This window comes from Myotis nattereri (genome assembly GCF_964212035.1).
Source record: "Myotis nattereri genome assembly, chromosome: Y".
NCBI classification, from domain to species: domain Eukaryota; kingdom Metazoa; phylum Chordata; class Mammalia; order Chiroptera; family Vespertilionidae; genus Myotis; species Myotis nattereri.
Window position 1 is genome coordinate 23,047,458 of NC_138094.1, and position 288,358 is coordinate 23,335,815.

At 43.6% G+C, this 288,358-nt stretch overlaps 1 protein-coding gene and 1 pseudogene across 2 annotated transcripts; one reads left to right on the plus strand and one right to left on the minus strand.

Annotated features, from left to right (window-relative positions):
• Positions 1-58,201: 58,201 nt before the first annotated feature.
• LOC308512381 (melanoma antigen preferentially expressed in tumors-like) lies at positions 58,202-61,168 on the minus strand (the record flags this gene model as incomplete). The annotated part of the gene is made up of 4 exons (XM_081082149.1): positions 58,202-58,757; positions 59,394-59,401; positions 59,931-60,489; positions 60,876-61,168. 4 exons carry the CDS (start codon positions 61,166-61,168, stop codon positions 58,202-58,204), a joined length of 1,416 nt encoding a protein of 471 aa, XP_080938275.1.
• Positions 61,169-61,651: 483 nt separating this feature from the next.
• On the plus strand, positions 61,652-205,215 carry LOC308512382 (centriole and centriolar satellite protein OFD1-like; annotated as a pseudogene). Its single transcript has 17 exons — positions 61,652-61,655; positions 151,661-151,768; positions 153,008-153,144; positions 153,770-153,932; positions 169,096-169,194; positions 172,695-172,790; positions 174,795-174,868; positions 176,691-176,785; positions 177,688-177,881; positions 179,309-179,433; positions 179,961-180,056; positions 184,981-185,096; positions 186,560-186,672; positions 187,669-187,782; positions 195,320-195,471; positions 196,127-196,279; positions 205,150-205,215. The product of its transcript is annotated as a centriole and centriolar satellite protein OFD1-like (transcript).
• The last annotated feature ends 83,143 nt before the right edge of the window (positions 205,216-288,358 follow it).

Sequence of the window (288,358 nt, forward strand, 5' to 3'; positions counted from 1 at the left end):
TGGGGTGGGGACTCAGGAAACCACTAAGGTGGAGGAAAAAGTGTGGGCCATATATATTGATTATTAAAAGTTATGCAAATGCCCCCTAGAAATAAGCAAAGTTTTACCTGTCTCCCATATGATGAGAGATTACATGCATTGCCCTCTCTTCATTTTTGCATTGTCAGCTTTTATTCATTTTAAAGTGTGCCCAGGTGGTCAACAAGTGTGTACTAGCTTGGAAATAAAGTATTGAATCATTCGTTCAGAGTGATTTGTTTATTTTACTTATAGTCTGTATTATTTTTATTACTTCTCCGGTTAAAATGCCAGAAGTAAAAATTCTCCATTTGAATTGCATTCTTTGCTTACAGTTTAAAATGATTTCATCTCTTCTATTGTGAAATAGAATCATTACATAATCTATCGTATGTTTACATCACTCAGCTATTTTTACTTAAATGGGTCTATGAATATAACATTTTAAAATGTAGCATTTTCATTTTCATAAATGCTTAAATTCGCTGATGTCCCAAAGTCAAATTGGCTGTGTAAACATAACTGATGGGATAGTAACTGATGCACATAAACAACTTCAGAAGGAAAATTTGGTATTACTTTTGTAAACAAATCCCAATAAAATTTCACACAGGGGCCCTGATACAGAGTGATAGCCAGAAGAGCCATTCACATATTCTGGGTCTAAAATATTCCCTCGAGATCTACGCACCTCTGCCACATCCCCAACATTCAAGATTTAGCTAATACCCTTGGTTCCCTTGATTTTTTATGAATAAAAGCGTTTTCAAGTGCCCCCACTGATTCCGCCTAAATTACCACCCTTATTTTCCTTCTCAACATTCTTGTGCATAATAGTACTTACTTTCTTTTCCTTGAATATCTGTTGTCTTTACCACAAAACTCATTGCTGAATAAAATATGGTGTTTCTCGTACTTAGCACTCAGAAGGCACACGTGTAAATATCTGTTGAAAGAAGAAATTGAGGAATAACGTCTACACAAACTACATTTTGTTGTGCTTAGAAAGTAGCAAAAAGGGAATGACCATCAATTATTCTTCATAAGTCAAATAAATGGATCTTTGAACTCAACAAAAATTATGAGGCAAATCTAATTATTAGCTACTACAAAACCCTAAATATGAACGTAGAGTATAAAGGTCAATATGTAAAGAGCACCTTCAACATACCAGAAACCTAAAGGACATTGAGAAAATTAAAAGGACAATGAGGAATCACCTCACTCCTGTCAGAATGGGTACAATCGACAAATGACAAGTGCTGGCAAGGTTGTGGAGGAAAGGGAACCCTAGCACACTGATGATGGGAAAGCAGACTTGTGCAGCCATAATGACAAACAAAATGGCATGTCCATAAAAAAATTGAAAACGGAACTCCCATATGACCCTGCCATCTCACTTCTAGGAATATATTTTAGGAAACCCAAAACACACATCATTAAGGATACATGTTCCCCTATATTCATAGCAGCACAATTTACAATTGCTAAGATTTGGAAAGCACCTAAGTGCCTATCAACAGGTGAGTGGATAAGACAAACAAACTGCTGTACATTGACACAATGGAATACTACTCAGCAGAAAAAAAGGAAGAACTCTTTCATTTGCTAAGCATGGGTGGACCTATAGAGCATTATGCTCAGGGAATAAGCAAGCCAGAACTACACAAGTATCGTGTGATCTCACTCTTATTTGGAATCTCATGAACAAAATACATTGATTTAAAAATCATGGAGGCGGAGACATGGAAGCATGGACAGGCTGTGGAAACTCACAGGGAAGGCAGGGGAGGGTGAGTGGGTGATGGCTGAGACATAACCAACCAAGGACCTTGTGTGAATGTATGCACAACCCACAGAAGCAGGCAATGGGGGTGGTCAGGGCCTGGGGAAGGGAGCTGGAGTGGCCTGGAAGGGTCGCTGGGGGGAAGGAAACAGACATATGTAATACTTTCAACAATAAAGATTTTTAAAAAATAACTGCCATGAAAAAAAAAATGGAAAGAAAAAGGACATGTTATACGTTTTCAGGGGACAGGGGCTGTGTACACTTCAGGAGGACAGCGGCCTGATGTTAGCTCCCGGTCCATAGCTTCTCAATACCTTTGACTTGGGTAGTCACTGAAATTGCAATTTTCTCAGACACCTACCCTTGTCAGCACAGAAGACAGGTGACTTTTTCAATTTGCCTTGACTGCTAAACCAGAAGCCGTGGAACTAGACCCAGAAGGTAGCAACCCTGATCGTCATGGTTCACTGGTTTGTGGATAGCTGACATGAGCTAACCTCTAGGCCAAGCTCCATGGGATTCTCATTACCCAGAGACCTGTGGGGAGTCGATAGTTCCATGCTCTGTCAGAGGTCTTCTCTGGGCATCAGAGGTGGCTTCCATCCCCTCTAAGTTCCAAGGTGTTCCTACCAAGGTGGGGAAACCATTAAGGAGAGGGTGCTGTTGACACATCTCAAAATGGACTGGGGTCTGTGCGAAGGTATATCCTTGCTTTCAAAGAAGAAAGGCTTTACCATGGGCGACACATCTTTGCCCAACATAAGCCTTTCTGGCGGACTTTAAAGGATCATGAATTGGATCAGAGGGGCCCGGGCCCTGGTCATGAGCTGGGGAGGGAGGACAGGAGTAGGAGCAGAGCATGGTACTCGGTATTCACTATCTAAGGCCGCAAGGGGTCAGCAAGGGCCTGTAGTTGGGAAAGGTACTTTCGTTGTTATCCTTTGCTGTGTAGAGTCTCATTAGCTGCATGCTGAGCCATTCCTAAGTGGGACACAAAGAATGTTTACTGTTTATATCAATGTTGATTGTGTCAGGATAATTCCTTTTCTGGAAGTGCCAGTAAGCATCTCCCAACAGAGCGGGATCAAGAAGGGGTTGAGGGAGAATTTCCAATCTCCAGCTCTGCCCGTGGTCCCCGAGAAGGGCAGGATTTGGATCGCCCTAACCCCAGCCATCCTGTGATGTTCTTGTTACCTTTGTCCCACACAGCAATGGGGGATGTCCTAGGATTCCTCTGCCTTCAGCACTGTAACTCCTGCAGTAGGAAAGTAAGGACACCCTAAGGCGGGCTTGATTCCCTCGGCTCTGTCATTGGGCTCCGTCTGTCCTGACTCAGAAACACACGGATGGGGCACAGGCAGGTTTACAGCTGTGAGTATGGGAAACACAGAGTTTATGCCTGTATTATTATTTATTAATCATGGTATTCTTTTCCACATGAACAACTGTTAAGCTACTTTTGCTCTACCCTGGATATATAAAATAGGCTCTCACATGGTTATTGATTACTGAGGCAGGAAAGTCCCAGGAGCTGCCCACTAAGCTACAGAGACAGGAAAGCTGGTGTTGCCACTCAATTTCACTACAAAGGCCTGAGAACCAGGGAAGAAGATTATGTAAATTTCAGACTGAGGGCAGGAGAAGGTGAGATGAGATGTCCCCATTCAATCCATGAGACACAGGGGGGCTCAGATCCTTCTTACCTGGCCTTTTGTTCTTCTCAGATCCTCAGCGGGTTGTTTGAGCTCAATCTCACAGGAGGGCAATGTGTCTGCTAAACTGAGTCAGCCAGTGACATGTCGGTCACAGCCAGGAACACCCTCACAGATACACCCAGAAATAATGTGTAATCCCAGAACCCCGTAGCCCACTCAAGATCACCATTAAATTAATCTTCACCATGAACACCTATCCTAATTGCCCTGAGAATGAGGACCTTGCTAAGATATACGCTTTCAGTGCTAAAACCGGGGAAATCCTGGAAAAATGGCAAGAATCAGTCACAGTGCAGTTTTTCCAGTGCTTCTGCCAGGCTGATTGAGACATCCAAACAGTTCTTGGCATTGTATATACACAGCAGAAATACATATGTGCCAGGTAGAAACTCATCGACGTATCGCAGACCCCTTGAGGGTCCTTGCAAAGAGGGCACACACACACCCTGTATCTCTTCCCTTGTGGGGAAAAGGGAGCCATTTTGGAAAGAGGCCAGGTGATAGGGAGACAGGCATTGTGAGAACCGCCTCCAGATTAGAAGTCCATTGCTCTAAGGGAGAGGACATTCTCCGTAAAACAGAGTTGCATCTCCAGACCTTTACTGCTCAGCCTCCTTGGATATGGTGTCACAATGAGATATCCCAAAAGACTGAGAGCACCTGACTCTCCTCAGTCCCTCAGCAACACAGTCCCCTTTTCTCAGTTGCTCTTCTTTCAGCAACGGGCCCAGAGAGGGACCACCCACTGAGGAGGGCCATCCTGCCAAGAGAGCCTGGGCACTCAGAATTGAAGTGGGCAACAGTAGAAGAATATCCATCTCAGGCGCTCTGCTCTGCGGTAGAGATGAAAGCTCTTAAAGTGGAGATTCTCCTGAGAGCGGTAAAATGGCCCCATGCATGCTCGCCCTCTTCTCCCCATGAGTGCAGTTGAAGAGGTGGAAAGAGTTGCATGTTCTGGGACTCTGAAACACAGGTAAAGAGGAAACCGTCACTGTCCCAAAAGAATAAGCTAGAGAGAAGGTTTGCATGCCATGGTGAGAGAGGCTCCTGCAATGTTTCTCCAGCCCATTGTGAATGAAGGCTGTGGAAGCATCTTCAGGGCATGAAGGGAGCCTGTGAGCACAGGGCCAGTTGAGTTCCCACTGTCCCATGAGCTGGCTCCACTGTGTAAAGATTGTCACTCCTTGTGTGTGAGCAACAGTAATGATCAGCCTTGTCCTCCAACTGAAGCCCAGGCATGGTCAGCATGGCTGTGTTGCCAGACTTGGGGCCAGAGAAGTGCTCAGGGATTCCTGAGGGCCAGTGTGACCCCATAAATCAGGAGGTTAGGGGCCATGTCAGAGACATAAACGGTACCAGGTCACATAACCCAGTGCCATCACTTCTTCCAGCAAGCAGATGGTGACCTACTTTCCAGGTGTGCCGGACAAGGCACAAGACCCTGAGGGCAGACAAGGACACAGGACCCTGAAAAGACCACGAACACAATCTGGCGAGCCAGCCTGAGAGAATGGGAATAGTTTGAGTGTTTCTTCTTACTCAGGACACACTGAGACCTGGTGACTGGATCCAACCTCAGATGCCCTTGTCTTTCCTCCTGTGGGCATCAACATGGTACTTGACTGAGGAATTGAGGACTTCCCTCATGTGACATTGGGAGGAAAGTGCGGACAGTGACTGAGGTTGTCTGGGAAAACATCCAATCGCTTGGTTACTCCAGAACCATGGACAAATCTGGACTCTTTTATTCTTTCTCAGCCATTTCCTTGACACTCTCAGTTGCAATGAGTCCTCATGCCCCCCTTGTCCCAATCTGCATAGTGTCTGATGCTCGGGGCCCGTTATTGCCACTTCCAGAAGTAGAAATATTGGGAAGTTGAAATGTTGGGACACAGCAGACACAGGGCATACACCTCTGTGGCAGACACAGACTCAAGAGAATCTCCTGTTAAACACCAGTGAGGACTTCATACAGGTCAGGGGTAAACCACAGCAAACTTCCTCCCCATATGAGGACAGCGGTGCCCCCTGACGGCCTAAGATGATTCAACCTGAGAGTCAGAGAAGGCAGCTGAGAGGGAGGTGGCAGACTCTGCTCTGTCTGCTTCTCTTACTCTTTCAAGTCCAATCCAGCTCAGTACCTGGCCCCTCGATAACTCCTACATGCATCTGAGCCCAGTTACCTTTGTATCCCACTTCCTTTTGCATGGGCTGTCACCGGCCACAGGAGGTGGACCAGACCCTCCCCTTAGGACCATTTTGCTTGTTTCTAAGTAGTTTTGGCAGAGGGTTAGTGCTCCTGAGGTAGCTCTTTGCCTTGCCTGAGGAGACATTAGACGTTGAGTAAAATCAATTGCAGGAGGGCAAGTGGGTGAAAAGAAAATGGGATCAAGGGAAGACAGAATGACTTCCCACAACGTTGAAGGTCACAATACCCATGATGGAGAGAGCTCAGTAGGACTGATTGCACTGAGAGGAAAACACGAAGTGGGATCCTGAGTTTGAGATTCAGGGAGGTGACTTGGCAAGAAACCTAACCCAGGTCTTCTCCCAAGAGTGTGGCAGGATCTCAAATGGGGCACACCATGTTCTTCACTGTACCCCCTACATGATCCACTGGGAATCCTCACCTCTGAGCCATGTGACTTCTGGTGGCAAAATCTGCCTCATGCACAGAGAGATGGTTGGCGGGGTGTATTCTTCTGGAAAGAGTTGGATTTGGAGAACAGACAAGTCAGAACCGAGTGGTCCTTGCCAGATTGACATGGCACTGTACTCAGGTAATGACTGGAAGTCCTATGGATCAAGATGCTCCCACAAAGCTAGGGCACAAAGTTTGTATTATTGTTCATACCACAGCACAGACATTCTGAAGAGCAAAGGGTGGTGACACCTTGGCTAAGGGAGGTCAGACATCTGTGATGGAGCAGAGCCGTGTAAATTGGATATGTTAGGCGGTGACAATATTCTATGTGATACCATGGCTTCAGTGTCAGTGCCTAAACCTGTATGTGCTCCATTAAGTCAGTTTCCACAGTAATGTCTTTGGTGTGAGATAACAGTGAAATGGTACTAATCCCTGACCTGTTCTTAAATCCATCAGCTGGACCTGTGGACCAAGTAGACTGAATCCTCATCTCCTGGGAAAAGTGTGGGAAGCCCTAGGCACATTCCAGTTATCCTCATCCTTCCTGCAGGAAGCAGACCTCTGACCTTCATGGAGTTGCACCTTGTCCTCGTTCATTGCGCCTTGTTCTGTCAGGACCACAGGGACCCAGGGCCAGTGCTTCAGGAGTAACCACTCTCATTTAACACCATCCTCTACCTGTGTGCTCACATGATAACACGTGACGTAGACATGCTAAGCATGATGGCTGCCAGAGCAGGCAAAAGGACCACTTGCAAAAATAGTTAATAACCAATAGAGCTAAACAAATACATTTAAACACACTAATATTTATTCCCAAACCCATACTTTCAGGTCAAAGAAATATAATAATTTCCTTTCAGAATGCCAACTAGGGAGAAAGATGAAACATCCGGAAATAGTACATGATAAAGAGAGAGGCACCTGACACGGAGGTTCTGTGACACATGAAAGGTCATGCTCTGTGGTGCTGAGTCTCTGACTGAATCTTATGGGAGAAGAGTGATGGGTACATTGGCCATAGTGACACCTAAAGCACTTCTAATCCCTTCCATCAAAAATGACCCTTCTTCCACATCCAATAAAAATTAAACAGGTGTCCAATGGTGTTACTTGAGAAATGCAGGGACCATGTCTCCCATCTGAGACCCCAAATACCCAGGGAACAGTGTGCTTCTTATTCCAGCAAGGTCTCATCAGAGAGACCCTGAGCACCCAACAGCTTGTCCTGGTTCTCCTGGTAATAGTCCCTCTTATGAAATAGTGACTACCTTCTTAAAAGGAAATGGTGGTCCACCTTTGAGGAGAAACACTAGAAGGGCCAGTGGGGGCTCCCACAGTCCTATGAACATCGAAATAACATGCAACCTATGGGCCCTGCTGTTACAGTCAGGAGCCACAACCAATCTCAGATGCCACAGTGGAGGGTCAGCAGAGCCATTACTCTCTGGTTCGTACTGGTGTCCAGCATAGCGACATTGCTCGCCCCCCGCCCCCTCACACACACACACACACACACACACACACACACACACACACACAAACACACACACCCTACAGGCAGGCTCACCCCTCTGACCAGCTTTACACAGATGTGGGGCTGGGACTCAGGATCTTCTCCGCGTCTTCATTAACAGGGACTCTTTCCCACTGCGCTGTGACACAACTGGAGAGGGTTTACATGGGTCACTGTTGCAGCTTGGACGATTAAAGCATGATGGTAAACAAAGCAGTACTTGGGAAAATGTCACCAAGTGACTTAAATGGAGAAAATTATAGCAAAGACTTAACTTCCAGGTAGGGTGATCATCCATGTCATTTCTAAGAGCTGACATCTGCAGGGCTGGTAGTCAGAGATGGCTTACAGCCTTTGGATCATGAGGTCACACACCAGGGCTTGTGGCACCTTGGCCCAGCTTCCTTCAACAGTCCTGAACTTCTTGGCCTGATAGTTATGTGTACTTGTACTGTTTGATGCACTTTAACTGGGATTATCACTGGAAATGTGTTGCAGCATCACGGAAATCTTTGGGGACCCCTGAGGAATGGGGCCACCTCCCACAGATTCTGCAAGATCCAAGCAGCCATGGGCTGCTTTTAGAAGCATCCTTTAGATACCTGAGTGCAGAGGTGATTCTGAGAGGACACAGAACCTTTCACTCAAAACCCAGCCTCAAACCTTCCTAGGTTCTGGGAAGTATTGGGAGCATAAAAAGACAGAAAATCAAATTGGAAGGAGGGGAGAAAGGAAGAGAAGGAAATAATTTTTTTTCCTTTATTCTCATTCCCACTTCATTTGTGGAGAACTGAATCCAGGTGGTCTGCACAGGTATGAGAGTGTTATGCCCAGAGCTCGGGGTCCCCAATAATCCACCACCAGGAAGCCTCCTCCGATGCAAAAGCAACGAGTCTTTATTGATCAATTCTAGAATTGGCTCCCAGCCTCTATCCGGCACAGCGGTGAGGCGAGAGAGAGTGTCCCAGGAGAACAAAGGTTATATAGGGCTAGCTATTTGGGGTGGGCTTTAGGGGTGGCGTGAGTTACAGAGATTGGTCAGGGTTTTACAGCATAAGGGTCAGGAAGTGACCATCATATTCTGAAGGTTGGAGCCGTCCTCCACTGTAGCCTTATTAGGACCGTAGCTACATTTCTGGAGCTTCATTGGTCCACTCAGGTGGGTGGTTGGGAGAGTTAGGACAATACCAGCATTCTTTTGGTCACTCTCTGGGGGGTGGGGGGGGGTGGAGCGGCTTGGGCTGAGGGCCCAGCCTTGCAAGACAAGATAGAGGAGAGGGAGAAGAGTATGTCCCTGCTTCGTCCTTGAAGAGGGAGGAGGGTGCATTTCTGCTTAGTTCTGCTTAGTTCTTTCAAGTTCCGTTTTGTCCCTTCAAGAGGCTAAGGGATTTAAAGTGGGGATTTCCCAGAGGATTGTGGGAAACCTACCCAATAAGCACACGAGGGGCCTCCTTGTGGCTGTTACAATGAAAGGTTGAATGAGTGGTCATCTGGATGCACAAAACACAAGTAAAGACAACCAGCCAGTAACGGAGAGTTTGCTTTGGGATTGTGTGTGAGAGAGGACACTATCTGAAGAAAACAACTGTGCTCTCAATGCTTTGTGAGAGGAGGAAGGACAGAGAGAGGATGAATTTTCCTCAGAGCCATGTTGCATGAGCACCTGCTCGGGGTGGTGAAGCATCTTCAGAGCAAGGAGGGAGCCTGTGAGCCCAGGGCAGGTGTTGGTCTCACGTTCCCACAAACAAGCACCACTGTGGATTGTCGAGTGAGACTCCCTCCACGTTCTGCGTGGAGTAGGGTTCGGTATCTGAAAGAGGAGCCGCACAGCAAATGAGAGAAAAAGATGCGAGATAATTTTGCAATATTGGGGGACCAGGCGGCAAGTCCCGAAGGACTTCCTCCTTGGTCAGGCCGCTCCAATCTTTTATTGATCTGGAGTAGCCCTTAGGGTAAGGAGGTTTCAATGAAACACAGATCAGCAGAAAATTTCCAGGAATAGACAAAGTATCTGATTAGCCCATCAATAGATTTCTGGGAGTATCTGATTAACAATAATCAAGAAGGATCTACATAAGTATCTAAGGAATTAAGGGAACTAAGGTGGGGATGCTTCAACTATTATTACCTAAATTAACTGAGTGGTTCCTAGATAAACTGGGTGGTGCACAGCCCTGACCTTTGCTAGGACTTTCAAGCCCTGACCTTTACTAGGACTTTCAAGGGCTACTAGCTTTTGGGGGGTCTCTGTCTAAACTCAGCTAGTGAAGACAATGAATGGACTCCGGCAGTGGGTAGTGCCATGGCTCATGTGAAGAACAACAGTACTAATCAGCCCCATCCTGTAATGGCAGCCCAGGCCTGGGCAGTGTAGCTCTATTTCCACATTTTTATCAAGAGAATAAATAAGGGATCACTGATGGCCATTTTTGGATTTTATAAACCAGCAGTTTAGGGCCATGCCTGGTCATTCTTTTTACTAGGAGACATGATCATAACAACTAAAATCATCGCTGTGTCTGGCACAGGTGGAGGAGACTGCCTGTCCCAGAGCCCTGGACACTGAGTGAGGCTGAGTCAGGGCAGACTGGGCCAAGGGCCCTGAAAACAGCAAAAGCACTCACTGGTGGGTGCAGTGCTGGGGACCTGGTGAGCCTGAAGAGGAGGCAAAGAATCAGGCCAAGGTGAACCCACGGTCCCTTCCACAGAGGCCTCACCTGGGCCCTGAGTGAGGCCGGTGAGCAGGAGCAGAGGCCAGGTCATGGTGGAGCTACACCAACAATGCTGCCTTCTGACACCCCAAGCCTGAGCCTGGCTCCACACACTTCTCTTATCCACTCCCCTGCCTCAGAGGAGGGAGGGGCCTCCATGCAAATCTGCTTCCTTCTCCTGCCTCAACACATTCCACTCCATACTGACCTGGAGTCTACATACACCTGCAACCCTGGAAAGAAGAGCTTTCCCAAGAATGAAGCTCTTGCCCTGGCTGGGTGCCTTAGTGGGTCACAGCATCATCCTGGTATGGCAAGGTTGGGTGTTTGATGCCTGGGCAGTGCACATACAGGAATTCATAATGAGTGCTTAGGAAATCAGAACAAAACCTCCACGTCGTTCTCTCTCCTCCCCTCTCTCCCTAAATTCAATCAGTAAATGCTTTCAAAACAGTCAAACTCTTTCATATACTCTAAGTAAGGTCAGACAGAGCCCAGGACAGCATGCAGTAATGGAGCCAGTCAAGGGATACCTACCTTTTCTCTTCGGGGAGTCCTGGTGTCTCCTGGATGAGCTATCCCAGGACTTCCCTTTGTGTGGTGTGGGCAAAGGTAAAGACAGCTTGACTGAGGCAGGTTCGGGCACTCCATTTCCTGGGTGTCAATGGCAGAGCTGGGGTCTCCATATTGCCCTCCACTCCTTCTTATTCCCCTTAGTGAGGATGGCTCCTCTGCATGGCTCCATCCTCTGTCTTTGCAGTGGTTTTATTCTGAAGCAGAGCCCTTGAATGTATTAGCTCTTTTAAGAGATGATGTATCGGGCACAACAGTTTGGGGACCTCATGGGCTTGCAGGGAAGCAGCACTTCAAACTTCATCCCAGGACAGCATAAAGCCCAGCAAGTACCTTCCCCACATCCAGGCTCTTGTGCCTCTAGGGTCCTAAGACTATACATCCTCCTGGGGTCCCAAGACTGCATTCCTCAGGGAAGGCAGCTGAGTGGGAAGGGCAATTCCCAGATTACTTCCTTCCCATCTTCTGTCCCTTCCAGCTCAGTACCAGGTTCCTTGACCCCTTCTATTTCCCGGTGAGCCCATTGCCCATTGTCCATCAACTTCTTCTAGACTGGAAGGTGTTGCCTGCCACACCAGATGCTATTATCAGGGCTTATTAGTATGCCCCACCATAGACTAGGCACCATGGTGCTGCTTGTGAGGCAGCTCTTGGCTCACGGCTGAGGACACATTACCTAAAAACACCGAATAGCAAGGTTGGATGAGAAACATGGTGCCAGGTTAAGACACACTGACTTCTCAAATTGTGAGGAGAAAAATATTGTACAAAGAAGCAAAGGCTCTGTGAGATTGAGAAGACCCAGAGGCTTAGAATAGCAGAAGTCAAGGTGAGAGATGCGCTCAAAGAAGCAAAGGCTCTGTGAGATTGAGAAGACCCAGGGGCTTAGAATAGCAGAAGTCAAGGTGAGAGATGCGCTGGTTCCTTGTGGAGATTCCAGGGAGAGTCTGTTTCCTGGCTCCTCCAGTTGCTAGGTCGCCAGCATTCCATGGCTGTAGCAACATGACTCCAATCTCTGCTCTGTGGTCCCATCTCCTGCTCATCTTCTGTCCCCAACTCTGCTTGCACACATTGGTAATCCACTGTATTAGTCAGGGTTCTTCAGAGCAGCAGGAGGATATGAGGACTTGGCTGGTGTGATTACAAAGACTGAGAAACCCCAAGATCTGCAAGCTGGGGGGCCCAGGAAAACTGTTGGTCTTATTTGGCCTGAGACTAAGGACCTGAGAACCGGAGGAGCTGATGGTTTAAGATCCAGTGTGAGGACAGAGGCCTGTGAGATGGGATGTGATGTCCCAACCCTACAGTGATTCATGAATATAGGGGTGAGTTCCTCCTTATGTTCTAGTCAGGTTCTCAGTGCATTGATGCTGTGCACATAGGGAGGGTGATATCCTTTTAGGGTCCACCACTTCAAATGCTAAACTTCTCTTGAAACTAGCTCAGAGACACACCCAGAAATCATGTTTAGGTTGGGCTGCTGTCCTGTCCTGTGGGCTGTGAAACCAAGGCATACAATTAACAATCCCAGTCCCCATCTCAAAGCCTTCATCCCATCTGCAAACTCCCTTTGGCCTTATTAGGTAACATTCCCAGATCCCAGGGATTAACACCAGGATATCTTTGTGGCCTCATTACCTAGGCTCTGGAACCAGCCTTCCAGTCCTGCACAGTGACACACACACACACACACACACACACACACACACACACACACACACGGCTCTGAGAGGCTGTTCTCAGGATGTTTTGCACAGTAGCACATGGAGGTGTTCCAGACACAGGAGCTACCCCAAACCAACTTTTAAACAGCGTTTAAATTGACCTGGCTGTCCTTTTCTTGAAATACTTTTAATATTAATGGAAACCTGAGAGTCTGTTCCCACTGCTTAGGACTGCACACAAAGTAAGGGAAGGACCTAGAAATATCCATCAGTATAACCTTGCTCACAGTCTAGCTTCTGTAGCCTTCACTAGTGCTTCCCATTGAATTATGCCTTACCATAAACCAAAGAGGACATTTTCCTCCTACAATCAAAGACATTTTAGGATGTCGCTTATGAATTCCCACACCGGTTCCCATGTGGTTCTTTGTTTAAGGAATTCCTTCCCTCCCATCACGGGCAGGAAGATGCTTTCCGTGTGGAGCCTGGGTGACATCCATTGGCACCTCTCAACTTTCTGCCCTTTCCTTCCTTGATGTCTAAGGAGGCACTGGGCCCAGCACCTACCTGGCATTACAGAATTGAAGGACAGGTGATCAGGGTGTGACTCCACCTGAGAGAGGAGAGGCTCCCCCTGGTCCCTGTGAGGCTCTGTTCCAGGAGGGGCAAGGAGATTCCTCAAGCTGGGACTGATGGCTATACTCTGAGTTTGGGAAAATATGGAAGAGAGAAGAACCGGGTACACAAGGCTCCAGAAGCACAAGCCCAAGTTTGTTCAGAAGTTCTTCATAGACTCCACATTCATGACACCTGTGGGTGGATGAATTTCTTCATGCTTTCATCTAGGCAAATTAGGTGAATGCAGTTAGGAGGAAGTTGCTCAACAGACAAAGCCCCATGCTATCTTTTGATAGATGGGGCAAAGGAGCCAATTGGGAAATATTTCATCAAGATGGAAAGGACACTGTGTCAAGCTTGGTATGAGGGCAGCGGGTAGGGCCTTGGGGGGGTCAGTTCTGTACAGTGCACAGGATTTGTCCCTCCAACTCTCCCCCAGCTCAGTCCTCATGAAATATTGACTGATTGTTTTGTCAAAGGAGACAGAGAGCCTAAAGGAAGTTCTCATCTGTGGTGTCTCTTGTGGTACGCTTCTTTTTCAAGGGGCCACCAAACTGGAGTAGGTTCCTCGTGTCCATGAGGAGAGGTGAGAGGACTTCAGAGAGAACTCCAGCCATGGAGACATAAATGTCCCTGGACACAGGGAAACAGGAATTCAGTGAGCAGGGATCCTGGGAGCTCAGGCAGGTTTGCTCTCATTTCCCCCAGTTGCTTGAGGCATTGTGGTAAGTGCCACAGATGGGATATGAAACAATGACATCAGCCCCCTTCGACGCTGGTGCCTAGAGATGATCACAGAGGCTGGAGTGCCCAACCGGTAGCCAGAGGAATGGTCTGAGATCCCTGAAGGCTACAAACTGACAGGATCCATCAGAAGTTGAGAGGCAGTGGCCCTGCCTTATTGGGGCTAGGCCACCTCATTATAACCCGCACTCCTCCCCACCCAGTGTCACTGGCTCTTCTGGAGCTTCTGCTTCAGAGACCTGAATGCTGAGGGAGGTTGAGTCATGAAGAGAGAGTTCATGAACTTGAAAATGAAGACAAAGGCACAGGCAGATTGCAAGTCCAGGACCATGGCTCCAGTTGAGCCTCAATGAAACAACTGGTCACCCAAGAAACAAACTATGCCTGTGCAGTGATCAAGGGTGGTGAGGAGCACAGGAACCCAGACATGCTAGAGGCTCTCAGAGTGCCTCCTGAGCCCAGAGCTGGACAGGGCAGCCTACCCCTGGGGTTATTGGTCTCAGCAGGCTGTCCTGTGTTGGCGGTGGAGGTGGGAAGGTGTTCATGCCTATTCATTCAGAGGCCTTCTCTGAGCCTGGACTGTCTTCACTGTCCCCCCTCACTTCAGACCCCTAAAGGTGGGACCTCAAAGAGTGTCCTGCCTCCTTGGGACCTGGCCAAGAGGGTGTGTCTGGTATATATGTTTAAAAATAAATCTGGGAGGGGCTCCCCATGGAGACAAGGCCCCTGAGTAGAGTTATTCCGGGCGAAGAGCTGAGAACACAGGACCCAATAAGTGTGAGCCAAGGTTTGTTCCAAAGTTCCACAACTGTCTAAACCAGTGTTCTCAACATTCCTAATGCTGCGACACTTTAATAAATTTCCTCATGTTGTGGTGACCCCCCACCATAAGATTATTTTCGTTGCTACTTCATAACTGTAAGTTTGCTACTGTTATGAATAGTAATGTACATATCTGATATGCAGGATGTAGTTCCATTGTTCCTGACCCAGAGGTTGACAACAGCTGGTAAACAAACATTCATGATACCTGCGCATGATTCACTTTCTCATCTATGGGTGCAAATCAAATATAAGGAGCAGTTTAGGGAGCCCGGAGCCTCACCCCACACCCCCCACACACACCCCACTTGGAGGTTTGCAGAGCCCAGAGACCTCTGCTCAGCACAAAACTTAGTGAGCCCTGGACTGAGGTTGGGGACACTGGGGCCCAAACAAAGGTTCCCTGCTGTGTCCCTAATTGTGGCTGCAGCTGCCACACAGCCAAACAGAGCTGCAGCATCTACCCTTGCAGTGTCTCCCCTTGACCAGTGCTTGCAACATCTCCCCTGGGACCAGTTTCACCAACAGAAGTCCCTCCCCACCCCTGGAAACAAGGTACTCAGCCTTGTAGTACCTGCTGTGCTGCACATAGCAGATGGTCAGGGCCTCCCTGTCCAGTACGGTAGCCACCAACCCCATGTGATGATTAAGCCCTTGAAATATATGCAGTGCACTTGAGGAGCTGAGTTTTTATTTTAATCTATCAAGGTAACATATACTTTGGTTATTGTTTAGAACACCTTGAGTTTGTCAATGAATCTATTTTATCAAATGCTAGGGAATGCAAATACAGACTCAGCATTCCTGATTTAAAAAGATACAATTTAGCACTCAATCCTTAGTGAGATGGCCTGTGAGAGACATCAAACTAAGAAGACTTTGTGCAAAACTTGAAGGTAAAATACCTCATTAACATTTTTTTTTCCTTTTTTTTTGTTGCTTAAAGTATTACAAAGAGTATTACATATGTCTAATTTTTTCCCCCCACCCTTGACAATTCCCTGGCCTCCCCTACCCCCCAGTATCTTATTTCCATTTCTTTTGCTTATATGCAGGCATACAAGTCCTTTATTTGTGGCTGCTTGTTTCTTCTAGGCCAGGCGAATAGACAAATTAACACACAGAGATTAACAGGAAAACATCAGGGGTTAGTGCATGTGCAAGTAGGTTTCACATAGAATTGACGTAGCCATAAAATTACAAACACATTGAAGCAACATTGGGTATATGACATTTTTAAAGTTTTTAAAGCAAGTTTTTTATTGATATCAGAGAGTAAGGAGTGGGAAAGAGAGGTAGGAACATTAACGATGAGAGAGAATCATTGATCCTCAGCCTTCCGTGGGCACCACCCTGGGGATCCAGCCTGAAAACTGTCATGTGCCCTGATAGGAAAATGAATGCTGATGCCTGGCTCATAGGTCCATGCTCAACTACTGAGCCAGGCCGATTGGACTATGTAGTATATATTTTGAACAAAGGAGAAAGGGGGGACGTTATTTTTCAGAAGTGAGAATGGGCAATTTGCAGGTAGTTGAGGAAGAACAGAACACACGTGTCAGGAAAATTAAGAAACCATGAGACACGGGTTAACTAGCCAACTGACACCAGTCTGAACCCTCTTAGCCAACGGTTAAGAAATAAAGGAAACCAAGTTTCTGCCACCCTGAAGCTTCTTTTGGGGATATTGATTTTCAGCTGTTTATTAAGTAGCCAAAGTGTCAGAGAGCACCTTTGGGCACCCCAGCACCCTCCTGGCCAAAAGAGAGAGAGGGAGAGACCTTCTTCAGAAGATTGTTGCCTTTGCCTGATTGGAGTGAAACATGGTAAACAACAGGGCTTCAGCAGATGTCTATTAGCTAGATACCCCTCCTCCCCTGTCACCATCAATCAGGAGTGTGGGAGCGGTTCCCAGACATTGTTCGTCCCAGGAGGCAGGGTTATAAATTCCCGTGGCTGCTGTGTCCAGTACTGGAATTGGTGGCAGTTCAGCTCACCCAGCACACCTCGTAGGCCCACAGCTGGACAGGGCAGAGGCTGGGTCCAGGATGGCTGGGCCCAGGGCCTGGAGAAAAGGGGGAAATGCAGAGGAGAAGAGGGGGATGACTCAGGTGAACCTGGAGGGGAGGGAGAGGCGTCAGTGCAGGCACCCACATGAACTTGCCTTGGGAACGGTCACGTGTGTCCTGGGGAGAAAGAAGGGAGTAGAGCCCAGGCCATGGGGGAGACCCCGCCAGGACAAATAATTGCCAAATGCATCTAGGAAAGAGGTGGGAGAGCTAGGCTGAATATCTAGTTCCAATCTACACTAATAAAAGAGAAACATGGTAATTGGCTTACTACCGCTACCCTTCCCATTTGCTAATCAGCGAGATATGCAAATTAACTGGCAGCCAACATGGCCGCCGGCAGCCAGGCAGTTGATGGGAACAGGGAGGCTTGCTTGCCCCAGCATGAGGATGCGAAGGTTCCCCATCTGCAGCTGGGGGGCTCTGAGCTCCTGAAGCAACAACTCCAAAAGATACAATGTTTTAATTATAGAGGCTAAAGGATGGCGGTTAATTTGCATACTCAGGCTGCAAGCTGAGCGAAGCCATACAGCCCTGAAGCAGCAGGGCAGAGAGGCCACAGGGCCCTGGGAACAGTGGAGCAGACAGGCCTCCTGGCCGGGGATAAGTGGAGCCAAGAGGCGTCAGGACCCCGGGATCAGCGGAGCCGAGAGGCCTCAGGACCCGGGGATCAGCGGAGCCGAGGGCCTCAGGACCCGGGGATCAGCGGAGCCGAGAGGCCTCCCAGCACCAGGATCAGCGGAGCCGAGAGGCCTCCCGGCCCAGGGATCAGCGGAGCCGAGACGTCTCAGGACCCCGGGATCAGCAGTGTAAGAGGCTTCAGGACCCGGGGATCAGTGGAGCCGAGAGGCCTTCCTGTATAGGTTATCAGTGGAGGTGAGAGGCCTCCCTGCCCCTGGGATTAGCAGAGCCAATAGACCTCCCTGTCCAGGTTATCAGCTGAGCTGATAGACCTACCGGCCACTGGGATTAGCTGAGCTGAGAGGCCTCCCTGTCCAGGTTATCAGCGGAGCCAAGAGGCCTCCCTGTCCAGGTTGTCAGCAGAGCTGAGAGGCCTCCCAGCCCCTGGGATCAGCGGAGCCGCGAGGCCTCAGGACCCCGGGATCAGCGGAGCGAGAGGGGTCCTGGCCCCGGGGTCAGCGGAGCAAGGAGACCTCCCGGCACCAGGATCAGCGTGACAGGGGGAGCGACCAAACCCCTGATCACCCTGCAGCTCTGTGCATGACAGGGGGCGGCACCCCAACTCCCCAATAGGCCCTGCTCTGTGCATGACAGGAGGCGGCACCCCAACTCCCCAGTCGGCCCTGCTCTGAGCCTGACCAGGGGCTGCACCTAGGGATTGGGCCTGCCCTCTGCCACCCAGGAGCAGGCCTAGCCAGCAGGTCATTATCTCCCAAGGGGTCCCAGACTGCAAGAGGGCACAGGCCGGACTGAGGGATCCCCCTCACCCCTAAGTGCACAAATTTTTGTGCACCGGGCCTCTAGTATAAAATAATAGAGTTGGTTCTGTTTGTTTGTTTGTTTGTTTGTTTCTGCTTTTTATCGGTTCTGCTCTAGATGACAATCCCAGATCCACTGGGGCTGAGAGCAGTCGCCTCATTTGTCCACATTCCTCCATCTATGTAGCTGGAAACCTTAAACTCTGCTAGTTCATAGGCATGGGGAACGTCTGGAGGAATGGAAGGGTAGGGACACACAAGAAGCCAGCCTCACCACCCTGCTGTTACGCTCTGCCCCCACGACCTCCCCACAGCCTATGGTGAAGAGATGCAGGCTCACCTGCATGACAGGGACACAGTGTCCTCTGCCCACTCTCCCTCTCAGATAAGGTCTCACAGTTTGCAGAGTCTGAATATTCCCCAAGTCTGAGTGAGGAAGAGAAAGGCAGCACAATGGGTCTGAGGCTGCCTGTCACTCCTTGAGCCAAGTTAAGCAGAGAGAGGTTTGAACCACACAATGAGCGTTTATCCAAGGATGCGGTCAGTATGGGGAGAGCAGTCGCTCACCCTGGAAATTCGGCTCTCAGCCTCTTGGGGAGAAGATAGCTACCTGTAGCTGCCAGCTGCAAGTGTCACATGCAAAGGGGAGGGGAGGGCCTACTATCTGCCCTTCAGGAGCTCAAAGGCTGACCACAAGGTGGCTAATCTCTCAAGACTTTAGGAACAGCTCAGCCCTTTCCTGGGATGAGATTGGAATGGTCAGCCTTCCTGAGGAAGACCCCAGGAGGGGGACAGGGTGCAGGCACAGCTGCCAAATCAAAGCCTGTCCTGTGCCTGGTCTCTTCGCAAAATGCAGTTCATTTCTGAGTATTGGGCCATGGAGGCAGCCTGTTTTCAGTAGAGCCTGTTTCATCCTCCAGTGTCCCAGGGCCTCATATTTATAGTTTGTAAGTAATGATTAAACAACTGCGGCTCTATTCTTATTACAAGCCCTTCCTCACTAAGAGAAGCTGATTTCCAAGGACACCCAGGAGATGCCTCAGGCCAGCTTGGATGACAGGGCTGGGCCTCAGCTTTGCTCGTCCCCTCTCCCTCTCTCCTCACAAGCCTGACTTTTGTCTCCTAAAGAGACTATGGAAAAGCAGGCAGCAAACCCTGTCAGAATGAGCATGCCAGACCCCCTGTGCGCCCTGGAGGCGCCACCTGAGAGGAGAACCCTGGGTTAAGGTTCATCTAAGGGGCAGCTCTGCCAGAGCCTGAGCACCAGGCTGTGGCTGGTGCCTCCCCACCTCTCCTCAGCTTTGTTGGCCTGCTCCTCCTCAGGAGCCCCCTGCCCACTCGTTCTGCTTTCAGGCCCAGGTGTGACTTTGCCAAAGGGATTTGTTGGTGAGAGGAGAACCCCTTCCTGAGGGGGCAGGAAGGCAGGGAGCCTGCCATCACCTGAAGGCTTAGGGGAGGTGAGCAGAGCAAAGGCTGGATTCCAGGCTTGTCAAAGAGCTCTGGTGACCCATACCCCAGGGGTAGACTGAGGAGGGCACCTGTGGAGAGAGACAATGTAATTGCATCTGGCCAGCTCTCCTCTGCCCCGGGGGTTACTAAAATGTCCCCATCCAGACAGTAGGGACAGTGGGCTAGCCCAGGGCAGGGCGCTCTTTTCTAGACAGAGGGCTGCGGTGGGGTGGGAGTGGGGCGCCAAGCCTGGCCCAGGGAACAAGGTAGGTAAGTGGCAGCCACAACCACAGTGGGAAAGGGGTCCCCAGAAACACAGACCAGGGGTGGCGAGTGGGAGGTAAGCTGGGGGTCGCGGCCACCTGTTTCTCCCTCCACTTCCGCGACCGCCCCCACCCTCATGCCTGGAAGCACAAGGTCCCCCTGACAGTCCCAAACCCTCTGCCACCCCTTGCAGCCTGGTGGGTGTGGCACAGGCGCCCCTGTCCCCACCTTCTCTGGGCCTGTTCAAACACGCCACCCCTCCTGCCCCCTGATCTTGGTTTGTTCCTGATCTCGTGATCCCGTGAGATTTCGCCCTGGCAGGAACCAGGGCGCAGTCCCAGGAAGCTTGCCAGGCGCAGCCCCCCACCTCTTCCTTCCCGCCAGCCTCCCTGCTGTACAGGAGTCCATGTGGTGAGGAGCACGGCCTGTGGAAAAGGTAAGCGCACACTCTGGGTTCTTGCTGTCTCCAGGGATGAACATGCTGTCTCCAGGGGTGAACTTGCTCTAGTCACTGGCAACCCGCAGCCCCTCCCCAGTCGGCTTTTTCCATCTGGAAATGAGTTCCCACCTGGTTGGAGTGAATGCCTGAGGTCCAAACCTGGCTCGCTGGCGTGAGGCCTTCCGCTTGCTGCGCCAGAGTGGGAGCTCGCTGAGGGGACTTACACGCAACAATTCATGGAACTCTGGCGTCGGCCTTTATTGTGTGACCTCAGCTGGCCGAGTTTGCAGTTGACCAAGGGGGCCCCCACAGGCCCCGGCGCCAACACTCCCGGGATCTGGGTCCTCAAGTCTGTGGGCTCTCAGGCCAGCCCAGCCCTGCTCAGGGCGTGGGGGATAGAGAGGGGGCCGAAAAGAGGCTGCTGGACGGTGGGAAGTGTCCGGGAGGGAGAGGTCGCTTTCCGCAGAGCACCAGGAACGTCACTCATCATTGTCCTCTGGTTCAGCTGGTGAGAAAGCGGTGGTCAGGCTGGGAGATAAGAGGTGACTTCCACTGAGAGCGGCAGAGCCCTCTCCTGGTGTGAGTGTGCGGGTGCCTGAGTGTGCGTGAGTGTGAGTGTGTGAATTCTCACCTGATGATATGTTCCTGGGTTCCTTTTCATTCCTATTACTGATTAAGGTATTACATATGTGTTCTTATCCCCCACTACCCCCACACCCCCACCCCCACCCCGCAAGCATGCCCTCACGCTCACCCCCTGGTGTCTGCGTCCATTGGCTAGGCTTATAGGCATGCATACAAGTCCTTTGGTTGATCTCTCCCCCTTAGCCCCACCCTCCCCTACCTTCCCTCTGAGGGTGATGGTCTGATCCATGCTTCTCTGTCTCTGGATCTGTTTTTGTTCATTGGTTATGTTGTTCATTATAATCCACAGATGAGTGAGGTCATGTGATATTTCTCTTTCTCGGACTCACTGACTGACTAGCTTTGCTTAGCATAATGCTGTCCAGCTCCATCCATGCTGTTGCAAATGGTCAGTGCCCCTTCCTTTTTTGTGGCAGCATACTATGCCAGTGTGTAGATGTACCACGGCTTTTTAACCCACTCATCTGCTGACCAGCACTTAGGCTGTTTCCAAATCTTAGCTATTGTAAATTGTACTGCAGTGAACATAGAGGTGCATGCATCCTTTCAGATTGGTAATTCTAGGTTCCTGGGATATATTCCTAGAAGTGGGATCAGTGCGTCAAATGGGAGTTCCGTTTTTAGTTTTTTGAGGAAACTCCATACTCTTCTCCATAGTGGCTGCACCAGTCTGCATTCACACCAGCAGTGAAGGAGGGTTCCTTTTTCTCCCCATCCTCACCAGCACTCGCCCTTTGTTGATTTGTTGGTGATAGCCATTCTGACAGCTGTGAGGTAGTACCTCCTTGTCCTTTTGATTTGCATCTCTTGGGTGATCAGTGACGCTGAGCATGTTTTAATGTGTCTCTTGGCCTTCCTTTTGTCCTCTCTGGAAAAGTATCTATTTAGGTCCGTTGCCCATTTTTGTGATTGGGTTGTTTATCTTCCTTTTGTTAAGTTGTATGAGTTCCCTGTAAATGTTGGAGATGAAACCCTTATCAGAGAGAACATTGGCAAATATGTTCTCCCATGCAGTGGGCTTTGTTGTTGTCTTGTTGATGGTTTCTTTTGCTATGAAGAAGCCTTTTATTTTGATGTCGTCCCATTTGTTTGCTTTAACTTTATTTTCCATTGCCCCAGGAGCTGCGTTGGTGAAGAGATTGCTTCAGCATATATCTGAGACTCTGCTGCCTATGGATTCCTCTATATATTTTTCTGGTTTCCAGCTTTCTGTTTAAGTCATTATCCATTTTGACCTTATTATTGTGCATGGTGTAAGTTGGTGGCCTAGTTTCATTTTCTGCATGTGTCTGACCAAATTTCCCAGCACCATTTATTGAAGAGACTGTCTTAACTCCATTGTATGTTTTGGCCTCCTTTGTCAAATATTAATTCAGCTTATTGGTTTGGATTGGTTTCTGGGTTCTCTGTTCTATTGCATTGGCCTATATGTCTATTCTTGTGCCAGTGTCAGGCAGTTTTGAGAACAGTGGCTTTGTAAAACAGCTTGATATCTGGTACTGAGATACCTCCTGCTTTGTTCTTTCTCAGGATCGCTGTAGCTCTTTGGGGTTTGTTTGTTTTTTAAATATATTTTATTGATTTTTTACAGAGAGTAATGGAGAGGGATAGAGAGTTAGAAACATCAATGAGAGAGAAACATAGATCAGCCTCCTCCTGCACACCCCCTACTTGATATGTGCCCCCAACCAAGGTACATGCCCTTGATCGGAATCGAACCAGGCACCTTTCAGTCCGGAGGCCGACGCTCTATCCACTGAGCCAAACCTGTTTGGGCTCAGAGTCTTTTTTTTCATTACAGATGGATTTTTGGAGAGTTCATTCTAGGTCTGTGAAATATGCTGTTGGTGTTTTAATGCGGAGTGCATTGAACGTATAGATTGCTTTGGGTAGTATAGCCATTTTAATGAGGTAGTTTCTACCAATCCATGAACAAGGTATGTCCTTCCATCTGTTTATGTCTTCCTCTGTCTCTTTTTTCAACATCTTCTAGTTTTCTGAGTGTAGGTCTTTTACCTCCTTAGCTAAATTTATTCCTAGGTGTCTTAATTTTTTTGGTGGGATGATACTTAGGATTCTTTTTTCAATCTCCTTTTCTGTAAGTTCACTATTGGTGTGTAAAAATGCCATATATTTCTTGGCGTTAATTTTGTAGTCTGCTACATTGCCAAATTCATTTACTAAGTTTATTAAATTTTTGAAGGAGTGTTTGTGGTTTTCTATGTACAGTATCATGTCATCTGCAAATAATGACAATTTACTTCTTCTTTTCCAATTTGGGAACCATTTATTTCTTTTTCTTGTGTGATCGCACTGACTAGGACTTCCAGTACTGTGTTGAACAGGCATGATGAAAGTGGGCGTCCCTGTCTTGTTCCTGTCCTAGAGGGAAATGGTTTTTGTTTTGCACTTTGAGTATGTTGTTGGCTGTGTGTTTGTCATATAAGGCTTTTATTATGTGGAAGGATGATTCTGCTATTCCTACTTCGCTGAGTGTTTTTATCAGAAAAGGCTGTTGCACTTGGTCACATGCCTTTTCTGCACCAATTGATATGATTGTGTGGTTTTTCTCCCTCAAATAGTTTATGTGATGTTTCACGTTCATTGATTTGCTGATTTTGTACCATCCTTGCATCCCTGGAATAAATCCCACTTGGTCATGGTGTATGATCTTTCTAATGCAATGCTGAATCCAGTTTGCTGAATTTAGTTGAGGATTGCAGCATTAATGTTCATCTGGAATATTGGCCTGTAAGTCACTTTCTTTGTAGTGTCTTTTTCTGGCTTTGCGATTATGGTAATGCTGGCTTCTTAAAAAGACCTTGGAAGTATGCCATCCTCTTGAAATATTTGAAATAGTGTGAGAAAGTTTGGTTTTCCTTCTTCTTTGAATGTTTGGTAAAACTCCCCTGTGAAGCCATCTGGTCCAGAGCTTTTGTTTTTTGGAAGCTTTTTGATTACTGTGTCAATTTTATCAGTATTTATCGGTCTATTCAGGATTTTTGCTTCTTCCTGATTGAGTTTTGAAAGCTTGTCTTTTTGTAGGAATGTGTCCATTTTATTGAGCTTGTCCAGTTTGTTGTAGTAGAGTTGTTCATTGTAATTTTTTACAATCCTTTGTATATCTGTGGGGTCGTTTGTTACTTCACCTCTCTCATTTCTGTTTTTGTTTATTTGGGTGCTCTCTCTTCGTTTCTTGCTGAGCATGACTAGAGGTTCATCAATGTTGTTTATTCTTTCCAAGAACCAGCTCTTGGTTTCATTGATCTTTTGTATTATTTTTTTTTTCATCCCTACGTCATTTATTTCTCTTCTGACCTTACCTTTATTATCTCTTTCTTTTTGTGTACTGTGGGCTTTTTTCTCTAATGGAGAGGCACTCTGAAGCCCAGGACAAAACAGCTTTTACTTACTTGAATACACATTTGTCCTTTAGCAAATCAAACAGGCATATCAATGGTAAAGTTTGGTAAACAATAGAAGAATTTTCATGTTAGGAGGTTGCCTTCAGCCATTTTTCCCACAACAGGATAACAAAATGCTGATTTTCTGCCTTGCTGAACATCAAAGTCCATTCGCCTTCTGTGGGACTTCTCGCATTGATATGTTAACTACTTTTGGTCTTTGCCCCGTCATTTCCCCCTTTTTGTTTTCTTAAGTAATTTAGAAAGGTGAATGCCATCTTCTGGGCTCAGATTCTTTTAAGACTTGTGATTCTTCTTCAGACTGGAAGAAAACATAGAAGAACAAGAAAGAGAGACAATATTGGTTATTCTAAAAAGCAAATGTAAGGAGATTCAATGAAAAGGATTGAGTTCTTTCATGTCCTTTTAAATATCGTTTTCAGGTATTTAAGGAATTTGTCCATAGTAGGCTTCTTTTTGGGCTATCAGTTCTTTATGGGTCCCTTTCCAGTCACTGTTCCCTTGTGACATGACAGCAATGATGTTCGAGTTCTGGATGGTGGGCAAACGGTGAGAAATGACAATGCAGGTCTGACCTCTTTTGGTTTGTCAAGAGCCACCGGCACATAGGCACAGCTGATGACTGCTAGCGTGGCAAGGCGTGGTCACCATCCCCCATCTCTAGATGTTTCTCCTCTGTCTCCTCAGCATGTTGCTTGGGGCACTGCTATCTGTGGTTGGAGTAGTCTGGTCAGTTCCTCTGTCAGATTCCTGTTGCAGGAATCCACAAAGGCTTGGAGGAGTTTTCTGCAAATACACAAGCATATCCTTGACCAAAGATTAATAAAGGGACCCTTCCTTAAACCAGACTCGGTACCTTTCCATTTAACCAGACCATTTTGCTTTGGCTTATTCTGACACCAGTGTAATTCTGTGGGTGTCTTGCCATCAGCATTACAAGGGTAAAATTTAAAGTAATTAAGGCTTGGTGTGGTCTACTTACAAGAGATGTCTTCACTATTCCCCCACTTTTGTTTTCCAAGTTGGGATTTTAGAGCCCTTGTAGTAGATGTAACATGCAAGGAGGGCATTTCTTCATAATCTGTTTTGCCGGCTGTACAATATTTTGGCAGGCTGATGTAAAAGCTTGTGAAATTCTGTGACTTGTTTAATAAAATAACTAACTGACAGGCATATTCATTTCCTTTTGTTAAAGGACCAGGACTTGTTCAAATAGTATAGAAAGGCTTCGGTCACTGAGCCATTGAAATTGAGTAGTTGCAGTTCTGTTTACCAAGCCAGCAGCATAAGCAGATAAAGAGAGAATATCAAGAGGCTTTTGGAAATCCTGCAAGTCAGCCTTAGTCGTTTCTAATTCGATTCTTTGCACAGAAGTATGACTGGTCTGCATGACTTGGTCTGAATTCATTGCAGTATAAGCAGCTTTACCATGAGATGAACTATCAGTAAAAACAGTGACTTCTCCAGGAATAGGTTTCTGCCTATTCCAACTATGTTCCCCTGAATATTCTTTTATTTCCATTTGCTAATTTAAATCAGTCTAAAACAAGGCTTATTTCCTATCTTCCTTTCTCATTGGGTGGGGACAGTGAATGACACTAATTGGATTTCTGCTATCAGTCTTTGAGTATATTGACATATTTTTTTTTTTTTTAGGAAAGCATAATGCAAGTTGTTTTCTTTTTGAGGCCTGATACATTTATTTTTATATGCAGTTTTCTAGATATTTGAAGGGAATCTCCTTCCGTTTCTTCTTCCAGAGAAATTTCTAGGCCACAGTTATGGAGTTTCTTTTAAAAGCCTTTTTCTTTCTTTTAAATAGTGCTACAAACTTGGTTTCTTTTTGGAAATACCAATTGGAGAGAGATATGCTGGCCAATGCTGTAATGCATACAGATTAAGTAAAACTATCTTTTTACTTATCGTGTTTTATTAATGGTGAGATTTAATGCTTGAATGAGTTTTTTTGTTTTGTTTTTTTTAAGATATTTTTATTGATTTTTAACAGAGAGGAAGGGAGAGGGATAGAGAGTTAGAAACATCAATGACAGAGAAACATCAATCAGCTGCCTCCTGCACAGTCCCCACTGGGTATATCTCCGCAACCAAGGTACATGCCCTTGACAGTCTTCTTTTTTTGCTCTGGTGAGACTTCTTCTCCAGATGTCCCACATTGGGCGCCAGAATGTTGCAACCTTTTGCTGCAATGATTCAGGATCTGGGAAAGGAGCTGAACACAAATGAATACACTAGACAACAAATATAAATTTAGAAGGCATTGGGGAGCCAGGCGGAGACCTTTTTCTATAGCTGAGAGGCTCTCTGAAACCCAGCACCCATCAGCTTTCATTTCCTTGGCTGTAGGTTTCTCATATATGCCCTTTATCAAAGCAAACAGGCATATCAGTAGTAAAGTTTAATTATCAGGTTAGCAAGATTGCCTTCAGCCATTTTGCCAACAGCCGTGTAATATAATGCTGATTTTCAGCCCTGCTGAATATCAAAGTTCATATCAAAGTTCATTAGCCCTCTATACACACACACACACACACACACACACACACACACACACACACATACACACACACACACATAGTACTGTTGGTCTTTGCCTCCAGCACTTTACTCTGAGGTTTAACAGTGTGATCAATGCTTCTTTGTGTCTGGATGTCTTGTTGTTCATCAGTTAATGTTGTTCATTAATTTCCACAAATGAGTTAGATAATGTGATATTTATTGTTCTCTGACTGGCTTAATTTGCTTAGTGTAATGCTCTCCAAGTCCATCCATGCTGTTTCAAATTATAAGAGTTCATTCTTTGTTACAGCAGTAGAGTATTCCATTTTGTAGATGTTCCACAGTTTATTAATCTGTGCATCTGCTAATGGGCATTTAGACAGTTTCCAAATCTTAGCTATTGTAAATTGGGCTGGTATGAACATACAGTTGCGTATATCTTTTCTGATTGGCCTTTCTCATTTCTTGGGATATATACCTAGAAGAGAGAACACTGGGTCAAAGGGGAGCTCCATTTTTAATTTTTTAAGAAAACTCTATATGGTTTTCCACAGTGGTTGCAGCAGTCTGCATTCCCACCAGCAGTGCACAAGGGTTGCTTTTTCTCTGCATCCTCACCAGCACTTGTTGTTTGTTGATTTTTTTCTGACAGCTATTCTGACAGGTGTGGATTGGAACCTCATTGTCGTTTTGATTTGCATCTCTTGGACTGTTCGTGCCTTTGAGCATTTTTCGTATGTCTCTTTGCGTTTTATAGGTCTCCTTTTAAAAAGTGTTAATTTAGGTCCTTTGCCCATTTTTGTGATTGGATTGTTTATCTTCCTATTGTTAATTTGTGTGAGTTCCCTGAAAACTTTGGAGATTCAACACTTATCTGAGATACCATTGGCAAATATGTTCTCCCTATGCATTGGGCTTTCTGGTTGTTTTCTTCAGGATTTTGTTTGCTGTGCAGAAGATTTTTATTTTGATGTAGTCCATTTGTTTATTTTCTCCGCTGTGTGCACTGCCTTTGGAGCTGTATCAATAAAGATACTGCGAAGACCTATCTGATATATTGCTACATAGGCATTCTTATAAGTTTTTTTTTATAGGTTCTCATCTGATGTTTAAGTCCTTCATCCATTTTGAGTTTATTTTTGTGAATGGTGTAAGTTGGTGGTCTAGTTTCATTATTTTGCATGTATCTTTCTAATTTTCCTAACATTTATTGAAGAGACTGTCTTGATTCCATTGTATGCTCTTGCCTCCTTTGTAAATTAATAATAGAGCATAATGACTTGGGTCCTCTTCTGGGTTCTCTGTTCTGTTTCAGTGGAGTATATTCTTTTCTAATGCCAGTAGCAGGCAGTTTTGAGAATGGTGGCTTTATAATATAGCTTAATATCCGGTATTGTGAGCCCACCAACTTTTTTCTTCTTGCTCAGGATTGCTCAGGCTATTTTTAATCTATTTGAATTTTTTCGAGGATTTTTTTCTGTGTCTGTGAAATATTCTGTTGGTATATTAATGGAGCTTACAATGAATCTATAGATTGCTTTTGGTAGTATGGACATATTAATGATGTTAAGTCTACCAACCCATCAACATGGTATATTAATCCATTGGTTGATATCTTTATCTCTTTTTCAATGGTCTATAGTTTTCCAAGTGCAGTTCTTTTACTTTCTTTATGAATCAATAAAAATTTACAATTTTTAATTATAAACCTGTGCTTTCTATCAAAATTACTTCTTGTGTGAATTTTGGGACACCCTTTACTTAGGCGACTCCTGTGAAAGGGCCATTTGACCCACAAAGTGGTCACAACCCACAGGTTGAGAACCGCTATTCTAAAATGTCAATTAAATCAAATGGATTCAGTGTGTCCTTTAGAGGCTCTGCATCCTTGTTATTTTTTCATATGGAAGATCTATCTAGTGAAGTCAGAGGTGCTCCTATGTTGGCTGAATATATGTTTACTAGGGTTATATCGTCTTGTTGGTTGGTCCCTTTAGTATCATGCAGTGACCTTTATGTCTCTTGTGATGGCCTTTATTTTAAAGTCTATTTTGTCTGATGTGTGTATTGTTACTTTGGCCTTTTTTTCATTTCCATTTGCATGGAAATTTTTCCCATTCCTTCACTCTCATCCTGTGTGTGTCTTTTGTTTTGAGGTGGTGTTCCTGTAGAAAGCATATACTTGCATCATGTTTTTGTATCCATTTTGCTCCACTACACCTTTAGATTGGAGCATTGACCCATTTACATTTAGGGTTATTATTGATAGATATTTATTTCTTTCCATTTCATTTCTGTGTGGCTAACTTTCTGTCTCTGTTTCTCCTTCTCATTACAGCAATCTCTGTAGCATTTCTTGTAAAGCTGACTTGGAGATGATGTACCCCTTCAGCCTTTTTCTGTCTAGGAAGCTCTGTATTTGACCGTCTATTTTGAATGAAAGAATTGCCAGATATAGTAATCTTGGTCTCAGATCCTTGCTTTCCATTAACTTGAGTACTTCATGCCATCTTCTTCTGGCCTGTAGAGTTTCTGATGAGAGATCAGGAGTCAGCCTTATGGGAACTCCTTCGTAGCTAACAGTTTTCTTTTGTTTTGCTGCCTTGAAGATTCTCTCTTTGTCTTTAATTTTTGGCATTTTAATTATGATGTGTCTGATCACGGGTTTGTTTGGGTACTTCTTCTTTGGGGTTCTCTTTGGCTCTTGATCTTGTGTGGGATTTTTCCTTTACCAGGTTAGGTAAGTGTTCTGCCATTATTTCTTCAAAGACCTTCTCTATGCCTTTCTCCCCTCCTGCCTCTGTGGCACACTCGCTATTCTAATACTGTGATGTAAGTGGTCCTCCTGTTTGTTTGTTTGTTTGTTAAATCTTAATTTTTCTGTCTTTTTTTTTTATTGGGTGATATTTTTAACTCTGTTCTAATTCAGTGACTCAATTCTCAGCTTTCCCTAGTATCTGCCTATTCCGTCTAATGTGTTCTTTATTTGTATTATGTCATTTTATATCTAGGACTGTTCTTCTTTTCCTAGTCTCTATATCTTTTTTCATGCTGTTGAGCTCTTTTACCTTCATAACTCTGAAGTCAGATTCAGATAAATGTCTTCTCTGTGCTTCATCTCTCTCAATATCTGGAGAATTCTCTAGTTCTCTCATTTGGGGGTTGTTTCTTTATTTCCTCTTTCTGGCTTTCTGTGTGGGTTTGTGGTGATGAGTTAGGTAGATCCTCTGTACCTCTCAGTCTCTAGTGCAGAATATTGTTTAAGGATGTTTCTGACTAAGTAGGTCAGGCAAAGAATCAAAGCCTCTAGAGACCTCCTCTGTCTATAGACTGATAGGATTCCAACTTAACTTGCCTCCAAGGCAATGGTCCTCAGGTTATAGCAAGAGTTTGTTCCAACAGGGTGGGGCAGTTGCCTCTGCCTGGAGGTTAATTGTTATTTATAATCTCTTAAGTGTCCTCAGGGCAAGGTGTTTCCCAGTAGTGTGTGTTAATTGTGTCCCCTGCAGGAAAGGCAAATGTCTGAGTGGGAAAGATTTTCTCTCTGCTGCATGAGGAAATGACTCCTCCCAGGAAACCTGAAGTGTCTGTCTTCATTGCTGGAACCCTTGACTCCCCAGTTCTGGCTTTTTCCCTCACAGCTCCAGTCCACTTCACCCTCCCTTTGCCAGGGCACAAGGTGTGTGGCTCCACAGGGAAATTTGTGCGCTGGCCCTTTAAGAGGATACCTGAATTTCTAGCTGTCTCTCCCTGACAGACAGTGTCCTGCTGCTATTCACATCCACAGGTTATATGGGTACCCTCCTCAGTTCTGGTGCTCTCTGCCAGGCGGCCCAGCTTGGGGATTAGACCCAGAGTTCTCAGTGGCAGTCCTCCACAGCTGAGATATCTCTCCGAGACTTCAGTTGCTGTCTGTGGGTACCAGGCCTTCAAGCCTCCTCTCCTCCTACCAGTGTCTAAGTGGTCTCCAGGTTTGGTCCTTGGGTGTCAGGGTTCTCTCCTGTGAGTTTCCCATTGATTATTCTGGACGTTTTTGTGTATTTTAGTTGGAATATCAGTTTGTTCCTGGGAGCATGTCCCTGCAGCATCCACTTATTCTGCCACCATTCTTTTAAATATATTTTTATTTATCTCAGAGAGGAAAGGAGAGCTAGTGAGAGTTAGAAACATCAGTGATGAGAGCGATTCATTGAGCAGCTCCCTCCTGTATGCCCCAACTGGAGATTGAGCCCACACCCAGGCAAGTGCCCTTGACCTGAATCAAATCTGGGCCCTTCATTCTTAAGGCCAGTGATCTGTCCACTGTTCCAAACTGGCTAGGGTTCTGCCACCTTTTTCAATCTTCTTCAGAATCCCTCTGCATTGTAAAGTCCCTGCTAACATTCTTGTCCAATAGGCTTCTCTTTCATGTGGTTTCAGGATGGAGTTGTGCATGAAGGCCCTAATGTCCTGTGAGTGCACATTCTGATCAACAGCACCATCAGGAAATGTGCATTGAGGCATGCTCAGTAGGCATATAGTAACAGAAACCTGCCATGTCTCTTACTGTTTGTGTTTCTGTTTGGATCATGATGGAGCCCAACTAAGGCTCTTGTTTCCAATAGAGTGTTAAAGGATACCCCCTGGATTTCAAGCCATGTTCTTCTGAGAATACTTTGGAAATGGTGCCCTACTCTAAAATGTATTAGGCCATTCAATTATAAGGCCAGATCTTTTTATAAGGACGAGGCATTTATTTTTATTGAATGAAAATTCTAAGAAACACATAAATATATAAAGATATAATTTGTACTTCCAACAATCATATATGTATTGAAGAAATATGGAGACTAAATAACTACATCTTAATCAATAGGATAGAAGTACAGTAGTTCCTCGCGTTACATTGTTGACACGTTCCTGCAGTGGGATGTAATGCAATATTCCCGTAAGTCAGAACCCACCTACATAAGCACGTATGTCATTCACATGGAGCACACATACACAGCAGTAATGGCGTGAAACAGTAAAAAAAAAAAAGGAAAATTAAAAGTAAGATAACAATTCCTGACCTTTACTTGTGGTAAATGAATAATAAGAAAACATAAAGCACATATGTACATACGTAGAAATGATCAAATTTGTTTTTAATAAATAAATGGGGAATGGCTATGTAACCACAAAACTTATGTACTTCGAGTCCAACGTAACCCAAGGAATGTCTACATTATCACAACAGGCAGAAAAGTGATCAGTGTGGATTCAGATGGTCTGTTTTTAATGAAAAGAAGGGTGGAAAGGTACACTTGAAAGAGTCAGTTATTGAAAGTTGCTAAATCAGACTGTGCACATAGTTGTGAAGAAATAAGGTAAAAGTGACTTATTCATATTAGTAAAGAGATGTTTTCAAGTCTAACATAGAGACCCTCACTATAAATTATGTTGGAAAATTGAAAGTATTGATAGCATCAGTGTAGTTAAGAAGAATATGCCTCTGCACTTGAATATAGACAAGCAGCCTGCCCATTTCAATTTTGGATGAGCTAGTGAGCAAAGAAAATTAGTGAAAGGCTCATTTAGGAGCATTAGTGGAAAGAATTAGCACTGAAACATAGTACTTTTTGTGGGAGATGTAATAGTTCTTATATTTTGAATGAGATTAGTGCCCTTCCTATAAGCCATTAAATAATACCGCTAAAGAGCAGTAAAATCTCAATGGCCATTATTACCAAAATTCAGGTTATACCTTTAAATTATTCAGCATTAGAAGAGAACCATGCTAAATCGGTGATAAATAATAAAATGACTAGAGGCCCAGTGAATGAAATTTAAGCACTGGTGGTGTCCCACAGCCTGGCCTGCGCCCTTGCGCAATCTGGGACACCTTGGGAGATGTGGGACTGCCAGTTTAGGTCTGACACCTCCTGAGGGATGTAGCAGTGCACGAAACGGCAGGCAGGTGGGCAGGAGCCCAAGCTGGAGCCAGGTGCTCTGTTCCCGCTCATCCAAGCCCCACTCCACCTGCCACCACTGCTTCGTAGCCTTGTCACATAGGCAGCAGAGGCTCTTGCTGTCACAGCTGCACTTTCCAGCCATTAGCCCGCCTTCTGGCTGAGTGATGCTCTCGCTGTGGGAGAGCCTTGACCACCTGGGGGAAGCTCCTGTGTTGAGCGTCTGTGTCCTGGTGGTCGGTGTGCATTGTACCAACCACTCATAATGTCGCTTACGCGTTTATATATATAGATATGTGTGACCAATTTGGCATGTCCTGGCCCAATAGTATATTAGTATTCACGGATGATATCTTGCCACTATTAGAATACCAGTGGCCAAGTGCGTGGATTTGTGCACATTGAAAGGAAATTAATTAGAAGAAATATTTTAATACTGCTATTTTCCCTTTCTCTATAATAGCATTGTCAACCAAATTCAGATTGACAATGACAGTTTGAAACACATGCATGCAATTGGTGCCAGCAAGAGCTTCATATGTATGGCACATGCACGAGTCACCTTAGCCATATAAATATATGTGTGTGTGTGTGCATGTGTGTGTGTGTGTGTGTGTGTATTTAGATAGATAGATAGAGAATAAACTTGCTTAACTAGACCTGCTTTCTGATTTAGCTCAACTTTTTCCAACCCATTGAATCACCTTAACTTCTCTTCCAGGTAATTGTCAGCAACACAGCAGTAAATATCAACAGAAAGCACATTATTATTGTAGTTCATGTGGGGAGAACAACAGGTAAAATATTTAACTGCAGCAGTGTTTGACTTTATTCTGCACAGTGAGATAACCTGAAGTCATTTTCAACTTCCACCATTTCTTCCTTCTTTTCAGTCAGGTCAAGATTCTAAGCTTTCAAAATCTCCGTTTTCTGGCTAATGAAGAGAAAATAGGATACCTCCGAGTCTACCATCTAAGTACACCAGAGCTTTGAGTGAGGGACGGGGCTGTGCAGGGTGACACCCACAGCCCTGTCCGTGATTGGAGAAGGCTTTTGAGGAGCCCACCCAGAAACAGCAGGCTGGGCCTGGCCAGGTGCCTTCTGTACCACATGCTCACATGGCCAGCGCCTGTGCATGAGCCCAGGGTGCACCTTCTAAGCACACCAGGGCCTGGTTGAATGCACCAGTGAGCAAGCACCTTGCCTGGACTCAGCAGGCTCTAAACCACCTGCTCCTTCACAGCACCAGTCTCAGAGCCAGGGGGCATCCAGAGTCAGGCTGTGTTGGGAGACTGAGGGGCTCCTGGGGGCAGCGCACTTCCCCTCAGTTCCACTAGGGGGCCTTCAGCTGCAGGGCGCCTGAGGACTCACAGTGCACCCCAGGGCCTTTGCACCAGGAAGGACAGGGCAAGCAGGATGGCCCAGAAGGCTTTTAGCTTCACCTCAGTGCAGGAAATTGTTGATACCCAGGACACAAGGGCACAGGAGGTTCAGAGGGCAGCTTTGGGGCTGGAGTGGGAGAACTTCATGCAAGTCGGGGAGGCTGAGACCCTGGAGCTGAGTTTGGACACAGGCCAGGATATTGGGCTTGATCTTGAGTGCGGGAGAGGGGAGGACTGGGTGGCTGCAGAGCAGTGTGTGCAGGGAGAGGAGAGTGAGGTGCAGCAGGGAACCCAGAGTGAGGAGCAAGGGGAAGACAAGGAGGGCCTGTAGGAGGAGTTGCAGGCACAGGCTCAGTTTATCCTGTGGACAGAGGGCCTTCTGCAGGTGGTGCCATGGCAGGCCAAGTGGGCAGGTGAGGAGGTTTTCCCAGATCTGCAGGTGGGGAGGCAGGAGGAGGTGGTGAGTGAAGAGCTGAGGCTGGAGGCACAGGATCAAGGTGACCCACAAGGGAGTGACCACCAGGAGGAGGGGTGGATGGAGGAGCAATTAATTGCAGGGGAGCAGTTTGTCCTGCAGGGGGAGGGGAAGTGCACCATGGAGGCAGTGGAACAGGTGGGAGAGGTGGAGCCTCAGTCCAAGGCCAAAGCAAAGCCAGAAGAAGAGCAGCCAGTGCAGCAGGAGCAGTCCCAGTCAGGGCCCGGGGCCAAGTCACCTGGTCCCCTCTGGAGGTGCTCCTGGCCGTCCAATTGGAGATGGAGCCCATGAATGAGCAAGCCAGCAGGGCCTTCTCTCGGCTCAGGTGCAGGACTCGGCAGAGGCTCAAGCCCTATTTCAAACGGAGAAGCCTCAATATCAGGCGCATCCCTGGGTTCTGGCTCACAGCTGTATCCTTGAGGGTAGAGGAGCAGGATCACAAGGAGCATGGGACAGTGCAGGAGAACGGTGTAAGCGGGGATGGTTCCCATAGAAAAGAACATTGAGGACAAGCTAGGGGCAGTGCATCCCGGTCTGGCCCAGGATCCTGGAGACACCCTCTGTCTTGTACAGGAACCATAGAAGCATTACCAGGGGGTCCAGGGGCAGAGCTCCAAGGCAGAGGCACGCATACACCAGGGGCTGATGCCCACAGACAGGGCTGTGTTGCACGGGCTCTTCTGGGACTAACTAATGCTGCCTTACAGGCCATCTCTATGTCCAGTTCCTCAGTCAGAAGCAGGAATGTGTGATGTGTAACCTGTCAAGCCCCCAGCACAAAGCAGTCCGGTGGGCATCAGGGTCTGTCAGGAAACAGAGTGGTGCTGTGCCCCTTTCTGCCATTTATGTGGAAGGAGTGGCCTTAAGGGAAGGAGAGGCCAGGCCAGGCTGCTCTTTCTAGCTGGTCCATGCCCAGCTACCAGTGTGCAGGCTCCTTGACCCAAAGCAGTTTGTCAACCACCCAGAGTTGTTGGCCATGATCAGCGTCCAAGATGAAAATATGCTCGGCCATATGATCGATTTGAAGGTAAGTACACCGGCTCCACGGAATGGTGGAGAGCAGGTGGGGAAATAGCCTGTCCCTGAAAACAGCTACATGCGGGAGCACAGGGCTGCGATTTCACTCCCTGGATCCACTTTCCTTCTGCAGGTGAGGGAAGTCAGGCATCCCTGGGGTTGCTGCACCATTAGCCTGTACTTCCGCAGCAACCCCTACTTCTGCAACCATGTGATTGTGAAGGAGTATCTCATCACCCTCACAGGTAAGAGGAGGCTTCCTGCATGGGCTGCAGCTGGTGGTGGGCAGGGATGGAAGGCGATGTGCCCAGCTTCACATACCCATCTCCTGCAGGATACAGGTTGTCCCGTGCCACTCCCATTCAGTGGTACCAGCATTGTGAATGAGAAGTCTACAGCCACAGGCTCCAGGACAGCAGTGCCAGCTTCTTCCACTGGTTCTCTGACCACAGTGTAGCAGCGTCTGGCAGGATTGCTGAGGTGGGATGTCACTGGCCGTGCCAGCATACAGCTTCCTGTGTCTGCCTGCTGCTTGCGTTTCTGTTTGGGTCCCTGTGCTCTCCTGACGAAGCTCTGTTTGCTCTACCAGATCATCAGCAAGGACCTGTGGCTCAATCCCCTGAAGTATTATGAGAGGACGATGGCCCCCAGTGAACGGACAGGACGGGTGAGGAGGGGCTGCCTGGGCTCTCCCCTGGTGTGCTGCCAGGTTCCTGGGCCATTACTTCTCGCTCACGGGGACACCTGAATGCTGGGAGGGAAACAGCCTGTAACACCAGGCCCCTAGGGTATGTGCCTGAGACAGGAACTACCAGTACAACAAGGCCAGTGCAATTCCAGCTCAGGCAGGGGGGCTTAGGCAGGAGGAGGGAGTGTGCATGTCAACTGTAACTCAGAGTCAAAGCAGATTCCTTGAGCCACTCCTCTGAACTCTCCCTCTAGGCTGCTCACAGCACCTTCAGGCCTTGCCACCTACCTCTCAACAGGGGCTGGCATGACATGTTCTTCCTATACTCCTTTCCACAGGTGTCTGTGAATCTTCCTCATGCTGAGGCCTAGGCTGCTGTGCTGCCACGCCACATTGCCCTGTTGCTGCTCACCACCATCTCCTATTTCCCAAGGTCTCCTCTTCCTCCTGGGGCCAGTGGGATCGGCCTGCTCCTTATCAGTATCTTAGGGGGCAAAGTGTGGGCCACAGAGCTGGAGGAATCCTTGTTTTGCAGCCTTGTCAGAGGTTCTTCAATCCGTTTATCCATTTAGGTTTTCCAAGGAGAATACCTCATTTGTTTACCCTCCCTAACTGGAAAACAGGGCAGCATGCCATGACGAAATAACACACTGCTTCATTTTGTATGCAGTTCACTTCAAAGACTTCATGCACATATGGTCATAGACACCCTGGGAAATTTAGGGCCATGAATATAACTCACCATCCAAACAGACTGCTTTTATGTGTTTGTAGTAAAATCAGACAAGAAGTCCCATGTTGTAGAACACTTTCTTCTGAAAATTTTTGGTAATGTTAGTGTTTAAGGTTTTACAAAGGTAATATATGTGTCTCTTTCTTTTTTTCTACTGACCTCCCCCGGGCTTCCTCTATCCCTAGTCTCTTGTTCTTGTCGCCCACTCCCAGTGTCTTCCCTCTGTTGGTCTTTTGCTTGTGCTTATATTCTGAATATTTTAACAATACAATATGTAAAAGTTAAATATTTAAGTATATTGTAATTTAAATCAGCACTTATGAAACAACCTTGAATAATTCAAACCTTGCCTCTAATCCTGAAATTTCATAAGGGTACCTACAATTCTTGATGCCTCCCTCAAACCTACCATTTGCTTTTTGTCATCCTTAAATAACAGAAGCCAAATTCTTTACAATAAAATGTTGTCTGTACCTGATCATTTTTAATTTCAGTGTCTAATTCTTCTGTCACAGGGGCTTCCCCTCTGACTCCCTGAGTGCCCAATCAGGTGAGCTACTATACTGCATGATTCACTCTCTGTTGCGTACATGGTGTATCCTGTGATCACCGCCAGCACCACACTCAGGACCTCTCACAGGGGTGTCCCATCGGCTGTTGCAGTAATTGCCGTGCCCCCATCATACCCATCTCCTGTGTGGCTGTAATAATCATCAAAGGGACTGGACCACCATAAGTCAGAGGGGGCCCTCGTGCTGGTGGTGCTCCAACTGAGCCTTCTGTAAAGTCAGGGACCAAATAACAATACTTGAACCTCTTTATGTATAATTTTATGTCAGTATGACATGACACTAGTAAAGTCTTAACTATTTTGAACACCTATGCTTTTATCTGCCTGAGCTAAAAAGGTATCAATGAGGCTGAGGTAGACAAGGGAGCTTACATTTATTTAAAATACAGCTGAAGAATAATGTTTTAACTTAAATAATAGATTATGAATGAATATGAAGGCACATTCTCTGGAAATGGGCTGAAATTCTGACCTTCATATTATTTCTATGGTTCACGCTGTCCAATGCTCCTTCTGATTAAAAGTGTTAAATTATCTCTTGGCTGCTGTGCCTAAGTCTGTTGAGCACCAGCCTTGGCACTGCGGGATCCCAGATTTCATTCCAGGTCAAGGGAATGTTCCTGGCTTGTAGTTAACCAATGGATGGTTCCTTCCCTCTCCCTCTCATTTCCTCCCCCCTTCCTCTCCCTCTCCTTCTCCCTTGCCCTCTCCCTCTCCCTTGCCCTCTCCCTCTCCCCCTCCTCCCTCCTCCTCCCATTTTCCCTCTCCCTCTCCCCCTCCCCTTCCCCTTCCACTGCCCCTCCCCTTCCCCCCTCATGTTGAAATAGGTCAACAGTGGAAAAGTTCCTGTAATGTGGATTAGCAAAAACAAAACACACAGATACATCATGCTGCTTAAATATAATAAAACCACCATTGAAAAATTCTCCAGGCACCTAAAAGTGACAGAAAATCCCAATGCACCAATGTCTCAGGGGAAAAGAGATTGAGAGGCTGCAGGGCCACAACACAGGTGTAGAGCTGAGAAGTGGCTTGAAAGGGGCTGGAGACCCAGCTTCCTGCCTGAGGAGGTCCTTATGGTACAGAGCCCCAGTTTTAGTTTTCAGAGTGGTGGTGTTGACTTTAATAAAGGGAGATCTGCTCACTGCTTCTGCAATAACAAGGAGGCCCCCAGCTTTCTACTGTTCCTCTGCTCCTTGCTCATCCCTCCCGCAGGCATGATGGTCATCTTTCATATTCACCATGCCAGGCCCTTCCCTGCCCCAGACTGAGGGTCAAAGTATGTAGCAACAGGAACTGACATTGCAGCACCACCCTGCCAGGAGCTTCAGAGCAACAGCCCCCCTGAGACTGGGAAAACACCATGCCCTGGGATGTCTTGGAGGCTTGGGCCCAGTGGCCTCCTCTCACCACCACATGCAGGTGGCTGTGATATTCCTCCTGTGGGCCCTCTGCTTGTGCTTAAGCTCCGAAGGTACTGGGAAGCGGATGTCCTCTGTTCCAGACAGGGATTCTGCCAGGACATGGCTGTTGGTAGGGGATCCTCTGCTGAAAGGCACACCCTCATCTTGTCCATGAGTGCTGTTCCTGTGTGAGGTAGAACGTCTGGGGGTACAAGATGTATCAAAAGAGATTTTATTCTGGACACCTGGGTGCTGGTGGGTTGAGACAGAGAAAGTCATCAGTCATGAGAGCAGAGAGAGAGAGTTTTTATTTATTTTGCTGGCTGCAAGCCGCTCTGCTGACATGAGGGTCTGGTCTGTCCTTGGGTCCTCCCATGCCAGGTGTCTTCTGGTTATCTGGGCTATGCTGTGCTCAAGGCTGCAAGCTTCTGCAAGATATCTGCTAAGCAAAATAAGGTTTTCTCTCCCCTGTTTTATTCTCTTTAACCCTTTCTACAGCCCCTGGGAGGGGAAAAGTAGACGGTCTAAAATGGAGGACTGTGATGCCCGGGTGAAAAGGGAAACTCACAGCACCCACAAAGTGGCTCAGGATTACTAATCTTAACAACTGACGAGGGAGAGGTAGACGAGGCATGATAGAGGATGGCAGGTGGGTGATGCATGGTGGTTGGCACCCAGGACAGATAATGGGTGAAGAGATGATGTATGCAAGACAGTGAATGGATGGGTGCTAAGAGATGATATACACACAGACATATGTTTAGTCTTTTAATAAAATTCTAGCACTGTGGTTCAAGTAATAGTATTTCCAGGTTTCCATCTTCTTGTTTTTAAAGTTTGATAATGCCATATGAGCCATGATTATTTAGCCATCACTATCCTTTTCTTTTCTTTTTTTTTTCACAAAAGTGCTGGACTGTGGGGTTGGAAGGATGTTGAAATGTCCGTTTTGTGTAGCAAAATAGTACATTAAGCTTTGTTACTTAGGATATGCATACAAATGGAATCGGGCTTTAAGCCTTCAAAGCACTTTGTAATTTAGAACAGCCTGTGCACCCCAGACATATAATATCAGCAGAAATCAGGTCACTGTTGGTAAGAAGCTATTACAATTGATGCTAACATTTCCATAGCATTAAAAAGGGTCTTGAAAATATGGTATGTGTAGTCCCTTTACCCTCAAGTTGGTATACCTTTTTAAAAAAGTATTTGTATTGATTTCATAGAGCAAGGGAGAGGGAGAGAGAAAAAAAAACATGAATGATGAGAGAGAATCACTGAACGGCTGCCATCTCCTTGTCCCCCACTGGGGATTGAGCAAGGGGCTTGGGCTTGTTCTTTGACCAGGAATAGGACAGTGACCTCCAGGCTCACAATTGGATGGTCAACCATCACAGAGTCACAGCAGGCGGGCTAGGTATTTAGTTCTTCAAGACAGGAACTGATGTGAGTTAGGACATTGGGTGTGCCATAACTAATTGACCTTCCCGCCCCTAACTAACTTTTCTCTGGTTAATTATTTTTGAATCATGCAACAAGACTGATTTTTGTAAAATATATATATCCTGATTTATTTTAAAGTAGTGGATAAGAGTTCCTTTCAATGAGTCTTTAATGTACTAGTGAGGGAAATAGTCTTATTTCTTTTTAATCTTAAAGTCTAGCCAATGTAAGTGTGTCCCATATCCTTCAAAGTTGTCGGTGCTCGTTGCACAAGTATTCCTTAATATTACCCTGAAAGTCACACCATTTGGGCATCGTTTGGTGTGGGAAACTGATATAGGGTTAAGCCTTGGACTGACCTGCTGGAAAAGTCACAAGCAAGTCCTAGCTTAGAGGGCACAGTCCTCTTAGCATAATTAGGCTTGACCTTATAACACTCCCTAGATCTTATCTGGGAATCTAATGGGCTGAGGAAGTGAAAGAAGTATAACCACGGTGTGAACAAGTGAAACTCACATGAAAAGTGTAATTTTGGTAACCACTACCTTGTTTACCTCTCACTATAAAAAGTTTGGTGAGGCCTGAGCACAGTGGAAGTCCTTCCTCTTGAGTTGGACTCGCTCGCCTGGTCCCCCAATATTCCCAAATTATCTCGTGTCTTTTCTTTTTCATTTGTTGTGTGGCTCCTCTTCCAGACCCGAACCCTGAACCATGCAGGACGTGGAGGGTAACACTTACGATAGTTTGGGGTACATATTTTCTTTGGTTCTGTTATATTTTGAGATATTTCCAACATATTATACCATTACTTTAAGCTACGTTCTTTTGGATTTATTAAGAATCACTTTTCCCTGGGACAAGGTAACATATGCAGATTTCTATGTCAATAATCAAGTTTGTGCTTTGGCTACACTTTTGATCTTTATTTTTAAGTTAATTTGTGTGTATACTCGTTATACCATATATTAAGTTGTTGATCTTCAATGACTTTTAGTACATAACTCAGTTATGTCCCTGTCCTTTATTTGGAGAGCCTGTTTTATGATACATTGAAGGGGGTCGGTACATATTGACCCTTTTACTTTACCTTTATCTTTTAGGGTTTGTCAACAGCCAAGAGTGGGATTTGCCTCATGATTTGTCTTGAGTTCAGAAGTCCATTTATTTGATTTATGAACAATGGTTGATGTTGTTTCCCTAGTTTCTAAGCAGAAGAAATGTAGTTTGTGTAGATATTATTTCTAAGTGTCTTCTTTCAAGTGATGTTTTGTAGCCTACACAATGATTCTGAATAAGACAAAATCCCTACTTATTGGACACTCATTTTCTATGGTAAAAATAACAAACATGCAAGGAAATGTAAATAAGTACAATCATGCACAAAAAAGATAAGAGGAAAAATATAGGGGGTAATTATTTTTAGAAGTGGTATTGGTAGGAGATAGTGTTTCTATTCATAAAATTAAGGGGATCAAGGGATGTTTGTTGAATCTCAAATGTCAGGAAGTAGGCCATGGTGTATAAATATGTGGAAAACTTTTTGGAACCAGAAAACTCAAGTGATTCCTTAAGGTGGGAACTGTGTCCAGTGGCTGTTTAGTTTGTGTCGCTGCCCATCAGTGCCAGGCATCTTGGTGGAATATGTGACTTCAGATTTGTTTCCAAAAAATAGGTCCAGACATCCAAACAGTTTATGTGGAGCAATTACAATGACCTGAGCTATGTTTACTCAAGTTACATTGATTTGGCTAAAAGATCAACCATCATGAAGTTATTGGGAGATTGAGGAATTTTAGTATGTTAGCCAAGTACTATAGTTAAAGGTATATTTCTAGGAACTCATCTTTTTATATTCTTTATTGTTTCAAGTATTACATATAGCATTATATATGTCTCCTTCTCCCCACATTGTGCTCTCCCTGGCCACTCCCACCCTCATCACATGCCCTCGCCTCCCTAGTGTCTGTGTCCCTTGGTTATGGTTATTTGCCTGCATACAAGTCCTTTGGTTGATTTCTTACCTCCCCTAGCCTCCTGCCTTCCCTCTGAATTTTGACAGTCAGTCCCATACTTCTGTGTCTCTGGATCTATTTCTGTTGATCAGTTTCTGTTGTTCATTATATTCCACAAATGAGTGAGGTAATGCAATATTTTTTCTTTCTCTGCCTAGATTATTCCACTTACCATAATGCTGTCCATGTCCTTCCATGCTTTTTGGAAAGGGAAGAGTTCTTTCCTTTTTACAGCAGTGTAGTATTCTGTTGTGTAGATGTATCCCACCATTTTTAATCCATTTATCAGCTGATGGGCACATAGTCTGTTTCCGAATCTTAGCTATTCTAAATTGTGCTGCTATGAACATATGGGTGCATATATGCTTTGATTGGTGTTTCTAATTTCTTGGGAAAGACTCCTAGTAGTGGGAGTACTGGATCAAATGGCAGTCGCTTTTTAATTTTTTGAGGAAACTCCGTACTGTTCTCCACAGTGGCTTTGCCAGACTGCATTCCCACGAGCAGTGCACATGGGTTCCTTTTACTCCACATCTTCCTCAGCCCTTGTCGTTTGTTGATTTGTTGATGATAGCCATTCTTACCAGTGTGAGATGGTATCTCATTGTTATTTTGATTTGCATCTCTAGGAAGAATAAGGATTTTTAGCATGTTTTCTTATGTCTCTTGGCCTTCTGTATGTGCACTTTTCAAAAGTATCTATTTAAGTCCATTTTTTGATTGCATTGTTTATCTTGCTTTTTTTTTTAGATGGCTGAGTTCCCTATAAATTTTGGAGATTAGGCCCTTATTGGATATAACATAGGAAAATATGTTCTCCCAAGCCATGGGCTTTCTTGTTTTGGTTTGTTTGGGTTTTTTATTTTTGGTTTTTGTGTGTGTGTGTGTTTTGTATTTGTGTGTTGCTGATGGTTTCTTTTTCTCTGCAGAAGATTTTTATTTTGATGTCGTCCCATTTGTTTCTTTTCTCCATATTTTCTATTACCCTAGGAGTTATATTGGTAAAGAGCTTCTTGAAATATGTCTCATATTTTTCTGCCTATGGATTCTTCCAAGATTTTTATGTTTTCCCTCTTACAATTAAGTCCTTTGTCCATTTTGTGTTTATTTTCCTCTATGGTGTGAGGCGGTGGTCTCGTTTCATTATTTTGCATGTATCTATCCAATTTCTCCAACCTCCTGTATTGAAAAGACAGTCTTGACTCCATTGTATGCTCTTGCCTCCTTTGTCAAATATTAATTGGGCATAAAGGCTCAGGTCTATTTCTATGATCTCAGGTGTGTTCCATTGGTCTACTAGTGCACGTCTATTCTTGTGCCAGTTCCAGCGAGCTTGAGAACAGTGGCTTTGAAATATAACTTGACATCGCAATTGTGAACGGCCAACATTGTTCTTCTTTCTTAAGATTACTGGGACTATTGCGGGTCTTTTTATTTTTTATTGAATACGAATTTCTGGAGACTTTCTTCTAGGTCTGAGAAATATGTCATTGGTATTTTAATTGGGATTACAGTAAATCTGTAGAATGCTTTGGGTAGCGTGGCCATTTTAATGAGATTTAATCTACTATTACATGAACTTGGTATATTCTTCATTTGTTTATGTCTTCCTCTACCTCTTTTTTCAATGTCCTATAGTTTTCAGTGTACAGATCTTTTACTTATTTAGTTAAGTTTATTCCTAGGTATCTTCATTTTTTTGTTGCAATTGTAAATGGGATTGTTGTTTTTGTTTGTTTGTTTCTTTTTCTGTGAATTCTTTATTGGTGTATCAAAAAGCCATAGATTTCTGGGTGTTAATTTTGTATTCTGCTACATTACCTAATTCATTTATTAAATGAAGAACTTGTTTTATGGAACACTGAAGGAGTTCAATACATATTGATCCTTTTACTTTGCATTTATCTTTTAGGATTTGTCGACAGCCAAGATTTGGATTTGTATCATGATTTTTCTGTCTTTTTTTTTGATAGAGCAAATTACTTGATCTTTCTTTCTTTTCCCAATGATTCTTTTTTTAATTTTTTTATTGCTTAAAGTATTACAAAGAGTATTACATATGTGTCCTTCCCCCCCGCACCGACCTGCCTTTGACAATCCCCTGACCTCCCCTAATCTCCAGTGTCTTATGTCTATTCGTTATGCTTATATGCATGCATACAAGTCCTTCGGTTGATCTCTTACCTCCCTCCCTCCTGCCCCCAACCCTCCCCAGCTTTCAAGCTGCAGTTTGACAATCTGTTTGAGGCAGCTCTGCCTCTGTCTCTATTATTGTTCAAAAGTTTATAATGGTCTCTATTATCCATGAATGAGTGAGATCATGTGGTATTTTTCCTTCATTGATGGGCTTATTTCACTTAGCATAATGCTCTCCAGTTCCATCTCATGATTTTTCTTGAGTTCAGAAGTCCATTTATTTGATTTATGAAGAATGGTTGATGTTGTTTCTCAAGTGCTAAGCAGTAGAAATTGTAGTTTGTGTACACAATATTCCTAAGTGTCTTCTTTCAAGTGATATTTAGTAGCCTACACACTATGCTGCATAATGACTATGAATAAGACAAAATCCCCATTTATTGGGCAGTTATCTTCTACCAGAGGCCTAGTGCTCAAATTTGTGCATGGGTGCAGTCTGGCCGGCCCGTCCCCGAACCTGTCCTTTGGTCATCCCTCAATTTGGTCATGCCACAAGCAGCCTGATTGATATGGTAGCACTTCCAGTACTCACTCAAACAGGAGTGGTGACAGTGGGCATCCCTGTCTTGTTCCTGTTCTTGGGTGACTTGGTTTTTTTTTGGCCTGTTGAGTATGGTGTTGGCTGTATGTTTGTCATATAAGGCTTGTATTATGTTGAGATATGATCCCTCCAGTCCCAGTTTGCTGAGAGTTTTTACCAAAAAGTGTGTTGGGTTTTGTCAAATTCTTTTTCTTCATCAATTTATATGATTATCTTATTTTTATCTCTCGATTTTTTTTTATTTTTCTCTCTCAATTTGATGTATAATGTGTATTGATTTGAGGATGTTGCACCATCATTTCATGCCCAGAATAAATCCATGTGCTCATGGTGTATGATCTTTCTGATGTAATGCTGGTTCTGATTTGCTAGGATTTTGTTGAGGATTTTAGAATCTATGTTCATCAGAGATACATTGGCTTGTAATTCTCTTTCTTTGCAGTATCTACATGTGCTTTGGGATTAGGGTAATGCTGGCTTCTAGAAATTGCTTGGAATTGTTCCTTCCTCTTGAAGTTTTTTGAAAAGTGTGAGGAGGATATGTTTTAGTTTGAATGCTTTGTAAAACCTCCTGTGAAGCTGTCTGGCCCAAGGCTTTGGTTGCTGGAAGTTTTTCAATGACTGCTTCAATTACCTTCTGTTTATCCATCTATTCAGACTTTTTTATTCTTCTTGATTGAGTTTCAGAAGGTTGTACTTTTCTAGGAATACATCCACTTGTTCTAGGTGACCAGTTTGTTGGAATAGTATTTTTACAACCCTTTTTATTTCTTTGGGGTCAGTTGTTATTTTGCCTCTTTCATTTCTGATTGTTGATTTGGGTCCTCTGTGCTTCCTGGTAAGCCTGGAAGAAGTTCATCAATCTTATTTATCCTTTCAAAGAACCAGCTGTTGATTTTATTGATATTTTGTAGTGATTTTTTTGTTTGTTTGTTTTTTTTGTTTTTGGTTTCTATGTTATTTAATTCTGCTGTGATTTTTACCATTTCCTTCCTTCTGCTCAGTCTGGGCTTTTCTTGTTGCTCTCTTTCTAATTCTTTAAGTTGTAGAGTTAGATAATTTATTACCAGTTATTTTTTGTATTTGTTTTTTTGTGTCTGTAATGCTATGAACTTCTCTCTCAGAACTGCTTTCAGTATATACCATTGAATTTGAATTGTGTTTTCATTGTCATTTCTTTCCAGGATGTTTTTCATTTCTTTTTTGATGTTTTTGATAACACAAACATTGTTTAATAACGTATTATTTAGCCTGCAAGTATTTGAATTTTTGTTAATTTTTATTGTAGGTTATATCTAATATTAGAATCCCGGTGCACAAAATTCTTCCATGAGGGGTGGTGGTGTTCCTTCAGACCAGCTTATACCCTCTACAATCCAGGACTGCTGGCTCCTAACTGCTGAAGTGCCTGTCTGCCTGCCTGGTCACCTCTAACTGCCCCCCCACCCCCGCCCCTACAGCCTGATTGACCCTCACTGCCTCTACTTGCTATTCTAATCACCCCTAACTGCCCTACCAGCTGGCCTGGTCTCCCCTAACTGCCCTGTGGTCGACCAGGTCACCTCCAACTGCCCCCTACCTACTAGCCTGGTCGCTGACAACTGTCCCTTAACCAGCCTAGTCACCTTTCACTGCCCCCCCCCCCCCACACACACACTACTGGCATAATCGCCCCCAACTAAGTGCCTGCCAGACTGGACACCCCTAACTAAGCCCCTGCCAGTATGGTCAACCCTAACTCTCTCCCTGCCAGTTTGGTCACCTTTTACTGCCCCATCACCCGCTGGCCTTGGCACATTCAACTGCTCCCCTACTGGGCTGGTTTCATTCTACCGTCCCACTTGTCTGCCTGGTTGCCCCTCATATACCCGCAGGCCTGGTTGCCCGACACAACTTGCTGTTCAGTTGTTTGGTTTTCCCTCACCAAGACGCAACTGGCCTGGTCGCCCCATGTAGCCTGCTGTCCAGTCGTTTGGTAATGGCTCATTAACCCCCCCACCAGTCTGGTCTCCCCATGTAGCCTGCTTGTTCAGTCATTTGGTTGTCCCTCACTAAACCCCTTGACAGCCAGGTCATAGGCAGCCATCTTGTTAGGGCGTGAGGAATAATTTGCATATTACCTCTTTATTATATAGTAGTATGCCTTTGTAATCAGAGAAGATGCTTGATATGACTTCCATCTTGTTTAATTTGAAGAGACTTTGCTTGTGTCTCAAGTGGTCTATCTTTGAAAATCTCCCATGAACACTTAAGTAGAATGTATATTCTGTATCTTTGGGGTGAACTGTTCTGAAGATGTCGATTAAGTCTGTCTGATCTAGTGAGTTGTTTAGGATTGTTGTCCCCTGTGATGGCCTTCATGTTAAAGTCTGTTTTGTCAATATGTTTATTTCTAGTCTATCTTTTCTTTTCTTTTCCATTTGCATGCAAAATTCACTCTCATTCTGTGTGAGTCTTTTGTTTTGAGGTGGGTCTCTTGATGACAACATATCGTTCAGTCATATTTTTGAATCCATTCTGTAACCCAACGCCTTTTGTTTGGAGCATTTAGTCCATTTACTTTAAGGGTTATTATTGATAGATACTGATTTATTGCCATTTTAATTCTGTATGCCTAGGTTTCCCTCTCATTTCTTCTTCTCATTACAGCAGTCCCTTTAGGATTTCTTGTAATTCTGGCTTTGTGGTGTTGTATTCTTGAGCCATTCTTTGTCTGGGAAGCTCTTTATTGAAACATCTATTTTGAATGACGGCCTTATTGGATATAGTAATCTTGGTCTCAGATCCTTGATTCCATTACCTTAAGTACTTCATGTCATTCCCTTCTGGCCTGTAGAGTTTCTGATGAGAAACCAGGTGTCAGCCCTCATTGGAACTTTATTGTAGGAAACACATTTCTTTTCTCTTGCTGCCTTGACAATTATCTCTTTTTCTTTAATTTTTGGCACTTTAATTATTATGCATCTGGAATGGGCCTGTTTGAGTTCTTCTTGTTTGTGGTTCTCTGTGGTTCCTGCACTTGTGTGACATTTTCCTTTAAGAAGTTAGGGAAGTGTTCTGCCATTGTTTCTTCAAACACCTTCTCTATGCCTTTCTCCCTTTCTGCCTCTTTGGACACACCCACTACTCTAATATTGTTACATTTCCGGTAGTCTCACGGTTCCTTTAACCTGTCCTCTTGTTTATTAATTGTTTTTTTTTTCTGGTTTTCCTAATTGAGTGATATTTTCTCTCTGACTAACAATTCACTGATTTGATCCTCAGCTTCCCAAATATGATGTGTATTTCTTCCAGTGTGTTCTTTACTAGTGTTATGTCATATTTTTTATCTAGAACTTTTCTTTTTTCATAGCTACTATATTTTTTTTCATGCTATTGAGCATTTTTACCATGATTGCTCTGAACTCTGATTCAGATAAATTTCTTATCTCTACTTCATTTTTCTCTTCTGAGAATTCTCTAGTTCTTTCATTTTGGTGTTTTTTGTTTGTTTGCTACTTTTGGCTTTCTGTTTGAGTTTGTGATGATGAGTTATGTAGATCCTCTATCAGTGGTTCTTAATCTTCTGGCCCTTTAAATACCCTTCCTCATGTTGTGACCCAATCATTAAATTATTTTCGTTGCTACTTCATAACTGTAATGTTGCTACTGGTATGAATCGTAATGTAAATATCTGATATGCAGATTGGTCTTAGGCAACCCCTGTGAAAGTGTCGTCCGACCGCCAAAGGGGTCTCGACCCACAGGTTGAGAACCGCTGCTCTACACCTCTCAGCCTGTCATGCAGGACAGTGTTACAGGCTGTTTCTGACTAATTAGGTCAGGCAAAGACTCAAAGCCTCAGGAGACCACCTCTGGCTACACACTTATAGGCTTCTGACTTGAATTGCCCCTGTAGGCAGTCATCCTCAGGCACCAGATTTTTTTCAACATGGTGGGGCAGTGGCTTCTACTGGAGACCAATTGTCATTCTTAATCTCTTAAGTTGCCTCAGAGCAAAGTTTTTTACAATCGGGTGTGTCAACTGTCCTATTCCGAGACAGGCAAATGTCTGTGTGGGAAAGATGTCCTCCTCTGCATGAGGGAATGACTCCTCCCAGGAGTCATGGGTGTCTATCTTCTGAGCTGTATCCGCTGAGTCCCTAGTCCTGGCTTCTTCCCTCACAGCTCCAGTGCACTTCAACCTCCCTTTGCCAGAGCACAGGGAAATTTGTGTGTTGGCCCTTTAGGAGGATGCCTTGGTATCCATCAGTCTCTCTATGTTTGATAGCTGGGGGCAAGAAGGGCAGCGTGGTTGGGAGGTGGGAGGACAGTTGAGGGTGAGCAGGCCAGTATGCAGAGTGGTTAGTGGAGATCAGGCAGGCAGGCAGGCAGGCAGGCAGGCGAGCTGTTAGGAGGCAGTGGTGCTGGATTTCAAGAGGGATATGTGACTTCTGGATTGGCTCAATTCATAAACTGGCAGTCAGACATCCCCCAAGGGGTCCCAGATTAGAGACAGTGCAGGCCAGGTTGAGGGACACACCCTCCTGTGAACGAATTTCATGCACCGGGCCACTGGTATATCCATAAAGATATATTTTGTGATTCCAAGAATCATCTGCTTGTTGAGGAAATATGACAACCAAATTAACGCATCTTAATAAATACAATATAAGTATTTTGTCAACAGGCTGAAAAGTGATATGTGTGGGTTCATAAGGTCTGTTTTTAATAAAAAATGAGGGTGGAAAGGCACACTTGAAAGAGTCAGGCATTGCCAGTTGCTAAATCACAGAGTGCACATAGTTGTGAAAAAATAAGGCAAACGTGACTCATTCATATCAGTACAAAGATGTCTTAAAGTGTAACATAGAGTCTCTCACTATTAATTATGTTGGAAAGTTGAAACCATTGAGGGAATCAGTGTAGTTAAGAACAATATGCCTCTGCAGTTGAATATACACAAACAGCCTATCCATTTAAATTGTGGATGTGCTAGTGAGCGCATAAATTAAAGGGTCATTTGTGGACATTTTGGATAAGAATTAGTACTGAAACATGGTAATATTTATGGGAAATGTAATATTTCTCATATTTTGAAGGAGATCTGGGGCTCTTCACATGAGCTGTTAAATGCTCGTAGTACAGCTAAAGGCAGTAAAATTTATATTGCCATCATTACCAAAACTAAGTTTATACATTTAAAGTAGTCAGCAGTAGGAGAGAGCCATGCTAAATTGGTGATAAATTAGAAAATTGTATGTGTAATGAATTTGGCATGTACTGGCCCAATAAAATATTACTATGCACAGGTGATATCTTGCCAGTATTAGAATAGATGCAAGTGCACAACTAGCACATGTGGCTTTTCCTGAGTCCAAAATGTAGTTGAAAGCGTAGCATAAAAGTTCTAAGGTAAGTGAGACAGTCAATTTTGAAAGTAAATGGACATAACTTGCCTCTATATTGTGGGCATCCAGGAGCAATGAAAGTGTTTTAACCTAAATGCTAATAATTCAATACTTGCATACCGAAATAACTATTAGTTCTTAGGGGAACGTGCATGAAGAAGTGAGTGTAACGGGAAAATTAGGAAGTTTTTAGTAATGTCGAAAAGAGATTGTGAGCAACAGAGCAAAGTAGAGAAGGAGAAAAATCGATAGAGGCTTGTCAAGCTATAGGTAGGCACTGATAAATATGTATGTGGACATCATGGAATTCCTTGCACTTTGTTCAGAATTGGAAAGGTTTTTCCCACCAATGGTCATTTAAGAAATTAAGGAAGATGTACAGGGAGGACAAGATGTCAGAAGATAATACATTCCAGAGTAACATATCACAGCACATACAAGCATGAGCCTAAATAGAGTCTAAGAGTAAATTTAAACATTGTTGTGGAAAGAGGAAATAAAGTGTTGTTTTGAATTATTGTTTTCCCATAAAACATTGCTCTCCAATGTGATATCCTCACATAAATATTTGTCATTTACAGGAACGCTGTCACGTGGGAGAGGAAGTTATGCAGGCGTTCCTTGCAAAGAGACAATCCCTTCCAGGAGAAATTACCATATATCTCCAAGAGATGATGATTGCACTACTAGTTATAGGTAATGGGCAATAAAGCGTAAGACACCTAAACTATACTATACACTGTTTGTTGTTGAGGTGAATTTCATCTATCATAACACTAAATATTTACCATTGACCAACTAAGTAGCATGTAGTATATTCAGAGTCTTATGTCACAACTGTATCTGAGTATGTCCAAAACATCTTTATCACTCATACATAAAAGCTCTCCAGGTAAAGCAGTCGCTACCATTCTCTTCCTCAGTCCAGCTTCTATGAAAAACCAACCAGGGTTCTGTCTGTATTGATTCACCTGTTTTCCACAGATCATAGTATCAGAATGATACAGGATAGGACATTTTGTGCCTGGCTTGTGTCCATTACCATAAATGTGTCCAAGGGTCATCCATATGGCAGTAATCAGTTCACCGCCACTTTTATGGCTGGTTAAATATTCCCTTGCAGCTCTAGTGAGTGGACACAGCTCGTTTACCACTTCAACCGTTGGGGTCCTTTCCACCAGAGGACTGATGTGAGCATTTTGGACTAGTATTTCATAGAAGTCTCCAGTTATTGTGGGTGCAAAATTTAGAGTGGAATTTCGGAGTCATATTGCAATTCAGTGTTAAATGTTTGTTGTAGGAGTTTCCATTATTTTCCACAGCAGCCACGCCTTGTCCCCTTTCTGTTCCTTGTGTACAGGATTCCAGTGGCTCTAAATTCCCAACAAGCCCTGGTATTTTCCTCTTCAAACATTGGGACCTACTTAGGAATAAAGTGGTATCTCACGTAGGTTTTGGTTGGCATTTCCCTAACTATCCATTATTTTGATGCTCTTTCCATGAGCTTGTTAGCTGTTTGTGTATCGTGTTTGGAGAAATGACTCTTGAAGCCTTCTGTCCATTTGCCTTTTCCTATTTTTACAGAGGTTCATATGACAGCTGTGGTATGTGTCCAGATATACTGCGTGTAAGTGACAGGATTGGAATTAACAGGCCATCTTGTGTTTAACTGGAATTTTACTTTTATTTGCCCCAGGGAGTACTATATGCAGTATGTGTTTTGTATTATCTTGGAAGTCTTGTATTCTTTTCTTAGTAGCTCATTTGGAACAGTCCAAATCTTTCAGGAGTGAAGGATCATACTCATTTATTTTCCTTATTAAAGAAATGAAGTGCAACATTTTCTTTTTTGTTGTTTCTCACCTGAGGATATATCTCTGCTGATCTTGGGAGAGTGGACGGAGGGAGTGGGGCTGAGAGAGAGCTACATCAATGTGAGAGAGATACTTTGATTGGTTTCCCCATGCATAATCCCCAACCAGGGCCAGGGATGGACCCTGCAAACCAGGCTCATGCCCTTAACCTGGAATCAAACCAGGGATCCTGCAATGCCAAGACCGGTGCGCGACCCACTTAGGCACACCAGCCAGGGGTGTATTGTATAATTTTTTAATCAGAAAGAGCTTTTGACAGCATGAAGCATAATAGGAAGGTCAGAATTCCAGCCCGTTTTCAGAAAATGTGCCTTCATATATATTCATAGTCAATTATTTCAGTCAAAACATTATTCTTCAGCTGTATTTTAAATAATTGTAAGCTCCCTTGTCTACCTCAGCTTTACTGACATATTTTTAGCGCAGATGTATAAAAGCATAGGTTTGCCAACTATTTAAGACTTTACTAGGTTCATGTCATACTGACATAAAATTATTCGTTAAGATGTTTAAGTATTGTTATTTGGTCACTGACATTACAGGATGCACAGGTGGTGCACCACCAACCCAAGGGCCTCCTCTGACTTATGGTGGAAGGAGTCACTGGGATGATTATTACAGCCTCACAGGAGATGGGTATGATGGGGGGGGGGTGTGCATAACAATTACTGCAACAGCCGATGGGACACCTCTTTAAGAGGCCGTGAGTGTGATGCTGGTGGGGATCATAGGATTCACCATCTATGCAAGAGAGTGTGAATCATGCAGTGCAGTAGCTCAGCTTATTGAGATTCTCAAGGGCTGCCAAGAGGGAAGTCCCTGTGACAGATGAAATAGAAATTGAACTTAAAAATAATGCTATGTTATGGAAGGCATTTATTTGAAAAGAAATTGCCTTCTGTTATTTAAGAATGAATAGAAGCAAATGGTGGGTTTGGGGAAGAAACAAGAATTTTAGATCCCTTTGTGAAACTTCTGCATAGAATGCAAAGTTTGAATTCTTCAAGGTTGTTTTATAAGTGTTGATTTTAATAACTATATACTTTAATGTTTAAATTGAATATCTGTATTGTTAAAATATTCAGAATAAAGTTTTCCACTAAATGGGATTTCTTGTCTCATTTTACTACAAACACATAAAAGCAATGTGTTTGGATGGTGAGGTGAATTCTAGGCCCTAAATTTCCCAAGGTGTCTTTGGCCACAAGTGCATGAAGTCTTTGAAGTGAACTGCATACAAAATGAAGCGTTGTGTTACTTCTTCATGGCATGCTGCCCTGTTTCCAGTTGTCCGGGGGAGGTAATCAAATGACGTATTCTTGGAAAACCTAACTGGAAAAAAGAATTGAGGCACCTCCAACAAGGCTGTAAAGCAATTGTTCACCTCCTTCCTGTGGCATTTTGTATGTCCTCAATCTTTAAAGGAATAGTATATGTAGGAAGAAAAATTACATATGGAATAATATAAATGTTTGAACAAATCTAAATGTAAGCATCCTTTGGCTTATTGAAATGCCATCAGCACCTTTCTGAAGTGGGAATAACAAGACTGAAACAGAATTTGCCACTTAACAAGCTTTCCTGAATATACCTCTGAATTAAATAAACAAAAGTGCCCGTCGATTGAGATATGTATTTTTCTATAGAACTGCTCATGCACTTCCTCTTCAACTTTTTGACATTTAATATATGCTCTCCACACATCGAGTTATCTTGAAGCCTCAGTATTTTTATGAGTGAATGTCAACAAATGTCCCAACTGGGAAAATTTTTAAAAACTCACCTGTTGGACTGTTGAGTGTATAGTTATCAACAAGCTTTCCAACTTCAATTTTAAAAATCTCCCCCAAAATGTTTTGTTTCTTAGTTATTTTTACTGGAATACTGAATGGGAAATTAATTTTGGAAGCTGGAACCTCAACTGTTGAAGGACTTTAATGTCTATCCTGTTAGACTTGGGGATGGTAGTGGGACAAACCCTGGTCGGTATGGCTCAGTGAGCCCCTTTTTCATTGCCAGCTGGAATGCTGCTGGATTGGTGAAATACCTAATAAAGCCATTTGGATGCCAAATTTACTCAGCTTAATTTTACCACTGTAGGTTTGTACTGATAACGTACTATGGTGCAGAGAAATACTAGACAAACAATACAAAACTTCACATCATGAAATAGATCACTTTATATACAATACCATGGGGAAGTGGACTAGAAAGGAAGATTAAAGGGGAAGAAGGAACAGCATAAAAATCCTGACCATGACAAAAGGCTACGTCTTGTATTTCTAAACAGATATTCTGGGTATCAAAACCTTAAGCTATGTACATACTTTTAGACATATTTATTGTCATTGATTTCACAGAGGAAGGGAAAGGGAGAAAGAGTTAGAACCATCAATGGTGAGAGAGAATCCTTGATTGGCTGCTTCCTATAAGACACCTACTGGGCTAAGAGCCCAAAACGGGGACATGTCCCAGTCTGGGAATTGAATACTGACCTCCTGGTTCACGTGTCAAAACTCATCCACTGAGCCAAGCAGGCCAGGTTTTGGCTCTTCTTTATTCAGAGTCTTCCCTTTGACATTCGTGTGCTCCAGCTGCCCTGTATCCAGCCTACCTGACTGCTGTGCAGATTGGTGGACTCTGGGGTACATTCTAGTAGTAAGGAACCTACTATGTGTGCCTTACTCTCCGTGCTTGTTTTCTAATGCCCTAGAGACTCTGCCCATAGGGCCTTCATGTACATGATCTCTGTGCACCAGCAGTCACCTCCTATCCAGGTCTCTTCTCTGCCCATCTTCATAGATGCAGTCTTTATCTAAGGTTTCTAAGCATCATTGCGTTGATACTATGCTTTTCTGAATATTTTGATGGAAAAGTCCAGATTCCAATATAGAATTTTTCTGGATTTCTCAGTTGTGGTCTCGAGAACAAATAAAGCGTCAAGTGCAGGACACTTGGTTTTAGAGGCAACATGCAGCAATGAGTTTTCTTTTGTTGTGTCTTAATATGGTGGGTTTTTAAAATTGATTCTTTAGAGAGAGGTGAAGGAAGAGAGACAGGCACAGAAGCATGCATTCATGTGAGAGGGAAACAATGTTGGATGCCTGGGGACTTAACCTGCAACCTGGACATGTGCCCTGGCCAGAAATCAAATCGGTGAACTTTCTGGTGCACAGGACAATGCCCAGACACACTGGCCAGGGTGCACTGACTTTTATTTTCTTCCTTATCTTGCATCTGGTGGTTAATAAATACCATCAATGCTAATAACAGTGGGCAATTCCAGAGGAGGACATGCTGACAAGAGCTTTACATAAGTTGGCCCCACAGGTGAATCTCCCCACAAGGCAATGGGCATGATCTGTATGTGTGGAGGAATTAACACCCTGACCACAGGATGTTTTGCCTTTGCCCTTCCTCCCTCAGAACCTGCCAATTTTTATGATTTTTCTCAAATGCCAGAGGTTCTGATTCCCATCATGGACACTACTCCCTGTCAAGGTGGGGATGGGAAGAAAAGATGCATGTCAGACAGAGGGACAGGGAGAGGGAGAGGGAGAGAGAATAATAGAGAGGAAGAGAAAGAGAGCGTTTGCTGTAAGAGATATACATTTTCTGACCCATGTTCTCTTATCCCCTTTTATGGGGGGTGGGGAGCTCACCGAAGGTTACAGAGACTTTGGCATTTTCTCTTCCTACTAAAAGAAGCAGATTGTGCCTGGCCAGTGTGGCTCAGTAGGCCTATGAACCAAGAGGACTTAGTTCAATTATCAGTTGGAGCAGGGGCTGGAGTTTACGCCTGGATCTCCAGGTGGATGTGCAGGAGAAAGCCAACCAATGATTTTGTCTCATTATTGATGTTTTATCCATCTCTCCCTCTCCCTTCCTCTCTGAAAACAATAAGAATTGTACTAACAAACAGAAAAATGTGCTTATATGCTGATGGGCCCAAGCTAGAAGAGTGGAAGGTAGAAGAAAAAGAAAGGAATGGCAATAAAAAGAGAACGAAGGGCCAGGTGCTGTATGTGACAAGCTAGGAAGCTGCTGACACCCAGCAGAGAGCAGCAAGCACATGAGTGGCTGGCACTGAATGAGAGGCAGTAGAAGGAGAAAAACCAGGACTGACTTCCTCACATTTAGGGAGACATACAGGCAAATGGAGCCCTGCCCCTGGGCCTGGATGTGTGGCCTTCTCCCTAGGTGGTCCTCTGGCAGGCGACTCAGTGAGCAAACTGAGACAGCCTAGGGCCAGAATGAGGTGGCAGGTGGGCAGGGAGCCTGTTCCATGCTGAGCAGCTAACTGTCCATTGACTGTGGGATCCAACAGCACACTAGGACATCTCCCTTTCACTTGGTTGTATTGCCCCTCAGGGTGGCCCTCCATACCCCCATCTCCCCGGTGTGACCTTCACCTGTGTCCACTTAAGTGCTCTCCGGGAACTGGCTTGAGGTTGTCCACTCTTTAGAACCGGAGTCTGTCACTGGCTCAGAGATGCTTTACCACCTCCTTGATTGATGGGAAGGAGGATCATGAGGGGAAAGTCTTCGAACATTAGACCATCCTCTACAAAAGGATGTCGTATTCTTAGGACAGGACACAGAACAAAGCAGGGGTTTATGCCAGCTTAGTATTTTGCTGAAAAGAATGTAAATGTGTTTACAGGCCACAGGAACTTGAATTCAAGAAGGGGATGTATCCAGGGGAATGACAGGCCTGGACTTGTGAGGCCAGTAGTCTGGGTCCCTGGCAGGCTGATATCCCTTTCAGTACTAGGGGCCTGACTGGTGCACAGGGAAGCCCTACCATGGAGCGGCCACAGGCCAGCGATGGAGGCTCCCAGTAGGGAGGAGTTTTAGTCCAGGGACTGGACTAGTTACCTGTGATGGCCCCAGAGTAGTTGTACCACAGTGGTGCTCACTGGAAGCCACTTTTTCCAATCCCTGTGGACGCACCTTGTGTGCGCTGACCCACTGAACAGTCACAGAGGTGAGTGAGTAGGTACCGGTGCACCAGAAAGAACCACCAAACCAGAAAGTATAAATGGTGATGTGATCTCCTGGGACCAACCTCAACCAGCCTAGTGTCTGCGCATCACGATGCTCATGCCTTCTTACTTGGCCAGTAACTGCAGGTGGGAGAGTTGGGTTAACATGTCATGGAGGACACCAGATGGTTAACATCCAGTTCTCTTTATTACTGACATTTATTCACAACCATTCAAGCAAAGGTAATCCCCGCATCTACCACCCAAACCTCAGTCTCTCCCCCTGAGAGATTCAGGTGGATATTTCTAACTCCTTAGGACAAATCTCCCCAAAGAAACCATTGAGTCCCCTGTCAGCATTTCCCCCCACCCTGAGTATTTGTCTGAAACTGGCTGCTGTGTTCCTGTACGGTATACTTATGTCCGGGTTTCAGTGCCCAAGGGCCCAGAGTAAAGCCTATGAGATGTACACCCAGCTGGACACTCAAGCAACAGGATCACAGAATGGGAGTTGGGTCAAGGAAAGTACTACAGCCACAGTGAGGACAGGGGTAAGCGCAGAGCCAGACCATGCTGGGCCGCCCCAACTCCTGCAGCATATGCTTCAGCACGGCATGCATCTGGGCAAGTCGGCCCAGGTTGATGGTGCCGCTCCTTTCCTCGTAACTCTCCAGGGGGGCCGCATAAATCACGCAATTCAGCTTGCTCAGCCCAACAATGTGGCGAAGCAGGTCCTCCAGGACGATCATGGAGATGGGGTTTTCACAGAAACTTAGGGTTGTGAGCTGGGAGCAGTGGCTCAGGGCTGGCAGGATGTCCAGGAACTGGGCATCCATGATCCCACACTTATCCAAGTCCAGGTCCTGGAGAGTGGGGGAGGCTCTCTCTAAAAGAAATCGGAGTGACCCAGAACTGATATTGGTCAGGTTGAGCCCACTGAAACTCAGGCCTTTCAGCTGGCTGACGTTCAGTTGCTGGGATAGATGTCTCAAGTCTCTTTCGAAAAGCAGGCAGTTAGTGATGGACAGGGTCGCCAAGGGGGTCCTCAGGCACCTGGGGAGACATAGAACAGTTACATGTGGGGGATGGACCTGGTGGGCAGAGGCAGGTGAGGATGATGCAGGCCTTCAGGGTAAAGAGGCCCATGTCACCAAAGCCTAGAGTGTTCCGGATGATGATCAAACCCAGGATGTTGCACAGTGAAAAGTGACATTCAAGTCAGAGCAAATTTGAGTGGAATCTTTCCCCATCTGTTATCTGCTCCGTGATGGATTCAACTGGATGAAACCTCACACACTCCATTTACTCATCCGTCAAGTGGAGCACATCATACAGCCCAGCCCAAACACACAGGTGTTCTGAACATAAAGGTGGGAGGTAAAGATGGGAGGAGCTCAGAAAGGAGCCTGACCCAGGGTCTGAAGCAGGAGGCAACCAGTGCATTTTAGTATTGGAGACATGTCCTGAAATGCCTGCAACTCGGGCTTCCTTCCAGCCACAGCCTAGACCCCTGTCACCATCATCTCTTAGCCCAATGAGGCCTCTGGCAGTTGTGCAGAAAGGGCTAACCTGGGCACAGTCAGGCAACATCAAATGAGAGCTGACACCCTCCAGGAACTTAGATCACTGCACTGTTTACAAACCACCTATCCAATTTCGTAATGACTCCCTCAGGAACCCTGCATTTACCACGCATTCTGTTTGCAAGAGCCTATGGCAACCCTTGGCAGACAGGTGAATGAGGCAGCTTTGGAGTGAAAGGCTGCCATGGCCAAATCTCTAAGTGCGGAACTTAACCCCTGAAACCTCACCTCTGATTGGCTTTCCCCTTGTCATTGCAATCCTCACTTGGTTCTATTGCATCATCTTCCCTTCCACACCACTTACAAGGATGCCCAAAGCTACCATCCCCTGGCCTGAAGCCTCCATTACGCCAATTCCTAGCAAGGAGTCCCTTTAGTAGCCTCTGTCCTAGTGCATATGTCCTACCTTTGTCTGGGGGGTTATGTGACAACATGCAAGGTGACAGAGCGGTGAACAAGACACTGACTGTGTGGACCGTCTAGTGGCTCAGGCACTCTAGCACTGCTGAGGGACTGCACACAGGAGAGCCCATCACTGTGCACTGAAATGGAAAGGGACTCGATCTGGTCGTCAGGGAAAGCTCGCCACCCCTCACCTGAGGATCTCGTCCAGGCGGCCTCTGAGGATGGAGACATCATCCAAATTGAGCTCCTGGAGGTGGGGCAGGCTGAGGAACTGAGAGGTGACCAGGCTAACACACTGCTCCTCCTCCTCCAAGGTGGTGTGAGAAGACGTGAAGACATGGGAGAGACGGAACCGGCGCAGATTGCCCATCTGGCCCAGGTAAGGAGCGAACTTCCTCAGGGTGGACAGCTTCCAGGTACAGTTTACCTCCAAATCCTGGACAGAGTCCAGCTGCACCATATCCAGGATGTTAGTGTTTTGCTTCGACATCGCAAAAACCTTCAGCTTCTTACAGCAAAGGTGCAGCAAACCTCTCCTCTCGCTGATTTTCTTAATCAGGTAGCTGAGGGACTCATCAAGGACACCTTTCTTGAGGCAAAGGTCTACTAACAGCTCCACGGGGGCCAAGGGTGGACTTGGCCTGGCCGTTAAGCTGCGCACTTTCCCCCTCTTCCTCATGGGCTGCGGGGCCTCAGGCTCCAGCAGTGAGCACAGATGGGCTCTGGTTCCGGCCCACACAATCCAGAACTCCTGATGAACTCTCTTCTGTAAATTAAGCACCTGCAGTTTCCATCTCCTGTGGAGAAAATAGGAGTTATGCTGGGGTGCATTATGATAACAAGGAATAAGACCATGAGTCTAGGAATCTGGGCAGCTGGGCCAGACACCTGACTGGACTTTTGACTCAATGTCCCAGAATCACCTGCTCCTGGTGCTACTGGGATCCTTCATGGTCCCCATTCCTGGTACATTTAGGTGCCACCAGGAAGGAGTGGGCTCGTGTCCCTTCGGTCACCCTCGGCATTTTTACCAGCCGTATATATCCGAAGCCTGTTCCCACAATGACCCCAGCAGTGGCTCCAAGGCCTGCCTCAGTTCTCCCTTTGGCCCTGCACACTCCCGGATCCCAGCTGTAACTGCTCAGATCCCCAGGGTGCTACCAGGCAACTGAATCCCCCATACCTGTGTCGAGTGTCCTGGGCAAGCAGGACATCGAGTCCCTCGAGCACAGCCTGCAAGATATCCTGGTAAGGCTGCCGATGGTTCATCAGGGCCCCCAGAGGGAGGCAGGGGAAGGGCCAAGCCTGCACCATGGCCTTCAGGACTCTGCTGTGCTTCCCAGCGAAGGCTGCCATGAACAGAGGTGGGAAGAGCTCCATAGGAAGCCACTCCAGAGCAGCGATGGCTGAGGCTTCATCCCGCAGCAGGCTCTGACATGCCAGTTCCAGGAGTCTGCGTGGAGCTGGGAGGCTCATCCCCATGAAGCTGCTATGAAAGAGATCATGGGAGACAGTCAGGAGCAAGGCATCTTGTCAGGCTGAGCATGAGCAAACCCGGCCCTTCTCCCTTCAGAGGGACCAGCTGAGGGCCAAAGGCACTCCTCCAGCAACAACTGGAGCGCCCCCCAAATTACCCCAACCCCGTTTTCTGCTTAGAATCTCAAAGCCACTCAGCCCTGCCTCTCCTCTGCCACTGGCAGGACAAGAACCAGGCACCAAGGAGGGGTGAGATGACAACTGGACACCTCCCGCATCTACCCACTGGCTAGCTGGAATTCTGCTGTGCAGTGAGTACTGGGACACCATAGAGAGGATTCCACCCTTTCCAGAAAAAAAGTTTCTGAGGATCACTGAAGGACTGAAAACGCCTGGAGTAGGGAGCAGCCCGTGGCCCAGGACTGCCTCTTGCTAATTTCCAGGAAATAAAATAGATGTGGAAGATTAAGGAACACCCACACAATGGGTACCATTGAGGCTTTTGACGCATTTTAAATGAGGAATATAAAAGCAGCACAAACGTTTCCTGAAGCAAGGGGGAGCTGGAGGTGAGAAAAATAACGATTAATTCCAACATGTACATTTTACTGTGTGTCCCTTCTCTGAATATTAGAATGACCACTTTATCCATGACAACAGATGGCTCACATGTCACCACTAAGGCTCCTCTCAATGAGAGGCTGCAAGCCCTGGTCAGTGTTGCTCAGTGCCTTGAGCCTCCTCCCGTGCCCGCCAAAGGTCTCTTGAGGGCTCCATTCCTAACCCCCGTAGGGGGTGGGCAGGAGCCAGCTGATGGATGTTTCTCACATCAATGTTTCTCTCTCTCTCTCCGCCCACTCCCTTCCTCTCTTTCTAAACATCAATTGGCTGTTATGAAAGACTTTCATTAAGACCTGTTTTCACACAGACAGCCCAGCCGCTAAAAACTACAAAAAGGATTTTGCCACTTTGGCCTACAATAGGTTCCTTAGCAATACTTGACTTTCAGACACAGCAAAAACTTACCCTTTGAACCTCTATGAATGGCAAATGCCAAAACAGAAATCAAAACATTTTAGAATAAGGCAAACCTGCATCCAGAGGCAAAGGCAAAGTCTGCTCATTTGTATGGAAGAAAGGACAAATCTCTGGGTTCTTGGCCTACAGGTCGTTGGGGACCGCCTTAGGCTCCTGACTCACCAGAGCAGCATGGTGCAGGGAGCCCTGTGCTCAGAGCTGGACATTGACTCTCACGCTCTAGATTCTGTTTCCTCCTCTGCCTCCTCAGAAGCCATTATGCCCCGTCTGACCACACCTTCCTTCTGAGGTCCTAGCTGAAATGGCTACTTCCACCTGAGAGCAAAACCTTAGCCCTGGATCTCCAGGCATTTAATCCTGATGGGGTTTTGCACTCTCCACACCTCCAACTGAACCCTAGGTCCATTCATGAAAGGAAAAGAAAAGGAAACCAGCCTGGAAGTAGACTTGATGTGGGTGTTGGTGCCACATCAAAATTCCCTAATGTTCCTGTTAACACACCTTTAGGGAGACAGTGTATCATCTGAAGAGCGAAAGGATTTCAATGCAACTGTATTGAGTACCAAACAGCCCCTGAGACTTGATGTTACCTACAATTGCAAATCCCGTACCCATTCAAAGGGGAACAGAGGGACAGCTGGTCTTCCAGATTTTGAGGAGCAAGCCTTCCCGAGAGGAGGTCAGGCCAAAATCACATCTAGGGATTGATCAGGAGAAGGGAGGGGCTGCACGTTTGGAATGAGACAAAGGGAATTACCCAGGACAAGGTGAACATTGGGGAAACTCAAAGACACTGACTGCATCAACTTGAGAACTTAAAAGGCTAGTGGTGAAGTAGGAAACTGGGTGGATCCCTTAAACCCAAGCTGACGGGGCGTATAGGCAGGAGATTCTGTCACCCTTCCTCTGTGGAGGTAAAGGGCATTTCCTCTCAGAAGAACCAGATCAGCTCAGCAACCTGGCTTGAGAAAATTAAATGTGAAAATGTGGGTTGTGGTGAGGCCAGAGGAGGGGTGTGGCAGCTGAACCTGGGATGTGACTTATACAATCCTGAAAGCCACTGAGGGCTGAGAGTCGTGGGCTCTTTGGAATCTTGGAGGCACAGTAAAAAATAAATGTGGGCCAAAATACCTGTGTATCCTTACCAAGGAGCTACTACAAAGGGCATTCATTTTAGCTCAGGAATCCTATTCTACATCCCAACCTTTCACAGGCAACAGGTTATTCCCAGCCAAGTTCCAGGGGCCGGGGCCCTAAACATGACTGCCAAAGTCTGTATAAATAACTAATGTTTTCTCAACCCCAGGGAACAATCCATGCAAATTTGGCTTCAGAAAGTTCCTTCTGGGCCCAGGCCTACAACTCTCACTCAGATTGTGAGGGAAAATGTCCTCTCTCAGGATTAAGCACAGTGCACTGATACACCTTCCCCTTCAGAAGATTTGAAGCTGTACTTGGCATGTAAGGATCTGCCATAGTTTGGGATATCCCCATGCTGTACTGAGTCACACATTGGATCTTTTGAAATCCAGGGAGACACAGACAGAGAGAGAGCCAGAGGGCGGGGGGGGGGGGGCAGGGGGGAGGCAAGAGAGAGAGAGACAGAGGCAGGGAGGAGCAACTTTTCTGTAGGCTCTTCTGTACCCCCTGCATTGTGATGCCCAAACAACTTTCATATTCCAGGCAGAGGGACCACGTGACAGATTACCACAGTGGTGTTGACCTGAAAATTCCAGACTGGCTGATGAGGTTTCTGGAAGTGGTTCAAACTGTAATGAGGTCAGCAGTTGAGTCTAGACTTGGTATCATGGGCTTAAAGCCGGAGTGGTGCCACCTGGGGTGAGATTTTCTCTTTAACACAAACATTACATGCACCAGGCAGAAACTGGAAAATTGGAGGAGCCCAAGCTCAGGCAGCTTCTATGAGATTCCAGTGTCCAGGAGATACAAGGAGGCAGGAGGGACCACTTAGAATGACCTAGAAACAAAGTGTGAGCGAACATGCCTTCTTCATGAGCAAGAAATACTCCTCTATCCACCACCCCCCCCATACGGAGCCTGCTTTCCCAGGGCATGTGCTGTGGCACTGGGGGCAGGAGAACTTCATGCCCAGTATTGGACAGGCTCCGCTGACTCCCAGCACCCACACATGAATTTGGGGGATGTTTTCACCACATCCTGGTCACCTGCCACCTGCTCTCATCATGGCACTCACTTATGTACAGGACACAGTAGCCTCTGAGCCCATGAGAAGGGCCATCCTGTGCAACCGCCTTCTCCAGTCAAAAAATTGCTACTGTGATCCCAGGTCATCTGCCCTTGTGACCTCTTTTTAAGAAAGGGGGTCCTTAGAATGTGCTCCAAGTCTGGGACCCTCTTTATGCATCCCTGGAATGTCAGTCAGCCCATCAGGAACCTGATGCTGGGGACACCCACTGACAACAGAAATCAGGAGTTCTCCCCAATTCTTCGGAGCTGTTTTGGAGAACGTGACAAGCTACAGTGTACAGAAGGAAAATCAACATCCCAGCTGCCTTTCTGGATCCAAAGAGGCACCAAAGAGGCAGGACGATGCCCTTCCTGGGTTCCACAGCAAGCCCTGCCTCTGTGGGCCTTCAGAGGCCCTGGGGACCAGTCCTCATGCATGGGCCTTCCCATCGTCCAATCTCTTCACCCAGCCTTTGAGCAGATACCCTTCCAGCTGGCTTCTTTCCCTCTGCAGTCAGACCTCTTCCTACACTGACCTATTTTGTCCTCTGTGCCTTTTTCAAACTCACAAGTCTCTGCTGGCACTACCTGACCTGCCTGTGCCCAACAATACCTGGTTTCACTTCAGACCCAATGACATCTAGATCTAAACAAAGGATTGCCTCTCTTTCTTGCTCCCCAAGGAGAGCATGCCTCACATCCAGGACATGCCTGGGTCTAGCCATTGAATGCCAAGGACGCTGTAGGAGGGCTGGCAGGAGGCACTGGCACAGAGTGGACATGTTCTCAGGGATGTCCACGGGTCGACCGATCCTCGCCCACCAAAGACAGACTCCTCTCCTCTCTCTCTTCAATACATGATTTACTCAAGAACAGTCACTGAGTGCCTAAGGTGCATTCACTGCTATTCCGGGTGACCTGCAGGGACACTTCATGAGAATGTCACGGTCTTCCTCAGAGTATCTCTGAGGCACGAACCCTCACTTGTCTGAGTAGAGAAATGAAAAAACAAAACAACTGGGCGGGAAAATGTGTAAATCACAGGCTGGTCTTGCTTTGCCCTGTAGAGCATGCCTCACAGAATGGTACCTCCAGGTATAACCTGCCCAGCAATCCTAATAACCATAGGAAAAGTTGTCATTTTTCAATGGCCATTACAAATTTTTATCACAACATTAAAAACTCTGTTAGAAACATACCATACATGCAAATAAATAAAGTTTTAAAATCACTACTTAGCACCCTGTGATTTTAAATATTTGAGAATTAAAAACTGACATGCGCTTTGCAAACTATTTCCTGAGTAGTTTAAACATGGCTTGCGGGTCTTCTGCTCATACAACTTTCCACACAGAGTGAGAGTCTTTTCCATGCCCTGGTCAACTGTCACATTCTTTCTAGGTTTGGATAAGCTTCCAAGGTCCCATTCCTTCCTGCTGCCTACGTGGGCACATGTCTCTGGGAGAGTTCCTTTAGTGTGAAGCTCTTTGGCCTCATGGCTTACCCTGGGACCTCTCCATCCTTTTTTTTGGTCACAACCATGTCGCTCATTTACACTTCTCTGGGAGCTGGCCGTTGTGAACCAGAAGCTGGGTTCTGAGTCACGATGATGAGTAAAAGTAATTCCTCATGTTTGGCAGAATTTAAGAAATTATGGAAGCATTTCACTTTCCAAGTCTCATTACTTCTCTCTCCAGACAAGGGACCTTGGCCGGGGCCATCAACTGACTACCTTCTCCATGTGCAGTAACTGAGGCCTGAATCAGTCGCCTGCACTCGTATCTCTGAGTGAGTCATGGGACGGTGACAAAAGAACAAGGCCCTGGTTCCTGATGTACGGCTCCCATGGCCATCACCTGGGCCAGCCCGATGGGAGTATGCCTAGAGAAGTCACCAGTGAATGGGAACATGCCACTCTCTGTGTGGCAGCCGTGGACACAATCAGGGTCATGGGCAGAGAGCAGGAGTACCCATTTAGGTGACAATCACTTGCCACAATCCAGGTGCTCAGCAGGTCTGTGCTCAGCCATGGTGTAGGGACCCAGTCAGGTCTTCAGGAGGATAGGGTAGGTGATGGTTTGATATTCTCAGGGAGAACTAGGAATGACCTGAGAGTATGTAAATTTACTGATGAGGTGCCACCCACAAGATCTGGGTAGCAGTTGTGCATGGAGGCCCCTCCAACAGCTGAGGTAGAGGGAAAGAAAGGGGTGGGGGACCCAGCTCAGCGCTGGGGCCACAGGAGGCATAGCTCCAGGGTGTCTCCCTCTTGGCCTGAGCTCCGCTAGGCCCCGCCGCCTCATCCTCTGCACAGGTGGATCATACTAAGGAGGGCACCTTCCGGCAGCCCAGGGCTGACAATTCTCCGAGCCCAAACTACTCTGGAGTCATGGCCTTGATCTCTCCTCTCAGGGTCCTGCGACCAGTATGTCCTTAAATAGCCACTCTCAATGTGGCTGAGACACTAGTAACACGAGGGGTTACCACCAGGTGACCTTAGTACCAGCAGCATCTGTGTGAGGCCTGATACTCCCAATGCATGAGGGCGAGGTCTCTCCATCCCCATTCTGTAGCTCCCAGGCCTCCCTGACCTCCTTGGGCTGTAGCCAGGGGACAGGTGGTGCACTACTGTTACTTTGTTTCAAGAACCATCCCTTACCCTCAGTGGTGCAAGCTCAGGGGAAGAGACCAAAACTTACCTGTCACCAAACACCAGTTAAGTCAGTCTGTGGGCTCTCATGCCAGCCCTGCTCCGAGCAGAGTTGCTGAACAAGGGGTCCCTAACACACTACAGCTTCTTGTCTCACGCTCGCTCTCTTTTACCCCATGAAAACACAGGAGAACAAATGAGTTTTGGGGGACATGACCTGATAATACAACGGCTGCTCCTGTTTCTGCTCCCCCAGGAGGAGCCTGAGGATGCAGATCCCACCTCTTTCCCTAATGATGAGAATGGAAGAGGTGCAGGGCTTCTCTAGACACTCAAGGAGGCTCCCGTAACCAGCACACCTGAAGATGTCTTCCTTCCATGCTGGCTCAGCTCAGAATGGCCTCACGCCCGCCAGTACTTGGTTGCCCTGGTGGCCCATGGTCTCAGTCACCTGTGTCAACCCAGGTCAGAGTAAGAACCAAATGGTCCCCAAATAAGGAAACACCATGTTAACGCATGTACGTAGGAAGCCATGGGCTCCTGGGAAAATCTTCTAGAACACCGTGGAGGAATCTGAAAACTGGAGATGTGCCCTGGCTGGTTGGGCATCGTCCTACTAGTGGAAGGGCACAGGGTCGGGGCACGTACAGGAGTCAACAGTATTTCTCTCCTGTCTCTCCCCCACTCCTCTCTCTCTGTCAAATGGATGAAAAGAAAAGAAACCCAGATTACTTGAGAAGGTGGCGGCTGGCAGGACAGAGGGGAAAAGGTGATGTGAGTGAAAGGGGAAAGGAGAGTGTGTGGATGTGTGTGTGTGTGTGTGTGTGTGTGTGCGTGTGTGTGTTTGTGTGTCTGTGTGTGAGTCAGGGACAGTTAAATATGGCAGGAGTATCAGAGCCTGGCAGAACCAGTTCTCTTGGACAGGGAGCACCTACCACCTCCGTGGACATTCCACACCATCTGGAAGTGAGGAGCAGCCTCTTGTAGGAACTCATAAACACCACTGCCAACACAGGCCTTAAACACTGCCCGCAACCCGGCAGCCATGCCAGCCCAAATCCTGCTGCCCCACCCAAAGACCAGTAGACCCTAGGACCTCCACCTCCAAAGGTACTGGCCTCCCAGAACAGTATGTGAGACATCGCCCCACCCCAGCAGCAGATATCTGGACACCACAGTTGCGCTTTGCCTGAGCGCAGGCCTTCTGAGCCCACCCTCCACAGGCCTCTTCTGGGTGCTGCTGAGAGCACCTGCTGGGCACACTCTTAGCCAAACAAGGGCGCACTGCTCCAGCAGTAGAAATTCTAAATTCCCTCTCCCTGGATACCTGCCCACAGACACCTCAGTCGTGCGGCTTCAGAGCCAGGGCCTTTCAGTTTGCGTCAGTGCGCCGCACTGACAAATGTACCTCAGTTGCCCCTGTTAGCCGCCACTGGACGTGCATATCCAACCACGGACACCGCAGCAAAAACTGAGTCTTCCCACCCAACAGCTGCAGAACTCTGGACACCACAGTTGCACCTTTCCAGTGTCCAGGCCTCCTGAGCCCAACCACCCCAACAGACATTTCCTGGGTGACTCTGTGAGTACCTTTTACTGTCAAAAAAATTCAAAAATTGTTTCGAATATGTGATAACTAGCAAACTGCTTGTGCTCATTTTTTAGAGAAAATACATAAACATTATCCTACAAATAAAAGGTGACAATTTCTTAAGAAAACTGAATGAATATGGCCTCATCATATTATAGCTTATGAACCAATTCAAGGCCCCACTGTTTATACCAATGCAAACAAGCTAGGAATAGCTGGTTTTCATTTTCAACAGCTAACAAAGGTAATTCAGTCTCCATACACTTCAGTACAATGCGCAGAACTATTTGCCATTGTTTTATTACTACAACATTTTCCTCAAGCTGTAAATATTGTCACTGATTCTCAATATGCAGTAATTACTCACTTACTAAAAGCTTTTGCAGTAATGGAAATACTTCAAAATATTAACACTGATAATGGTTCTGCATATCTATCTACAAAATGTCAAACATTTTTTTTCAATTTCATCATATCACTCACATCACTGGCATCCCTTGTAACAATACAGGACCAGCTATTATTGAAAGACAAAATCACACCTTAAAGGAAATGATCAAAAAACAAAAACAGGGAGAATCCCCTACATGAAGACTATTAACAGCTCTATTTACTTTAATTTTTTTAAATCAAGATGAGACTGACAGTACTGCTGCTCAGCGACACTGGGTAAAGGATATTTCACAAGAATTCAATCAACCTGTGTTTTATCATAATGAGTCCTCTCAGTCATGGGATCCTGCATGGGTCCTACGATGGGGGCAAGGATATGCTTATATTTACAGGTAAAGAAAAGTTCTGGGTTCCTGAGAGGCGTCTTCAGCGGAGACATGGGAACCAAAAGGAAGTTCTACTTAAGTGCCCTGACTAAGGATTTCTCAGAGATGACCTTGATGGGGTCTCCTACCCGCAAAGCTCTATGTTCAACGCAACATTCATCTGTACCAACCTGGGGTCAGGTGAAGAATCTTACGAAAGAGGGAGAACAACTGGTTTGGCATCATGGTAAAGAAGTGACGCCATCGACTTTGTTCCTTGCTATACTTGCACTAATAACCACTCAGGTAAATGCTAAGAATCATATATACTGGGCTTACAGTCCTAATCCCCCACCGAATAGAGGTGTTTCTTGGTTGGATTCAAAGGTTCGAATTTATGTTAATGACTCAAATTGGTTACCCGGACCTTATGATGATCGAGGTCCATTAAAACCAGAAGAGGAAGGTAGAGTCATAGAAAATCATACCACTGGAACTCAGCGAGTGCCAATATGCTTAGGTCAAGGAGACCATTGTTCAACAATACAGGCACAAGCCCTGCTGAACATTTTGAAAACACTATTACCGCAACAAAAAACAGGCATTTGATTCTTCTGAGTGCCCATGGGTTTAAAAATGTTAGTTGGGATAACAACAGTACACCTCCATTACTTCCACCATGTCATGTTCCTATGTTTACACACTTGTCTGATTGAGTCCATTGGGAATCCTGTAGAGGAGAGACAGTTTGGGTTTTATCTAATACTTCCTATGGAAGCATCACTGATTGGAGCCCTTCAGGTTCTGCCCCTTCCAAAGCCAATGGAGCTGATCTACGATGGCATAGAGGAGAGAACAAGTCCATATCCACGCAAGCGAATGTAAGCATCGTATGGCATGATGGACGATTTGCTCCCCCAACACCTCATCAAGAAGGACATCCTGCTGAATCTGACTTATGGAAACTGGGGTCTGCCTTACACTCTTTGAAAGCATATATTTGCATAAAATAAGCAAATCTATAAAAATAACTCTGGGATATACACCTTACAATTTTATGCTAACAAAACTGCCTTTGCACAAGCCTGTGTTCGATTAACATTTTTATTAATGATAGATGATCAAATTGTAAGTCTGCAGAGACAAATGCATATGAAATATAACTAGAATTATTCATCAATTTGCATTACTCCTGTACCTTAGAATGAAAGTCTGTTTCCATGGGAAAAGGTTAAAAAACATATGTTCAATCATAAAAATCTAACAAAAGAAATTCTAAATTTACAATCTCATATACAAAAAATATTTCAAAAGAAATTGCATAAATTAACTGGGAAAAAAGTGTTAAAAATATGGTTAAGGAATTGCAACAATTAAATCCTATACCCCATTTACAAGCTACTTTAGGAGCTCCTGCTGGAATACTATTATTAATACTCTATCTCTGTATCATTTTATATTTAGTCTTCCAAGGACTCGGGAAAACCAAGCAACTAATTAGGAGAAAAACAGCTGTGTTTTCACTGATGCTCCATCAAATGAAGCAAGAAAAAAAAGGGGGGGTTTGTAGCAGGACATTTGTAAACAAGGATCTGAAGTCCTGCCAAGAAGAAGTGAATGTTCTATCAGGAGCACAGCGTGACTTTCAAGCGAGTCACGCTGGGTCAACACTGCACACAATCTTGAGTTCCAGGAACATTTTCCTCCATGAGAAAGGCTAGGATTAAATAGTCATGGGTGTAGAACAGAAAGGGAGGGCACAGCTGCAAGTTGTCCTCAATAAGCTATTGTAATAATATAGAACAAAACAAGATTTAATTGATTAACTGCTGATTCACTAACCTTGTACCAAACCTCAATAAAAGCAATGGTGAGAGTGCAAAGTTTGCTACATGCCTAAGAGAGCTGTAGCCCTCTGTCTGGCATCAATCATCCTCTATGGCCGTCTTACCTCTGAGTCTTTGGTTCATTAAACATCCCTCATCAATCTGGACAAAATAGACATATTCCTAGAAAAATACAAGTTTCCAATACAAAATCAGGAAAAAGCAAACAACGTGAACAAGCCGAAAACTAGTGAGAAAACTGAAACAGTAATCAAAAAGCTTTCAGAAAACAAAAGCCCTGGACCAGATGGCTTCACAGGGGAGTTTTACCAAACATTCAAAGAAGAAATAAAACCAATTCTTCTCACACTCTTTCGAAAAATTCAGGAGGAAGGCACGCTTCCAAGCTCTTTTTATGAAGCCAACATTACCCTAATTCGAAAACCAGAAAAAGACAACACAAAGAAAGAGACTTACAAGCCAATATTCCAGTTGAACAGTGATGATGCAATCCTCAACTAAATTCTAGCAAACTGGATCCAGCATTACATTAGAAAGATCATACACCAAGAACAAGTGGGATTTATCCCAGGGATGCAAGGCTGGTACAATATCCTCAAATCAATAAGCATGATACATCACATAAAAAAAAATGAGAGACAAAAAAAAAACACAATCATATCATTTGGTGCAGAAAAGGCATTTGACCAAGTGCAACAGCCTTTTCTGATAAAAACATTCAGCAAAGTGGGAATAGAAGAATCATCCCTCCCCATATAAAAGCCTTATATTAAAAGCCTACAGCCAACATCATACTCAATGGGCAAAAACTAAATCCATTTCCCTCAAGAACAGGAACAAGACAGGGATGCTCACTTACACCACTTCTCTACAAAATGGTACTGGAAATGCTAGCCACAGTGATCACACAAGAAAAGGAAATAAATGGCTCCCAAATTGGAAAATAACAAATAAATTGTCATGATTTGCAGATGACATGATACTGCACATAGAAAACCCCAAAAACTCCTTCAAAAATTAGTAAACTTAATAAATGAATTCGGCAACGTAACAGAGTAAAAAGTTAACACCAAGAAATGTATGGTATTTTATACACCAATAGTGAACTTACACAAAGAGAGTTTGAAAAACAATCCCATTTATCATCCCACCAAAATAATTAAGATACCTATGAATAAACTTCTTTACAAAGGTAAAAGACCTCTACTCAGAAACTGCAAGACGTTGAAAAAGAGATAGAGGAAGACAGAACTGATTAAAGAACATGCCATGTTAATGCTTGGTAGAATCAACATCATGAAAATTGCTGTACTACCCAAAACGAACTATCGATTCAATACACTCCACGTAAAAATACCAACAGCATATTTCACAGACCTAGAATGAACTCTCCAAAAATCCATCTGTAATAAAAATAAAATGACCCTGAACCCGAACAGGTTTAGCTCAGTGGATAGAGCGTCGGCCTCCAGACTGAAAGGTGCCAGGTTCAATTCTGATCAAGGGCATATACCTTGGTTGGGGGAACATCCCCAGTAGAGGGTGTGCAGGAGGCAGCTGATCCATGTTTCTGTCTCATCAATGTTACTAACTCTCTATCCCTCTCCTTTACTCTCTATTAAAAACCAATAAAATATATTTAAGAAACAAACAAACCTCAAATAGCTGCAGCGATCCTGAGAAAGAAGAACAAAGTAGGAGGGATCTCAGAACCAGATATCAAGCTGTTTTACAAAGCCACTGTTCTCAAAACTGCCTGACACTGGCACAAGAATAGACGTATAGACCAATGGAATAGAATAGAGAACAAAGAAATCAATCGAAACCACTAGCTCAATTAATATTGATAAAGAAGCAAAAACATACAATGGAGACAAAACAGTCTCTTCAATAAATGGTGCTGGGAAATTTGGTCAGATACGTGCAGAAAATGAAACTAGGCCACCAACTGGCACCATACACAAAAAACAAACTCAAAATGGATAAAGGACTTAAAGATAAGACAGGAAACTAAAAATATTAGAAGAAACCACAGGCAGCAGAGTCTCAGACATATGCTGAAGCAATATCTTCACCGAACCAGCTCCTGGGACAATGGAAAATAAAGTTAAAATAAACAAATGGGATGGCATCAAAATAAAAAGCATCTTCATAGCAAAATAAACCATCAACAAGACAACAAAGCCCACTGCATGGGAGAACATATTTGCCAATGTTCTCTCTGATAAGGGTTTCATCTCCAACATTTACAGGGAACGCATACAATTTAACAAAAGGAAGATAAACAACGCAATCACAGAAATGGGCAATGGAACTAAAAAGATACTTTTCCAGAGAGGACTAAAGGAAGGCCAAGAGACACATGCTCAGAGTCACTAATCATCTGAGAGATGCAAATGAAAAGGACAATGAGATACCACCCCACAGCTGTCAGAATGGCTATCATCAACAAATCAACAAAGGGCTAGTGCTGGTGAGGATGGGGAGAAAAAGGAACCCTCCTTCACTGCTGGTGGTAATGCAGACTGGTGCAGCCACTATGGAAAACAGTATGGAGTTTCCTCAAAAAACTAAAAACGGACTCCCATTTGACCCAGTGATCCCACTTCTAGGAATATATCCCAGGAACCTAGAATTACCAATCAGAAAGGATACATGCACCTCTATTTCACTGCAGCACAATTTACAATAGCTAAGATTTGGAAACAGCCTAAGTGCTGGTCAGCAGATGAGTGGGTTAAAAAGCCGTGGTACATCTACACACTGGCATAGTATGCTGCCGCAAAAAGGAAGAAACACTGACAATGTGCAACAGCATAGATGGAGCTGGAGAGCATTATGCTAAGCAAAGCCAGTCAGTCAGTCTGAGAAAGATAAATATCACATGACCTCACTCATCTGTGAATTATAATGAACAACATAAACTGATGAACAAAAACAGATCCAGGATTCTGAAGATGGCGGCGATATAGGCAGACGCGTCCCAGGTCGTGTCCCGGAGCAAATGGAGTGAGCAGCTGAAACTAATAACACCCACCCTAATTGGCGAAATTGCTCAGCTGGTGAGACCGTTTGCAGCTGGGAAGGGCAGAACTCCCCTGGAAAGGTAAAAAAAACCAGGGATTTGGGCAGGAAAGTTTGCCAGACCTCTGAGCCCAGAGGGTCGGATCGAGACTGCGTGGCAGACAGCCGTGTCCCTTGGGACAGGCATAGCCCCTGACTGGGGAAAGGAGATCCGCGGGATTCCTGGTGCCATCGGGGGATTTGAGAGCTGGGTTCTGTGATCACAGAGGACTGAGCCTAAAGGGGGCAGCCTGAAGAGCTGACCAGACCATGCAGTGCCGGTAAGAGAAGAGCTTACAGAAACCAAGCATTTCCCGTTTCCGTGGCCGGCGTTTGTTTGTTTTCACTGAATCCTGTTCATAAGATATTTTGGATACAGACACACACCGGTGCTGAAGAGAGGGAGAGGGTGCGGAGGAGTGGAATCTGCGGAGAGACGGAGGAGAGAAGGGGGGCCGGGAGAGGTGGCAGTGAGTTGAGCGCTGAGACACCCCTGAGCACAGGACTGGGGCATCCATACGAATAACAGGGGTGCCAGAACAACAGGAAGAAGAACAAGGATCAGAAAACCTATTTGAAGAAATAATATCAGAAAACTTCCCTGAGGTGGGGAAGAAAAAAGTCACACAAGCCCAGAGAGTCCCAAACAAGGTGAACCCGAAAAGACCCACACCAAGACACATCATAATTACCATGGCAAATGTTCAGGACAAAGAGAGAATCTTACAGACTGCAAGAGAGAGACGGAAAGTTACATACAAGGGATCTCCCATTAGATTATCAAATGATTTCTCAACAGAAACACATCAGGCCAGAAAAGAATGGACGGAAATTTACAAAGTGATGCAAAGCAAAGGTCTGAACCCAAGAATACTCTATCCAGCAAGGCTATCATTCAAACTTGAAGGGGAAATAAGAAGCTTCACAGACAAATAAAGGCTAAGGGAGTTTATCACCACCAAGCCAGCATTGCAAGGAATGCTAAAGGGACTGATATAAAAAGAAGAAATAAAAAGCTCAGAAAGAAAACAGCCACACAAAAAAAGGAATGGCTACAAACAAGTACCTTTTAATAATAACTTTAAACGTAAACGGACTAAATGCTCCAACCAAAAGACATCAAGTGGCTGAATGGGTAAAAAAAACATGACCCATACATCTGCTGTCTACAAGAAACCCACCTCATTAGAAGGGACTCACACAGACTGAAAGTGAAAGGATGGAAAAATATCTTTCAGGCAAATGCAAAGGAAAAGAAAGCTGGGGTACCAATACTTATATTGGACAAAATAGACCTCAAACTGAAGGCCATAACGAGATAAGGAAGGCCACTTCATAATACTAAAGGGATCAATACAACAAGAGGATATTACCCTGGTAAACATATATGCACCCAATGCAGGAACACAGAATTCATAAAAAAACTCCTGGACGATATCAAAGGAGAGATCACAAACAATACAATCATAGTAGGGGACTTTAATACACCACTGACAGCACTGGATAAGTCCTCTAGACAAACAATCAGCAAAGATACAGCAATCCTAAATGACTTACTATATCAGATGGACTTAATTGACATCTTCAGAACACTTCACCCCAAGGCCAGGGAATATACATTCTACTCATGTGCTCATAAGTCATATTCAAAAATAGACCATATATTGGGTCACAAGCAAATATCCCCAAATTCAAGATGACTGAAATCATAAAAAAGCATCTTCGCAGACCACGATGGCATAATATTAGAAATAAACTACTATAAAAACAACCCAAAATACTCAAACACCTGGAAGCTGAATAGCATGCTAATTAATATTGATTGGGTTACCAATGATATCAAAGAAGAAATTAAAAACATCCTGGAAACTAATGACAATGAAAACACAACAATGCAAAACCTATGGGACACAATGAAAGCAGTCCTGAGAGGGAAGTCTATAGCTCTACAGGCCTATCTCAAAACACAAGAAAAAATGGTAGTAAATCATCTAACTCTACAACTCAAAGAATTAGAAAGAGAGCAACAAGAAAAGCCCAGAGTGAGCAAAAGGAAGGAGATAATAAAGATTAGAGCAGAAATAAATGACATAGAGACCAAAAAAAAAATACAGAAAATCAATGAAACCAAGAACTGGTTCTTTGAAAGGGTGAACAAGATTGACAAACCTCTAGTCACACTCACCAAGAAGCAAAGGGAGAGTACCCAAATAAACAAAATCAGAAACGATAGAGGCGAAAAAACAACAGACCCCACAGATATACAAATGATTGTTAAAAAATACTAAGGACAGCTCTACTCCAACAAACTAGACTACCTGGAGGAAATGGACAAATTCCTAGAAAAATACAACATTCCAAAACTCAATCAGGAAGAATCTAAAAATCTCAACAGGCCAATAACTATGGAAGAAATTGAAGCAGTCATCAAAAAGCTTCCATCAAACAAAAGCCCAGGACCAGAAGGCTTCACAGGGGAGTTTTACCAAACATTCAAGGAAGAACTAAAACCTATCCTTCTCAGACTACTACAAAAAATTCAAGAGGAAGGAACACTTCCAAGCTCATTCTATGAAGCCAGCATAACCCTAATACCAAAACCAGGTAAAGACAACACAATGAAAGAGAATTACAAGCCAATATCCCTCATGAACATAGATGCTAAAATCCTCAACAAAATCTTAGCAAATCAGATCCAGCAGTACATCAGAAAGATCATACACCATGACCAAGTAGGATTTATCCCAGGGATGCAAGGATGGTACAATATCCACAAATCAATAAACGTGATACATCACATAAACAAATTGAAGAAAAAAACCACATGGTCATATCAAGTGATGCAGAAAAAGCATTTGACAAAATTCAACACACATTTTTGATAAAAACTCTCAGTAAGGCGGAGTAGAAGGATCATACCTCAACCTAATAAAAGCCATTTATGAAAAACCCACAGCCAACATCATACGCAATGGATAAAAACTAACACCATTGCCCACTCTCACCACTGCTGTTCAACATAGTACTGGAATTGTTAGCCATTGCAATTAGGCAAGAAGAAGAAATAAAAGGCATCCAAATTGGAAAAGAGGAAGTAAAACTCTCCTTATTTGCAGACGACATGATATTATACATACAAAACCCTAGAGACTCCATCAAAAAACTGCTAGACTTAATACATGAATTTGGCAATGTAGCAGGATACAAAATTAACCCCAAGAAATCTAACGCATTTCTATACACCAATAGTGAACTTTCAGAAAGAGAGATAAAAAAAATTAAGCTACCTAGGAATAAACTTAACTAAAGAGGTAAAAGACCTCTTCTCAGAAAACTACAGGACGTTGAAAAAAGATATAGAGGAAGACATAAACAGATGGAAGAACCTACCGTGTTCATGGATTGGTAGAATTAACATCATTAAAATGTCCATACTACCCTAAGCAATCTATAAATTCAACGCACTTCCCATTAAAATACCAACGGCATACTTCACAGATCTAGAACGAACTCTCCAAAAATTCACCTGGAATAAAAAAAGGACCCCAAATAGCTACAGCAATCCTGAAAAAGAACAAAGTAGGTGGAATCTCAATACCAGATATCGAGATGTATTACAAAGCCACTGTTCCCAAAACTGCCTGGTACTGGCACAAGAACAGGCATATAGATCAATGGAATAGAACAGAGAGCCCAGAAATCGGCCTGAACCAATATGCTCAATTAATATTTGACAAAGGAGGCAAGAACATACAATGGAGCCAAGATAGTCTCTTCAATAAATGGTGTTGGGAAAATTGGACAGATATATACAAGAAAATGAAACTAGACCACCAACTTACACCATACCAAAAATAAACTCAAAATGGATAAAGGACTTAAATGTACGACAGGAAACCATAAAAATTCTAGAGGAATCCAAAGGCAACAAAATCTCAGACATATGTCGAAGCAATTTCTTCACTGATACAGCTCCTAGGGCACTTGAAACTAAAGAGAAAATGAACAAATGGGACTAGATCAAAATAAAAAGCTTCTGCACAGCAAAAGAGACCATCAACAAAACAACAAGAAAGCACACTGCATGGAAAAACATATTTACCAACATCATATCTGATAAGGGACTAATCTCAAAAATTTATAGGGAACTCATACAACTTAACAAAAGGAAGATAAACAACCCAATCAAAAAATGGGCAAAGGATCTAAATAGACACCTTTCACAAGAGGATATTCAGAAAGCCAAGAGACATATGAAAACATGCTCAAAGTCACTAATCATCTGAGATGGAAATCAAAATAACAATGAGGTACCATCTCACACCTGTCAGACTGGCTGTCATCAACAAATCAACAAACAACAGGTGCTGGAGAGGATGTGGAGAGAAAGGAACACTTGTGCACTGCTGGTGGGAATGCAGACTGGTGCAGCCACTATGGAAGACAGTATGGAGTTTCCTCAAAAATCTGAAAATGGAACTCCCATTTGACCCTGTGATCCCTCTTTTAGCAATATATCCCAAGAAACCAGAAACACCAATCAGAAAGGATATATGCACCACTATGTTCATAGCAGCACAATTCACCATAGCTAAGATCTGGAAACAGCCTAGGTGCCCATCAGCAGATGAATGGATTAGAAAACTGTGGTACATCTACACGATGGAAAACTATGCTGCTCTAAAAAGGAAGGAACTCCTACCATTTGCAAAGGCATGGATGGAACTGGAGAGCATTATGCTAAGTGAAATAAGCCAGTCAATGAAGGAAAAATACCACATGATCTCACTCATTCATGGATAATAGAGACCATTATAAACTTTTGAACAATAATGGATACAGAGGCAGTGCTGCCTCAGACAGATTGTCAAACTGCAGCGGGAAGGCCGGGGAGGGGTGGGGGACAGGAGGTAGGGGGGTGAGAGGTCAACCAAAGGACTTGTATGCATGCGTATAAGCATAACCAATGGACAGAAGACACTGGGGGATAGGGGAGGCTAGGGGACTGTCTAGGGCGGGGCGGGGAAAAATGGACACATATGTAATAACTTATGTATTACTTTAAGCAATAAAAAAAAGAAATATAGCTAACAAAACAATTTAAAAAGCCTCAGCCCTCAATTTAGATATTCTAATAAAAATTTAATTAAAAAAAAAACACAGATCCAGAGAGAGAGAAGCATAGATCAGACCAACACCCTCAGAGGGAAGGTAGGGGAGGGTGGGCTTAAGGGGGAGAGATCAACCAAAGGACTTGTATGCATGCCTATAAGCCTAGCCAATGGACGCAGACACCAGGGGGTGAGCGTGAGGGCATGCTTCCGGGGTGGGGGTTGGGGTGTGGGGGCAGTGGGGGATAAGAACACATATGTAATACCTTAGTCAGTAATATGAAAGAAAGAAAAGGAACCCAGGAACATAGAATCAGGTGAGAATTCACACACTCACACTCACGCACACTCAGGCACACGCACACTCACACCAGGAGAGGGCTCTGCTGCTCTCAGTGGGAATCACCTCTTATCTCCCAGCCTGACCACTGCTTTCTCACCAGCTGAACCAGAGGACAATGACGAGTGACAGGCCTGGTGCTCTGTGGAAAGCAACCTTTCCCTCCTGGACACTGCCCACTGTCCAGCAGCCACTTTTCTGCCCCCTCTCTGTCCCCCACGCCCTGAGCAGGGCTGGGCTGGCCTGAGAGCCCACAGACTTGAGGAGCCAGATCCCGGGGGAGTTGGCGCCGAGGGCTGTGGGGACGCCCTTGGTCAACTGCAAACTCGGCCAGCTGAGGTCACACAATAAAGGCCGACGCCAGAGTTCCATGAATTGTTGCGTGTAAGTCCCCTCAGCGAGCTCCCACTCTGGCGCAGCGGGCGGGGTTTGGACCTCAGGCCTTCACTCCAACCAGGTGGGAACTCATTTTCAGATAGAAAGAGCCTGCGGGGGAGGGGTTGCGGGTTGCCAGTGACTAGAGCAAGTTCACCCCAAGAGACAGCAAGTTCACCCCCGCAGACAGCAAGAACCCAGAGTGTGCTCTTACCTTTACCACAGGCCAAGCTCCTCACTACATGGACTCCTGCTCAGCAGGGAGGCTGGCGGGAAGGAAGAGGTGGGGGCCAGCACCTGGCTAGCTTCCTGGGGCTGCGCCCTGTTTCCATTGGGGACGAATCTCGCGAGATCATGAGATCCAGAGCGAACCAAGATCTGGAGCAGGAGGCGGGGGGGCGTGTTTTAACAGGCCCGGAGAAGGTGGGGACAGGGGCGCCTGTGCCACTCCCACCAGGCTGCAAGGGGTGGCAGAGGGTGGGGGACTGTCAGGGGGAACCCTGTGCTTCCAGGCATGATGGTGGGGGCGGCTGTGGATGTGGAGGGAGAAACAGGAGGCCGCGACCCCCAGCTTACCTCCCACTCGCCACCCCTGGTCTATGTTTCTGGGGACCCCTTTCCCTCTGTGGTTGTGGCTGCCACTTACCTACCTCTTTCCCTGGGCCAGGCTTGGCGCCCCACTCCCACCCCACCGCAGCCCTCTGTCTAGAAAAGAGCGCCCTGCCCTGGGCTAGCCCACTGTCCCTACTGTCTGGATGGGGACATTTTAGTAACCCCCGGGGCAGAGGAGAGCTGGCCAGATGCAATTACATTGTCTCTCTCCACAGGTGCCCTCCTCAGTCTACCCCTGGGGTATGGGTCACCAGAGCTCTTTGACAAGCCTGGAATCCAGCCTTTGCTCTGCTCACCTCCCCTAAGCCTTCAGGTGATGGCAGCCTCCCTGCCTTCCTGCCCCCTCAGGAAAGGGTTCTCCTCTCACCAACAAATCCCTTTGGCAAAGTCACACCTGGGCCTGAAAGCAGAAGAGTGGGCACGAGGCTCCTGAGGAGGAGCAGGCCAACAAAGCTGAGGGGAGGTGGGGAGGCACCAGCCACAGCCTGGTGCTCAGGCTCTGGCAGAGCTGCCCCTTAGCTGAACCTTAACCCAGGGCTCTCCTCTCAGGTGGCGCCTCCAGGGCACACAGGGGGCCTGGCATGCTCAGTCTGACAGGGTTTGCTGCCTGCTTTTCCATAGTCTCTTTAGGAGACAAAAGTCAGGCTTGTGAGGAGAGAGGGAGAGGGGACGAGCAAAGCTGAGGCCCAGCCCTGTCATCCAAGCTGGCCTGAGGCATCTCCTGGGTGTCCTTGGAAATCAGCTTTTCTTAGTGAGGAAGGGCTTGTAATAAGAATAGAGCCGCAGTTGTTTAATCATTACTTACAAACTATAAATACGAGGCCCTGGGACACTGGAGGATGAAACAGGCTCTACTGAAAACATAGGCTGCCTCCATGGCCCATTACTCAGAAAAGAACTGCATTTTGCGAAGAGACCAGGCACAGGACAGGCTTTGATTTGGCAGCTGTGCCCACATCCTGAACCCCCCCTGGGGTCTTTCTCAGGAAGGCTAACCATTCCAATCTCATCCCAGGAAGGGGCTGAGCTGTTCCTAAAGTCCTAGAAGATTAGCCATCTTGTGGTCAGCGTTTGAGCTCCTGAAGGGCAGACAGCAGGCCCTCCCCTCCCCTTTGCATGTGACACTTGCAGCTGGCAGCTACAGGTAGCTATCTTCTCTACCAAGAGGCTGAGAGCTGAATTTCCAGGGTGAGCAACTGCTCTCCCCATACTGACCGCATCCTTGGATAAACACTCCGTGTATGGTTCAACCCTGTCTCTGCTTAACTTGGCTCTAGTAGTGACAGGCAGTTTCAGACACTTTGTGCTGCCTTGCTTTTCCTCACTCAGACTTGGGGAATATTCAGACTCTGCAAACTCTGAGACCTTTTCTGAGAGAGAGCATGGGCAGAGGACACTGTGTCCCTGTCATGCAGGTGACCCTGCATCTCTTCACCATAGGCTGTGGGGAGGTTGTGGGGGCGGAGCGTAACAGCAGGGTCTTGAGGCTTGCTTCTTGTGTATCCCTACCCTGCCATTCCTCCAGACATTCCCCATGCCTATGAACTAGCAGAGGTTAAGGTTTCCAGCTACATAGATGGAGGAATGAGGACAAATGAGGCGACTGCTCGCAGCCCCAGTGGATCTGGGATTGTCACCTAGAGCAGAGCAGATAAAAAACAGAAACAGAAACAACTCCACTATTTCACCTGGGAACTAGAGATTCAGCCTAGCACTCGCACCTCTCTCCTAGATGCATTTGGCAACTATTAGTCCTGGGGTGGCTGCTAATATCATGCTCTGAGCTACACACAGTCTCTCCTCACAGAGTTTAGGATGAAAATAAAACACACACACACACACACACACACACACACACACACACACACAGCTAAACCCAACAAGACCATTGTCTACAAATGGCTCTTTGTAACTAATTCTGCCATGAAAACGAAGGTGCTGGTATGGAAAGTTACAGAGGCAGGAGACTCCTGCCTGAGGGTTGTACAAGGAGGGGCCATCAGGGGCTTGGAAGGATCCTGTTCAGGGCTTGAGGACAGACTGCACAATTTCTGAGAGAGTAAAGTGCTTGGCCAATTTGAGAATGCAAGAGACACTGGGGCACAGGGGAGGTTGATAGAGTGACACAGAGGGCAATGGATGCATCGTGGAAGGCGAAATTCAAAGGGAATCTATTTGAAGTTTGTCCACCCTTATGTTCATGATGATCCGGTTGCTTGTCAGCATTGCAGAGCTTGATGCACTAAAAAGAAGAGGTCTGTTATATGAAAAGCAAAATGCAGGCCACCTGACTGATTACATAATGCAACCCTATTCTTGTAAAATTAAATGTGAATGTAACATTCATTTATTTCATTGCCTCACCCATTGCCTCACAATGTTCACCATGTTCCTAGGTGACAGTAAGCCTGCATAAGGAAGAGAGACTGAAAGTTCCCGGGCCCCACTCTCCTGGGAAATCAGCAATTCCTATTTATGAACCTCGTAAAGCAGTCCACATGGCCACTAAAAGTGATAATGCTAGTTATCGTAAAATACCTTCCTGTAGTTTTTACAAGTTTCTCTATCACAATTGCCTCTCCTGGACTAGTGGTGAAGAGCTATTTTCATTTTAGAAAGATTAAAAGTGTCAGTCAACCAGCACTGCATTATAATGATCACCATTGTGACTTAAAAACCCTTCAGTGATGGAAGAGAGGGAAGCCGGATGCTTTTGAAGGAGCTGCTGTCTGTGTGTGTGTGTGTGTGTGTGTGTGTGTGTGTGCGCACACACACTCCTGCACAGCTGAGAAAGGCTGAGTCTAGCCTGTCCTGTGAGGGGATGAAATAGAGATGAGGTGAAAGGGGTACATACTTTTGTCTACAATCACCTACAGTAAGCCTAAGGGGGAAAGAAGCTGCATTCTCAAACTAAGCATGCTTGATGTGGATGTGGATAAAACATACAGCCCTTTTTGACTAAGGAATATTTAGCCTTTTGATTTTGTAGCCAGACTCCTGCCAGGACATTTTGAACTTTAATGCTGTCAGTTGTTTTCAGGTGAAGATACTAAGATGAGGAAGATTAAACATGGGTCCAAAGCAGGGAGGGAAAATCAAGAAGGAATTTGTGGCTGATTTGTGCTTCCATGACACCCACTGTACAACAGGCTCCTGATGTCCTTAGAGGCACCTGCAATGGCCTCTGGACGTCCAGTTCTCTGCAGGAATAGATGTTGTGAAAGTTCTTGGAGAGAATTCAGGGTGACCAGAGTGCATTCGCCACAGTGTGTGGCCCGATTTGTGTGAACCACACCTTTTGAAAAATCTTTTGGCGTAGCTCTCGAGGAGCCCAGTGGGAAAGGTAGGAACCTTCATCCCTGGGCGGCATCCCTTCTCCCAGATTCGGGCCTCCCAGAGACTGGACTTGAAGAGGATAGAACCCTTCCCATGTGAGTAACTGTTGGGGGAGAGGTTGGGTGTGTGGAGAGGAACACTCAGCTGAAGGCCAGCTGCTCACTGAGATACAGGGCTCTCATAGCTCCAGGGCCTTGGCCCAGCCTCAAAGCAACTTCTTGGGATGGCGATGTAGGCTGCCCTACCGGTCCTGGTCCAATCCTACTTGTACAGGTTGTCCACTGTTTGCTCCCCTGGTTGCTAAACCTCAAGCTTGGAACAAAATACTTAGAATCCTCAGACTGCAGGAACAATTTGCATGGATATCCCTCCTCACCTGCGAACCTGGTTGGGGAGGGGATGAAAGAGTCAGTGGTCAGTGTCCTTTCAAGTGTCAGAGTGTCAGAGGGCAGAGGCCTGAGGGGCTTCCCCATGGCTGGGCTCTACTCCCCTCTCTCTACTCAGGACACACGTGAACTTTCCCAAGGACAGTTCTTGGGTACCAGCACTGACGCCTCTCCCTCCCCTCCAGGTTCACCTGAATCATCCCTCTCTGCATTTCCCCCTCTTCTCCAGGCCCTGGGCCCAGCCAGGCTGGACCCAGCCTCTGCCCTGTCCAGCTGTGGGCTCATGAGGTGTGCTGTGCAAGCTGAACTGCCACCAATTCCAGCACTGGACACAGCAGCCACTGGAATTTATAACCCTGCCTCCTGGGACCAACAATGTCTGTGAACCGCTCCCACACTCCTGATTGATGGTATCACAGGGGAGGAGGGGTACCTTGCTAATAGACATCTGCTGAAGCCCTCTTGTTTACCATGTTTCACTCCAATCAGGCAAAGGCAACAACCTTCTGAAGAGGGTCTCTCTCTCTGAATCTTTTGGGCAGGAGCAGGTAGGGGTTGCCCAAAGGTTCTCTCTGATTCTTGGCTTCTAAATAAACAGCTGAAAATCAATATCCCAAAAGGCAGCTTAGGGTGGAAGAATCTTGGTTGCCTTTATTTCTTAACTATTGGCTAAGAGGGTTCAGACTGGTGTCAGTCAGGTATATATATATATATATATATATATATATATATATACACACAATCAAATGAGCAAACAAAAAATAAACAATAAAACTTCTAGAGATCTTTTATGGAGAGCCTGAAAACAGGACAGTCATAGTAGTAGACTTTTATCACTCCTCTGACTTCACTGGAGAGGTCTTCCATGTGACAAAATAATGATACAGAGACTCTAAAGAACACACTGCATCGGATGGATTTAATAGACATTTTGGAACGTTTCACCCCAACAGAGCAGAATATACATTCTTCTCAAGTGCACATGGATAATTCCCAAAGATAGACCTCATGATAGGACACATAACAAGTCCCTACACGTTCAAGGAGATTTAAATCCTATCAAGCATCTTCTTGGATCACAGTGGAATGAAATGAGAAATCAACTAGAGTAAAAACACCCAAAAACATTAAAGCACTTAGAGGCTAAATAGCATGTTATTAAACAATGAATTTGTTACAATGAGATCAAGAAAATATCAAAGACTTTTTGGAAAAAAAGGAAAATGAACAAATAACAACACAGAATCTCTGGGAAATAGCAAAAGCAGTCCTGAGAGGGAAGTTCATAGCACTATAGACATATCTCAGAAAATAACAAAAATCAGCAATAAACTATTTATCCCTATAACTTAAGAATTAGAAAGAGACCAACAACCAGAGCCCAGAGTAAGTAGAAGGATGGAAAAAATAAAGATTACAGCAGAAAAAATAACATAGACAAAAAATTCAATGAAACCAAAAGCTCGTTCCATGAACGGATAAACAAAATTGATAAACCATTTGCCAGACTCATTAAGAAACAAACAGACATGATTCCAATAAGTAAAATCAGAAACCATAGTGGAGGAGTAAGCACTGGCACCACAGAAATTCAAAGGATTGTAAGAAAATACTATAAACAGCTACTTGCCAAAATGCTGGACAATGTGGATGAAATAGATGAAGTCAGTAAAAAATGACATCTACCAAAAGTGATTCAGAAAGAATTAAGAAACCTGAATAGGCTCATAACAACTGCTGAAATAGAAGCAGTAATCAAAGAACTTCCAATCAACAAAAGCTCAGGTCCAGACAGCTTCACAGGGGAGTTCTACCAACCATTCAGAAAACTACAATCTATACTCCTAAAATTATTTCAGAAAATCAAAGAGGAAAGAATACTTCCAAATTCTTTATATGAGGGCAGCATTATTCTAATTCCAAAACAAGGTAAAGACACTACAAAGAAAGAGAATTACATGCCGATATAGCTGATGATGACAGATACTAAAATCCTCAACCAAGTATTAGCAAATCGCATCCAGAATTATATTAAAAGGACCAAATGCCATGATCAAGTGGGATATATTCCAGGGATGCAAGGCTGGTATGATATTCGCAAATCAATAAACATGATACAACTCATAAACAAACTGAGAGATAAAGATCACATGATCATATCGATAGACGCAGAAAAAGAATTGGAAAAAACCCAACACCCAATTGTGATAAAAACTCTCAGCAACGTGGTAATAGAGGTAGCATACCTCAACATGATAAAGGCCACATATGAGAAACCCACAGCCATCATCATACTGAATGGGCAAAAACTAAAACCATTTCCTGTAAAAGAACAGGAACAAGACAGTGATGCCAATTTTGACCATTCCTGTTTGACATAGGACAGGAAGTGCTACCATAGTGTTCATGAAGAAATAAAAATCATCCCAACCGGAAAAGCACAGGATAAATGAATTTGGTCATGTATCAGGATACAAAATTAACACCCAAAAATATATGTCTTTTTATACACCAAGAATGAACTCACAAAAAGGGAAACTAAGAAAAGAATCCCACTTACCATTGCAGTAAAAGAATTAAGGAAAAATCTCAATGAAGGAAGTAAAAGAACAGCACTTGGAAAACAAAGGAACATTGAAAAGGAGATAAAGATATCAACCAATGGACTAATAAACTGTGTTGATCCGTTGGGAGAACTAACATCATTAACATGTCCATACTACCCAAAGCTATTTAGAGATTCAATGTAATCTCCATTAATATACCAACAGAATAATTCACAAAGAACAAACTCTCCAAGAATTCCTATGGAGTATAAATAGCCTCAGCAATCCAGGGAACAAAAAAAAATATGGAAGGCTCACAATACCAGATATTAAGCTACATTATAAAGCCACCATTCTCAAAACTGCCTGCTACACGCACTAGTAAAGACATATACACCACTGAAACAGAACAGAGAACCAAGAAGTGGACCGAAGTCATTATGCTCTATTATTAATTTACAAAGGAGGCGAGAGCATACAATGGATTCAAGACAGAGTCTTCAATAAATGATGAAAATCAGACAGAAACATGCAAGAAAATGAAACTAGACCACCAACTTACACCATACACAAAAATAAACTCAAAGTGGATAAAGGACTTGAACGTTAGTTGGGAATCAATAAAAAAAAAAAAAAAACTTAGCAGACTGCATAGGCAGCAAAATATCAGACATATGTCTTAGCATATCTTTACTGACACAGTTCCGATGGCAATGCACACAAAGGGGAAAATAATCAAATGGACTACATCAAAATAAAAATCTTCTGCACAGCAATCTAAATCCTGAACAAAACAACAAGAAAGCCCACTGCATAGGAGAACATATTTGCCAATGGTACCTCAGATAAGTGTGGAATTTCAAAGTTTACAGGGAACTCACACAAATTAACAATAGGAAGATAAACAATCCAATGAAAACATGGGCAAAGGACTTAAATGGACACTTTTTGAAAGGGGACCTACATAAGGCCAAGAGACATAGGAAAAAATGCTCAAAGGCACTAACAGTCCAAGAGATGCAAATCAAAACGAGAGAAGTACCAATCTACACCTGTCAGAATAGCTGTCAGAAAAAAATAAAAAATAAAAAACTACAAGTGCTGAAGAGGATGCAGAGAAAAAGCAAACTTTGTGCACTGCTGGTGGGAATGCCGACTGCTGCAACCATTGTGGAAAACAGTATAGATTTTTCTCAAAAAATTGAAAATGGAGCTCCCATTTGATTAAGTACCCTCTCTTCTAGGTATATATATATCCCAAGAAATGAGTAACATTAATCAGGACAGATATATGCAACTGTATGTTCATACCAGCCCAATTTACAATAGCTAAGATTTGGAAACAGCCTCAGTGCCCATTAGCAGATGAACGGATTAAAAAACTGTGGAACACCTATGCAATGGAAAACTCTACTGCTGTAACAAAGATTGTACTCTTATAATTTGCAACAGCACAGATGGCCTTGGAGAACATTATGCTAAGCAAAATAAGCCAGTCACAGAAAGATAAATATCACATTTTCTCACTCACTTGTGGAATATAATGAACATTAACTGATGAGCAACAAGACATCCAGACACAAAGAATCATCGATCAGACTGTCAAACCTCAGAGTAAGGCAAAGACCAACAGTAGTTAATATATATATATATATATATATATATATATATATATATATATATCCTTTCCAATAACAGACAAACATGGTAATTAACGGTACCTCTGGCATGCTTCCCATTGGCTCATCAGGGCAATATTCAAATTAACTGTCAACCAAGATGGTGGCCGGTAGCCAGGCAGCTGAAGGGAACAGGAGGCTAGCTTGCTCCAGTGAAGGAAGAAGCCAAGTTTCCCCACCTGTCACTGCTGGGCTGTGAGCTTGCACTCTAAGCAGCTATGTTGCAATTATAGACACTAAACAAACCCCATGCTTTCAGCCAGCCGGCAGAGCTGGAGTTGCAACAGAGTTTCTATAATAGAACCCAAACAAATCCAGATACCTGCTTTCAGCAGCCGAGGCCTCAGCGCTGTAGCCAAGCCTCAGAACTGAAGTTGGCTCTCAGTTCCAGTGACAGCCATAGAAGGTAAACAAATCCCAAAATAAAAAAAGAAAAAAAGGAGAGGTTGGGAGCTTCAGTCTCCCGCCAGCCTGAAACGGCCCTCAGCCCCTCACCCAGACTGGGCAGGAACCCCAGTGGGGAACCTGACCCTGAAGGGGGTGTGACCAGCTGCAAACAGCTATCATCCCCTCATCCAGGCCCGCCAGGCACCCAAGCGGGAACCCCACCCTGATCCAGGACACCATTCAGGGCAATCCAGCCGGCCCCCACCTGTGCCCCAGGCCTCTATCCTGCATAGTAAGAGGGTAATATGCCTCCCAACACCGGGAAGAGCAGAGCCGTGGGGCCTCCTGAAGCCGGGATCAGTGGAGCCTGCCAGCACCGGGATCAGTGGAGCAGTGAGGCCTAACTGCCCCTTGTCAAGGGGAGCCGTGAGGCCTCCCAGCAATGGGATCAGAGGAGCAGCGAGGTCTCACTGCTCCTGTGTCAAGCGGAGCTGCGACGCCTCCCAGCACTCTGATCAGCGGAGCCGCGAGGCCTCCTGGCCCCTGGAGCAGCATGACAGGGGGCAGTGCCCAAACCCCCTGATCACCCTGTGGCTCTGTGTGTGACAGGGTGAGGCACCCCAACCCCGCCATGGGCCCTGCTCTGTGTGTGACAGGGTGGAGCCACAACCACCTCCTCGGCCCTGCCCTAAGTGTGACAGGGGTAGGCACCCCAACCCCCTGATCTGCCCTGCTCTGTGTGTGACAGGGGGCAGTGCCCCAACTCCTCTATAGGCCCTACTCTGTGCGTGACAGGGGGGAGCTCCCAAACACCCTGATTGGCCCTGCTCTGTGTGTGACAGGGTACAGAACCCCAACCCCCTTGATGGGCCCTGCCCTGTTCATGACAGCAGGTGGTGCTGCAACCTCCCCATCGTCCCTGCCTTGAGTGTAACAGGGGGTGGCACCCCAACCCCCCAATCGGCCTTACCCTGAGCATGACTGGGGGTGGCATCGCAACCTCCTGATCCGCCCTGCTCTGTGCATGACAGTGGGCGGAGCCCCAACTCCCAATCGGCCCTGCTCTAAGCCCCACCAGGGGTTGCACCTAGAGATTGGGCCTGCCCTCTGCCACACCGGAGCAGGCCTAAGCCAGAAGGTCATTATCTCCCGAGGGGTCCCAGATTGTGAGAGGGCACAAGTGGGGCTGAGGGACATCCCCCCACCAGTGAACAAATTTTTGTGCACTGAGCCTCTAGTATATATATATATATATATATATATATATATATATATACACACATATACCTACATACATATATCTCTGTGTATATACATATGCATATGCATACGTATACGTATACGTATACGTATATGTATATATATCTCCCATAGAGGGCTAATGAACTTTGATATTCAGCAGGGCTGAACATCAGCATTATATTACCCTGCTGTTGGCAAAATGGCTGAAGGTAATCTCCTAACCTGATAACCCTTTTAATGTTTAGCAAACTTGACTGCTGATATGCCTGTTTGCTTTGCTTAAGGGCATATATGAGAAACCTAAAGCCAAGTCAATAAAAGCTGATGGGTGCTGGGTTTCAGAGAGCTTCTCCACTAGAAAGAAAGGTTTCTGCCTGGCTCCCCCATTTCTTCTAAATTTATATTTGTTGTATAGTGTATTCATTTGTGTGCAGCTCCTTTACCTGATCCTGAATCCTTGCTGCAAAAGGTTACAACATTCTGGCACCCAATGTGGGGCATCTGGAGAAGAAATTGCACCAGAGTGAAAAATAAAGACATTTCACCAGAAAGCTGGGAAGTGCACTGAAAAGGTGGGGAAAATTCTCTGTGCACAAAGCCCATGCCAGCTTTGGAAATTGTGACATAAAGTGGGTGGAAAATCTTTCATTTCTGCCAGGCTACAATGAGGAAAGTTTGAGTATATGGCAAAAAAAAAAAAATTGTAAACATATAGCTTGTACGCTCAAGGTTAAGGAAATTAAAATATCAAAAGGTACTCTCTTAAATCAGGCTCAAGGAAAAAAAAGTAACATTGTCATCTTGAACTATGTGGGCTCTTGTCTGCACTGCATTATGCCTAATTCGTATTGGGGATCAAAAGTCTGTAATACCTAAGCCCTGGGTCCTCCACCTCTAGTGTGGAAAGGCTCAGCAGCTAGAGAAAACGGGGCTAACAGTCATTTTACAAAAGGACCCTTTAATGCTTTGTCTGATAATTACCATATGACACCTTGGGACAGGCAGATTTTAGCTAAAATAACTTTAGAGGACAGCCAGTGCCATGAAGAGCAGAATAGGATAAGATTTATGAAAACTACTCTGATTTATTAAGCCTTGTCTCTATGTTACGGGCACTTGTCTGTTGATTATTATCAATCTGTCTTGGTTGTTTATTGTTAGTCTATTAAGCATGCCTTCAATATAATTTAATAATAAAAGAAAGAGTAGATGGACAGGCCATTATTAATATCTAAAACACCTCCCAACCCATTAATTACTAGTCTTTTGGTGATCCTGTAAAATGTATGCCCACTCTCGAGAGTGTTATTAAAAGTCTCATTTTATTTCCCAGATCGTTATTTGAAATTTGGATAGATGAGACATTCCTCACAATTTAAGGGATATCTCTAGGATTTCTGTACCAGTGAAGAGAAAAACGCTAGCTTAAGAGAAGTCGCACCCCACCCGATTTTGTGTGGCCTCTTGGACTGACCCCCATCTCTTCACAGATGCTATAGTACAAACCCAAGACTGTTTTTCTTATTAAGATGGTGAAATGACACAAGGAAAATAGACAGGCTGCTTTTAGGCAATAAGATTAGTGTTTCCATAATAAGGGGCAGTTCTGAAATAATAATGGACCATATTCCAAGGTTAACATTAAAGCCAATGAAAGCCAGTAAGTTTTCTCTGCTGCAAAATTTGCCCAAGTAAAGCACCTTAGATGGTGATGACTGGCTTTGGAATCTCAAAATTGTTAAAAGTTAAATAGATAGATATACCTAAAATGAAGGCTTTGTGGCAAAGCTTTTCAGTAATAATTATAAATAAATATATTGATGGTGACGGTGCAGTCACTGAGGAGAGGCTGACTGCACTCTCTGTTGGAGGAAAGGGCCAGTGGATATTCCCCCTGTAAAAGCAGAGAACCTGGCAGAGCAACCTTATATCTTATCTCTGAAGGAAAAATGTGGTGGTTTTAAAATTCAAATGCCTACAGGCCTTCTTCCCTTCTCCCCCTACTTCTTTAGCAACCTCATATGTCTAAACATACATTTGTAAAGTTTTGGTAACTTAAAAATCTGTGTTATTTACATTAAGGAATAAAACTTATTAAATCTCTGTTTTGAAAGAACAAAATACTGAAATATTAATTTGAGTTTGACTCGAATGAAAAAATAAAGGACAGATTTGAATCTATTAATTAAATAAGTCTTTGTTAATTTTATTGGAAACATATCCTTAAAAATGTGAAGGTATTACTAATCTAAGAAATGCTAAGTATTTAACTTACCACCTAAAATTTAAGGCTTCCAAGAGATAAAAGTTCAAATTAAATTGGGAGAAATTAAATGCTTATAATGATACAATGCATAAAGTTTAGAAATTCATTATCAAGAAAAATAATTCTTGTGATTTATCTGGAAAAATTTAGTAGCACAACATATATTGTAGTAATTATGTGTACTATGTGTGGTAAAATTTCATCCTAGGGTATAAAATGTAATTGGATTGATTAAAAAAGAGGAATAATTCTCTGGTCTGAACCAAATTTTTAATATAAAAACGAGTTTAAATTTAATTCATCTATTTTAGAATAATTACAACAAATGTATAATGTAATATTTGGGTTACACATATTTGTGATAGTCTTTCCATGTTAAATTTCAAGACTTTAACCAAGAGATAGCTTTGAAACTTTTCAAGTGCCCTGGAATAATTCAAGGGTTTACTCTTCTTAAAAGAAATATTTTAGGAAAAGAAATATTTTCAAACCAAATTATGCCGATCTAATATACTTGAAATCACTTGAAGCTTCATCAAATAAAAATTAATAATTGTGTTCTCTTAAAATACACGTATTTTAAATGTTATAAAAGTGTCACCCTCTAAGGGAGGGCAGGACAAAGTTGCTGAATACTTCTTTAGCAACATCGGATTATTCAGCAGCAGAATTTTAAGATGGGTGCCCTGACAGCCTGATCTTTAGATAGGCCAGTGGGTAGTGCAACATCTGGACTTCATAGGTCAAATGTATAAGTTTACTTACTTTGCTTCCTCAATAAAGATGCATGCTTTAGTCACTTAATAAATTAGCTTTTTACAATATAATCAAGGTCTTATATAAACTCAGTTATATGAGAAGCAGATATTTTATTAGCAATTGGTTCTAACACAGTCCAGAGTAAAATTTCTGTACCTATGCAAATGAGCAATAGCCAAAAGAATGCTGTTCAAAAGTAAATTTTAAGCTTAATAAAAAGGAGAAATTTAAAAATCTCTTCTGCGACTATTTACAAGGGAAACCAAAAGTTAGTATTCAAACATTAAATCGCACCATTAATAAGAAAACATAAAAAAAGAGTTACTTTTACTTAGTCTGTATGCATTGCGCTATTGGCCAGCATACCTCTCTCTGATAGGTATTTCTGAAAAGGAACCAAGTTTGTAGCTCTATTTAACAGAAAGAAAAAAAGCTTTTAAAAGAAACTCCCTAATTGTGGCCTAGAAATTACTCTGGAAGAAAAAACAGAAGGAGATTCCCTTCAAATATCTAGAAAACTGTAATTAAAAATAAATGTATTAGGCCTCAAAAAGAAAAGTAAACAATTTGCATTTTGCCTCCTTAAAGAAAGCTTATTTCAATATACTCAAAGACTGCTAGCAGAAACCCTATTAGTGTCATTTACTGTCCCCACCCAATGACACAGGAAGTTAGGAAATAAGCCTTATTTTAGACTGATTTAAATTAGCAAATGAAAATAAAAGAATATTCAGGGGAACTTAGTTGTAATAGGCCAAAATATATTCCTGGAGCAGTCACTGTTTTTACTGATAGTCCATCTCATGGTAAAGCTGCTTATAATGCAGTGAATCAGACCAAGTCATTCAGACCAGTCATACTTCTGTGCAAAGAATCAAATTAGAAACGATCAAGGCTGACTTGCAGGATTTCCAAAAGCCTCTTCATATTATCTCTGATCTGCCTATGCTGCCAGCCTGGTAAACAGAACTGCAACTACTCAATTTAAATGGCTGTGACCGACGCCTATCTATACTATTTGAACAAGTCCTGGTCCTTTAACAAAAGGAAATGAATACGCATATCAATTAGTTATTTTAAGGAAACAGGTCAGGGGAATCTCATCAACTTTTACATTAGTCTGCCAAAATATTGTGCAGCAGACAAAACAGATTATCAAGAAATGTCCCCCTTGCATGCTATATCTGCTACAAGGGCCTCTAAATCCCAACTTGAAAAACGAAATTGGGGGAATAGTGAAATCTCCTATAAGTAGACTACACAAAGCCTTAATTACTTTAAATTTTTCCCTTGTAATGCTGATGGCAAGACATCCATGGAAAGACACTAGTGAAAGAGTAAGCTAAAGGAAAATGTTCTGCTTAAATGGAAAGATACCGAGTCTGGTTTATAGAAGGGTCCCTTTATTAACCTTTGGTTGAGGATATACTTGAGTATTTCCAGAAAAATCCTCCAATTCCTGCAACATGAATCTGAGAGAGGAACTGACCAGACTACTGCAACCACAGATAGCAGTCGCCCCAAGCAAAATGCTGAGGAGTCAGAGGAGAAACATCCAGAGATGGGGGATGGTGAAGACGGCTTGCCATGCTAGCACTCATCAGCTGTGCATTGGTACAGGTTGCCCATGACAAAGCCAAGAAAGGTCAGACCTGCATTGTCATTTCTCACCATTTGTCCACCATCCAGAACTCGAACATCATTGCTGTCATGTCACAAGCTAACTGTGACTGGGAAAGGGATCCATAAAAATCTAATGGCCCCAAACGAAACCTACTATGAACGAATCCTTAAATACCTGACAATAATATTTAGAAGGACATGAAAGAACTCAATCCTTGTCGTCGAACCTCCCTATATTTCCTTTTTAGAATAACCACTAGTGTTTTTCTTTCTTGTTCTTCTATGTTTGCTTCCAGTATGAAGATGCAGAATGAAGTCCTAAAAGATCTGAGCCCAGCTAATGGCATACACCTTTCTAAATTAATTAAGAAAGCAAAAAAGGGGGAAATGTTGGAGCAAAGACCAACAGTAGTGAACATATCAATGCGAGAAGTCCCACAGAAGGAGAATGGACTTTGATATTCAGCATGGCTGAAAATCAGCATTTTGTTACCCTGCTGTTCGCAGAATGGCTGAAAGCAACCTCCTACCATGATAATACTTTTATTGTTTACCAAACTTTACCATCGATATGCCTGTGTGTTTTGCTAAAGGGCAAATGTGTATTCAAGTAAATAAAAGCTGATGGGTCCTGGGTTTCAGAGTGCCTCTTTACTAGAGAGAAATATCTTCACCTGGCTCCCCATGCCTTCTAAATTTGTAATTGTTGTCTAGTGTATTCATTTGAGTTCATCCACTTTTCCTGATTCTGAATCTTTTCTGCAAAAGGTTGCTGCAGGGAAGATAGGGGAAGATGGGGTTAGGGGGAGAGATCAACCAAAGGACTTATAGGCATGCATATAAGCCTAATGGACACAGACACCAGTGGGGGTGATGAGATGAGTAGGAGGTAGGGGGGACAAATGGGGGATAATGACACATATGTAATACCTTAATCAATAAAGAAAAAAATAGCCCTAGCTGGTTAGGCACTGTGGATAGATTATTGGTCTCCAGACTGAAGGGTCCCAAGTTTGATTCCGGCCAAAGACACATGCCTGGGTTGTGGGCTTGGTCCCCAGTGTGAGGCTTGCAGATGGCAGAGGATCAATGGTTCTCACTCATCATTGATGTTGCTATCTCTCTCTCCCTCTCCCTTTCTCACTGAAATCAATAACAAATATTTCAAAAAATAAAAAAAGGAACAGATGAATGAAATAGAGACAGAGTAAAAAAAAAAAATACGTTTTAGAATACCATAGAAGGAATCCTATTATTTTCAGATATTTAATAATTCCTACAACTTTTGTGATAAAATAGGTTTGCACTGTTTTGGTAATATAATATGTAAATTATTTTTCTTAACATATTAATTTTATTGCATGTAACACTGTATTATAAAAGGCTAATATACAAATTGTCCCTTTAAACAGGAGTTTGACCAGGAGATCAACCATGGGGTGGGACTGTGTAGCTGTTGTCCCCAGCTGCACCCTCCAACCAGCCCCACACTGTTCTGTCTGCCCCCCCCACCCCCTGCAATGATCGAGGACCCACCAGCTAGTAAGCTTCCCACAGCCCTTTCCACTTGCCTTCATCTTCCCCCATCTGATCCCGCACTCAATTGGGGTGGGGCCAGCCAGCCAAACACTTGCATCCCCGCCCCCTGACCAACCCGGCAATTGGGGTGTGCAGGCCAGACACCACGCATGCACGAATTTGTACACTGGGTCTCCAGTATTATTATATTTAAAATAGTTTTTCTTGGGATATTAATGCTTATTGCATGTAAAATTATTACATTTGAAATAGTTTTTCTGGAAATATTAACATTTATTGAATGTAACATGACACTAAAACCATTTGTCTTAAAATATTAAAAAAGTAAATATAAAAAAGAGGGACACTGTATCAACATGGATTAAAAGGAATGCATTCCTCACTCTGGTGTTATCTACTTCTTACCTCACTAATCAGAAGATGAAGAATTATTTCCTAACAATGAAACAATAAGATAGTGTTCAGTACAGATGCCCATCCACTACTCACTTTCCACATGGCTTCCTGAAATTAAAGTACAGCATTCCTTTTAAAACAGCTCATTACTCTAATCCATGAAAGGCTGTACCATTTACCTTGACTTCCCATCCCAGTAGTGCTTTGCTTTGGAACAGAATGGGCAGGTCTTGTAGGTGGAGGATCCCAACTTCTTGAAGATGGAGTTCTTTGCAGTGGAAGGGAATCCACGCCGGAGCCACTGCTGTGAAGATTAATTGTATGTCTGCCATCCTCTGTGTTATAAATAACATCATTCTACTTGAGTAGGGTCAACATTTGTTAAATGGTCAAGTCTGGTTATTGTGTATAAATCTTTACTAAACAGGATGATGGTCATAAGCATGCTGGTTAGCCCAAAATGATAAAATTCTATCTTTACATGTCTTCAGCACAGTGCTCAGAGTTATTGAAAATCAGTTTGGATAACTGAGAAAGAACTGAAGCAGCATTATATATATGTGCCAATAAAAGAAAACAAAACACACATACACACACACACCGGAATTTGAATGCAGAGAATCCAGATACACTAAGTGAAAGAAGTTATTTAAAAGATACAAGAAAACAGTCTCAACTAGTCTTCAAATTAATTTCATCTCAATAAAAGCTTTTAAAACGTGTAACGTCATAGTTAAAAATTAAAATATAAAAAGTCAAAACATGATGCATTACAAAAAAGTGTTATTTAACGAATGTTATCATATAATTCCTACAGTTCATTTATAAAATAATTCTTTGATCAGAATACTACACTCTATTTTAATAGTATTTAAAGAAAACATGTTGAATAATACATAATTAACAATCACTATTTTCATTTTCAAATTGAAAAGAAGCTTATCTTCCAATTCTGTAATTTGTCATGGGAAAGAAGAACTATGAGCATCCTCATATGTGGCCAAATATGAACTGGCAAACTCTTCTCACCCACATGGGAAAAATGGGAACATTCACCTTCATCTTGCACAAACTCTGCAATAACACTTTAGAAAATTTCCCGTGAAATGTCACACACCTAATTATCACAAATGGACACTAAGTCTTTGAAATTGGGAAAACTGGTTAATATGAAACCAACTTTTCCTGCTACAGATATATTGAAATGAATATATTTTCCTTTCATAGTCAGTCAAATAAGTAAATAGTTAAATTAAAAGACAACTCCCTGAAAATAGCTCATCAACATTTTTATTCATGTTTCACATACCTCATATAAAAGAAAGAAAGAAAGAAACACCAATAAACTTGCTGAATCATTGGTTTGTAGCCTTTTTCTGGGTCAGAGACCCCTTGGTGAATCTATTTAATACCATAGACATTTCTCTTATGTAGTTTCCAAATGGAAATTTTTCTACATCAAACGTAGGTACAAGATCGTCTTATCAAATTAATAATAGAGATTATTATTTTACACAGTACAGGGTTGCACATTCCTATACTCAAAACTAGTATTTCAAATCCAATTCTAAATAATGAAGTGTGTGTCCTTGAAGTTTATGTAGTTAGACTAACTTTTATTTCAGTGGGAATTTTCCAAGGTGAACTGATGTCCTTTATTCAGACGAAAGAAGGGTACTTTCAGAACAAATTCTTAGTAGTTCAATAAGTATGAATCTTCACTTAAAACCTACATGCTTCCTGTTCCCAAAGTGTAACATTCTAACATGAGATCAATAGAACTGAGTTCTTCAGAGAACAGTTGAAGTGACTAGAGGCAAACAGTAATGCTAAAATAGACTGAATTTAGCTTGAGGTTTAAATCCTATCCGTGTAAGGTCATTAGGAGTGTTTCACACATTATATATTGCATTCATTATTATAAGTGCTATACCTCTTTAGCAATTACAAATCATATTGATCATCAGTATACATTCTCAATCTAATGAATGGTAAAATTTCTTTTGCTTTGAATGATATGAATGAAATTGAGGTGTATCTCTTCATTCAATGTTACTGTTTTCACATAAATAATGGTTTCATGCTCATACCTATTTTTAATTTTTTAAAAACATTTGAGTTAACGACAGTTTATGCACTCTTTATTGAATTTATAGGAGCTAATATATCACATAGGCTTCAGGTACACAAGTCTATGATACCTCATTTGCATATTGCATTATGTTTTTACCTAAGTCAGATCTCCTACCATCCCTAGATTTTGAAACATTACCTGTTTTCCACCTGAGGGTCCTTTTGCTTCTCTTACTTCCTCCTCTTCCACTTCCAGACTTCTCACATCACCTCTATTTCTTGATGGAACTGGTGCCCTCTGCCCACCCCCACTTTGAAAAGATCGTTTCTTGGTGTAGTCTACTTTAATTGTTTTTCCACCCACAGAATAAAATGAGTACACATAATATCAACACTACATAACATTTAACCTGAACAAATGAGCAACTGTTTGAAACTAATTATTATTGCAACCAAAATCAAGACCTACCTCAAATTCTTCTCCCAGACCAAGAATTTCTTTCAAAAATGATAGAGTCTTTCTCATGGTAAGTTTATGAAACACTTCATTATTAACAATATTCCATTGTAGTATTCAACACAGAACCATATATGTTGGTTATTAAAAGTCCTCCAAAGACCTCTAGTAATAAGAACTAAAATGTCTCACATTCCAGGGGAAAACACATACATTTTATTCTTGTTTTTTAATAGGCTTATTCTTGGTTATCTGGAGAGAGGGATAGAGAGATGGAAACATAGATGAAAGAGAAATATTTTGATCAGCGGCTTCCTTAAATGTCTCATACTGGCAAAACAGCCTGCAACCTGGGCATGGGTCCTGACCATGTATAGATGATGAGACATGTTGGTTCACGATTCTATCCTCTACCATTGAGTAATACTGACTGTGCACTGTGGATTACTTTTTAGGATGTATCTGTTACTTCATTTATGTTTTGACACATCTATTTCATTTTTTCCAGTGCACCCGGCTTAAATAACCTATATTTTAAAACAAACAATCATTCATTAAAAATGATTAGGTACTTTATTGCTCCTCTACCACTTCTCAGATTTCTTACTTTTACTATTTCTTCAGTTAAAATGACAGAAAACAATGTCGAGTATGAATGCAACTCTGTATACATAGTTCTGATTTGTTTCTCCATTCTATTTTTAATCGGCTCCTTGCACAATCTTTAGTATTTTTTGGTTAGTACACTGTTTGATGTTAAATATGGTCCTAAGAAAACAAGCCATCTTGAAGGGGAGAGTTGCTATGACTAGGAACTCAGCCTCACCTCCACCCAGATGGGCCTCACATATTACCTGAGAGCCACACTGGCCAAAGACCTTTTTAAGGCAGCAGCAGATCCACGGGCACCGGGACTCCAACCCCCCACCACTGCCACTGCCTCCTGTGAGTCTTAGAGTGTACAATTGAATTGCCGATGCACTCTGTGGCCATTGGCCCATCGCACTCAAGCACCTGGACTCTGCAATGATAGCTAAAATGGGGAGACAAACAAACAACCCCCAAAGGACAGAAAAGGAGGAATTGCCAGAAGAGGAACTCAATTAAATGGAGACATACAATATGTTCGAAAAGGAATTCAGAATAAGGGTCATAAAGTTCATACACCAGATGCATGGGAAATCCACAACTTACATAAGAATCAAGGAAAAATGAAAAACATTGATAATAGCTGCAATAAAAAAATATGATGGAAGGTTTCAATAGTAGACTAGAAGTAGCAAAGGATTGAACCAGTGATTTAGGAGACACGGCAGAGTAACACACCTGGAACAACACAATCTGAACAGCAATTGGAGAGAAAAAATAGAAAGCAGGTGGATATCCTAACGGAGATTGGGGACAACATGAAACAAAGTAACATGTGTATAATAAGGGTGTCAGAAGGACAAGATGAGGAACAAGGATTAGGGAACCTATTAGAAGAAATAATCACAAAAACTTTCTGATCTTGGGAAGAAAAAGTCACACAAGCACAGACAGTCCCAAACAAGATGAACCCAATAAGACCTATACCAAGACACATTGTAATTATAATGGCAAACAGTAACAACACAAACAGAATCTTAAAGGCTGTAAGAGAGAGACAGAGAGTCACCTACAAAGGCTCTCCTGTTAGGTTATCAAATGATTTTTAACAGAAACACATCAGACCAGAGGGAATGAAAGGAAATACACAAAGTGATGCAAAACAAGGGACCAAATCCAAGAATACTTATCCAGCAAGGCAATCATTCAAAACTATAGGGGAATTCAGTGTCCTCAAAGAAAAAAAAAAAATCTAAGGGAGTGTTTCACTACTAAACCATCAATGCAAGAAATGCTAAAGGGACTGTTGTAAAAAGAAGGAATAGAAGAGACAGAAGAAACACAGGCATAAAGAAAAAAGTTGCAAAATATCAGTACCTATCAAAATAACCTTAAACCTAAACAGACTAAACACTCCATTCAAAAGATATATAATGGCCAAAATTATAATAAAAAAAGACCCATATGTATGCTGTCTATGAGAGACCCACCTCAGAATAAGGGCCTCACATGGACTGAAAGTGGAAGGAGAGAAAATACTTTTCAGGCAAGGAGGGGAAATATCTAGGGGAGCCATAATTATATTTGAAAAAATAAATCTCAAGAAGCCAAGATGGCGATGGAATAGGCAGACGCGTCCCAGGGCTTGTCCGGGAGCAATTGGAGTGAGCAGCTGAAACTAATAACACCCACCCGGAAGTGGCAATGTACACTCAGGTGGTCAGACAGTTTGCAGCCAGGAAGGGCAGAGTTCCTCTGGTAAGGTAAAAACCATGGATCGGTGCAGGAAACTTTGCCACACCTCTGAGCCCAGAAAGGATATAAGCACCCCTATGTTCATAGCATCACAATTCACCATAGCTAAGATCTGGAAACAGCCTAAGTGCCCATCAGCAGATGAATGGATTAGAAAACGGTGGTACATCTACACGATGGAATGCTATGCTGTTGTAAAAAAGATGGAATTCTTGCCATTTGCAGCAGCATGGATGGAACTGGAGGGCATTATGCTAAGTGAAATAAGCCAGTCAATGAAGGAAAAATATCACATGGTCTCACTCATTTATGGATAATAAAGACCATTATAAACTTATGAATAAAAATAGATAGAGGCATAGCAGCTTTGAACAGACTGTCAAACTACAGCAGGAAGGCCGGGGAGGGTTTGGGGGCAGTCGGGGAGGGTAAGAGATCACCCGAAAGACTTGTATGCATGCATATAAGCATAACCAATTGACATAAGACACTGGGGGGTAGGGGAGGCCAGGGGATTGTCAGGGCGGGGAAGAAAAAGGAGACATATGTAATACCCTTTGTAATACTTTAAGGAATAAAGCAATTTAGAAAAGAAAGAAAAAAGAAATCTCAAAGTAAAGGTCATAAAAAAGAGATAAGACCAATTGCTATGATGTGCTCTGACAACCAGGGGGTAAACTCTCAATGCAAGAGCTGCCCTTGATGGTCAGTGAACTCCCACAAGGGCAGCACCACTCAGCTGGATCCTCTGCTGACAACTGGCAAGTGGAGCAGCAGTGGCAGGAATCTTTCCCACCTCCACAGAGGTGCTAAGAATGTTTGGCAACTGGGATTAAGCCTAAGCCATCATTCTGACATCCCCTGAGGTCTCCCAGACTTCCAGAGGGTGAGGGACTCTGCCAAGTGTACAAAGTTCGTTCACTGGGCCTCTAATATTACTAATAAGCTACAATAAGATATAACAGAATTCAAATACTTGGAGGCTAAATAGTCTTTTATTAAATAAATGGAGGCCCAGGATATGAATTCCTGCAAGGAAGCAGTCTGGTCGGCATCCCGAGATGGGGGCACATGGGGCCAGGCCTGCAGCGGTTAGTGGCCATTGGTGGTTAACCAGAAGGCCATGCCTCCAATCTGGGCGTAGGCGCATATAGGGGGTGTGGCTGACCAGGGGAAAGGCTGTGAGTGGTTTGCTTATCAGTCATGCCCTGAATGGGTCATTGGGGGCAGATGGGAGGCAAGGCTGGTCAGGGATATGGCCGATTAGGGCCCAGATAAGGTTGGTTGGCTGCTGCAATGCAAGTCTTAGCCACCTCCCATTCTGGTCATTCTGCCATTCCGGTCACTGGGCTTTTATGTACAAAGATAGATTATTGGACTACCGAAGAGATTAAAGAAGAAATTAAAATCATCCTGGAAATAAATGACAATTAAAAATAAAAATCCAAAACCTATTGGACACACTGAAAATAGTCCTTAGAGGGAACTTCATAGCATTACAGGCCTAACTCAAAGAACAAGAAAAACAGTTAACAAATTATCTAACCCGCACAACTTAAAAAGTTAGAGAGAGCAACAAGCAAAGCCCAAACTGAGCAGCAGGAAGGAAATAATGAAGATAACAGCAGAAATAAATGGCATAGAGTCCAAAAACCGCACAAAAGATTAATAAAGACATGAGCTATTTCTTTGAAAGAATAAGCCACATTGATTAACCTCTAGCTAGGCTCACCAACAGGACCCCAGTAAACAAAATAATACATTCTGAATATTTTAACAATACAATATGTAAAAGTTAAACATTTAAGTATATTGTAATTTAAATCAGCACTTATGAAACAACTTTGAATCATTCAAACCTTGCCTCCAATCCTGAAACTTCATAATGGTACCTACAATTCTTGATGCTTCCCCCAAACCTACCATTTGCTTTTAGTCATTCTTAAATAACAGAAGCCAAATCCTTTACAATAAAATGTTGTCTGTACCTTATCATTTTTAATTTCAGTGTCTAATTCTTCTGTCATAGGGGCTTCCTCCCTGATCATTGCCAATAAGTCTGGGTGGTGGACAAACAGCTTTGGGTCAAGCAACCTGCACCCTGGGAGCTGGGCATGGACCAGATAGAAAGAGCAGCCTGGCCTGGCCTCTCCTTCCCTTAAGGCCACTCCTTCCACTTTAATGGCAGAAAGGGGCACAGCACCACTCTGTTTCCTGACAGACCCTGATGCCCACCAGACTGTGTTGTGCTGAGGGCTTGACAGTCTACACATCACACATTCCTGCTTCTGACTGAGGAACTGGACATAGAGATGGCCTGTAAGGCAGTATTAGTTAGTCCCAGAACAGCCCGTGCAACATAGCCCTGTTTGTGGGCATCAGCCCCTGGTGTATGCGTGCCTCTGCCTTGGAGCTCTGCCCCTGGACACCCTGGTAATGCTTCTATGGTTCCTGTACAAGACAGAGGGTGTCTCCAGGATCCTGGGCCAGACCGGGGCGCACTGCCCCTAGCTTGTCCTCAATGTTCTTTTCTAGGGGAACCATCCCCGCTTACACGGTTCTCCTGCACTGTCCCATGCTCCTTGTGATCCTGCTCCTCTACCCTGGCTGTGAGCCAGAACCCAGGGATGCGCCGGATATTGAGGCTTCTCTGTTTGAAATAGGGCTTGAGCCTCTGCCGAGTCCTGCACCTGAGCCAAGAGAAGGCCCTTCTGGCTTGCTCATTCACGGGCTCCATCTCCAATTGGACGGCCAGGAGCACCTCCAGAGGGGACCAGGTGACTTGGCCCCGGGCCCTGACTGGGCCTGCTCCTGATGCACTGGCTCCTCTTCTTCTGGCTTTGCTTTGGCCTTGGACTGAGGCTCCACCTCTCCCACCTGTTCCACTGCCTTCATGGTGCACTTCCCCTCCCACTGCAGGACAAACTGCTGCCCTGCAATAAATTGCTCCTCCATCCGCCCCTCCTCCTGGTGGTTACTCCCTTGCAGGTCACCTGGAACCTGTGCCTCCAGCCTCAGCTCTTTACTCACCACCTCCTCCTGCCTCCCCACCTGCAGATGTGGGAAAACCTCCTCCCCTGCCCACATTGCCTGCCATGGCACCACCTGCAGAAGGCCCTCTGACCACGGGACAAACTGAGCCTGTGCCTGCAACTCCTTCCCCAGGCCCTTCTTGTCTTCCCTTTGCTCCTCACTCTGGGTTCCCTGCTTCACCTCACTCTCCTCTCTCTGCACACAGTGCTCTGCAGCCACCCAGTCCTCCCCTGCCCCCCACTCAAGATCTAGCCAAACTTCTTGCCTGCATCCAACCTCAGCTCCAGGATCACAGCCTCCCTCACCTGCATGAAATCCTCCCTCTCCAGCCCTATAGCTTTCCTCCAAACCTCCTGTGTCCTTGTGTCCTGGGTATCACCACTTTCCTGCACCGAGGTGAAGCTAAAAGCCTTCTGGGCCATCCTGCTTGCCCTGTCCTTCCTGGTGCAAAGGCCCTGGGGTGCACTGTGAGTCCTCAGGCGCCCTGCAGCTGTAGGCCCCCAAGTGGAACTGAGAGGAAGCGCGCTGCCCCCAGGAGCCCCTCAGTCTCCCAACACAGCCTGACTCTGGATGCCCCCTGGCTCTGAGACTGGTGCTATGAAGGAGCAGGTGGTGCAGAGCCTGCTGATTCCAGGTAAAGCGCTCGCTCACTGGTGCATGCATCCAGGCCCTGGTGTGCTGAGTGGGTGCACACTGGGCCCATGCACAGGCGCTGGTAATGTGAGCATGTGGTACAGAAGGCACCTGGCCAGGCCCAGCCTGCAGTCTCCTGATGGGCTCCTGAAAAGTCCCCTCCAATCAAGGGCAGGGCAGTGGGCATCACCCTGCGCAACTCCACCCCCCAGTCTCAGCACTGGTGTATGAACCTGGCCCCTGCAGCCCAAGGTTCCTGAGGAAGCCCACCCACTTTCACACATGAAAATCCTCCCCCAAAAAAGCTGAGTGTGAAAGCTGGAATGGAGAAAGGCATGCCAGTCCCCCACTTTAACAAAAGGCAAGTTTTGTTCATGTGATTGCCTCCTTTGGGAATGGGTTTCCCGTTTCATTCTTGCTTGACAGGAAAATAAACTTTGTTGTGTTGAGGTTCCCCCCTCTAGAATGTTCTGATTGGCTTATGCGGTTGTCTGTGTACAAGGAAGGCTTTGGTCTACTGGCAGAGTTTTGACCTTTTCCCTTTCCCAAGTGCAACCCATGCAGGGTGCTGCAGTGCACACCTGCCTCCATACACCCCAGGCCTTAGCACCCTCCCTGGCGTGTAACTCCTCTCCTCTGCCCCACACCCCTGCTCACTTCATTGCAATCCTGCCCCACACAGGGAGGGTGGCTCTACCTGTAAACTTTCACGTTCACAGGACAGGCCAATGGCTTCTGTTGAGCAGTGCCTCCATCTTGAAAAGGCCAGCTGTCTTCTGTCTGACCATGGCATGTCTATGTGAGTGACCACCCAAGCCAAGGGAGTTGAGAACCTAAGGGTCAGGATCTAAAGTCTGCCCCCTGCACTCCTGTAGTGTACAAGGTCCCTGTCCCCTGGCCAAATTATAATACTTGTCATCAGAAGTCAGCCATTCTTCCTTCCTCCTCCCAGACAACACCCTGAAAGAAGAGGCCGGCTGTCTCCTCTTCTGTAGCCCTGCCTCTTTCCAGGCAGGCTGAAATGCTGGAGATGCTGCTCCCACAGCCCCTTGTGAGGTCTTTGCCCAATACTTTTACATTTCCCTGCTACCAACAACGCAGAGTCAGCAACACCTTGCAAGCTTCTTTATGGTTCTTTCAGTGACACTCATGTTAGGTGGCATATGCTCTCTGACTCTTCCGCAGGCGATCCTTTTCTCCTCTTTTCCTCCTGTGTAAAGGGAATGGACAGAATCCCTCAGCCAACCTTGGTGTGTGCCCACACACTGCATCGTTTCTGTCCTTCGGGGCCATATTTGATGTTCTGCTCCCTCTCCTCTGAATCTGGAGTGTCCCCTTCTAAACACACAACCCACACTCACAGACACTGGCATGCGCCTGAAGGTGTGTGGGGCCCCTCTGAAGCACATGTCCACAGTCAGTACACCGTGCCTTTTCCGGGCCTGTTTAACTTTCCTACCCCAGGACTTCAAAAGTCTCGTCCAGATCCTCCTGCCATTGCCAACATTGTGGGCTCAGCTCAGCGGAACTGAGCGGTGGGTATAAAAACTGAAAGAAATGTGAATTAGAGGCACTGAAAACGGGTAAGGCATGGGAGGGTAGGACTCCGCTGGAGTGGCAAGAGGCCTAAGTGAGTGACGAAAGCACCGACAACAGGATTGCAGAAACATGATGAAGAACCATGTTTGTTGCCCAGGGCCCTAGACCAGTCATCCTGAAAGCCATGGTGCTTACAGCACCCCCATCTGCTTACATTCTGTGGGCACCAGGACTCCCAGTTTCCCTTTGCTGCTCTCACACACATTCCTGGCGCACTAGGGTACTTCCAATTTACCCAGGCCTGGTTTTCCATATTCACTTTTCTAAGGAGATTCACAGGGGCAACTACTCACCTTTTAATGCCCAGCAGGAGGGCTCCTCCTCTCCAACAGGTCCCCTCGGCAGCTCCCTCCTCTGGGTCCTGCGTCTGCGGGGTAGTACTGCAGAGGATTGGGCCAGAGGTCCTCGCTGATGATCTGGGAAGGAACACAGGGCAGAGGGGGACCAGACCAGTCTGCTAGTCTGCTTTTCATGCACGTGGGGCTTCCACCATCACATTTTCTGACAGTGGCCAGAGCAGTATCAATCACCTCAGCAATCTTGCCTGACCCGGGCAGGGTATGTTCAGACAACCAGTTGAAGAAGCTGACGCTCCTTGTATCTTGCCAGCGGCTGGGGGCTCCACGTTCATAATCCCAGAACCAGAGGATTGGAGTGGAACTAGAGGCCCTGTACCCTGCCAGAAGGCTGGATTCCCATCGGTCCAATGTCCACACCCACCCACCATTTTCCTGCTCTTCCAAAGGCCCATCCTGGGAACTGTCACTCACCTGCAAGGCTGACATCATATTGCTTAATGATCAGGTCATTCAGGAAGTAGGGGTTGCTCCAGAAGAAAAACATCAACCTGCAGCGGTATTTGGGAAGGCTCACTTCCTTCACCTGCCAAGAGATGCAAATAGTAAAGTGTCTTGTCTGCCAGCTTCTGGAGTGAGCCTGCCTGCAGGAATCACCCACCTCCCCTCCCTTTCTTTCTGCTCCGACACGTCCCACTGGGTGCCAAAGCCCTCATCCCAGGCTCCACTCTGCCTCCCAGTCTGACCTCCACATTGATCAAGTAGTTCAGCAGGTCTTCATCTTCCTCAGTGATGATGGCTGATATCTGCGGGTGGTTCCTGATCTGCTTTTGGTCAAGGAGCTCTCAGAGGCTGTGAAACGAAATGGGCAGCTAAAAGCCACGGAGCCATCCTGGGGGCATACGAGAGTTGGCCGTGGATGGCAGACATTGCCCCTGTTCCAACCTCCTCACCGCCTACCTTTCTTCACACATGCTCACAACAATGGTACCTGTGGGTTCATGTTCACCTGAGCATGAACCTGCCCTAACAATCGAAGGGTTCATTTCCAGACATGTTCTGAGACCTCCCTGTCCTCTGTGTGCCTGTGCAGATGACGCAGTGTTTAGGGCAGCGGTTCTCAACCTGTGGGTCGCGAACAATGAAAATACATCCTGTCTATCAGATATTTACATTATGATTCATAACAGTAGCAACATTACAGTGATGAAGTAGCAACGAAAATAAATTTATGGTTGGGGGTCACCACAACATGAGGAACTGCATTAAAGGGTCGTGGCATTAGGAAGGTTGAGAACCACTGGCTTAGGGTGTCTGCATGGACTCTGGCCTTGTCCCTTGGGATCGCCTACACGAAATGTATGGTCTCCAGAAACAGTGGCAGCACACAACTTCTAGAGGTCCATGTGGGTCACAAAGGCTTCATTCCGGGTTGGAAATAAGCCTTTTATTGCACACGAGTTGCAATAAACGGGTGTGTGTGTTTGTGTGTGTGTATACCTCTGGTCCTTTGTGTATACCTGTGTGTGTGTCTGTGGAAGAGGGAGGAAGCCTGCCTGGAATTCCTATGGGCATCTGATGTGTTGAGAGTGGACACTGGAAGCATTCGCCTTAAACCTGGCTAAAACGAGCTGAGTGTTTACACTGAGCTTTTTGGTCAAAAAGGAAGAAACACAAAACACTACCTCCAAAGATCTTTCCACTGCCCAGAAAAGGTGCCCTTCCACTATCTGATTGTGGTGTGGTACGTTGTGCCCATACTTCCTGACCTGACACCTAGAAGCCGGCCATCGCTTTGCCCAGTGCTGTGCCACTGGGGAGGGGAGGCCCTTTCCTCTGTCCTCCTCCCTTTCACCTTCTCCTGGCTCCTCCTCCACTTACTTCCTGTGGTCTTTGTCAGCAGTGAAGCTGGAAGGGCTCAGGCAAGGATACAGCTTGGGCCCAGAAGTTGGGGATGCACTGGATGATGGCCCTTCTGCACTCAAGAATGGGCTTTCTACGCCAAGAGGTCTTGCGCTTCACCTGAACGTAGGCCCTGCTGGCTCGGGCGCTCTCAGTGCTCAGCTGGACCTGAAGGGCCGCCAGCACCTCCAGTGTGGGCCAGGTGCTTGTCCCACTGGGCCCTGGCTCTGCTCACTGCTCCTCAGGCTTCGCCTCTGCTTCTACCTGGGACACCGCCTCCTCTGCTGCACTCATTTTGTCCCCAGCCTCAGCTTCCACCACCTGGGAGAGAAGGTCCACGTCCAGTAGCTGCCCCGCCCCAGCAGCACCTGGGCCCTCGCCTCCTAGGGCCTTGGTTTCTGCACAGCCTCACGCTTAACATGGAGGTTACCTCGCCACCCATCCTGCCCTGGCCTGCGTGGTCCCTCCCACGCCCCACCCTGCACCTGTACACACAAGCTCCTGTGTTCACCCGAAGGGCCCTTGCGGGTACACTTCTGACACAAAGTGCTGGCGAGATCTGCAGTGTACTGACCCAGCAGGACCCGCCCCCCTCCCCCGAACCCCCCACCTCCAGATGGCACTGGTCCTGAACTGTGCAGCTGCCAACAAGCAGGTGGCAGTGTTTGGAGCTCACTGCATGTGCCCAGGTCCCTTATCTGGATCCTTCAGGCATAGTCTTGGTTTCACAGGGTAATTCTCCTACCGAGGGGGTTTGGGGCCATCTCATGGAAAGAAGGATGCACTAGCTATGCTGGGTGCGCTGGCCATGCACAAGATGCTCTTTGCACATGAACTTCAATCAGTGAGGGAGACTGCACTTGACCCCATTCTGCTCCGCCCCTCCCTTCTCCAGCACCACTGCTGGCCACCAATCTCCATGCAAACTCCTCCTTGCCCCCCCTTCTGAAGTATATATAATCCTCTGGCCTTTTCCTGGCTGTCACCACCTGCTTTTCGCATTGATGCAAGCGCCAGAGTTTGCACATGGAGAATTTGCTTTCTGTGTCACTTACAGACTGGTACACATTTGCCCCTGGTAGAATGGACAGTCACAGTCCTGGCTGGTGTCTCCATGAGCTGGAGCCTGATCCCAAACACCAGAGGTTGCTAGTCTGGCAGGTAAGGGAATTCACCTCGGTTTTGTGTTGGATTCCTGGTCAGGGTGATTAAGGGAAGAAAGGGATCTCTTCTCTTCTTCTTCTTCTTCTTCTTCTTCTTCTTCTTCTTCTTCTTCTTCTTCTTCTTCTTCTTTCTTTCTTTCTTTCTTTCTCCCTCCCTCTCTCTCTCTCTCTCTCTCTCTCTCTCTCTCTCTCTCTCTCTCTCTCTCTCTCTCTCAGCAGTAAACATATCCTGGGGTGAGAAATAAAAATGTAATAATAAACAGGTTCATAGGACCTGGGCAAGAGAGTGTGGGAAACTGTTTATTGCCTTCACTATCTGATAAGCATAGACAGAGAACTCCCGGAAACCCCCGAAGGCTGGGTGCCTTTGAAGCCCTCCCAAAGGTGGGAGCTAGGCGCCACCTCTGTTTGTCCAGACAGTGGTAGCTGAAACTACTCCCCCATTTATTATTATGTAAATCCTTGCTGATGGGCTAGTCTGCCTGTTACTAGGGGGTCACCTGCCTAAGGGCTATGCTATGGGTGCATCCCAGATCAATAAAAGCTTGGTGAGGCCTGAGCAAAGAAGAAGTCCTTTGGGACTTGCCGCCTGGTCCCCCAATTTTGCAAAATTATCTCGTGTCTTTTTCTCTCATTTGCGGTGCGGCTCCTCTTTCAGATACCGAACCCTACTCCACGCAGGGCGTGGAAGGAAACACTCAACAAGAGAGGGCACCCCAACCTGGAAGGTCTCTGAGGTCCAAGCTGGAGCCAAGGGCAAGGCCTATGGCTATAGGGGACTGTAGCCTCTATTCTTGCAGATCCAAGGCTTAGGAGAACAAAGCCAAGAAAAGGGCTCATTCTCTGGGCCTGCAGGTGATTGCTTTGCTATCTGCATCTCATTTCTTTCATTCTCACTGTCTTTTCTTCTGAATATGTGGGTGCATATGCCCTTTCTGAGTGGTATTTGTCATTTCTTGAGATATGTTCCTAGTAGTGGGATTCCTGATCAAATGGGAGCTCCGTTTTTTCAATTTTTTGAGGAAACTCCATAGTATTCTGCATAGTTGCTACACCAGTCTGCATTCCCACCAGTAATGCAAGAGGATTCCTTTTACACCCCATCCTCGCCAGCACTTGTTGTTTGTTGAATTGTTGATGATAGCCATTCTAAACAGTGTGAGATGGTATCTCATTGTCCTTTTGATTTGCATCTCTTGAATGATTAGTGATTTGGAGCATGTTTTCATATGTCTCTTGGCTTTCTGTATGTCCACTTTCGAAAAGTGTCTAAGTCCTATGCCCATTTTTTGATTGGAATATTAATCTTCCCTTTTGTTTAAATGAATGAGTTCAGTATGAATTTTGGAGAATAGGTCCTTATCGGATATAACATTGGCAAATATCTTCTCCCAGGCAGTGGACTTCCTTGTTTTGTTGTTGTTGTTGTTGTTGTTGTATTTTTTGACTGCTTCTTCTCTGCAGAAGCATTTTAATTTAACGTCGTCCCATTTATTTCTTTGCTCCTCAGTTTCCATTGCCCTAGGAGCTGTATCAGTAAAGATATTGCTGAGACAGATGCCTGCTATTTTGCTGCCTATGGATTCTTCTAAGATTTTCATGATTACCCACTTACCTTTAAGTCCTTTATCCACTTTCAGTTTATTTTTGTGTATGGTGTAAGTTGGTGGTCTAGATTCATTTTTTGTTTGCATGTATCTATGCTATTTGTCCAACATTAATTACTGAAGAGACAGTATGACTCCATTGTATGATTTTGCCTCCTTTGTCAAATATTAATTGAGCATAACTGCTTGGATTGAGTTCTGGGTTCTCTGTTCTGTTCCATTGGTCTATATGTCTGTTTTAGTGCCAGTAACAGGCAGTTTTCAGAATGGTGGCTTTGTAATATAGCTTGATATCTGGTATTGTGATCCATCCAACTTTGTTCTTCTTTGTCAAGATTGCTGTGACTATTTGGGGTCATTTTTAATTTCATAGGAATTTTTGGAGACTGTGTTCTAGGTCTGTGAGATATGCCATTGGTATTTTAATGGGGAATACATTAAAACTATAGATTGCTCTGGGTAGTATGAACGTTTAATGATGTTGATTCTACCAATCCATGAATGTGGTGTGTTCTTCTATATGCTTTTGTCTTCATCTATCTCTTTTAAATTTCCTGTAGTTTTCTAAGAACAGGTCTTTTACCTCCTTAGTTAAGTTTATTCCTAGGTATGTTAACTTTTTGTTGCAAATGCAAATGGGATTTTTTGTTGTTGTTGTTGTTGTTGTTTTAGTTTTTCTTTCTGTAAGTTCATTATTGGTATATCAAAAAGCCATAGAATTCTGGGTGCTAATTTTGTATCCTGCTGCATTGCCAAATTCATTTATTAAATCTCCTAATTTTTTGATGGATCCTTTAGGTATTTCTATGGACAGTACCATGCCATCTGTGAATAATGACAGTTTTACTTCTTCTTTTCCAGTGGGCATGCCTTGTTTGACTTCTTCTTGTCTGATTGCATTGGCTAGCACTACTAGTATTCTGTCAAACAGAAATGGTGAGAGTGGGCATCCCCGTCTTGTTCCTCTTCTTAATATTTTTTGCCCATTGAGTATGATGTTTTCTGTAGGTTTGTCATATAGTGGGTATGATCCCTCTATTCCCACTTTGCTGAGAGTTTTTATCAAAAGTACAGTCCCAGTGTAGAAAAATTTGTGCACTCGGTGGGGCGGGGGGGGGGGGGTAGTCACTCAGCCTGGCCTGTGCCTTCTTGCAGTCTGGTACCCTTGGACGATGTCCACCTGCTGGCTTAGGCCTAATGCCTGAGGGATCAGGCCTAAGCTGGCAGTCAGATCTCCCTCTGGCAGCCCGGGAGCCCTTGGGGATATCCACGTGCCAGAGGGTGCAGGCAAAAGCTACAGTGGGATATCCTTAGCGGTGCTGAGGAGGCGGGAGAGGCTCCCACCACCACTGCTGTGCTGGCAGTCATCAGCCTGGCTTGTGGCTGAGCAGAGCTCCACCTGTGGGAGGGTACTGACCACCAGGGGGCAGCTCCTGCATTAAGTTTCTATCCACTGGTGGTTAGTGTGCGTCATATTGACCAGAAATTCCCAGTCGTTTTGCTGTTAGGGTCAATTTTCATATTACCCTTTTATTATATAGGAGGACAGAGGCCTGGTGCACGGGTGGGGGCCGGTCGTTTTGCCCTGAAGTGTGTCCGGATCAGGGTGGGGGTCCCGCTGGGGTGCCTGGCAAGCCTGGGTAAGGGGCTGATGGCATTTTGCAGTCTGTCGAAGCCCTCCAGTGGGGATCCTCAACCCGTGGGGGTGCCTGGCACACCTGGGTGAGGGGCTGAGGGCTTTTTTCATGCTGGCCACATCCTCTTCAGGGTTGGGGGGGTCCCTACTGAGGTGCCTGGCCACCATGGGTGAGGTGCTGATGGCTATTTGCAGGCTGACCAAGCCCCGCAGTAGGGACCCTCACCACATGGTTGTGTGGCCAGCCTGGGTGAGGGGCTCAGGGCCGTTTTCAGGCTGCTCACAGCCCCTTCAGGGTGGGAGAGTCCCGCTGGGGTGCCTGGCCAGCCTGGGTGAGGGGCTGATGGCCATTTTCAGGCCTGCCAGGTCCCTGGGCAACCTACGCTCCCAGCCTTTCTCTTTTCGCTTTTTCTGTTTTTCTGGCATTTATTTATCTTCTATAATTAAAACTTTGTAGCCTTGAGCACAGCCCAGGTCTGGCTGGAAACCTGCGTTGCCTCTGGCAACCCAGGCTCCCAGCCCTGCCTTGAGCAGAGGCTGGCTGGAAGCAGGTATCAGAATTTATTTATCTTCTATAATTGAAACTTTCTAGTCTTGAGTGGAGCCAAGCGCTTGCCAGAGCAGGCGGGAAGCTTGGCTTCCTCCATTGCTGGGAGCAACCCAAGCCTCCTGCTTACTCTAGCTCCGTGGCCACCATCATCTTAGTTGGGTTAATTTGTAAACTCACTCCTGATTGGCTTGTGGGCGTGGCGTGTAGGTGTGGCTTGAGCATAGCAGAAGGATGGTTAATTTGCATGTTTCTGTCTTATTATATAGGATTGGGTGTTGAATTCTATCAAATGCTTTTTCTGCATCAATTCCTATGAATATTTCTCAATTTATTTATGTGATACATCATGTTTATTGATTTCTGGATGTTGTATCATCCCTACTTCCCCAGAATATATCCACTTTGTCATGGTGTATGCTCATTCTGAAGTAATGTTGTATCCAATTTGCTAGAGTTTTGTTGAGAATTTTAACACCTATGTTCATCAGAGATATATTGGCCTGCATTTTTCTTTCTTTGTATTGTCTTTATCTGGTTTTGAGAATTAGAGTAATGCTGGCTTCATAGAAAGTATTTGGAAATGCTCATTCCTTTGAATTTTATAGAATAGTCTGAGGAAGAAGGTCTTAGTTTTATTTTATTGTTGAAACACTTGGTAAAAATCCCCTGTGAAGCCATCTGGCCCAGGCTTCTGTCTGCTGCAAGGTTGTTATTGGTTTTGTTGTTGTTGTTGTTTTTTGACTACTTCAATATCCTTAGTAGTTATTGGCATAGTCAGATGTTTTATTCTTCCTGATTGAGTTTAGGAAAGTTGTATTTTTCTAGAAATATGTATACTTTTTCAAGGTTGATCAGTTTATTGGAGTAGAATTGTTCATAGTATTTATTTACAATCCTTTTTATATCTGTGGGGTCTTTTTCTATTTTTCCTCTTTCATTTCTGATTTTTTAAATTTCGGTCCTCTCTCTTTGCTTCTTGGTGCACCGACCTAGAGGTACATCAATCTGGTTTATCCTTTCAAAGAACCAGTTCATGGTCTTATTGATCTTTTGTAGCTTTTTTGGTCTCTATGACACTTATTTCTGCTATGATCTTCATTTTCTTTCCTGCTGCTCACTTTGGGATTTTCTTGTTGCTCTCTCCTCCAACTCTTTAAGTTGTAGAGTTAGATAATTTATTAACTGTTTTTCTTGTTCTTTGAGTTAGGCCTGTAATGCTATGAAGTTCCCTCTAAGTCTGTTTTCAGTATGTCCCATACATTTTGGATTTTTATGTTTTCATTGTCATTTGTTTCCAGGATGATTTTGATTTCTTCTTTGATCTCTTTGGTAACCCAGTCATCTATCTTTATACACAAAATCCCTGTGACTGGAGTGGAAGAATGACCAGAATGAACAGTGGCTAAGACTTGCATTGCAGCAGCCAACCAGGCTTATCTAGGCCCTGATTGGCCATAGCCTTGGCCAGCCTGACCTCCCATCTGTCCCCAATAACCATTTCAGGGCGGGACTGAAAAGAAAACCACCCATGGCTCCTCCACCTGGTTAACACCACCCCTATATTCCCCTAACACACAGATTGGAGGCATGGCCTTCTGGCTAAATGCCAGTGGCCACTAATCCCTGCCAGCCTGGCCCTGATGGGCCCCCATCTGGGGAGGCCGACCGGACTGCTTCCATGCAGCAATTCATACACTGGGCCTCTAGTTATTTAATAACAGACTATTTAGCCTCCAAGTATTTGATGTTGTTACATTTTATTGTAGTTTATTTCTAATACTAGAGGCCAAGTGCATGAACTTTGTACACTAGGAGTCCCTCACCCAGTCCTGTACCCTCTTGCAGTCCAGGAGCCTTCAGGGGATGTCCGACTGACGGCTTCGGCCTAATCCTGCTTGCCAAACATTACTAGCACTGCGGCGGAGGTGGGAGTGATTCCTGCCACTGCTGCTCCACTTCCCAATACCTGCCGAGCTTAAGCACAAGCAGAGGGCCCAGAGAACAAACATCACAGCCACTTGCCTGTGGTGGTGAGAGAAGACCACTGGGCCCAAGCCTCCAAGACATCCCAGGGCATGGTGTTTTCTCAGTCCCAGTGGGGCTGTAGCTCTGAAGCTCTCGGCAGGGTGTGCTTCTAGTTGGTCAATGTCAGTTCCTGTTGCTACATACTTTGACCCTCAGTCTGGGGCAGGGAAGGGCCTGGCACAGTGAATATGAAAGATGACCATCATGCCTGCGGGAGGGATGAGCAAGGAGCATAGGAACAGGAGAAGAGTAGGGGAAGCTGGGGGCCTCCATGTTATTGCAGAAGCAGATCTCCCTTTTATAAGAGAAACAACACCACTCTGAAAACTAAAACTGGGGCTTGGTACCATAAGGACCCACTCAGGCTAGAAGCTGGGTAAGCAGCCTCTTTCAAGCCTTCTACCATCTCTAAACCTGTGCTATGGCCCTGAAGCCTCTCAATCCCTTTTTCCCTTAGACATTGGTGCACTGGGATTTTCAGTCACTTTTAGGTGGATGGAGAATTTTTTCAATGTGGGGTTTTATTATATGTAGGCAGCATAATGTATCTGTGTGTTTTGTTGTTGCTAATCCAAGTAGAGGACCTTTTTCTAGTGTTGTCCTTTTTCAACAGAAAGCATGGAAGGGGAGGTGGGAGTGAGAAAGATGAGAGAGAGAGAGAGAGAGAGAGAGAGAGAGAGAGAGAGAGAGAGAGAGAACATCATGGTTAACTAGAACCCAGGGACATGTCCTTGACCTGGAATCAAATCCGGGATCCTGCCATGCCAAGCCAGATTCTCAACCCACTTAGACACAGCAGCCAGGGGGCATATTTTAACATTTTTTCATCAGAAGGAGCATCTGACAGCGAGAAGCATAGAAATAATACGAAGGTCTGAATTTCAGCCCATTTCCAGAGAATGTGCCTTCATATTCATTCATAATTAATTATTTAAGTTAAAACATTATTCTTCAGCTGTATTTTAAATAAATAAATATCTCAGCATCACTGACACCTTTTCAGCACAGGCAGATAAAGGATAGCTTTTCTAAATATTTAAGACTTTACTAGGGTCATGTCATACTGACATAAAATTATTCATAAAGAGGCTCAAGTATCATTGTTTGGTCACTGACTTTTTAGGAGGCTCATGTGGAGCACCACCAACACAAATGCCCCCTCTGACTTACAGTGAACCAGTTGCTGTGATGATTATTATAGCCGCACACTAGGTGGTTATGATGAGGGGCAAGGCAATTATTACAACAGCAGATGGGACACCTCTGTAAGAGGTCCCGAGCATACTGTTGTCAGAGATAACAGAATTCGTGAATTATTCAGTACAATTTCTCAACTTATTGGGCTCTTTCTGGGGGAGTCAGGGGGAAAGACAGTTAAATTAAAAATAATGCTAAGGTACGGGTGATATTTAATTTTTAAAAAATAGGTCTTCTGTTAGTTAAGAATGGGTAAAAGCAAATGGTGGGTTTGGGGAAGAAGCAAGAATAGTAGGTCCCTTTATGAAATTTGTGGATAGGATGCAAAGTTTGAATTACTCAAGGTTGTTTCATAAGTGCTGATTTAAATTACAGTATACTTAAATGTTTAAACTGAACATATTGTATTGTTAAAATTTTCAGAATATAAGCACAACCAACAGAGGCAATACACTAGGGCGAGGGTTGGGGAGACCTAGGGGAGGTCATTGGGGACAAAGAATAAAAAGAGTGACATATGTACTACTATCTGTAATACCTTAAACAATAAAATTAAAAAACAACAACTTCAGAATAAAGTTTTCCACAAAAAGGGAATCCTTGTCTTATTTTACTACAAACACATAAAACCAATGTATTTGGATTGTGAGTTGAAGTCTTGCCCCTAAATTTCCCAATGTGCCTTTGACCATAAGTGCATAATTCTTTGAAGTGAACTGCATACAAAATGAAGCAGTGTGGGATTAAAAGTAACAATTCGAAGAAGTAGCAGCTGCTTGTGTAGCCCGCCCCCATCCAAGGAACAGCAGCAATCCTGATCTCCACACCCTCTGTCTGAGGAACAGCAGCTGTGTGTGAAGTCTCCCCGAACAAGCCCAGAGGAGCCAGCGCAACTGTGAACAGCACCCACCAGAGGAGCTGCTACCAACTGAGGAGCAACTGCTACCACAACTGCCCAAGGAGCAACCGCAGCCCAAGGAGCCACTGCCACCCAAGGAGCAGCCACTGAAAGACTCAACATCTAGATATGGTGGTATGATAAACATTGGTAGACAAAGAAAACCCCAAAGAAAAGAAAAGGAGGACTCACCAGAAAAGCAGCTAAGTGATACAAAGGCATGAAACATGACAGAAAAAGAAGTCAGAATAATTGTCCTAGAGTGCATAAATCAGATGGAGGAAAAAATCAACAACTTATGCAAGAAGCAAGAAGAAACAGATGACAAAAATCAGTAAATTATGTAATAAACATGAAGAAATGAAGAGTGATATAGCTGCAAGAGAAAACAGCATTGAAAGTTTCAACAGTAGACTAGGAGAAGTGGAGGACCGAATTAGCAAATTAGAAGACAGGGAAACAAAACACACCCAAACTGAACAGCAATTGGAGAAAAAAATAAAAGAGAGGAGGAGAGCCTAAGGGAACTATTGGACAACATGAAATGAAAGAACATATGAATAATAGGGGTGCCAGAACTACAGCAGAGGAACAAGGGTTAGGAAACCTATTGAAAGAAATAATATCAGAAAACTTCCGAGAGGTGGGGAAGAAAAAAATCACTCAAACACAGAGTGTCCCAAACAAGGTGAACCCAAAAAGAACCACATCAAGACAAATCATAATTACCATGGCAAATGTTCAGGACAAAGAGAAAATCTTAAAGGCTGCAAGAGAGAGAGACGGAAAGTTACATTCAAGGGATCTCCCATTAGATCATCAAATGATTTCTCAAGAGAAACACATCAGGCAAGAAAAGAATGGACAGATATTTGCAAGGTCATGCAAAGTAAAGGACTGAATCCAAGAATACTCTATCCAGCAAGGCTATCATTCAAATTTAAGGGGAAATAAGAAGCTTCACAGACAAAAAAAAATGCTAAGGGAGTTTATCACCACCAAGCCAGCAATGCAAGAAATGCTAAAGGAACTGGTGTAAAAAGAAGAAATAAAAAGCTCAGAAAGAAAATAGCCACACACAAAAAAGAAATGGCTACAACAAGTATCTTTCAATAATAACTTTAAACGTAAATGGACTAAATTCTCCAACCAAAAGACATCGAGTGGCTGAATGGATAAACAAAACATGACACATACATTTGCTGTCTACAAGAGACCCACCTCAGAAGAAGGGACTCACAGTCTGAAAGTGAAGGGATGAAAATATATCTTTAAGGCAAATGGAAATGAAAAAAAAAGCTGAGGTAGCAATACTTATATCAGACAAAATAGACCTCAAACTGAGGCCATAACAAGAGATAAGGAAGGCCACTTCATAATACTAAAGGGATCAATACAACAAAAATATATAACCCTGATAAACATATATGTACCCAATGCAGGAGCACACAAATACATAAAAAAAAAATCCTGGAAGATATCAAAGGAGAGATCGACAACAATACAATCATAGTAGGGGACTTTAATACACCACTGGCATCACTGGATAAATTCTCTATACAAACAATCAGCAAAGACACAGCAATATTACATGACTCACTGAACCCGATGGACTGAATTGACATCTTCAGAACACTTCACCACAAAGCCAAGGAAAATATATTCATCTCAAGGGCTCATGGGACATATTCAAAAATAGACCACATATCGGGTCACAAACAAAGTCTCCCCAAATTTGAAAAGATTGAGATCATACCAAGCATCTTCTCAGATCACGATGGCATAATATTAGAAATAAACTACAATAAAAACAACCCAAAATACTCAAACACTTGTAAGCTGAATAGCATGCTATTAAATATTGATTGGTTTACCAATGAGATCAAAGAAGAAATGAAAATCATCCTGGAAACTAATGACAATGAAAACACAACAGTCCAAAACCTATGGGACACAATGAAAGCAATCTTGAGAGGGAAGTTTATAGCTCTACAGGCCTATGTCAAGAAACAAGAAAAAATGGTAGTAAACCATCTAACCCTACAACTCAAAGAACTAGAAAGACAGCACAAGAAAAGCCCAGAACGAGCAGAAGGAAGGAGATAATAAAGATTAGAGCAGAAATTAATGATATAGAGATCAAAAAACAATATATAAAATCAATGAAACCAAGAGCTGGTTTTTTGAAAGGATAAACAAGATTGATGAACCTCTAGCCAGGCTCACCAAGAAGCAAAGACAGAGGACCCAAATAAACAAAATCAGAAATGATAGAGGCAAAATAACAACACTCCCCACAGAAATATAAATGATTGTTAAAAAATACTATGGACAGCTCTACTCCAACAAACTAGACAACCCGGATGAAATGGACATATTCCTAGAAAAATACAACATTCCAAAACTCAATCAGGAGGAATCAAAACATCTCAAGAGGCCAATAACTATGGAAGAAATTGAAGCAGTCATCAAAAAGCTTCCAGCAAACAAAAGCCCAGGACCAGACGGCTTCACAGGGGAGTTTTACCAAACATTCAAGGAAGACCTAAAAGCTATCCTGCTCAGACTACTACAAAAAATCCAAGAGGAAGGAACACTTACAAGATCATTCTATGAAGCCAGCATCACCCTAATACCAAAACCAGGTAAAGACAACACAATGAAAGAGAATTTCAGGCCAATATTCCTCATGAACATAGATGCCAAAATCCTCAACAAAATCTTAGCAAACCAGATCCAGCAGTATATGAGAAAGATCATACACCATGACCAAGTTGGATTATTCCCAGGGATGCAAGGATGGTACAATATCTGAAAATTAGTAAATGTGATATATCATATAAACAAATTGAAAGAAAAAAACCACATAGTCTTATCAATTGATGCAGAAAAAAAACATTAGACATAATCCAATACCCATTTTTGATAAAAACTCTCAGCGAGGTGGATTAGAAGGATCATACCTTAACATAATAAAAGCCATATATGAAAAACCCACAGCCAGCATCATACTCAATGGAGAAAAACTAACACCATTCGCCCTAAGAACACGAACAAGACAGGGATGCCCACTCTCACCACTTCTGTTTGATATAGTACTGGAAGTATTAACCATTGAAATTAGACAAGAACAAGAAATATAAGGCACCCAAATTGGAAAAGAAGAAGTAAAATTCTCCTTATTTGCAGATGACATGGTATTAGACATACAAAACCCTAAAGACTCCATCAAAAAACTATTAGACTTAATAAATGAATTCGGCAATGTAGCAGGATACAAAATTAACATCAAGAAATCAATGGGATTTCTATACACCAATAGTGAACTTACAGAAAGAGAGACTAAAAAAACACTCCCATTTACCATCACACCAAAAAAATTAAGCTACCTTGGAATAAACTTAACTAAGGATGTAAAAGATGTCTACTCAGGAAACTACAGGACGTTGAAAAAAGAGATAGAGGAAGCCATAAACAGATGGAAGAACATACCATGTTCTTGGATTGATAGAATCAAGATCATTAAAATGTCCATACTACCCAAAGCAATCTATAAATTCAATGCACTTCCCATTCAAATACCAACGGCATATTTCACAGACCTCTCCAAAAATTCATCTTGAATAAAAAAGGACCCTGAATAGCTGTAGCGACCCTGAGAAAGAACAAAGTAGGTGGAATCTCAATACCAGATATCAAGATGTATTACAAAGCCACTGTTCTCAAACCTGCCTGGTATTCCCACAAGAACAGACATATAGATCAATGGAATGGAATAGAGAGCCGAGAAATTGGCCCAAACCAATATGCTCAATTAATATTTGACAAAGGAGGCAAGAACATACAATGGAGTCAAGATAAATGGTTTTTGGAAAATTGGACAGATACATGCAAGAAAATTAAACTAGACCACCAATTTACACCATACACAAAAATAAACTCAAAATGGATAAAGGACTTAAATGTAAGACAGGAAACCCTAAAAATACTAGAAAAATCCAAAGGCAACAAAATCTCAGACATATGCGGAAGCAATTTCTTCACTGATACAGCTCCTAGGGCATTGGAAACTAAAGGGAAAATAAACAATTGGGACTAGATCAAAATAAAAAGCTTCTGCACAGCAAAAGAAACCATCAACAAAACAACAAGAAAGCACACTGCATGGGAAAACATATTTGCCAATGTTATATCTGACAAGGGACTAATCTCCAAAATTTATAGAGAACTCATACAACTTAACAAAAGGAAGATAAACGATCCGATCAAAAAATGGGCCAAGGGCCTACACACCTTTCAAAAGAGGACATTCAGAAAACCAAGAGACATATGAAAACATGCTCAAAGTCACTAATCATCCAAGAGATGCAAATCAAAACAACAATGAGGTACCATCTCACACCTGTCAAAATGGCTATCATGAACAAATCCACAAACGACAAGTGCTGGAGAGGAGGTGGAGAAAAAGGAACACTCATGCACTGCTGGTGGGAATGCAGACTGGTGCAGCCACTATGGAAGACAGTATGGAGCTTCCTCAAAAAATTAAAAATGGAACTCCCATTTGACGCTATGGTCTCACTCTAGGAATATATCCCAAGAAACCAGAAACACCAATCAGAAAGGATATATGCACCCATATGTTCATAGCAGCACAATTCACCATAGCTAAGATCTGGATACAGCCTAGGTGTCCATCACTAGATGAATGGATTAGAGAACTGTGGTACATCTCCATGATGGAATACTATGCTGCTGTAAAAAAGAAGGAACTCTTACCATTTTCAGTGGCATGGATGGAACTGGAGAGCACTATGCTAAGTGAAATAAGCCAGTCAATGAAGGAAAAATACCACATGATCTCACTCACTCATGGATAATAAAGACTATTATAAACTTAAAAAAAAAAAAGAAGAAGAAGACTATAGGATTATGAAAGAGTGCATTCATTCATTCTTTTAAATACATACTGAGATCTTACTGTTTCCAAATAATACATATAGTTACCAAAAAAGAAAGAGAACTGTGCTTGCTTCGGCAGCACATGTACTAAAACTGGAATGATACTGAGCAGATTAGCCTGGCCCCGCGCAAGGATGACATGCAAATTCATGAAGCGTTACATATTTTTTATATGAAATGCTGAAAGGTATTCTTTAAGAAGGGGAAGAAGGAAAGGTAAAGATAAAAATTATGAACAACAAATACATATCTATCAACAAGTGAATCTAAAAATCAAGTGAGTAAAAAATCTGATCAGAGTAAACTGGTGAATATAATAGAATTGGGCATAGAGAGGGGGTGGACTGACAATTCTTGAGGGGGAAAGGGATGTGGGGGGTGTGGGGAGTGTGGGAGGAGACTGGACAAAAATCGTACACCTATGGATGAGGACAGTGTGGGGGTAAGGGCAGAAGGTGAGGTGGGAACTGGGTGGAAGGGAGCTATGTGGGAAAAAGAGGAACTGTAATAATCTGAAAAATAATGATAAAAAAAATAAATGAAGCAGTGTGTTACTTCTTCATGGCATGCTGCCCTGTTTCCAGTTAGGGAGGGTAAACAATTTGCATATTCTCCTTGGAAAACCTAAATGGAAAAAAGGATTGGGGAACTCCACCAAGGCTGCAAAACAATTCTTGACCTCCTTCCTGTGACATTTTGTATGTCCTCAACCTTGAAAGGAATAATATAAATAGGGAAAAATTGCATACGGAATGATATAAAAGTTTGATGAAGTCTAAATGTAGGCATCCTTTTGCTTACTTAAATGACATCAGCACTTTCTGAAGTGGTTATACTAAGATTGAAACAGAGATTACCACTTAAACGGAACCAGTTAGCTTTCCTGACTATACTTCTAAACGGAGTGAACAAAAGTGCCCCTAGATTGTGATATGTATTTTATTGGAGAACTATTAATGCACTTTCTCTGCAACTATTTGATATTTAATGTACCACAAAGGGTATGATCAGTCAAACTATGAGTTATCTCGAATCCTCAGTATTTTTATTAGTGAATATAAACAAACATCATGAATGGGAAAGGTTTTTAGAAACTCACCTCTTGGACTGTTGAGTGTATAGTTATCAACAAGCCTTCCAACTTCAATTTTAAAAATTACCCCAATAATGTGTGGTTTTTAACATTCTTTTTATTAAAATAGTGTATGTGAAATTAATTGAAAATTTAGGAAGCTGGGACCTCAACTTTTTAAGGATTTTAAAATCTAGCCTGTCAGATTGCGCGTTGTGGGGTGGCACAAACCATGGATGGTATGGCTCAGTGAGCCCATTTTCCAATGCCAGCTGGTATGCTCCTGGATTGGTGAAATACTTAATAAAGCCATTTGGATGCCAAATTTACTCAGCCTAATTTTTCCAATGTAGGTTTGTACTGATAACGTATTATGGTACAGAGAAATACAACAAGACAAACAATACAAAATGTCCCAGCATGAAATAGATCACTTTATATACAATCCCATGGGGAAGTGGAATACAAAGGAAGATTAAAGGGGAAGAAGGAACAGCATAAAAATCCTGACCATGACAAAGATTCCTTCTTGTATTTCTAAATGGATATTCAGGGTATCAAAACCCTAAGCTATGTACATACTTTTAGATATATATTTTTATTGATTTCACAGGGGAAGGGAGAGGGAGAAAGAGTTAGAACCATCAATGGTGAGAGAGAATCATTGATTGCCTGCCTTCTACAAGACATCTACTGGGCTAAGAGCCCACAACATGGGCATGTCCCGGCCTGGGAATTGAACCCTGACCTCCTGGTTCACAGGTCGAAACTCATCCACTGAGACAAGCAGGCCAGGCTTTGGCTCTTCTTTATTCAGAATCTTCCTTTTGACATTCGTGTGCTCCAGCTGCCCTGTATCCAGCCTGCCTGACAGCTGTGCAGATTGGTGGACTCTAGGGTACATTCTAGTAGTAAGGAACCTACTATGTGTGCCTTACTCTCCCCGCTTGCTTTCTGATGGCCTAGAGACCCTGCCCATAGTGCCTTCATGTACAAGATGCCTGTGCACCAGCAGTCACCTCCTATCCAGGCCCCTTCTGTGCACATCTTCACAGATGTGGTCTCTATCTAAGCTTTCTAAGCCTCATTGCCTTAATATTATGCTTTTATGAATATTTTGATGGAAAAATCCAGATTCCAATAAAGAATTTTTCTAGATTTATCATTGTGGTCTCCAGAACAAATAAAGCGTCAAGTGCAGGACACTTGGTTTTAGAGGCAACATGCAGCAATGAGTTTTCTTTTGTTGTGTCTTAATATGGTGGGTTTTTAAAATTAATTCTTTAGAGAGAGGTGAATGGAGAGAGACAGACACAGAAGCATGCATTCATGTTAGAGAGAAACAATGTTGGATGCCTGGGGACTGAACCTGCAATCTGGACATGTGCCCTGGCCAGAAATCAAATCGGTGAACTTTCTGGTGCACAGGACAATGCCCAGACACACTGGCCAGGGTGCACTGACTTTTATTTTCTTCCTTATCTTGCATCTGGTGGTTAATAAATACCATCAATGCTAATAACAGTGGGCAATTCCAGAGGAGGACATGATGACAAGAGCTTTACATAAGTTGGCCCCACAGGTGAATCTCCCCACAAGGTAATGGGCACGATCTCTATGTGTGGAGGAATTAACACCCAGACCATGGGATGTTTTGCCTATGCCCTTCCTCCCTCAGAACCTGCCCATTTGTGTACTTTCCTCAAATTCCAGAGGTTCTGATTCCCATTATGGACACTATTTCCTGTGAAGGTGGGGATGGCAAGACAAGGTGCATGTCAGAGGGACAGGGAGCGGGAGACAGAATAGGAGAGAGAGAGGAAGAGAAAGAGAGTGTTTGCTGTAAGAGATACACATTTTCTGACCAATGTTCTCTAATCCTCTTTTTGGGGGGAGTGGGGAGCTCACCGACTGTTACAGAGACTTCAGCATTTTCTCTTCCCACTAGAAGAAGCAGAGTGTGATGGCCAGTGTGGCTCAGTAGGCCTATGAACCAAGAGGACATAGTTCAATTCTCAGTTGGCGCAGGGGCCAGAGTTTACATCTGGATCCCCAGGTGGATGTTCAGGAGAAAGCCAACCAATGATTTTGTCTCATTATTGATGTTTTATCCATCTCTCCCTCTCCCTTCCTCTCTGAAATCAATAAGAAATGTACTTAAGAAATGGGAAAATGAGCTCCTACACTGATGGGCCCAAGGTAAAAGAGTGGAAGGTAGAAGAAAAAGAAAGGAACAGCAATAAAAAGAGAACCAAGGGCCAGGTGCTGTATGTGACAAGCTAGGAAGCTGCTGACACCCAGCAGAGAGCAGCAAGCACATGAGTGGCTGGCACTGAATGAGAGGCAGTAGAAGGAGAAAAACCAGGACTGACTTCCTCACATTTAGGGAGACATACAGGCAAATGGAGCCCTGCCCCTGGGCCTGGATGTGTGGCCTTCTCCCTAGGTGGTCCTCTGGCAGGCGACTCAGTGAGCAAACTGAGACAGCCTAGGGCCAGAATGAGGTGGCAGGTGGGCAGGGAGCCTGTTCCATGCTGAGCAGCTAACTGTCCATTGACTGTGGGATCCAACAGCACACTAGGACATCTCCCTTTCACTTGGTTGTATTGCCCCTCAGGGTGGCCCTCCATACCCCCATCTCCCCGGTGTGACCTTCACCTGTGTCCACTTAAATGCTCTCTGGGAGCTGGCTTGGGGTTGTCCACTCTTCAGACCAGGGGCCTGTCACTGGCTGAGAGTTGCTTTACCACCTCCTTGATTGATGGGAAGGAGGATCATGAGGGGAAAGTCTTCGAACATTAGACCATCCTCCACAAAAGGATGTTCTATTCTTAGGACGGGACACAGAACAAAGCAGAGGTTTATGCCAGCTTAGTATTTTGCTGAAAAGAATGTAAATGTGTTTATAGGCCACAGGAACTTGAATTCGAGAAGGGGCTTGATCCAGTGGAATGACAGGCATAGACTTGTGAGGCCAGGGCTCTGGCTCCCTGGCAGGCTGATGTCCCTTTGAATACTGGGGGCCTGACTTGTGCACAGGGAAGCCCTACCATGGAGCGGCCACAGGCCAGTGGGGAGGAGTGTTTGAGTCCAGGGCCTGGACTATTTACCCGTGACGGCCCCAGACAAGTTGTACCTCCGTGGTGCTCACTGGAAACCACTTGTTCCAGTCCCTGCGGATGCACCTTGTGTGCGTTGACCCACTAACAGAGAGACAGAGAGGCACAGCATTTCTGTAGGCCCTTCTGTCCCCCCTGCACTGTGATGCCCAAACAACTCTCATATTCCAGGCAGAGGGTCCACGTGACAGACTACAACAGTGGTGTTGACCAGAAAATTCCAGACTGGCTGATGAGGTTTGTGGAAGAGGTTCAAACTGTAATGAGGTCAGCAGTTGAGTCTAGACTTGGTATCATGGGCTGAAAGCCTGAGTGGTGCCACCTGGGGGCTGAGATTTTCTCTTTAACACAAACATTACACGCACCAGGCAGAAATTGGAAAATTGTAGGAGCCCAAACTCAGGCAGCCACTATGAGATCCCAGTGTCCAGGAGATACAAGGAGGCAGGAGGGACCACTTAGAATGACCTAGAAACGAAGCCTGAGCGAACATGCCTTCTTCATGAGCAACAAACACTCCTCTATCCACCCCCCAAATGCAGATCCTGCATTCCCTGGACATGTGCTGTGGCACTGGGGGCAGGAGAACTTCATGCCCAGTATTGGACTGGCCCCGCCGACTCCCAGCACCCACACATGAATTTGGGGGATGTTTTCACCACATCCTGGTCACCTGCCACCTGCTCTCATCATGGCCCTCACTTATGTACAGGACACAGTAGCCTCTCAGCCCATGAGTAGGGCCGTCCTGTGCAACCTCCTTCTCCAGTCACAAAATTCCTAGTGCGATCCCAGGTCATCTGCCCTTGTGACCTTTTTTTTGAAGGAAGGGAGTCCTTAGAATGTGCTCCAAGTCTGGGACCCTCTTTATGCATCCCTGGAATGTCAGTCAGCCAATCAGGAACCTGATTCTGGGGACACCTACTGACAACAGAAATCAGGAGTTCTCCCCAATTCTTCTGAGCTGTTTTGGAGAACATGACAAGCTACAGTGTACAGAAGGAAAATCAACATCCCAGCTGCCTTTCTGGATCCAAAGAGGCACCAGAGAGGAAGGCGGATGCCCTTCCTGGGTTCCACAGCAAGCCCTGCCTCTGTGGGCCTTCAGAGGCCCTGGGGACCATTCCCCATGCATGGGCTTTCCCATCGTCCGCTCTCTTAACCCAGCCTTCGAGCAGACAGCCTTCCACCTGGCTTCTTTCCCTCTGCAGTCAGACGTCTTCCTACCCTCACGTATTTTGTCCTCTGTGCCTTTTTCAAACCCACAAGTCTCTGCTGGCACTACCTGCCCTGCCTGTGCCCAACAAGACCTGGTTTCACTTCAGAGCCAATGACATCTACACCTAAACAAGGGATTGCCCCTCTTTCTTGCTCCCCAAGGAGAACATGCCTCACGTCCAAGACATGCCTGGGTCTAGCTGTTTAATGCCAACAGCAGCGCTTCTAGAGGCACAGGGGAGGTGCATGACGAAGAGCACTCACTCTGGGCTAGAGCGACAGGGCAGAAAATGGCCCAGAGAATCCCATGAGGAACCCAGAATGGGGGACAAAAGGGAAATGGCAGCAGAGCATTGGCCAGTCTTGCTGAATCTGAGATCTGCATCCATTAAATATCAGAGACATAATCTACCAGATTATGCAGACCGCGGTGGTGGCGGGAGGGGTTGGGGTGCAGGGGTGGCCTGGTGTAGATGAGGTGCCAGTGACATTCCCAGATCCCAACCCCAAAGGCACTGGGTCATTCCAATAGAGAGTGCATGGCAAGGTGGGGAGAATGGCACACACCGATCCTGGACACAAAGAAGAGGAGAGGGCTAGAGGGAAAGGGAGGGCCCAACCATGGCATTCAGGCCTGCAGAGGGATGCTTCTGGTGAAGATTGCACTTCTGCCTCATCAGATGGTAAGAATTATGCTTCTGACCAGAGAAGGAGAGAATGGTTCCTGCTACTGCATCCCTGTCATCCACTGACCCTAAATCTCCAACTCGAAGCCAGAGGAAGACTATTGTGGCTGAGAGGAAAACCAGATGCTATAGGCTGTACAGCCCGTTCCACTGCTGATTGTTCCCCTGGGGACGGTTCCATAAGCCTCAGGGTCACAGAAGGTCTGTCTCCATACTTGACAGAAAATCCCTCTATGCCCTATGTGAAGGCTGGCAGGACACACTGGCACAGAGTGGACATCTTCTCAGGGATGTCCATCGGTCAGCTGATCCTCATCTGCCAAAGCCAGACACCTCTCCTCACTCTTCAATCCTTGATTTACTCCAAAAAATTTACTGAGTCCCTAAGGGTACATCCACTACTATTCTGGGTGATCAGCTGGGACACCTCATGAGAATTTCATGGTCTTCCTCGGAGTATCTCTGAGGCATGAAACCTCACTCGATTGAGGAGACAAACAAACAAAACAACTGAACTGGAAAATGAGTAAATCACAGACTAGTCTTGCTTTGCACTGTAGAGCAACCCACACAGAATGGTACCTCCAGCTAATACCCTGCCCAGCAATCCTAATAACCATAGGAAAAGTTGTTATTTTTCAATGGCTATTACAGAGTTATGTCACAACATTAAAAAAACTCTGTTATAAACATAACATACATGTAAATAAATAAAGTAGTAAAATCACTACTTAGCACCCTGTGATTTTAACTGTTTGAGAATTAAAAACTGACATGCGCCTTTGCAAACTATTTCCTGAGTAGTTTAAACATGGCTTGCGGGTCTTCTGCTCATACAACTTTCCACACAGAGTGAGAGTCTTTTCCATGCCCTGGCCAACTGTCACATTGCTTTATACATTTGGATAAGCTTCCAAGGTCCCATCCTTCCTGCTGCCTACGTGGGCACATGTCTCTGGGAGAGTTCCTTTAGTGTGAAGCTCTTTGGCCTCATGGCTTGCCCTGGGACCTCTCCATCCTTTTTTGGTCACAACCATGTTGCTCATTTACACTTCTCTGGGAGCTGGCCATTGAACCTGAAGCTGGGTTCTGAGTCATGATGATGAGTAAAAGTAATTCCTCATGTTCGGTAGAATTTAGGAAATTACAGAAGCATTCCACTTTCCAAGTCTCATTACTTCTCTCTCCAGGCAAGAGACCTTGGCAGGGGCCACCAATTGACTTCCTTCTCCATGTTCAGTATCTGAGGCCTGAATCAGTCGCCTGCACTCGTATCTCTGAGTGGGTCATGGGACGGTGACACAAGAACAAGGCCCTGGTTCCTGGTGTAAGGCTCCCATGTCCATCACCTGGGCCAGCCTGATGGGAGTGTGCCTAGAGAAGTCACCGGAGAATGGGAACATGCCACTCTATGTGTGGCAGCGGTGGACACGATCAGGGTCATGGGCAGACAGCGGGAGTGTCCATTTAGGTGACAATCACTAACCGCAATCCAAGTTCTCAGCAGGTCTGTGCTCAGTCTTGGTCTATAGACCAAGCCAGTTCTTCCAGTCAGATGGGGGAGGGGAAAACATGTTGGAAGAAATAACGACAGAAAACTTCCCTTTTACAGGCCAGAAAATAACTATGCAAGTTCAAGAACCACACAGAGTCACAAATAAGATGAACCCAAAAAGACCAACACCAAGCCACATCATAATTAAACATCAATGCAAAAGTAAGAATCATTAAGGTTGACAGACAGAGACAGAAAGTTACCTACAAGGCATCTCCCATTAGAATATCAACAGATTTCTCAACAGAAACACACCAGGCCTGAAGGGAATGGAATGAAATATACAAAGTGATGTAAAACAAGGGGCTGAATCCACACCCAGCAAGGCTATAATTCAAAATTGAAGAACTAATAAGGAAATTTACAGACAAAAAAGGGCTATGAGTGTTTATTACCACCAAGTCAGCAATGCAAGAAATGCTAGAGGGATGGAAGTAAAAAGAAGAAACAGAAAGGCAAGAAGAAGCACACACATTAAGAATAAATATGACAAACAAGTACTTACAATAATAACATTAAAGGTAAATGGATTCAGTGCTCCAATCAAGACATAAGGCAGCTGAATGGATAAGGAAACAAAACCCATATTTTGCAGTCTGCAAGAGACTCACCTCTGAGCAAAGGATTCACACAGATAGTGAAAGAGGGAAAAATAAATTTTCAACAAATGGAAATGAGAAAAAAGCTGGGGTGGCAATGCTTATATCGGAACAAAATAGAACTCTAATGAAGGTCATAGCAAGGGATAAGGAAGGCCACTACACAATACTAAAAGGAGCAAATCAACAAGAGGATATAACTCTGGTAAACATATATGCACCCAGTACAGGAGTGCCCAAATACAAAAAACAACTTCTGGAAGGTATCAAGGGATAGATAGATAGCAATAGTATCAAAGTAGGGTACTTCAATACCTCACTGACACCACTGGACAAATCCTCTACACAAAAAACCTCCAAACAAACAGCAATCCTAAATGACTCTCCAGTTCAGATGGACTTGACATCTCCAGAACATTTCATCCCAAAGCTACCAAATATACATTCTTCTCCAGTGCACACGGGACATTTTCAAAGATAGGCCACATATTAGGACACAGGTAAAGTCTCTTCAAATTCAGGAGGATAGAAAACGTAATAAGCATCTTCTCAGGTCACAATGGCATAAAACTAGAAATCAAGTGCAATAAAAACAATGAAAAAAATCAAACACTTGGAGGCTAAATAGCATGCTATTAAACTATGGTTGGGTTACCAAAGAGATCAAAGAAGAAATGAAAAGCATCCTGGAAACAAACGACAATGAAAACACACAATCCTAAAATCTATGGGACACAATGAAAGCAGTCCTGCGAGGGAAGGTCACAACTCTACAGGCCTAGCTTAGAAAACAGGAAAAAAAATGGTAATAAATTAAGTAATCTTCAACTTAAATAATTAGAAAGAGTGCAACAATAAAAGCCCATATTACCAAAAAAGAAAGAGATAATAAAGATCAGAGCAGAAATAAAAGCCATAGAGACCAAAAAAATAATACAAAAGATCATGAAAGCAAGAGCTGGTTCTTTGAAAAAAAGAAAAAAAAATTGATGAACCTCTAGGGAGGCTCACCAAGAAACTAAGAAAGGGGACCCAAATAAACAAAATCAGAAATGGAAGAGTTGAAGTAACAAATAACCCGGCAGATATACAAAGGATTGTAAAAACTATAAGAACTCTACTCCAACAATGGGAAAACCTGGACAAAATGGACACATTTCTAGACAAATACAAGCTTCCAATACTCAATCAGAAAGAAGCAAAAAAACTGAACAGGCCGATAACTACTGATAAAATTGAAACAGTAATCAAAAAGCTTCCAAAAAACAAAATCCCTGGACCAGATGGCTTCACAAGGGAGTTTTTCCAAACATTCAAAGAAGAACTAAAACCAATCTTTCTCACACTATTTCAAATAATTCAAGAGGACGGCATACTTCCAAGCTCTTTTCATGAAGCCAGCATTACCATAATCCCCAAACCAGAAAAAGACACCACAAAGAAAGGGACTTACAGGCCAATATTCCAGATGAACATTGATGCTGCAATCCTCAACTAAATTCTACAAACCGGATACAACATTACATTAGAAAGATCATACACCATGACCAAGTGGATTTATTCCAGGGATTCAAGGATGGTACAATATCCACAAATCAATGCACATGAAACATCACATAAACAAATTGAGAGAGAAAAACCACACAATCATATCATCCGGTGCAGAAAAAGCATTTGACCAAGTGCAACAGCCTTTTCTGATAAAAACACTCAGCAAAGTAGGAATAGAAGAATCATCCACATAATAAAAGCCTTATATGACAAACCTACAGCCAACATCATACTCAATGGGCAAAAACTAAAACCATTTCCCTCTAGAACAGGAACAAGAGAGGGAAACCCACTTTCACCACTCCTGTTCAACACAGTACTGGAAGTCCTGGTCACAGTGATCACACAAGAAAAGGAAAGAAATGGTTCCCAAATTGGAAAAGAAGAAGTAAATTGTCATTATTTGAAGATGACATGATACTGTACATAGAAAACCACAAACACTCCTTCAAAAACTTAGTAAACTTAATAAATGAATTCGGCAATGTAGCAGACTACAAAATTAACGCCAAGAAATATATGGCATTTTTATACACCAATAATGAACTTACAGAAAAGGAGATTAAAAAAAGAATCCCATTCATCATCCCACCAAAAAAATTAAGATAACTGGGAATAAACTTACCTAAGGAGGTAAAAGACCTCCACTGAGAAAACTAGAAGATGTTGAAAAAAAGAGATAGAGGAAGACATAAACAGATGGAAGAACATACCTTGTTCATGGATTGGTAGAAACAACATCATTAAAATGGCTATACTACCCAAAGCAATCTATACATTCAATGCACTCCGCATTAAAATACCAACAGCATATTTCACAGACCTAGAATGAACTCTCCAAAAATCCATCTGGAATAACAAAAAAGATCACGAATAGTGGCAGCAATCTTGAGTAAGAAGAACAAAGTAGGAGGGATCTCAATACCAGATATCAAGCTGTATTACAAAGCTACTGTGTTCAAAACTGCCTGACACTGGCACAAGAATAGACATATAGGCCAATGGAATTGAATAGAGAACCCAGAAACCAATTCAAACAACCAAGCTCAATTAATATTTGACAAAGGAAGCAAAAACATACAATGGGGATAAGACAGTCTCTTCAATAAATGGTGCCGGGAAATTTGGTCAGACAAATGCAAAAATTAAACTAGGCCACCAACTGACACCATGCATAAAAATAAGCTCAAAATGGATAAATAACTTGAACATAGAGCTGGAAACCATAAAAATAGTAGAGGAATCCATAGGCAGCAGAGTCTCAGATACGTGCGGAAGCAATATCTTCACAGACACAGCTCCTGGGGCAATGGAAAATAAAGTTAAAATGAACAAATGGGAAGACATCAAAATAAAAAGCTTCTTCATAGCAAAAGAAACCATCAACAAGGCAACAACAAAGCCCACTGCATGGGAGAACATATTTGCCAATGTTCTCTCTGATAAGGGTTTCATCTACAACATTTATAGGGAACACATACTACTTAACAAAAGGAAGATAAACAACCCAATCACAAAAATGGGCAACGGACCTAAATAGATACTTTTCCAGAGAGGACAAAAGGAAGGCCAAGGGACACATGAAAACATGCTCAGAGTCACTAATCATCTGACAGATACAAATCAAAAGGACAATGAGATACCACCTAACAGCTGTCAGAATGGCTATCATCAACAAAGGGCGAGTGCTGGTGAGGATGGGGAGAAAAAGGAACCCTCCTTCACTGCTGGTGTGAATGCAGACTGGTGCAGCCACTATGGAGAAGAGTATGGAGTTTCCTCAAAAAACTAAAAACGGAACTCCCATTTGACGCACTGATCCCACTTCTAGGAATATATCCCAGGAACCTAGAATTACCAATCTGAAAGGATGCATGCTCCTCTATGTTCACTGCAGCACAATTTCCAATAGCTAAGGTTTGGAAACAGCTTAAGTGCTGGTCAGCAGATGAGTGGGTTAAAAAGCTCTGGTATATCTACACAGTGGAATAGTATGCTATATCAGAGCAAAAGCTGGCCCAGTATAAAAAAAAAAGGAGCTGTTGGGAGCTTCAGTCACCCGCCAGCCTGAACACAACCCTCAGCCCCTCACCCAGACTGGCCAGGAACCCCAGTGGGGACCCCCACCCTGAAGGGTGTGTGACCAGCTGCAAACAGCCATCATCCCTTCACCCAGGCTGGCCAGGCACCCCAGTGGGGATCCCCATCCTGATCCAGGACAGCCTTCAGGGCAAACCAGCCGGCCCCCACCCGGGCACCAGGCCTCTATCCTATATAGCAAAAGGGTTATTTGCCTCCCAGCACTGGGATCAGCGTGACAGGGCAGAGCGCCCAAACCCCCTGATCGCCCCGCAGCTCTTTGTGTGACAGGGGGCGTGGCCCCACCCCCCTGATCAACCCTGCTCTGTTCATGACAGTGGAAGGCGCCCCAACCCCCTGATCAACCCTGCTCTGTGCCTGATAGGGGGGAGCTCCCCAACCCCCTGATTGGCCCTGCTCTGTGTGTGACAGGGGGGAGCTCCCCAACCCCCTGATGGGCCCTGCTCTGTGCATGACAGCGTATGGAGCCCCATATGGAGCCCCTCTGTGTGGGATGCAGCACTCCAACCCCCCTTCTCTGTGTGTGATGGGGTAGAGCAATAACTTCCCCATTGACTCTGCCATGAGTGTGACAGGATGTGGTGCCCCAACCCCCTAATCCGCCCTGCTCTGTGTGTGACAGAGGGCGGTGCCCCAACTCCCCTATCTGCCCTACTCTGTGAGTGACAGGGGGGAGCTCCTCAAACCCCTCAGGGGCCTTTTCTGTGCATTACAGGGGGAAGCTTTCCAACCCCCTGATGGGCCCTGCTCTGTGCGTGACAGGGTATGGAGCCCCAACCCCCCTGATGGGCCCTGCTCTGTGTGTGACATGGGGTGGCTCCACAACCTCCCCATCGACGCTGCCTTGAGTGTGACAGGGGGCGGTGCCCCAACCCCCCAATCGGACATACCCTGAGCATGACTGAGGGTGGTATCGCAACCTCACAATCCACCCTGCTCTGTGCATGACAGGGTGCGGTGCCCCAACTCCCCAATCAGCCTTGCTCTGAGCCCCACCAGGGGCTGCACCTAGGGATTGGGCCAGCCCTCTGCCACCCGGGGGCAGGCCTAAGCCTGCAGGTCATTATCTCCCAAGGGGTCCCAGACTGTGAGAGGGCACAAGCCAGGCTGAGGGAACACCCCCCACCCCCCAGTGCACAAATTTTTGTGCACTGGGCCTCCAGTTCAAGTATAAGGGGCTTTCAAAGTTGCAGAGGGAGGTATGAGAGGAAATCAGGGGGAGATGTGACTTCAGTAGAGTCACAAGATGCAATATTCCTGGCTTTTAATGATGAAGGAAGCGGTCACCAGTCACAGAATATGGGTGGTCTCCAGAAGCTGGAAAGAAAGTCTCCCCAAGAGCCTCCAGAAGAGAATGCAGCCTCCTGATACCTGGATTGCAGCCTGGTGAGCCCCACATCAGACTTCTGTGCTAATAACTGTAACACATTTGCATTGTTTCAGGCCACTAAATTTGTGATAATTTTTTACAGCAGCAGTAGATAACTAACACACATGTCAAAGCTTAAAAAAAGCCTTGCAGGCATGAGGAAAAAATATTTAAAGAAGTGTCAGCAAAAAGGTAAAAGAAAGTGAGGATAGAGGGAGTTCATTTACTATGGCACATGGATTGTAAAACTTTGTCAGAAAGGTTGGTCTGAGCACAATGCTGCATCAAGGTGGAGCTACTTACAGCAATATGGAGAAAGAGTATGGAAAAGAACAGGGTTGTGTTTTTTTCCAGCCTGATTCCCTAACACTGAGACCAGGATATAATAAGTGCTCAATGTTTGCAGAATGCAGCTGCAAGGAGGGGACTGTAATTTAGACAGTATAAGATGACCCTGAGATTAGGGCAGAGGTAATGCTGGCATGAAAGGCAGGGTGGGATTGACTAGCTCAGTTGAGGACCTTTGAGGGCATGGAGGAAAGGGGTGGTCTCAGGCCTGAGAGCTGAAGTCTGTGTTTGAACAATTATCACCACCTTTTTGAGAACCGGCTGAAGTTGTTAAGGTCCTTACATAAAGCAATCCTCATTACAAGGGACAGGGCCTGTTGCCTAAAGGTAGGGGAGCCCTGACTGGCTCCTGTGGGGAAGATAGCATCTGTCTCGAGTAGCTAGGGTGACTTTGTTAGGGGCAGAAATAGAACATTCAAGACTAGCTATCCTATATAATAAAAGGTTAATATGCAAATCAACGAAAAGGTGGAACAACAAGTTGCTATGACATGCACTGACCCCAGGGAGCAAATACTCAATGCAGGAGCTGCTCTCTGGGGGTCAGTGCACTCCCACAGAGGGAGCACTGCTTGGCCAGAAGCCGGGCTCATGGCTGGCAAGTGCAGTGGCAGTGGCGGGAGCCTCTCCTGACTCCATGGCAGTGCTAAGGATGTCTGACTGATGGTTTAGGTCCACTCCCCAAGGGCTCCCGGACTGTGAGCGGGTGCAGGCCAGGCTGAGGGACCCCTCACCCCTGAGTGCCCAAATTTCGTGCACCAGACCTCTAGTTAATTATAAAAAACATTAATCATGTTCTGCTCACTGTGATTGTTTTGTCCTGATTAAAGAAGGCACATTCTAACCTGGCTGGGAGTTGCAAGCAGGACCTAGGACCTCACTTGGAAAGACGGCCCATCCTCCACATCCAGTGATGCCTTCCCCAGGATATAAGTGACACATTTTCCCATGGAACTCTGAATTAGTACCTTTCCCTCTAACTTTCTTCAAATTAAGAGAATCTATGGAGTTCCCTATACTGCACAGTTTTAATGAAAGAAAATAAGACTTTCTAAGAGCATCAAATACATTTTTTTTATTTATAAACATATATACTCCTCTCTCTCTCTCTCTCTCTCTCTCTCTCTCTCTCTCTCTCTCTTTCTCTTTAAAATATATTCTTACTGATTCAGAGAGGAAGGGAGAGGGAGGGAGATAAAAACATCAATGATGAGAGAGAATCGTTGGTCGGCTGCCTCCTACACACCCCGTATAAGGGATCAGGCCAAAACCTAGACATGTGGCCTGACCTGGAAACAAACTGTGACTTCCTGGTTCATAGGTTGATGTTAACCCACTGAGTCACACTGGCCGGGCTCAATTCTTATTTATAAATTCATTCCAAGGACATATACAGCTTGAAAAGCTTTGAAAGCAGTTTAAAAAAAAAACAACAACTAGCTTTTAAGTAGCAAGAAAACAGTTATAGAAGAAAGTTTAAATTAAAAGAAAAAATAATTGTTTTACTTTATTCAAGAGTGGGAACATCCTCCATGAAAATGTGTACCTTGACTGAGGATGGCTGGGTGGCCTTATCACACCTTAGGAAATCAAATGCTTTTTACAATGACAAGAAAGAGAGTTTCATCTAATTTCTCTCCCAGGGTAGATGTCTGTCAACAGAAGGTGGACATGAATAAAAGGAGGGGCTTGCACAATCAATCAGGAAATCAGCAATCTATGAGTAATCCAGAACCCAGTATTTATCTCCTCTGCCACACACCCTCCCTCCCAGCCAGTGAGCAAGACAATTACTCTCAAGTCAAGCTAAGTGAACCCCCACTCACAGTGGCCCAATGCTGACATACAAAGCATACAAATAATTCTCACTCTGGCATAAAAGTGACAACTTTCTTGGAAGAAAAGCAGATACTGTAAATTCTCAAAGTCTTCCTGAAACATTTTCTAAAGTAATTTTTACTTCTTTAGAAAAAATGCATACCTGGCAAACCATCTGTAATAAAAGGCCCATTCTATAAAACCTTACCTGATCCTACTCATATCTGCAATCATAATCATATTTACAGACAAATATATCTATACTAAGAAAAGAGCAATATGCTAATTAGACTGGGAGACCTTCCAGGAGACCTTCCAGATGTTCTTCTGGACAAAGCCATGGTGGTGGGGCCAAGGTAGAGGCGGTTAGAGGCCAAGAGGGGAGGGCAGTTGTGGGTGATCAGGCTGGTGGGGGGAGGGGCTGTTGGGGGTAAGCAGATCAGCAGGGGGGCCATGTGGGGGCAAGCAGGCCGTCAGTGGGGGTCAGTTGGAGGTGATCAGGACAGCGGGGGTGGGGGGCAGTTTGGAGTGAGCAGGCCAGCAGGGGACAGTTGGGGATGAGCAGGCCAGTGGGAAGGGAAGGAGGGACAAGCAGGCCAGCAGGGGGGGAAGTTTGTGGTGATCAGGTTCATGGGGGTCATGTGGGTGCAAGCAGGCCAGCAGCGGGGGGCGAGGGGAGGTCAGTTGGGGTCGAGCAGGCCGGCAGGCAGAGTGATTAGAGGCAACGAGGCAGGCAGGCAGGCAGGTGAGCGGTTAGGAGCCAGCAGTCCCAGATTGCGAGAGGGATGTGTGACTGCTGTAAACTGGCAGTAGGACATCCTTCGAGGGGTCCCAAATTGGAGAGGGTGCAGGCCAGGCTGAGGAACACACTGTCCCCCGTGCATGAATTTCATGCACCGGGCCACTAGTAAAAATATAAACAAACAGAAAAAAACAAAGATAACATGCTAAAGACCACAAATTTATTATATGGCAAAAGTCAAGATTCAAAAATATCTCCCCTACTAGCAGAATTAGGTGGGAAATTAACAAAGTAGAATTTAATAGGATGCAAAATAAAGTCTCATACTAGGGCTTTAAAAAAAAAAAAAAACCTGCACAACAGGATAACCTAGTTTAAGACCAGTGCATCTACAAAAACACATTTTCGTTTATTGCAAGCTCAACAAGAGGCAGCAGTCTGAAACAGTGGTCCCAAAAAGCTAATGCAATTCTAAGTTGCATTAAGAGAAGACAATGTCCTCTTCACAAATAATATCATCCTGGGGACCATACTCAGTTCTGGGAATCACATTTTAAAAGAATCAATAACTGAACTGTGTGTTGGGAGAAGGGTGGGATCTAGCCTAGGGAATATTCTGCACAAAAGCTAGTGAAGGAACTGGGGATGTTTAAACTGTTTTATTTTGTTTTTCATCTCATCTGTAAAGAGGATATGCTGCATAATGGAAAAGGGAGTGGACTAGGAATGGCAAATGGGTTTCCTTTCCTGAGCCAGTTCTAATCAACTGGTAGTGACTCCCAGGACCTGGTGCTGAGAAAGATTCTGAGAGTAGAAAGGAGGGAGTGAGGGCAGAGAGAGAGACACCAACTGGTTGCCTCCCACATTATCCCAATCTGGGGATTAGGGGAGTAGAGGAGCAAACTGCAACCAAAGTAGGTACCTCTGACTGGGAATTGAACCCAGGACCCTTGGGTATGCTGCAATTCTCTAACCACTGAACAACACCCGCAAGGCTTCAGTGCATCTTAGTTCTTATACCATTCTCTGGCTATGGTTTTATTACCGTGTTAACATAAGAAACATTCAAACCTGTAAAGAATTTTGTGTTTATTTGAGCAAACTGTCGACAAGTGCCTGGAAGCAGTACCTCAATGGATTGGGAAAGTGCTCTGGAGAGTGGTGGGTTTTCTTCTATTTTTATACATTACAACCAAAGGAGGAGACATAGGTAGGTTACAAGAAATTCATTGGTGATAGATTAGAGAGGCGGGAGAAACCAAAGGGGTCTTGGGGGTGAGGGAGAGAACCTGTGGGACTGGATAAAAAATAAAATGATAGACACATACTTAGAAGGGTGTAGGATAGCCAACAGTCAACAATTAACATGAGAACAATGAAGGAATTAGTGGTAACTGTCTGGGAGCCCACGCACATTAGGTTGTGCCACAAGGGGCCCAGAAAAAGGGAAGTTACAAGTTACCCAGATATTTCAAGGGTATCCTAGCTAATAAAAGACAAAAGGGTAATTAACCGTACCTCCGCTATGCTTCCCATTGGCTAATCAGGGCGATATGCAAATTAACTGCCAACAAAGATGGCGGTTAATTTGCATACATAGGCACAATGATGGGAGGCGAAAGGGGAAGGACAGAGGAAGCTGCCTGACGCTGACAGTGATCGGAAACCCAGGCAGCAGGCAAGAGCCGGGTGGCAGGGCAAAGGTGGAGAACCTGGGCCGCCTTTGCCCTGCATGAACTATGCAGCTGGGACAGGGGTTTGCGGCCGCTGGGAGCAGGGCGGGAACTTCCCAGGGTTTGCATCAGGCAGCCGGGAGAGGGGCGAGAACTATGCAGCCAGGAGAGGGGCACCAGGTGGCTGGGAGCAGGGCGGGAACTTCCCTGGGTTTGCAGCAGGCAGCTGGGAGCGGGGCGGGAACTTCTGCCGCATTGTCATGGCAATGCGGCAGAAGTTCCCGCCTCGTAGCTGCTTGCTCATTCACTTACTCGCTCATTCATTCACTCATTCACTCACCCATTATTCACTCACTCACTCACTCACTCAGCAAACCCTCTCAGGTCCCTGGCACCAGGCCAGGCACTGAAGTTGAAGCAGGATAAGACAGAGCAATGTCCTCAAGATGTTAGTAATTCAGTAGGGCGAAGCAGGCACATGAACAAGGCAGTTGTACGCACAGATGCAGTGTACTGGGTTCAGTGAGAGCAGTAACTAATGCCGACTTTGTTCTCTTGATACAATGGGGCCTCGGGAGCCAGGCCACCCCAAGCCTGTAGGCCTGTGCCTAGGCCAGGAGTGGCTGGGGTCCAGGAACATGACAGAAGGCGCAGGTCGGGCTGAGGGGTCTGACCCCACCCCTCACCCTCACCCCCGAGTGCACAAATTTTTGTGCACCGGGCTACTAGTCTATCTATATAAAAGACTAATATGCTAAGTGTCCTGCCGTCAGGGTAATACGTTATGTCGCAATGCCCAGCTTCCTCTCCCTAGCAACTAGCCTCCTAGAAGTTTCTTCAGCCCAGGAACACAAGTTGCTTTATAGCCAGGTAGAAACATTCACAGTTAACCAAATGTCTATGAAGTATTTTCCTGTGCCTCATCTCATTTGATCCTCATACAAGTCATGGAGTAGGTAGATCGGAGACTTGGTAGAATCCTATTTTCTTTTCATTAAACAGAAAATGAAGATTTAGAAAGTTTAGAAACTCGACCCAACTGAAAAGAATTGAGAAATGGTGGGCCCTCACCGACCCCCCTCCACCCCCCCCCTTCCCCCGCTCAAAAAGAAATAAAGAAAAGAAATGGTGGACCTTAAAAATGACTTCAGGTTTTTTCACTGCACAAAATATAGTCAAACACTGCTGCAAATTAAATATTTTACCCTTTGTTCTCCCTGCGTGATCTACAATAATAATGTGCTTCTTCGTGTTGATATTTACTGCTCTGTTGCTGACAATTACCTGAAAAAGAAGTTGGAGTGCTTCACTGGGCTGGAAAAAGTTTAGCTAAATCAGAAAGCAGCTCTAATTAACAAGTTTGTTTTATATCTATAAAAGGGTAAGTTGACTCGCACATGGGTGATACATATAAAGCTCTCATTGGCAGCAATCACATGCATTTCAATCTGTCATTGTCGATCATGAATTTGGTTGACACTTCTATTATTGAGAAAGGGTGAACAGGGATATTAAAATATTTCTTCTAATTAATTTCCTTTCAATGTGCACAAATTCATGCACCAGGCCTCTAGTGTTATTATAGATGCAAAAAGACAGATAGGCTCAGTGAAGATACTGTCCTAGAATGTAACTACCCACTATTACTGCTTTTGGTTAAAGTTTAATTTCCGATCGTCCTTTGTGGTTACTTCAGGTCTTTGAGTTTGCAAGACCATCATACAGGCCTTCCCTGAGCTTGTCAGGTTACCATGTGGCCCCTTTCACCCACAGCATCTTGGTAAGCCAGCTTACCTTTATCTTCCTCGGTATGCACAAGAGTGGGTACTTGCCATGGCCTGTGTTGCTCGGTGGTTAGAGCATCAACCTGAGCAGCAGAGTCACCTATTGGATTCCTGGCCAAGGGCACATACCTGGGTTGCAAGTCCAAGCCCACAGTGGGGTGGAATGGGGGTGCTGCAGGAGGCAACCTATAGATGTCTCTTTTACATTGGTGTTTTTCTGACTCCCCCCCCCCTGCCACCCCCCCTTCCTTCCAGTCTCTAAAATCAATGGAAAATATGTCCTTACTCCTTGGGAGAGGTACAAAGAAAACCAAAAACCAAAAAACGATAAAAAGGTAGATACTTAAAGTTTAGCTCACTGATTTTCAACCAGTGACTTTTGCCTCTCCAAGAACATCAGGCAATGTCTGAGACATTCAATAACGTCAGAACTGGTAAGAGGCGCTGCATTTAGTGGGCAGAGAGGCCAGGGATGCTGCTAATCACCCTGCGGTGCACAAGACGGAGCTCCCTACAAAGGGTTTTCGGGTCCCAAAAGGCAACAGTGCCGCGGTTACTGCGTGACTTAATGAAAGGCAAAATAAGCAAAGCCCGAGCTGGCGGAGCTCGCTGGGTGCAATGCCTGGGCTGTGATGGGACCAGCTGGCCAGGGGATAGCCAGGTTGGGTCCAGCGCCCTAGGCCCAACAGGAGGAAGACACAGGGTTAACACCCAGATCCCACAGGCCCCGGATGTGGTGCAGAGCACATGGCTTCTCCTCCAATCCCCGCTCCAGCCCAGGGGTCCTCCTGGGACTCGGAGGCCAAGCTCTCGCGAGAAGTGGGCGGAGCTTCCGGCGGTTGTTGGCATTGACTTGGCTGTAAAGCTCTGGGTTCCCGGATTCCCGGATTCCCGGATTCCCGGATTCCCGTGCTGGGCTGGCTGGGTCTCGGGGAGAGGGCGGGATCGGCTGTGAGGCCCCCACCCGCCGCGAGGTGCCTCCACTTCCAGGGCCGCGGGTTTCACAGCCTCGCTCCGTATCTCTACTCTCCAGCCGCTGGTGAGAGTCGCGCCCGGTACACAACCCGCTCACCGTGGCAAGCCGAGGGGAGGAAATGTGTTTATCCGCCATTTCCTAGTTCGAGTGGGCGGGAGAGCCTTGAGGTATACCCGTTCCTCTTGATTCCCGGCCCGCGGTTGGGCTCTGAGGACAGGTGAGGAAAAAGTACCGGGAGCACACGTGAGGAGATGTAGCATCTTGTTTGTTTCCGTTAAAGCACCAACCCGGTGCGCGGGTGAGGAGGCGAACCTTCTTGCTTGTTGTCGTGCAAGCGCCGTCCCCGCTGGGCTTTCGTGCTTTCCCGCTTTCCCGCAGGTCAGCCACTGTTCCGTCTTCAGAAATTCCCGTGCCCTCTGCCTGCCTGGTAACCGTTGGCATCTTCTCTTCCAGCTCACCGTGCCCCCCAAATATGACGTGTTGAGTCAAGACGAACTACGCACAAAGCTGTCCCAGACCTTCAAGCGCCGAGGTATCCTGGACTCCCTCAAGGTGTCGGCTTGAGGCATATCTGTTCTGTAACTTTTACAAGTGGAAGCGGTAACAGGGAGTCCGCATTTAAACCCACTGGGTCTTGGTTTTAAAAATAATATGATATGCAGGTGGTATTGGGGAGTGACGCTTTTATGTTTTGTAGAACTCGTTATCCTGGAAAGCATTCTCAAACGGTTGAGAGTTTGCCCGGTCTTCATATTCAAATAGATTTATTGACTGACATTCAGGTAGGAGCGAGTAGCTGTATAAAATGAAAACATTTTAGCAACAAGGCAAGTTTTGTGAAACTGGTTTGTAGGTTCTTGAATTAATACGTGGTTTTGTAATAGTCATGTTTGGATGAAGGATATTGAGACAATATAATAAGCATTGTGTGCTGCTTACAGTACAATAGTCTGGAGAATGACAGCTTTTTTTCTTTAAAATATAATGAAAGCTCTGAAGGTTTCACTTGGGCAGCACATACGTATTAGTATGAATTAACAGCAAGGAGTAGGGTTACCTCAAATGTGTTTTCATTACTATATACAGTTAGACGTGTATTTTACACTTATCAGGGGAAATACTGAGTTTTTCCTTCTCCCCCCATTGTTTTCGTAACTTAAAAAACAAAACAGAACACTTTATACCTATCTGAAAAACCCATAAAAACATAGAGGAAGAGAGTCTTTTCTGATTCAGCTATTATTGGCACAGTGGTGTGTGTGTGTATTCTTAGTTCACTGTTGTATAGTGAGCATTTTCCTGTGACCCGAAAAGTTCCTTGAAACCCTCCATTTAAGTGTCCCATGATTGGATGTATGTGTAATTTATGTAGCAGTCCCTGGTGAATGTTTAATCTTGGCAGAGAATAATTTACTAATACACTTTACATGTAAAGTAACATCAGGAATAGAATTGGTTTAAATGTGTTTTCATTACTACATATATTTCAGAAGTATATCTGAAATATAAATGCTGAATAGGTTATAACCAGGTCTGTGCATCCTTCAGTTGCATTTCTCATTTTTGCCTAGGTTACGTGGCATTCTTACATTCTTGTATGACTTTATCTATATAGAAAAGGCTAATATGCAAAGTGTTTCCTTGGAGGTTAGCCCGGGAGACCGGGAATTCGATTGCTCGCTATGATGTGCGCTGACCATCGGGGGGTCGCACAGAAAATTGCAGGCAGCGAGCTGGTGTTGGCGGGGTACTGAGGGAGCAAGGAAAGGGGGAAGCAGGAACAGGGGAGAGGGGAACCGCGTGGTGGTGGTGCATGAGGGAGCAGGAAAGCAGGGAACCTGATCAGCCGTGATTGCCAGCCAGGCCTAGGGACCCTACCTATGTACTAATTTCTTGCATCAGGCCTTTAGTCCTGGAAAATAAAAGGCCATAAGCATTTTTTAAAAAATCCATTTTATTGATTTTTTAAAGAGAGGAAGGAAGAAGGGTAGAGAGTCAGAAACATCGATAAGAGAGAAACATCGACCAGCTGCCTTCCGCACACCCCCTACCCAGGTACATGCCCTTGACCAGAATCGAACCTGGGACCTTTCAGTTCTCAGGCTGATGCTCTATCCACTGAGCCAAACCGGTTAGGGCCGTGGTCGCCAAACTGTGGCTCGCGAGCCACATGCTGCTCTTTGGCCCCTTGAGTGTGGCTCTTCCTAAGCCTTAGGAGTATCCTAATCTACACTAATAAAAGAGAACAATGGTAATTGGCATACGGCGATACCGTTTTTATTGGCTAATCAGGGCCATATGCAAATTAACTGCCAAGAAAGATTGGCCGTTAACTGCCAACAAGATGGCGGCTAACTTGCATATGTAGGCACAATTCAGGGAGGCGAAAGGGAAAGCAGGAAGAAGCCCCCTGCCACTGACAGTGGTCGGAAACCCAGGGGGGAGCTAAGAACTGGGGGGCAGGGCAAAGGCAGCCCTGGGGCCGCCTTTGGCCTGCCCCCCAGCCATGATCGGAGAATCAGGCGCCTTTGCCGCCCTGGCCAGTGATAGCAGGAAGTAGGGGTGGAGCCAGCAATGGGAGCTGGGCACGGTCAAAGCTGGTAGTCCCGGGAGCTAGGGGTCCCTTGCCTGGGCCTAAAGCGAAGCCCACGATCACGGCGCCCCCCGCTGCCACTGCAGGTCCCCGCTGCCCGGGACGGACGCCTAGGCCAGAGTCGTTAGGCCTGGGCAGGGGCGGAGCCTGCAACCGTGGGGAGCTGGGGTTCCCCTTCCCAGGCCTGACATCTCTGCCGGAGGCCTCAGGCCTGGTCAAGGGGCCAATCCGGTGATTTGTGATCGGAGGGTGATGAGGGTCAACTCCTCTGGTTGAGGCGTCAGGCCTGGCCGGGGGGTGGAGCAAGCGATCAGAGGGAGGTGGGGGTCCCCTGTCCAGGCATGATTCCTGGGCCAGAGGCCTCAGGCCTGGGCGGGGGCCAGAGCCAGTGATCGGGGGGCAATAGGGGTCCCCTGTCCAAGCCTGACACCTCTGGCAGAGGCGTCAGGCCTGGGCAAGGGGCCGATCAGCCGATCAGAGGGTGATGAGGGTCAACGCCTGAGGGCTCCCAGTATGTGAGAGGGAGCTGGCTGGGCTGAGCGACACTCTCCCCCCACACACACACCCAGAGCACGAATTTCGTGCACCGGGCCCCTAGTTACGTTAATAACAATGTACCTACCTATATAGTTTAAGTTTAAAAAGTTTGGCTCTCAAAAGAAACTTCAATCGTTGTACTGTTGATATTTGGCTCTGTTGACTAATGAGTTTGCTGACCACTGGGTTAGGTCAAAGCACTTTTTTTAAGGCTCTTTGGCAGAGCATGTGTATTCTTCTCAGTATAAATGTCTTTTGTACTATAGGATTTTTGATGTATAAGTACTGTTCTGAACTTGTAGTTATATACTCTTGTTCTTTTCAGGTGTAGGATAGAAGATAGAGGTATAGCAACTCTATTTGTTTCCTGCTTGTATAGTATTGATATGAATACGTTGCGTGGATATAGGCAACATAGTCTTGAGCTCTGCTCAATTAATATGTTTCCAGATTATATGCAAAGTAGATTAGGACAATATTCAGTAGTTCAGTTAATTTAGAGGTTTTCTTAAAACTCAAAGGAAAACTAACACATTATAACCTTGAAGAAAATTACCCACTTTGAACCTAAGTTTTCATATTTATAAAATGTGGGAAAATTACTGTATTTCACAGTGCCTTGAGATGTAAATAATATATATGGAAGTGCATTTTTAAAAATATATTTTTATTGATTTCAGAGAGGAAGGGAGAGGGAGAGAGAGATAGAAAAATGAATGATGAGAGAGAATCATTGATCAGCTGCCTCCTGCACACCCTCAACTGGAGGTGGTGTCCTGCAACCTGGACATGTGCCCTTGACCAGAATCGAAACCAGCACCCAATATTTCTTCCAATATTATTTTCATATTCTTCATCAATCCACAGAGAGTTGAGGAAGCAACAGAATTTTCTCTTATACATGCTATCTGAATCAAAGACTGCTGAAATGGACTCATAGGGAAGATAGTTAGAGTCTTCATGTGTTCTGACCAACCAGCAATTCACTTGGAAGCAGGTGAAAACAGCTTCTCTGGCCAGAATCCATGGGCTGCTTATCTCATAGAGTAAGACAAAGTGTGCAGCAGAGTAGTACTAACTTTTGGCCATGGATCTAAAACAACTCCCCCATCAGACCTGCCTTGAGTGTGATGGGGGGCGGTGCCCCAAACCCCCAATCGGCCCTACCCTGAGCGTGACTGAGGGTGGCATCACAACCTCCCAATCCACCCTGCTTTGTGCATGACAGAGGGCGGCGCCCCAACTCCCAAATCAGCCCTGCTCTGAGCCTTACCAGGGACTGCACCTAGGGATTGGGCCTGCCCTCTGCCACCCGGGAGCAGGCCTAAATAAAACGATTCTAATAAAATGATTCTAATTTGTGTGGCAAATCTGTGTATTCCTAGTGCAACAAACCTGAAAGTTTGTTCCCATTTGTTTTGTTTTGTTTTTTTTCTTTTTTGTCATTGAGCTAGACACAACTGAGAAAGCAGGTCATTCATGAATTGATGCACCCTGTATTGAGTGGAAGTCCTCCACCATTTCAGTGGAAGGGAGTGCCCTCTTCTTTTTAAAACATATTTTTATTGATTTCAGAGAGGAAGGGAGAGGGAGAGAGAGAGAGAAATATCAATGATGAGAGAGAATCATTGATTGGCTGCTTCCCGCATGCCCCCCCCCACTGTGGATTGAGCCCACAACTTGGGCATGTGCCCTTGACTGGAATCGAACCCGGACCCGTCAGTCCCCAGGCCAACGCTCTATTCATTGAGCCAAGCCAGCCAGGGCAGGAGCGCCCTCTTAATAGGCAGGTATACCTGTGTCCCACATGAGAAACCAGAGTCTGCAGAAGTGGGTAATTTGCTTAAGGTCACAGGATTTCAAGATGGCAACACAGGGCAGTAAATCTAGATCTCTAAAATGTGCTGTTTAGATAAGAGAAATAAAGAATACATTAATTTTTTTGAAACCTGTTTTAATCCTCAAGTATTAAAACATATGTTTACCAATTCTTAATTATTTTAACTATATTCCTACACCATTGCCTTTGAACATATTAGTTACATTTTATCTTAAAGGCAGATATAGCAAACTTTCCATATATTTTTTAAATTGACTTAATATTTTAGAGCAGCTTCATAGCAAAATTGAACAGAACGGAGAGTTTCTGTATGTCTCCTCCTCCTTCATGCACAGCCTTCCCCATGATCAACATTTTTACAGTCAATGAGCCTACATGGTGGCATCATTGTCACCTAAAATCCATAATTAACATTAGGGTGCACTCTTTATGTTGTCCCTATGTTTTAATTCTCTTTCTATTAGCTGTAGTTGTCCAAAAGTTTCTTATTCAGAAGTTTTAAGAAATCTTGAACAGTGTTAGTATTTGAAAAACTTGAAACTTAAATATGCTGTATTTAAGTTTGCCTGAGCAATAGTCAATTACATAGTTACTAGAGGCCGGATGCACAAAAATTTGTGCACTGGCGGGGGTGGGGGGTGCCCATCAGCCCCACTTGTGTCCTCTCACAGTCTGGGACCCCTCGGGAGATTACGACCTGCTGGCGTAGGCCCACTCCCAGGTGGCAGAGGGCAGGCCCAATCCCTAGATGCCTGCACCACAGCTCCTGGTCGGGCTCAGAGCAGGGCCGACAGGGGAGTTGGGGCGCCGCCCCCTGTCATGCACAGAGCAGGGCAGATCAGAAGGTTGCGATGCCACCTCCAGTCACGCTCAGGGTAGGGCCGATTGGGGGCTTGGGGCACTGCCCCCTGTCACGCTCAGAGCAGGGCCCATCAGGGGGGTTGGGGCTCCGTACTCTGTCACACACAGAGCAGGGCCCATCAGGGGGTTAGGTAGCTCCCCCCTGTCATGCACAGAGCAGGGCCGATTGGGGGGTTGGGGAGCTCCCCCCATCATACACAGAGCAGGGCTGATCAGGGGGTTGTGATGCCACCCTCAGTAACGCTCAGGGTAGGGCGGATTGGGGGGTTGGGGTGCTGCCCCCTGTCACACTCAGGGCAGGGCTGATGGGGAGGTTGCGGCTCCACCCCGTCACACACAGAGCAGGGCCCATGTGGGGGTTGGGGCGCCGCACCCTGTCACACACAGTGCAGGGCCCATCAGGGGGTTGGGGCGCTCCACTGTCACACTTAGGGCAGGGCCAATGGGGAGGTTATGGCTCTACCCTGTCACACACAGATTAGGGCCCTGCTCTGTGCGTGACAGGGGGCAGCGCCCCAACCCCCTGATTGGCCCTGCTCTGTGCGTGACAGGGGGCAGCGCCCAAAGCCCCTGTTTGTCCCGGCTCTGTGCGTGACGGGGGGTGGCGCCGCAACTTCCCCATCAGACCTGCCTTGAGTGTGACGGGGGGGCGGTGCCCCAACCCCCCAATCGGCCCTGCTCTGAGCCGGACCAGGGACTGCACCTAGGGATTGGGCCTGCCCTCTGCCACCCTGGAGCAGGCCTAAGCCAGCAGGTTGTTATTTCCCGAGGGGTCCCAGACTGCGAGAGGGCACAGGCCGGGCTGGGGCATCCCCTCTTCACCCCCCCCAACCCCTCCGAGTGCACAAATTTTTGTGCACCGGGCCTCTAGTACTAATATAAGGGTAATACGCTAATCAGACTGGATGTCTTCCAGACATCCTTCTGGACAAAGCCATGTTGGTGAGGGCCGAGGCAGAGGCAATTAGGGGCAATCAGGCCAGCAGGGGAGAGCAGTTGGGGCAATCAGGCAGGCAGGTGAGCGGATAGGAGCCAGCGGTTCCAGATTGGGAGATGGATATTGGACTGCCGGTTTAGACCCATTCCTGGCAGTTGGACATTCCCCGAGGGGTCCTGATTTGGAGAGGGTGCAGGCCAGGCTGAGGGATCCTCCCTCCCCACTCCCTTACCCCACTCTTTCCCCCTACCCCGTGCATGAATTTTGTGCACCGGGCCTCTAGTATTATATATTTAAATGAATTAATCGTGAAGAACATAGTTAATTAAGCACCTGTTGATTGAGATTTTGTTGTTTTATTGTTTGGGTTTTGCCATTAGAAGTGGTGTGCAGTGTACACTCTTTGTTTCCCTGTGGAAGTGTAGCTGTGTGAATTCCTAGAGGTGAAAAGACTAGGTTAAAGAACACATGTCTTTTTGAATACACAAACACTAACAAATTTCCCTCCTGAGTGATTGAACCTGCCGACTTCCCCGCTTTCTTGCCAGCACTTCAAGTATGATGAGAGTTTTAATCTTAGCAGTCTTATTGGGAAAATAGGACCTCTTTGTTTTAGTATTAATTTGCATTTTCTTAGGATTTTGTTTATCGACATTAAATTGTCTTACTGATTTATTAGATCTCTTTAATATTATGAAAGTTAGTGTGCTTTCTCCTCATTATAGCAAATATTTTCTTCCAGTGTGTCATTTGTCTTTTGACTTTATTTCATGCCATATATAAGTTCTTAATTTTTATGTTATTAAATATTTCTCTTTATCACTTCTAGATTTTTGTATCATGCTTGGGAAGGACTTCCTTCAGAAATTATTCTTAAGAGATACATAACGTACAACAGGATAATGTCATAAATCCAAAATTTATAAAGTGACTGAGTAATGGTTGAATGAAAGTTGTGAGACAAAACTATGTACATTGTGTTTTTTAGGTTTTCTCGTGGAGTTTTTAAAAGAAATGGCAGAATATCATCAGGCTAAAGAGACTTGTGACATGGACCCTCAGACAAGTGCAATTTTGCCTAGCAAAGACTCTCTTGGTAATTTCAGGCTTTTTTCCTGATTCCAGGTTTCTATTTTCTTTTTGAATGAAGAAAAAGATCTGCTTTCCTATGTTGTGTGTGTTCCTAAACTGTGTGCAGGTGGAGTGCTCATTTCCCATTGTGTCAGCACAGTCCTATCTTCAGTGCTGCCCCTCCCTCTGTGATCACCAGGTGGATGCAAAGGCCCATGTTCTTGTTTGTTGGGTCAACCCCTCAACTGGGAGGCTCTTCCCTGTGACTCATCTAACTTTATCGTATAGCCATTAACGTGAGAAGATCCTAGACTATTTGCATTGCGGAAAACTAGAGAAGTCAGTGGCCCGTCACTTCATGTTATAGTTGAGGAAACCAAGGTCACCAGATGAAGGAAAAGTGATACTGGAGTCCAAGTTTTCTGGTCCATGATCCAGATCCTTTTCCATGGGACAGCCTTTCTACATACAGTACCATCCTGCCTTTAGGCGTATGCTCAGAAGGGAAACAGGTGGCTAAAATGCTGTGATTAATCCTGGCTCCTCCTTACTCATTAAAAGCAATAACTTGTTACACAATAAATTCAAATATCTTAATCTGATTCTGCCAGTCTTTTTTTCCTGTGCATACTTTTTAGTGGGCACTGGTGTTTACATGATTGAGATTGCACTCTCGTGTGGGTTTTGCACTCTGTTAATGTTTGATTCTAATCCACATTTGGTTTGAGGGCTTCGGGTCTGCTGCAGAGAGCACTGGAATGAGAGGAATAGCAGACCTGGCTTTTGTCCCAGTTATGCCATTGTGTAGTTGCTAAGCCCTCTGGGAGTCACCTACACTGTGTGGGCACCTGTGTCTCTGTAAAATGGAAGACTTAAAACTAAGAATCTCTGATTCATTTTAAGATCAGTGTTTTGAACATGTGACTCAGCTTTCACCAAAGACCATAAAAGAACTCTTTGGCACTTGGAGACTGGAAAAAGATGCCATTGTTTTCTGACCTACGTTTTGCTTTCTTTTCCCCTGACTTTTATGATGGAAATTTTCCAGCATTCAAAAAAGTTGAAAGTTTTACAGTTCACCAGTAAGTTTGTATTATGTTTGCTTGATCACTTTCTGTTCATCCAGTAATCTATCTCAATTTTTTGAATTGTTTCAGAGTAAATTGCAGATGCCCCCTGTCCGTATCCCTGTACTCTTTGCTTTTGAACAGACTTCTTGCTCACCTACCCTGAGTCCTCTGCCCTGTTTGTGTTTTTTTAATAGCTGAGAAGCTTCAACATATTGATGATCAGTTTTCAGGTGCTTACCCTCAGCATCCAACATTAGGAACTCTAGAAATAAAGTTAAATGAATATAAGAGAGAACTAGAACAGCAGCTTCAGGCAGAAATGCATGAAAGGGTAAGTTTATCTTGTTGCTGTTAACAAAAGTGGTATTTTTGCTTATCTTTTCATTCTTAATCTTAGGTATATAGGAAAATATCTAGAATCTTTAATAAACTAGAGGCCCAGGGCATGTGTAGGTTCCCTAGTAGCGACCTGCTGGTGGGGCCTCCCTTTCCCTGGCCACCTGCTGCCAGGTGGGGCTGGTCTCAGGGGACGGGCTGCAGGTGGTTGGCCAGCCCCGCCCCTGCTTGAACTCCCGGTGAAGGGGACAATTTGCATATATGGCTTTCATTATATAGTTAATATGATATATACTCTTGTGCATGTTATTATTTTTTTTCCACTTGCTGTTGTTTCTTTTTGCCTTTTGAATGAGTTTTACAGGAACAGTTAATGAGACTAAAGATGAATTAAACTATAAATATAGGGTGTCCCAAAAATATATAAACACGCCTTGAATAATTATAAAGGCAGTAAATATTAAAACAACATTTTCACAATTGAGCTATCGGCTGTTAGAGTGTGTATACATTTTGGGGGGGATACCCTGTATAATTAATGAGTATTGAACTTAAACATGGAGAATTTGTTACTAATTGTTTAGTATTATTATTTACAATGATTTGTAGTCAATTTGCAGTTGAAGCATTTTAAAAATACTGAAGTAGTACAAATTAAAATGGAAGAGAAAGGAAAGTCTGAGGAGTTAGTGGTTTGGGAATGATGTTGGAGAGCTTGTCAAGCAAGATCGGAAGCCTTCTTGGGAAAAGATGTTCCTTGAGAGAATTCAAAAGCACCAGAAGGCAATATTTTAAAATCATTTACTGGATGGCTCCTTCCTGCAGCTGCTTGTAGATTTGCTAAAAGTCCAGGGGTGAGATGAGACATTTGCTGGAACACTTGAGGACCTAGAGCAGTGATGGTGAACGTTTTGAGCTTGGCGTGTCAAAAATTTTGAAAAACCCTAACTTAACTCTGGTGCCATGTCACATATAGAAATATTCATATATTTTTTTTGATATTTGCAACCATAATAAAAAAAGATTTATATTTTTGATATTTATTTTATATATTTAAATGCCATTTAACAAAGAAAAATCAACCAAAAAATATGTATAAAATGAACAAAAACAGAAAAACAATGTACATTTAAGAAAAAATAATAATAAAAACAATGATAATCATTACCATTTGCAACGTCATGGATGGAACTGGAGAGCATTATGCTAAGTGAAATAAGCCAGTCAATGAAGGAAAAATACCACATGATCTCACTCATTCATGGATAATAGAGACCATTATAAACTTTTGAACAATAATAGATACAGAGGCAGGCCTGCCTCAAACAGATTGTCAAACTGCAGCGGGAAGGCCGGGGAGGGTTGGGGGGCAGGAGGTAGGGGGGTAAGAGATCAACTAAAGGACTTGTATGCATGCATATAAGCATAACCAGTGGACATAAGACATTGGGGGATAGGGGAGGCTAGGGGACTGTCTAGGGCGGGGGAATAAAGTGGACACATATGTAATACCCTTTGTAATACTTTAAGCAATAAATTAAAATAAATAAATTAAAATAAATAAATAAATAAAAAATTTAAAAAAAAACAATGATAATCAAATGGTACGAAAACTAGAAATTAGTGACTTTTTTGGTGCTGAAGTTTGTCTGCTATTTCTTCGATTGCAGGTTCATACTTGGTGCACTTCAAAGCCAAGCAAGCGCCACTAACATCATGTTAGCCGGTTCCTTTTGTTCATTTTAATATTATTTAATGCTGAGAACAAAGTCTCACAAAAATATGTTGATGAAAAAATTGTTAGCAAAGCCATCGCTAGATTTTTTATATTGCTAAAAGTGTCAGGAACTCTGTTCCAAGCACTCAAAATTTCTTCTTCATAGTTGCACTCTTCATGTTTCAAACGATTTCGTTCCAGATTTTCAAGTTTCGACCTTAAGTCGACAAACACGAGTCCAAATGCTACCTTGAAAATCTGCAAGTTGCATCTCTAAATCATCAATTTGCATCCATTGGAAATTATTCAATTCCAAAATACTGTAAACTACATCCAGATACTTAATTATTTTAATGGTCTGTTCTAGGCTTCTAAATTGGTTGAATCTTTCGCTGAACTGTTCAAAGAACGTGTTTACTATATTCTGGTACATAAGTATAGACTCCATTACACTTGTAGTAGCCTTCTCGAAATACTTTTTCATCTGAGGAAAATACGAGTTTTAGTTTCAATATCTCGCTTGAAAATTTTAAGTTTACTTTCAAAAGATTTGATGTATCCAAACATAACGTCAATATTTTTGCCAAAACCTTGTAATTTTAAGTTCAGTTCATTCATATGAACAGAGAGATCTGTAAAAAACATCAAATTGCTGACCCACTTATGATCATTGATCTGAGGAAAGTTTGCCAGATCCTTATTCTCAATAAATACCATAATTTCTTGAAAGCACTCCACAAATCGCTCAAGTAGTTTTCCTCGACTTAGCCATCTCACACGATTGAACATCAGTAGTCCACTGTAGGTTGAATCAGCTTCCTGTAAAAGTACAGAAAATTCTCGCTTGTGAAGGGGTCAAGAAGCTATAAAATTCACAATTTTTGTTACAGCTGACATTAAATCATTCAATTCAGAGAATCCCGATTTGGCACACAACACCTCCTGATGGATAATGCAATGAAAAGGTGCAAGTGGATGTCTAATAGCTTCCATAAACAATTTCAGGAATCCCACTTTTTTCCCACCATCTTTGGTGCCCCGTCTGTCGTGACTGACACAATTTTAGAGATATCAATGTTTAGGACACTGAATGTTTTTATAACAACTTTACATATTTGGTTTCCTGATGTACTCATTGGCTCTTATTCTAACTTTATCAACTCTTCTCTCATAGTGAGACCATCAGAATATCTAGCAATAATGGCTAACCGAGCATATGATGTGACATCAGTAGTTTCATCAAGAGAAATCAAAAAATATTTACATCTATTTAAGTCTTTTTTTAATTGACTTTGTACGTTTTTGTCAAGATCTGTTATTCTACCTTTTTTTTTAAATTAAATCTTTATTGTTCAGATTATTACAGTTGTTCCTCTATTTTCCCCCCATAGCTCCCTGCCACCCAGTTCCCACCCCACCCTCTGCCCTTACCCCCACCCCCTACTGTCCTCACCCATAGGTGTATGATTTTTTTTCTATGTCCCTGATTCTATTATGATCACCAGATTATTTATTCACTTGATTCTTAGATTCACTTGTTGATAGATGCATGTTTGTTGTTCATAATTTGTATCTTTACCTTTTTCTTCTTCTTCCTCTTCTTAAAGGATACCTTTCAGCATTTCATATAATCCTGGTTTGGTGGTGATGAACTCCTTTAGCTTTTCCTTATCTGTGAAGCTCTTTATCTGACCTTCAGTTCTGAATGATAGCTTTGCTGGATAAAGTAATCTTGGTTGTAGGTTCTTGGTATTCATCACTTTGAGTATTTCTTGCCACTCCCTTCTGGCCTGCAAAGTTTCTGTTGAGAAACGAGCTGACAGTCGTATGGGTATTCCCTTGTAGGTAACTGAGTTTCTTTCTCTTGCTGCTTTTAAGATTCTCTCTTTGTCTTTTGCTCTTGGCATTTTAATTATGATGTGTCTTGGTGTGGTCCCCTTTGGATTCCTTTTGTTTGGGGTTCTCTGCGCTTCCTGGACCTGTAAGACTATTTCTTTCACCATGTGGGGGAAGTTTTCTGTCATTATTTCTTCAAATAGGTTTTCAATATCTTGGTCTCTCTCATCTTCTGGCACCCCTATAATTCTGATGTTGGTACGCTTGAAGCTGTCCCAGAGGCTCCTTACACTATCTTCGTATTTTCGGATTCTTTTTTCTTTTTGCTTTTCCAGTTGGGTGTTCTTTGCTTCTTCGCATTTCGAATCTTTGACTTGATTCTTGCGCTCCTCTGGTCTGCTGTTGGGTGTCTGTATAGTATTCTTTATTTCAGTCAGTGTATGCTTAATTTCTAGTTGGTTCTTTATCACAACATCGAGGGTCTCATTAGATTTCTTGAGGATCTCACTACATTTATCGGCGGTCTCACCAGTCTTTTCGAGGGCCTTACTAAGTTTATCGGCAGCTTCTAGACAGTTCTTGAGAGACCTTAAAAGTGTGGTTTTGAGCTCTATATCTTCCATTTCTGACATTTGCGTCCTATTTCTTTGTCTCCGCATTTTTTTATCTTTTCTTGGTGCATCCCCTAGTGGTCTTTGTGCGCAGTCTTGTTGTAGTTAAGCCTTGATTGTTGTCGGCAATACTGGGGGTGATTTGGCCTCCAGGCTAACTGGCTATGAGAGCTATTCTGCCTTTGATAGTATTTCTACTGAGTGGTAACTTAGAAATTCTTTTAATAACATCATCTTTTTTTTCATATCGTGAAATAGAGCTGGTGCATCTCTTAGAAATGTTTCCTTACTAAATTCTCCGTCACTGAGGGCTTTTCCATGCTGAGCTATGGAGAGAGCAATATAGTAACTTGCTGATATTAAATTTGTAGAGCATCTTACAAATTTAATGATGGAATTTGATTGACTTTTATAGAGGTGTAGCTGCCTAGAAATGCATTCCTTCCTCTCATCAATACTTTTTTTCAAGAACTGACAATGATTAGTTTCAAAATGTCTCTTTACATTCCACGTTCTGCTTACTACTGTTTCATTAAACAGTATGCACAATGAATTGTTGTTTCTGTTGACAATCCCGTACATCTCGGTGCATATGTCTTGAAAGGGTCGGCTACTGCTACTTCCACTTCCCTTATCATTCAATCTTGCTTTTTTATTTTTTTGATTCTCCATCACAAGGCTGCAAAAATGAATATAAATGACGGCATTTTTTACAAAAGGTTGATAGTTTTCTTACCTGTTAACTTTTTGCAGTGTTGTTGCACTGACTCCTGGTGCAAAACAATTCAAAAATAGTATGTATAACCAACAAATATATGGTGCTGTAATCAATTATCTGACACACAGAATGTCTCGTCGAGCACTGTTGCACTGTATATCTTTTTCTTTTCTTTTTCTTTTTTTTATTAGTTAAGGTATTACAAATGTGTCCTCTTCCCCCCCATTAACCCCCAACCTCCCCAACCTCCCTGCACACTCGTGCTCCCATCCCCCTGTTGTCCATGTCCATTGGTTTGGCTTATATACATGTATACAAGTCCTTCGGTTGATCTCTTCACCTTACCCCCGCCCTCCCCTACTTTCCTTCTGGGGATTGATAGCCTGATTGCTGTTTCTTAGTCTTTGGATCTGTCCCTTTTCATCAGTCTATGTTGTTCTCTATAATCCACAAATGAGTGAGATCATGTGGTATTTATCTTTCTCTGACTGACTTATTTCACTTAGCATAATGCTCTCCAGTTCCACCCATGCTGTTGCAAAAGGCAAGAGTTCCTTCTTTTTTACCGCAGCATAGTTTTCCATTGTGTATATGTACCACAGTTTTCTAATCCACTCATCTGCTGATGGGCTCTTAGGCTGTTTCCAAATCTTAGCTATGGTGAATTGTGCTGCTATGAACATAGGGGTGCATATATCCTTTCTGATTGGTGTTTCTGGTTTCTTGGGATATATTCCTACTAGTGGGATCACTGGGTCAAATGGGAGTTCCATTTTTAGTGTTTTGAGGTGGCTACATACTGTTCTCCACAGTGGCTGCACCAGTCTGTATTCCCACCAGCAGTGCAGAAGGGTTCCTTTTTCTCCACATCCTCTCCAACACTTGTTTGTTGATTTTTTGATGATAGCCATTCTGACAGGTGTGAGATGATAACGCGTTGTCGTTTTGATTTGTATCTCTCCTATAATTAGTGACTTTGAGCATGTTTTCATATGTCTTTTGGCCTTCTGTATGTCCTCTTTCGAAAAGTGTCTATCTAGGTCCGTTGCCCATTTTTTTATTGGATTGTTTATCTTCCTTTTGTTAAGTTTCATGAGACCCCTGTAAATGTTGGAAATTAAACCCCTGTCGGTGGTATCATTGGCAAATATGTTCTCCCATACAGTGGGTCTTCTTGTTGTTTTGTTGATGGTTTCCGTTGCTGTGCAAAAGCTTCTTATTTTGATGTAGTCCCATTTGTTTATTTCCTCTTTAGTTTCCATTGCCCTAGGAGCATTATCAGAGAGGAAATTCCTTGGGCATATGTTTGCAATTTCGCTGCCTGTGGATTCCTCTAGTATTTTTATGGTTTCCCATCTTACATTGAAGTTTTTATCCATTTTGAGTTTAATTTTGTGTATGGTGTGAGTTGGTGGTCTACTTTCATCTTTTTGCATGTATCTGTCTAATTTTCCCAACAGCATTTATTGAAGAGACTGTCTTGACTCCATTGTATGCTCTTGCCTCCTTTGTCGAATATTAATTGGGCATAGTGGTTTGTGTCGGTTTCTGGGGTCTCTATTCTATTCCATTGACCTATATGTCTGTTCTTGTGCCAGTACCAAGCTGTTTTAAGAACAGTGGCTTTAGCCGAAACCGGTTTGGCTCAGTGGATAGAGCGGCGGCCTGCGGACTGAAGGGTCCCAGGTTCGATTCCGGTCAAGGGCATGTACCTGGGTTGCGGGCACATCCCCAGTGGGAAATGTGCAGGAGGCAGCTGATCGATGTTTCTCTCTCATCGATGTTTCTAACTCTCTATCTCTCTCCCTTCCTCTCTGTAAAAAATCAATAAAATATATTAAAAAAAAAAAAAAAAAGAACAGTGGCTTTGTAATACAGTTTGATATCTGGTATTGAGATCCCACCTACTTTGTTCTCCTTTTTTTAAAAAATATATTTTATTGATTTTTTTACAGAGAGGAAGGGAGAGAGATAGAGAGTTAGAAACATCCATGAGAGAGAAACATCGATCAGCTGCCTCCTGCACATTTCCCACTGGGGATATGCCCGCAACCCAGGTACATGCCCTTGACCGGAATCGAACCTGGGACCTTTCAGTCCGCAGGCCGACGCTCTGTCCACTGAGCCATACCGGTTTTGGCTACTTTGTTCTTCTTTATCGGGATTGCTGCAGCTATTCGGGATCTTTTTTTTATTCCAGATGAATTTTTGGAACGTTCGTTCTAGATTTGTGAAATATGCCATTGGTAATTTAATGGGGATTGCATTGAATCTATAGATTCCTTTGGGTAGTATGGACATTTTGATGATGTTGATTCTACCAATCCATGAACACGGTGTGTTCTTCCATCTGTTTCTGTCTTCCTCTACCTCTGTTTTCAGTGTCCTGTAGTTTTTTGCATATAAGTCTTTTACCTCCTTAGTTAAGTTTATTCCTAGGTATTTTAATTTTTTTTGGTTCAATGGTAAATGGGATTGCTTTTGTAGTTTCACTCTCGGTAAGTTCACTTTTGGTGTAAAGAAATGCCATGGATTTCTTAGCATTAATTTTGTATCCTGCTACATTGCTGAATTCATTTATTAAGTCTAATAATTTTTTGATGGAGTCTTTTGGGTTCTGTATGTACAGTATCATGTCATCTGCAAATAAGGACAGTTTTACTTCTTCTTTTCCAATCTGGATGCCTCTTATTTCATCTTGTCTGATCGCAATGGCTAGTACTTCCAGTACTGTATTGAACTGGAGTGGTGAGAGGGGGCATCCCTGTCTTGTTCCTGATTTTAAGGGGAATGATTTTAGTTCTTGCCCATTGATTATGATGTTGGCTATTGGTTTGTCATATATGGCTTTTATTATGTTGAGGTATGATCCCTCAATTCCTATCTTGCTGAGAGTTTTTATCAAGAAAGAGTGTTGGATTTAGTCAAATGCTTTTTCCGCATCAATTGATATGATTATACGTTTTTTTTCTCTCAATTTGTTTACGTGATGTATCACATTTATTGATTTGCGGATATTGTACCATCCTTGCATCCCTGGGATAAATCCTACTTAGTCATGGTGTATGATCTTTTTGATGTACTGCTGGATCCGATTTGCTAGGATTTTGTTGAGGATCTTGGCATCTATGTTCATGAGGGATATTGGCCTATAATTCTCTTTCATTGTGTTGTCTTTATCTGGTTTTGGTGTTAGGGTGATGCTGGCTTCATAGAATGAGATGGGAAGTGTTCCTTCCTCTTGGATCTTTTGACATAGTCTGAGGAGGATAGGTTTTAGGTCTTCTTTGAATGCTTGGTAAAACTCCCCTGTGAAGCCGTCTGTCCCCGGGCTTTTGTTTGCTGGAAGCTTTTTGATTACTGCTTCGATTTCCTCCATAGTTATTGGCCTATTGAAATTTTTAGATTCTTCCTGATTAAGTTTTGGAATGTTGTATTTTTCTAGGAATATGTCCATTTCCTCCAGGTTGTCTAGTGTGTTGGAGTAGAGTTCATAGTATTTTCTAACAATCCTTTGTATTTCTATGGGGTCTGTTGTTATTTCTCCTATTTCATTCCTGATTTTGTTTACTTGGGTCCTCTCTCTTTGTTTCTTGGTGAGCCTGGCTAGAGGTGTATCAATCTTGTTTATCCTTTCAAAGAACCAGATCTTGGTTTTGTTGATCTTTTGTATTGTTTTTTTGGTCTCTGTGTTGTTTATCTCCGCTCTGATCTTTGTTATTTCCTTCCTTCTGCTTAGAGTGGGCTTTTTTTGTTGCTCTCTTTCTAACTCTTTGCGTTGTAGAGTTAGGTCATTTATTCTCATTGTTTCTTGTTTCTTGCAGTAGGCTTGTAGAGCTGTGAACTTCCCTCTCAAGAGTGCTTTCACTGTGTCCCATAGGTTTTGGATTGTTGTGTTTTCATTTTTGTTTGTTGCCATGATGTTTTTTATTTCTTCTTTGATCTCTCTGGTAACCCAGTCGTTGCTTAATAGCATGCTATTTAGTCTCCATGTGTTTGATTTTCTTGGATTGTTTTTGTTGTAGTTGATTTCCAGTTTTATGCCTTTGTGGTCTGAGAAGATGCTGGATATGATTTCAATTTTCTTGAATTTGAAGAGACTTCATCTGTGACCCAGTACATGCTCTATCTTTGAAGATGACAAATGTGCAGTTGAGGAGAATGTATATTCTGTGGCTTTGGGGTGAAATGTTCTGAAGATGTCAATTAATTCCATCTGATCTAGTGAGTCATTTAGGATTGATGTTTCTTTGCTGAGTTTTTGTTTAGAGGATTTGTCCAATGGTGATAATGGGGTGTTAAGGTCCCCTACTATGATTGTATTGCTGTCAATCTCTCCCTTGATCTCCTCCAGAAGTTTTCTTATGTATTTGGGTGTTCCTATATTGGATGCATATGTATTTACCAGAGTTATTTCTTCTTGTTGGACTCCTCCGTTTAGTATTATGAAGTGGCCTTCTTTATCTCTTTTTATGTCCTTCACTTTGAGATCTAATTTGTTAGATATAAGTATTGCTACCCCGGCTTTTTTTTTCACTTCCATTGGCCTAAAAAACCTTTTTCCATTACTTCACCATCAGTCTGTGGGCGTCTTTTTTTCTGAGGTGGGTTTCCTGTAGACAGCAGATATATGGGTCATGTTTTCTTATCCACTCATTTACCCTATGCATTTTTACTGGGGCATTTAATCCATTTACATTTAAAGTTATTATTTATAGAAACTTGTTAGTCACCATTTTTGATCTTTACCGCTGCATTCCTTCTTTGTTTCCTATTTTTTCTTTTTTCAGCAGACCCTTTAGCATTTCTTGCATTGCTGGTTCGGTTGTAATAAACTCCCGTAGACCGTTTTTGTCTGTGAAGCTCCTGATTTGACCCTCAATTTTGATTGATAGCCTCGCTGGGTACAGTATTCTTGGATTCAGACCCTTCCTTTGCATGACTTTGTATATTTCATTCCTTTCCTTTCTTGCCTGATGTGTTTCTGTTGAGAAATCGGTCTCTAGTCTGATGGAGGATCCTTTGTAGGTAACTTTCTGTCTCTCTCTGGCTGCTTTTAATATTCTTGCTTTGTCGGTGTTTGCCAATTTAATTATTATGTGCCTTGGTGTCGGTCTTTTTGGGTTCATTTTGTTTGGGACTCTGTGAGCTTCTTGGATTTGTGTGAGTTTTTTCCTTCCCTATCTCAGGGAAATTTTCCCTTATTATTTTTTCAAACAGGTTTTCTATTCCTTGCTCAGTTTCCTCTCCTTCTGGGACCCCTGTTATTTGGATGTTGTTTCGTTTAGTGTTGTCCCAGAGTTCTCTTAGGCTCTCCTCATGCTTTTTAATTATTTTTTCTAGAAGCTGTTCTGTTTGGGTATTTTTTCCTACCTTGTCTTCTAGCTCACTGATGTGGTCCTCTGCTTCTTCTAGTCTACTGTTGATGCTTTCTATTGAGTTCTTTATAGCAGTGATGTCATTTTTCATTTCTTCTTGGTTTTTCTTCATTTCCTCTTGTTTCCTACACATATTGGTGAATTTGTCTTCCATTCTTTTCATCCACCTTATGGCCATTTCTCTGAATTCTTTCTTTGACAGGTTGCTTGCCTCCATTGCCTCCATTTCGTTTACTTCCTTTTCTGATGATGCCTGTTTTTCTTTCATATGTGGGTTGGTTCTTTTTTCACCTTGATCTCTCTTCTCCAGGTGTTTGGTTATGTAGTTCTCTTTCTGATGCGTTGATTTAAAGGCACAAAATACAACACAACAAGGCACAACATACAAGGCACTGAAAACAAATGTATTTACGATATTAATAACCCCAAATAAAGGTGACCACTGAGTGAAGAGAATTAGGGGATAAAGAAGAAAAAAGAGAAAAAGATTAAAGAGAAAAAGAAAAAAACAAAAAGGAATTCCGAAATGAGATTGGGAAAAGGGAGAGAAGAAAGAAGAAAAAAAAGTGAGAGAATGAATTAGAGGTGGGGAAGAGGCTATTTGTATTGGGAGAAAACTCTAATAGAACCACAAATAATCCCAATGAATTCCAGCAGCAGATCCCTGGAGATTAATGCAAACTACAATCAACCACTAATATCAAGCGAGGAAAGGGAAAACAGAAGCACAAAAATAACCAGAGAAAGAAAAAGCAAAACAGAAAAATAAAAATGTAAAACAAAACAATCTCCCAAACAAGCATAAAAAAAACAATATACTCAAAATCAAGCAAACACTAGCAAAACGACAGAGAAAAAAAATTGGATAGTGAAGAACGATAAGAGAGAGGTGTATATGGATTTAGAGCAAGGGATTGGAAATTAGGTATATAAGTAGGGTGAAATTTAGACAGTGGGTAAAAAGAATGAATAGGGAAAATCTAAAGCAGGAATAGGGTAAGAGAAACAGGACAACAAAAGGGGAAAAGTGAGGAAGAGTTATGGCTTAAGGGTAAAGGTGAGATAGAGAGAAATGATGCTAAAGGAACGATGAAAATAGAGTGTAGAACACTAATTCCAAAGTAAAATAATGAAAAAAAAATAAAATGACACTTGAAAAAATGGTAAAATGATAGCAATAATACTGGTTAAAAAATGTAATTACAAAGGTAAAATCAGGTGATGAAAAAAAAATAATAATAGGTTCTTTATGAAATGGTGAAAAAAGAATTAAAAAGAAAAAAAGTTAAAAATGTACAGTAGTGAAGGTGCTTCAGATCTTCTACTCTTCTTTTTGTCACGCCTTAGTCCTGCCAGGCATTTAGGAGAGTGTTGAATTTCCCTGCGATACACTGTTCCTCTGTGCTGTAAACCACAGTCCTGATTTTAAGGCAGGTTGTATTTGTTTACCAGACTGCCTTTATTTGTATTTACAGAAGAGACAGTTCGTGGCTCTGCCTCTGGGTGGCAGTGTGTCTGGATTGACCTCCGAGGCTATAAGTCCTCTCTATCCAGTAGTTAGGGTTTATTTTCTCTATGTTACTTGGAACTGGTTTGGGAAAGTCCACTGCCCAGAGCTGGTTCTTTAATCATTACTCCCCGCTCTGTTTCCCAGGCTCCCCAAAATGTCTTTCCCCTACAGGCTATGTGAATGACCCCACCTGGGGAATCCCATCCACTGGGTTTAATAATCAAACACAGGGATCTAAGGGGAACTGTAACAACAAGAGCCTGAGAAGTTGTGTGAATTTGCAAGCCTCCACCTTCCAGGTCTGCGCACAGTCTCCACACACCCACTCGCCCCTGGCACCAAGCACCCGGCAGACTGGGAGAATCCGAGGCTGCTTTTTTGCATCCAGTCTAGCTATGTGCTTATTTTTATCGTTCCCTTCTGCCAGCTGCCCTGTGGGGCCCCTTCCCCACTTGAGGGTCACGCTGGTCCCAAGGGCCACGGACTCTGTGGGGCGCAGATTTCACCCCGCGCGGTTCTCTCTCCAACCTGAATTGCAAACCGCACCTTTAGGGGAAGTCTAACCTTTCTGTGAGAAGAAGCAGTGCTCGTCTGAGTTCACGCAGTCACGCTGCTTGAGATCCCTTGTTTCCAGGTTAGTAGCTGATCTCTGGTTGTCTGTAACAGCCACTCAAGATGGCACAGTCTCCGCTGCTGAGCCGGCACACAGGGAGACGTTTCAGCCGCAGTCTCCAACCGTCCTTTTTTTTCTGGGAGTTCTCTGTCTTTCCCAGCTGCAGACTGTCTCTCAGCTGAATATCCTCTGCCTATTCGGGCTGTATGTTACCCGTTTCAGCTGCTCACCCTTATCTGCTCCAGGACAAGGCACAGGACACGTCCGTTTATACCTCCGCCATTTTTTTCCCCTTATATCTTTTTCTTCTAACCCTCCCACTCCTGTCCCCTAATGAACATGGCGATCAAGTGCGTCCGTTTGCCGAATGCACCCGAACGCACAGGAAGCTTACCCGAGGCACATGTTGACAATGAGGCCGTTTCCAGAATTGGGCGTTTTGTCACTCGAGTAAAAATAAAGTGTCTTGAGTAAAGATTAATCTCTTTATAGTGCAATTCTTAACCTTTTTATATTAATGCCAATATTGGAACAGTGTATCTTGGATGTTTTCACAATGTATCTTTGCTACGCAACACTGATGTACATGCTTACATGTGGTTTTAGAATTGTGTAATTGATCATGAGTAACATGAGTAATAATATTACTCGAGTGATGCCCAGCTCTGGCCATTGTGAGAGACAAATATATGAATACGCAATTTTTTGTCTCTGTCGATGCGTGTCACCCAAAATGGTACGGGTGTCATAGGTTCGCCATCACTGGCCTAGAGGACTAGTAGGGACTGCGGTCAAGAATACACCTGGAAGAATCAGCTTTGAAAAGGATACTAAGACTTCTTTTTTCGAGATTACTGGAAGGAAGAGTGGAAGTGAATGTCCGAGTCAGGGGCATGAGACAACCTCACTAAAATTGCAGCAGATGTGAGAATTAAGTGATAAGTGACCTTTGAGGAGAGGACCAGAGGTAAGGAATGGCCACTGGGTGGCAGGGGGTTGCAGAAGGAGCAGAGCAGCTCTCTGAAGCTGACAGGATTCTCGAGCTGTTTTGAGGGTACTGCTGAAGTGGGCAACCTGGAATTGAAGTAGACCAGACCAAGTGCATGTAGGTCAAGAATTTCAAACACTAACATGAACCAAGTTTATGTGGGCTGCAAAACAAAAGCTTCAATTTTCATTGAAAGGTTTATTTCGATAAAGACATGTTGAATACAAAGGGCTGAAATAAATGAGTAATCGTTAACAAAAAATAATAGAACGTTTTAATAAAAATCAGTATTTTGCATTGAACATTAACTTCCCAGACACTGAATAACTGGACAGATTAATAAGCACAATGCAAATAAACCTACTTTTCTCATTCTCCAAAAGCAAAGTATTTCCTGTTGCACATACCAAACAAGTCAGTACAAGACTAATGATGTGGCCATCGGGTGCTAAAATATTGTCTGCTAGTATTAATGGAGAGAAATGGCACGCCTGCGCATAAGGCGCATAAGGGAAATGAATGCAACACAATTATAATCAGTCATTAGCAAATGTAGTTAGTAATTAATAATTATGTAAAACAGGTTATTGTAAAAATCAGGTTACGAAATTTTTATTAAAACGCTACATACTGTTATATTCGCTGAGCCACAAAAATATTCATTGTGGGCCACGTGCGGCCTGTGGGCCATGCGTTTGACGTGCTTGTTGTAGGTGATTGTTCTGTTGCAGCTCTTGGGAGGATTTGGAAGGTCAATGAGGGCAGAAAAATGGTCGTAGTTGAGGAGTGTAGCTTTATAGAGCTGAATTTATTTCATTTGAGAAAGGCAGCCTGTTTAGTTGAAGACATTGGGGTTCAGCATGATGGTGAGCGGAACCAGAGCAGAGTGTGGATGACTAATAATCCAGGAGAGAAGGGAGAGCTACGTGGCAGTCTCAGACATCAAGGAGTAAGTCTGGGGATACAGACAGATGGAAGAATAAGGGTGGACCAACAGGACAGAGTTGCAGGTTGGGGTTCTAGGTGAAGTTGGAAACCAAATGCAATGTGCTTCCATCTGAGCAAAGGCAAAGGTCCCTGCAGTAGAAGGGTCTGGGGCTTATAAGTGTCATCCAGTGGCCATTTGATCTTGTCACCCAGAAAATGACTGGACAGGACATGAAGAGGTTGAGGAATGGTGGGGAGTGCATGCCAGCAAAAGAGATTGGATTGTTTCTTTTGGAAAAACAGTTCCTTTCCCAAGGGTTGTCAGACCTAACTAGGTTGGGGTCATGGTTTCCTCAGCCAGGACTACTGATACCAGGAGATGGTTGAAGTTAAAAGGCTTCCTCCCAGTGTCAACCTTTCTTGGAGCTTCTCAGTAAAACCCAGTTATTAATGGTGACCACACCCCCTCTCCAATTTTTTCTGGCATTTCTGGGAATTGGGTTAATTTTAGCTATAAAAATAAATGGAAGCACTGGTCTTTGAGATGATGGGTTGTGTTCAGACTAACACTTTGAACCTTAAAATGAGTGACTGACTAGATCAGATCAACCAGTTGACAGCCTGTCTCCATTCAGTCAGATTCTCTGAAGGCACTGGAGAAGCTTGGCATCCTCATAAAAGGCACCATACTTTTACTCTGCCACCCGACTGTTCACCCCCTTCTCTCCCTGATAAAACTGTCCTGTCCTTCAAACTTTAGCTTCAATGATGCTTCCTGGTGACGCCTTCCCTGAATCCCATTGATAGACTCATTTAGGCATCATTCCTGCCGTGGAGACTGGACTCTGGTTGTGAAATTATCACATTGTAGTATTATTTCTCTCTCCCTCAGTAAATTGTGAATTTTTTAAAAGACGGGGACTGTAGCTGTTCATCTTTTCATATCCAGCTCACTGTGCTTTTTGACATGATATTCAGTAAATCCTTGCTCAGTGAACACACAAATGTAAGTGTGATCTATTTTTCACAGTTTCATTCCAGCTTGTTCATTCTGAGTCAGAACCGCCCATGAATTGAAACTTTCAGACGACTATTGAACCATGGGGATTCTACTTTGTTAAGTTCCCCCATTTTGTTTTTTGTGTTTTTTTTTTCTGGAGAACTTACAAAAATGTTAAGGAAGTGTCAGGATATTCTGCACAAGGGATATTAGGGTAATATAGCGTAACAGTCATTGGGCTAGGGAAGCCATGGGCAAACTACGGCCCGCGGGCCGGATCCGGCCCGTTTGAAATGAATAAAACTAAAAGAAAAAAAGACCGTACGCTTTTATGTAATAATGTTTACTTTGAATTTATATTAGTTCACACACACACTCCATCCATGCTTTTGTTCCGGCCCTCCGGACCAGTTTAAGAACCCATTGTGGCCCTCGCGTCCAAAAGTTTGCCCACCCCTGGACTAGGAGGTAAATTCTTGTGTAACTAGAATAGGCAAAATGCATACCTTGAGATGGAATGTTTTAAAAGTGAAATTGTTCCTCTAAATGTCTGTACTTTGTTCTCTGGAATGTAGGAAGCAGTCCATTAGTTCAAACCTGTCTTATTTTCCTCAGCTTGCTTGCTACAATTAATGCTTTCCTCTACAGATGGAAACAAAAGAACTTTATGCTCAAATACAGCTTCTACTGAAAGATACCGATTTCCTAAGAGGCAGAGAAGCAGAACTGAAGCAAAGAATTGAAGCTTTTGATTTGTAAGTAATGTTTTCATTTTGACTATTCAGAGTCTGTGAGTTTAAAACAAATACTACTAATTATTCTAATGCTAATTGCCAAGTAGAGTTCTTGCTTGTAAAGGTACATTCGGCTAGTTTTAAAAGGCATAAGTTGAGAGAAACAAAGACTAGGATTTTGCTTTTGAAATATTAGTTATTGGGATGAAAAGCAGTGAGACACCATCATCAGGCTACAGTAAAACCAGACCAGTACTTTGAAGAAGCTAACAACTGTTAACAAATTATGTTCAGTCACACACTTACGTTTAGTCATTGAGATCTAACGGTTCCATGTGCATGTAGTAACTCAATGCAGTGGCTCTGACTTGATTTGTACTGGGTGATGGATGTGTGTGTACTAAGTGCTCACCACTATTTCATTCTTCACATTGTACCTGCCATTAATGGCAAGCTCACCAGTCTAGTTTATGAAACAGGTTTCATTTCCATTAGGTTCTACTATTAGTTGACTCTTACTTCCTTAGTGGATTTGTCCTGGTCTTCATTAATGTGGTTAGATCATTTATATAGGCTTTAATTCATTTTATTTTTCATCTCTGCTACATTACTCTGTTCTAAGCAGTACTGAAGTGGTAAATTGATCATGACAGAAAAGGAAAGTGACAAATAAGCCATCGATTTTCAACTGGTGTGCTGCAAGAATATATAAAACATGACATACCTGACTGTAGTCAAGGGCATTAACCTCTTTTTCCTTAGATTTTCAAATAAAAAAAAAAAAGACAACAGTCAACACAAAATAGCGGTTCATTGTGAACGATTCAAAAATATACCTGTTGTGTTTTTTATAAATGGGCAAATATATTTTTGGCATGCTGCAGAATTTTAGTAGTTTATGTGTGTCAGAGATAAATAAGGTTGAAAATCGCTGATATCTTACGTAATAAAAGCCTAATATGCAAATTATTCCCTCTACTGGAGTTCCACTGTGAGTTTGACCACTGGATCAGTCGATCAGTCACTATGACGTGCACTGACCACCAGGGGGCAGACGCTCGGACCAGTAGGTTAGCTTGCTGTGGGCACTGGTGGGCTGGACTGGAAAGTGAGATGTGAGGTGAGAGCTGTCAGGAAGTTCCTGGGGTTTGTCTTGAGCCCTGGGCAGAGGCAGGTGGGGGCGGGAGCCAGCAGGGACCAGGTGGCTGGGGAGGCTTCTATGCTGAGAGCCTGGACTATGCAGCCCTCCGCAGCCTGTGGCCTTCTCAGTGCTCAATTTATAATCTTCAGAGCTGCTTATATTTATTTAAGTTTCACTAACTACTCCAGGAGAGTGGGTAACACCATTATAGGGGGCAGGCCAGGCATAGCTGCCCAAAGCCAACGTGCAGCCTCAGGCTCCTGGAACGCAGCTGAGAGGGGGGTGGGGCTGAGTCAAAGAAACTGAGTCCAAAACTTGAGGCGGAGGCAGCAAGAGGTGGAGGATGATAGCTGTGCAGGGGCCTAGAAAAGCTGCTGTGTGGGGACAGCCCAGGAACCCAGTGCCTCTCCCACGGGACAAGGTCTACATCCCTCCCTCCTCCTCCCGGTGACCTGTCACCCCAGCTCTTCTCCAAAGGTTGGACTTGGCCCACAGAGCTCTCCACCACTGCACACCCTGTACTGCCTTGTCTGCCCCACCCCACTCTGCACAGCCCACTCCATTCCCACACAGCCTTTGGAGAGCTCTGCCCCCAGAGGAGAAAGTTCGAGGCTGCGGACAGGAGGTCACATGAGGAGGGGGCAGAGCAGGGCCCACCAAGTTAGATGGAGGGGAAGGAGGGAGAAACCACACAGGACTGGGGGCAAAGACAGTCGGGGAAGGAGGTCCATGTGGAAGCTTTGCCCTTGGTTGAAGTAGAAATCCTGACCCCATTTTACAGACCGCAGCAGAGTGTGTGTGTGGGGAGGGTCAAAGACAAAAGAGGGTTTGAGGGGACTGGATGGAGAGCAGCAACGTTTGATTAATGGCCTACTTACTATTTTTATTGATTTCAGAGAGGAAGGCAGAGTGAGAGAGAGAGAGAGAAACATCAATGATGAGAGAGAATCCATCGCCTCCTGCATGTGCTCCATACTGGGGATTAAGCCCGCAATCCAGGAATGTGTCTTTGACCGGAACCAAACCTAGGACCCTTTAGTTCGCAGGCTGCGGCTGTACCTACTCTACCAAACCATCTGGGGCGACCCATGGCCTATTTAAAAACCACTGCAGTAGGCTGAGCAGGGGTCTTACCATGATGGTGTTACCTGATAATGAGGGTGTCTGTCTTTATGTTGGAGTAATTGGAACTGCAACGAAGTAAAGACACAGCAATGGAGCCTACAAAGGGTTTCCACGCACACAATGCAATTTACTTCATGTGGCAGCTGAATTTGGTGAGCAGAGCCTTAGAAGAACATGCGGTCTCCAAGACCAGGGGCAGGGGAAAGTTCATGCTGAACATTCTGTGCTGTGAGTTACAACCTATATATATAAAGGCATGATATGCTAAGTGTCTGACCGAGTGGTCAACTGACTGGTCGCTACGACTTGCACTGACCACCCGGGGGCAGATGTTCCAACCAGTAAGTTGCTTGCTGCTGGGGTGGGGCCCATCAGGACCAGGCAAGACAGGACCAGACTTGCCCTGGAGCCCTCCTGTGATCCCACCCCAGCCCCAATTGGGACTGGGTGAGAAGATCAGGACTGTGTGAGACCACCGTGATCAGCCAGGTGGAGGGACCCCTGCCATTCATGAATTTGTGCACCAGGCATCTAGTAAGCTAATAAGTATAGTTTACTGCTCCTTTGCTTTACATGTTAGTCAGCAGAGGGTGCTAACACATAGAGCTTTTATCCTTTGCTTGGAATGGTCAGCATTCCCTAGCACTTACCTGGCTCGATCCAAGGGAAGACCATTCCATTCTTCAGTATTTGGAAGTTCTGATTGACCTATCTATCTTTTTCTATTGTTCAGCACTCTTCAGTATTCAATCACTAGATTATTAAATATCAGAAACAAATCTTTTGTCTTTCATACCTATGGGCTGATCAGTTAAACCTCACAGAAATAATCTTACTGAAGAAATAAGTACTAAAGCAAAAGTACACTAACTTAAGTTTGGTATGTAGCTTTTCTCTGAATTTATTATGGCCATTTATTACCTGCAATCATTTTTTAAGTGTTCATCATCTTCTATGAAAAGCACTTTGGTCTTGAAACTTGCACACTCCCTGCAGCCTGGTGCACCATGCTGCTCCATCTGCTACTTCAGATCCCACATAACTTGGTCAGTTCATAAAATAGATGGAGAACTCCAGCTCTTTCCAGTTACTTCCCAGCAGTGACAGTCACATAACAGTTTTAGCTTGTGGAGCTAAAATTATGTTATTTTTTTCTCCTGAAGTCTTTACTTCAGCAATTACAGTTTTATTTTTTTTTGCTTTTTATATTTTTGCTAATATCAGAGGCTACAGAAGAAAATCATAAAAGTGTGGCTGATGCACTTAGGAGACAGGATCCTGAATATAAAGAGCATGGAGGAGACCTGTGACCAAAAGCTCAAGAATGAAATTCTAAAGAAATTGTTTGGTGTTCTTAAACAAGTAATAGATTTGGAATAAGTTGATGGAAACACAGCAATACTAGTGAAGTAGATAAGACTTAACATTTTATGGTGATAGTGTTTAAAAAAATACGTGTTTTTTATTGACAGTCAAGCCTTTCCCATGAATATTTAAGATAATTTTACAGAGTTACAGTATAGGGAATAGCATCCTCTGCTCTTTCTTACTCATAGCTTTTCTAACATGTATTGAGGGTCTGTGATTTGCTTTCATTTTATGGCATATTGTGAGTTGCTCAGCTCACATTGTAGATAAACTATAAAAGTGGTTGATCTAAGGCAGTTGTTCTCAACCTTCTGACCTTTTAAATACGGTTTCTCATGTTGTGACCCAACCATAAAATTATGTTCGTTGCTACTGCATAACTGTAATGTTGCTACTGTTATGAATCGTAATGTAAATAGCTGTTATGCAGGATGGTCTTAGGCGACCCCTGTGAAAGGGTCGTTCAACCACCAAAGGGGTCACGACCCACAGGTTGATCAACTTTTTAAAAATTCACTTTTTTTTAAAAAAAATAATAATTTTAGGGAGGAAAGGAGAGAGACAGATAAAAATCAGCATGAGAGAGAAATATTGATCTGTTGCCTCCTGTATGTGCCCTGATCAGGAATTGATCCCATGACCTTCCAATGCACTGGACAGTGCTTCAACCATCTGAATCAGGCTGACCAGGGCTGGAATTATAATCCCTTTTAGTTCTCTTTTCCTCTCCCGCCTCATACTTGCCACTACGATGGAGGTATCTATCAATTTATAAATTATTCTGCCTAGTGGTTTTAGTGCTTATCAGGTAACATGTGCCCTGTATTCCTTCAAGATTCTGCAAAGCCAGAATCAAAAGAAATAAATGGAAATTAACAATGGAGCAAAAAAAATTATACAGGAAAAGGAAAATATGATAACTATGGTTACTATGACTTCCCTATAATCTGAGTTTTAATGTGTTGCAGTGATTAACTACTCAGTGCAGACATCAAGCCCATATGGTAACTTTTCTCTACAGTGCTCAGTGTAGTGTCTAGCACACAGGTGTTCATATAATATTCATTGAGTAAATGAATTTGTGGTGAAGAGATGACTCAACTAACTTTTGGTATGTCTTAATAAGTGGTCTCTTTTTACTGCCTTGCCCGTAATTTGTCATGAGATTACATTACATAGTACTTACATTACATAGTACTGAGCTTATTCTTTAAAAGAATTCTAATTAAAATATAGTACCTTTCCATGTATAGATTTTGAAATGATGACATACATATAGTATGTCAGCTTCTCGAGTGTAATAGCAAGTGCTGACATGTCTGTAGTTGTTAAACCCTTAGGAATAAATGAATGAGTAAATGTGTATGTTAATTTTCCCACTGCTTCGCAGATCATGTACTGTTTGATGTTGTCTGGTTTGGGTATCCTCTATGACTTGAGCAAGGGTGGGAATTCACAGGATACTCACCATCTCTCTCAACTGAAACGTCTGCTAGTGGCAGTTGGTGGAGATAAGTAAAACTTGAAAGTGTGCTTTTGGTATTGCTAACCCAGATATGAGGGTGGTCGAAGTTGGCCCCGAACCCTATGCCCAGCCCTTGAGGGCAAAAGTTCTTTGGGGTGGGGATGGGGTGCAAGGCAAGGCAGGTGGATGTGACTGACTTCTTGTTCTTGGGATTTAGAGTCAGTTGTACCAGTGTAAATTGAACTTAATTTACTTTTGTGTGCCAATCCAGACCACCATGGAATAATTGTTCTCAATAACCTCACAATAACGAGTTTTGGGGACCAAATTAAAGGATTGTAGCAGGTTTTATATTCAGAATTTGCATCTCTGGGCTTTGGTACTGATAGTCCTTGAAGTTATGCATGGCCATGTTCATGCCCTTAGGTGCCCGGGTGCCACAGAAACCCATACATTGATAGGAATCTGTTCAGGAAAGTGACAAGAAAATCATTTTGGTCATTCTAATTCTCAGGTATCAACTTGAGCTAAAGGATGACTACATCGATAGATCTAACAGACTGGGTGAAGAGGACAGGAAGAATAAAGGTGATTCTTGTGGAGAAGAAAGCTGCATTTGTAAATTTCTGGTATAGGTTATTAGCTTCCTAAATTGGGCCTGTTCTAAATTTATATGTGTGTGTGTAGCTTACATTTTACTTTTACTACAAAATTAATCATTATTTTGTTCTTTTAATTTTACGTATCAAAAATGACCTTAACCTGAGAGAGGTAGGGTATTCAGGAGGTTTTTCTTCCCCCATCTACTTTCCTCCCTCCCCTTTGACCACCACTTGCTTGTTATCAATATTTATGGGCCTGTCTGTTTTGTTTTGTTTATTTTTATTTCTTAAGATTCCACATGTAAGTTAAATCATAAGGTATTTGTTTTTCTCCGTAACTTATTTCATCATAATATCCTTTAGATTCATCCATGTTGTCACAGGTGGCAAGATTTTATTCATTTCAGTGGCTGAGTAATATATCACATCTTCTGTATCCACACATTCATTTATTGATGGTAGTCTAGGTTGCTTCCAAATCTTGTCTGTTACTAGTAATGGTGCAGTGAACATGTGGGTGCACATGTATGTCTTTTCAAATTGGCATGTTGTTATTTTTTACATATACTGAGAAGTAGAATTATTAGAACATATGGCCGCACTTATTATTATTATTTTTTGGGGGGTGGGGGTGGGGAGAGTGACTTCACACTGTTTTTCCATAGTGGCTGCACCAATCTGCATTCCCACCAACAGTGTATGAGGGTTCTCTTTTTTCCACATCTTGGCCAGCACTTGTTATTTATCCATTTATTTATTTATTTTTTTTAATATATTTTATTGATTTTTTACAGAGAGGAAGGGAGAGAGATAGAGAGTTAGAAACATCGATGAGAGAGAAACATCGATCAGCTGCCTCCTGCACATCTCCCACCAGGGATATGCCCGCAACCCAGGTACATGCCCTTGACCGGAATCGAACCTGGGACCTTTCAGTCCGCAGGCCGACGCTCTATCCACTGAGCCAAACCGGTTTCGGCGTATTTATCCATTTATTGATGATAGCTGTTCTAACAGGTGGGAGGTGATATCTCATTGTGGTTTTAAGCATGATAGACTTCATTTTTTACTTATGGAAAATTTTAACTTCTCCATTCCCTGTGACCTGTTTCCTTATTTCTTTTACTTGTAACATATGTTTATGCCTCATGATATTTTTACCTGACATATAACTTCCTAAACTGTTTTATAACTAACCCAGGAGTAGGAAAGTTGAATAATTTTTCAATCTCTTGATATTTTATGTCTCAGTATATTTGTAGAAACTTGTCTATGAAAAGAAGTGAACTTAAGTAGAAATTTCAAAGGAACCAGAGCTGGGTACTTGATAAAGACCCATAAGGTCACCCGGTGTGTGGCTGCTCCTCTGTGACTATCTTGTGAAAACTAGACTAATACTTCTTAGGAATTAGTACCATCATGTAGTCAGCTAATTTTTTTTTTAATGATATATCTGCAAAGACTCATATTGAATGAAGTGAAAATGATGAAATAGACACTAAAATCATAAGACAAATCTTTGTATTTAAGGAAATTCAGATCTTTGGGTATGAGGGCTCTGAGCAGCTGGTGCAACTGGTTGGTATGTGTAGTGGAAGAAAGTTCACAATATATGTGACCATTAAGACTTCCCATCACCTGTTGGGTAATAGGACTTATTTCTTACTTTCCCTACTGATTTTTGACTATGACACCTGCTATTTTAGATGATGAAATAATCGTCATTAGGTCTGACATTGTACATAAATTCTTAAATGAGTTTTTATTCACTAGAAAAACATCTTTAATTGGTTGGCTTTCTCTTTCAGAAAAACCTATTCTTTTGCAAGAGCAGTCCATGGCTACCAATTCAAAACAGGAAGAAGAATGCAATCATTCTGCAACTCGTGTGAAAGAACTTGAGGTAATTGCTAAGCCTATTGTTTTTTGAAGTCGATAAAACTTCAAGGCAGTAGATGAAATTTTAGTTTCAGCCATACATTATTTAGCTTGATGTGTTTAGACTGTTTATTTTATGACTAAGAAGGCCCAACTTAAGTTAATTTAGTAGTTCTTCCTTTTAGTCCTTCCTGCTTGTTGCCTGGAACAAGTTCCTTAATCATTGGGGTGGTTGAGGTTCCGTGGTGAGCTGACCTATGTGCCTAGCCCATAGCAGGTGGCCAGTGCTTTTAGTTTCTGCCTTAGCCTCTCCTTCCTTCCCATCAGCAGAAGGTGAACATTCCTGTCATTACATTGGGATCTTACAGGATAAAACAGAATGAGATGTGTTTTTCACATGCCATTTATTTTCTTGCTGTTCATCACGTGTGCTCTCTGAAGGACAGAGCTGGAACTTGATGTACCTGGATATATCCTGCACATAAAATGTATTTTTGCAGCTGTAATGATCTATTTATTTGAGAACATTGTAGACTTTTGTATGTAAACATGAAATGTATAAAAAAAGGAAAGCACCACAGCATGTTTGTGATAGCTCAGCTTTTCATTTTTATAAACATTGCTGCAGTCTGTGATTGCTATTGGGACCTTAGTTGTATCTGGAAAATGGGCAACAAACTTAATCTGAAGCACTTGCTTTGTAGGCCAGGGTTCTTCTGCATAAGTATAAGGTTGGATGAACTTCCCCCGCCCCTTCTAGGGCAAAGATAAGCTTCCATGTTGGAATCAGGTTCTTCTTACTGCAGAGAATGAGTCCTCTGTCCAGTGACCTTACTTACTATGACACCCAGTTTATAGCAGCCTGCCAGTTTTTGCATAAGAAGTACTGCAGTAACTGTTCAAATGCAAGTTTTTTTTCAATTCCAGCTTGAACTCGAATCTCTCAAGGCCCAGTTCTTGGCAATAACCAAGCAAAACCACCTGCTGAATGAAGAGATGAAAGAGATGAGTGGCTATTCGCTTCTAAAAGAAGAGAAATTAGAGCTTCAGGCTCAAAATAAATTACTTAAACAACAACTGGAAGAGAGCAGAAATGAAAACTTGCATCTTTTTAACCATATGTCTTTTTCCTGATTTGCATGTCTTTGTAATTCATATTAGCTTAATATTATGACACTATGCTTTGTATCTGTAAGGAAGGCTTCAATCAGGAAAATTTTTATAAAATTAAGATTCTCAATTTGAAGTTACTTCCTTTTTTGCTTGCTATTAGTATAGTATATTATTAGTGTCACTAAGAAGTATCTTTAAACTACAAATCTGCCTTCTGGGTTGTACAAATCTCCCCTCACTTTCTGCTGCTCAGATTTGGCCATTGAGAAGGAGGAATGAGAGTGAGGTTGAGGTTATTATTCCCTCTCCACCATTGCATCCTCACCCCCACTGTATATATTGGCTGTGGGCTGGCCCTGTGCCTCTCAGCAAGGCAAGATCCAGTGCTTACAGGATGACCTCTCACCATTGCTCTGTGCCTGTGCCAGATCTTTCTCTCCCAATTCTGGGAATTCTTCCCTCCCTGATGGTTTAGGCCAAGTGTGGAGACTGTCCTGCCCACAGGCTATAGAAGACCCATAAAATCTTTTGATCTGGCCCTGCCAAGGCATTAGGGGTGAGTTAATTAAATGTTTGACCAAATATAGGAGGCTAATTAAGTTGATAATTTTGTATGACCTGCAAATGATGTTATAAATATCCATGTCAAAACCGGTTTGGCTCAGTGGATGGAGCGTCGGCCTGCAGACTGAAGGGTCCCAGGTTCGATTCCGGTCAAGGGCATGTGCCTGGGTTGCGGGCACATCCCCAATGGGGGATGTGCAGGAGGCAGCTGATCGATGTTTCTCTCTCATCGATGTTTCTGGCTCTCTATCTCTCTCCCTTCCCCTCTGTAAAAAATCAATAAAATATATTTAAAAATAAATAACTAACTAAAAATAAATATCCCAATGGCCCTTGGCAGAAGAAAGTTTCCCCACTCCTACTTTGGGCCCACGGAGTTAACAGCATGGCCCCATTACTAGCCCAGAGAACTATACCACCCTTAGTGGCTAACCTACATGAATCACCCTTTAGTGGTTCTTCAGTGACTGAAATGGTGGAACTCCATCTGATGTCTGCTTGAACCCTGAGTGTTGCTGACTGGTGCACAGATCAGATTAGACCTAGGGGTACTTAACAGGTTTTGATGGAGAACTCCTTTTATGCCTCCTGTGTGTGATAGAGGAAAGAGGTGGGCTTTCAGGTTAGTTAAAGGATTTGAAAGAATTTCTTTCATTTGCATTAGAAAAGAGTAGTGAACTTTGCCTCTGCATGCATTCAACTCTTCTGAAATTTGTGCTCTTAGTCCATTCCATAGAATTAATATGGTATTAACTACATGTGTACAAAGAAAAGAAAGAACAATTTAAAATATCTTTAGCTGCTTTTGCTAAGTGAGATGGGAAAACTTACTGTTGATAATCACTAGGCTTTTTTACCTTCTTCGTTATAGCTCAACCACCTCCTGAACTGGTAAATTTGCAGAAACAGTTGAAGGAAGCAGGAGCTGCTTTCGTGTTAGGGCATAAGAAGTTTGAAACTCACAAGGAGGCTCTGCAGAGACAGCTGCAAAGTGAAGTGAGTACTGATCTTTATTTGGTCGGGTGTTAGTCTGATCCACTGTGTACACATGTAAGCTTGGTGTGTGTCACACCAGTGTAAATCAGATTGGTTTTAACATCAAAAATTATCCCCCCACTATTCTAAGGTAACCTTCTCACCTGAGAAATTCTTGGGTGATGATATAACTATATTTATAACAGTAATAAAATCCCAAGGAAAGCGCACTCATAAACAGAAATTGTCCCAGTCTCGGTTGTGCCCTCTAGTAATGTCTCTTGATTCTTGCCCTGTGACTTAGAATTGTTGACACTCTGGTGTCTGCCTCATACCTTATAGAACTGTTCTTAGAGATGAGTGCAAATGGAGGTGGCAAACTTGTTTGTGTGCTCTATTGTTTTCTAGGGACCTGTGGACCACAGGCATGAAGCTGCTCAGAATGGGCAAAATGGAAAAGAGAATAAGCCCTATAAAAGACTTGTTCCTTTTGAAGTGAACTGGGATTTCTTTTACATTGATTTCTTCCCTTCTTTAAATCTTTTCAGACTGAGCATTCTGCAAAGCTGAAGGCCCGGATATTAAATTATGATGCTTCTGTAAGGAGGTTAACTATGCAGGTGGCTGATTTAAAATTGCAACTGAAGCAGATTGAGACAGGTTAGAGAGATTTTTAACTTACAAATGTGTATGTGTCAAACTTCCAGTATATATGGAAATGTAATGATCATTACTGAAGTTTCAGTAATTCTCATAGTAGGGGAAAAGCCATAGAAATATGTCATCTTAGAAGTAAAAACTCTGTCCATTTCAGGAATACCAACCAGTCAGTCATCAGCTAACGTGACTTGCTTTTATAGGTTCCTTTGGCTTGGAAGAGCCTTGTACCCCAAATAAGAAAGGTGTAATGGCACAGAGGTTCCCAAATTCATGGACCTTCGTTTTTCTTTTATATTTGTTACCTTGATAATAAGATCAATCTGACCCTTCAGGGTTTTTACGTGTTCCTTGAGAGATGAGTAAAATATGTGAGAAGCAGGGTGACTTATGTCACTCTAGAGGCCTGGTGCATGAATTTGTGCATGGGTGGGGTCCCTCAGTGTGGCCTGTGGGGATTGTGCTGAAACTGGCAGTCCAGCGCCACCTGCTGCTACTGCCTACCACTCTGGCTCATCCTGATCCTGCTGCACCTGCCGCAGCCTCATGCCCAGTCAGTCCTGATCAGGAGAAGCTCGTCTGCTGCAGTGGCGCTTGCCTGCATCTGGCGCCTGTCCCAAAGGGTATGGGATGGAGGGGCGGTAGGGGGAGAACGCAATCTGCCCTTTGGGCAGGTGGTGGGATGCCCTTGCCTGCCCAGGATCCAGATCTGTCCCTGACGTTTGCAGGGATGGTCAAGATTTCTTCCTTGCAGAGTGTCTAGGGAGGGGAAGCAGCTGCGGTGCCTGAGGCCAACTTTCAGGAGGCTAGTGGCCCTGTGCTAGTGGTACTGGTCTGTTGGTGCCTGGCCTGTTCTCTAGAGATTGGACCTGCAGGACTACTGAGGGAGTGAGTGGCTACTGCTGCTGGCTGGTGGGCCTCCAGGAACAGGTCAGTCAGCAGAGCGGCACTCCCCCTGTGGGAGCGCACTCACCACCAGGGGGCAGCTCCTGCGTTGAGTGTCTGCCCCCTGGTATCAGTACATGTCAGAGTGACTGGTGGACCTGTCATTCAGTTGCTTTAGATAGAGGTTAGTATATATCACATTGATTATATACAATGTTTATGTTTTTGCACCTCAATTTTGAAGTTACTGATTAACCTTGGTTGGACACATTTAACTTCTTTGTGATAACCATTATAATAACCTGGTTATTAACAGGGAAGGAGTAAAAGGAAGATTAGGTAATAGAGACATGCCATTTATACAGCTTTGCCAGGGAATTGCAGTTAATAATCTCCAAGTTTATTACCTAAAGATCACTGTGGGAAGGCACTAGACAATGGACCCATGCCCAGTGAGGTCTGCATGACGTGTGATGTTGCTTATCTGTTAGTCAGTCACACCAGGGAATAAGTCAGTAGCCAGAAATAGGCATGCCACCGCAAGTACAGGAATATTTAATTTTTAAGCTCCTGAACAAAGAAGCCCCTCTCTCTCGCTGCTCACCTCAGATTCCCAGCTTATGGTCTTCTTACCTCCCTCTACTCACCCTGTGACCCACAGCCATGTAGACTTCACACAGTGTACTGATGTACTAAATGTAGCCTGACACTAAATCATGCCCTGCTCCACCATGGAATGGACACTCTGGATACTGGCCCTACTCTTTGATTCTGCTGGAGCCCCGTCTGCACTCTTTTCAGGACTAGGCTAAGGGACATTGAACCCTGCAGACCAGAAAATATAATTACACACCAATAAAATACATTCATTCTCCCATGGGAGTCTTAGAAAAGTCTTTTTCTAAAGATACTGCAAGAGCCACCCACTACCACTAAAGTCGGAAAAATTTGACCCAGTGATTTCTCCAGCTACAGTTGGACCTCAGTTTCCTCATTTGCAATGGGGATATGAATATCTACTTTGCCATGGTGAAGAAGGCAAAATGAGATGGCTCTCAGTTGAGTGCCTGCAACACATCAGATACTCAGAAGGATTACTGCTATCATGTTACTGCATGTTTGCCCTGAGGATGCATACTGCCTGCCTCTTCTTCATAACAGGTGTACTGAAGCTGAGATACAAAGCTCAAAAAGAAAGTTTCTGTGTGTTAGCAGTTGAACTGGTTTCCACATTTCCTGGCCTGGAGCCTTCCTCAGTTCCTATTTGTACTCACTCCTCCTCAGTTCCTTTTCCCATCTTCCACGCTAGTTTCATTTTTATCTCTTGACTCCTTCCCTGTTCCTTATTTTCTCTCACGCCTATTTGCTAAACTGCCCACAGCTGAAATCACAGTGATCTCGAAAGATGAATAGTTTGAGGATGGAACCTTTTCAAACACATGCATTGCCCTGGAGGCATTGCTGGAGAGTAGTGGCCACAAGACTGGCTATGCATGTTCAGGTTTTGCTTAGGGAGTCCCAGCATCTGTACACCTCCCTACCTGTATGACCTAGCCTTAGCTCCCCAGGTGTAATGTGGGAGGAGCAGAGTTGTTAGTCTTGTTGTGGCTGCAGGTCCTCATACCCTTATCTGAAAACTAGAGGCCTGATGCATGAAATTTGTGCACTCACCTTCGGTGGCTCGCCTCAGACCTCGCAGCTGTGGCTTTGTCTGGAAGGTTGTCCAGAAGGATGTCTGGAAGGTCATTCGGCTGTCCGGTCTAATTAGCACATTATGCTTTTATTATCGACTAGAGGCCTGGTGCACAAAATTCCTGCAGTCAGGCGGAAGGGGCCCCCCAGCCTGGCCTGTGCCCTCTCAGTTCTGGAGCCCCACGATAGATCGCCCCAAAGATGTAGGCTCCTGGATGAATTGCCCCAAAGAGGTAGGCTGGAGTAGGGTCCCTGCCTGCAGGCATGTAAAGCCTCGGGACCCCCAGTGCTAGAAGCTAAGACCAGCAGGTCATAATAAATGCGAGAAGTTCACCAGAAGGCTGATGGGCTTCGATATTCAGCAGGGCTGAAAATCTGCAAATTATTACCTGCTGCTAGAGGAAAGGCCAAAAGCAGTTCCTCTAACCTGATAATTTTTTCCTGTTTATCAAACCTGACCTTTGATATGTGTGTTTATTTTGCTAAAGGGCAAAATGTGTAAATAAAAAGCCATGGGTCCAGAAATTCGGCAAGCCACTCCACTAGAGAGCTGGTTTCCGCCTGGCTTTCCCCCATGCCTTCCAAATTTATACTTCTTGTCCAGTGTATCCATTTATGTGTCAGCCCCTTCTCCAAATTCCTGAACCCTTGATGCAAAAAGACTGCGGCACCCCAGGCCACGCCATGTGGAGCTAGCTGCCAGGCCCCACCTCCGTGCACACAGCATCAAGTCTGCGCCCACCTGTGCACGCAGCCTCCTGATGATGGATGTGATGGGCATGAGGGCATTGCGGCGTGAGGGCTTAACAACCACATAAACTTATATTAGCATAGATAGATTGGGCCCTATAGTGGTTTTGCCACAGCCCTGGGAGTTCTGGGGCAGCATCCTTTAGTGAACCATGTTTGCAGTCAAATATGTGACTATCCATGCTGGGTAGAATAAATAAAGGTAATGAATGGATTTGCATCAGTTCAGGTAAAGTTTATCAACAGTGAATTCAGGTCTGCTTAGGCTTTGTTACCAAATTTATGAATATGATTGTGGATCGTGGGTTGTGAAATAATATCATGCATTAAGAAGGAAGGCCTAGCTCTGGCTAATTTTGTTCAGTGGTTAGAGCGATGGCTTGCAGACCAAAAGATGGTGGGTTCCATTCCTGTCAACCACATATACCTCAGTTGTGGGTTTTCTCACCATCTTTGGTTGGGGGTGCATGTGGGAGGCCAAGTTGAGGTGTCTCTCACATCAGTGTTTCTCTTCTCTCTCCCTATTCCTCTACTCTTCCCTTTCACTCTTCAATGGAAAATACATCTTTAAATGAGGACTAAAAAAAAGGCCTAAAAACAAGGTCTGTGAAGTTATAACTGGTACATAAAGCTCTCAAAAAAATGCTAATAAATAAGAATTGGCTTCAGAAATTGTTTAGTGTGCATATTTGTTCTTATTAATACCTCTCTCTTCATTTAAAAAAAAAATATCAAGCATATTTGAATTTTTTTTCCTGCTCATTGGTCACATTATTTTCATTTAGCCCCCAGCCAAAGCCATCTCTGTTTCATCATTCTGCCAGCAGATTTATGGTGTCTCCTACTGGTGAAACAAGCAGGGATTTCTTGAAAAAAAAATCATCTCAAACAGGAAAAGCTGATGGGAGAGACAGTTACACCAAGGATCATAAATCATCCAAATACAAGCACAGTTGTTTGCTCCCACATTTCTGATCTTTAGTTTGTAATCACACCAAGGCAAGAATGAAAGAGCTAGAGCAAGAGATTGATTGCTTAGAAAAAGCTTTCTTCGGTATTCTGTTGCTAGAAGCCCACTAGCATCTAAGAGTCTGCCTCCACTCATTTAGGTAAGCTTCTGCAGAAAGGGTTTCAGGACTTTCATGGTCCTTTTATCTGAGTACGAGTGAGTGAGCTGTAGAGAGCAAGAAGGAGGAGAAGTCTATGCTTGCTGTACCTGGGAAATCTTTAGCCTGAGTAGCTTCATCCTCACTGCACCTATGGTTGCCTGCTTACCAGAGACTTCTCCCCTGTGACATAACATTGTGGGAGGCAACGGGTTAGAGCAAGTTCAGCATTTTGCTTGACATGCAGACGTGTTCAGAGAATGGTAATCAATGGCTTTTCCCTTACTGCTGATTAGTTTTATTATTAATGCTGAATCCTTAATAATGTGGGTCAGTTATACGTCATACTCAACTATTTGCAAGGATAATAGAATTTCTTTTCAAATTAAACTCCTTAGGAACCATGTTGCTGTTTTCACTGTGTAATTTGTAATACTCTTGTCCTGATACCTTTTGCCCTTTAGGTCTGGACCAATCCCAGTCCTTTGCTTTTCCCAGTCCTTGTCCTGAAAGAATGCTCCCGCCTTCAGCAACTGAATCTAGGCACAGCCTTTCCATCCATTCACTCTCAAGCCTTCTGGAGCAGAAAGCCAAGTAAGTTCCACATTCTGATTGGCCCAGCCAAGTCTGGTTAGCTGAATGGCCCTGACTTTGCGTTGTTTTAAAGTGACGCTCAAGACCATGTGGAGTGTAGAATCAGATTGTAAGATGATGTGTAATCTTCAAGAATCATCTGAATTATTTGGGGAAAATTCCTTTTAGCAAATAATTAATTTTTCCTTGTTTGCTAAACCTGATGTGTACACAGTGCACTATGGTAGCAGTAAGCATTTTCATAGTTCTATGAATAGACTTGGTTTATAGAAATAAAAAAGCAACATACAAAATCTACAAAAGCAAATTCAGTTTATTTTTAAACTTGAAGTAGTTTCACACATTTTAATTTTAAAGTCCTTCAAAAAAAATAAGTCAGTTAAAAAATATTTGGGCATTTAGTCCAAACAAAAGTCTAATTTGTCTGTTGAGATAAATACTGAATTGGTAGTGGGTTGTAGGGTCTGATTGCTGAAGTAGAATGGCGTATGTAGAAGTTGGGTGGCGGGTCACCCAGGCTGGGATTGAGGCGCATAGGAGACTCCTGTCTGTGCTTGATCCATATGGACGGCACTCTGACTCCTTAGTTCTGGGCTCCAGGCTGGACATCTGTCTGCATATTTTGATTCACTCCCAGTGTACAGAGTTGAAAACTGCCACATGTGTCCATCATGGTCCTAATGCGTGTAATGTGCATTTATTTATATTGCTTTCTCATGATAAAGCCAAGAGGAGAAACAGCACACCCATGTGGGAGTTAGGGCACTTGGATGCACATGGGGCTTGTAGTTTTGCATCTTCAGCTGACTCATACTGATGCTGTGCAGAATTTGTTCTTTTCAAAAACGTTTTGTGGTTCTTGAAAATATAAAAGCATTGAGAGTGCCACATTATTTCTTGTCAGCAATATAATACCTGCCTCACAGTGTAAGGTGGTTCTGCAGAGTGCCCAAGCTAATGTCTTGATTACTTGGAATGATGCCAGTTGCATGGAGCGTGCCCAGTGCAGGACAGCTTTCATTTTCACAGAGCACAGTTCATTCTCTAGAGCAGCGGTTCTCAACCTGTGGGTCGAGACCCCTTGGGGGTCAAATGACCCTTTCACAGGGGTCGCCTAAGACCATCGGAAAACATATATATAATTACATATTGTTTTTGTGATTAATCACTATGCTTTAATTATGTTCAATTTGTAACAATGAAAATACATCCTGCATATCAGATATTTACATGACGATTCTCAACAGTAGCAAAATTACAGTTATGAAGTAGCAACGAAAATAATTTTATGGTTGGGGGTCACCACAACATGAGGAACTGTATTAAAGGGTCGCGGCATTAGGAAGGTTGAGAACCACCGCTCTAGAGCCTTTTCCAGAGTCACAAAGGCTTTTCATAGCCCTGTGCTCTTGGTTTTACCTTATTACAACTTCACACTCATGAATTTTATTCTTTCAACCCAGTCTTTATCAAAGACAAACTGAAGTTCAAGACAGACATAAATTTTCAAATGTGGATGAACTATCTTTTGAGGATAATGAGGAATTTGGATCATCTTTTGAACGTAAGTTTAAATGTAAGTACCAGTTTTTAACAGTTGAAAATGTAGAAAGCTAAGTCTTGGTGAAATATATCCATTGTTAAATCAAAGGCCTTAAAAATTACAACATTTGTATTTTGTGATAAAAACATGGATACAGATGTATTACCTTTTTTATATCACAGATTTTGATGGGTCTATTTGAGTGTTACTTTTTTTTAATTTTCAAGATAACCAATAATTTCAAAGTTGGAGCTAAGCTCACAAGTGAACCCTTAACTTAATTTACCAAGTTTGGGATTGCCTCAGATTAAAATACCTGATTCTTAATTTTTTTTTCTTTTTATGGAATATGAAGATGCTAAGTTATTTAAGTTATACAGATTCTGATGACTGCATCAGATGTAGAAACCTCATTCTTAGTGAATGAATGGAGGTGGAAGTATATTAGCTTCCTTATCTGAAAACTGGAGGCCTGGCTCTGGCTCTGCCTTAGATTGTTCTCTGGGAGCATACTGCTTAAGTATAAAATTAGGATATAGAAGTCAGTCAGCTCTAAGGTTCTCTCTAGCCTAGGAAATCTTTATATTTGCATATAATCTGTAGTTTTGCATTGTGAGCTTCATTGTCAAATCTGAAAGTACTCTACTTTGAACAGTTAAATGAAAGAGCTTAGTAAAATTGGTAAATTCTTTGCAACTAACTTTTTAACAATTTTGTTAAGGCTTTACTATCTAAATGGAGTTCATATAATTATCAGCAAGTCAGGTGAATTCTGTCACTTTCCTGTTGGGTTATAAATCTAGTTTTGGAAACAAATCTAATTCTTTTAAGTGTAATAACACTTTGAGAAGCAAATAGATTGTCAAGTGGTATGCTGAAAGTCTTAGGATTAATTCTGTAGGAAAAGATCTGGCTTGGTTGCTTTGGCTGAGACTTGAGCGCAGCCAAAGTTACCCCCATACTGCCCTGCCTTCTTTTGCTGTTGTTAAGGACTCCTGGGACACTCATTTGTACCTATTATAGATGCAGCAGACATGCCGATACAGTTTGAAGTGAATGGCCTCCATCCTGCTGGTGACATGCCCCTCTTGGGAACTGCCTTGGGTGCTCCTCCTGCCAGACCTATCTCCTCTCATTACCCAAGTAAGTTTTCCTTGGTTGTAACTACAGATAGTATGATAGCTACTAAATGCCAGCCTGTTCCTAGTGAGTTATTTCATTTATTGAGGGAGGACCTTTATAAGCATAAATTATTCAAAGTCTTAGAGTTGAGTATTGCCATTGTTAATACATTTCTGAAATAAATTTGAACATGTAAAGAGGAGAAAATTAAAGGAGTTGCTTCTCATTAATCTTCCCCAACAGTGGCTTTTTAAAAAAAAAATCTTTATTGTTGAAACTATTACAGAAGTCCCCTTCTTTCCCCCATTGACCTCTTCCAGCCTGCTCCTGGCACACGCCCGCCCCCCCCCCCCCACACACACACAGGCCCTCACCATCCCATTATTTGTGTTCACTCATTATGCATATATGCATACAAGTTCAATGATTGAGCTCTTCCTACCCACCTCCCCTCCCCTGACTTCCCTCTGAGGTTTCACAGTCTGTTCCATGCTTTTATGTCTCTGGGTCTATTTTTGTTCATCAGTTTATTTTGTTCATTAGATTCTACACATGAGGGAGATCATGTGATACTTATCTTTCTTTGACTGGCTTACTTCACTTAGCATAATGTTCTCCAGGTCCATCCATGCTGTTGCAAATGGTAAGAGTTCTTTCTTTTTTACTGCCACACAGTATTCCATTGTGTAAGTGTACTATAGTTTTTTTTATCTACTCATCTGCTGATGAGCACTTAAGGCTCATTCCAAATCTCAGCTACTGTAAATTGTGCTGCTATGAACATAGGGGTGCATTTATTCTTTCTAATGAGTGCATTGGGTTTCTTAGAATATATTTCTAGAAGTGGGATCACTGGGTCAAATGGGAGTTCCATTTTGAATTTTTTGAGGAAACTATACTGTTTTCCACAGTAGCTACACCAGTCTGCATTCCCACCAGCAGTGTACTTTTCTCCACATCCTCGCCAACAGCTGTCATTTGATTTCTTGATGATAGCCACTCTGACAGGTGTGAGCTGGTACCTTATTGTTGTTTTGATTTGCATTTCCCAGATGATTAGTTACTCTGAGAATTTTTTCATATGTCTCTTGGCTTTCTGTATGTCCTCTTTGGAGAAGTGTCTATTTATGTCCTTTGCCCATTTTTTAATTGGACTGTTTACCTTGTTTTTGTTAAATTGTATGAGTTCTCTATATATTTTGGAAACTAACTCCTTATTGGATGTATCATTGGCAAATATGTTCTCCCATGCAGTAGACTCTCTTGTTATTTTCTTTTTAAAAAAATACTTTTATTGATTTTTTACAGAGAGGAAGGGAGAGGGATAGAGAGTTAGAAACATCGATGAGAGAGAAACACCAATCAGCTGCCTCCTGCACACCCCCCACTGGGGATGTGCCTGTAACCAAGGTACATGCCCTTGACCAGAATCGAACCTAGGACCCTTCAGTCCACATGTCAACGCTCTATCCACTGAGCCAAACCAGTCAGGGCTCTTGTTATTTTCTTGATGGTTTCTTTTGCTGTGCAGCTGCTTTTTATTTTGATGTAGCCCCATTTGTCTATTTCCTTCTTAGTTTCCTTTGCCCTAGGCATTGTATCCATAAACATGTTGCTGTGTAAGATGGCTGAGATTTTGGTGCCCGTGATTTCTTCTAGGATTTTTATGGTTTCCCAACTTAAATTTAAGTCTTTTATCCATTTTGAGTTTATTTTGTGTATGGTGTAAGTTGGTCTTATTTCATGTTTTTGCATATCTCTGTCTAATTATCCCAACACCATTTCTTGAAGAGACTGCCTCTGCTCCATTGTATGCTCTTGCCTCCTTTGTCAAATACTAGTTTAGTATAGTGGTGTGGGTCAATTTCTGTGTTCTTAGTTCTGTTCCATTGCTCTGTATGCGATACTTGTACCAGTACCAGGCTATTTTGATTACAGTGGCTTTCTAGTATAACTTGATATCTAGTATTGTTATTCCTCCAACTTTTCTCTTTCTCAAGCTTGCTGCAGCTTTTGAGGTCTTTATTGGTATAATTTTTAGAGTATTTTTCTAAGTCTGTGAAATATGCCATTGGTATTTTAATAGGTATGCATTGAACCTAAAGATTGCTTTGGGTAGTATGGACATTTTGATGGTATTTATTTCTGCCAATCTATGAACATGGTATATTCTTCCTCTAGTTTATATCTTCTTCTACCTCTTTTTTCAATGTGCTATGGTTTTCTGAGTATAGGTATTTTACCACTTTGGTTAAGTTTATTCGTAAGTCTCAATTTTTTGTTGTTGTTGCAGTGCTAATTGGGATTGTTCTTTTATTTCTCTTTCTGAGCGTTCAATATTGGTATATAAAAATGCCATAGTTTACTGGGTGTTAATTTTATATCCTGTTATGTTGCATCCCTGTCTTCCTATTCTTAGGGAAAATGGTTTTAGTTTTTAGCCATTGAGTATGATATTGGCTGTAGGTTTGTAATATATGGCTTTTTAATATGTTGAGATATGATCTATTTCTACTTTACTGAAAGTTTTTATCAAAAAAGGGTGTTGGATTTTGTCATGCTTTTTCTGCATTGATTGAAATGATCATGTGATTTTTGAGTGTTGCAGTCTGTTAATGTGATATATCACATTTATTGATTTGTGGATATTGTACCAGCCTTGCATTCCTAGAATAAATGCCATTTGGTCATGATGTATGGTCTTTTTAATGTATTGCTGGATCTCATTTGCTAAAATTATGTTGAAGATTTTAGGGTCTGTATTCATCGGGGATAATTCTCTTTCTTTGTAGTGGCTTTATCTGGATTTGGGATTAGGGTAATGCTGTCCTCATAGAAAGTGTTCCTTTCCCTTGGATATTTGGAATAGTTGAGGAGATTAGGTATTAGTTTTTCTTTGAATGTTTGATAAAACTTCCCTATGAAGCCATCTGGACCAGGACTTCTGTTTGCTGGAAGTTATCTAATTACTGCTTCAATTCCATCAGTACTTACTGGCTTATTCAGGTTTTCTGATTTTTCCTGATTGAGTTTTGGAAGATTGTATTTTTCTTATTTGTCCATAGTCTGACAAAGCAGTTACCTTTTTGCTTAAGACAGTTCTTCAGAAACCATTCCATTTTGGGAAATCATAGTATAAAATTGAAATGGCGGTTAATACCCATATACATCTTCAATGTGATTGTAGTATGTTAATAATTCTTTGTTTCCTTCATGTCTTTAAAAAAAAAAAAATAAGGACAGAAGAACCTTTATATTTCAGTTTTCAGAAGAGCTGATGACATTGGAGGAAAACTCGTCATCAAACTTGTCTGGCCCACTTTCTCTTTCTTCTTACTGTCTCTAATTTACACACTTCCCTCCCCTGTGTGGAATCAGGGAGGAAAGCTCTAGGGGGAGATTAGAGCTTTGTCTCATACTCCAGCCAGATCTTTTTCTCCTTGAACTAAAGAGTTTAAGCCTCAAGCTTGAAAGGAGATTTCTTAAGTAAAACCACCTCTTGTTTTTCCAGTGTTTGGATGGGACTATCATGTTCAACGCCTCTTGTAAGTAGTTTCTTGGTTCAAGTCAGCATACTCAGGGAGATGAGGAATTGCCAAAGGAAACAAGACTTTGAAAGGATTGTTCTCACTGATTCCAGGGTACACCATCCTGTAAAGCACTCATTCAGCGAGACTTCATTGAGAACCTTCACTTCATATATGAAAACTCTATCACCCAATATCACCTCATTGATTTAATTGTGAAAAAAGAAAAACAAACACCTCCTGTGTGCTGGGTGCTGGGCATACTGCAGTGGGACAACCCAAGCCCTTTCTTCATGGAGCTTCTAGTGGGAAAGTCAGCAGTCAGCTAGCCATCACCAAGACCTCTGATGGGATAGATACTGAGTAGGGGCAGTGGCCACCCAAGAGTGGCTGTGATAGGTTGTTTCGCAGAGACCTGGGTGAGTAGGAAATAAAAATAATACAATAAAGGAAACCAACTGAGTTCATAGGTGTTCTATCTCAGAGATAGAATGAAAATTATAACAATGGCTTTTAAAATTATTCTTAAGTAATGTTTACATTGATCATTGAAAAATTCTCTTATAATCATCATTTCCCCTCTTCGTTTGGATACAAAGGGAAGTGAAAAAATCCAAAACTTGATATCTTTGAGATGTCCAGTGGAAATACTAATTAGGTAGCTACCAAGTACAGTCATGCACCATTTAATAGCAGGTATATATTCTAAGAAATGTGTCCTTCGGGAATTCATTGTTGTGTGAACATCAGAGTGCACTTTTGTAAATCTAGGTGGTACAGCCTCCTGTACATCCAGGTAGCCTATTGCCCCTCCGGTACAAGCACATACAGCATGTTACTGTACAAAACAAGATTAAATCAAGCACAGGAGAAAATGACGCCATCGAGAGATGTAATAAACATGAGGTATATGAAGTTGCTGCCCATATAACATGGGATGCTGTTTCACAGCACACTTTTCTTTATCATTAGAAAAAAAAAAAAAAACCACTATAAAACAGTGATTAAAAGGGTAGTGTAGTAAATACATAAACCAGTGACATGGTCCTTTATTATATTTATTAAGTATTAGGTACTAGACGTAGTTGTATGTGCTGTACTTTTATATGACTGGCAGCACAGTGGGTTGGTTTACATTAGCATCTCCATAGACACGGGAGTAATGCATTGTATTACATTACCATGTGGTGATAGCCACACCACTTAGACAGTAGTGATTTTTCAGCTCCATTATAATCTTACCAGAGGCCTGGTGCATGATTTTGGGGGGTCCCCTGGCCTGGCTGGTGAACAGGGCCATCTTGTCCACTCCTGATCGGGGCCTACTGGCAGGGGTGGGGTCGCGGGAGCAACCATGGGAAGTTGTCTGGTCATGGGAGCTTGGCTGTGGGAGCACACTGACCACCAGGGAGCAGATTCTGCCTTGAGCATCTGCCCTCTGGTGGTCAGTGCACATCATAGCTACCGGCCAGTCTTAACCGTTGCTTGGACTTTTATATAGAGAGAAGATGGGACCACTGTCATATATGTGGTCTGTTGAACGAAATGTTGTTATGCAATGCACAGCAAAGATATAGTCCTTTTTTCTTCTTTATTGTTTAAAGTCAGCAACCAAACAGCATTTCTATTTTGAGATTGCTATTCCATGTGATAAAGTGATGGCATTTAGGTCTGCAAGCAAGAAGAAGATTGCATTTCTGCCTGTGAAAATGATCAACTGCCTCCTCTGGTATTTGAATTTCATGACCAGGAGTATGAGTCCGAAATGACTGTGTTGTTTCTGTCCTGTTAGCAAAAACCTTCAAAATCCTTTGGTGAACCTATGAATTTGTCTCTTAGCATTGCTGGGGGGAAAGTGTAGCCTACAAAAGTTTAGGCTCTTCCAGAGCCAGAGGAGAAAGGCAAGCATAGCCATCTGTGGGATTGACATTGAGTTAAACCTGTGACAGGTGAGGACTTTTGCTTTGAGCTACAGGGAATAGACAAATAAAGCCTGGAACAATAGATGTAGAACAAACAGATTCATGTGGTTGTGAGAAGGCAGGTACAAAATACTGTGTAAATGTGGTGGTGGAGAGGTGTCACTTTAGGAATACTGTTTTTCTTAGTGGCTGTATCTTGTATTCCTTAGCCAGAAGTGTGCTAAGGTTCCTTCCTATCCACAACCTCACCAGCACTTATTGTATGACTTATTAATGGTTGCTATTCTGGCTGGTTTGCAGTGGCACCTCATTGTCATTTTAATTTGCATCTCTCTAATAATTAGTGACATTGAGCCTATCTTCATGTCTCTTGCCATTTGTATGTTGTCTTTGGAGAAGTATCTATTTAGATTTTCTGTCCACATTTAATGGGGTTGTTTTTCTTTTGGTGGGTTATCGGAGTACTTCATGTGTTTTGGAAATTAACCCCTTACCATATGTATTATTGGCAAATATGTGCTCCAATACAGTGGATTCCCTTTTCATTTTGATGCTGATTTTTTTTTGCTTTGCAGAAGTTTTTTTAGTTCAATGTAGTCTCATTTGTTCCTGTTTCTCAAGAATGTTGAGGCTAGGGGACCCTACCCCCCTCCCTATGTGGGAGTCTGTTCTGTGGTACTCTTTCCCCCTCCCTACTTTGGAGTCTGTACTTGTTCTTTAACAAATCTCCGCCTTTGCTATACCGAAAAACAAAAAACAAACACAAAAACAAAAACGAATGTTGTGGCTATTTTGGGGTCTTTTTCAGTGTTCTGTATCTCATTTGAATGTTCAGAACATTCAAATTTATATGCAAATATAAATTTTTTGCATATTTCTAGATCTGTGAAATATGCACTTGGCATTTTAATAGTGATTGCATTGAATCTAAGGATTGCTTTGGATAGTAGGCACATTTTAATGATATTAATTCTACCAGTCCATGAACATGGTATATTCTTCTGTTCGTTTATCTCTTTTTTCAGGGTCCTGGGCGCTTGCTCAGTGGTGGGGTTGTGTGGGAGAGGTGGGAGGAAGTGAGTATTAGGTTAGGGAGAGATTGAAAGCAAAGCACAGAGCAAGGGAGGCACAAATATACCCAGGTAGCATGAGTCTGCTGCTGGAGGTGCAGTGTTCCCAGTGCAGAAGTAGTGTACTATTTCAGGTCAGTCCGGAAAGAAGGTGTGGACACCACCAGAGCAGAGACAGCAACAGAAATCCAGGCCTCCTTTTCAGGAAATGAAGGGTGCTGCTGATGGTGGTTGCTTGAAGGCAGAGAGACTGATGTCAGGGTGAGCACATTGATTAGGTTATTTCAGCTCAGCTGTCCAGGTAAAAGGTGAGAGGTAGTCTTATTGCAGTATCTGGGGGAGTTAGAGCCTGTAAGCCCTGGTGGATGAGTGAATGTAGTGTAGAAAGGCATGATAAAAAGGGACAGGAATGATAACTTCAGGTCTGAAGCTGATGCTGTGGGATTTCCAAGTGTTGATGGTAGGGAACTGGCCAGAAATGCGGATGAGACTCGGGGAGAGATCTGTGCTAGAGAAAAAGATGTGAGAATGATCAGGGCAGAGGTAATAGCTAAAACTCCAGGAAGGGATCGGCCCAGGGCAAGTGGGAAATGTTGGTAAGATGACTAGGGGGGTTCAGGGGCGGGGTGCTGGTTTTGTACTAATTTTGTACTGTTCTGGGCGGGAGAGGCTCGATTGCTTTTGTGGGAGTTAGGGGAAGAGTTATACAACTGCTGTATAAATACAGACTAATGTTTAAGTTAGAATCCTAAATAGAGAGTTACAACTGAGGATAGAGGCAGAAATGCAAGGCTTGCGAAGGGCAGAGTACAGAAGAAGGGGTGAGGAAGATAAGGAAATGTGTTGTGGCAGGAGGACAGTTGAAGTTGTTCATGGCAAGGGTGACTTGTTTTCATCGAAGTAAAGTAAAAGGCAGATGCTGTGCCAGGTGTGGGGCTGGAGGCTGCGAGACCATGAAGATGGATCAGCAGGCCAACACAATCAACTGAGAGTTGAGCTGTCTCCCTGGGCCTCTGCTCTTTATTTTCTGTCTCTTTAGGTGCAGATGAGAAAGAAGTTAGAGAAGAGAGTGAAGAAGCAAGAATATGGAACCTGCTGAAAGAACAGAAGCTGAGAGAAGAAAGAAGGCAGAATGAACAGAAAGCTTTGGAAAGAGAACGGAGAAAACTAGAAAAACTGGATCGAGAAAAGGTATAATAAGCATAGCTCAGTTCTCCATGCTAGTAGGTAACTTTTAAAAAGCTTGCTGCAGGCATCCCAATCCTCTCCTGTGCTTAAGCCCACTGAAAAGGGCTGTACATGGGCATAATAGGAGTCTCATAGGAAAAGGGAGCTTTGCAAGTCTGTGAGCATGCATTCTCATGTTCCTGAAAACACACTCGGAAAGGAGATGGACTCTGCTTTGCTGTAGAACTTCCCTGTGTAAGGGGTTTCAAGGTCAGCTGGCTAGGACCAGAAGAAACTGGGGGAGGTGGCTGCCAATCTGGTGGCTTCCTCAGGCTGCCCTGCCCTCCTCCCTCCTCATTGTCTTTGACTTTCTATGTCCTGATTCTGGTCCCAGGCAGATGGATTACCCTGCTACTTCTCATGCCTGCTGGACCTTACGTAGATTAATCTTCTGTATCATGTTCCTTGAATTCCTGGCTCATTTGATCTGGAACACAGACACTTTAGGCACAGTAATTCCTGTTCTTCATTACATGATATATTTGTGCCACTTTGATAGTAGCAACGAATGAAACAGTTTTCTGTCATGCACATGTCACATAAAGAAACAGAGTTATAGTACTATGTGTTTTTAAAATGTATATGTGTATCTCCTATTTTGCTGGTCATCTATTTACAGCAGATTATTGAAGAGTCTTTCAAGACGGAAATGGAGAAAGAATTAGAAGTGAGTGCTCAGGAAATGAAAGACAAATCTGTTTGTGGTGAATATGCTTTAAAGAAATACATGCATATCACCCAAAAGGACCAAGACCTGAAGAAGGTGGATAAGGTACTGATGCTATGGACCAGTGGTCTGTATGTGAGGATGTGAGGGCTTCTGTGGTTTGTTAGAAAACCTTGGGACAGGAGTTGGATACAAAAGGTAACAGCAGAGGAAATCCAAAATTCAAATGGAGCCTCAAGTCGTATGTATATTACACTTCTGACAAAATGTTATCTCCTTTGCTTGGGCCAAAGAGTGAACAGATCTTGAATGGTAAGGTTTGTAAAATTGGAGCTATCTCATTATTTTCAGAACAAGAATGAAAGTGCTATCAATGAAAAACAAATGGATTGGTACTATCTGAGACATGAATTCTATATAATAAAATCCTAATATGCAAATGGTTGAACCGCAGAATGACCAGTCATTATGATGGGCACTGACCACCAGGGACAGATGCTCAATACAGAAGCTGCATCCTGGTGATCAGTGCGCTCCCATAGGGCTCATGGCTGGCGAGCGCAGCGGTGGTGGTGGGAGCCTCTCCCACCTCTGTAGCATCGCGAAGCGATCAGTGGGACATCCCCCGAGGGCTCCCAGAATGTGAGAGGGTTCTGGCCGGGCTGAGGGACCCCCTGAGTGCACGAATTTCATGCACTGGGCCTCTAATATATTACATAAGTCTAGAATACTATGGCTATTGAGAATGCGCACAGGACAGTTAGAGTGCTTGCTAAATTTCACATCTAAAAGTCAACGTTTTGGACTCAAATTATATTTAGGCAGTCCTCGGGTTACGTTGAACTCGATGTATGTTGTTTTGCGGTTACATCACTATCTCCCATTTACAGTGTTAATAAAAAAAAGTTCCGTCATTTCGACATATGTACATATGTGCTTTGTTTTTTATTATCTGCCACAAGTAAAGGTCAGGAATTGTTATCTTGCTTTAATTTTTTTTTTTTTTTTTACTCTTTCACTTCATTACTGCTGTGTATGTGCTCCATGTGAGTGATGTAGGTGATTCTATAGGTGGGTTCCGACTTAACGGGGAAAATCGCATTATGTCGCGATATAACCCGAGGACCTACTGTATATTTCAAAAAGTTTTCAGCCCAACCAGCATGGCTCAGTGATTGAGTGTTGACCTATGAATCAGAAGGTCACAGTTTGATTCCTGGTCTGGACACATAACCCAGGTTGCTGGCTCGATCCCCAGTGAGGGACGTACAGGAGGCAGCCAATCAATGATTCTCATTGTTGATGTTTCTATCTCTCCCTCTCCATTCCTCTCTGATATTTTATTTTATTTTATTTTTTATTTTAGTATTTTTTATTGTTTTATTGCTTAAAGTATTATAAAGAGTATTACATATGTCTCCTTTTTTTCCCGCCCTTGACAATCCCCTGGCCTCGCTTACCCCCAGTGTCTTATGTCCATTGGTTATGCTTATATGCATGCATACAAATCCTTCAGCTGATCTCTTGTCACCCCTCTCCAGCCACCCAGCCCTCCCCGGCTTTCCCGCTGTAGTTTGACAGTTTGTTTGAGGCAGCTCTGCCTCTGTATCTATTTTTGATCATACGTTTATAATGGTCTTTATTATCCATAAATGAGTGAGATCATGTGGTATTTTTCCTTCATTGACCGGCTTATTTCACTTAGCATAATGCTCTCCAGTTCCATCCATTCTGTTGCAAATGGTAAGAGTTCCTTCTTTTTTACAGCAGCATAGTATTCCATCGTGTAGATGTACCACAGTTTTTTAACCCATTCATCTACTGATGGGCACTTAGGCTGTTTCCAGATCTTACCTATGGTGAATTGTGCTGCTATGAACATAGGAGTGCATATATCCTTTCTGATTGGTGTTTCTGGTTTCTTGGGATATATTCCTAGAAGTGGGATCACAGGGTCAAATGGGAGTTCCATTTGTAGTTTTTTGAGAAACTCCATACTGTCTTCCATAGTGGCTGCCCCAGTCTGCATTCTCACCAGCAGTGCACGAGTGTTCCTTTTTCTCCACATCCACTCCAGCACTTGTGTTTTGTGGATTTGTTGATGATAGCCATTCTGACAGGTGTGAGGTGGTACCTCATTGTTGTTTTGATTGGCATCACTCGGATGATTTCAGTGACTTTGAGCATGTTTTCATATGTCTCTTGGCTTTCTGAATGTCCTCTTTTGAAAGGTGTCTATTTAGGTCCTTTGCCAATTTTTTGATTGGATTATCTCCCTGTTATTAAGTTGTATGAGTTCCCTAGTTGGAGATTAAAAACTTATCGGTGATAACATTGGCAAATATGTTCTCCCATGCAGTGGGTTTTCTTGTTGTTTTGTTGATAGTTTCTTTGCTGTGCAGAAGCTTTTTATTTTGATGTAGTCCCATTTGTTTATTTTCTGTTTAGTTTCCAATGCCATAGGAACTGTATCGGTGAAGAAATTGCTTTGGCATATGTCTGAGATTTTGTTGCCTTTGGATTCTTCTAATATTCTAATGGTTTCTGGTCGTATATTTAAGTCCTTTATCCATGTTGAGTTTATTTTTGTGTGTGGTGTAAGTTGGCGGTCTAGTTTCATTTTCTTGCATGTATCTGTCCAATTGTCCCAACACCATTTATTGAAGGGACTATCTGGACTCCATTGTATGTTGTTGCCTCCTTTGTCAAATATTAATTGAGAATATTGGTTCGGGCCCGTTTCTGGGCTGTCTGTCCTATTCCATTGATCTATATGTCTGTTCTTGTGCCAGTACCAGGCAGTTTTGAGAACAGTGGCTTTGTAATACAACTTGATACCTGGTATTGAGATCCCACCTACATTGTTCTTTCTCAGGATCGCTGCAGCTATTTGGGGTCTTTTTTTATTCCAGATGAATTTTTTGAGAGTTCGTTCTAGGTCTGTGAAATATGCCATTGGTATTTTAATGGAAAGTGCCTTGAATTTATACATTTCTTTGGGTATTATGGACATTTTAATGATGTTGATTCTACCAATCCAAGAACATGAATATTTTCTGAATAGAGGTCTTTTACCTCTTTAGTTAAGTTTATTTCTAGGTAGCTTAGTATTTTTTGGTGCGATGGTAAATGGGATTGCTTTTTAAGTCTCTCTTTCGGTAAGTTCACTATTGGTGCATAGAAATGCCATAGACTTCTTGGCAGTAATTTTGTATCCTGCTACATTGCCAGATTCATTTATTAAGTCTAATAGTTTTTTGATGGAGTATTTAGGTTTTTTTATGTATAATATCATATCATCTGCAAATAAAGACAGTTTTACTTCTTCTTTTCCAATTTGGATGCCTTTTATTTCTTCTTCTTCTTGTCTAATTGCAGTGGCTAATACTTCCAGTACACTGTCAAACAGGAGTGGTGAGAGTGGGCATCCCGGTCTTGTTCCTGTTCTTAGGGGAAATGGTGTTAGTTTTTGCCCATTGAGTATGCTGTTGGCTGTGGGTTTGTCATATATGGCTTCTATTATGTTGAGGTATGATCCTTCTATTCCTACCTTGCTGAGAGGTTTTATCAAAAATGGGTGTTGAATTTTGTCAAATGCTTTTTCTGTATCAGTTGATATGACTGTGTGTTTTTTTCTTTCAATTTGTTTATGTGGTATATCATGTTTATTGATTTGCGGATATTGTACCATCCTTGCATCCCTGGGATAAATCCTACTTGTTCATGGTGTATGATCTCTCTTATGTACTGCTGGATCTGATTTGCCAAGATTTTGTTGAGGATTTTGGCATCTATGTTCATGAGGGATATTGGCCTGTAATTCTCTTTCATTGTGTTGTCTTTACCTGGTTTTGGAATTAGGGTGATGCTGGCTTCATAAAATGAGCTTGGAAGTGTTCCTTCCTCTTTAATTTTTTGTAGTAGTCTGAGGAGGATAGGTTTTAGTTCTTCCTTGAATGTTTGGTAAAACTCCCCTGTGAAGCCGTGTGGTCCTGGGCTTTTGTTTGCTGGAAGCTTTTTGATGACTCTTCAATTTCTTCCATAGTTATTGGCCTTTTGAGATTTTTAGATTCTTCCTGATTGAGTTTTGGAATGTTGTATGTTTCTAGGAATATGTCCTTTTCCTCCAGGTTGTCTAGTTTGTTGGAGTGGAGTTGTCCATAGTATTTTTTAACAATCATTTGTATTTCTCTGGGGTCTGTTGTTATTTCGCCATTATCATTTCTGATTTTGTTTATTTGGGTCCTCTCTCTTTATTTCTTGGTGAGCCTGACTAGAGGTTCAACAATCTTGTTTATCCTTTCAAAGAACAAGCTCTTGGTTTCATTGATTTTCCGTATTGTTTTTTTTGTCTCTATGTCATGTATTTCTGCTCTAATCTTTATTATCTCCTTCCTTTTGCTCCTTCTGGGCTTTCCTTGTTGCTCTCTTTCTTATTCTTTGAGAGGTAGTTTTAGATGATTTACTACCATTTTTTCTTGTTTGTTGAGATAGACCTGTAGAGCTATAAAGTTCCCTCTCAGGACTGCTTTCATTGTGTGCCATAGGTTTTGGATTGTTGTGTTTTCATTGTCAGTAGTTTCCAGGATGTTTTTAATTTCTTCTTTGATCTCATTGGTAACCCAATCAATATTTAATAACATGCTATTCAGCTCCTAAGTGTTTTTATTTCTAAGTGTTTGAAAATGTTGAGTTGTTTTTATTCTAGTTTATTTCTAGTATTATGCCCTTGTGGTCTGAGGAAATGCTTGGTATGATTTCAATCTTCTTGAATTTGGGGAGACTTTGTTTGTGACCCAGTATGTGGTCTGTTTTTGAATATGTCCGATGAGCACTTGAGAAGAACGTATATTCCGTGGCTTTGGGGTGAAATGTTCTGAAGATGTCAATTAAGTCCATCTGATCTAGTGAGTCATTTAGGATTGCTGTTTCTTTACCATTTTTTTTTTTTTTTTGTCTAGAGGATTTATCCAGTGATGTCAGTGGTGTATTAAAGTCCCCTACTATGATTGTATTGTTGTCAGTCTCTCCCTTGATATCTTCCAGGAGTTTTTTTTTTTTATGTATTTGGGTGCTTCTGTATTGAGTGCATATATGTTTTTCAGGGTTAAATCCTCTGTATATTCAATCCTTTAGTATTATGAAGTGGCCTCCCTTATCTCTTATTATGGCCTTCACTTTGAGGTCTATTTTGTCAGATATAAGTATTGCTACCCCAGCTATATTTTCATTTCCAGTTGCCTGAAAGATATTTTTCCATCCCTTCACTTTCAGTCTGTGTGAGTCCCTGATTCTGAGGTCAGTCTCTTGTGGACAGCAAATGTATGGGTCATGTTTTTTTTTGTTTGTTTTTTTTTTGTTTGTTTTTTCTTTTTATCCATTCAGCCACTCGATGTCTTTTGGTTGGAGCATTTAGTCCATTTACCTTTGAAGTTATTATTGAAAGGTACTTGTTTGTAGCCATTTCTATTTTTTCTGTGTGTTTTCTTTCTGAGCTTTTTATTTCTTCTTTTTACACTGATCCCTTTAGCATTTCTTGCATTGCTGGCTTGGTATTGATAAACTCCCTTAGCCTTATTTTGTCTGTGAAGCTTCTTATTTCCCCTTCAATTTTGAATGATAGTCTTGCTGGATAGTGTATTCTTGGATTCATTGCTTTGCTTTGCATCACTGTGTAAATTTCCGTCCATTCTTTTCTGGCCTGATGTGTTTAGTTGAGAAATCATATGATAATCTAATGGGAGATCCCTTGTATGTAATTTTCCGTCTCTCTCTTGCAGCCTTTAAGATTCTCTCTTTGTCCTGAACATTTGCCATGGTAATTATGATGTGTGTTGATGTGGGTCTTTTAAGGTCACCTTGTTTGGGACTCTCTGTGCTTGTGTGACTCTTTTTTCTTCCCCTCCTCAGGGAAGTTTTCTGATATTAGTTCTTCAAATAGGTTTTCTAAGTCTTGTTCCTCTTTCTGTTGTTCTGGCACCCCTATTATTCGCATGTTGTTTCGTTTCATGTTGTTCCATAGCTCCCTTAGGCTCTCCTCCTGTCTTTTAATTTTTTTTCGCCAATTGCAATTCAGTTTGGGAGTTTTGCTTCCCTGTCTTCTAATTCGCTAATTTGGTCCTCTGCTTCTCCTAGTCTACTGTTGAAACTTTCAATGGTGTTTTTTATTGCAGCTATATCTCTCTTCATTTCTTCTTGGTTCTTACATAATTTATTGATTTTTTTTATCTGTTTCTTCTTGCTTCTTGCATAAGTTGTTGAGTTTTTCCTTCATCCGGTTTATGCACTCTAGGACCCTTAATCTGAATTCTTTTCCTGTCATGCATGCCTCGGTTTCACTTAGCTGCTTTTCTGGCGAGTCCTCCTTCTCTTTCTTTCGGGGGTTTCTTTGTGTACCCATGTTTGATCTCACCGACATATCTAGATGTTGAGTCATTCAGCGACTGCTCCTTGGGTGGCAGTGGCTCCTCGGGCTGTGGTTGCTCCTCTGCCGGTTATTGTAGCAGCTGCTCCTCAGTTGGCAGCAGCTCCTCTGGTGGGTGCTGTTCACAGTTGTGGTGGCTCCTCTGGCTGGTGGGGGGAGGCTTCACACACAGAATCTGTTCCTGAGACAGAGGATGTGCTGATCACGAAGCTGCTGTTCCTTGGTTGGGGCTGGCTACGCACGCAGCTGCTACTCCTTGACCTGGGGCGGACTGCTCACGTGGCCGCTGAACCTTGATTGGGGGCTGGCTGCATGCTGCTGTTGTTCCTCTGTGGTGGGCTGCTTGTGGGGCTACTGCTCCTAGTATCGGCTGCTGCTCATCAGACAGGTGCAGGCTGTTGTGGCTCTGCTCCTCCGGTGCATGCTGTGTAGAGCTGCCACTCACCAGATGTGGCCGGTCTGCTCATGTGGTTGCTGTTTCTTGGACCGGGTTCGGCTGCCGCTGCTCCTCGAATGGGGCCAGGCCACTTGCAGAACTGCTGCTCCTCGGATGGGCACACAGCTGCTGTTCCTTGGATTGGGCAGGCTGCTTGTGCGGCTGCTGCTGCTTGGACAAGGGCAAGATGCTTGTTCAGCTGCTGCTCCTCGGACAGGTCAGACTGCTCATGTGGTTGCTGCTCTTCGGACGGGGAAGCGGGCTGCTCACACAGCTGCTGCTCCTTGGATAGGGGCAGGCCACATGAGGCTGCCTCTCTTTGGCTCGACGCAGGCTGCTCACGGGGCTAATGCTCCCTGGACAAGAGTGCACCGCTCACATGTCTTTTGCTCACGTGGTTGAAAAAATAATGTGTACAGAAGTAGGAAATAAAGGAACAAACAACAAAAAAAGAAAAACAAAGAAAGAAGAAAGAATAAAAGCAACAAACAAAAAAAAGGGGAGGGGGACGACAAAAAAGAAAAACAAAAGCTAACAAAATAATAAATAAAATTGAAAAATTGAAATGTCATTCCTTTGGCTGGGTTAAGATCCCAGTTTTCTGGAATGTCTGTGATCTTCTGATATTTTCAAAATCATTTTTTTAAGAGTTTCAGAGAAATCAAAATCTACACTAATAAAAGAGAAAAATGGTAATTGGCGTACGGCACTACCCTTTTCATTGGGTAATCAGGGCTATATGCAAATTAACTGCCAACTGAGATGGCAGTTAACTGCCAACAAGATGGCGGCTAATTTGCATATGTAGGCACATGCAGGGAGGCGAAAGGGAAAGCAGGAAGAAGCTCCCTGCCACTGACAGTGATGGGAAACCCAGGGGGGAGCTAAGAGGTGGGGGGCAGTTCAAAGGCGGCCCTGGGGCCACCTTTGCCCTGCCCCCCAGCCATGATCTGAAAATCAGGCGCCTTTGCCACCCTGGCCAGTGATAGCAGGAAGTAGGGGTGGAGCCAGCGATGGGAGCTGGGCACGGTCGAAACTGGCAGTCCCGAGAGCTAGGGGTCCCTTGCCTGTGCCTAAAGCGGAGCCCATGATCGCGGGGCCGCTGCAGCTGCGGGTCCCCGCTACCCGAGCCGGATGCCTCAGCCAGAGGCGTCCTGCAGGGGCAGGGGCGGAGCCCGCGCAATGGCGGCGCCCCCCGCTGCCACTGTGGGTCCCCGCTGCCCGGGCCGGACGGCTAGGCCAGGGGCGTTAGGCCTGGGCAGGGGCGGAGCCTGCAACCACTGGGAGCTGGGGGTCCCCTGCCCAGGCCTAATGCTTCGGCCAGAGGTGTTAGGCCTGGGCAGGGGCAGAGCGGGGGATCACGGCGCTGCTGCCGCTGCGGGTCCCCGCTGCCCAGGCCGGACGCCTCGGCCAGAGGCATCAGGCCTGGGTAGGGGGCAGAGCCGGGGATTGGGGGGATATGATGGTCCCCTTGCCCAGGCCTGAAGCCTGGGTCAGAGGTGTCAGGCTTGGGCGGGGGGTGGAGCAAGCGATCAGAGGGAGATGGGGGTCCCCTGCCCAGGCATGATTCCTGGGCCAGAGGCCTCAGGCCTGGGCGGGGGTCAGAGCCAGTGATCGGGGGGAGATGGGGGTCCCTTGTCCAAGCCTGACACCTCTGGCGGAGGCGTCAGGCCTGGGCAAGGGGCTGATCAGGCGATCGGAGGGTGATGGGAGTCTACACCTCTGGCCGAGGCATTAGGCCTGGGCAAGGGGCAGAGCCAGCAATCGGAGGGGTCTGGGGGTCCCCTGCCCAGGCCTGACGCCTGGGCCAGAGGCATCAGGCCTGGGCTGGGGGCAGAACCAGTGATGGGGGGAAATGTGGGTCCCCTGCCCAGGCCTGACGCCTCTGTCAGAGGCGTCAGTCCTGGGCAAGGGGCCGATCCTGCGATTGGAGGGTGATGGGGGTCAACGCCTGAGGGCTCCCAGTATGTGAGAGGGGGCAGGCTGGGCTGAGGGACACTACCCCCACACACACACCCAGTGCACGAATTTCGTGCACCGGGCCCCTAGTTGTTTAATAAAATTAATACATTAATACACCTCTAATTTCAAAATTATTCTTTCTCCTCTTTTCAGAGCTCAATAAAGAGTGTCAGAGAAGACTCACAAGTGGACAAGCTGCTCCCTAGTGATAAAGATTAAAGGTATGCTTTCCCCAACATTGTGTTCTTATGCAAATCATTCATCACATTGCTGACTTTGTTAGCCCAAGAGCATTGTTCATATGTTGAGGTCTGCCTCTAAGAAACTATTGAATTAATCAAAATTACTGACTGCCAAAAGAATCTTTTACATTTTGAAGTTATGATATGGCTACTGATTAGGAAAGGAATGAGAACATTAGAAAGGTCCCCTAATGAACTGACAAGAATTTAACAAATTTTTAAAATTTTTGTCTTTCTCTAATTTAGTTTCACAGGGCTGTCTCATGAAGAACCAGATGACTTCTGGTAACCACCTGTGTTGCCCAGCTTTTTTCTCATGTAACACAATGTAATAAATACAATTCTCAATAAAAAATGTTTGTTTAATACAGGGTGGTTTCTTTTTCATCATTTAATTTGGTACTCTAGTGTATAAAATTAAAAATAATCAGAATTCCTCATACTTAGACCTTTCATTACACTAGAATGAGCTGTTACGTGTTTTTTTCCTCATTTTTGTGTTAGATATTTCTTTGAAAATCATGTTATTGGTCAAATTTCCGGACTGCATTTTGGTCGTTTCTTCTGTGTTCCTTGCTCTCCAGAGTTGGGCTATTGCCTGTCAAACCAGAGGCCATCTTCCCCAGCACCATCCTTCTGATTTGTCCCTCAAAATAAAGACAAAGGTTTTTCATTCTAGGTGCCAGAAACAGCATAGTACACTGGGCTTTATTTCTGACATCTTTGTCTTGAGAATGAACCCAAACCCTGAGAAGAAAAGGTAACAGTTACTGAGCACTTACTGTGTGTCAGGTATTCTTTAAACTTGTACCTGTATTAACTCACTTAATGCTCATATCAGCCATATGAAGTGTGACTGCCTGCATTTTATAGATTAGGGAACGTGGGACACAGAGGTTAGAGACTTGACCAAGGTCTTGTGACCATCCAGTTGTGCAGCCAGGACCCAGGTGTCTAGACCAGCATCGCTGCCTCTAGCCTGGGCTGTGCTGGAGCTGCTTCTATGGAATACATCCCAGGACTGGGAATGTCTCAGCCCCTAGAAGCTCTTCCAGAATGGCCTTTAGAAAATGCACTTCACCCAAATCCAGCCTAACACAGGAAGGATTTATCTGGTCAGTCCTTCCATGAAAATCCTGGAGTGGATCATCTTCCTTTACAAATACAAGCTAAGCTGAATTGTTTTTGCCATTAATACTTGTCTAGCCCTTGAGTTCTACAACAAAATGATAAGGCTTTTTAGTGTTATTCTTTAGGCTTTAAGAAATGTATCTTTGAAGTATTTTTAATCCTTGACAATATGTTTTTCATTTCTTAGTTTTTTTAATTTTAGAGACGGGGACAGAGAGAGACATCAATTTGGTTGCCTCCCCTACGTGCCTGACCAGGGATCAAATCTGCAACCTGGGTATGTGCCCTGACAAGAAATCAAACCTGTGACCTTTTGGTGCACTCCAACCAAGTGAGCCACATCAGCCAGGGCTATTGAAGAATATTTTGGAAAGTAATTGAAAGAATTTAAGCACTATTTTTTTTTGTCACAATTAGCATAAGCAAAACATTTACTCATGTTGCCACCAAGAATTTGACATCTCTTGCAACAGCTCTTAGATAACATTATTTTTCTTCCAGCTTTATTGAGATAAAATTGACAGAAGATTGTGAGTTTAAGGTAAGGTATATAATGTGTTCATTTGGCACACTACTGCAGAATGTTTGCCACCATGGAATTCAATGACACCTGCATCATGTCATATAATTATCAAATATTTGTGGTGAGAACATTTAAGACCTACTCTCATCAATATTCAATTATACAACATAGCATTATAACTATAGTTACTATAACACATAATAGACTTCCCAATCTTACTCATTCCCTAACAGGGAGCATATGCTTTTTGGCCAACATCTCTTTTTGCCCACTACTCAGCCTCTGGTAAACCCTTACTTTAGTCTCTGTTTATATGAGTTCTTTTTAAGATTCCACATATAGAGATTTAGCATTTGTCTCTGTAATTTATTCACTTAGCATACGAATCATCCATGTTGTTGCATATGCGAGGATTTCCATGTCTTCTCATGGCTGTGTTTCTAGGAATTTATCCAGGATGTTCAATTGTTGGCCTGTAATTGTTCATAGTAGTCTCTTACACACACCCACACATATTTTTCTCCATTCATCCCTTATAGACACTAGGCACTTAGGTTGTTTCTATATCTTGGCTATTGTGATTAATGCTGCATTATATCTGCTTACATTGGAGTGCAGAGTCTTCAGTATTCTGTTCTCATTTTCTTTTGATAATACCCAGAGGTGGAATTGCTGATCATATGGTAGTTCTATTTTAAATATTTTGAGGGACCTCCATATTGTTTTTCATAGTGGTTGGACCAATTTACATTCTTACCAAGAGTGCACAAGGGTTCCCCTTTTCTCCATATTATCACCAACATTTGTCTTCTTTATGATAGCCAACCTAAATGTGTGAGGTTATAGCTCATTGTGGTTTTGATTTTGCATTTCCCTGATTAGTGATTTTGAACACATTTTCATGTACCTGTTAGCGATTTGTATGTTTTCATTGGAAAAACGTCTTCAATTCTGCCTATTTTTTGGATTAATTGTTTTTTGTTTGTTTTGGCTTAGGTGCATTTTATTGGTTTTCTGTCAGAATCCTTCTACAAAAGGGCAAAGTTAAAATCCAAGTCCCTAGTAAGGCAGTGAGAACCCTCCCCTTTACCCAGAGCCCTCCACCCTTCTCATGTTCATGGAGGTGGAGAGGGGGCTAATTCCATCCCACTTAGTGGGCTCCGTTAACGTCATAGGTAACATACAAGTTTTACATTTGTCACAGACGTGTTAGAAACCCCAAAAGGGGAAAGACCTTCCCCCTAACTCACCCTGCCCCTCAACCCCACCCCTCACACGTTGGTCCTGGCTGCAGGAGCCTGTCGTTAAGAACTGGTGCCATCCAGCAGGAGTTCTAACCCCAAGAAGGCCACGGCCAGGTTATAATCCAGGAACATCCGTCCTCCAGCAGCACTGCGGAGCCCAGCACCATCTCACTCCCGGAGGCCGGCTATGTGCAATCTGGGCCAGGGAGAAGCCGAGGATGGGCAGGGAGAAGCCGAGGATGGGGCCGTGTCCGGGAGCTGGTGCAGGTAAATGCAGTCAGACTTGAAGGGACAGCGGTCATTCCCCTGCGCAAAGTACCAGCATCGGATCTGGCTGGTCCGAGCCTTGAAGTTCCTGATGATTTGCACCTTCTCTGCCCCCCTCACTCACCCAGAATTTGTGGGGGATGATGTAGCTGGAATAGACACGGCACTGGGGACAGGCCTTGATGACATTCAGCGGGAAGTGCTGGCGGCTCATCCGCCAGGTGCTCAGGCAGCCCAGGCAGTGGGCTTGTGTGCAGTTGGGCAGGATGCCGAAGATCCGCTTGCCCTCCGGCTTGTCCCACACCTTGTCCATGCAGATGCCACACACGACATCGCGGCTGTCTTGCTCGCTCGCAAGGTCCGTGCTCTGAAGTGGGGCCCAGAGCCCCTGGGCAGGGTCTGACTTAGGCCGAGACTTCTGGGAGTAGCCGTGATCTCCATCAGGTGATGTCAGCCACCAAGCTCCTCATTCCGGCTGGCCAGCCCCTCGAGGCCAGGCTCCGTGTCCCAGATGGCCTCAGCCTCGGCCTCAGCCCCTCCCTAACCCACAGCCACTGTGGGCAACTAGGTGGGCTCGGAGCCCCTGCGGGTCAGCCCCAGCGGGGGTCCTGGCTGGGTGACAAGCGGCTAGGAATGGCGGCGGCCCCCACTGCAAGTGGCCCGGGGGCTGCGGGTGCTGATAGCTGCACCAGTCTCCATGGAAGCAGAATCCTCGCTGAAGTACCTGCAGTCCTGGGACGCCTTCCTGTCTTGAGCAAAATGGCAGCTGGATCCCGAGTGATGGGCCCGTCAGGTAAAGGTCCTGAATGGCCACTGGGAGTGGGGTCTGTCCTCCTCACCATGGCTGCCGCCACCGCCACCGCCATCCAGCCCTGCAGGGTCCATGCCAGCTGTAGCTCCTAGTGCCTGGATTAATTGTTTTTAATGTGTTTTGCTGTTGAGTTGTATGAAAGGGACAGAATATATACTTTGGATATTAACCTCTTATCATATAATAGTAGATGAATTGTGAATACTTCCTCCCATCCTATCTAGTTTGCCTTTTTATTTTGTTGATGATTTTCTTTGCTGTGCAGAAGCTTACTTTGATGTAGTCCCACTTATCTGTTTTGGCTTTGTTAGCTTTGCTTTTGGTCTTAACCCCCCCCCCCAAAAAAAAAAATAATAATAATTGCCAAATCTGTTAAGGAGCTTGCTTATGTTTTGTTCTAGGAATGTTACTGTTTCAGGTCTTACATTCAAGTCTGTATTCCATTTGGAGTTGATTTCTGTATAGGGTGTAAGATAGCGGTCCAATTTTTATTCTTTTGCATGTGCCTACCCAACTTTCCCGATAAAATTTGTTGAAGAGACTTCTTTCCTTATTGTACATTGTTGGCTGCTTTGTCATAACTTAATTGACCATATAAGCGTGGATTTATTTCTAGGATCTCCATTTTGTTTCATTGATCTATGTATATTTTTATGCCAATACCATACTATTGATTACTATATCTTTGTAACATATTTTGAAATCAGAAGTGTGATGCTTCCAATTATGTTCTTAACATCATTTTAGCTATTCAGATTTTTGTTGTTTAGTGATTTTATACAAATTTTAGGATTTTTTTTCTATTGCTATGAAAAAAAAATGACTTTGTAATTTTGATAAGTGTTACATTGACTTTTTAGGTCTCTTTGGGTAATATGAACATCTTACCAGCATTCTTCCAGTTGAGCATGGAATATTTTCCATGTATTTGTGTCTATAGTTTCTTTTATCAGTGTCTTACACTTTACAATGTATAGATGTTTTATCTTTGTTAAATATACTCCTAAGTATTTTCTTATTTTTACTAGAGGCCCAGTGCACGAAATTCTTGCACTGAGGGTCGGGGGTCCCACAGCCCAGCCTGCCCCTTCTTATAGTCCGGGAGCCCTAGTGGATGTCCTACTGACAGGGAGTGGGCCTAAGCCACAGTCTGGCAGCAGAGGCTCAGAGCAGGCCCTCTGTGTGTGTGTGTGTGTGTGTGTGTGTGTGTGTGTGTGTGTACGCTGGGGGCCTGCCCCCAGCCGCGTCGGAGGCTTGGCGAGCAGGCACCCCGTGTGTGTGTGTGTGTGTGTGTGTGTGTGTGTGTGTGTGTGTTCGTGTCCACTGGGGGCCTGCCCCCAGCCACACTGCTGAGGATTGGAGCAGGCACCCCTCTGTGTTGATCTCTCAGGCTCCTGGCCGCGGCTGCGTGTTGTTTCCTCCCTTGAGCGTGGCCAGGGTAGGGGGGAAGCTTGGCTTCCTCCATCACCGGGGGCAACTCAAGCCTCCTGCTCCATGGCTGCTGGCATCTTTGTTGGGTTAATTTGCATACTCTCCTTGATTGGCTGGTAGGTGTAGCTTAGTGACACCAATTTGCATGTTTCTCTTTTATTGGTGTAGATACTGTTGTAAATGATAGTTTTCTTAATTTTTCTTTCTGAGTTTTCATTGTTAGTGCATTGAATTTTATATATTGGTTTTTCATTGTTTACAGATTTTTCTTATTGGTTCCAACAGTAGTAGGGTACTTAGGGATTTCTATATATGATACCATGTCATTTTCAAATAGAGACACTTTTACTTCTTTCTGATTTGGATAGGTGGGTTATTTATTTCCTAATTGTTTTGGCTGGGTCTTTCATCCTGTGTTGCATAAAAGTTACAAGAGTACACATCCTTCTGATTTTAGAGGAAAAGCTTCCGGCTTTTCACTGTTGAGTATGATGTTAGTTGTGGATTTGTCATATATAGCCATTGTTGTGTCTCAACAAACTGGTATTGGCACAAAAACAGGCATAGATCAGTGGAATAGAATAGAGAGCCCAGAATTCAATCCACGCCTTTATAGCCAATAAATATTTGACAAAGGGGGCAAGAGCATAGAAGGGAGTAAAGACAGTCTCTTCAGTAAATATTGGGAAAACTGGACAGATACATGCAAAAAAAAAAAATGAAAATAGACCACCATCTTAAGCCAATCACAAGAATAAACTCAAAATGGATTAAAGACAAATATAAGTTGTAAAATAATAAAAATCTTAAAAGATTACAAGTAGTAAAATTTCAGACATCTCTTGAAGCAATATATTTTCTTATTTGTCTCCAAGGAAAGAGAAACAAAGGAAAAAGAGACAAATGAGACTACCTAAGAGCAAAAATCTTCTGTACAGCAAAAATGTGGCAGAAATCATGGGAGAACAATCAGTTAACACTCTGAGGGAGGAAAGTTTAACCTTTATTTCACAGATCTGCTAGTCCAAGTAATTCCAGATTCAAAGCCAGAACTGAACTAGTGGGGAGGCTCTGACCTATATATCTCCTCCTGTGATGGGCCCCAGAGTCCCCGCAGCTCTGCCTGTCAGTCTTGGCTCCGCCCAAGTGGGCTGTGGCAGGGACCTGGGATTAGGCTCTGCTGCTCCACCCAAGTTCAATACTCATTCTGCAATCAGAGGCATCAGATACTGAAAGCATGTTCTAGTAGAGTCAATATTAAAAGGCAGAAGAAAAGTTATACAGATATAATGCACTTGGAAAAATGGCCAAAGTTATTAAGAAAAGGCAAATATAAAACAAGAGGGTGCTTTTACCATAGAGTAATTTCATAAACTAATGCAGAAATTAAGAAACATTGTGGTTATTTTCAAGTAACTGTAGAGCAAATATCTTTCCTATGAAAGGTCTTTTACACAATAAAAATCAATTACACGAAAGACCTAAAAAATGTAAACAATGTTTATTTTGGGTAAATAATAACTACATAATTAACATAAAATAATTAAGTGAATTTCAAAATCAACCTTAAAAATTACAAGCAAAGCATGCAGTCTGTGTTAACTAATTTCTAGTAGTAAAAATACATTTTTCATTTTATAACTATTTCATTCCAAAAAAGTAAAAATTCTGATTGGGAATTTTTACAGTTGATGTGGCAACACTTTTTCACATTTATTTCCCTCATCTTTCCTACAAAATCTACATTTCAAGTTCCTTATATTTCAACATATTTAACACTTTCAGATCCAGGAACAGTTTTTCTTCCCATAAAAATCTTACATGTAATTTGAGAACTGGCTTTGATAAATCAGCTACTACTCAAAAAGAATTTACAGTTACCAATTTTGTGGGCTCTGCAAGGAAAGACTGTGTTGGGGGAAAAACAGGCCCGCCCATAAAAGTCCTTTATCACAGAAAATAAATGGGTGGTCTTTATTTTACTTCAAATCTTTATCTGATTTATTCAAGGGGCATTTATTTGATAGTGATCCATGTAATCAAAGAGCTAAGTAATATTGAGGCAAACAACTTATCTGACAGTTCAGGAAAAGGTTATAAGGATGCTCAAAGAACTTAGAACCACAAGGTACTTAATGAAAACTACAACCACATGAAAGAGAATATAGAAACCATAAGAAATAACCAGTCAGAAATAAAGGATACAATATCTGAACCTGGCCAGTGGCTAAATTAGTTGGAATATTGTCTCATAAACTAAAAGTGGGTTCAATCTCCAGTCGGTACATTTGAAGGAAATCAATTATTTTTCTTTCACACTGACATTTCTCTCTCCTGAAAATACATTTAAAAATACCTCACTTTTAACTGCTCATTAAAAAAAAAAGAATACTAGTATGATATTTGAAATGAGGAATACACTGAAAGGAATAAATGGTAGGTTAAATGAAGCATAGGTTTGATTCACCAATTTGGAAGATGGGGTATAAAAAAACACAATCAGATGAACAGAAAAAATGATAATTAGCCCTGGCTGGTTATCTCATTGGTTAGAGCATCAACCTGCACACCATGTTCCTGGTTGAGGACATGGGCCTCGGTTGAGGGTTTGTCCCTGCCCCTGTTTAGAATGCATGCAGGAGCAATCAGTTGATATGTCTGACATTGATCTCTCTCTTTTCCATGCTCTGAAAAGCAATGGGAAGAATACTATTAGGTGAGGATTAACACAGAGAGGAAGGGAGGGAGGGAGGGAGGGAGGGAGGGAGGGAGGGAGAGAGAGAGAGAGAGAGAGAGAGAGAGAGAGAGAGAGAGAAGGAGGAAGAGGATAATTCAAGGGAACTTAGGGACAATATAGAATGTACCAACATCTGCATCACAGGGGAACCAGAAAGAGAAGGGATTGAGTAAGGGAATGAGAACCTATTTTCAGAAATAATGAACAAAAACTATACTAGCCTGGTGAAGAAAAACAGCACAGTCATGAAGCATAGTCCCAAACAAGAGGAACTAAAGAAGCCCACACCAAGACATATAGTAATTAAAACTGCAAAGGTTAAGGACAAATAGAATATCTTAAAAGCTCCAAGATAAAGATAGTTACCTAAAAGGAGGGTCCCGTAGGACTATCAGCTGAAACACCAGGTCAGATGGGATTGGCATGAAATAGTCAAAGAGATGAAGATAAAGGACCTACAAACAAGGCTACATTATCAAGAAATGCAATTATTTAAAACTAGTGGCCTGGTGCACGAAATTCGTGCAATGAGTAGGGGTTGTTCCTCACCCCAGGCTGCACCCTCTCCAATCTGGGACCGCTCGAAGGGATTGGGCCTAAAATGGCAGTCGGACATCCTTCTCACAATCCAGGACTGCTGACCCCTAACTGCTCACCTGCCTGCCTGCCTGATTGTCCCCAACTGCCCCCTCTGCCAGCCTAGTCACCCCCAACTACCCTCTGTGCCAGTGTGCTTGCCCCCAACTTCCTGCCCTGCCAGCCTGCTCGCTCTCAACTTCCCCCTCTGCGGGCCTGCTTGTCCCCAACTTCCCTCCCCACTAGCATGCTTGCCCCCAACTGTGCCCCTGCTGGTCTGCTCACTCCAAACTGCATTCCCCCTCCCCCCGCACTGTCCTGATCACCTCCAACTGACCCCCACTGATGGCCTGCTTGCCACAACTGGTCCCCCTGCTGGTCTGTTACTCCCAATAGCCCTGCCCCCCACCAGCCTGATCACCCACAAATGCCCTCCCCTCTTGGCCTCTAACCACCTCTACCTCAGCCTTGCCACCATGGCTTTGTCCGGAAGAATGTCCAGAGGTCTCCTGGAAGGTCTCCCAGTCTAATTAGCATAGTACCCTTTTATTAGTATAGACTAGAGGCCCGGTGACAAAAACTTGTGACCTTGTGGGGGGAGGTCCCTCAGCCTGGCCTGTGCCCTCTTGTAGTCTGGAACCCCTTGGGGGATGTCCACCTGCTGGCTTAGGCCCAATCCCCAGAGGATCAGGCCTAAGCTGGCAGTCAGACATCCCGCTGGCAACCCGGGAGCCCTAAGGGGATGTCCATTTGCCAGTAGGGAGCAGGCCTAAACTGCAGTTGGACATCCTTAGCGCTGTTGAAGAGGTGGGAGAGGCTCCCACCACCACCGCTGTACTGGCAGCCATCAGCCTGGCTTGTGGCTGAACAGAGCTCCCCCTGTGGGAGTGCACTGACCACCAGGGGACAGCTCCTGCATTGAGCATCTGCCTCCTGGTGGTCAGTGTGTGTCATAGTGACCAGTCATTCCCAGTCATTCTGCTGTTAGGGTCAATTTGCATATTACCCCTTTATTATATAGGATAGAGGCCTGGTGCATGGGTAGGGGTTGTCTGGTTTGCTCTAAAGGGTGTCCTAGGTCAGGGTGGGGGTCCCTATGGGATGCCTGCCAGCCTGGGTCAGGGGCTGAGAGCTGTTTTTAGGCTAGCCACACCCCCTTCAGGGTGGGGGTCCCCACTGGGATGCCTGGGCAGCCTGGGTGAGGGGCTGATGGCTGTTTGCAGGCTAGTCAAGCCTCCCAGTTGGGACCTTCACCCCATGGGGGTTTGGCCAGCCTGGGTGAGGGACTGATGGCTGTTTCCAGGCTGGCCACGGCCATGGCTGGAAGCAGGTATCTGGGATTTATTTATCTTCTAGAATGGAAACTTTGTAGGCTTGAGCAGAGCTCAGGGCCGGCAGGGCAGGCTGGAAGCTTGGCTTCCTCCATTGCCGGGGCCAACCCAAGTCACCTGCTTGCCCCAGCTCCGTGGCCGCTGCCATCTGAGTCGGGTTAATTTGCATATTTGCTCCTGATTGGCTGATGGGCGTGGCTTGTGGGTGTAGCAGAGGTACAGTCAATTTGCATGTTTCTCTTTTATTAGATTAGCTAGAGCCCTGGTGCATGGGTGGGGGCCTTCTGGTTTGCCCTGAAGGGTGCCCTGGATCAGGGTAGGGGTTTTCTTCATGCATGGGGCAGCCTAGGTAAGTGGCCTGTGGTGGTTTGCAGGCCGGTCATGCCCTCATGGAGTGAGGATCCCTGCTGGGGGAGTGTGGCCAGCCTGGGTGAGGGGCTGAAGGCTTTTTTAAAGCTGGCCACATCCCCTTCAGGGTGGGCGTCCTCACTGGGGTGCCTGGCCAGCCTGGGTGAGGGCCTGATGGCTCTTTGCAGGATGGCCATGGCCCCAGTGACCCAAGCTCCTAGCCCCTTCTTGCCGGCTGGAAGCAGGTATCTGGGATTTATTTATCTTCTATAATTGAAACTTTGTAGCCTTGAGGGAGGCCAGGGACTGTCAGGGCAGGCCAGAAGTTTGGCTTCCTCCATCACCAGGGGTAACCCAAGCCTCCTGCTCTTTCCAGCTCCATGGCTGCCACCATCTTGGTTGGGTTAATTTGCATACTTGCTCTTGATTGGCTGCTAGGCGTGGCTTGTGGGTGGAATGGAGTGATGGTTAATTTGCATGTTTCTCTTTTATTAGATAGGATTAAAGGAAAAAGAGCTTCCCAGGCAAGGAAAATCAAAAGGAGTTTGTTACCACTAAGTATTACAAGAAATGTTAAAGGGGCTGCATTAAGAAGGAGGGGAGAAAGGGAAGAGGAAGAGGTAAAGAAGAAAAACAAAGGAACATAGTTAAAAGACTAAAATGGCAATATATATGAAACATAATATTTACTTTAAATGTAAATAGCTTAAAAGTTTCAAACATAAGACATAAGACAGCTGAATAGATAAGAACAGAAAAAGTATACATATGTTGTCTACAAAAGATACATACACTAAAAGCAAAAAAAAAAAATTAAGATATTTCACACAAATAGAAAAAATTGCTGGGTGGCAAAACTTATATCTGATAAAATATATTTTAAAGCAAAAGTTATAGTTAATACAACTAAAACACTATAAAATGATAACAATAACAATCCAACAAGAGGATATAATCCTTGTAAATATTTATGTACCAAACATAGGAGCACTAAAATATGTAAAGCAAATCTTGATGGACATAAGGCAGGAGGTTACCAGCAATACAGTCACAGTAGGGGATTTAAACACCTCATAGATATCAATGGATAGATATTCCAATCAGAAAATCAGTAAGGATATGGTGGCTTTAAATGACACACCAGATCAGATGGATTTAATTGATATCTTCAGAAAATTTCACCCAAAGCAGTACAATATACATTATTTTCAAGTGCACTTGAAATATTTTATAGGTCAGACACATGTTAGGACACAAAATAAGCCTCAATAAATTTAAGAAGATTGAAGCATATCAAGCATCTTCTCTGACCGTAATGCTATGAAACTTGACATTAATCACAACATGAAAACTAAAAAACACAAAAAGATAGATGCTATAGGCCTACCTCAAGAAACAAGAAAAAACACTAATAAACTCTTTAACCCGCAATACATAATTAGAAAGAGAACAGCAAGAAAACCCAGTGCCCTGACCGGTTTGGCTCAGTGGATAGAGTGTCGGCCTGCAGACTGAAGGGTTCCAGGTTTGAATCCTGTCAAGGGCATGTACTTTGGTTGCAGGCACATCCCCAGTTTGAGGTGTGCAGGAGGCAGCTGACTGATGTTTCTCTCTCAACAATGTTTCTAACTCTCTATCCCTCTCTCTTCCTCTCTGTAAAATATCAATAAAATATATTTGAAAAAGAAAAGCCCAGTGGAAGTAGAAGGAAGGAAATAATAAAGACCAGAATGGAACTAAATTATGTAGAGAATAAAAAAAAAAAACAGTACAAAAGATTAATGAATATAAGAGCTGGGTGGTTGGTGTTTTTTTTTTTTACAAGATAAACAAAGTTGATGAAAATCCTTAGTCAAACTCATCAAGAATCAAAGAGAGAGGATCCAAATAAATAAAATCAGAAATGAAAGTGGTGGTATAATAACAGACACCACAGATATACAATGAATGGTAAACAAATACTACGAACACTTATATGCCAACAAAATGGACAAATCCCTAGAAACATACAGTCTTATAAAATTCAATCAAGAAGAGCCAGAAAAGCTGAGTAGGCCAATAACTATTGATGAAATAGAAGCAGTAATAATAATAAAAACACTTCCAGCAAACAAAAGTCCTAGGCCAGATGGATTTACAGAAGAATTTTCCCAAATGTGCAAAGAACAAATACATATCCTCCTCAAACTATTCAAAAAAATTCAAGAAGAAGGAACACTTCTAAGCTCTTTTTACAAAGCCAGCATTATATCAATTCCAAAACCAGAAACTACAAAAAAAGAGAATTATAGGACAATAACCCTAATGAACACGGATGCTAATATCCTCAGCAAGAGGAGAATCAAGATGGCAGGTTAGGTAAATGCCTGTACTTGCTGCCTCCCACAACCAAATCAAAATTACAGCTAAAATACAGAACAACCATCCTCCAGACCATGAGAAAACTGGCTGAGTGGAAATACTACAACTAGAGAGGTAAAGAAGAAAGTGCATTGAGACTGATAGGAGGTTCAGAGGCATGGAACGGGCTGGTCTGGCACCTAGGTGTGCCACTTTGTTAATCAGGAGGGAGATTGCCTCTGCAGAGGCCACCTGAAGGAGCAAGAGGTCCCAGCCCCATATCAGACACCCAGCTCAGGGTTCCAGAGCTGGGGAAAGAGGTCCCTTCAGGAAGTAAGAAATATGGGCTGCAAAAACCAGTGTGGATTGGGGCTGAGTAACATACAGGTTGCTGGAGACCTAGCTGCTCCTCTTAAAAGGCTGACACCACAAACTGCATTTATAAGCTCTGAGCTCCTCTGCTGGATGAGGCTGTCGTGGTCCCAGACATATACGGAGAGAAATGGGACTGTTTAGCAGCAGGGCAGGAACTCGGAGGTGGCTTTCTTCCAGATGGAGGAGCTCTCAGTGGTCATTGTTCCCAAGCTGAGACCTCCCTGGTGCAGAGCTGACTGGCAGCCATTTCTCTTTGCTCCACCAAGGTGAATACCTAAGACCCCACCCCACCCAATTTATAACACCACCCAAGCTCTGTGCAGCAGCTTTTGCATATGAATGGCCTGTTCTTTCTCAGGCTAAAACCTGTCAAACAAGCTGCAGCTGGGTCAGGGAGTCCCAAACTTATAAATAAAAGGCATCAAAACTGGCATCAGAACCAGCCTGCCTTGCTTCACAGCTGGGCCTCCTCTGGACACTTCCAAACCTGATTCAAAGAGGAGGAATCTGCATATGTCTCTGTAGCTCCTGCTGGATGGCTCCAGGCAGAGGCTGTCTTTGCACCGCCCTGGAGACCCAAGAACCAGTGTACCCAGTAGTCAGTGTGAGACCATACCAGATTACAACGTTTCACATCCATAAGAGATACACTCAAGGGGCAGACTCAGTGAGCACCAAAGTCCCACTAAAGCAAGTCCTGCTCCATAAGGGTGTCTCCTGCACACCAGCTCTCCCACTCTAGTCACAGCTGGTCCCTACAGCCAATTGGCCTGGAGGTCAATTCCTCTAAATAACACCAACAGCAATTAAGGCTTAACTGCAACAAAACTGTGCGCACAGCATACAAAGGATGTCCATATCAGGTGATTGGGTAGGCTGAGCCACTGGGCCCTATAGGACACCTACTACACAAGGCCACTCTACTAACTCAAGGAGACTTAGCAGCAACCTAATACATAGAAACAAACACAGGAAAGCAGCCAAAATGTGGAGACAAGGAAACATGTCACACATGAAAGAAATGGAAGAAAACAAACTACTAGATATAGAGTTCAAAACCACAGTTATAAGATGACTCAAGAATCTTCTAGAAACCTCTGAGGAACTTTGCCAGAAGCCGGTCCATCCTTGCTGCTTGACACAGTCGCTGCAGGATAGAAACATCTGCACAGCATATGTTTCAAGGGACCTGGCGTACATAGCATACTGTTCTTAATATGTTTGCTCCCCTTAGCGCTGTGTGTTTTAACCAAGGTCACCTCTCCAAGACAGGTTGTTTCCCCAGGTAGGGATTTTTCCCTGAAGTTAGGGAGGGGATGAAACTCCTTAACTAAGTGCCAGGCGGGTAGTTAATCACTTTAACTACAAACAATCATGCTTAAGCTACATAATCTTTACTCCCTGGAATGGAGATAAGAAACACCCTAACCTTTGTAATAGAAATTGGCAGGATTAAAATCAACTGGTATAAATACGGATGTAACAAGACAATAAACAGCAGAACCTCTCTGGAGATCCAGACCAGAAGTTGGCTGGAGATCCTGGCTGGAGATCCTGGCTGGAGATCATGGCTAGGCTGCTGATCAACTGAACACCGTCGCTGTGTCCTTCCGTCTTCGCCGACTCCGTCTTCGCCGACTCCGTCTATGCCTTTGGGAACCCCTGGACCTGCTGGGGTTGGACCCCGGCATCTGGCGCCCGAACAGGAACCCTTAGGTAATTCCCCCTATACTTGGGACGGATAGGACTGCACCTTAGGGTGCTGCAGACCCCCCACCCCCCAGAGGATAAGTAGGGTAAGTGGGTAGTTAGTACAGAACTTAGATTGACAGGATGGGTCATACTGAGTCTAAAGAAAAAAGACTCTGTATTAATCTTTTAACGCATATGCTTGCTAGCAGAGGAGTTAAGGTTACTCCCAGTCAGACAGAAAGTTTTATAGAAGACGTATGTCAATGGCTTCCTGAGGATGGAACTGTTAATTTAGAAACTTGGACTAAAGCAGGAAAGCAATGAAAGAACTATTACAGCTACCATGGATCTGAGAAAGTCCTGCCAAATGTCTTTTCCCTCTGGAATTCAATCTGTGACACCTTGGCACCAGAGGCAAAAACGGTTGAACTTTCTCAAATTTTAAATAGTCCCTCGCCTCCACCCAGAGAGGACACATCATCATTGTCTTCAGCTCAATCTAAAAGCAATTTAGCTATGCCTACTGATCGGGAGGAGAATAAATATCATAAACATGACCATTGGTCCTTTCCAGTCAGTAGAGAGGAGAGAGGCCATCCCATTCAAAACAGGCTCCCCAAATTAGAAAGGAAGACTGTGGCTCCTAAGAGCTCCATGTCTAAATTTCAAAGGGCGATAAGAGAAGCTGAAGCTAATGGAGATCTTGAATTCTCACTCTGCTTCCCAGTTGCATATGAGAATGAGTCTGGTGGGGACGGAAACCCCACCTGGGAGCCTATACCTTACAAAGTACTTAAAGAATTAAAATTGGCCTGCTCTGAATATGGACCTCTAGCTCCTTACACAGAAACCTTGGTAGAAACCCTAGCCAGTAAATGGATGACTCCTTATGATTGGTCACAGGTTTGTAAAGCCTGTGTCTCAGGAGGCGATTACTTATTATGGAAAACTGAATATGATGATCTTTCTAAGAAAGCTGTAGCCACTAGCAAAAAAAAAAAAAAAAAAAAAAAAAGAATAACCCTAGACATGATATTAGGAGAAGGTGATTTTAACATGGCTCAGGAGCGAATGAATATGCCCACAGGGGCACTTACCAAAGTAACCAGTTGTGCAGGAAATGCCTGGAAATCCCTACCTTATACAGCAGGAAAAACAACCACCCTTACAGAGGTTAAACAGAAGGTCGAGGAACCATATCAGGATTTCCTTTCTCACCTCATACAGGCAGTCAAGAGAGTAATCAATAACAAAGAGGCAGCCGATATCCTAATCAAACAAGTGGCTTTTGAAAATGCTAATAATACCTGTCAGGCTTTATTAAGGCTGATTCGCAGAACAGGAACTATAAATGATTTTATAAAACAGTGTGCTGATGTAAGTCCAGCATTTATACAGGGTGTAGCTATAGCTGCAGCTCTCAAAGGGGAGACATACCCTCAATATGTACAGGGTATAGGACAAGCCAGCAATACTACAGGTAATAAAAGAAATATGAACTGCTACTCTTGTGGCTTATCTGGGCACTTTAGCAGAGAATGCCCAAATAAAAATAATAATACTCAGGCCAGATGGCAAGCTCCTCGACAGCCTGGAAATACATTAGGGAATAATATGAATCCTCCAAAAACCGTTTGTCCCCGATGTCAGAAAGGATTCCATTGGGCAAAGGAATGTAGATCAAAATACCATAAAAATGGTTGGCCAGCCGAAACCGGTTTGGCTCAGTGGACAGAGCGTCGGCCTGCGGACTGAAAGGTCCCAGGTTCGATTCCAGTCGAGGGCATGTACCTGGGTTGCGAGCACATCCCCAGTGGGAGATGTGCAGGAGGCAGCTGATCGATGTTTCTCTCTCATCGATGTTTCTAACTCTCTATCTCTCTCCCTTCCTCTCTGTAAAAAAATCAATAAAATATATTTTAAAAAAAAATGGTCGGCCTTTAAACTCTACAAATAGCTCCCAAGGAGGTTATATCCCATCACCTCAATTGGGAAACTTGAGAAGGGGCCAGCCCCAGGCCCCTGCAATAAAAGGGGCATCAACCTTCAACTCCTCTGCAAATTTCGATCAGTCAGTGACCTCTTCAGGGCAACCCCAGGCAGTGCAGGATTGGACCTGCACTCAACCACCCATGCAATACTAACCCCAGACTCACCAGTAGCAGCCATTCCTACAGGAGTGTCTGGGCCGCTGCCTGAGGGAACTGTAGGTTTAATATTAGGACGGAGCTCCACCTCGTTACAGGGGATCTTAGTCATCCCAGGAGTTGTTGATGCAGACTACACAGGAGAAATACAGATTTTACTTTCCCCACCCACCACAGCTATACAGATTCAGCCCAACCAGAGAATTGCCCAATTACTCCTGTTACCAATACATAAAATAGGGACAGCTGTTACCCAGAAAGCTAGAGGGGCCAGAGGCTTTGGATCTAGTGATGCAGCATTTTGGATACAAGAAATCCATGCTACTAGACCTACAAAAATTTTACAAATTCAGGGAAAACCAATTGAAGGTCTATTGGATACAGGAGCAGATGAGTCCTGCATAGCAGGGAAGGATTGGCCCTCTTCATGGCCCACGCACACCACCTCCACTTCCCTAGTAGGCCTAGGCAAGGCATCTAATGTAAAAAAGAGTTCTCAGATTTTAACTTGGGCTGATGAAGATCAACATTCAGGAACATTCTGTCCCTATGTAATTACGACTATCCCGTTTACATTATGGGGAAGAGATATCTTATCTCAAATGGGAGTTCTATTATATAGCCCCAGCGGTGTTTGATTTACTCCTGTTACAAAATATTACAAGAAAATGAGTTTAAATATTCCTCTCCTCATCATGTTCTACAACATACTCTATTTGTAATTAATATACTAAATGTAGATTCTGAGGGAAATTCCCCGATGTACAGGCATTGGAACCCTGATTTAACTAAACCTAAAGCCCTCGTCAAATGGAGAGACTTGCTTACAGGAACCTGGAAGGGACCTGATGTACTTTTAACCTGGGGGAGAGGATATGCTTATATATTTCCACAGGACGCAGACTCACCTGTGTGGATTCCAGACCGTCTAGTCCAACCTTATGTCTCACCGCCCTCCATCTCTGCCTCACCATAGCACACCTGACCAGTGCCCGTCTGCAGCAGATGTGCATCCCTGAGCTGGAACAATCTGTCCGTTGGGAGGATCACATGTGCCTCCTTTTTGTCTTTCCACATGTCCCAGCTTTGCCCCACATCTCCTTTCCTTTTTTCCTTCTTTTAAAACCTAACTACTTGTTTGATGGTTCTTTGGCCTTTCTCCTTCTTTCCTGAACACAGCCTTTTCTAGAATCTCCCTACCCTACTGTTCCAGGAAGGGCACCTCTCTTTTACGCCGTGACTAGGGGTGTTTGGTATATGTCCCATACATGGAGTTGCCTTGTGCCAAGAGCCTGACATCCTGGGCTGAGAAAGCCCTGTTCCTGGACTCTCCTTTGTCCTGTATTGGCCTCTCTTACCCTTGTGCCAAGAGGGACCCTCTTCTTACAATCCAATTGCCCATAGCTATTGCCTGAGCTCTCTGTTCATGCTGAGGTTGAAGCCTCATGGTGGCTGGTACCGTGGATCTGTCTCTCACCCAATAGCGTGAGCTGGGCCCTCCCTGGAGAAGAAACCCGGGTTCCCCAAGATATGTGATCAATGTCGGGGCCCCGCCAGCAGGCAAGGGGATCCCAAGGCAGTTGCTGGGCATGGAGGCCAGAGGGACATAGGCTACCAAGGAGACAGAACTGAACCTCACATCACCCTACTTGGCCCAGAGATGGCTGGTAGTCAAAGACGGGTAAGACCCCAAGGGGTGGGGCAACCTAAGACAGGCACAGTTCGGAGGGCCAGTAGGAGAGAACTTGGGGTTCAACAGAGGTGGGGCACAGATCCTCACCCCCCCAATGGTTCAGGGGCTTGAACACTCGCCCCTTCTGAGGAAGGTCTCCTGTCGCCATGGCTGCTTCCTGCTTCCCACACCCAGCTCAGATCGGGACCCAGGTAAAGACAGAGACTGGCTGACAGCAGCTGCCCTCTCACTGCAACAGGACTTGTTTCCCATTTCTACCTTGGACCACGGGGAAAGGGTCAGCTGAAGGTAAGGGCTGTGTCAGGATGCTGCCTTCTTCCCTGTCTTCTCCCTCTTTTTTCTAAACACTTCCATGCCTTGTAGTTCTTTTGCTTTCTCTTCTTTTTCTCTCTATTGCCCTCCATCTTCCATATCAGCTGACCCAGAGGGCACAGCTTACTCCTCCTCGGACACCGACACCACCATCAACCACGGCCCTGATGGACGCTTTGATGCAGCCCTTCAACTCGCTGATGCTTCGGGAAGCCCGTCGCCAGTGACGCCGCCCGCTAGCCAGACCAACAAAGACAATCAAAACAACAACTTGAAGACAGCTGAAATCCCTTGACTGAAGAGGCCGGCAACCTTCTACAGGAATGGGGCTCCTTGTGCACTCCATCCACTATGTTTATAGTTATGCTCACTGTCATTGCTTGCCAGTCTTCTTCCGAGTTTTAAATGGCCCAATCTGAGAGGTGGCCAGTGATTTGCATGTGCTATCATTTGAAAAACAAGAAAGGGGGAATTTGCCGGAAGCCGGTCCATCCTTGCTGCTTGACACAGTCGCTACAGGATAGAAACATCTGCACAGCATATGTTTCAAGGGACCTGGCGTACATAGCATACTGTTCTTAATATGTTTGCTCCCCTTAGCGCTGTGTGTTTTAACCAAGGTCACCTCTCCAAGACAGGTTGTTTCCCCAGGTAGGGATTTTTCCCTGAAGTTAGGGAGGGGATGAAACTCCTTAACTAAGTGCCAGGCGGGTAGTTAATCACTTTAACTACAAACAATCATGCTTAAGCTACATAATCTTTACTCCCTGGAATGGAGATAAGAAACACCCTAACCTTTGTAATAGAAATTGGCAGGATTAAAATCAACTGGTATAAATACGGATGTAACAAGACAATAAACAGCAGAACCTCTCTGGAGATCCAGACCAGAAGTTGGCTGGAGATCCTGGCTGGAGATCCTGTCTAGGCTGCTGATCAACTGAACACTGTCTCTGTGTCCTTCCTTCTTCGCCGACTCCGTCTACGCCTTTGAGAACCCCTGGACCTGCTGGGGTTGGATCCCAGCAGAACTTAGTGATACTTACAGGGATCTTAGGGAGAATGCCAAGAAAATTGAAAAGGACCATACACTGAAATAAAAAATAATATACAGGGATTCAACAGTAGACTAGTGAATCCGAAGAATCAAATCAATGATTTGAAACACGAGGAAACAAAAAACACCCAACCAGAAGAGAAAAAAAAATTATTTATTTATATTTTAATTAAATCTTTATTGTTCAGATTATTACATTTGTTCCTCTTTTTCCCCCCAGAACTCCCCTCCTCCCAGTTCCCGCCCCACCCTCCTCCCTCACTCCCCACCCACTGTCCTCATCCATAGGTGCACGATTTCTGTCCAGTCTCTTCCCGCATCTCCCACACCCCTTTCCCTCCCAAGAATGGTCAGTCCATTCCCTTTCTATGTCCCTGATTCTATTATAATCACCAGTTCATTCTGTTCATCAGAATATTTATTCACTTGATTCTTAGATTCACTTGTTGATAGATGCATATTTGTTGTTCATAATTTGTATCTTTACCTTTTTCTTCCTCTTCCTCTTCTTAAAGGATACCTTTCAGCATTTCATATAATCCTGGTTTGGTGGTGATGAACTCCTTTAGCTTTTCCTTATCTGTGAAGCTCTTTATCTGACCTTCAGTTCTGAATGATAGCTTTGCTGGATAAAGTAATCTTGGTTGTAGGTTCTTGGTATTCATCACTTTGAGTATTTCTTGCCACTCCCTTCTGGCCTGCAAAGTTTCTGTTGAGAAATGAGCTGACAGTCGTATGGGTATTCCCTTGTAGGTAACTGAGTTTCTTTCTCTTGCTGCTTTTAAGATTCTCTCTTTGTCTCTTGCTCTTGGCATTTTAATTATGATGTGTCTTGGTCCTCTTTGGATTCCTTTTGTTTGGGGTTCTCCACGCTTCTTGGACCTGTAAGTCCATTTCTTTCACCAGGTGGGGGTAGTTTTCTGTCCTTATTTCTTCAAATAGGTTTTCAATATCTTGGTCTCTCTCATCTTCTGGCACCCCTATAATTCTGATGTTGGTACGCTTGAAGCTGTCCCAGAGGCTCCTTACACTATCCTCGCATTTTTGGATTCTTTTTTCATTCCGCCCCTCCGGTTGGGTGTTTTTTGTTTCCTCGCATTTCAAATCATTGACTTGATTCTTGCGCTCCTCTCGTCTGCTGTCGGGAGTCTGTATAATATTCGTTATTTCAGTCCATGTATGCTTAATTTCTAGTTGGTTCCCCATCATAACATCGAGGGTCTCATTAGTTTTCTTGTAGATCTCATTAAGTTTATCGGCGGCTTCTAAACAGTTCTTGAGAGACCTTAAAAGTGTGGTTCTGAACTCTATAGCTTCCATTGACAATTTTGTCCTGTTTCTTTGTCTCCGCATTTTGTTATGCTTTCTTGGTGCACCCCCTAGTGGTCTTTGTGCGCAGTCTTGTAGTTAAGCCTTGATTGTTGTAGCTAATACCAGGGAGGGTTTGACCTCCAGGCCAAGTGGCTGTAGAAAAAAGAATTAAAAAATATGAAGATAGAGTAAGGAGCCTCTGGGACAACTTTAAGTGCACCAATATCCAAATTATGGGGGTGCCAGAAGATGAAAGGGTGAGCAAGATATTGAAAACTTATTTGAAGAAATAATGGCAGAAAACTTCCCCTACCTGGTGAAAGAAGCAGACTTTCAAGTCCAGGAAGCTCAGAGAACCCAAAAGAAGAGGAATCCAAAGAAGACCACATCAAGATACATGATAATTAAAATGCCAAGGCTATAGATAAAGAGATAATCTTAAAAGCAGCAAGTTAGTTACCTACAAGGGGTGCCCATATGACTCAGCTGATTTCTCAACAGAAACTATGCAGGCCAGAGGGAGAAGCAAGAAATATTTAAAGTGATGAATAGCAAGAACCTATGACCAAGTTTACCCAGCAAAGTTGTCATTTCGAATTGAAGGTCAGATAAAGAGCTTCAGTCAAGAATAAGCTAAAAGAGTTTATCACCACCAAACTAGTATTATATGAAATGCTGAAGGGTATTCTTTAAGAAGAGGAAGAAGCCAAAACCGGTTTGGCTCAGTGGATAGCGTCGGCCTGCGAACTGGAGGGTCCCAGGTTCGATTCCGGTCAAGGGCATGTGCCTGGGTTGTGGGCAGGAGGCAGCTGATCGATGTTTCTCTCTCATCGATGTTTCTAACTCTCTATCTCTCTCCCTTCCTCTCTGTAAAAAATCAATAAAATGTATTTAAAAAAAAAAAAGAAGAGGAAGAAGAAGGAAAGGGTAAAGATAAAAAATATGAGCATCAAAGTGACAACAAAGATATATCTATCAACAATTGAATCTAAAAATCAAATGAATAAAAAATCTGCTGAACAAATTAAACTGGTGAATGGCATAGAATTAGAGGCATGGAAATGGGACAGACTGACAATTCTTATAGGCAAGGGGATTTGGAGGGATGGTGGGAAGAGATTAGACAAAGATCTTATATGCATTACCTATGGACACAGACAATAGGATGGCGAGGGCCTGGAGTAGGGTGGGAACTGGGTGGAGGGAAACTATGGGGGGAAAAAAGATGGGCATCTGTAATAATCTCAACAATAAGTATTAATAAATGAAATAAATAAAAAATAAATCCTCAGCAAAATATTAGCATATCAGATCCAACAATATTTTGAAAAGGCTAGAGACCCAAGCACAAAATTTGTGCAAGGGGCTTGGCCCTTGCAGCTGCCTTGGCTTGCCTAGGCCTCACAGTCCTGGCTTCGTCCAGAAGGCCATCTAGAAGGATGCGAGGAAGGTTGTTCAGCTGTCCAGTCCAATTAGCACATTATGCTTTTATTATTAGAGATCATATACCATGATAAAGTGGGATTTATTCCAAGGTTATAAGGCTGGTACAATATTTGCAGATCAATAAGTGTGATACATCACATAAATAAATTGAAAAATAAATACCACATGATCATATCAATAGATGCAGAAAAAGGATTTGATAAAATCAAGCACTCTTTTTTGATAAAAACTCTCAAAAGAGTGGAAATAGAGAGATCATATCTCAACATAATATAGGCCACATATAACAAAACTACACACAACATAATACTGAATGGACAAAAACTAAAAGTGTTTCCCTTAACAAGAGGAATAAGAAAAGGATGTCCACTTTCACCACGCTTACTCAACACTGCATGAATCCATGCATGGTTGGGGTCCCTCTGCCTGTCCAATGATTGGGGCTGATCAGGGCTCTCTCACCCACTTCTGATTGGGGCCAGTAGCTGGAGAGAGACCAAGGGAGGGCTCCAGGGCCTGTCTGGCCTAATCTCACCCAGTCCTAATTGGCGGGACTCAAGCTGCAAATTAACCTAGTGGTCCAAGCATCTGCCCCCTGGTGGTCAGCACATGTCATAGTGACTAGTCGGCCAACTGCACAGTCCGACACTTAGCATATTAGGCTTTATATATATATACTAGAGGCCCTGTGCACAAAAATTTGTGCACTTGGGGGGAGGGGGGTCCCTCAGCCCGGCCTGTGCCCTCTCGCAATCTGGGACCCCTCGGGAGATAACAACCTGCTGGCTTAGGCCTGCTCCCAGGTGGCAGAGGGCAGGCCCAATCCCTAGGTGCAGCCCCTGGTCAGGCTCAGAGCAGGGCTGATTAGGGAGTTGGGTTGCTGTCCCCTGTCATGCACAGAGCAGGGCGAATCAGGAGGTTGCAATGCCACCCTCAGTCACGCTCAGGGTAGGTATGATTGGGGGGTTGGTCACCGCCCCCTGTCACACTCAAGGCAGGGTCAATGGGGAGGTTGCGGCGCCACCCCCTGTCATGCACAGAGCAGGGCCAGTCAGGGGGTTGGGGAGCTCCCCCCTGTCACGCACAGAGCAGGCCCATCAGGGGGTTGGGGCTCCGTAACCTGTCACGCACAGAGCAGGGTCGATCAGGGGTTTGGAGAGCTCTCTTCTGTCACACACAGAGTAGGGCTGATAGGGGAGTTGGGGCGCCACACTCTGTTACACTCAGGGCAGGACCGATCAGGGGGTTGGGGCGCCACACCCTGTCACACACAGAGCAGGGCCGATCAGAGGGTTGGGGTGCCGCACCCTGTCACACACAGAGCTGCAGGGCGATCAGGGGTTTGGGGAGCTCCCCCAATCAGGCACAGAGCAGGGTTGATCAGGGGGTTGGGGCGCCTTCCCCTGTCACAAACAGAGCAGGGCGGATAGGGAGGTTGTGGTCCCGCCTCCTGTCACACACAGAGCCACACAGCAATCAGGGGGTTTGGGCGCTGCCCCCTGTCACGCTGATCCCGGTGCCAGGAGGCCTCGCGGCTCCGCTGATCCTGGTGCTGGGAGGCATATTACCCTTTTACTATATAGGATAGAGGCCTGGTACATGGGTGGGGGCCAGCTGGTTTGTCCTGAAGGGTGTCCTGGATCAGGGTGAGGGTCCTGCTTGGGTGCCTGGTCAGCCTGGATGAGCAGATGATGGCTGTTTTCAGCTGGTCACACCCTGTTCAGGGTGGGGGTCCCCAATGGGGTGCCTGGCCAGTCTGGGTGAGGGGCTGAGGGCCATTTTCAGACTGGCAGGTGACTGAAGCTCCAAACCTCTCCTTTTTTTCTTTTTTTTTTTATTAATTCTGGGATTTATTTACCTGCTATGGCTGTCACTGGAGCTGAGAGCCGGCTTTAGCTCGGAGGCTTGGCTCCAGCTCTGAGACCTTGGCTGCTGAAAGCATTTATCTGGGTTTGTTTGGGTTCTATAATTGTAACACTTTTGCGGTCCTGCTCGCTCCAGCTCTGACACCTGAAATCAGGTTTCTGGGGATTTTTTAGCTTCTATAATTGCAACATTGTTTCTTAGAGTGCAAGCTCAGAGGCTGGCAGCAGCAGGCGGGGAACGTTGGCTTCCTCCTTCACTGAAGCAAGCCTCCTGTTTGCTTCAGCTGTCCGGCTGCCGGCTGCCATATTGGTTGGCAGTTAATTTGCATATCTTGCTGATTAGCCAATGGGAAGGGTAGCGAAGTTACTGTTAATTACCATGTTTCTCTATTATTAGATAAGACTAGAATCCCAGTGCACAAAATTCATGCAAGGGAGGGGGGTCCCCTCAGCCCAGCCTGCACCCTCTCCGATCTGGGATCCCTTTCACAATCTTGGACCTCTGGCTCCTAATCGCTCATATGCCTGCCTGCCCGGTTGCCCCCAAATGCCTCCTACTGCCGGCCTGGCCACCCCCAACTGCCCCCATGCTGACCTGGTTGCCCTGAACTGTGCCCCCTGCCAGCCTGGTCACCACTGATGCCTCCTCCCCGACTGGCCTTGTCGCCCAACGCAGCCTGCTGTTTATTTATTTGGTGATCCCTCACTAACCCCCCTGCCGACCTGGTCGCACCATGCAACTGCTTGTTCAGTTGTTTGGTTGTCCCTCACTATCCCCCCTGCTGGCCTGGTCTTGTGAGGGTGTGAGGGTTAATTTGCATATTACATCTTTATTATATAGGAATAGATAGTAACTCAAGGTGCGGAATGCCCCGCATGCACTTTCTCCTGCCCCTGGTCTTGGAGACCGCATGTCTTTCCAAGGCTCTGCTCACCATCATCAGCTGCCACATGAAGTAAATTGAATTGTGTGTGTGTAAACCCTTTGCAGGCTCCATGAATGTGTCTTAACTTAGCTGCAGTTCCAATTACTCCAACATAAGGAGAGACACCCTCATTATCAGGTAACACCATCATGGTAAGACTCCTCCTCAGCCTACTTCAGTGGTTTTAAATAGGCCATGAGTTTCCCTAGATGGTTTGCCTCAGTGAATAGAACCACATCCTGTGGACTGAAGGGTCCTGGGTTTGATTCCAGTCAAGGGCACATTCCTGGGTTGCAGGCTTAATCCCCAGGAGGTGGTGTGTGGGAGGCAGATCGATTCTCTCTCATCATTGATGTTTCTCTCTCTCTCTCTCTCTCTCTCTCTCTCTCTCTCTCTCTCTCTCTCTCTCTGCCTTCCACTCTGAAATCAAAAAAAATATATTAACAAAAATAATAAATAGGCCATTAATCAAATGTTGCTGCTCTCCATCCAGTCCCCTCAAACCCTCTTTTGTCTTTGACCCTCCCCACACACACACTCTGCTAGGGTCTGTAAAATGGGGTCAGGATTTCCACATGGCCCTCCTTCCCCGCCTGTCTCTGCCCCTAGTCCTGTGGGGTTTCTCTCCTTCCCCTCCATCTAACTTGGTGGGCCTTGCTCTGCCCCCTCCTCATGTGACCTCCTGTCTACAGCCTCCCACTTTCTCCTCTGGGAGTGGAGCTCTCCAAAGGCTGTGTGGGAATTGAAGGGGGTTGTGTAGAGTGGGGTGGGGTAGGCAAAGCAGTGTGGGGTGTGCAGTGGTGGAGAGCTGTGTGGGGCAAGCCCAAGCTTTGGAGAAGAGCTGGGGTGACAAGTCACCGGGAGGAGGAGGGAGAGATGTGGTGCTTGTCCCATGAGAGAGGCATTGAGCTCCTCAGCTGCCCCCACCCATTAGCTTTTCTAGACCCCTGCACAACTATCACCCTCCACCCCTTGATGCCTCCACTTCAAGTTTTGGACTCAGTTTCTCTGACAGCCCCTCCCCTCTCTCTGTTGCATTCCAGGGGCCCAAAGCTGCACCTTGGCTTTGGGCAGGTATGCCTGGCCTGCCCCCTGTAATGGTGCTACCCACTCTCCTGGAGTAGTTAGTGAAACTTAACAAATAAAAATAAGCATCTCTGAATATTATAACTCGTGCACTGAGAATGCCACAGGCTGCAGAGGGCTCTTGAATCAAGTGTAGCAGCCTCCCCTCCCGCTCCATCCCTCTTGGCTCCCACTGCCATCCTCATCCATCCAGCGGCCAAACCCTGGGAGCTTCCTGACAGCTCTCTCCTCACACCTCACTTTCCAGTCCAACCCACCAGCGCCTGCAGCAAGCTAAGTTACTGGTCCGAGCGTCTGCCCATTGGTGGTCAGTGCATGTCATAGAGACTGGTTAAGCTGTCAAACTCCCAGCCAAACTCTAGTCGAGGAAACAATTTGTATATTAGGCTTATATTATATAGGACTAGAGGCCTAGTGCACAAAAATTCATGTATTTGGGTGGGAGGGTTACCTCAGCCCGGCAAATCCTGACCTTTACTTGTGGTAAATAAATAATAAAAAACATAAAGCACATATGTACATACATCGAAATGACGAAACATTTTTTTATAAATAAATGGGAGATGAAGACTAACCACAAAACGGTAAGTCGAGACCTACATAACCCAAGGATTGACTGTATTTAGGTCCGTTCCCCATTTTTTGATTGGATTGTTTATCTTCCTTTTGTTAAGTTGTATGACTTCCTGTAAACTTTGGAGATTAAACCCTTATCTGAAATAACATTGGCAACTATATTCTCCCATGCAGTGGGCATTTTTATTGTTTTGTTGATGGTTTCATTTGATGTGCAGAAGGTTTTTATATTGATGTAGTCCCATTTGTTTATTCCCTTATTAGTTTCCATTGCCCTAGGATCTGTATTGGTGAAGACACTGCTTTTATTATGTTGAGCTATGATTCCTCTATTCCCACTTTGCTGATGGTTTTTATCAAAAATCACGGCATATGTCTGAGATCTTGCTGCCTGTAGATTCCTCTAAGATTTTTATGGTTTCCCATCTTACATTTCAGTCCTTTATCCATTTTCAGTTTATTTTTGGGTACGGTGTACGTTGGTGGTCTAGTTTCATTTTTTTACATGTATCAGTTCAATTTTCCCAACACCATTTATTGAAGAGACTGTATTGATTCCATTGTATGCTCTTGCATCTTTTGTCAAATATTAATTGAGCATACTGGCTTGGGTAGAATTCTGGGTTCTCTATTCTATTCCATTGTTCTATATGTCTGTTCTTGTGCCAGTACTGGGCAGCTCTGAGAACAGTGGCTTTGTAATGTAGCTTGATATCTGGTATTGAGATCCCACCCACTTTGCTCTTCTTTCTCAGGATTGCTGTGGCTATTTGGAGTTTTCTTAATTCTATATGAATTGTTGTTTTCTCTAGGTTGCAAAATATGCTGTTGGTATTTTAATGGGGATTGCATTGAATCTATAGATTGCTTTGAATAGTATGGACATTTTAATGGTGTTGATTCTACCAATCCATGAACAAAGTGTGTTCTTCTATCTATTTATGTCTTTATCTATTTTTTCAATGTTCTATAGTTTTCTGAGTACAGGTCAATTTCCTCCTTAGTTATCAGCCTGTTGAGATTTTTTGATTCTTCTTGGTTGAGTTTTGGAAGGTCTTATTTTTCTAGAAATATGTCCATTTCCTCTAGGTTGTCTAGTTTTTCATAGTATTTTTTTTTAACAATCCTTTGTATTTCTGTGGGGTCTGTTGTTATTTTGCCTCTTTCATTTCTGATTTTGTTTATCTAGGTCCTATCTCTTTGTTCCTTGGTGAGCCGCCTAGATTTTCATCAATTTTGTTTATTCTTTCAAAGAACCAGCTCTTGGTTTCATTGACCATATATATTTGGTCTCTAAGTCATTTATTTTTGTTTTGGTCTCTATTATCTCTTTCCTTCTGTTCACTCTGGGCTTTCCTTGCTACTCTCTAATTCTTTATGTTGTAGAGTTAGATAATTTATTAACATTTTTCCTTGTTTATTTTGAGGTAGGCCTGTAGAGCTATAAACTTCCCTCTCAGAACTGCTTTCACTGTGTCCCATAGATTTTGGATTGTTGTGTTTTCACAACAATGGATTGTCATTTGTTTCAAGGATGTTTTTAACTTCTCTTTGATCTCTTTGGCAACCCAATCATTATTTAATAGCATGCTATTCAGCTTCCGAGTGTTTGAATTTTTTTGATTGTTTTTATTGTAGTTGATTTCTTTTTTTAAAAAATTCTTTATTACTTAAGGTATTACAAATGTGTCTTCGTCCCCCCCATTAAACCCCTTTTCTCCTCCCCCTCCTTCCACTCATGCTCTCATCCCCCTGTTGTCCGTGTCCATTGGTCTGGCTTATATGCATGCGTACAAGTCTTGCCCCCTCCCTTGCCTACTTTCCCTCTGGGGATTAATAGCCTGATCGCTGTTTCTCAGTCTTTGGATCTGTCCCTGTTCATCAGTCTCTGTTGTTCTCTATATTCCACAAATGAGTGAAATCATGAGGTATTTATCTTTCTCTGACTGGCTTATTTCACTTAGCATACTGCTCTCCAGTTCCATCCATTCTGTTACAAAAGGCAAGAGTTCCTTCTTTTTTGCCGTAGCATAGTATTCCATTCTGTAAATCGACCACAGTTTTTTGATCCACTCATCTGTTGATGGGCACTTACACTGTTTCCAAATCTTAGCTATAGTAAAATGTGCTGCTATGAAGATAGGAGTGCATATATCCTTTCTGATTGGTGTTTCTGGCTTCTTGGGATATATTCCTAGAAGTGGGATCACGGGGTCAAATGGGAGTTCCATTTTTAGTTTTTTGTGGAAGCTCCATACTGCTCTCCACAGTGGCTCACCAGTCTGCATTCCCACCAGCAGTGCACGAGAGTTCCTTTTTCTCCACATCCTCTCCAGCACTTGTTGTTTGTTGATTTGTTGATGATAGCCATTCTGACAGGTGTGAGATGGTACCACATTGTCGTTTTGATTTGCATCTCTCATATAATTAGCGACTTTGAGCATGTTTTCATATGTCTTTGGCCTTTTGTATGTCCTCTTTCGAAAAGTGTCTCTTTAGGTCTGTTGTCCATTTTTTGATTGGATTGTTTATCTTCCTATTGTTAAGTTTCATGAGTTCTCTGTAAATGTTGGAGATTAAACACTTATCCGTGATATCATTGCCAAATATCTTCTCCCATGCAGTGGGTCTTCTTGTTGTTTCTTTTATTTCTCTGCTTTTATTTTTTTTTATTTTTTTAAGTTGTTTTATCGCTTAAAGTATTACAAAGAGTATTACATATGTCTCCTTTTTTCCTGCCCTTAACAATCCCCTGGCCTCCTGTACCCCCCACTGTCTTATGTCCATTGGTTATACTTATATTCAAGTCCTTCGGTTGATCTCTTACTCCAACCCCTTCTGCCCCACAACCCTCCCCGGTCTTCCCACTGTAGTTTGACAATCTGTTCGAGGCTGCTCTGCCTCCATATCTATTTTTGTTCATAAGTTTATAATGGTCTTAATTATCCATAAATGAGTGAGATCATGTAGTATTTTTCCTTCATTGACCGGCTTATTTCACTTAGCATAATATTCTCCAGTTCCATCCATGCTGTTGCAAATGGTAAGAGTTCCTTCTTTTTTACAGCAGCATAGTATTCCATCGTGTAGATGTACCACAGTTTTCTAATCCATTTTTCTACTTATGGGCACTTAGGCTGTTTCCAGATCTTAGCTATGGTGAATTGTGATGCTAAGAACATATGGGTGCATATATCCTTTCTGATTGTTGTTTCTGTTTTCTTGGGATATATGCCTAGAAGTGGCATCATGGGGTCAAATGGGAGTTCCACTTTTAGTTTTTTGAGGAAACTCCATACTGTCTTCCATAGTGGCTGCACCAGTCTGCATTCTCACCAGTAGTGCACGAGAGTTCCTTCTTCTCCACATCCACTCCAGCACTTGTCATTTTTTGATTTGTTGATGATAGCCATTCTGACAGGTGTGAGATGGTACATCATTACTGTTTTGATTTGCATTTTTCTAATGATTAGTGACTTAAATAACTTCACAGCTACCTCTTTATCCGAGAATAAAGGCCAATATGTATATAATGGTCTATAAAATATTTGACCCACTTACTTTTAAAATCTCATCTTCTATAAGTATTCCTGTGCTTTTTGTCCACACTAATTCAGTGTTATTCTTGGAACACCCAGTTATCTTCCTCTCACAGGGACCATGCTTTTTATGTTCTTACTAGAGGCCTAGTTCATGGATTGATACACCACTGGGGTCCCTCAGCCTGTCTCTCAGGTATCAGTGGACTTCCATGCTTCTACTGCCTGGTCTTATCTGCCAGCTCATCAGGCCCTAGCCTGCTGTCTGCATCAATCCTGCAAAACATGAAGTAGTGTGTGAAGCAGCAGGTGGCTGGGGAGGAGCCCAAGCCCAGGCTGGGTGCCATGCTATTCCTGCTCATCCCAGCCCCACTTCACCGGCCACCGCCAATTGGGTGCACATGGGGAGTGTCGGCAGGAGAGGCTTGCACTGCTGCAGATGTGCTCATCAGCTGTGAGCTTGGCATCTGGCTGAGCAGTGCTACCCATGTGGAGTGCACTGACGACCAAGGGGAAGCTCCTGTGTTTAGCATCTGCCCCTGGTGGTCAGTGCATGTCATAGTGACCAGATGACCAATCATTCAGTCGTTTGGTCACTTAGGCTTCTACACTAAGAATAGACAAATATGTAAATTGACCATACCTTCATGATGTCCCACAATCAAGCAGGTGTTAGTCTGTAAACCCAACAAAGATGGTGGGCCTGTGAGCAGCACTCACATGTGTAGGCACCAATTGGCCAGGGGGTGGGGCAGGACACTTGCGTCATCACCATGGCATTCTGCACCATCTCAGCTGCTCCGGGCCTCTGGGCAGTGTGGGAAGGTAGAAAGGTGACTCTGGGCTGGAGCAAAGATGGAAAGGTGGTTCCAGGCTGAAGCGAAGGCAGAAAGGTGATTCGGCTGGAGCGAAGACGGTGCCGGCATCCAGGGGAAGGAAGTCCCATTCTTGTACGAATGTTCATGCATTGGGCTTCTAGTTTATATGCATACTAGAGGCCCAGTGCACAAAAGTCTGTGCTCTTTGGGGGGTCCCTCAGCCCTGCCTGTGCCCTTTCACAGTCTGGGAATCCTTGGGGGATGACTACCTGCTGGCTTAGGCCCACTGCCTGGGGGATTGGGCCTAAACTGGCAGTCAGACATCTCTCTGGCAGCCTGGGCGCCCTCAGGGGATGTCCACTTGCCAGCAGGGAGCAGGCCTAAGCTGCAATCAGACATCCTTAGTGCCACTGAGGAGGCAAGAGAGGCTCCCTCCACCACCGCTGTACTGGTAGCCATCAGACTGGCTCGTGGCTGAGCAGAGCTCCTCCTGTGGGAGCGCACTGACCACCCGGGTGCAGCTCCTGCATTGAGCATCTGCCCCCCTGGTGGTCAGTGTGTGTCATAGTGACCAGTCATTTCCAGTCATTCTGCTGCTAGGGTCAATTTGCATATTACCCTTTTATTATATAGGAGTGCCTGGCCAGCCTGTGTGAGGGGCTGATGGCTGTTTTCAAACTGGCCACAGCCCATTCAGTGTGGGGGTCCCCACTGGGGTGCCTGGCCAGCCTGAGTAAGGGGCTGAGGGCCATTTTCAAGTTGGTCACACCTCCTTCAGGGTGGGGGGGTCCTGCTGGGGTGCCTGGCCAGTCTGGGTGAGGGGCTGATGGCTGTTTGCAGGCAGGCCAAGACCCGCAGCGGGGGCCCTCACCCCATGAGGGTGTGGCCATCCTGGGTGAGGGGCTTATGGCTGTTTGCAGGATGGCCACTACCCCCAGCTACCCAAACTACCAGTGGAGGCTGGCTGGAAGCAGGTGTCTGGTATTTATTTGTCTTCTATAATTGAAGCTTTGTTGCCATGAGCGGAGGCTGCAGCCAGCTCAGGGCCTGTGGGAAGCTTGACTTCCTCCATCACCCGGGCAACCAAGCCTCCTGCTTGCTACAGCTCCATGGCTTCCAGCCACCATCTTGGTTGGGTTAATTTGCATATAGTTGCTCTGATTGGCTGGAGGGCATAGCTTAGGGCATAGCGAAGGTACAGTTAATTAGCATCTTTGTCTTTTATTAGTGTAGATAGATTTTTTTAAGTCAATATTGAGGCAATAGCAATGGTCTCCTAATTAGTGTCTCTCTCTTACAATTCTGTTACAGATCTCTTGATTCACCTATGCCAGTGTTATGGTAGATAGTTCTGAGAGTGCACATGAAGTTGTACAGGAAGAATACAATTTTACACATATTCAAGGAGCTTCTTACTTTTTCACAGTGTTCTTATAAAAAGATAGCTCATAAGGTGAAAGTTTACAATTGCAAGAACAAGTTTCAACCAATAGGGACAAAGGCCTGTGAAAAAAGCTTTAGCTATCCTTTCTAAGGGCCAATTCTAAAATGCATTATTTCACTGTGCAAGAACCTGAGTAATTTGAACCCGCATTGACTTTGACAATGACTATGATAATGTACTCTTTTTAAAATTTATTTTCATTTTTTACACTATGTCCTCATTTCCTCCCCTTCACCCGCTTTACACAGCCCCACCTCCCTTTCCTTTGGCTTTCACCATACTGTTTGTTGTATGTGTCTATGGGTATGCATGCATGTTCTTTGTCTAATCCCTTCTTCTTTCATGTGGTATCTTCTCCCCAAAATCCTTCCTCTTTGACAGCTGTCAGTTGTTCTATGTTTTTATGCCTCTGTGTTGTGAGAGTGAACCAGTGATCTTTTCTGTCAAAGAAAGGAGCTTACTGCCATATTAGATCCCACTATTTTGATCTGACCTTCAGGCTATCAGAGTGCCACCATCTTAGCTCCGCCTTACCCCTCCTCTTCCTCTGAATTAGCCGATCATGAAATAATGTGAACCTGAGCTCTGAGCCCTGACCAATCAGGTCAGAGTTCAGAGTGAGGCACAGGGCAGACCCACATCAAGAAACAAAAGCCAAATGGACTTCACATTCATTGTTTTCTGCCCCTGGTTTCCAGCTGGCAAAATCACCCTTTGGCACAGGAGGGTGCAATGAAGTTTTGAGTGTCTGTCTCATTCCAGTGACATTGTTGAGAGCATTTCTAACAGTGTCCATTTTATTAATCAGTTCATTTTGATCATTAGATTAACACATACAACTGAGATTATATGGCATTGACTCGGCATAATAATCTCCTCTGATATTGGCTTTTCCCCTTCCCTGTCTTATTTTCTAAGCTCTCTCACTTCTGTTTTCTTAAATTATGTCACAAATAAACTTTCCAGTTTTTTTTTTCTTTAATTAGTTCCATGTAAACTAATGGCACTCAAATTCTTATTTTCATATTTTATCTAGAGAACGAGAGGCCTGGTGCATGAATTCATGCATGTGTGAGGTCCAGCTGGCTCTGGGGGAGGGGCTGGGACAGCAGGGGCAGAGGGACCAAGAGAGTTAGAAGTGGGTGCTGATCGGGCCCCAATCAGGCTGGTTGGCTGTTGCAGTGTACATCATAGGGACTAGTCATAGTGGTTGTTCCGTCATTCCAGTCACTTGGCTATATATGTGTAGATAAGCCATGGTAACAGAAGCTAAAATACATATTTATAGATATTCACATTGAAGTCAAGGATATATTTCTAAAATAGATATCTCCAGTCATTCCCTAACCAAATAATTTTTTAATTCTCTCTCACCTAGCCTAAAATCTACCATATTAAGGACGTCTATAAGACTCGAATAAGAGGCTTGTGTAGCCTGCACCCATCCAAGGAAGAGCAGCCTCGTGATCAGCACACCCTAAGTCTGAGAAACAGCAGCTGTGTGTGAAGCCTCCCCCCACCAGCCAGAGGAGCCACCACAACTGTGAACAGCACCCACCAGAGGAGCTGCTGCCAACTGAGGAGCAGCTGCTACCACAACTGCCAGAGGAGCAACCTCAGCCTGAGGAGCCACTGCCACCCAAGGAGCAGCCACTGAATGACTCAACATCTAGATATGTCGGTGAGATCAAACATGGGTAGACAAAGAAACCCCCAAAGGAAAGAGAAGGAGGACTCACCAGAAAAGCAGCTAAGTGAAAAAGGCATTCAGCATGACAGAAAAAGAATTCAGATTAAGGGTCCTAGAATGCATAAACCAGATGGAGGAAAAACTCAACAACTTATGCAAGAAGCAAGAGGAAATGGATGAAAGAATAAACAAATTATGTAAGAACCAAGAAGAAATGAAGACTGATATAGCTGCAATAAAAAACACCATTGAAAGTTTCAACAGTAGACTAGGAGAAGCGGAGGACCGAACTAGCGAATTAGAAGACAGGGAAGCAAAACACACCCAAATTGAACTGAAATTGGAGAAAAAAATTAAAAGACAGGAGGAGAGACTAAGGGAGCTATGGGACAACATGAAACAATACAACATATGAACAATAGGGGTGCCAGAACAACAGAAAGAGGCACAAGGGTTAGAAAACCTATTTGAAGAAATAATATAAAACTTCGCTGAGGTGGGGAAGAAAAAAATCACACAAGCACAGAGAGTTCCAAACAAGGTGAATCGGAGAAGATTCACACCAAATCACATCATAATTACCATGGCAAATGCTCAGGACAAAGAGAGAATCTTAATGGCCACAAGAGAGAGACAGAAAGTTATATTCAAGGGATCTCCCATAAGATTTTCAAATGATTTCTCATCAGAAACACATCAGGCCAGAAAAGAATGAACAGAAATTTACAAAGTGATGCAAAGCAAAGGACTGAATCCAAGAATACTCTATCCAGTAAGCCTATCAATCAAAATTGAAGGAGAAATAAGCAGCTTCACACACAAAAATAGGCTAAGGGAGTTTATAACCACCAGGCCAGCAATGCAAGAAATGCTAAAGGGACCAGTGTAAAATGAAGAAATAAAAAGGTCAGAAAGAAAACAGACCCCCCCAAAAAAGAAATGGCTACAAACAAGTACCTTTCAAGAATAACTTTAAAGGTAAACGGACTAAATGCTCCAATCAAAAGACATCGAGTGGCTGAATGGATAAAAAAACATCATCCATACGGTTGCTGTCTACAAGAAACCCATCTCAGAAGAAGGGACTCACACAGACTGAAAGTGAAGGGATGGAAAAATATCTTTCAGGCATATGGAAATGAAAAGAAACACAAAAACAAAACAAAACAAAACAAAAACAAACAAACAACAACAAAAAAACTATGGGTAGCAATACTTATATGGGAAAAAATAGACCTCAAAGTGAAGGCCATAACAAGAGATAAGGAAGGCCACTTCATAATACTAAAGGGATCAATACAACAAGAGGAAATAACCCTGATAAACATATATGCACCCAATACAGGAGCACCCAAGTACATAAAAAAACTCCTAGAAGACATCAAAGGGGAGATTGACAACAATACAATCATAGTAGGGGACTTTAATACACCACTGTCATCACTGGATAAATCCTCTAGACAAACAATCAGCTAAGAAACAGCAATCCAAGATGACTAACTAGATCAGATGGACTTCATTGACATCTTTAGAACAGTTCACCCCAAAGCCACGGAATATACATTCTTCTCAAGGGCTCATGGGACATATTCAAAAATAGACCACATATAGGGTCACAAACAAAATCTCCCCAATTTCAAGAAGATTGAAATCATACCAAGACTCTTCTCAAAACAGGATGGCATAATATTAGAAAAAACTACCAAATACTAAAACATTTGGAGGCTGAATAGCATGTTATAAAATATTGATTGGGTTACCAATGAGATCAAAGAAGAAATAAAAACATCCTAGAAACTAATGACAATGAAAACACAACAATCCATAACCTATGGGACGCAATGAAAGCAGTCCTGAGAGGGAAGTTTATAACACTACAGGCCTATTTCAAAAAACAAGAAAAAATGATAGTAAATCATCTAACTCTACAACTCAAATAATTAGAAAGAGAGCAACAAGAAAAGCCCAGAAAGAGCACAAGGAAGGAGATAATAAAGATTAGAGCAGAAATAAATGACATAGAGAGCAAAAAAACAATACAGAAAATCAATGAAACCAAGAGCTGGTTCTTTGAAAGGATAAACAAGATTGATACACCTCCTGCCAGGCTCACCAGGAAGCAAAGAGAGAGGACCCAAATAAACAAAAGCAGAAATGATAGAGGCAAAATAACAAGAGACCCCACAGAAATACAAATGATTGTTAAAAAATACTATACTATCCTCCTCAGATTATTCCAAAAAAATTCAAGAGGAAGGAACACTTCCAAGCTCATTCTATGAAGCCAGCATCACCCTAATACCAAAACCAGATAAAGACAACACAATGAAAGATAATCATAAGCCAATATCCCTCATGAACATTGATGCCACAATACTCAACAAAATTCTAGCAAATTGAATCCAGCAATACATCAGAAAGACCGTACACCATGACCAAGTAGGATTTATCCTGACGATGTAAGGGTGGTACAATATTTGCAAATCAATAAATGTGATACATCACATAAAGAAATTAAGAGATAAAAATCATATAGTCATATCAATTAACTCAGAAAATGCATTTGACAAAATCCTACATGCTTTCTTGATAAAAGCTCTAAGCAAGTTAGGAATAAAAGTATCATAACTCAAGATAATAAAAGCCATATATGAGAAACCCACAGCTAACATCATACTCAATGGTCAAAAACTAAAACCATTTCCCCTAAGAACAGGCACAAGACAGGGATGCCCACTCTCACCACTCCTGTTCGACATAGTACTGTGAGTACTAGCCATTGCAATCAGACAAGAAGAAGATACAAAAGACATCCAGATTGGAAAAGAAGAAGTAAAAGTGTCCTTATTTGCAGATGACATGATACTGTACATGAAAAACCCTAAAGACTCCATCAATAAAATTATTAGACGTAATAAATTAATTCGGTAATGTAGCAGGATACAAAATTAATGCCAAGAAATCTTTGGCATTCCTTTACACCAATAGTGAACTTACAGAAAGAGAAACTAAAAAAGCAATACCATTTACCATCATACCAAAAATATTAAAATACCTAGGAATAAACTTAACTAAGGAAGTAAAAGGTCCATATGCTAAAAACTACAGAACACTGAAAAAAGAGAAAGAGGAAGACATAAAGAGATGGAAGAACATATCGTGTTCATGGATTTGTAGATTCAACATCATTAAAATGTCCATACTACTCAAAGCAATCTGTAGATTCAATGCAATCCCCATTAAAATACCAATGGCATATTTCACATATCTAGAACGAATGTTCCAAAAATTCATCTGGAATAAAAAAACCTTGAATAGCTACAGCAATCCTGAGAAAGAACAAAGTAGGTGGGATCTCAATACCAGATATCAACCTGTATTACAAAGCCACTGTTCTTAAAATATCTTGGTACTGGCACAAGAACAGACATATAGATCAATGAAATAGGATAGAAAACCCAGAAATCGACCCAAATCAATATGCCCAATATTTGAAAAAGGAGGCAAGAGCATAAAATGGAGTCAAGACAGTCTCTTCAATAAATGGTGTTGGGATAATTGGATTGATACATGCAAAAAGATGAAATTAGACCACCAACTTACACCATACACAGAAAAAGAACTCAAGAGAAACTAAGATGGTGGCATAGGTAAACACCAGAAATTGATGCCTTGCACAACCACTTCAAAAATACAACTAAAAGACAAAACGGACATCATCCAGAACCACAGGAAGGCTGGCTGAGTGGAAATTCTACAACTAGATGGAAAGAGAAAAGCACACTGAGACTCAGAGGAGGTGCAGAAGTAAAGTGCAGAGGTACAGAGGCACCCACTGAAAGGGCTGGCAACTGAGGACGCAGCACTGGTGGAAAGGGCTCACAGCTGAGGATGCAGCACATGTGGAAAGGGCGCAGCTGAGGACGCAGTTGTCTTTTTCAATTGGGAGGGAGTCTCAAGCTCCCGACTGCTCTGAACTCCAGTTCCAGGTGAGTCTTTGGGGAACCAGACTCATAGGGGGAGATACTGAACTGCCTGGCATCAGGCAGAATTCAAGGGCGACTTTTTTTCAGAGGAGCTTTCAGTGATTACCACGAAACACTGAGACCTAGGGCCTCTTGGGGTATGACTGGGGACCAGCCATAGCTGCTTGCTCTTCCCTGTTGATCCCTTGAGACCCCGCCCCACCCAAGCTGTGCTCAGAGGCTTTTGCATATGAAAGGCCTAGCCCTTTGCAATTTAAAAATTACCTAACAAATTGCAGCTGGGTCAGAGAGACCCAGAACTTCCAAAAGGCCCAAGGCCCCACTGCAGCTTGCATTGATTCACAGCTGGGCCTCATTTGAACACCTCCAAACCCCAAACAAAGAAGAGGAATCTCTCCATAGCTCCTTCTGTGTAGTCTCAGGCAGAGGCTAAATTCGCACCTCCTTAGAGATCCAAGAGCCAGTGTACCCAGTGGTCAGAGTGGGACCATCCAGATTACAACTCCTCAGATCCATAAGGGACACACTCAGGGGGCAGACTCAGTTGCCAGAAGCCGGTCCATCCTTGCTGCTTGACACAGTCGCTGCAGGAAAGAAACATCTGCACAGCATATGTTTCAAGAGACCTGGCGTATATAGCATACTGTTCTTAATATTTTTGCTCCCTTTAGCGCTATGTGTTTTTCCCAAGGTCACCTCTCCGAGAAAGGTTGTTTCCCCAGCTAGGGATTTTTCCCTGAAGTTAGGGAGGGGATAAGACCCCTTAACTATGTGCCAAGTGGGTAGTTAATCACTTTAACTACAAATAATCACACTTAAGCTACATAATCTTTACTCCCTGGAATGGAGATAAGAAACGTCCTAACCTTTGCAATAGAAATTGACAGGATTAAAATCAACTGGTATAAATACAGATGTAACAAGACAATAAACACCAGAACTTGGCTGGAGATCCTAACCAGAACTTGGCTAGAGATTCTGGCTAGGCTCCTGATCAACTGAATGCTGTCTCCATGTCATTCCTTCTTTGCCGACTCTTTTTACACTTTCGGGGACCCCTGGACCTGCTGGGGTTGTACCCCAGAACTCAGTGAGCACCAAAGCCCCACTGAAGCAAGTCTTGCACCATAAGGGTGTCTCCGGCACAGAAGTTCTCCTACTGCAGACACAGCTGATTCTCACAACCAATTGGTCTGGAGATCAATTCCTCCCAGTGATACCTACAACAATCAAGGCTTAACTACAAAACTGTGCACAAAGCCCACAAAGGGGTGCACCACGAGTGTCCACCTCAGGTAATTGGGGAAGCTGAGCCACTGGGCCCTGTTGGACACCTAGCACAGAAAGCCACTCTATCAACACAGGGAAGCATAAAAAATGTGGAGACAAAGAAACAGGTCACAAACAACAGAAATGGAGAAAAGCAAACTACTGGATATAGAGTTCAAAACCACACTATTAAGGTTTTTCAAGAATTTTCTAGAAACTGCCAATAAATTTAGTGAGACCCTCAAGAAATCTAGTGAGTCCCTCAAGGTTATGAAAATGGACCAACTAGAAATTAAACATACACTGACTGAAATAAAGGATATTATACTGAGTTCCAACAGTAGACTAGAGGATCCCAAGAATCAAGACAAAGATTTGAAATACAAAGAAGCAAAAAACAACCAACTGGAAAAACAAAAAGAAAAAAGAATCCAAAAATACAAAGATAGTGTAAGGAGCCTCTGGGACAGCTTCAAACGTACCAACATCCAAATTATGGGGGTGCCAGAAGAAGAGAGAGAGCAAGATTTTGGAAACCTATTCGAAAAATGACAGAAAACTTCCCCTACCTGGTGAAAGAAATAGACTTACAAGTCCAGGAAGCGCAGAGAACCCCAAACAAAAGGAATCCAAAGAGGACCACACCAAGAGACATCATAATTAAAATGCCAAGAGCAAAAGACAAAGAGAGAATCTTAAAAGCAGCAAGAGAAAAACAGTCAGTTACTTACAAGGGAGTACCCATAAGATTGTCAGCTGATTTCTCAACAGAAACTATACAGGCGAGAAGGGAGTGGCAAGAAATATTCAAAATGATGAATAGCAAGAACGTACAATCAAGATTACTTTACCCAGCAAAGCTATCATTCAGAATTGAAGGTCAGATAATGAGCTTCACAGATAAGAAAAAGCTAAAGGAGTTCATTACCAACAAACCAGTATTATCTGAGAGGCTGAAAGGTATCCTTTGAGTAGAGGAAGAAGAAGAAAAAGGTAAAGATACAATTATGAACAACAAATACACATCTATCAACAGTGAATCTAAAAATCAAGTGAATTAATAACCTGATGAACAGAATAAACTGGTGAATATAATAGAATCAAGGGCATACAAAGGTAGTGGACTGACTATTCTTGGGGAGAAAGGAGTATGGGAGCTGCGGGAAGAGACTGGACAAATTGTACACCTATGGATGAGGACATTGGGGGTTGAAGGGCAGAGGGTGGGGTGGGAACCAAGTGGAGGGGAGCTATGGGGGGAAAAAAGAGGAACAACTATAATAATCTGAACAATAAAGATTTAAATTTTAAAAAAAGAACTCAAAATTGATAAAGGACTTAAACATAAGATGGGAAACCATAAAAATACTAGGCGAATCCACAGCCAACGAAATTGCAGACATATGCTGAAGTAATTTCTTCACTGATACTGCTCCTAGGGCAATGAAAACTAAAGAGAAAATAAACAAATGTGACTACATCAAAATAAAAAACTTCTGCACAGCAAAGGGAAACCATCAACAAAACAACAAAGAAAGCCCACTGTATGGGAGAACATATTGGCTAATATTATCACTGATAAGGGTTTAATCTCCAGCATTTACAGGGAACTCATATAACTTAACAAAAGGAAGATAAACAATCCAATCAAAAAATGGGCAATGGACCTAAATAGACACTTCTCGAAAGAGGACATACAGAAGGCCAAACGACATATGAAAAAATACTCAAAGTCACTAATTATATGAGAGATGCAAATCAAAACGACAATACAGTATCATTTCACACCTGTCAGAATGGCTATCATCAACAAATCAACAGACAAGTGTTGGAGAGGATGTGGAGAAAAATGAACCCTTTTGCACTGCTGGTGGAAATAAAAACTGGTACAGCCACTGTGGAGGACAGTATGGGGTTTCCTCAAAAAACTAAAAATGGAACTCCCATTTGACCCAGTGATATCACTTCTAGATATATACCAAGAAGCTAGAAACACCAATCAGAAAGGATTTATGCATCCCTATGATCATAGCAGCACAATTCACCATAGATAAGATTTGGAAACAGCCTAAGTGCCCATCATCAGATGAGTGGATTAAAAAATTGTGGTACATATATACCAATGGAATATTACACTTCAGTAAAAAAGAAGGAGCCCTTACCATTTGTAACAGCATGGATGGAATTGGAGAGTATTATGCTAAGTGAAATAAGCCAATCAGAGAAAGATAAATATCACATGATCTCACTTAGTTGTGGAATATAATGAACAACATAGGCTGATGAACAGGGTCAGATCCAGAGACAGAGAAGCAGCGATCAGACTGTCAAACCTCAGAGGGAAAGTAGGGGAGAGTGGGGGTGAGGGGGGAGATCAACCAAAGGACTTGTATGCATGCATGTAAGCCCATCTAATGGATACAGACAACAGGGGGGTGAGGGCATGAGTGTGTGTGTGTGGGGGGGTGTTATGGGGCAATGAAGTTACATATGTAATACCTTAATCAATGAAGAAATTAAAGATTGAAAAAAATTAGAATAAAAAAATATATTGAAAATGTTTAAAAAGTCATATAATCATATCAATTAGGCAGAAATGGCATTCGACAAAATCCAGTACCATTTTGTGATGAAAGCTCTCAGGAAAGTGAAAGTAGAGGGATGATACCTCAACATAATAAAAGCCTTGTGTGACAAACCTGCAGTACATCATACTTAATGGTAAAAACTAATACCATTCCCCCTAAGAACAGGAGCAAGACAGGGATGCCCACTTTCACCACTTCTGTTTTACATAGTACTGGAAGTGCTCGCCATTTCAATCAGACAAGAAAAAGAAATAAGGGCATCCCAATTGTAAAAGAAGAAGTAAAATTGTCATTATTTGCAGACGACATGATATTGTACATAGAAAACACTAAAGACTCCATCAAAAATAACTACTAGAACTAATGAATTTGGCAGTGTAGTAGTATACAAAATTAACACCCAGAAATCTATTGCTTTTTTATACACCAACAATGAACTCACAGAAAGAGAAACTAATAAAAACAATTCCATTTACCATTGCAACCAACACATTATGATACCTAGGAATTTAACCAACGAGATAAAGCACCTGTGCTCAGAAAATTACAGGACGCTGGAAAAAAAAAAAAAGAGAGAGAGAGAGAGAGAGATACAGGGAGACATCAACAAATGGAAGAATACACCATGTTCATAGGTTGGTAGAATCAACATCATTAAAATGTCCATACTACCCAGAGTAATCTATAGATTCAATGCAATCCCCTCTAAAATGCCAACGACATACTTCAAATACCTAGAACAAACTCTCCAAAATTTCATCTGGAATAAAAAAAAAAAAGACCCCAAATAGCTGCAGCAATTATGAGAACAAACAATGTTGGAGGGATCACAATACCAAAAATACTACAAAGCACGAGAACAGACATATAGACCAATGAACATAACAGAGAACTCAGAGATTGATCCAAGACATTATGCTCAATTAATATTTGACAAAGGAGGCAAGAGCATACAATGGAGTGAAAAACGTCTCTTCAATAAATGGTGTTGAGAAAATTATACAGATTAGAAGCAAAAAAATGAAACTAGACCACTAACTTAGTCTATACACAAAAATAAACTCAAAATGGGTAAAGGACTTAAAAGTACAACCAGAAACCATAAAAATACTAGAGGACTCTAAAGGCAACAAAATCTCAGACATAACTCATAGCAATATGTTTACTGATAAAACTCCTAGGACAAGGAAAACTAAGGAGAAAATAAACAAATGAGACTACATCAAAATGAAAAGTTTCTGCACAGCAAAAGAAACCATCAACAAAACAACGAGAAAGACCACTGCATGGGAGAACCTACGTATTTGCCAATGTTACCTCTGATAAGGGTTTAATCTCCAACATTTACAGGGAATTTATACAATTTATCAAAGGAAAGATAAATAATCCAATTTAAAAAACGGGCAAAGAGCCGAAACTGGTTTGGCTCAGTGGATGGAGCGTCGGCCTGTGGACTGAAAGGTCCCAGGTTCGATTCCGGTCAAGGGCATGTACCTGGGTTGCGGGCACGTCCCCAGTGGGGGATGTGCAGGAGGCAGCTGGTCGATGTTTCTCTCTCATCGATGTTTCTAACTCTCTATCTCTCTCCCTTCCTCTCTGTGGAAAATCAATAAAATATATTTAAAAAAAATGGGCAAAGGACCAAAATAGACACTTTTCAAAAGAAGACGTACAGAAGGCCAAGAGACATATGAAAACATGCTCAAAGTTACTAATCATCTGAGAGATACAAATCAAAACAATAATGAGGTACAACCTCACACAAGTCAGAATGGCTATCATCAACAAATCAATAAGTGACAAGTGCTGGAGAGGATACGGAGAAAAAGGAACCCACTTGCACTGCTGCTGGGAATGCAGATTGATGCAACCAGTCAAAACCAGTATGGCATTTTCTCAAAAAATTAAAAATGGAACTCCCATTTGACCCAGTAATCCCACTTCTAGGAACATATCCCAATAAATCTGAAACACCAATTAGAAAGGATATATACACCCCTGTGTTCATAGCCGCACAATTTACAATAGCTAAGTTTTGGAAACAGACTAAGTGCCCAGATGAGTGTATTAGAAAACTGTAGTACATCTACACAATGGAATACTACACTGCTGTAAAAAAAAAAAAAAAAAAAAAGGAATTCTTACCATTTGCAACAGCATGAATGGAACTAGAGAGCATTATGCTAAATGAAATAAGCCAGTCAGAGAAAGATAAATATCACATGACCTCACTCATTTGTGGAATATAATGAACAACATATACTAATGAACAAAAATAGAGCCAGAGTCATAGAAGCATCGAACAGACTGTCCAACCTATAAGGGAATGCAGAAGGTGAGGAGGTAAGAGATCAACCAAAGGACTTGTATACATGTATATGAACATAACCAATGGACACAGACGGGGTGGCGTTGAGGGCAGCTAAGGAGAGGTCAATGGGGGAAAAGGGAGACTTATGTAATAGTTTAAACAATAAAGAATTTAAATGAAAAAAAGAAGAGTTATTGCTGGACATGGACTGGCCCAGAGCAGGTTTGCATCATATCAGCCATGCAGGAAAGATTTCACAAAATAAGTTCAGGTGATTTTGAGATTACATTTATTAAAGCTGTAAATATTGAAATGAAGGAAGGACTCTGGGTAAAAGAAGCCACAGGAGAGAGCCCAGGCAATTCTTTTCTTAGCTCTCTAGAAATGTTATAGGAAAGAAGTGAGCCAAGGCGGGGCTGCTTTTATCCCACTGAGAAGTCAGAAAAGAAGGGGCCTTGGAGACACGATCAGTGGGTAAGCCAAGGATGAGCTGCCACTGCCCACTGATCTCTCCACTGCAGGTCTCATGAGGACACTTAGAGTTTAGAAGGAAGGAAAAAGTTTTTGGCAGACAAGAGCATGGGCTTTCTCTAGTCTAGAGCGAACCCACACATATCATTGGATTGATTGTTTAATTTTCCTTTGGGGGTGAGAATCTTAGGGGGGATTTCATCAAAATATTCATTAGCTTTTCAGGTGCTTTACAAATATGCTAGTGCATTAAAATGACCCTATATGGATTATTCTTTCGTCTGCTTTACTATTTTACTTTTATCTTGGGTCTACCTGGATCTAATTGGGATTTTGTTATTGTCCCCATGACTTTATTTGTCCTTAAGTTTAGATAGAACAAAGTCATTAATTGACTTTCTATTCTCTATTTTCCTGACCAGAGTGATTTAAGCTATGTATTACCTATTTGTGGAGGAGAGGTATAAACCATTGGTTCTCAAGTGTCCTTGGTTGGGGAAAATATGGTCTTAGGATTTACTAGCTGGCTTTAAGTTGTTCAAAGTGTTTGGCCCATTTAATCTTCTTATCTCAGTTTTTCTATTCCACCTGCCTGGGGATTTTCCTGCCTCTGTATGAGCAAATATGCGCTGACAAACTGGGTAACTTAGGTAAAATGGACAAATTCCTATAATCAGAAAAATTACCAAGACTATACCACAAAGAAATAGAAGATCTGAATAGACCTATAAATAGTAAGACTTTTCAATCAGTAATAAGAATATATCTCCCAATAAATCAAAGCTCTGAATCTGATGGCTTCACCAGAGAATTCTACAAAGTCTAACACCAATTTCAAAAACTAACACCAGTCCTTCTTAAATGTTTTTAAAACTTGATTAGGAAAATCACTTCCTAACACTTCCTAATTCATTCTATGAATCTTACATCACCCTGACACCAAAGGCAGACAAAACCACAACAAGTAAAATCACAGACCAATAGCCAATATTTACAATGATACAAAATTCTTAACAAAATTCTAGCAAACTGAATTCAGCAACATATTTTAATCTTTTTCACCATGATCAAGTGGGATTGATTCCTTGAATGAAAATAAGGTTCAATGTAAGAAAATCTACCAATGTAGTCTACCACATTCACATAATAAAGAGGAAATAAATATAATCATTAAAAGGACATGATACAAGGAAAGGATTTTTAAAAGGTCAACACTGATGACATAAGAATTATAAAAGTAGGAATAGAAGAGAACTATTTCAACATCATAAAGGCTATGTATGACAAACCTTTATGTAATATCATACTCCATGGTGAAAGTTGAAGTGTAAGAAAAGGATTCCCTCTCTCACCACTTATATTCAACATAGTATTTGAGCAATTAGGCAATAAAGGGAAATAAAAGGCATCCAAATTGGAAAGTATGAAGGAAAGTAATCTCTCTTCATATATTATGCAAATAGACCAAATGGCGAAGGACTGGCAGAATGACTGGTTGCTATGACATGCATTGACCACCAGGGTGCAGATACTCAATACAGGAGCTGCCACCAGCCCATAGGCCTCAGGCCAGCCAAGGTGGGTGCCATCAGGCCCCGCGACCCCCGATTGCCCTGCTGGTCGCTCCATTGATAGGCCTGATCACCAGTCAGGCATGGATTTCATGCACCAGGCCTCTAGTAAAAATATAAATGACAACAAAAAAGTACCTATCAATAATAACCTTAAATGTAAGTGCTCCAACCAAAAGACATAGGGTAGATTAATGGATAAGAAAACATGACCCATATATATGCTCTCTATAAGGACCCACCTCAGAACAAGGACTCACACAGGATGAAAGTGAAGAGATAGAAAAAATATTTTCCAAACAAATCAAATTGGGGGGAAAAAAGATGGGGAGCAATATCCATATCTGACAAAATAGACTTCAAAATAAAGGCCATAAAAAGAGACAATGAAGGCCACTTCCTAATACTAAAAGGAATGATTCAACAAGAGGATATAACCCTGGAAAACATATAAGCACCCATTATAGGAGCAGCCAATTTATGAAAAAAAAAAAAAGAAAAGAAAACTTCTGAAGGATTTAAAAGGAGAGTGTCAACAGCAATACAATCATAGTAGGGGACTTTAATTCTCCACTGACAACACTAGATAGATCTTCTAGACCAGTGGTTCTCAACGTTTGGGTCACGACCACTTTGGGGGTCAAATGACCCTTTTACAGGGGTCGCCTAAGACCATCAGAAAACACATAACATAATTACATATTGTTTTTGTGATTAATCACTATGCTTTAATTATGTTCAATTTGTAACAATGAAAATACATCCTGCATATCAGATATTTACATTAAGATTCATAACAGTAGCAAAATTACAGTTATGAAGTAGCAAAGAAAATAATTTTATGGGGAGAAGAAAATGGCAGAGGTATAGACGGACATGTCCTGTGCCTTGTCCCGGATCAGATAAGGGTGAGCAGCTGAAACGGGTCACATACAGCCCTAATAAGCAGAAGATATTCAGCTGAGAGACAGTTTGCGGCTGGGAAAGGCGGAGGACTCCCGAAGAAAGGGGAAAGTTGGAGACTGCGGCTGAAATCTCTCCCGGAGCACTGGCTCAGCTGCTGGAGACCATGCCATCTTGAGTGGCTGTTATTGGAAGCATATCCATCAAAAGACCAGGCATCCACAGCATCCAGATATCGGCTACTAACCCAGAAACAACGGATCCCAAGCATCGAGACTACATGAACTTAGAGGATCCCTGCTTCTCTCTATGGAAAGGTCAAATTTCCCCTAAAGGTGTGGTTTGCAATTCAGGTTGGAGAGAGGAACATGCATACGCGCAGGGGAAATCTGAGCCCCACAAAGTCCACGGCCGTTGGGGCCAGCGTGATCTGTGAGTGTGGGAGGGCTCCCGCAGGGCTGCTGGCAGAAGGGAAAGCCAAAAATAAGTCCATAGCTGGACTGGATGCAAAAAAGCAGCCTTGGATTTTGCCAGTGTGCCGGCTACTTTGCACTGGGGAAGAGAGGGTGCACGGAAGGGACTGCGCACAGAGCTGAAAGGTGGGGGGTTGTGAATTCGCGCAACTTCTCAGGCTCTTGTTCTCTCTCTTCCCCTTAAATCTTTGCGTTTGATTATTAAACCCAGTACATGGGATTGCCCAGTCAGGGTCACTCACACAGACTGCAGGGGAAAGTTGTTTTTGTGGAACCTGGGAAACAGAGTGGGAGTAACAATTAAAGAACAGGATCTAGGACAGTCGACGCTCCCAAACCAGTTTTAAGTGTGATCGGGAAAATAAACCCTAACTGCTGGACAGAGAGGACTTATAGCCTCGGAGGTCTATCCAGAAACAATGCCACCCAGGTGCTGATCCAGAACTGACTCTTCTGTAAATACAAATAAAGGCAATCTGGGAAACAAATACAGCCTGCCTTAAAATCAGGACTGTGGTTTACAACACAGAGGAACAGTGTATCGCAGGGAAATTCAGCACCCTCCTGAAAACCTGGCAGGACTAAAGCATGCCAGAAAGAGGAGTAGAGGACCTGAAGCACCTTCACTACTGTACATTTTTATTTTTAGTTCTTTTTTCACCTTTTAATTAAGAAACTATTTTTTTTCTTTTTTCATCACCTGATTTTACCTCTTTAATTACTACATTTTTATTTTAAACCAGTATTATTACTACTACCACTTTACCATTTTTTAAAGTGTCATTTTATTTTCTCTTTATTTTATTTTCATCGTTCTTTTAGCATCATTTTTCTCTACCTCAACTTTACCGTTATGCCAAAACTCTTTTCCTCACTTTTCCCCTTTGTTGTCCTGTTACACTTACCCTATTCCTGATTTAGATTTTCCCTATTCCTTTTTTACCCCCTGTCTAAATTTCACCCTACTTATATATCTAATTTCCAATCCCCTGCTCTAAATCCATATATACCTCTCTCTTATCTTTCTTCACTATCCAAATTTTTTTCTTCTCTCTGTTGTTTAGTTTTGTTTGCTTGATTGTTGAGTATATTGGGTTTTTTTATGCTTGTTTGTGAGATTGTTTTGCTTTTGCTTTTTCTTTTCCTGTTGGTATTTTTTTCTCCGGTTATTTTTTTGCTTATGTTTTTCCTTGCCTCCCTTGATATTAGTGGTTGTTTTTAGTTTGCATTCATCTCCAGGGATCTGTTGCTGGAATTGGTTGGGATGAGTGGTGGTTCTATTGGAGTTTTATCTCTATATAAATAGTCTCTTCCCCTCTTCTATTTCATTCTCTGTCTTTTCTCTCTTACTTTTTTTTCTCCCTTTTCCCAATTCCATTTTTGCACTCCTTTTTTTCCCTTTTCTCTTTTATCTTTTCCTCTTCTTTCTTCCTTATCCCTTAATTCTCTTTGCTCAGTGACCACCTTTATTAGGGGTTATTAATATTGTAAATACATTTGTGTTCAGTTCCTTGTATGTTGTGCCTTGTTGTGTTGTATTTTGTGTCTTTAATTCAACACAACAGAGAGAGAACTACATAACCAAACATCTGGAGAAGAGGGATCATGGTGAAACAAAGAAGCAGCCCACATATGAAAGAAAAACAGGCATCACCAGAAAAGGAAGTAAACGAAATGGAGGCAATGGAGGCAAGCAACCTGTCAGAGAAAGAATTCAGAGAAATGGCCATACGGTGGATGAAAGAATGGAAGACAAATTCAACAATATGTGTAATAATCAAGAGGAAATGAATGAAAACCAAGAAGAATTGAAAAATGACATCACTGCTATAAGGAACTCAATAGAAAGCATCAAAAGTAGACTAGAAGAAGCAGAGTACCGCATCAGTGAGCTAGAAGACAAGGTAGAAAAAAATACCCAAGCAGAGTAGCTTCTAGAAAATAAAAAATAAAAAAAAGGAAGAGAGCCTAAGAGAACCCTGGGACAACACAAAATGAAAGAACATCCGAATAATAAGGGTGCCAGAGGGAGGGGAAACTGAGCAAGGAGTAGAAAACCTGTTTGAAAAAATAATGACAGAAAACTTCCCTGACATAGGGAAGAAAAAACTCACAAATCCAAGAAGCTCACAGAGTCTGAAACAAAATGAACCCCAAAAGACCGACTCCTAGGCACATTATAATTAAATTGGCAAACACCAATGACAAAGCAAGAATCTTAAAAGCAGCCAGAGACAGAAAGTTAACTACAAAGGACCCTCCATCAGACTTGTGACTGATTTCTCACCAGAAACACATCAGGCAAGAAGGGAATGGAATGAAATATACAAAGTCATGCAAAGGAAGGGTCTGAATCCAAGAATACTGTACCCAGCAAGGCTATCAATCAAAATTGAGAGTCAAATCAGGAGCTTCACAGACATAAAAGGTCTACGGGAGTTTATTACCACCAAACCAGCAATGCAAGAAATGCTAAAGGGTCTGCTGTAAAAATAAAAAATAGGAAACAAAGAAGGAACACAGGGGTAAAGAACAAAAAGGTGACAAACAAGTGTCTATCAATAATAACTTTAAATGTAAATGGATTAAATGCCCCGATCAAAAGACATAGGGTAACTGAGTGGATAAGAAAACATGACCCATATATCTGCTGTCTACAGGAAACCCACCTCAGAAAAAAAAGATGAACACAGACTGAGGGTAAAGGGATGGAAAAGGTTTCTCAGGTGAATGGAAATGAAAATAAAACCAAAAGCTGGGGTAGCAATACTTATATCTGACAAATTAGATCTCAAAGTGAAGGACATAAAAAGAGATAAGGAAGGCCACTTCATAATACTAAAGGGAGCAATCCAACAAGAAGAAATAGCTCTGGTAAACACATACGCACCCAATATAGGAGCACCCAAAAATGTAAGAAAACTTCTGGAGGAGATCAAGGGAGAGATTGATCATACTAGGGGACTTTAACACCCCACTATCACCATTGGACAAATCCTCTAAACAAAAAATCAGCAAAGAAATATCAATCCTAAATGACTCACTAGATCAGATGGAATTAATTGACATCTTCAAAACATTTCACCCAAAGCCACAGAATATACATTCTTCTCAAGTGCTCATTAGTCATTTGCAAAGATAGACCATATATTGGGTAACAGGCAAAGTCTCCTCAAATTCAAGAAGATTGAAATAATATCAAGCATCTTCTCAGACCACACTGGCATAAAACTAGAAATCAAGTACAACAAAAACAATCCAAAAAAAATGAACACATGGAGAATAAATAGCACGCTATTAAACAAGGACTGGGTTACCTGAGAGATCAAAGAAGAAATAGAAAACATCATGGCAACAAATGACAATGAAAACACAACAATCCAAAATGTATGGGACACAGCGAAAGCAGTCTTCAGAGGGAAGTTCGTAGCTCTACAAGCCTACTGCAAGAAACAAGAAACAATGAGAATAAATTACTTAACCCCACAACTAAAAGATTTAGAAAGAGAGCAAGAAGAATATCCCAGTGTAAGCAGAAGGAAGAAAATAATAAAGATCAGAGTGGAGATAAAAGACAAAAAAAAAAAAAAAACAATACAAAAGATCAACAAAACCAAGAGCTGGTTCTTTGAAAGAATAAACAAGATTGATACACCTCTATCCAGGCTACCAAGAAACAAAGAGAGAGAACCCAAATAAACAAAATCATAACTGAAAGAGGAGAAATAACTACAGACCTCACAGAAATACAAAGGATTGTTAGAAAATACTATGAACAACTCTACTCCAACAAACTAGACAACCTGGAGAAAATGGACATATTCCTAGAAAAATACAACATTCCAAAACTCAATCAGGAAGAATCTAAAAATCTCAACAGGCCAATAACTATGGAAGAAATTGAAGCAGTCATCAAAAAGCTCCCAGCAAGCAAAAGCCCAGGGCCAGACGGCTTCACAGAGGAGTTTTACCAAATATTCAAGAAAGAAATAAAAGTTAACCTCCTCACACTATTCAAAAAAATTCAAGAGGAAGAAACACTTCCATGCTCGTTCTATGAAGCCAGCATCACCCTAATACCAAAACCAGATAAAGACAACACAATGAAAGAGAATTGCAGGCCAATATCCCTCATGAACATAGATGCCAAAATCCTCAACAAAAATCTTAGCAAATCGTGTCCAGCAATACATAAGAAAGATTATACACCATGACCAAGTAGGTTTTATCCCAGGGATGTAAGGAAGGTATAATCTCCGCAAATCAATAAACGTAATACATCACATAAACAAATTGAGAGAAAAAAAACCACAGTCATATCAATTGATGCAGAAAAAGCATTTGACAAAATCCAACACCCTTTCTTGATAAAAACTCTCAGCAAGGTAAGAAGAGAAAAATCACACCCCAACATAATAAAAGCCATATACGACAAACCGAAAGCCAACATCATAATCAATGGACAAAAACTAAAACCACTCCACCTAAGAACAGGAACGAGACAGGGATACCCCTCTCACCACTTCTGCTCAACATAGTAATGGAAGTACTAGCATTTGCGATCAGACAAGAAGAAGAAATAAAAGGTATCCAAATTGGAAAAGAAGTAAGACTGTCATTTTAGCAGATGACATGATACTGTACATAGAGAACTCTAAAGACTCCATCAAAAATTTATTAGACTTAATAAATGAATTGGCAATGTAGCAGGATACAAAATTAATACCAAGAAATCTATGGCATTTCTATACACCAATAGTGAACTTATAGAAAGTGAGATTAAAAAAGCAATACCATTTACCATCGCACCAAAAAAATTAAGATACCAAGGAATAAACTTAACTAAGGAGGTAAAAAACCTATGTGCGAAAATACGGGGCACTGAAAATAGAGATAGAGAAAAACATAAACAGAAGGAAGAACATACCATCTTCATGGATTGGTAGAATCAACATCATCAGAATGTCCATACTACCCAAGGCAATCTATACATTCAATGCAATCCCCATTAAATTACCAATGGCATATTTCACAAACTAGAGCAAATGTTCCAAAAATTCATCTGGAATAAAAAAAGACCTCGAATAGCTGCAGCAAATCGTGTAAGAATAGAAAAATCACACCCCAACATAATAAAAGCCATATACGACAAGAAGAACAAATACAGAAAGAAGAACAAAGTAGGTGAGATCTCAATACCAGATAATAACTTGTATTACAAAGTCACCATTCTTAAACAGCTTGGTACTGGCACAAGAACAGACATCTAGATCAATGGAATAGATTAGAGAACCCAGAAATCGACCCAAACTACTATGCCCAATTAATATTGGACAAAGGAGGCAAGAGAATACAATGGAGTCAAGACGGTGTTGGGGAAATTGGACAGATACATGCAAAAAGATGAAACTAGACCACCAACTCACATCATAGACAAAAATAAACTTAAAATGGATAAAAGACTTAAACGTAAGATGGGAAACCATAAAAATACTAGAGGAATCCACAGGCAGCAAAATCGCAAACATATGCTGAAGGAATTTCGTCTCTAATAATGCTCCTAGGGCAATGGAAACTAAAGAGAAAATAAACAAATAGAACTACATCAAAATAAAAAGCTTTTGCATGGCACAGGAAACCATCAACAAAACAACAAGAAGAATCAATGGAATAGAATATAGAGCCCAGAAATTGACCCGAACCGATATGCAAAATTAATATTTGATAAAGGAGGCAAGAACATACAATGAAGTCAAGATAGTCTCCTCAATAAATGGTGTTGGGAAAATTGGACAGATACAGGCAAAACAATGAAACTAGACGACCAACTTACACCATGCACAAAAATAAACTCAAAATGGATAAAGGACTTAAATGTACGAAGGGAAACCATAAAAATACTAGAAGAATCCAAAGGCAACAAAATCTCAGACATATGCTGAAACAATTTCTTCACTGATACAGCTCCTAGAGCATTGGAAACTAAAGAGAAAATAAACTAATGGGACTACATCAAAATAAAAAGCTTTTGCACAGCCAAGAAAACCATCAATAAAACTACAAGAAAGCCCACCATATTGGAGAACATATTTGTCAATGTTATCTCCGATAAGGGTTTAATCTCCAACATTTACAGGGAACTCCTACAAATTAACAACAGAAGATAAACAATTCAATCAAAAATGGACAAATGATCAAAATAGACACCTTCCAAAAGAGTACATTCAGAAAGCCAAGAGACATATGAAAACATGCTCAAAGTCACTAATCATCAGAGAAATGCAAATCAAAACAGTAATGATGTACCATCTCACACCTGTCAGAATGGCTATCATCAACAAATCAAAAAATGACAAGTGCTGGAGTGGATGTGGAGAAGAAGGAACTCTCGTGCACTACTGGTGAGAATGCAGACTGGTGCAGCCACTATGGAAGACAGTATGGAGTTTCCTCAAAAAACTAAAAGTGGAACTCCCATTTGACCCCATGATGCCACTTCTAGGCATATATCCCAAGAAAACAGAAACAACAATCAGAAAGGATATATGCACCCATATGTTCTTAGCATCACAATTCACCATAGCTAAGATCTGGAAACAGCCTAAGTGCCCATAAGTAGAAAAATGGATTAGAAAACTGTGGTACATCTACACGATGGAATACTATGCTGCTGTAAAAAAGAAGGAACTCTTACCATTTGCAACAGCATGGATGGAACTGGAGAATATTATGCTAAGTGAAATAAGCCGGTCAATGAAGGAAAAATACTACATGATCTCACTCATTTATGGATAATTAAGACCATTATAAACTTATGAACAAAAATAGATATGGAGGCAGAGCAGCCTCGAACAGATTGTCAAACTACAGTGGGAAGACCGGGGAGGGTTGTGGGGCAGAAGGGGTTGGAGTAAGAGATCAACCGAAGGACTTGAATATAAGTATAACCAATGGACATAAGACAGTGGGGGGTACAGGAGGCCAGGGGATTGTTAAGGGCAGGAAAAAAGGAGACATATGTAATACTCTTTGTAATATTTTAAGCGATAAAACAACTTAAAAAAATAAAAAAAAATAAAAGCAGAGAAATAAAAGAAACAACAAGAAGACCCACTGCATGGGAGAAGATATTTGGCAATGATATCACGGATAAGTGTTTAATCTCCAACATTTACAGAGAACTCATGAAACTTAACAATAGGAAGATAAACAATCCAATCAAAAAATGGACAACAGACCTAAAGAGACACTTTTCGAAAGAGGACATACAAAAGGCCAAAGACATATGAAAACATGCTCAAAGTCGCTAATTATATGAGAGATGCAAATCAAAACGACAATGTGGTACCATCTCACACCTGTCAGAATGGCTATCATCAACAAATCAACAAACAACAAGTGCTGGAGAGGATGTGGAGAAAAAGGAACTCTCGTGCACTGCTGGTGGGAATGCAGACTGGTGAGCCACTGTGGAGAGCAGTATGGAGCTTCCACAAAAAACTAAAAATGGAACTCCCATTTGACCCCGTGATCCCACTTCTAGGAATATATCCCAAGAAGCCAGAAACACCAATCAGAAAGGATATATGCACTCCTATCTTCATAGCAGCACATTTTACTATAGCTAAGATTTGGAAACAGTGTAAGTGCCCATCAACAGATGAGTGGATCAAAAAACTGTGGTCGATTTACAGAATGGAATACTATGCTACGGCAAAAAAGAAGGAACTCTTGCCTTTTGTAACAGAATGGATGGAACTGGAGAGCAGTATGCTAAGTGAAATAAGCCAGTCAGAGAAAGATAAATACCTCATGATTTCACTCATTTGTGGAATATAGAGAACAACAGAGACTGATGAACAGGGACAGATCCAAAGACTGAGAAACAGCGATCAGGCTATTAATCCCCAGAGGGAAAGTAGGCAAGGGAGGGGGCAAGACTTGTACGCATGCATATAAGCCAGACCAATGGACACGGACAACAGGGGGATGAGAGCATGAGTGGAAGGAGGGGGAGGAGAAAAGGGGTTTAATGGGGGGGACGAAGACACATTTGTAATACCTTAAGTAATAAAGAATTTTTTAAAAAAAGAAATCAACTACAATAAAAACAATCAAAAAAATTCAAACACTCGGAAGCTGAATAGCATGCTATTAAATAATGATTGGGTTGCCAAAGAGATCAAAGAGAAGTTAAAAACATCCTTGAAACAAATGACAATCCATTGTTGTGAAAACACAACAATCCAAAATCTATGGGACACAGTGAAAGCAGTTCTGAGAGGGAAGTTTATAGCTCTACAGGCCTACCTCAAAATAAACAAGGAAAAATGTTAATAAATTATCTAACTCTACAACATAAAGAATTAGAGAGTAGCAAGGAAAGCCCAGAGTGAACAGAAGGAAAGAGATAATAGAGACCAAAACAAAAATAAATGACTTAGAGACCAAATATATATGGTCAATGAAACCAAGAGCTGGTTCTTTGAAAGAATAAACAAAATTGATGAAAATCTAGGCGGCTCACCAAGGAACAAAGAGATAGGACCTAGATAAACAAAATCAGAAATGAAAGAGGCAAAATAACAACAGACCCCACAGAAATACAAAGGATTGTTAAAAAAAAATACTATGAAAAACTAGACAACCTAGAGGAAATGGACATATTTCTAGAAAAATAAGACCTTCCAAAACTCAACCAAGAAGAATCAAAAAATCTCAACAGGCTGATAACTAAGGAGGAAATTGACCTGTACTCAGAAAACTATAGAACATTGAAAAAATAGATAAAGACATAAATAGATAGAAGAACACACTTTGTTCATGGATTGGTAGAATCAACACCATTAAAATGTCCATACTATTCAAAGCAATCTATAGATTCAATGCAATCCCCATTAAAATACCAACAGCATATTTTGCAACCTAGAGAAAACAACAATTCATATAGAATTAAGAAAACTCCAAATAGCCACAGCAATCCTGAGAAAGAAGAGCAAAGTGGGTGGGATCTCAATACCAGATATCAAGCTACATTACAAAGCCACTGTTCTCAGAGCTGCCCAGTACTGGCACAAGAACAGACATATAGAACAATGGAATAGAATAGAGAACCCAGAATTCTACCCAAGCCAGTATGCTCAATTAATATTTGACAAAAGATGCAAGAGCATACAATGGAATCAATACAGTCTCTTCAATAAATGGTGTTGGGAAAATTGAACTGATACATGTAAAAAAATGAAACTAGACCACCAACGTACACCGTACCCAAAAATAAACTGAAAATGGATAAAGGACTGAAATGTAAGATGGGAAACCATAAAAATCTTAGAGGAATCTACAGGCAGCAAGATCTCAGACATATGCCGTGATTTTTGATAAAAACCATCAGCAAAGTGGGAATAGAGGAATCATAGCTCAACATAATAAAAGCAGTGTCTTCACCAATACAGATCCTAGGGCAATGGAAACTAATAAGGGAATAAACAAATGGGACTACATCAATATAAAAACCTTCTGCACATCAAATGAAACCATCAACAAAACAATAAAAATGCCCACTGCATGGGAGAATATAGTTGCCAATGTTATTTCAGATAAGGGTTTAATCTCCAAAGTTTACAGGAAGTCATACAACTTAACAAAAGGAAGATAAACAATCCAATCAAAAAATGGGGAACGGACCTAAATACAGTCAATCCTTGGGTTATGTAGGTCTCGACTTACCGTTTTGTGGTTAGTCTTCATCTCCCATTTATTTATAAAAAAATGTTTCGTCATTTCGATGTATGTACATATGTGCTTTATGTTTTTTATTATTTATTTACCACAAGTAAAGGTCAGGATTTGCCGGGCTGAGGTAACCCTCCCACCCAAATACATGAATTTTTGTGCACTAGGCCTCTAGTCCTATATAATATAAGCCTAATATACAAATTGTTTCCTCGACTAGAGTTTGGCTGGGAGTTTGACAGCTTAACCAGTCTCTATGACATGCACTGACCACCAATGGGCAGACGCTCGGACCAGTAACTTAGCTTGCTGCAGGCGCTGGTGGGTTGGACTGGAAAGTGAGGTGTGAGGAGAGAGCTGTCAGGAAGCTCCCAGGGTTTGGCCGCTGGATGGATGAGGATGGCAGTGGGAGCCAAGAGGGATGGAGCGGGAGGGGAGGCTGCTACACTTGATTCAAGAGCCCTCTGCAGCCTGTGGCATTCTCAGTGCACGAGTTATAATATTCAGAGATGCTTATTTTTATTTGTTAAGTTTCACTAACTACTCCAGGAGAGTGGGTAGCACCATTACAGGGGGCAGGCCAGGCATACCTGCCCAAAGCCAAGGTGCAGCTTTGGGCCCCTGGAATGCAACAGAGAGAGGGGAGGGGCTGTCAGAGAAACTGAGTCCAAAACTTGAAGTGGAGGCATCAAGGGGTGGAGGGTGATAGTTGTGCAGGGGTCTAGAAAAGCTAATGGGTGGGGGCAGCTGAGGAGCTCAATGCCTCTCTCATGGGACAAGCACCACATCTCTCCCTCCTCCTCCCGGTGACTTGTCACCCCAGCTCTTCTCCAAAGCTTGGGCTTGCCCCACACAGCTCTCCACCACTGCACACCCCACACTGCTTTGCCTACCCCACCCCACTCTACACAACCCCCTTCAATTCCCACACAGCCTTTGGAGAGCTCCACTCCCAGAGGAGAAAGTGGGAGGCTGTAGACAGGAGGTCACATGAGGAGGGGGCAGAGCAAGGCCCACCAAGTTAGATGGAGGGGAAGGAGAGAAACCCCACAGGACTAGGGGCAGAGACAGGCGGGGAAGGAGGGCCATGTGGAAATCCTGACCCCATTTTACAGACCCTAGCAGAGTGTGTGTGTGGGGAGGGTCAAAGACAAAAGAGGGTTTGAGGGGACTGGATGGAGAGCAGCAACATTTGATTAATGGCCTATTTATTATTTTTGTTAATATATTTTTTTTTGATTTCAGAGTGGAAGGCAGAGAGAGAGAGAGAGAGAGAGAGAGAGAGAGAGAGAGAGAGAGAGAGAGAGAAACATCAATGATGAGAGAGAATCGATCTGCCTCCCACACACCACCTCCTGGGGATTAAGCCTGCAACCCAGGAATGTGCCCTTGACTGGAATCAAACCCAGGACCCTTCAGTCCACAGGATGTGGTTCTATTCACTGAGGCAAACCATCTAGGGAAACTCATGGCCTATTTAAAACCACTGAAGTAGGCTGAGGAGGAGTCTTACCATGATGGTGTTACCTGATAATGAGGGTGTCTCTCCTTATGTTGGAGTAATTGGAACTGCAGCTAAGTTAAGACACATTCATGGAGCCTGCAAAGGGTTTACACACACACAATTCAATTTACTTCATGTGGCAGCTGATGATGGTGAGCAGAGCCTTGGAAAGACATGCGGTCTCCAAGACCAGGGGCAGGAGAAAGTGCATGCGGGGCATTCCGCACCTTGAGTTACTATCTATTCCTATATAATAAAGATGTAATATGCAAATTAACCCTCACACCCTCACAAGACCAGGCCAGCAGGGGGGATAGTGAGGGACAACCAAACAACTGAACAAGCAGTTGCATGGTGCGACCAGGTCGGCAGGGGGGTTAGTGAGGGATCACCAAATAAATAAACAGCAGGCTGCGTTGGGCGACAAGGCCAGTCGGGGAGGAGGCATCAGTGGTGACCAGGCTGGCAGGGGGCACAGTTCAGGGCAACCAGGTCAGCATGGGGGCAGTTGGGGGTGGCCAGGCCGGCAGTAGGAGGCATTTGGGGGCAACCGGGCAGGCAGGCATATGAGCGATTAGGAGCCAGAGGTCCAAGATTGTGAAAGGGATCCCAGATCGGAGAGGGTGCAGGCTGGGCTGAGGGGACCCCCCTCCCTTGCATGAATTTTGTGCACTGGGATTCTAGTCTTATCTAATAATAGAGAAACATGGTAATTAACAGTAACTTCGCTACCCTTCCCATTGGCTAATCAGCAAGATATGCAAATTAACTGCCAACCAATATGGCAGCCGGCAGCCGGACAGCTGAAGCAAACAGGAGGCTTGCTTCAGTGAAGGAGGAAGCCAACGTTCCCCGCCTGCTGCTGCCAGCCTCTGAGCTTGCACTCTAAGAAACAATGTTGCAATTATAGAAGCTAAAAAATCCCCAGAAACCTGATTTCAGGTGTCAGAGCTGGAGCGAGCAGGACCGCAAAAGTGTTACAATTATAGAACCCAAACAAACCCAGATAAATGCTTTCAGCAGCCAAGGTCTCAGAGCTGGAGCCAAGCCTCCGAGCTAAAGCCGGCTCTCAGCTCCAGTGACAGCCATAGCAGGTAAATAAATCCCAGAATTAATAAAAAAAAAAGAAAAAAAGGAGAGGTTTGGAGCTTCAGTCACCTGCCAGTCTGAAAATGGCCCTCAGCCCCTCACCCAGACTGGCCAGGCACCCCATTGGGGACCCCCACCCTGAACAGGGTGTGACCAGCTGAAAACAGCCATCATCTGCTCATCCAGGCTGACCAGGCACCCAAGCAGGACCCTCACCCTGATCCAGGACACCCTTCAGGACAAACCAGCTGGCCCCCACCCATGTACCAGGCCTCTATCCTATATAGTAAAAGGGTAATATGCCTCCCAGCACCAGGATCAGCGGAGCCGCGAGGCCTCCTGGCACCGGGATCAGCGTGACAGGGGGCAGCGCCCAAACCCCCTGATTGCTGTGTGGCTCTGTGTGTGACAGGAGGCGGGACCACAACCTCCCTATCCGCCCTGCTCTGTTTGTGACAGGGGAAGGCGCCCCAACCCCCTGATCAACCCTGCTCTGTGCCTGATTGGGGGAGCTCCCCAAACCCCTGATCGCCCTGCAGCTCTGTGTGTGACAGGGTGCGGCACCCCAACCCTCTGATCGGCCCTGCTCTGTGTGTGACAGGGTGTGGCGCCCCAACCCCCTGATCGGTCCTGCCCTGAGTGTAACAGAGTGTGGCGCCCCAACTCCCCTATCAGCCCTACTCTGTGTGTGACAGAAGAGAGCTCTCCAAACCCCTGATCGACCCTGCTCTGTGCGTGACAGGTTACGGAGCCCCAACCCCCTGATGGGCCTGCTCTGTGCGTGACAGGGGGGAGCTCCCCAACCCCCTGACTGGCCCTGCTCTGTGCATGACAGGGGGTGGCGCCGCAACCTCCCCATTGACCCTGCCTTGAGTGTGACAGGGGGCGGTGCCCCAACCCCCCAATCATACCTACCCTGAGCGTGACTGAGGGTGGCATTGCAACCTCCTGATTCGCCCTGCTCTGTGCATGACAGGGGACAGCAACCCAACTCCCTAATCAGCCCTGCTCTGAGCCTGACCAGGGGCTGCACCTAGGGATTGGGCCTGCCCTCTGCCACCTGGGAGCAGGCCTAAGCCAGCAGGTTGTTATCTCCCGAGGGGTCCCAGATTGCGAGAGGGCACAGGCCGGGCTGAGGGACCCCCCTCCCCCCAAGTGCACAAATTTTTGTGCACAGGGCCTCTAGTATATATATATATAAAGCCTAATATGCTAAGTGTCGGACTGTGCAGTTGGCCGACTAGTCACTATGACATGTGCTGACCACCAGGGGGCAGATGCTTGGACCACTAGGTTAATTTGCAGCTTGAGTCCCGCCAATTAGGACTGGGTGAGATTAGGCCAGACAGGCCCTGGAGCCCTCCCTTGGTCTCTCTCCAGCTACTGGCCCCAATCAGAAGTGGGTGAGAGAGCCCTGATCAGCCCCAATCATTGGACAGGCAGAGGGACCCCAACCATGCATGGATTCATGCAGTGTTGAGTAAGCGTGGTGAAAGTGGACATCCTTTTCTTATTCCTCTTGTTAAGGGAAACACTTTTAGTTTTTGTCCATTCAGTATTATGTTGTGTGTAGTTTTGTTATATGTGGCCTATATTATGTTGAGATATGATCTCTCTATTTCCACTCTTTTGAGAGTTTTTATCAAAAAAGAGTGCTTGATTTTATCAAATCCTTTTTCTGCATCTATTGATATGATCATGTGGTATTTATTTTTCAATTTATTTATGTGATGTATCACACTTATTGATCTGCAAATATTGTACCAGCCTTATAACCTTGGAATAAATCCCACTTTATCATGGTATATGATCTCTAATAATAAAAGCATAATGTGCTAATTGGACTGGACAGCTGAACAACCTTCCTCGCATCCTTCTAGATGGCCTTCTGGACGAAGCCAGGACTGTGAGGCCTAGGCAAGCCAAGGCAGCTGCAAGGGCCAAGCCCCTTGCACAAATTTTGTGCTTGGGTCTCTAGCCTTTTCAAAATATTGTTGGATCTGATATGCTAATATTTTGCTGAGGATTTATTTTTTATTTATTTCATTTATTAATACTTATTGTTGAGATTATTACAGATGCCCATCTTTTTTCCCCCCATAGTTTCCCTCCACCCAGTTCCCACCCTACTCCAGGCCCTCGCCATCCTATTGTCTGTGTCCATAGGTAATGCATATAAGATCTTTGTCTAATCTCTTCCCACCATCCCTCCAAATCCCCTTGCCTATAAGAATTGTCAGTCTGTCCCATTTCCATGCCTCTAATTCTATGCCATTCACCAGTTTAATTTGTTCAGCAGATTTTTTATTCATTTGATTTTTAGATTCAATTGTTGATAGATATATCTTTGTTGTCACTTTGATGCTCATATTTTTTATCTTTACCCTTTCCTTCTTCTTCCTCTTCTTTTTTTTTTTTAAATACATTTTATTGATTTTTTACAGAGAGGAAGGGAGAGAGATAGAGAGTTAGAAACATCGATGAGAGAGAAACATCGATCAGCTGCCTCCTGCCCACAACCCAGGCACATGCCCTTGACCGGAATCGAACCTGGGACCCTCCAGTTCGCAGGCCGACGCTATCCACTGAGCCAAACCGGTTTTGGCTTCTTCCTCTTCTTAAAGAATACCCTTCAGCATTTCATATAATACTAGTTTGGTGGTGATAAACTCTTTTAGCTTATTCTTGACTGAAGCTCTTTATCTGACCTTCAATTCGAAATGACAACTTTGCTGGGTAAACTTGGTCATAGGTTCTTGCTATTCATCACTTTAAATATTTCTTGCTTCTCCCTCTGGCCTGCATAGTTTCTGTTGAGAAATCAGCTGAGTCATATGGGCACCCCTTGTAGGTAACTAACTTGCTGCTTTTAAGATTATCTCTTTATCTATAGCCTTGGCATTTTAATTATCATGTATCTTGATGTGGTCTTCTTTGGATTCCTCTTCTTTTGGGTTCTCTGAGCTTCCTGGACTTGAAAGTCTGCTTCTTTCACCAGGTAGGGGAAGTTTTCTGCCATTATTTCTTCAAATAAGTTTTCAATATCTTGCTCACCCTTTCATCTTCTGGCACCCCCATAATTTGGATATTGGTGCACTTAAAGTTGTCCCAGAGGCTCCTTACTCTATCTTCATATTTTTTAATTCTTTTTTCTACAGCCACTTGGCCTGGAGGTCAAACCCTCCCTGGTATTAGCTACAACAATCAAGGCTTAACTACAAGACTGCGCACAAAGACCACTAGGGGGTGCACCAAGAAAGCATAACAAAATGCGGAGACAAAGAAACAGGACAAAATTGTCAATGGAAGCTATAGAGTTCAGAACCACACTTTTAAGGTCTCTCAAGAACTGTTTAGAAGCCGCCGATAAACTTAATGAGATCTACAAGAAAACTAATGAGACCCTCGATGTTATGATGGGGAACCAACTAGAAATTAAGCATACATGGACTGAAATAACGAATATTATACAGACTCCCGACAGCAGACGAGAGGAGCGCAAGAATCAAGTCAATGATTTGAAATGCGAGGAAACAAAAAACACCCAACCGGAGGGGCGGAATGAAAAAAGAATCCAAAAATGCGAGGATAGTGTAAGGAGCCTCTGGGACAGCTTCAAGCGTACCAACATCAGAATTATAGGGGTGCCAGAAGATGAGAGAGACCAAGATATTGAAAACCTATTTGAAGAAATAAGGACAGAAAACTACCCCCACCTGGTGAAAGAAATGGACTTACAGGTCCAAGAAGCGTGGAGAACCCCAAACAAAAGGAATCCAAAGAGGACCAAGACACATCATAATTAAAATGCCAAGAGCAAGAGACAAAGAGAGAATCTTAAAAGCAGCAAGAGAAAGAAACTCAGTTACCTACAAGGGAATACCCATACGACTGTCAGCTCATTTCTCAACAGAAACTTTGCAGGCCAGAAGGGAGTGGCAAGAAATACTCAAAGTGATGAATACCAAGAACCTACAACCAAGATTACTTTATCCAGCAAAGCTATCATTCAGAACTGAAGGTCAGATAAAGAGCTTCACAGATAAGGAAAAGCTAAAGGAGTTCATCACCACCAAACCAGGATTATATGAAATGCTGAAAGGTATCCTTTAAGAAGAGGAAGAGGAAGAAAAAGGTAAAGATACAAATTATGAACAACAAATATGCATCTATCAACAAGTGAATCTAAGAATCAAGTGAATAAATATTCTGATGAACAGAATGAACTGGTGATTATAATAGAATCAGGGACATAGAAAGGGAATGGACTGACCATTCTTGGGAGGGAAAGGGGTGTGGGAGATGCGGGAAGAGACTGGACAGAAATCGTGCACCTATGGATGAGGACAGTGGGTGGGGAGTGAGGGAGGAGGGTGGGGCGGGAACTGGGAGGAGGGGAGTTCTGGGGGGAAAAAGAGGAACAAATGTAATAATCTGAACAATAAAGATTTAATTAAAATATAAATAAATAATTTTTTTTTCTCTTCTGGTTGGGTGTTTTTTGTTTCCTCGTGTTTCAAATCATTGATTTGATTCTTCGGATTCACTAGTCTACTGTTGAATCCCTGTATATTATTTTTTATTTCAGTGTATGGTCCTTTTCAATTTTCTTGGCATTCTCCCTAAGATCCCTGTAAGTATCACTAAGTTCTGCTGGGATCCAACCCCAGCAGGTCCAGGGGTTCTCAAAGGCGTAGACGGAGTCGGCGAAGAAGGAAGGACACAGAGACAGTGTTCAGTTGATCAGCAGCCTAGACAGGATCTCCAGCCAGGATCTCCAGCCAACTTCTGGTCTGGATCTCCAGAGAGGTTCTGCTGTTTATTGTCTTGTTACATCCGTATTTATACCAGTTGATTTTAATCCTGCCAATTTCTATTACAAAGGTTAGGGTGTTTCTTATCTCCATTCCAGGGAGTAAAGATTATGTAGCTTAAGCATGATTGTTTGTAGTTAAAGTGATTAACTACCCGCCTGGCACTTAGTTAAGGAGTTTCATCCCCTCCCTAACTTCAGGGAAAAATCCCTACCTGGGGAAACAACCTGTCTTGGAGAGGTGACCTTGGTTAAAACACACAGCGCTAAGGGGAGCAAACATATTAAGAACAGTATGCTATGTACGCCAGGTCCCTTGAAACATATGCTGTGCAGATGTTTCTATCCTGTAGCGACTGTGTCAAGCAGCAAGGATGGACCGGCTTCCGGCAAATTCCCCCTTTCTTGTTTTTCAAATGATAGCACATGCAAATCACTGGCCACCTCTCAGATTGGGCCATTTAAAACTCGGAAGAAGACTGGCAAGCAATGACAGTGAGCATAACTATAAACATAGTGGATGGAGTGCACAAGGAGCCCCATTCCTGTAGAAGGTTGCCGGCCTCTTCAGTCAAGGGATTTCAGCTGTCTTCAAGTTGTTGTTTTGATTGTCTTTGTTGGTCTGGCTAGCGGGCGGCGTCACTGGCGACGGGCTTCCCGAAGCATCAGCGAGTTGAAGGGCTGCATCAAAGCGTCCATCAGGGCCGTGGTTGATGGTGGTGTCGGTGTCCGAGGAGGAGTAAGCTGTGCCCTCTGGGTCAGCTGATATGGAAGATGGAGGGCAATAGAGAGAAAAAGAAGAGAAAGCAAAAGAACTACAAGGCATGGAAGTGTTTAGAAAAAAGAGGGAGAAGACAGGGAAGAAGGCAGCATCCTGACACAGCCCTTACCTTCAGCTGACCCTTTCCCCGTGGTCCAAGGTAGAAATGGGAAACAAGTCCTGTTGCAGTGAGAGGGCAGCTGCTGTCAGCCAGTCTCTGTCTTTACCTGGGTCCCGATCTGAGCTGGGTGTGGGAAGCAGGAAGCAGCCATGGCGACAGGAGACCTTCCTCAGAAGGGGCGAGTGTTCAAGCCCCTGAACCATTGGGGGGGTGAGGATCTGTGCCCCACCTCTGTTGAACCCCAAGTTCTCTCCTACTGGCCCTCCGAACTGTGCCTGTCTTAGGTTGCCCCACCCCTTGGGGTCTTACCCGTCTTTGACTACCAGCCATCTCTGGGCCAAGTAGGGTGATGTGAGGTTCAGTTCTGTCTCCTTGGTAGCCTATGTCCCTCTGGCCTCCATGCCCAGCAACTGCCTTGGGATCCCCTTGCCTGCTGGCGGGGCCCCGACATTGATCACATATCTTGGGGAACCCGGGTTTCTTCTCCAGGGAGGGCCCAGCTCACGCTATTGGGTGAGAGACAGATCCACGGTACCAGCCACCATGAGGCTTCAACCTCAGCATGAACAGAGAGCTCAGGCAATAGCTATGGGCAATTGGATTGTAAGAAGAGGGTCCCTCTTGGCACAAGGGTAAGAGAGGCCAATACAGGACAAAGGAGAGTCCAGGAACAGGGCTTTCTCAGCCCAGGATGTCAGGCTCTTGGCACAAGGCAACTCCATGTATGGGACATATACCAAACACCCCTAGTCACGGCGTAAAAGAGAGGTGCCCTTCCTGGAACAGTAGGGTAGGGAGATTCTAGAAAAGGCTGTGTTCAGGAAAGAAGGAGAAAGGCCAAAGAACCATCAAACAAGTAGTTAGGTTTTAAAAGAAGGAAAAAAGGAAAGGAGATGTGGGGCAAAGCTGGGACATGTGGAAAGACAAAAAGGAGGCACATGTGATCCTCCCAACGGACAGATTGTTCCAGCTCAGGGATGCACATCTGCTGCAGACGGGCACTGGTCAGGTGTGCTATGGTGAGGCAGAGATGGAGGGCGGTGAGACATAAGGTTGGACTAGACGGTCTGGAATCCACACAGGTGAGTCTGCGTCCTGTGGAAATATATAAGCATATCCTCTCCCCCAGGTTAAAAGTACATCAGGTCCCTTCCAGGTTCCTGTAAGCAAGTCTCTCCATTTGACGAGGGCTTTAGGTTTAGTTAAATCAGGGTTCCAATGCCTGTACATCGGGGAATTTCCCTCAGAATCTACATTTAGTATATTAATTACAAATAGAGTATGTTGTAGAACATGATGAGGAGAGGAATATTTAAACTCATTTTCTTGTAATATTTTGTAACAGGAGTAAATCAAACACCGCTGGGGCTATATAATAGAACTCCCATTTGAGATAAGATATCTCTTCCCCATAATGTAAACGGGATAGTCGTAATTACATAGGGACAGAATGTTCCTGAATGTTGATCTTCATCAGCCCAAGTTAAAATCTGAGAACTCTTTTTTACATTAGATGCCTTGCCTAGGCCTACTAGGGAAGTGGAGGTGGTGTGCGTGGGCCATGAAGAGGGCCAATCCTTCCCTGCTATGCAGGACTCATCTGCTCCTGTATCCAATAGACCTTCAATTGGTTTTCCCTGAATTTGTAAAATTTTTGTAGGTCTAGTAGCATGGATTTCTTGTATCCAAAATGCTGCATCACTAGATCCAAAGCCTCTGGCCCCTCTAGCTTTCTGGGTAACAGCTGTCCCTATTTTATGTATTGGTAACAGGAGTAATTGGGCAATTCTCTGGTTGGGCTGAATCTGTATAGCTGTGGTGGGTGGGGAAAGTAAAATCTGTATTTCTCCTGTGTAGTCTGCATCAACAACTCCTGGGATGACTAAGATCCCCTGTAACGAGGTGGAGCTCCGTCCTAATATTAAACCTACAGTTCCCTCAGGCAGCGGCCCAGACACTCCTGTAGGAATGGCTGCTACTGGTGAGTCTGGGGTTAGTATTGCATGGGTGGTTGAGTGCAGGTCCAATCCTGCACTGCCTGGGGTTGCCCTGAAGAGGTCACTGACTGATCGAAATTTGCAGAGGAGTTGAAGGTTGATGCCCCTTTTATTGCAGGGGCCTGGGGCTGGCCCCTTCTCAAGTTTCCCAATTGAGGTGATGGGATATAACCTCCTTGGGAGCTATTTGTAGAGTTTAAAGGCCGACCATTTTTTTTTAAAATATATTTTATTGATTTTTTTACAGAGAGGAAGGGAGAGAGATAGAGAGTTAGAAACATCGATGAGAGAGAAACATCGATCAGCTGCCTCCTGCACATCTCCCACTGGGGATGTGCTCGCAACCCAGGTACATGCCCTCGACTGGAATCGAACCTGGGACCTTTCAGTCCGCAGGCCGACGCTCTGTCCACTGAGCCAAACCGGTTTCGGCTGGCCAACCATTTTTATGGTATTTTGATCTACATTCCTTTGCCCAATGGAATCCTTTCTGACATCGGGGACAAACGGTTTTTGGAGGATTCATATTATTCCCTAATGTATTTCCAGGCTGTCGAGGAGCTTGCCATCTGGCCTGAGTATTATTATTTTTATTTGGGCATTCTCTGCTAAAGTGCCCAGATAAGCCACAAGAGTAGCAGTTCATATTTCTTTTATTACCTGTAGTATTGCTGGCTTGTCCTATACCCTGTACATATTGAGGGTATGTCTCCCCTTTGAGAGCTGCAGCTATAGCTACACCCTGTATAAATGCTGGACTTACATCAGCACACTGTTTTATAAAATCATTTATAGTTCCTGTTCTGCGAATCAGCCTTAATAAAGCCTGACAGGTATTATTAGCATTTTCAAAAGCCACTTGTTTGATTAGGATATCGGCTGCCTCTTTGTTATTGATTACTCTCTTGACTGCCTGTATGAGGTGAGAAAGGAAATCCTGATATGGTTCCTCGACCTTCTGTTTAACCTCTGTAAGGGTGGTTGTTTTTCCTGCTGTATAAGGTAGGGATTTCCAGGCATTTCCTGCACAACTGGTTACTTTGGTAAGTGCCCCTGTGGGCATATTCATTCGCTCCTGAGCCATGTTAAAATCACCTTCTCCTAATATCATGTCTAGGGTTATTCTTTTTTTTTTTTTTTTTTTTTTTTTGCTAGTGGCTACAGCTTTCTTAGAAAGATCATCATATTCAGTTTTCCATAATAAGTAATCGCCTCCTGAGACACAGGCTTTACAAACCTGTGACCAATCATAAGGAGTCATCCATTTACTGGCTAGGGTTTCTACCAAGGTTTCTGTGTAAGGAGCTAGAGGTCCATATTCAGAGCAGGCCAATTTTAATTCTTTAAGTACTTTGTAAGGTATAGGCTCCCAGGTGGGGTTTCCGTCCCCACCAGACTCATTCTCATATGCAACTGGGAAGCAGAGTGAGAATTCAAGATCTCCATTAGCTTCAGCTTCTCTTATCGCCCTTTGAAATTTAGACATGGAGCTCTTAGGAGCCACAGTCTTCCTTTCTAATTTGGGGAGCCTGTTTTGAATGGGATGGCCTCTCTCCTCTCTACTGACTGGAAAGGACCAATGGTCATGTTTATGATATTTATTCTCCTCCCGATCAGTAGGCATAGCTAAATTGCTTTTAGATTGAGCTGAAGACAATGATGATGTGTCCTCTCTGGGTGGAGGCGAGGGACTATTTAAAATTTGAGAAAGTTCAACCGTTTTTGCCTCTGGTGCCAAGGTGTCACAGATTGAATTCCAGAGGGAAAAGACATTTGGCAGGACTTTCTCAGATCCATGGTAGCTGTAATAGTTCTTTCATTGCTTTCCTGCTTTAGTCCAAGTTTCTAAATTAACAGTTCCATCCTCAGGAAGCCATTGACATACGTCTTCTATAAAACTTTCTGTCTGACTGGGAGTAACCTTAACTCCTCTGCTAGCAAGCATATGCGTTAAAAGATTAATACAGAGTCTTTTTTCTTTAGACTCAGTATGACCCATCCTGTCAATCTAAGTTCTGTACTAACTACCCACTTACCCTACTTATCCTCTGGGGGGTGGGGGGTCTGCAGCACCCTAAGGTGCAGTCCTATCCGTCCCAAGTATAGGGGGAATTACCTAAGGGTTCCTGTTCGGGCGCCAGATGCCGGGGTCCAACCCCAGCAGGTCCAGGGGTTCCCAAAGGCATAGACGGAGTCGGCGAAGACGGAGTCGGCGAAGACGGAAGGACACAGCGACGGTGTTCAGTTGATCAGCAGCCTAGCCATGATCTCCAGCCAGGATCTCCAGCCAGGATCTCCAGCCAACTTCTGGTCTGGATCTCCAGAGAGGTTCTGCTGTTTATTGTCTTGTTACATCCGTATTTATACCAGTTGATTTTAATCCTGCCAATTTCTATTACAAAGGTTAGGGTGTTTCTTATCTCCATTCCAGGGAGTAAAGATTATGTAGCTTAAGCATGATTGTTTGTAGTTAAAGTGATTAACTACCCGCCTGGCACTTAGTTAAGGAGTTTCATCCCCTCCCTAACTTCAGGGAAAAATCCCTACCTGGGGAAACAACCTGTCTTGGAGAGGTGACCTTGGTTAAAACACACAGCGCTAAGGGGAGCAAACATATTAAGAACAGTATGCTATGTACGCCAGGTCCCTTGAAACATATGCTGTGCAGATGTTTCTATCCTGCAGCGACTGTGTCAAGCAGCAAGGATGGACCGGCTTCTGGCAAAGTTCCTCAGAGGTTTCTAGAAGATTCTTGAGTCATCTTATAACTGTGGTTTTGAACTCTATATCTAGTAGTTTGTTTTCTTCCATTTCTTTCATGTGTGACATGTTTCCTTGTCTCCACATTTTGGCTGCTTTCCTGTGTTTGTTTCTATGTATTAGGTTGCTGCTAAGTCTCCTTGAGTTAGTAGAGTGGCCTTGTGTAGTAGGTGTCCTATAGGGCCCAGTGGCTCAGCCTACCCAATCACCTGATATGGACATCCTTTGTATGCTGTGCGCACAGTTTTGTTGCAGTTAAGCCTTAATTGCTGTTGGTGTTATTTAGAGGAATTGACCTCCAGGCCAATTGGCTGTAGGGACCAGCTGTGACTAGAGTGGGAGAGCTGGTGTGCAGGAGACACCCTTATGGAGCAGGACTTGCTTTAGTGGGACTTTGGTGCTCACTGAGTCTGCCCCTTGAGTGTATCTCTTATGGATGTGAAACGTTGTAATCTGGTATGGTCTCACACTGACTACTGGGTACACTGGTTCTTGGGTCTCCAGGGCGGTGCAAAGACAGCCTCTGCCTGGAGCCATCCAGCAGGAGCTACAGAGACATATGCAGATTCCTCCTCTTTGAATCAGGTTTGGAAGTGTCCAGAGGAGGCCCAGCTGTGAAGCAAGGCAGGCTGGTTCTGATGCCAGTTTTGATGCCTTTTATTTATAAGTTTGGGACTCCCTGACCCAGCTGCAGCTTGTTTGACAGGTTTTAGCCTGAGAAAGAACAGGCCATTCATATGCAAAAGCTGCTGCACAGAGCTTGGGTGGTGTTATAAATTGGGTGGGGTGGGGTCTTAGGTATTCACCTTGGTGGAGCAAAGAGAAATGGCTGCCAGTCAGCTCTGCACCAGGGAGGTCTCAGCTTGGGAACAATGACCACTGAGAGCTCCTCCATCTGGAAGAAAGCCACCTCCGAGTTCCTGCCCTGCTGCTAAACAGTCCCATTTCTCTCCGTATATGTCTGGGACCACGACAGCCTCATCCAGCAGAGGAGCTCAGAGCTTATAAATGCAGTTTGTGGTGTCAGCCTTTTAAGAGGAGCAGCTAGGTCTCCAGCAACCTGTATGTTACTCAGCCCCAATCCACACTGGTTTTTGCAGCCCATATTTCTTACTTCCTGAAGGGACCTCTTTCCCCAGCTCTGGAACCCTGAGCTGGGTGTCTGATATGGGGCTGGGACCTCTTGCTCCTTCAGGTGGCCTCTGCAGAGGCAATCTCCCTCCTGATTAACAAAGTGGCACACCTAGGTGCCAGACCAGCCCGTTCCATGCCTCTGAACCTCCTATCAGTCTCAATGCACTTTCTTCTTTACCTCTCTAGTTGTAGTATTTCCACTCAGCCAGTTTTCTCATGGTCTGGAGGATGGTTGTTCTGTATTTTAGCTGTAATTTTGATTTGGTTGTGGGAGGCAGCAAGTACAGGCATTTACCTAACCTGCCATCTTGATTCTCCTCTTGCTGAGGATATTAGCATCCGTGTTCATTAGGGTTATTGTCCTATAATTCTCTTTTTTTGTAGTTTCTGGTTTTGGAATTGATATAATGCTGGCTTTGTAAAAAGAGCTTAGAAGTGTTCCTTCTTCTTGAATTTTTTTGAATAGTTTGAGGAGGATATGTATTTGTTCTTTGCACATTTGGGAAAATTCTTCTGTAAATCCATCTGGCCTAGGACTTTTGTTTGCTGGAAGTGTTTTTATTATTATTACTGCTTCTATTTCATCAATAGTTATTGGCCTACTCAGCTTTTCTGGCTCTTCTTGATTGAATTTTATAAGACTGTATGTTTCTAGGGATTTGTCCATTTTGTTGGCATATAATTGTTCGTAGTATTTGTTTACCATTCATTGTATATCTGTGGTGTCTGTTATTATACCACCACTTTCATTTCTGATTTTATTTATTTGGATCCTCTCTCTTTGATTCTTGATGAGTTTGACTAAGGATTTTCATCAACTTTGTTTATCTTGTAAAAAAAAAAAACACCAACCACCCAGCTCTTATATTCATTAATCTTTTGTACTGTTTTTTTTTTTTATTCTCTACATAATTTAGTTCCATTCTGGTCTTTATTATTTCCTTCCTTCTACTTCCACTGGGCTTTTCTTTTTCAAATATATTTTATTGATATTTTACAGAGAGGAAGAGAGAGGGATAGAGAGTTAGAAACATTGTTGAGAGAGAAACATCAGTCAGCTGCCTCCTGCACACCTCAAACTGGGGATGTGCCTGCAACCAAAGTACATGCCCTTGACAGGATTCAAACCTGGAACCCTTCAGTCTGCAGGCCGACACTCTATCCACTGAGCCAAACCGGTCAGGGCACTGGGTTTTCTTGCTGTTCTCTTTCTAATTATGTATTGCGGGTTAAAGAGTTTATTAGTGTTTTTTCTTGTTTCTTGAGGTAGGCCTATAGCATCTATCTTTTTGTGTTTTTTAGTTTTCATGTTGTGATTAATGTCAAGTTTCATAGCATTACGGTCAGAGAAGATGCTTGATATGCTTCAATCTTCTTAAATTTATTGAGGCTTATTTTGTGTCCTAACATGTGTCTGACCTATAAAATATTTCAAGTGCACTTGAAAATAATGTATATTGTACTGCTTTGGGTGAAATTTTCTGAAGATATCAATTAAATCCATCTGATCTGGTGTGTCATTTAAAGCCACCATATCCTTACTGATTTTCTGATTGGAATATCTATCCATTGATATCTATGAGGTGTTTAAATCCCCTACTGTGACTGTATTGCTGGTAACCTCCTGCCTTATGTCCATCAAGATTTGCTTTACATATTTTAGTGCTCCTATGTTTGGTACATAAATATTTACAAGGATTATATCCTCTTGTTGGATTGTTATTGTTATCATTTTATAGTGTTTTAGTTGTATTAACTATAACTTTTGCTTTAAAATATATTTTATCAGATATAAGTTTTGCCACCCAGCAATTTTTTCTATTTGTGTGAAATATCTTAATTTTTTTTTTTTGCTTTTAGTGTATGTATCTTTTGTAGACAACATATGTATACTTTTTCTGTTCTTATCTATTCAGCTGTCTTATGTCTTATGTTTGAAACTTTTAAGCTATTTACATTTAAAGTAAATATTATGTTTCATATATATTGCCATTTTAGTCTTTTAACTATGTTCCTTTGTTTTTCTTCTTTACCTCTTCCTCTTCCCTTTCTCCCCTCCTTCTTAATGCAGCCCCTTTAACATTTCTTGTAATACTTAGTGGTAACAAACTCCTTTTGATTTTCCTTGCCTGGGAAGCTCTTTTTCCTTTAATCCTATCTAATAAAAGAGAAACATGCAAATTAACCATCACTCCATTCCACCCACAAGCCACGCCTAGCAGCCAATCAAGAGCAAGTATGCAAATTAACCCAACCAAGATGGTGGCAGCCATGGAGCTGGAAAGAGCAGGAGGCTTGGGTTACCCCTGGTGATGGAGGAAGCCAAACTTCTGGCCTGCCCTGACAGTCCCTGGCCTCCCTCAAGGCTACAAAGTTTCAATTATAGAAGATAAATAAATCCCAGATACCTGCTTCCAGCCGGCAAGAAGGGGCTAGGAGCTTGGGTCACTGGGGCCATGGCCATCCTGCAAAGAGCCATCAGGCCCTCACCCAGGCTGGCCAGGCACCCCAGTGAGGACGCCCACCCTGAAGGGGATGTGGCCAGCTTTAAAAAAGCCTTCAGCCCCTCACCCAGGCTGGCCACACTCCCCCAGCAGGGATCCTCACTCCATGAGGGCATGACCGGCCTGCAAACCACCACAGGCCACTTACCTAGGCTGCCCCATGCATGAAGAAAACCCCTACCCTGATCCAGGGCACCCTTCAGGGCAAACCAGAAGGCCCCCACCCATGCACCAGGGCTCTAGCTAATCTAATAAAAGAGAAACATGCAAATTGACTGTACCTCTGCTACACCCACAAGCCACGCCCATCAGCCAATCAGGAGCAAATATGCAAATTAACCCGACTCAGATGGCAGCGGCCACGGAGCTGGGGCAAGCAGGTGACTTGGGTTGGCCCCGGCAATGGAGGAAGCCAAGCTTCCAGCCTGCCCTGCCGGCCCTGAGCTCTGCTCAAGCCTACAAAGTTTCCATTCTAGAAGATAAATAAATCCCAGATACCTGCTTCCAGCCATGGCCGTGGCCAGCCTGGAAACAGCCATCAGTCCCTCACCCAGGCTGGCCAAACCCCCATGGGGTGAAGGTCCCAACTGGGAGGCTTGACTAGCCTGCAAACAGCCATCAGCCCCTCACCCAGGCTGCCCAGGCATCCCAGTGGGGACCCCCACCCTGAAGGGGGTGTGGCTAGCCTAAAAACAGCTCTCAGCCCCTGACCCAGGCTGGCAGGCATCCCATAGGGACCCCCACCCTGACCTAGGACACCCTTTAGAGCAAACCAGACAACCCCTACCCATGCACCAGGCCTCTATCCTATATAATAAAGGGGTAATATGCAAATTGACCCTAACAGCAGAATGACTGGGAATGACTGGTCACTATGACACACACTGACCACCAGGAGGCAGATGCTCAATGCAGGAGCTGTCCCCTGGTGGTCAGTGCACTCCCACAGGGGGAGCTCTGTTCAGCCACAAGCCAGGCTGATGGCTGCCAGTACAGCGGTGGTGGTGGGAGCCTCTCCCACCTCTTCAACAGCGCTAAGGATGTCCAACTGCAGTTTAGGCCTGCTCCCTACTGGCAAATGGACATCCCCTTAGGGCTCCCGGGTTGCCAGCGGGATGTCTGACTGCCAGCTTAGGCCTGATCCTCTGGGGATTGGGCCTAAGCCAGCAGGTGGACATCCCCCAAGGGGTTCCAGACTACAAGAGGGCACAGGCCAGGCTGAGGGACCTCCCCCCACAAGGTCACAAGTTTTTGTCACCGGGCCTCTAGTCTATACTAATAAAAGGGTACTATGCTAATTAGACTGGGAGACCTTCCAGGAGACCTCTGGACATTCTTCCGGACAAAGCCATGGTGGCAAGGCTGAGGTAGAGGTGGTTAGAGGCCAAGAGGGGAGGGCATTTGTGGGTGATCAGGCTGGTGGGGGGCAGGGCTATTGGGAGTAACAGACCAGCAGGGGGACCAGTTGTGGCAAGCAGGCCATCAGTGGGGGTCAGTTGGAGGTGATCAGGACAGTGCGGGGGGAGGGGGAATGCAGTTTGGAGTGAGCAGACCAGCAGGGGCACAGTTGGGGGCAAGCATGCTAGTGGGGAGGGAAGTTGGGGACAAGCAGGCCCGCAGAGGGGGAAGTTGAGAGCGAGCAGGCTGGCAGGGCAGGAAGTTGGGGGCAAGCACACTGGCACAGAGGGTAGTTGGGGGTGACTAGGCTGGCAGAGGGGGCAGTTGGGGACAATCAGGCAGGCAGGCAGGTGAGCAGTTAGGGGTCAGCAGTCCTGGATTGTGAGAAGGATGTCCGACTGCCATTTTAGGCCCAATCCCTTCGAGCGGTCCCAGATTGGAGAGGGTGCAGCCTGGGGTGAGGAACAACCCCTACTCATTGCACGAATTTCGTGCACCAGGCCACTAGTTTTAAATAATTGCATTTCTTGATAATGTAGCCTTGTTTGTAGGTCCTTTATCTTCATCTCTTTGACTATTTCATGCCAATCCCATCTGACCTGGTGTTTCAGCTGATAGTCCTACGGGACCCTCCTTTTAGGTAACTATCTTTATCTTGGAGCTTTTAAGATATTCTATTTGTCCTTAACCTTTGCAGTTTTAATTACTATATGTCTTGGTGTGGGCTTCTTTAGTTCCTCTTGTTTGGGACTATGCTTCATGACTGTGCTGTTTTTCTTCACCAGGCTAGTATAGTTTTTGTTCATTATTTCTGAAAATAGGTTCTCATTCCCTTACTCAATCCCTTCTCTTTCTGGTTCCCCTGTGATGCAGATGTTGGTACATTCTATATTGTCCCTAAGTTCCCTTGAATTATCCTCTTCCTCCTTCTCTCTCTCTCTCTCTCTCTCTCTCTCTCTCTCTCTCTCTCTCTCCCTCCCTCCCTCCCTCCCTCCCTCCCTCCCTCCCTTCCTCTCTGTGTTAATCCTCACCTAATAGTATTCTTCCCATTGCTTTTCAGAGCATGGAAAAGAGAGAGATCAATGTCAGACATATCAACTGATTGCTCCTGCATGCATTCTAAACAGGGGCAGGGACAAACCCTCAACCGAGGCCCATGTCCTCAACCAGGAACATGGTGTGCAGGTTGATGCTCTAACCAATGAGATAACCAGCCAGGGCTAATTATCATTTTTTCTGTTCATCTGATTGTGTTTTTTTATACCCCATCTTCCAAATTGGTGAATCAAACCTATGCTTCATTTAACCTACCATTTATTCCTTTCAGTGTATTCCTCATTTCAAATATCATACTAGTATTCTTTTTTTTTTAATGAGCAGTTAAAAGTGAGGTATTTTTAAATGTATTTTCAGGAGAGAGAAATGTCAGTGTGAAAGAAAAATAATTGATTTCCTTCAAATGTACCGACTGGAGATTGAACCCACTTTTAGTTTATGAGACAATATTCCAACTAATTTAGCCACTGGCCAGGTTCAGATATTGTATCCTTTATTTCTGACTGGTTATTTCTTATGGTTTCTATATTCTCTTTCATGTGGTTGTAGTTTTCATTAAGTACCTTGTGGTTCTAAGTTCTTTGAGCATCCTTATAACCTTTTCCTGAACTGTCAGATAAGTTGTTTGCCTCAATATTACTTAGCTCTTTGATTACATGGATCACTACCAAATAAATGCCCCTTGAATAAATCAGATAAAGATTTGAAGTAAAATAAAGACCACCCATTTATTTTCTGTGATAAAGGACTTTTATGGGCGGGCCTGTTTTTCCCCCAACACAGTCTTTCCTTGCAGAGCCCACAAAATTGGTAACTGTAAATTCTTTTTGAGTAGTAGCTGATTTATCAAAGCCAGTTCTCAAATTACATGTAAGATTTTTATGGGAAGAAAAACTGTTCCTGGATCTGAAAGTGTTAAATATGTTGAAATATAAGGAACTTGAAATGTAGATTTTGTAGGAAAGATGAGGGAAATAAATGTGAAAAAGTGTTGCCACATCAACTGTAAAAATTCCCAATCAGAATTTTTACTTTTTTGGAATGAAATAGTTATAAAATGAAAAATGTATTTTTACTACTAGAAATTAGTTAACACAGACTGCATGCTTTGCTTGTAATTTTTAAGGTTGATTTTGAAATTCACTTAATTATTTTATGTTAATTATGTAGTTATTATTTACCCAAAATAAACATTGTTTACATTTTTTAGGTCTTTCGTGTAATTGATTTTTATTGTGTAAAAGACCTTTCATAGGAAAGATATTTGCTCTACAGTTACTTGAAAATAACCACAATGTTTCTTAATTTCTGCATTAGTTTATGAAATTACTCTATGGTAAAAGCACCCTCTTGTTTTATATTTGCCTTTTCTTAATAACTTTGGCCATTTTTCCAAGTGCATTATATCTGTATAACTTTTCTTCTGCCTTTTAATATTGACTCTACTAGAACATGCTTTCAGTATCTGATGCCTCTGATTGCAGAATGAGTATTGAACTTGGGTGGAGCAGCAGAGCCTAATCCCAGGTCCCTGCCACAGCCCACTTGGGCGGAGCCAAGACTGACAGGCAGAGCTGCGGGGACTCTGGGGCCCATCACAGGAGGAGATATATAGGTCAGAGCCTCCCCACTAGTTCAGTTCTGGCTTTGAATCTGGAATTACTTGGACTAGCAGATCTGTGAAATAAAGGTTAAACTTTCCTCCCTCAGAGTGTTAACTGATTGTTCTCCCATGATTTCTGCCACATTTTTGCTGTACAGAAGATTTTTGCTCTTAGGTAGTCTCATTTGTCTCTTTTTCCTTTGTTTCTCTTTCCTTGGAGACAAATAAGAAAATATATTGCTTCAAGAGATGTCTGAAATTTTACTACTTGTAATCTTTTAAGATTTTTATTATTTTACAACTTATATTTGTCTTTAATCCATTTTGAGTTTATTCTTGTGATTGGCTTAAGATGGTGGTCTATTTTCATTTTTTTTTTTTGCATGTATCTGTCCAGTTTTCCCAATATTTACTGAAGAGACTGTCTTTACTCCCTTCTATGCTCTTGCCCCCTTTGTCAAATATTTATTGGCTATAAAGGCGTGGATTGAATTCTGGGCTCTCTATTCTATTCCACTGATCTATGCCTGTTTTTGTGCCAATACCAGTTTGTTGAGACACAACAATGGCTATATATGACAAATCCACAACTAACATCATACTCAACAGTGAAAAGCCGGAAGCTTTTCCTCTAAAATCAGAAGGATGTGTACTCTTGTAACTTTTATGCAACACAGGATGAAAGACCCAGCCAAAACAATTAGGAAATAAATAACCCACCTATCCAAATCAGAAAGAAGTAAAAGTGTCTCTATTTGAAAATGACATGGTATCATATATAGAAATCCCTAAGTACCCTACTACTGTTGGAACCAATAAGAAAAATCTGTAAACAATGAAAAACCAATATATAAAATTCAATGCACTAACAATGAAAACTCAGAAAGAAAAATTAAGAAAACTATCATTTACAACAGTATCTACACCAATAAAAGAGAAACATGCAAATTGGTGTCACTAAGCTACACCTACCAGCCAATCAAGGAGAGTATGCAAATTAACCCAACAAAGATGCCAGCAGCCATGGAGCAGGAGGCTTGAGTTGCCCCCGGTGATGGAGGAAGCCAAGCTTCCCCCCTACCCTGGCCACGCTCAAGGGAGGAAACAACACGCAGCCGCGGCCAGGAGCCTGAGAGATCAACACAGAGGGGTGCCTGCTCCAATCCTCAGCAGTGTGGCTGGGGGCAGGCCCCCAGTGGACACGAACACACACACACACACACACACACACACACACACACACACACGGGGTGCCTGCTCGCCAAGCCTCCGACGCGGCTGGGGGCAGGCCCCCAGCGTACACACACACACACACACACACACACACACACACACACACAGAGGGCCTGCTCTGAGCCTCTGCTGCCAGACTGTGGCTTAGGCCCACTCCCTGTCAGTAGGACATCCACTAGGGCTCCCGGACTATAAGAAGGGGCAGGCTGGGCTGTGGGACCCCCGACCCTCAGTGCAAGAATTTCGTGCACTGGGCCTCTAGTAAAAATAAGAAAATACTTAGGAGTATATTTAACAAAGATAAAACATCTATACATTGTAAAGTGTAAGACACTGATAAAAGAAACTATAGACACAAATACATGGAAAATATTCCATGCTCAACTGGAAGAATGCTGGTAAGATGTTCATATTACCCAAAGAGACCTAAAAAGTCAATGTAACACTTATCAAAATTACAAAGTCATTTTTTTTTCATAGCAATAGAAAAAAAATCCTAAAATTTGTATAAAATCACTAAACAACAAAAATCTGAATAGCTAAAATGATGTTAAGAACATAATTGGAAGCATCACACTTCTGATTTCAAAATATGTTACAAAGATATAGTAATCAATAGTATGGTATTGGCATAAAAATATACATAGATCAATGAAACAAAATGGAGATCCTAGAAATAAATCCACGCTTATATGGTCAATTAAGTTATGACAAAGCAGCCAACAATGTACAATAAGGAAAGAAGTCTCTTCAACAAATTTTATCGGGAAAGTTGGGTAGGCACATGCAAAAGAATAAAAATTGGACCGCTATCTTACACCCTATACAGAAATCAACTCCAAATGGAATACAGACTTGAATGTAAGACCTGAAACAGTAACATTCCTAGAACAAAACATAAGCAAGCTCCTTAACAGATTTGGCAATTATTATTATTTTTTTTTTGGGGGGGGGGGGTTAAGACCAAAAGCAAAGCTAACAAAGCCAAAACAGATAAGTGGGACTACATCAAAGTAAGCTTCTGCACAGCAAAGAAAATCATCAACAAAATAAAAAGGCAAACTAGATAGGATGGGAGGAAGTATTCACAATTCATCTACTATTATATGATAAGAGGTTAATATCCAAAGTATATATTCTGTCCCTTTCATACAACTCAACAGCAAAACACATTAAAAACAATTAATCCAGGCACTAGGAGCTACAGCTGGCATGGACCCTGCAGGGCTGGATGGCGGTGGCGGTGGCGGCAGCCATGGTGAGGAGGACAGACCCCACTCCCAGTGGCCATTCAGGACCTTTACCTGACGGGCCCATCACTCGGGATCCAGCTGCCATTTTGCTCAAGACAGGAAGGCGTCCCAGGACTGCAGGTACTTCAGCGAGGATTCTGCTTCCATGGAGACTGGTGCAGCTATCAGCACCCGCAGCCCCCGGGCCACTTGCAGTGGGGGCCGCCGCCATTCCTAGCCGCTTGTCACCCAGCCAGGACCCCCGCTGGGGCTGACCCGCAGGGGCTCCGAGCCCACCTAGTTGCCCACAGTGGCTGTGGGTTAGGGAGGGGCTGAGGCCGAGGCTGAGGCCATCTGGGACACGGAGCCTGGCCTCGAGGGGCTGGCCAGCCGGAATGAGGAGCTTGGTGGCTGACATCACCTGATGGAGATCACGGCTACTCCCAGAAGTCTCGGCCTAAGTCAGACCCTGCCCAGGGGCTCTGGGCCCCACTTCAGAGCACGGACCTTGCGAGCGAGCAAGACAGCCGCGATGTCGTGTGTGGCATCTGCATGGACAAGGTGTGGGACAAGCCGGAGGGCAAGCGGATCTTCGGCATCCTGCCCAACTGCACACAAGCCCACTGCCTGGGCTGCCTGAGCACCTGGCGGATGAGCCGCCAGCACTTCCCGCTGAATGTCATCAAGGCCTGTCCCCAGTGCCGTGTCTATTCCAGCTACATCATCCCCCACAAATTCTGGGTGAGTGAGGGGGGCAGAGAAGGTGCAAATCATCAGGAACTTCAAGGCTCGGACCAGCCAGATCCGATGCTGGTACTTTGCGCAGGGGAATGACCGCTGTCCCTTCAAGTCTGACTGCATTTACCTGCACCAGCTCCCGGACACGGCCCCATCCTCGGCTTCTCCCTGCCCATCCTCGGCTTCTCCCTGGCCCAGATTGCACATAGCCGGCCTCCGGGAGTGAGATGGTGCTGGGCTCCGCAGTGCTGCTGGAGGACGGATGTTCCTGGATTATAACCTGGCCGTGGCCTTCTTGGGGTTAGAACTCCTGCTGGATGGCACCAGTTCTTAACGACAGGCTCCTGCAGCCAGGACCAACGTGTGAGGGGTGGGGTTGAGGGGCAGGGTGAGTTAGGGGGAAGGTCTTTCCCCTTTTGGGGTTTCTAACACGTCTGTGACAAATGTAAAACTTGTATGTTACCTATGACGTTAACGGAGCCCACTAAGTGGGATGGAATTAGCCCCCTCTCCACCTCCATGAACATGAGAAGGGTGGAGGGCTCTGGGTAAAGGGGAGGGTTCTCACTGCCTTACTAGGGACTTGGATTTTAACTTTGCCCTTTTGTAGAAGGATTCTGACAGAAAACCAATAAAATGCACCTAAGCCAAAACAAACAAAAAACAATTAATCCAAAAAATAGGCAGAATTGAAGACGTTTTTCCAATGAAAACATACAAATCGCTAACAGGTACATGAAAATGTGTTCAAAATCACTAATCAGGGAAATGCAAAATCAAAACCACAATGAGCTATAACCTCACACATTTAGGTTGGCTATCATAAAGAAGACAAATGTTGGTGATAATATGGAGAAAAGGGGAACCCTTGTGCACTCTTGGTAAGAATGTAAATTGGTCCAACCACTATGAAAAACAATATGGAGGTCCCTCAAAATATTTAAAATAGAACTACCATATGATCAGCAATTCCACCTCTGGGTATTATCAAAAGAAAATGAGAACAGAATACTGAAGACTCTGCACTCCAATGTAAGCAGATATAATGCAGCATTAATCACAATAGCCAAGATATAGAAACAACCTAAGTGCCTAGTGTCTATAAGGGATGAATGGAGAAAAATATGTGTGGGTGTGTGTAAGAGACTACTATGA